We start from the raw sequence: 288,358 nt of genomic DNA, 5'->3' as shown, positions 1-288,358 counted from the left end.
GTTTGTTTTTCTAATGCTCTGGAGCTCTTCACAGCATTTTAAATATCTAGCAATAGCTGCTATATCATATCCTGCACATGGTGTTTCCTTCTGTCTGCTGAAGCGTCCCAGTTCTTCCATTCTCACCACGTAGATTCTAGATGTCTCAGAATTTTATTTGTTCTCTTGGTCACATTCTACTCCACTAAAGGCCACATTAAAACGTGGTTTTCTGTCCTAAATGCAATACAGCAGAAGGGGCTGGGGCATCAGAGGATAGTAGGGCCATTCATTCGTGTGAAATCTGATTGTGGTCGTGTGAACGTATGGTTGACAAACCGCTCAGGGCTTTTTCAGCCTCGCTATTCATCCCCAGGTCGGGAAGAAGGGCATCATGAAGAAGGGCATCCCGGCTCCAGTATTCTTACCTGGAGAATTCCATGGACAGAGGAGCCTGGTGGGCTACAGCCCACGGGGCACAAAGAGTCGGACACGACTGAAGTGACCTCGCACTCCGAGTAGCCAGTGGTCCGGCAGCACCCTCTTCACCCAGCAACTTGTCAGAAAAGCTTTCGAGCCCCCACTGCAAACCTGCTGAGTCAGAACCTGCCTTTTAGAGAGAACCCCAGGTGTGTCCCGTCCTCACTGCAGGTGGAGAAGCACCTGGCTGTCAGTTGCCTCTACCAACCTGAACAGAACCTTACTGTGCTCTGCTTGCCTTGTGTTGTTAGTTTGGGCCTGTTCTAGCCGGTCCTGATCATTCGTATTTTGATTGTCACTCAGTGAGGACATTTGAGTTCAAGCTCAATCCACTGTGCAACCCATTATCCTGTTCAGCCTTGTGTCACCTACACATTGCATCAGCGTGCCTTCTGTGTTCATTCTGTCTGCCCAGAAGTGTGTTGAACAAGACAGGGCTGGCTTTGAGACCATGAAACTTGTTGCCGCCCTCAAGCATCAGTCTATTTTCTTTATTTTTATTTTTTTGGCTGCGCTAGGTCCTCGTTGCTCTACAGGCTTTCTCCAGTTGCAGCAAGTGGCAGTCACTCCCTAGTTTCGATGTGCAGACACCTCATTGCAGTGACTTCTCTTGGTGTCGAGCGTGGGTTCTAGGATATATGGAGTCAGTAGTTGTGGCTCGCAGGCTTGGCTGCCCTGTGGCATGTAAAATCTTACCAGATCTTACCAGGATGCTCCCCCACACCGCAATCAGATGCTTAACCACTGGACCGCCAGGGAAGCCCCTGCCGTGGCTTTTTGGTAGAAGTGGTCATCTGGCTCCGGTGAGATGATCTGAAGTGGTACTTTCTGTTTGTGTGAGAAACATGGGCTTAAGTGACGCTAACTAAGATGCCTCAGGGCTGTTTACTCCAGTAACCACCTAGATGAAATAAAGGATTGATTCAAAGAGCAGGATCACTTCTAGGGTCACAAAGTACAGAGAAATGTTCAAGGCGTGTGCGTTCATGGGCTATAATCAGAGCTTACGGGAAACTCCAGAATACCACACACCTGTGGTCAGGCTTCTGGGAGAATGAAAAGTCCTCACCATACAGCACTCTAGCAGTCCTGTCGTCCTGTCCCCTCGACTTCGGCATCCCTTTCTCTGGAATCCCGGTCCCTGCCTCTCCTGCTGATTTTCTGCTGCTGTCTTGCTCTCTGTTCCCTGCAAATGTGTCCTCCCTGCACCCGCGTGCATCTGGGTGTCACATTCAAACCACCCAAGACAGAGGAAGCATGTGGGTGGATTAAATAAATGCTCTTCCTTTTGGACATTCATACCTTTTGGATAATGATTTTGTGCTAAACTACCCCACAGGTGACTGGCCAGCCTATAGATGGTTGCTCTGGGGTCAGGGCTGGTCCCTGGGTCAGAAAGCTGTGTCACAGGTATAACGCAAGACAAGAGCGTGAGGAAGTGCCATTGGCAGTGTTGTTTACAGGAAGGCTTTAGCATAGCGGGCATGCTATACCCTTGCCACTCAAGCTGTGGTCCCGGGACCTGCAGCACAGGCCTCCCCAGGAGCTTGTTAGATGCAGGACCTTGGCCCCACCCCTGAGCTGCTCAGTCAGAATCTGCATTTTAACAAGATGCCCAGGGGATTTGTATGTGTGTGATTTAAGTTTCAGAAGCATTGCTCTACCTATCACTGCCTTCATTGGTCTTTGGTAAATTACGACTTCTCTGAATATTAAGTTTGCTTAGGGGGCTTCCCAGGCGGCACTTGTGGTAGAGAACCTGCTTGCCCATGCAGGACACAGGTTCAATCCCTGGGTCAGGAAGATCCCCTGGAGAAGGGCATGGCAACCTACTCCAGTATTCTTGCCTGGAGAATCCAAGGACAGAGGAGCCTGATGGGTTACAGTCCACGGGGTCACGAAGAGTCGGACACAACTGAAACAAATTAGCACACATGATGCAGGTTTCTTAAAACTGCACACCCCTGTGGGTCAGATAAGATCCAAGCTTAGGATTTTAAAGGTGTACTGAGCCTTAGCCTTGCAGTCAGATTTCAGGATGATAAACTGAAACCCTTTAGAGATTAGTTTGCCTGAAGACACAGTACTAGAATGAATTTAATGATGCACAATTGTCTAGAAACACAGGTAGTATTTTTAAAAATTACCTTATGCAACCTATCAACAACTGAGTCAGTTTCAGATCCAGATGAACGTGAGAACCGGGCCTAAACTTATTAAAGCAATGGACAAATTACCTGACTGCATACAGGAACTGCATTCAAAGGGGTGAGTGCCATGGAGGATTGGAGAGAAGTTGGAAGGATTGTCTGCCCAAGAGAAACATCACCTTGCTTCCAGTTACAGGGGCCAGCACTTGGCTTGGAGAGTCACTCTATCTGGTCTTACCCTCTCAGAAGAGATTATTAACATCTATCCCATTTCTAACCAAATTCTCCCACCTCTTTTATATTTTAAATTTCCATTTTGATTTGCATCAGAATGCCTTTGATCTAAATGGCTGCTGCTGCTGCTAAGTTACTTCAGTCATTTCCAACTCTGTGTGACTCCATAGACGGCAGCCCACCAGGCTCCCCTGTCCTTGGGATTCTCCAGGCAAGAACACTGGAGTGGGTTGCCATTGCCTTCTCCAATGCATGAAAATGAAAAGTGAAAATGAAGTCGCTCAGTCATGTCCAACTCTTAGTGACGCCATGGACTGCAGCCCACCAGGCTCCTACGTCCATGGGATTTTCCAGGCAAGAGTACTGGAGTGGGCTGCCATTGCCTTCTCCGTGATCTAAATGGACACCTTGATAATAAAAGCATTTGTAGTAGTGGCGTTGGTAGCAATAATAGTACAGCATTTCAGATCTACTATATGAATGAACTATGTATGTTGCACTGATAGTATGACTCTAAAAAAAAGTACCATTGCAATCCTGTTTTCCCTGATGAATTTTCCACTCATAAATAGATCTTATGGTCTAAAATACTTTTCTAAGGTTTTGTAGTGGTCACTGTTCATTCAATATTTAGCTATGGAAGACTTCGATGGTGGCCCAGTGGTTAAGAATCTGCCTGCCAATCTGAGACATGGGTTTGATACCAGGCCCAGGAAGATCCCACGTGCTCTGTGGCAACTAAGCCTGTGTGCCACAACTACTGAAGCCCACACACCCTAGAGCCCGTTGCTCAGCAACAAGAGAAGCCACTGCAATGAGAAGCTCATGCACCGCAACTAGAGAGTAGCCTACACACAGCAATGAAAACCAGCACGGTCATAAATAAATAAATCTAGCTACAGAATATCCCCTTTGCAGAGCTTTTGAGGGGGTGGAATTATACACATGAGCAGGCTAAGGGATGTTTGAGAGCCTTTAACAGGCACCTCATTTTACAGATAAGAATAATGCCAACAAATGGTCAGTAGCAAAACAGACAGCTGGTACCCAGGGGGACAGAGGTTTGAATCATTTATCAAGTTAGTAGGGTGTCCCCTTTGGCCATGAACTTGGCCTTGGGAGCCTGAGAGCCTGACATCTGGGCATTTGCTTGAGCTGTCTGGCAAAATACTTAACAGCAACTATCTTAGCTGTGGCTAAGACTTGGCTCTTGCTTCCAAGTGTACATGTGTCTTGGTTGTAGGCTGGATACACTCCAATGCATTCCACCATTTTCCCTCAACATGTAGTTGCTGCTCCTGTCTATGGATTTCTTGCATTCACTGGTTTTGCCTAACATCCAGCAGACATTTATTTGGTGCCTACTGTGTACCAGGCACTACAGCTCATACAGTAGGATTCTAGGATAAAGGAGACACACGCTCTGTCCCTGGAGCTTCCTGTGTAGATGAGACATATGGGAGGCACGTGGCTGGAACACAGTGTGGAGAGGGCTCCGGGTGAACCCAGTGCAGTGGGAGGGCTTTCATTCTTGTTTGTATCAACTCTATTTCTTTCACTTTCTGTCTTTTCTTTCAGTTTCTTTTCCTTCTTGAAAACAAATATCAAATAGTTCAAGGATAGTAATTGTTTTTTTTTTGTTTAGTTGTTCAGTTGTGTCCAACTCTTCACGACCCCATGAACTGTAGCCCTCCAGGCTCCTCTGTCCATGGAATTCTCCAGGCAAGAATACTGGAGTGGGTTGCCATTTCCTTCTCCAGGGAATCTTCCTGACCCAGGAATAGTAATACCTGCTTTTATTTTATCACATGTCCTTGTCCCCAAGCAAGGTGATGGGTACACAGAGGTGAACTATATCCTTGACAGGTGACAAACTTGTCATCAAGCAGCTGCGTGGGGTGTGCTCAGTACTGGGACGGGAGGCATGCAAGGCCCTGCCAGGTGCACAGGAAGGAGGCCTGCTCTGGGAGAGACTTGGGAAATTTAGGAGCTACCCAGGAGTTCCCTACTGGCTCAGATGGTAAAGAATCTGCCTGCAATGCAGGAGATCAGGGTTTGATCCCTGGGATGAGAAGATCCCCTGGAGGAGGAAATGGCAACCCACTCCAGTATTCTTGCCTGGAGAATCCCAAGGACAGAGGAGCCTGGCAGACTATAGGCCATGGGGTCACAAAGAGTCAGACACAACTGGGTGACTAACACTTTCACTTTCACTTTACCTAGACTCGTAGGAGAAGGAAGGTTGTCCAAGCAAAAGGCAAAGGTCCATGATGTATCTTTATTTGAGGACTTATTCATTTCTTGAGGCTGGAGCACATTGGGAGAGAGTGCAGACAGACAGCTTTTGTAAGCCATCTGAGGAGTCTGGGATCAACCCTCCAGTGGTTACACAGGGCATGCATCCCAGACGCCCTTGCCCCTGTAAATGATATACATGATATACGCCCTTTAAATGATACATTGATGGTACCCACGCAGGCTTTCTGAGGGGTAAGGCCTGCTGCAATTTAAGCATGAGAGAAACAGCTTTCATAGTCTACCCCTTTGCCCACCAGTCACACCCACATACCAGTCATGGCCGACCATGGGTTTTGGTCTTTCACATGCAGCGGGACTAAGGATAGAGCATCTCACGGCTGCCGTGCCCACCTGCCTGCCTGGCACCACCACCGAGAGAGCAGCCAGGGGGTGAGTCACTGCCCAGCTGCCTGAGCCACTGCCATGTCAGACCCTGGAGCCTCTTCTGGGGTCTGCTCTGCCCCATGCCCACCCTCCTCCTCCGTGGCGGTACCGGTGGGGATGGGTGAGGACACAGCTCCGGGTTGTATGCACACGGCCTCACGTGTGGTGGGGCCACTGGGGCCCCACGTGACTTGTGCCGTGGGAATATGCAAACAAGGTGCCCCTTTGCTGCAGCCTCGCTTGGCGGGGGACGCCCAGGTCTGGTTTTAGAGGTATGAAGATCGAGGCAGGGCTTGTCAGCCCTGGTGGGGCTGAGGGGGTGGGGCTCAGCAAGAGCAGGGGTCCCCTCGCCAGGCACTGGGATCTGGGGAGCTTCCTAGCTGCCCAGTAGCCTGAGCCGGGGGGAGGAAGTGCCTATAGATGCTGTCATTAGGGACTTGATCTTTTTTTTTTTTTTTAGCTCCCTTGGAATGGAATTTCTGGAAGTCAGCAGGAGCAAAGTGGCTGGGCGGGGCCGGGGTGGGGGGCGTTTCTCCTGACTGTTGGCGGCAGCACTCGCCACCTCTGAGTCACGGGCACGGTTCCGGGCTCTTCCTGCGCGGGCTTAGGTGAGTCCTCCGAGTTCAGAACCCTCTTACGTCACTTCCTCGAAGCCAGCGCCAGCAGGTCGCCTGTGCCGTTTAAGCCAGGAACTCTGGTTAAGCACCTCCCGGCGTGTTCTGTAACAGAAGCCTGGCTCCTCTCCTCTCATCGCCCCTTCCCCTCCTCCCGTCGGGGGCCGTGTGGGGTCCCAGCTATTTCTCCCTCACGGGGTTGGACCTTGCCTCTCAGACTGAAGAACCGAGGAGGGAAGCTCTGCGTTTTCCCCTCTCAGCGCCCTGTCATCCTGGGAGCGACACCTCCAGCTGCACAATCATGATGGGAGGACCTGTCTTACTTCTAGACCATCGATCCATAACCCTGGGCTCCCATTAGAGGCCCGTTAACCACCCCCAGGCTCCCTGGTCACTCTTTGGAAGGAGTGGGGCGGGAGGACTCGTTCATGGCCCAGAAGGACTCGTTCATGGCCCAGAAGCCTAGTCTGTCCACTGTGGGGGTCTTTGAGAGAAGAAATCCCTCCCAGATACCACAGTAGGCTGCTAACTGAGCCCCAAGAGGGTTATGTGAGATCAGATGTGCATTTATGGGTGCCAGGGGCGAGGGAGATGAGTACCCTGAGATCCAAGCAGCCCTTCTGGTGGTGCCGACATCATCCAGGCTGGAATGGAAGCCCTGAATTACAAAGAGGGCCAGGAGGTTGTGGGGGCGGGGGGAGGAGGGGGGGGAGTGATGCTGGCGGAGGGACTCACAGCCCACATGACAGAGGACCGGAGGGTAAAGCAGTGGTTCTGCGCCTCAGTGTGGGACAGGAAGTACTCCCAGAAAGGTTTCCAAGTAGAGCATCCATTCAGATGGGCAGAGGGAAGGTCACTGTGGTCCCACACTGCCGTGTCTCCTACTTAAAATCAGGACCAGTGGTTTGACACGGAGGACGGCTGCTATCTAGAGTGTGAGAGCCTGAGGGTCCCCACAGGGTCGGCCTCCATGTCAAGTTCGTGCTGCATTTCCTGGCTGCCCGTGTTTCTCAAACTCACCCACCTGGATGGCAGAGAGGCCAGAGGGAGGAGAGCTGAAAGCCCTCAGCAACCAAGCAGCCTGTACCCTTCTCCAGCTCTCCTCTCCAGCCTCTGCGGGTCCATCCATGCGGGGTGGGGCGGGAGGTGCCTACTTTTTGCAGGATCACTGGATGTCTCAATATGCAGATGCCCAGGGCCAGCCTGGGATGTGTGAGACGCTTAGGAAATTAACCGATAAGTGAACAAGCAGACTTCCTACTCAATCTGACATCCCATACATATTTCCTTCTGACCCAGGGCAACCTCAGCCTCTAGAATCACAGCTGGAGGAAAGTTTGATGGAAAAGAATTTGTGAAATCTTCTCTGGCAGGAAGCGTGGACTTTGGAAAGCTGTCTTTGTACCTCGATCCGGAAGTGTGTGCGGAAAATGTTAGAGTCTGGGGCTTGTTGCCTCTGTGCTGTCCCTGTGCAAGCCCCCTGTGTACACCTCCAAGCCGCTTCAGGGCCTAAGTAAACAAGATCAAGTGTGCTATACGAAGCAGAATCATGGGAGTATCTTTTCTTCCTGGATTGAACAATTTCAAACTTTCTTCTGATGTCTTTTCAGGGGAGGGTGGAGGAGGGTCTTAACTCTTAATGAAAAAAAAAGTCAGAAATACTCAGAATCTCCTGGAAACCTGAGGCCTCTGGACCTGGAGGCTTTCAGCACTGAGAGTTGACTATAAAGACCAGTGTGGCCAAAACCCACAACTGAGTGCTGTTACTGGAAAGTGAGTGGATGGGTGATTCTCTTTAATTCAGCAAATAACATGGCTGCCCTGTATCTTTACTTCTCACGGGTGCTGGCTTTGCCAAGCCAGTCAGTCTCTTTTATAGATAAATATGTGCCTGTTTTATTCAAACAAAAGCCTCTTAAATGCAGATGATACGCTTCCTGCTTGCTAGTCCTCACAGATTCCTTGTTGCAACCCAAGCGGGCGTGTTACTTTGATAGTCGTATGAAATAACCTTCCTTTTGCCTGGGGATATTTATAACAAAACATGCAGAATTATTGCACCATAAAGCCTGCTTCACTGATTCTTGCTGATTAAAAACTTTTTTTTTTTTAAAGACTAACGTAATAAAAACCAAAGACCTAGCAGCTGGAGCTCTGAGGACAGCCCAAGTGGAGCCAGCAGCTCACCCTCCGCCCTTTGATTCAAACCCCGCACCCGGGAAGCCAGGCCAGCACCATGGTCCCTTCCCAGAGGCACTTCATGCATCACCGATCTTCCCGCCCCAAGTCCAGGCCAGGAATGAATGGCCTGGGAGGGACAGGCTTGTCTTTCTGCCACGCTGGAGGCCGGTGCCAAGTTTTGCTTCAGGAAAAACGAAGGCAGAGCAATCCCGGGCATTAAGCAAGGCCAGTGTATCTCACCCTGTGCCCTGGAAGGCAGGTCCAACAGGACAAAGCCATTTTTAATTGATGCTAAAAACTTGCAAGCATAAGAAGTTGGCAGGAACTAACACAACCTTTTCTTCCTCCTTCCAAGGTGCCCATTTGCTGAATACATCCTCAAGGGCACTATTAACTGGTGTGAAATCAGATCCAGTGGGTTTTTTCCCTCTGCTATTGGCCAGAGTCAAACTGGTTTCGTCAGACTCCGAGTGTCAACGCTACCTGTGTTAACTGGTGTATTCAGAGTTAATTCTCACTTTCTCTGGGTGCCACGAGGAACTTTCCCATAACCTTTCCCATTGATTTGGGGCCGGAACCGGCACCACCCCACTCTCTTCCCTTCTCTCACTTCCCCTCATCCTTCTTCAGCCCCTCCCCCGGCCACCTACGCAGACACACATGCAGAATCCTTAAAACATCAGAGTCAGCCAAGTTCCCTGACTCTGCCTGCTGCGTGTGTGCTAAGTCGCTTCAGTCGTGTCCGACTGTTTGCAACCCCATGGACTGTAGCCCACTAGGCTCCTCTGTCCATGGGGATTCTCCAGGCAAGAAGAGTAGGTTACCATGCCCTCCTCCAGGGCATCTTCCCCACCCAGGGATCGAACTCAGGTCTCCTGCATTGCAGGTGGCTTCTCTACTGCTGAGCCATCGGGGAAGCCCCTCCCTGAATCTAGCTCAGGCGGAAAAAACCTGTTCTGTTTTTTGGTTTTGTTTTTTTTTTAAAAAAAAAAAAGGTATTTTCTTATTCCTGAGGGGGTTACTGAAGAGAAGGACAACACATTTATCTCAAGCCCCACCCCCAGGAAGTGGGGGCTGAACAGGAATCCCTATCCTGTAGGGGTGTCTCAGCCACCATTCGCCAATCCTGATGACCCTCACTGTAATGAGGTGGAATAAAGACTCATGGTTCAGGGAACACTCATGTGCCCAACACTCACTCTATTCTTATTTTTTGTCTTGATATCACTCTAGTTGTTTTATTTTAATATGTTACAGTGCTCTGCAGTTAATTATCATGAATAATTTATTCACGGTTAATATTTTAGAGTCAAGGAGGAGGATTTACTCTATTACATGATAGTGTCATTTCATAAAACACACAAGCCGTGCAGAGTCTACAAAAGTACGCGGTTTAATGACAAACCGGAGAAAATAAGTCAGTTTAAACCACTGATGTAGATTATTACAATTATGTTGTAATTCATCTATATAAATTTTATTGAAGCAACCCTAAGAGTAAGAGTGAGCAAAAAACGAAGCCAAAAAAAAAAAAAAAAAAGCCTATGACTCTACATTAGAGGCGGAGAAGGCAATGGCACCCCACTCCAGTACTCTTGCCTGGAAAATCCCATGGATGGAGGAGCCTGGTAGGCTGCAGTCCATGGGGTCGCTAAGAGTCGGATACGACTGAGCGACTTCACTTTCACTTTTCACTTTCATGCATTGGAGAAGGAAATGGCAACCCACTCCAGTGTTCTTGCCTGGAGCATCCCAGGGATGCGGGAGCCTGGTGGGCTGCCGTCTATGGGGTTGCACAGAGTCGGACACGACTGAAGTGACTTAGCAGCTACATTAGAGGGCTAGTTTTCCAATACAAATAAGGACAAATTTTACTTTGCCAACAGTGAATTAAATACAAGGCTGCTGCTCCTACCCCAGGGTCCCCCTGCGCGTCCTCTTTGGTCTAGCTCCTTTTCTCTCCCCTCAGAAATGATCGGTCATCCTGAACTGTGTGTTCACGATTCCCTTGCTTTTCTTTATGTTTTCATGTATATTGAATATCTCTAACTAGAGTCTTCAGTTGGCATGTTTCTGGACTTTACATGACGGTTATTCCTTCTTCTGTGACTTTATTTCTGGCAACATCAGGCTCCCGAGAAGCATCACTTTGGCTGCAGCTGTGAGTTGTCCAGCATCGCTGGTGTATTGAATCCCATCGTATGTTGATGCTGAGTCCAATAGCCATTGAGGTTGTTCCACTGTTTTGTTTTGTTTACTATTTCAGACTTTCCTGCTCTGCTATATTCTAGATATGTCTCCTTATTCAGCACTTGCTCTGGAAGTAAAAAGACTGGTTCTAGACAGTGTGCATCTTCAGTTTTCCTAAGTGGCTAGCTCAGTGTCCACTCTGCTGCAGTGTAGTAAGCGTACTGTTCGTTTCCTTACAACCTTGATGTTGTTTTTTGTCTTTGCCAATCCAGTGAGCAGAAAACGATGGCTCAGTGTGGTTTCAATCTGAAATCCCCATTGGTTAATGGCGATGGATATCTTTTAATTTTGCCAATTAGCCAGTGTGAAGCACCTATTCAAATATTTTGCCTGTGTTTTTTAATGGATTTATAGGTATTCTTCACATATTTTGGATATTAATCCTTAGTTATGTGTGTAACAAATTTATACTCTCAGTTTTGACTGATTATTTCACTCTCTTTGTGGAGTCTGATGAATAGAAGTTGTTAATTTTAACATGAAGTTCTTTCATCTTTCCTTTAGAATAATTATAATCTTTAATGTAAATAATAATCTTTCCTTTTGTATAATTGTGTCTGGTTTCAGGAACCCTTTTCTACTAAATACAATTCCATAGTCTCCTAAGCTGTCTTTTAAGAGCTTTGTGGTCTTATCTTTTGTATTTGGTGCTTTAGCCCGCTTGAAATTCTTTTTGTTTTTTAATAGTATAAGTTCAGGGTCCAATTAAAAATTTCCATCCATATGGATAAGCCATTATTCCAGGAATTTATTAATAGTCTGTTCTTCCCACTGATCTGTAATGCTGCCAATTTCATATCAATGTTAGTCTCTTTGAGGCTCTCAATTCTGTTGTCAATTTCTCTATCTCTGCATTGTTTTATTTATTATGGCTTAAAACAAATATCGATTTAGGTCGTACCTGAATGGTCTAGTGGTTTTCCCTACTTTCTTCAATTTAAGTCTGAACTTGGCAATAAGGAGTTCATGATCTGAGCCACAGTCAGCTCCTGGTCTTGTTTTTGCTCACTGTATAGAGCTTCTCCATCTTTGGCTGTAAAGAATATAATCAGTCTGATTTCGGTGTTGACCATCTGGTGATGTCCATGTGTAGAGTCTTCCCTTGTGTTGTTGGAAGAAGGTGTTGGCTATGACCAGTGCATTCTCTTGGCAAAACTCTGTTAGCCTTTGCCCTGCTTCATTCCGTATCCCAAGGCCAAATTTGCCTGTTACCCCAGGTGTTTCTTGACTTCCTACTTTTGCATTCCAGTCCTCTATAATGAAAAGGACATCTTTTTTGGGTGTTAGTTCTAAAAGGTCTTGTAGGTCTTCATAGAACCGTCAACTTCAGCTTCTTCAGCATTACTGGTTGGGGCATAGACTTGGATTACTGTGATATTGAATGGTTTGCCTTGGAAATGAACAGAGATCATTCTGTCGTTTTTGAGATTGCATCCAAGTAGTGCATTTTAGACTCTTTTGTTGACCATGATGGCTATTCCATTTCTTCTAAGGATATAATGGTCATCTGAGTTAAATTCACCTATTCCCCATTGAAAAGAAATACAAATTCCCCATGGAAAAGAAATGCAAAAAAGCAAAATGGCTGTCTGGGGAGGCCTTACAAATAGCTGAGAAAAGAAGAGAAGCAAAAAGCAAAGGAGAAAAGGAAAGATATAAGCATCTGAATGCAGAGTTCCAAAGAATAGCAAGAAGAGATAAGAAAGCCTTCCTCAGAGATCAATGCAAAGAAACAGAGGAAAACAACAGTATGGGAAAGACTAGAGATCTCTTCAAGAAAATTAGAGATACCAAGGGAATATTTCATGCAAATATGAGCTCGATAAAGGACAGAAATGGTATGGACCTAACAGAAGCAGAAGATATTAAGAAGGGGTGGCAAGAATACACAGAAGAACTGTACAAAAAACATCTTCATGACCAAGATAATCATGATGGAGCCAGACATCCTGGAATGTGAAGTCAAGTGGGCCTTAGAAAGCATCACTAAGAACAAAGCTAGTGGAGGTGATAAAATTCCAGTTGAGCTATTTCAAATCCTGAAAGATGATGCTGTGAAAGTGCTGCACTCAATATGCCAGCAAATTTGGAAAACTCAGCAGTGGCCACAGGACTGGAAAAGGTCAGTTTTCATTCCAATCCTAAAGAAAGGCAATGCCAAAGAATGCTCAAACTACCGCACAATTGCACTCATCTCACATACTAGTAAAGTAATGCTCAAAATTCTCCAAGCCAGGCTTCAGCAATATATGAACCATGAACTTCCTGATGTTCAAGCTGGTTTTAGAAAAGGCAGAGGAACCAGAGATCAAATTGCCAACATCCACTGGATCATGGAAAAAGCAAGAGAGTTCCAGAAAAAACATCTATTTCTGCTTTATTGACTATGCCAAAGCCTTTGACTGTGTGGATCACAATCAACTGTGGAAAATTCTGAAAGTGATGGGAATACCAGACCACCTGACCTGCCTCTTGAGAAACCTATATGCAAGTCAAGAAGCAACAGTTAGAACTGAACATGGAACAACAGACTGGTTCCAAATAAGAAAGGAGTACGTCAAGGCTGTATATTGTCACCCTGCTTATTTAATTTATATGCAGAGCACATCATGATAAACACTGGGCTGGAAGAAACACAAGCTGGAATCAAGATTGCCGGGAGAAATATCAATAACCTCAGATATGCAGATGACACCACCCTTATGGCAGAAAGTGAAGAGGAACTCAAAAGCCTCTTGATGAAAGTGAAAGTGGAGAGTGAAAAAGTTGGCTTAAAGCTCAACATTCAGAAAACGAAGATCATGGCATCCGGTCCCATCACTTCATGGGAAATAGATGGGGAAACAGTGGAAACAGTGTCAGACTTATTTTTTGGGGCTCCAAAATCACTGCAGATGGTGATTGCAGCCACGAAATTAAAAGATGTTTACTCCTTGGAAGGAAAGTTATGACCTACTTAGATAGTATATTCAAAAGCAGAGACATTACTTTGCCAGCAAACGTCCGTCTGGTCAAGGCTACGATTTTTCCAGTGGTCATGTATGGATGTCAGAGTTGGACTGTGAAGAAAGCTGAGTGCCGAAGAATTGATGCTTTTGAACTGTGGTGTTGGAGAAGGCTCTTGAGAGTGCCTTGGACTGCAAGGAGATCCAACCAGTCCATTCTGAAGGAGATCAGCCTTGGGTGTTCTTTGGAAGGACTGATGCTAAAGCTGAAACTCCAGTACTTTGGCCACCTCATGCGAAGAGTTGACTCATTGGAAAAGACTCTGATGCTGGGAGGGATTGGGGGCAGGAGGAGAAGGGGACGACAGAGGATGAGATGGCTGGATGGCATCACTGACTCGATCGACGTGAGTCTGAGTGAACTCCAGGAGTTGGTGATGGATGGGGAGGCCTGGTGTGCTGCGATTCATGGGGTCACAAAGAGTAGGACATGACTGAGCGACTGAACTGAACTTAAGTAAAAATAAATATCCATACCTAAGAATGCCAGTTCCGCACTCCTCCCGCATTCTTTTTCAATAGGGTCTTGGCTTCTAGACTGTTCTCATCTCTTTACACTTCCATATAAATTTTAGAATCAGTTCATCAAGTTCCACAAAAATCCTCCTGTATTTGCCTGGATCTGAACTTGGTAGATGAATTTGGGAAGACTCGGAATCTGTTGATGAAAAGATTTCAATTACTACTGTCAGGTGTATTTTTAAAACAAGCTTTCTAACATAGTCTGTCTTTACTCATATTTATTTTTTATTTATTTCCTTTTTTCTTAGTTTCGCCATGCCCCATGGCATGCAGGATCTTAGTTCCTGACCAGGGATCGAACTCCTGTCCCCTGCAGTGGGGGCACAGAATGTTAGCCACTGGATCACCAGGGAAGTCCCTTCACTCGTATGTTAAATTCCTTATTTTACCTTTTAAAACACGTATTCTGTATCTGATCATCCCATGGGTTTGATTCTTCTGTGTGTATGTGTTTTTCCCTCCTGCTTGTACCCGCTCACGCTTTGTTTCCTTATGTATTCTGTGATTCTTGACTTCGAGCTGATACCTGCAGGAATGATTTGAGGCTTTGTTGACGAATTTCTCTTGGGAAAATCTGTATTTGGCTCTTTCAGGCATCTGGGGCACCTCCTGTCATAAACATCTTTACACTAAATATTCAACTTGAAGTCTTTCCTTCCTCCTCCATTCTGTGTTCACAGAGGCAAATCTCTTGCATCCCCTTGGAGGGGGGAAGAGATGAATGTATTTCTCAGTTCACACTTACATGGAAGATATAGAACCCCACTGGGGTTCTAACTTTATGTAGGGGTTTTTCTAGTAGACTTCGCTTCTTGATTGAGCCCGGTTTCCTTCACACAACAAAGCTGTGGACACCAATATTCAAGTTCACTGTTGCAGCAGCAAATGTCATCAAGGAGAAAGCTGGCTTTGGAATTCCACTCATGTCTCTGGTTTTTCACTGTCAATTAATTTTCAGTCTCCTGCCATTTTTCTGGCCAAACTCAGCAGTGCTTTTTATAGATCAGCATTGTTCATCATTTCCCATAGGAGGGTAGGCCAGTGTATCTTTTCCAGAAGCAGAAGTCCTCCCGAGAGTCGCTACTCCAGTTCCTCTTCCCAGACTGTTGATTTTTGTTAGAGTTTTCAGACTTTGTGATTTCAATTGAACAAGCTACCGGGATGCTTCGCAGTCTGTGTCTCCATCTCTTTTCAACGCACTTTTCCTCTTGACCTTGACCCCCAACCCTCTGCTTTCAGAGGCTCCTCTGCGTCCTATGTTACAAAATACAGTGAGACCACCAGGTGTGAGTTCTCTTGTTCTCCCTCCTTTCTGCTTTCCAATACCTGTTTGTTTTTTTTTTAATTATTTATTTGGCTGCATCAGGTCTTAGTTGTGGCACGTGGGATCTTTCGTTGCAGCAGGTGAGTTTTGGCACTCAGGCTTCTCTCTAGATGTGGCATGTGGGCTTAGCTGCCCCTCAGCGTGTGGGATCTTAGTTCCCTGACCAGGGATCGAACCTTTGTCCCCTGTATTCAAAAGTGGACTCTTAACCACTGGACTACCAGGAAGTCCCTCCAATTCCTCCCTATTTATTTCTCCATTAAGGCCAGCTCTTCCATCCTCGCGTGCTGTCTTTGTAGCAGGAATTGCTCCTTTCTCACACGCTTCCTTTGCATCTTCGGCAGTCGTATTATTGCACATCTTCTAAGGCTGAATATGGTACTTTCTCTTCTGTGATGCCTTCTGAGGTGTCCCTTTCCTTTTAATCCCAAATTTCCTCTCTGGTCCCCAACAGCGCTTTACTGCTAAATGAATACAGGGCTCAAACTGCCATGCAACATTACTACTTGGGTAACTGTCACCTCTCCTACTCAGTGGTGGGTTTCTTAGCGGAAGCACTGCTTTCATTTTATCCTTATTATGCTTACTGTGCTGAGCACAACACTTTGCAGATAGATGTTGGCTCCTTGTCCCTGAACTAATAAGTCCCTGCTTGCCTTCTGTAGAAATCAGCTTTTACAGTGAGCTCTCTTCCTTACTCTCCATCTTCTCTAGATCCTTCCATTCTCTAGGGAAGACTTGGAAGGGAAAGAAAAATCTCTTGCCTTGGTCCTGTATTCCCTTTTTTATCCTTTCTCTTCTAAATATCTTAAACACTCGGTCTATGATTTCTGTCTTCTTTCTTTGCCCTGAGTCTTTCTTTAACCATCTGTAATCTGACCTCCATCCTCATCTCTCTATTGAGATCACGGTCTTAACAACGAAAGTTTGCCTTCTGTCACTGGCACATCCTCCCCTCAGCTCCCTGTAACGATTCTGAGCTCGCCTGCTGGTAGGTGTTCTCTGCCCCCGCAGCCCTACAGTCCCTGGTGCCCTCCCTGCCCTGTGACTGCTCCACTCAAGCTTCTCAGCCCACAGCTTCCCTCCCTGTCCTGGGGTTCCCCCGCCTTTGGGACTTTAACCTTAATTAATGCGTCTGCTTTTCACATCTTGATTCGCATCCCTAATTTCCAGACATTTCGTTCCAGTGCTCAAGATGGCTCTCTTTTCTAAATTTTTAACATTCATATCTTCCATCATCTCCCAGGTCATTTAGGTTCATAAAAATTTCAATTCAGCTTCGTACCTCCCACTTTCTTATTCCTCTCTCCCCTCTCTCTCACCTCCCATCAAGTTGGTTCAGCCATCACAGTATCTCTATGGTTGCCATGACTCTGGTTTAGGGTTTCCCCCTCTGGACCAGTGTGTCAGGCTCTGCTTTAGCCTCTTTCCTTCCTTAGCCATGTTGCCTAGTCTTCTAGAAATCCTTCCGTCCCAGGATATGATGGAGGGCTCTCAAAAAAAGAGCGTGGATTTTGGAATCAGACAAACCAGAATCTGAACCCCAAACCCACTGTCAGTGGCCGGGGAGTGCCAGTTTCTTCAGGTGCTATGACAGTTGGACTTGGGTGAGTATAAAGTGAGAGGATATCATAAAGTTACCTACCATATTAACAAAAAATTAACAGATGAATAAGCAGTTTCAGAGCTGTTAAGTAACTTTCCCAAGGTCATAGAAATACAGTCTATAAAGCAGAATACAGTCTATAAAGAGATTTTTCATGTATCTCACAGATCAAGGTGAGCATAAGCCTTTAATTGGCCTATGTTACTGAGTCCATATGCCGAAGGTCTAGAAACAAATTCTGGATTCATCTGGTTTTTCAGAATCCAAGAAAGCACACTGACTGTGTAGGCCTGGAGCCAGTCCACTTTGATATCAGGGGCCGAGACCAGGGATGGAAGACAAGGTCATACGGTCAGTGTGGACGCCAGCACACCGACACGGGGGGGGGTGAGGGGACAGGAGCTCCGGACCAAAGGACCCCTGCCCGCCCGACTGTCACTGGAAAATGAGAAAGGATGTGGAGCTCATTGTGTATTTTTATGATGTTCAGTGAATTTAATCCTTTTATGCCTAGGGCAGTTCACTCTTCATAGGGGTCTTGGGGATTTGGCCAATTGTGAGAATGTCTGTGGTGATATTAAAGCTCATTTTATGAGGTTGGCAGCCATTACTTTCAAACCATAAATTTCATCCTTTAAAACAATGAGAATGACCGCTTTGAAAAATTTCATTTGATGATGGAAAGTACAGTTACAAGAAAAACAAAAACAAAACTCAGGATCCCTCCTTCTGGTCTCAGGCCTGGCTGGGAATGGGGTCAGGCGTCTGGGGCCTCCCCCAACCCAAGCCTCTGTGACCGATGCTGTGGTAAAGCCAGGAAAAGACCCAGGAGCATGTACTCAGAAAGAAGGGAGAGTGAAGGAAGGGGACGGCGCCTCACTCCACCTCCCTTGGCTTGACTGCCTGGGGTTGTGTGTCTGGCTGCTTCAACATGGCGCAGCATGGTCTCGATTTGTCCCCTCCTAAGTCTGGGAGCTGTGCCTTTTCCATTTGCTCACATACCTAGAGCAATGGCTTGAGGGAGCCACTCCTGTGTGCATGCTGTGAGTGCTTAAATCTCTTCAGTCATGTCAGACTCTTCACAACCCCGTGGACTGTAGCCTGCCAGGATCCTCTGTCCATGGATTCTCCAGGCAAGAATACTCCAGGAGTGGGTTGCCACGCCCTCCTCCAGGGAATCTTCCCCACCCAGGGATCGAACCTGCATTTCTTATGTCTCCTGCATTGGCAGGCAGGTTCTTTACCACTAGCACCAACTTGGAAGCCCATAGTTACTCCCTTAGAACTCCTTGAATAAAAGCATTTTGTGGTGAATTCTGTTTTGGAAAAGCTTCGTGTTATTCTCTCCTTCTGCAAGTTCAGTGACTACCTTCAGTTGGAGTTAAGACTCTTCGTTAGTGAATAACCTTCAGGGCCCAGGTGACAGTTCTCAGGATGTTCCCAGGGCCCACATCCTGCTCTGGAGGAGTTTCGGAGACTCTCACCTCTGGAGATTTCCACTGTGTCTGTGGTTTGTGGCAGTCACTCCCTGGCAAGGGCGCACTGTGGAAGAGAGGTCAGAGTCTCCTTCCAACCTGCTCACAGCCAGGAGCTCCTAGTTGTTCCCTTTACATAATTTGCTTCCTCATTCACTCCTCCCTTTAATCGAAGGAGGAAATCCACTTGTCTGTGCTGCAGGACACTCTGGCTAGTTTAAAAGTAAAGTATGGTTTAGGGATGGGAAAGCTTGAAGCTGTGTTAGGGGGAGCAGGTTGCATTGTTACAGCAACTAAAGCCATCGGCTGGTATGTAGTGGGGAGGGGCTAAGCTCAAGAGCATCACTGGGAGTCCCACCCATGGTCATTATCAAAAGTCAAAGGTCACAGATAAACTCCAGGGCAGGGGGTTCAGAATGGCAAACTGGTTCAGCGTGCAGGCACTTAAGTTCCCCAACAGGGATCGAACCCGTGCCCCGTGCAGTGGAAAGCGCAGACTCTTAACCCCTAGACCATCAGGGAAGTCCCTCATTGATCCTTTTAAAATACAATTTCTTTTCTTCTCTCTAACTCTGCCCTCTCCTAGGGATACAGTGAGAGAAGTTCTTAGGGATTTTCAGAGTTAAATTTGATGAAAAACATGTGGAAGGAGGCCACTCTGGTCAGAACTCAAGCCTTACGTGTCGCTGCCCTGTTTTCTGACCCCAGCAGTGAGTTGCCTGCCGCCCGCAGGGGGACCCCAGATGGTTTTCTCCACAGCTGTTCCTATCTGGAGAAGGGAGTTCTGGAAAAGTTGTCTCTAAAATGTTTCTATTAGTGAAATAATTTGTGTATTTAATGGCATATAACATTTTAAACATTGTCAACATCTCATAAAGATTAAAAACTATATTTTAAAATGTTATACTTGAAGAAAAACTACAGGCACACCTTAGAGATCTTGTAAATTTGGTTCCAGACCACCACAATAAAGCTAATATTGCAATAAAGCAAGTCATATAATTTTTCTGGTCTCCCAGTGCATATAAAGTTAATACACTACACTCTAGTCTATTAAGTGTGCAATAGTGTTATGTCTAACAAAGAATGTACATATCTTAATTACAAATTCTTAGTAAAAAATGCTATCATCTGACAACACAGGGTTGCCACAAGCTTTCAATTAGCAAAACAAAAAAAAAAAAAAAAACCAAAAAACCCACATTATCTGTGAAGCAAAATAAAATGAAACCTAATAAAATGAAGGTCTGCCTACAAAGTAGCAATAATACAAAGACATACAAGCACAAGGCTTTTCCTGGCCAAGGCTGGAAAGTGTCAGCTGGTAGGGCTGAATGCCACACTCCCGGCCAGCTGCCCAGGGCTGCAGCCTGGGCGGTCACCCAGAGCCTTCACACGCAGGACCGTGGACTTGGAGTAATACACCCTCGCTGCTGTCTTGAAGTTCCCGACACCCTGTAAACAAGGGGCCTCACGTCTTCATTTTGCTCTGGGCCCCTAACTACGTGGCCGGGCCTGCCTCACTTGTTGCCCATCCTGGCAGGATGAAGACTGCTCCTGTAAACTCCCCAGGCCCAGCCCTGCACCCCTCCTGGATCCCTTATCTGCTCTCTGCGGGGGCTCAGGGTGGCTCGTCCCAGGCTCAACGCTCCCCACACGGGCTTTTGCCTCTGACTTTGCTGAGCTGACCCTGGCTGGGGAGGCCTCTCCCTGCTCCTCAGGTATCCGCTTCTGCCTCCTCCCTCCTCGAGCATCCCTCCTCCCTGCCACTGGCCCAGCTCAAGCGCTCACATTTCTATGCAGTCATCCACCACACCCATCCCATTACACTCACATCCTGCGTGTTGGTCCCCTCCACCCCGTGAGCCCCTCTGGGTGGACACTGTGCCCAGCCACCCCATGCCACATGTCAGATGTAATGTGAGATGAATTGTTCAATGGATGGCCTTTAAATTGCCTGGCAGCGGGGTCTCTGGGACCAAGGTGGGAGGGCTGTGCACAGTCTTGACTTGCTCCCAGCACCTCCTTGACCTCTGAGTACCCCGGCATGATTTGTCCCTCCCCTCCAAGCCTCCTTTTGTGGCCAGTAGAAAGAGACAGTTCTCTTGTGGAGCGCCGACATGTTGCTCATGCCGTGAGAACACAGCACAAAGGTTGTTCTTCACCCCGTGCGTCCCTGTGTGCCTCTGCCCCAATGACCAGGACGGTTACCTGTGTCCATTAGCGTAACCGAGGTCAAGCGACCCTATGGACGGTAGCCTGCCAGTGTCCTCTGCCCACGGGATTCTCCAGGCAATACTGGAATAGACTGCCATGTTCTCCTCCAGGGGATCTTGCCAGCCTAGAGATCAAACACGTGTCTTGTGTGTCTCTTGCATTGGCAAGTTGGTTTTTGTTCACCACTAGCACCACCTGGGAAGCCTGTTTCTTCATCATGCTGCTGCTGCTGCTGCTAAGTCGCTTCAGTCGTGTCTGACTCTGTGCGACCCCATAGATGGCAGCCCACCAGCCTCTACCATCCCTGGGATTCTCCAGGCAAGAACACTGGAGTGGGTTGCCATTTCCTTCTCCAATGCATGAAAGTGAAAAGTGAAAGTGAAGTCGTGTCCGACTCCTAGCGACCCCATGGACTGCAGCCCACCAGGCTCCTCCGTCCATGGTAAAACAGCCTAAATAGACTGCTTCCTCACCAGGCTCTGGGAAGGTCAAATGAGATAATGTATGCAAAAGCACATTATAAGTCAAAAGCACCATGCTTCCTGGTTTAATACCACCATCACCACGCCCTGCAATCTCATTCACCCCTCTCCATCTTCAAATTCCTTAGTCAAGAGTTGGTTTTGTTGTCTTGATATGAGGCAAGAATGATTTCTGAAAAGCAAAGTTACTGCCATATGCAAGGTCAAAGTTTTTTAGGCAGCTGCATTTTAGGATGATGCAGTAATGGAAAGATAAAAGGCTGGGACTTCCCTGGAAGTCCAGTGATTAAGACTCCATCCTCCTACTTCAGGAGGCATGGGTTCTATCCCTAGTTGGGGAACTAAGATCCTGTATGTTGTTTAGCGTGGGCAAGGAAAAAAAAAGATAGAAGACTGATGTCAGAATGTCTGATCTCTAGTCATGGGAATGTCCTTGTCCTTATCTTCCATCTTTAAACATTAGCACCATCCTTTCATTCTTTAACACTCTACTATAACCAGACTCTGCTAGACACTGAGGCAGGAAAAAAAGTCTTAATTCTGGCCTTCAAGAGGTTCAGCCTAGTCTTTCTGGCAAAACTTGGGCTGTGGTAGCCCATACTGTTGTTTGCAATTATTTGCTGCCATGGCTCGGTGATGAAGAATATGCCTGCTAAAGCAGCAGACATAAGACATGCGAGTTCGATCCCTGGGTCAGGAAGATCACCTGGAGAAGAAAATGGCAACCAGCTCCAGTATTCTGGCCTGGAAAATTTCATAGACAGAGGAACCTGGTAGGCAACAGTCCATGGGGTCACAAAGAATCAGACACGATTGAGCATGCATACACCTTCTTGTGAGAGGATTGTTTTCCTCTGCCTCATTGACGTTGGCTTGGGCAGATGACTTCCACTGGCCAGTGAGATGGAAGTGAAAGTGGCGTTTACTGCTTGCGAGTCATTGCATGTCTTCAGGTCCTATGGTTCTTTTTCTCTACCACAAGACCAGCTTGTCCCAGAGAGGGATGTACCTTCAGCCTAGGTTCTGAAATGGAAGAAAACATGTGACTGACTCATAGAAGATATGAAATGGGAGCAAAAAATGAACCTGTTGTTGTAAGACTCAGATTTGGGAAGACATTTGTTATGCAGCCTAACCTAGCAAAAGCTGAGTGATACAAAAGGAAAGAATGGTTTTCTGTTTCTTTGCTTCATCAGTTTGGTGATAAGAACAGTAATACTTGTGACTAAATTAATAGATTTTATGTTTCTTTAAAACTTACTTCATTCTTTTCTTGTCTTTAGAGCCTTGAGGTCTAAGTAGCCAGGGATCCAGGCAACCAGGACAGGTCAAGTGCACAGAAGCCCACTGCCCACTTCTCTATGGCCTTGGTGGCTCTAGCGTCCCAGGCTTCAATGTCTCTTTGCCACTATTTCTGATGAGTGGTTGGTTTTTCGTGTTGAAATCACCCTGAACTGCTTCCCTGACCATACCTGTAAGGCAGGATCCTAGGGTTAGTTGTCCTTCATGAGTTGAATCAGGACTTAACTTTGGAAAGAAATTCCCTATTAGATCATATTGACCTGGGTGCAGAAGATTCAACTGCCTGTCTGCTTTCCTGAGCCCCTCTCAGAGTCCACCCCTGAGGAAACCCCAAGTCACTTCTCTATTTCATCTTCCTGTTTCTTCTGTCCATATAGTCAAAGCTATGGTTTTTCCAGTAATCATATTGAACGAACGTGAGAGTTGGACCATGAAGAAGGCTGAGCACCAAAGAATTGGTTCTTTCAAACTGTGGTGTTGGAGAAGACTCTTGAGAGTCCCTTGCACTGCAAAGAGATCAAACTAGGCAATCCTAAAGGAAATCAACCCTGAATATTCATTTCAGGACTGATGCTGAAACTGAAGCTCCAATACTTTGACCACCTAATGTGAAGAGCCGACTTGTTGGAAAAGACCCTGATGTTGGAAGAGATTGAGGGCGGGAGGAGAAGAGAGTGATAGAGGATGAGATGGTTGGATGGCATCATGGACTCAATGGACATGAGTTTGAGCAAACTCTGGGACATAGTGAAGGACAGGGAAGCCTGGCATGCTGCAGTCCATGTGGTTGCAAAGAGTCAGACATGACTTAGTGACTGAACAACCACTGTTTACACAAGGTTACTTTTTTTTCTTTCCCATTGGATGGAACTGAAGGGACACAGCCAGTTCCTTTAGAGTGTCAGGTCTGGAAGACAGACAAACTTTCGTCAAGCTGATCCTAAGTGCCTCACACAGCCTAACTTCATGTAGTAGTAGTAGTGTTAGTCACTCAGTCGTGTCCGACTCTTTGTGACCCCATGGACTATAGTCCTCCAGGCTCCTCAGTCCATGGGGTTCTCCAGACAAGAATACTGGAATGGGTTGCCATTCCCTTCTCCAGGGAATCTTCCTGACCCAGGGATCAAACCTGGGTCTCCTGCATTGCATGCAGATTCTTTACTGTCTGAGACAACTTCATGTATTAAGCATGTTAACATTAACCCCAGGTTGGTAGGTGCCAAATATGCTACTGGAGAAGAGTGGAGAAATAACTCCAGAAAGAATGAAGAGATGGAGCCAAAGCAAAAACAACACCAAGCTGTGGATGTGACTCGTGGTGGAAGTAAAGTCCAATGCTCTAAAGAACCATATTGCATAGGAACCTGGAGTATTAGGTCCCTGAATCAAGGTAAATTGGAAGTGGTCAAACAGGAGATGGCAAGAATGAACATCGACATTTTAGAAATCAGTGAACTAAAATAGATTGGAATGGGTGAATTTAACTCAGATGACCATTATATCTACTACTCGGGGCAAAAATCCCTTAGAAGAAATGGCGTAGCCCTCATAGTCAACATAAATCTGAAATGTAGTACTTGGATGCAATCTCAAAAATGACAGAATGATCTCTGTTTGTTTCCAAGGCAAACCATTCAGTATCACAGTAATCCAAGTTTATGCCCAACCAGGAATGCTGAAGAAACTGAAGTTGAATTGTTCTATGAAGACTTACAAGACCTTCTAGAACTAACGCCCAGAAAAGATGTCCTTTTCATTATAGGCGACTGGAATGCAAAAGTAGGAAATCAAGTGATACCTGGAGTAACAGGCAAATTTGGCCTTGGAGTACAAAATGAAGCAGGGCAAAGACTAATAGAGTTTTGCCAAGAGAACTCACTGGTCATAGCAAACATCCTCTTCCAACAACACAAGAGAAGACTCTACACATGGACATCACCAGATGGTCAATACCAAAGTCAGATTGATTATATTCTTTGCAGCCAAAGAAGGAGAAGCTCTATACAATCAACAAAAACAAGACTGGGAGCTGACTGTGGCTCAGATCATGAACTCCTTATTGCTAAATTCAGACTTAGGTTGAAGAAAGTAGAGAAAACCACTAGACCATTCAGGTATGACCGAAATCAAATCCCTTACAATTATACAGCAGAAGTGACAAATAGATTCAAGGGATTAGATCTGATAGAGTGCCTGAAGAACTATGGATGAAGGTTCGTGACATTGTACAGGAGGCAGTGATCAAGACCATTCCCAAGAAAAAGAAATGCAAAAACGCAAAATGGCTGTCTGAGGAGGCCTTACAAATAGCTGAGAAAAGAAGAGAAACTAAAGGCAAAGGAGAAAAGGAAAGGTATACCCATTTGAATGCAGAGTTCCAAAGGATAGCAAGGAGAGATAAGAAAACCTTCTTCAGTGATCAATGCAAAGAAATAGAGGAGAAAAATAGAATGGGAAAGACTAGAGATCTCTTCAAGAAAATTAGAGATACCAAGGAAATATTTCATGCAAAGATGGGCACAATAAAGGACAGAAATTATATGGACCTAACAGAAGCAGACGATATTAAGAAGAGGTGGCAAGAATACACAGAAGAACTATACAAAAAAGATTTTCATGACCCAGATAATCACAATGGTGTAATCACTCACCTAGAGCCAGACATCCTGGAATGTGAAGTAATGTGGGCCTTAGGAAGCATCACTATAAACAAAGCTAGTGGAGGTGATGGAATTCCAGTTGAGTTATTTCAAATCCTAAAAGATGATGCTGTGAAAGTGCTGCGCTCAATGTGCCAGCAAATTTGGAAAACTCAGCAGTGGCCACAGGACTGGAAAAGGTCAGTTTTCATTCCAATACCAAAGAAAGGCAATGTGAAAGAATGTTCAAACTACTGCACAATTGCACTCATCTCCCATGCTAGCAAAGTAATGCTCAAAATTCTCCAAGCCAGGCTTCAACAGTATGTGAACTGTGAAGTTACAGATGTTCAAGCTGGATTTAGAAAAGGCAGAGGAACCAGAGATCAAACTGCCAACATCCATTGGATCATTGAAAGAGCAAGAGAGTTCCAGAAAAACATCTACTTATGCTTTATTGACTATGCCAAAGCCTTTGACTGTGTGGATCACAATAAACTGGAAAATTCTAAAAGAGATGGAATACCAGACCACCTGACCTGCCTCCTGAGAAATCTGTATGCAGGTCAAGAAGAAAACAGTTAGAACTGAACATGGAACAACAGACTGGTTCCAAATTGGGAAAGGAGTACGTCAAGGCTGTATATTGTCACTCTGCCTATTTAACTTATGTGCAGAGTGCATCATGTGTAATGCCAGGCTGGATGAAGCACAAGCTGGAATCAAGATTGCCAGGAGAAATATCAATAACCTCAGAAACGCAGATGACACCACCCTTATGGCAGAAAGCGAAGAACTAAAGAGCCTCTTGAAAGTGGAAGAAGAGAGTGAAAAAGTTGGCTTAAAACTCAACATTCAGAAAACTAAGATCATGGCATCCGGTCCCATCACTTCATGGCAAATAGATGGGGAAACAAAGGAAACAATGAGAAACTTTATTTTTGGGCTCCAAAATCACTACAGATGGTGACTGCGGCTATGAAATTAAAAGATGCTTGCTGCTTGGAAGAAAAGGTATGACCAACCTAAACAGCATATCAAAAAGCAGAGACATTACTTTGCCAATAAAGCTCCATCTTGTCAAAGCTATGGTTTTTCCAGTAGTCATGTATGGATGTGAGAGTTGGACTATAAAGAAAGCTGAATGCCAAAGAACTGATGCTTTTGAACTGTGGTGTTGGAGAAGACTCTTGAGAGTCCCTTGGACTGCAAGGAGATCCACCCAGTCAATCCTAAAGGAAATCAGTCCTGAATATTCTTTGGAAGGACTGATGCTGAAGCTGAGACTTCAATAGTTTGGCCACCTGATGCGAAGAACTGACTCATTGGAAAACACTCTGACACTGGGAAAGACTGAGGGCAGGAAGAGAAGGGGACGACAGAGGATAAGATGGTTGGATGGCATCACCAACTCATGGACATGAGTTTGAGCAAGCTCCAGTAAATGTGAAGGACAGGGAAGCTTGGCGTGCTGCAGTCCATGTGGTCTCAAGGAGTCGGACACAACTGAGTGACTGAACTGATTAACCATACTAACCAAGACCCGCCCTGCCTCCCACCTTCCTTCCCTCCTTTTCTTCCTTCCTTCTCTCCTTTAATTCCTTCCTCCTTTCTCTCATTTCTTTCTTACAGCAAATATTTATTGATCTCCTACAATATTTTAAGTCACTGTCCCAGACACTGGAAAGGTGTCCGTGAATAAAACAGATCAAGAAGCTCCTCCCTAGGACTTCCCTGGTGATCCGGTGGTTAAGAATCTGCCTTGCAGTGCAGGGGATCCCAGTGCAATCCCTGGTCAGGGAACTACGATCCCACATCCTTCATCCTGTGGAGCAACTAAGCCTATATTCCACAACTAGAGAGTCCATGTGCCATAATGAAAGATCCCATGGGATGCAACTAAGGCCAGTAAATAAACATTGAAATAAACATGCCACCAAATAAACATTGAAGGATTTTTTTTAATTTTAAAAAAGAAGAAGCTTCTTCCCAAGAGCTGGGGGAATGCATGGGGTGAGTGGGCATGCCAGTCCATCGTTCTTTCATACAGAAATCTGCCACATTGGTATAACTTATTATTCTTTTCAGTTATTCTAAATGCAGACCTTTTGGTAGAGATAAGATGGACAGATAAGGAGATGAAAGAGGAACTGGTAACAGTTCCTAACAATTTCTCCTGGAAAAAAATTCTCTGTAGGTTTATCAGTCTGGGCCTTGCTGTCTTCTAAATGTTGGAGCAAAGATGGGAATAAATGATCATTTTGTCCAGTGCTCCCCAGAATTTCCACCAAGTGGCCCTAGGGGCACAGCACCGTGAATCACGGTCCATGAAGGAGACAGATTTACCGTGAAGCTGCCAGATACAAGGGACATTGTTTTGAATTATCTTCTGCAACTTAAACATTAATGTAATTTTTTGCTTGCTTTTTATAACATAGCTGTTTTGTTTTCATATAAAAATTATCCTCCCAAGACCATATATTAATTCCACTTACAGGGAATGCCCAGAATAGGTAAATCTATGGAGACAGAAAGTAAATCAGTGGTTGCCCAGAGCTCCCAGAGCTGGAGGACATGGAGGAGATGGCTGAAGGGTACAGGGTTTCTTTTTCCAGTGATGGAAATGATCTAAAATTGATTGTGTGATGGTCACACAACCCAGGAATATATTAAAATCATTGAATTGTATGCTTTAAATGGGTGGATTGTATGTGATATGAATTATATCACATGTGTGTGTGCTCAGCCGCTTCAGTTGTGTCCCATTCTTTGTGACACTATGGAGTGTTGCAAAGGCTCCTCTGTCCATGCAAGAGGAGGCAAGAATGCTGGAACGGGTTGCTGTGGAATCTTCAGAGAATCTTCCCAACCCAGGGATCCAACCTGCGTCTCTTATATCTCCTGCATTGGCAGGCAGGTTCTTTACCACTAGCGCCACTTGGGAAGCCCCTATATATCTCATAAGATGGCTTAAAAATAAAAAATAGTCCCTCCCAAACTTCCTGTAAAGTTGGCATTCCAGGAAGATAAGTAGCTTGTAGCTTTTCACCATTGAGTAGGCTGTGGTTGAAAGTACCCATTTGAGAAGTCTGCCTGGTCCAAGCCTGTCAGTTTACAGATTTATAGAAGCCTGAGGAGACACGACTTGCCCAAGAACCCGGGAGTAAGGAGCCAAGCCAGGTTTCTGGAGCCTGAGTCCAGGAGTACAGGGTAAACCTCCAAGTGTACTTTGCACTGAACTTGGCATTCATTTTGTTTCCCTTCTCTATGTCATTTTCTTCCCGAGTCAGCTCAGCCACGCGTTTCCTGGTCCATGTCATGAGCCCTCTTCTCTTGATTTCTCTGGCTTCCCACATCCTGGATGGCCCCCCAAATAAGTGGCTACACCTACAGATCCCTCGCCCCTACCTCTCCCGGGGGCCGGGTGGGAGGCCGGGCAGAGGAGTGGAGGAGGGGCCCCACCCATTCTTGCCTTGAGCCCCACTGAGCCAAAGGCCAGCTTTGCCTTTGGGGAAGCTGTGGGAGTCAGAGCCACTATCTGTTTAATCATGGAGGAACCAGCGGTATCTGGATGGAACACCAGCCAGGACACTTTGATCCTAACCTGCCCGACACTGGGCAAGCTGTGAACGTGAGCGGCTCCGGTCAGACATGAAGAATCGTGTGCTGACCTGCAGTCCCTACGGGCCGGCTGTCTCCAGAACGCCCCAGCCCAAGAACTCCCCAGGTGTGTCTAGGTCAAGGACTCTCCCCGCCAGGCTGACCCTTTTCACTGAGGGGTGGACTCAGAGGGTCTCTGTAACCTTGGGACCTCCTTCTGTATGGTTCTAAAAGTTGCTGGATCCATTCTTTATTATTATTAATTAATTAATTTATTTCTGGCCAAACTGGTTCCTCACTGCCGCCTAAGGGCTTCCTCTTGTGGCAAGCAGGGGCTGCTCTCCAGTTAAGGGCAGGGGCGTCTCTTGTTGTGGAGCACAAGCTCTAGGAGCCAGGCTCCAAATCGTTGTGGAGCAGAGGCTTAGTTGCTCCTTCACATATAAAGGAAATCAGTCCTGAATATTCATGGGAAGGACTGATGCTGAAGCTCCACTACTTTGGCCACCTGATGTGAAGAGCTGACATTAGAAAAGACCTTGATGCTGGGAAAGATTGAAGGCAGGAGGAGAAGGGGATGACCAAGGATGAGATGATTGGATGGCATCACCAACTCAATGGACATGAGTTTGAGCAAGCTCTGGGAGATGAAGGACAGGGAAGCCTGGAATGCCGCAGTCCCTGGGGTCGCAAAGAGCTGGACGTGACTGAGTGACTGAACAACAACCACCTGTGGAATCTTCCCAGACCAGGGATTGAACCTGTGTCCCCTGTATCTGAAGGTGGATTCTTAACCACTGGACCACCAAGGGACCATACAAGGGAAGTTCATGAGATCTTTAGAAAGGTTTTGTGAGGCGGGCAAAGCAGATATTACTGAGCTTTGTTTTTGTGGAAGATGTGGAAACCAAGGCATAAGAATGCTCATTATTTGCCCAGGTGGTTTTTAATGCCAACAAACGAAGAAGCTGGGTTTGCTCCAGACTTCTGGGCCAGGCTATTTCTCCACACTCTGACCCCAGATTAGCAGCAGTTTGCAAGGTGGCCCATGGCTTCAAAGGACGGCATGAGCATTAATCACCAAGCATCTGAAGACCACCTCCAGAAGAATTTCATTTGAAATCCATGCCCAGGGCTGAAATTAGATTGAAAAGACAAGAAACAGCACACAGCAGTCCTAAGTATACTCAGAAGTATTTCCTAATAACTAATTCTCCCCTCCCCTGTTTCATGAATGTGAGAGTTTGAGAAGTTAGTGGTCACAGACAGAGATGACAATGTGAGGTATTTCACCAAGTAGGGGTTTAACCACCACTTGTCCAGCAGAGGAGCAACTGGCCCTGGAGATTAACCAAAAACTAGTCCTTTACAGGGGCTTCCCCGGTGGCTCAGACAGTAAAGAATCCGCCTGCAATGCAGGACACCTGGCTTTGATCCCTGGGTTGGGAAGATACCCTGGAGGAGAGCATGGCAACCCCCTCCAGTATTCTTGCCTGGACAGTCCCCATGGACAGAGGAGCCTGGCGGGCTACAGTCCATGGGGTCACAAACAGTCGGACACGTCTGAGCAACTAAGCACAGCACAGCACAGTCTTTACAGAAACGTGGGGGCTCTGGAATTCTGGGGCCAGGCTGTCACACTCTCCCTGCCAGGCAAGATCCCTCACCTTATGTCTGATTGGAGCTCCCATGTCTTACTGTCTTTTAATTAGATTTATAAGATTAAAAATTATGTGATTAGTCCAGAATTTTTAAAGCACTTAAAAAAAAAAGCTTTAGAATTCGTTTTCCTCCAAATAAATAAGAATTCATACATCCAAGAAAAGCAGAGCTGGAAAAAAGAACCACCTTGGGAACTTCCCTGGTGATCCAGTGGTGAAGACTCCACGCTGCCAATTCAGGAGGCCCAGGTTCTATCCTGGCTGGGAAACTAGATCCCACATGTAGCAACCAAGAGTTCCCAGCCTGCATCTAAGACTTGATGCAGCCGAATAAATAATAATAATAAAACAAATAAATATTTTTTAAAAAGAAACATCTTGGAGAGTGAGTTACCTTGAGCTCCATCCTTGAATAGTTCTGGTAGCCCTTCAAAATTTTTGAATTTTTCTGAAAACTGATTTAATTTCTCATTTCACTTACAGGTGAAACTGAATATAGCAGTGGTAATTGTGCTTATATTTAATTGCATCTTATTGTGTACTCGTCTTTTATTCTCCCAGTGGTCCCACATGACAGGTCCCATGAGATAGAAAAGGAAGTTGAGACCCAGGACAGTTAGGCAGGCAGCTTGCTTGGAGCCGCCCAGAGAACGTGTGGAGGACAAGGGACTTCTGTCCAGGACTGTCTCACTGCAAAGCCAACATTGGGCCAAGTCCTCAAAACCACAGATTTCTCACTAGACCCAGACTCTAGAGGAATAAGACCTTAATGGAGACCTGATGTAGATTTGTTTTTCCACCCCTAAAAGGGCCAGCTTTCATAATACCTACTTTGAACACTGGAAAGGCACTGACCGGTGACCTTAGATAGGGTATGTGGCTTTCGGTGTTCTAGGGGAGGTGTTGGCAGTTTGTCAGTGGCTGAGATGAAAGTCAGACCAAGTTCCAAAAGTCACCTTGAAGCTGGGGCAGCAGAGGGTGAGGTGCCTCCATCCCTGACACAGAATCGCATTGTCACTTGGAATGACTTCTGTCTGGCAGCTGGCATTTGTGCAAGGAACTAGGCATTATAGAAGGTTAAGAACTCTGGAAGAATCTGCTCTGATGTCCTCATTTTACAGATTTAAAAACTGGGAAATGGGTACTTCCCTGTGGGCCTAGTGGTTCAGAATCCTCTTGCCAATGCAAGGGACACAGGTTCCACCCCAACTCAGGGAAGATCCCACAAGCTGAGGGGCAGCTAAGCTGGTTTACCACAATTACTAAAGCCCATACCCCCGAGTCCATGCTCTGCAACAAGAGAAGCCATTGCAATGAGAAGCCTGTGCACTGCATCTAGAGAGTAGCCCCCACTGGCCACAACTAGAGAAAGCCCACACATGGCAACAAAGACCCAGAGCAGCCAAATAAATACACGCACACATAATAAGAAAAAGGAATAGTTTTTAAAAACGTGGGAGATGGAGTGGCAAAGAAGGAAGAGGAGGAGGAGCAGGAGAAGAGAAGATGGTCCAGGGAAACTGGGGCCCCAGCAATATAGGCTAAAAGCACCTTCGTGTAAGGAGAGGGTCAGTAACGGCAGCCGTGGCTCTTTCACCCAACTACTGAATGAGAACTTACCATGTGCCTGGCACAGGGTACAGGATACATGCCTGAACGAAACAAAGACCTCTGCCCTCCTGGAGCTCACAGCCCAGTGGGTGAGCCAAACACTACAAAGTCATCACCACTAATGGTGGTCTTCAGAGTTTGTTGAACAACCTTGGAGTACAAAGCCTTTGATACGGTTCCTTCACTATAATTATATTTATTTATAAATTATATCCATGTGCATCTACACTAGTCTATGGGCTTCCCAGGTGGCCCTAGAGGTTAAGAACCCACCCGGCAATGCAGGAGACATAAGAGATGAGGATTTGATCCCTACCACCCTGGGCCACACGTGTGGATCCTCTGGAGGAGGGCATGGCAACCCCTGCAGTATTCTTGCCTGGAGAATCCCCTGGACAGAGGAGCCCTGTAGGCTATAGTCCATAGGGTCGCAAAGAGCTGGATATGACTGAACCAACTTAGCTATGCTATTCTATATTATGTATATTTAAGAAAGTGAAGTCCCTCAGTCATGTCCAACTCTTTGCGACCCTATGGACTATAGCCCACCAGGCTCCTCCATCCATGGGATTTTCCAGGCAAGAATACTGGAGTGGGTTGCCAATTCCTTCTCCAGGGAATCTTCCCGACCTAGGGAGCAAACTCGGGTGTCCCTCATTGCAGACAGACTCTTTACCATCTGGGCCACAGGGAAGCCCCATGTATATGTAAATCTACCGCCAAATAGAAAAATTTAAAGAATGAATTCAAATATAAACACAGAAGTTCTAATATTTTTTGGCCTCTTTCCAGTTGGATTATATTAGAAATAGACTCGAAGCACTCAATGGGGAATTCTGGATGAGCCACCCTACAAGCTGGGGAAGTTAGGCATTCTGAGGTCAAATGTTGTTTTAGGTTTTTTTTTTTACCCTGAGTTGCAGCCCTCTCATAATATCAGTACTCCATTCAACTTTTTAAAAAACTGTGACAAAATATATATAACATAAAATTTACCATCTTAACCATTTTTAAGTGTACAGTTTGGTAGCATTAAGCACATTCACCCTGCTGTGCAACTGTTACCCCCATCTGTCTCTAGAACATTCTCATCCCCTCAGAATGAAACTCCGTACCCATTAAACAGTAACTTCCCATCCCCCAGGGACCCTGGTACTTTCTGCCTCCATGAATTGACTACCACAGGTCAATAATTATTTTTAAGCTCCTATGATGACTCAGGGTGGTGGTTTGGCACCTAGGAGTCAGTGGTGAGCAAAGCAAACCAGGTTTCCACTCTCCAAGTAAAGTCTTCTTTAACCTAACCTGGTACTGCCTTGGGTCAGTGTCTTTGGTGTGGCAAGGAGTGTATGTATCCACGTATGTGGCCTAGAGTGGTAGGGCAGGTGAGCTCAGAAGAGGTGGGAGGGGTGAAGCTAGAACTGAGTGAGATGTGACCGCTGACCATCTGATAAAGGAATTCCTAAAAAATTGAGAGAGAGGTGGGGCTTCCTGCATTACGTAGGTTAAGACTGTATTTATTTTAATCGAATGACATAGAAAAGGCGATCCCAGAAGGCTGGTGGACATGGGAATATTAGTGTGTCATTTATTGTCAGTAACCTTCAAATGACTTGGGGCTAAGGCAACTTAGCCAGGGCTGGGGAGGATCAGGTTTCCATTACAGAGATGGGGATTTGCACGTGGACTATTCTCCCAGGGTGAAGCTTGGCCAAGTGGCGGAAAGCCTCCCACGCTCTGCCCTTCTGCCTGCCTTTACCTTAGGATAAAATTATACAGTTCCAATTACAGGACTGGTCAAAAATCAATACAAAAGGTGGGAGAGAACAGATCATTTTTCTTATGGAAGTAACTGCTTTCATTAATTTTTCATTAGTGCTGCCTTTGCTTTGCTATCCATCACTGGCGGAGCCGTAGCCTGCCTTTCAGCCAGTGTGCGTGTTTCTTGAATTCAGGAGATAGTGGTTGATAAAACCTGCAGGTTCCTGCCAGGATTGCTGCCTGTGGAACTGGTTTAGGTGACTGTTCTAAGACCATTTTGCTGGTTGCAACGTGCTTAAAAATAGCAGGTTTCCACTCACCAAAACTCAGTCTTAACTCCATCGTGAACATGCTAACTGTAGAATAAGGTCCTGCTTCTGTTGGATTTATTTTGGGGGGGTGTATATAAATCAGTTTCTTGGTGGGCACTTTGGGCATTAATGGATGTGATAGGTCCATTTGGCTGGTGCATTTGGCTAAGGGCTGCCTTGGGGGCCTGGAGTCTTGGGTGGGGAGGAAGAGGGGGCAGGGTCTTAGGTCTTTGCACATGGGCTTCCCCGATTTTATTCTTTTTTAAAAAAATAGAGATAGGCAGCTTTATTTTTTTTTTAATATTTATTTATTTGTCTGCATCACGTCTTAATTACATCATGCAGGCTTTTTTATGGTGGTACCAGGGCTCTCCAGTTGTGTTGCATGGGTTCCAGATGCATGGGCTTAGTAGCCCTGTGAGAAGTGGGATCTTAGTTCCTCCACCAGGGATCAAACTGGCATCCCCTGCATTGCAAGATGGATTCTTAACCACTGGACCATTAGGGAAGTCCCATCATTTTATTCTTAAACTCCTCCCTTAGTTTCCCCATCCTCAGCCTGCCCCATCCTCTCAGAAGCTTTAAGAAATGGCAGCCCACTCCAGTATTCTTGCCTGGGAAATCCCCTTGGACAGAGGAGCCTGGTGGGCAACAGTCCGCAGAGTTGCAGAGAGCTGCACCCGACTGAGCGACTGAGCACACGTGAAGACTTTGCAACCCAGAACTTCAGCAGAATTTTTTGACTGGTCACTCTTATCCCCTCCCTCCTCTTAATGTTTTCATACTATAGTGTGTTGTCTATTCCCGTGGGCCTCCCCTAACCAACCTTGTGTTCCCTGAGGACGGGGCAGTGGCTTTTTATTTTTGGATCTTCGGTACCTAAAAGCACTTGGTCAATGGGAGGTGATTAATTAATGTCTATTAAATGAAGGAAACGACCAGAAATCCTTGCTTTGCGTAAGCCGGGGTCAGAGCCCTCATTAGCTGAGGAGACGAGACTGACAATACTCCTCCAGTTGCCTCTTATCCTATTGATGCTGAAAGAACTAAGTGCTAATCCCAGCTGTGTGGGTAATCAGCTGTGGGACCATGAATAAAACTCACAGGGTCCTTATCTATAAAGAGGGGATTCTCTTCCGGCCCTCATGTCCTTAACCCAAGAACCTCTGAGCTTGGAAAAGAATTATCCCCTGCTCAACCCTCCAGCTGAAATGACACATGAGCCTCGGATGCCAGCCCCCCAGCTGGCCCTTGCCCAGGCCCTGAGCTCACAGGTCCTCCTTCTTAGGACTTAGAGGCTTGTCTGGAGCTAAGCCTGCATCTCTGGTTTCAAACCAAGCCCTTCAGCCTGCTCCCTGGCTTTGGTTCATCAGTTAGCTCTGGACATTTTCCTATTGGCCTTACCACCCCTTATGCACCTGATCTAGTCTGATCTCAGAAGCTAAGCAGGGTCGGGCCTGGTTAGAACTTGGGAGATCACCTGGGACTATCAAGTGCTGTACTCTAGGCTTAAAAATAATAAAAATGATAATAAAGTAAAGTTTATTTAGATATGACTACATTTGGGATGACCACCTTCATAGGAAACATTTTCATTACCCCAGAAATCTCCTTTGAGCCCCCATCCCCTTGCCTCCACCCTAGCTAGAGTCATTACTATTCCAACTTCCATCACTGGAAACTAGCTTGGCCAGTTTTGGAGCCTCACATACATGGATCCATACAGTATGGATTCCTTTGGTTGCTCAATTTTTCACTCAACATAACTTTTTTGCAATCCATTTGTATTCTTGCGTGTACCTGTAGTTCGTTCTTTTTGATTACTATATTTTGTTGTTGGAATAAGCTAAAATTTGTTTACCAACTTTCTCATTAGAAGACATTTGGATTGTTTCTGGCTCTGGCCCTTTTGTGTTTTTAACTTTCATGTTTAGCCGTTTCCCTTAATTTCTCAATATGACAAAATCATTAAAAAAAATTCACCATCACTACCTAACCTTGTGAACTTGAGTGGGTTTCTTAGGTTCTCTTAGCTACAGTTGCCTTATGTATAAAATGGGATAATAATAGTATCTTTGAAAAATATTTTTTCAGGTATTGTTTTGGGCAATAGTATTTTTTTTCATAGGGCTTCTCAGGTGGCTCAGATGGTAAAGAATCAGCCTGCAATTTGGGAAACCCAGGTTCTATCCTTTGGTCAGGAAGATTCCCTGGAAAAGGGAATGGCAACCCACTACAGTATTCTTGCCTGGAGAATCCCATGGACAGGGGAGCCTGGCGGGCTAGAGTCCAAAGGGTTGCAAAGAGTCGGACATGATTTTTTTTTTTTTCTTTCAAGGGTAAAATTTTTATTTTGAGGAACTTCATATGCATATTTTCAAAGAAAGTCACATAAGAAAGGAAAAGATGTTATCCTCCCCTCATCCTAGAAACAAATAAGAAGGGCATAAAGTTTATTTACAGCCGTGACTCTGGGAAGTTTAGTACCAGCATCTAAGATGAAGAAGAAAGGAGGGAAAAGCACTTACTATATATTTCAGATTTCATTGGTTAGGGGGTCTTCCTTTGTGGTATTAATATTTCTTCTTTCAGTTCATATTACCAAAACAGCAAAAACAAGGAAAATATACTTCATATATTCGTATGAATGTATACCCAAGTTACAATGATTAGGTTTATATATTGAGGCACTTAGGGTATCGCCTGGAATGTAATAAACACTGTATAAGTGTTTGCTGTTATTTACATTATTATTGAACTGTTGTGAGGATTAAATGGGTCATATTCTGCTCAGAACAACACATTTGTGATGTGAGATTTATGCAAAGAACATGGATTTTGAGCCTCATCTTTATCATTTACATCCCTTTTCCTAAGTAAGCTCACTTGTAACCCTGGTATTAATTTTTTTTCACTGCGAGAATATGAAGTGATATGAGTAGATATGGCTCTCAAGTATTCCAACTGAAAAAATAGCATCACTCTAACTCGCTGAGCCCCTATCTTAGGAATTGCTGGGATAGAAAATATTTCTTGTAATTCTTGGTCTACAGAATGTAGGAAACAATAACTATATCAAATGGTTCACGTTCTGGCATGCCATGTTAATACAGTAAAGAGTTCCAAAAAGAAAAAGACCTCTGGGTATCACTCTGCCATTTCCTTCTGGTTGCTCCCTGAGCTCCCTTTTCCTTCACAAGTTCTTAAAAAGAATAATGGACAATCAGTGTCTTTCCCTCCCTGCCTCTGAGTCCTTTCTCAGCCTGCTGTGGTCTAGTTTCAGGGCCCAGAACTTCACGATGGATTTCTCTAGGGTCAGCCATGGTCTTGCAGTTACCATACCTGCCGGACCTTGCTCCAACACTGGACATATTCATTCTGTTCTTTGAAACTCTTTCTTCACCCCAGTTTCCCACCCCATCTCACACTGTTTCTCATCCTACCTCTTGGCTGTTTCTTTTTTTTTTAATTTTTTTTAATTGGAGGAGAATTGCTTTACAATGTTGTGTTGGTTTCTGCTGTACAGCAATGTGAATCAGCTGCGTGTGTACAAATATCCCCTACCTCTTGAGCCTTCTTCCCCCCCCACCCCCCCCACCCCCCGCCCCGTCTCACCCCTCTAGGTCATCACACAACAGGGAGTTGAGTTCCCTGCGCTCTATAACCTTTTTCCGCTAGCTTTCTCTCTTACACATGGTACTGTATATATGTGAATGCGACTCTCTCAATTCATCCCGCCCTCTCCTTCCCCCGTTGTGTCCACAGGTCTCTTCTCTACGTCTGTGTCTCTATTCCTTCGGCTTTCCTTCTGAGTCTCCAAATACCCCTAAATGTTGGTGGCCTCTCTATAATGTGGTGACCACATCCCATCTACAGGCCCTCCCTGGGCTTCGTGGGCAGTTTCTTGTGAGTCACCCCTCCAAAGCCACGTGTTCAAGCTCAGCTCTTCCCCCCAGGACTGACCCTCCTACCCCCGAGTCTGGACCTCCGGTTGCCCTCAGGCACCTCCCCATCACATGCTCAAAACCAAACCCTGTTTAGAATCCCCTTTACCTGCCCTACGAATACAAGCTTCTGCTTGGCCTCCATTCCATCTTTCTCTTCAGGTCTCCCCAATCCTTAAGAACCTGAGTTAGAAACTTCGGAATTATCCTCGATTCTTTTCTCTCCTTCACCACCCACATCTAATTGCTCATCAAGTTCTGTTGTTTCTGCCTTGGAAATATCTCCTGAATTTACCCCCTCTTCTACCTTCCAATTGCTTTCATTTATCAGAGCTCCATGAGACAGCTGGAATAATCTCCTGATTTATTTCTCGGTCTCTGCCTGATCTACTTCCTTCTCCATTCTGTCACCAAAAGAAAAAAAAAAAAAAGTATTTCTTAAAAACAAGTCTAGTTGCATCACTCTTAGGATTTAAAATGTCACTGATTCCTTGTTGCTTATGGCTGGTTCCCACACAGGGCGCCGGGCCCCAAGGTCACCCGGAGGTAGATTCCTGGGGCCCCACCCCAGGAATTCTGAGTCACTAGGTGGGGCCTGGCTATCTACAGTAAAATGTGCTCTGATCCTAGCTTCCCCAGGCCGCTCTAGAAGCTCTCTTTCCTGCCCCTGCTTCTGCCCCCCGGGAAATGCTATTCTTAGTACACTGGCATCTTGCTTGTTCGAGCCTCTGTGCTTTGCAAACTCTCTGTCACTGCCTGGAAGATGCTCTGCTTCCCACTCCCGCTCCCCCTTCTTTCTGGTGGGATCACCAAGCTGCCGCAAAGTCTTCTCAGGCTTCCCTGGGGTGACTGAGCTGTCCCCTCCTCTGTGTCCCCCAGGGCAGTCTGCACAAGCCCCCGTCAGGGCATCTATTAACTCTGCTGCTGTATGATCAGCCTCCTGCCTGTCTTGCTGGGTGCATCTCCTGAAAGGCAGGACACCGTCTCCTTCTGCCTGCATCCTTGGTGCCTCGCCCCGTGCCTGGCACACCAGCCCCTGTTCTGACTTAGTGTCCATCAAGTAAGAGAAGGAACCTCCCTTCCTCCTCCTTTCTTATTTCAAGCACTGCTTGTCAGATGATGCCATCGGCAGTGCTAATAGTTAGAAAAAGCCCAGTGTGAGTCTGTAAGTGTTGCTCTGGTTAGGACTCCCAGTTTCTCTGAGTCCGTTTTGGTACATTTTATTTCACTTCTTACTTTTCTTTCAGCAGCAGAAAATTAAGGAGAGATTGAGGAGGAGCAGCAGGAAAGAGACTGCAGAACCTCCCACGTGAGGCTTCTCAAGTCTGCCGCCCACCAAGCTTGTTGGACTTGGGTGTTGTGAGGCACTCCCCCTCCCCACGATTTCACTGGCAAGAACCACCTTAACTGTCTGAAAAGCCCCACTGAGGCGGCTTCCACGGTTCCTGGGACATATCATTTATTTCTTTGGCCAACAGGGCACTGCTTTCTGTGGCCTGGGGAGAGCAGGGGCAGTAGCGGGGTCCGCATCCTGCTAAGTGACATCGAGGGTGACGTCTAGGGAAAGACAGCTGATCCGCAGAACACCGATTAGTAGATGGGCGTCCTCCTGGAGAGGAAACTTTGATGGTGTTTCAGTGGGACAAGGACATCTGTGACTTGAAGGAAAACGGACAGGCCATGTTTCAGCCAAACAGAAATGAGTGAACAGCCTTTGGCACATAGCCAAACAGGCTTCCAAGAGTTAAACAATTTTGGCTATTCTTTAGCTGTTACTACTAACAAACAAACGGGCTTCCCTGGTAGCTCAGATGGTAAAGAATCCGGCTGCCATGCAGGAGACCCCAGTTTGATTCCTGGGTCGGGAAGATCCCCTGGAGGAGGGCACAGCAAACCACTCCAGTAATCTAGGGCTTCCCTGGTGGCTCAGACAGTAAAGAATCTGCCTGCAATGCAGAAGACCCTTGTTTGATTCCTGGGTCAATAAGATTCCTTGGAGAAGGGCATGGCAACCCACTCCTGTATTCTTGCCTAGAGAATCCCCATGGGCAGTGGAGCTTGGCGGGCTGCAGTCCATGGGACCCCAGAGTCAGACACGACTGAGCAACTAAACACGTGTGCACGCACTAACATACACTTGGAGCTGGCCTTGTCCTTCACCAAGCTAATTACTCTCTGACTCCATATAGATTATACTCAGCACCTGGCCTTCTTCTCCCCCTACACTCTCTTGTAGCATCCTGCATTTCAGAAAGAAGGTCATAGGCCGATAACTTCAGGGACACCAGACCCGATTGCTGAGTTGCCTGAGCCAGCTGCAGCTGTTTTGAAAATTGGCAGGAGAAAAACAAAAAAGCAAGACCTTCATGAGGATGTAAAACCCCTCCCTATTCCTGAGAAAGTGGGGCACACTTCTTGAGGCGCTAGCCCGCTGCGTTTCCCTTTTGCCTGGCAAAAAAACAAATTGTGTCCATACTTCCACTGGGCGGGCATCAGTGGGCGGGGAGCCATGATTTTGGCAATTGCCACGCTCACAGAATTCTCACATCTAAGACTAGAAAGAGGGCAAAGAGCTTCCTGGAGACAAAGGATTGCCAAGGCACCCGAGGGGCGGGGATGAAGGAGAGACACCAGTCCCATGCAGTTTCACTGGACTAATGGCAAGTTCTTCATTTGGTTACAGGATTCCCAGCCTGTTGGAGGTCAAGATCAGAGTGGGTGTCTGTTTCTGCATGTGAGATATGGCATCAATGTTACGTTTCTTGAGAGCTATGTAGGAGTATGTTCTTTTTCTTAGGAGATACCATGCTGAAGTACTTAGGGGTGGATTGACGTGATGGTTGCAATATATCTTCAAATGGTTCATCAGAAACCACACACACAGTGAGACAAGTGGGAAGGGCAGATGTGGTGAAGTGTTAACTGATGAATCTAACTGAAGAGTGTGGGGTATTACTTGTACTATTGCTTCAACTTTTCTGTAAGTTTGAATATTTTCAGATGAAAGCTGAGGCAAGGGTGGGTTAACACTGAAATAAGGGCTAATTTGGCTAATTTCAAGAACTGTTTTTGCTGTATTATAAGCCTAAAAATGAAAAGCTCCAGTGGAGAGTAGGCAAGTTAAGGCAAACCATTATTACCTCTCTCCTTAGCCGTGGAAAGCCAGTAAGCTACCGAATAAAACAAAGGCTATTTTGTGTGGTAGGTGAACTCATTTATCAGCGCATTCAGACTGGAGAGGCAGCGGGAAAGATCAGACTGTTTAGTCTCTTTCCTCCACTCCTATTGCATCGCTCTATTTAACCCTATAGTTACTTCCTGATACTTAAGAGAAGGCAGCCCAACCTCAAGCTAATGCAGCCAGTGTTCCAGCATGTTGCCACACATAAAGCATCTTTGAAATACAAGCCCTAATTATTTTTGACTTTCTGGCAAATGCTCTTAGTTTAAAAGAAATACAGAATTTAACAATCTATTTTAAAAAGTTAATTTTGAAAGTCAGATGGTTTGTCAAAAAAAAGGAGTGTTTTTTAAAAAATTTATTATAATTCACTTACAGAGGAACAAAATATAATTTATTTTTTAACCTAAAAGTACTGCTGGGAAGTGTTTGGGTTGCAAACGTGTAATTTGGAGGGTAATTCAACCTGTTAGAGATACTTTCAGGGGCCCAGGAAATTTTCACACAAGCCTCGTCCAACCTGTTTATCAATCTGGTGAGCCTCCCAGAACCCCACAGAGTCTGTGGGACCTGGGTGTGACAGGTGGCCAGACCTGGCTGGAATGTGGGCTCCGTCATCCATTTACTCTTTGGCTCATCCCTGGTACCGACTATCTGGCTGGAGTTTCTTTTCCTCGGAGTTCACTGAGCTTCTTGGGTCTGTGGGTTGACAGTCATCTTCAGACTTGGAAAATATTTAACCATTATCTTCAAGTACTTCTCTGTTTCTCTCCCCATACTCCTGAATAGAGACTCCAGTTGCATTTCTAGTAGGCTGGCTGAAGTTGCCCCACAGCTCAGCAATGCCCTGTTCGTTTTGTTTCAGCCTTTTAAGAAAACCATGTTTCATTTTAGATAGTTTCTATTGCTCTATCTTCAAGTTCGCTAATTTTTTCTTCTCTAGTGTGTATCTATCAGGTCTGGTTTTCAGGCATGATAACATTTCTTTCTGGAAATCTGACTTTGTTCTTTTTTATGTTTCCCATGTCACCAGTTAACATGTTCAGTTTTCACTTTAGTTTCTTGGACATATGGAATATAGTTTAATGTCCTTGTCAGAGAAGGAAATAGCAACCTACTTCAGTATTCTTGCCTGGGAAATCCCATGGACAGAGGAATCTGGCGAGCTACAGTTCATGGGGTCAAAAAAAGTCAGACACAACTTAGTGACCAAACAACAATGTCTTTGTCAACTAATTCTATCATCTTTATCATTTCTTGGGTGGTTTAGATAGATTGATTTTTCTTCTTACCATGAGTTACCTGCTTCTTTGCATGCCTGGTAATTTTTTATTAGATGCCAGACATTGTGAATTTTACCTTGTTGGGTGCTGGATATATTTGTATTCCTATAAATATTCTTGAACTTGTTTTAGCATTGAGGTTGAGTTACTCGGAAGTAGTTTGATCCCTTTGGGGTTTGGTTTTAAGCTTTGCTAGGTGAGATCAGAACTATGTTTAGTTTATGGCTAATTTTTTCCTACCACTAAGGCATTCTAATATTCTAGCCAATATGCCATTAATTACGAGGTTTTCCACACTGACTGGTGGGAATAGGAACTTTCGTTGGCTCTGCGTCTGCAATAGTTTTTCTAATCCTTCTACATGGTCTTTACTTAGCCTCGGGCAGTTTCCTCAGCCACAGGCACTGATCAGTACTCAGCTGAAGACCCTCTTCAGTTCTTTGGTTTTCTCTCTGTGTAGCTCTCTGCTTTCCATTACTCTGCTCCATAAATTCTAGATTTCTTGGCTTCCAACTCTCAACTCAAGAAGACCACTGGCTTCTGCCTGGGCTGCCCTTTCCCTGTATGATGCCTGCTGTTAGCCTGGGCCACTGTAGGGATCGCCTTTTTGTTTTCTACCTCTCAGACCTCATTGTCCTCTACTGCCTGGTAGCTAGTGTCTTGAAAACCTCTGTTTCGTGTATTTGGTTTGATTTTTCAGTTGTTTCAGGTGGGAGAGTAAATTTGTTACTCCATCTTGGTCAAATGTGGAAGTCCTCCAAGACTTTTAATTGGGCAAAATCTGAAGCCCACATTTAAACACCAGTAGTGGGAGGACTTCCCTGGTGGTCCAGTGGTTAAGAATCCACTTTCCAACGCAGGGGATTTGGATTTGATTCCTGGTGGGGGCACTAAGATTTCACATGCCGTGGGGCAAATGAACCTGAGCACTGCAACTACAGAGAAGATCGCGTAGCAAAACAAAGAGCCCACGTTCCTCAACTAAGACCCAACACAGCCAAATAAATAAATATTTTTAAAAAAAACCTACAGTGCTTGAAGAATTTAATATTACTAATAGTGGATTCCCTATTGTATGTCCATTCCTTTACATCTACTTTTCATTTAATCTAGTGTTTATGAGAATTAACAATCTCTCCATTTAATCTAGTGTTTATGAGGATTAACAATCTGTCCACGTGATGCAGTTAGTAACATGAGACACAGACTCTGCCTTTTCTAGGCATAATAGACATCACTTGTTTATTTCATCTGTCATCAACAAATAATTTCTTTAGCACCCCTACCCACTCCAGTGTTCTTGCCTGGAGAATCCCAGGGACGGGGGAGCCTGGTGGGCTGCCGTCTATGGGGTCGCACAGAGTCGGACACGACTGAAGCGACTTAGCAGTAGCAGCAGCAGGTGTGACATAAATATAAATAAGTCAGATTTCTCCCATCGATGATCTTAAGTTTGGCCATTAGATATAGACATATAAATAAATATTTCAATGTTATGTGATATAAATGTCATACTAAAATACAAATAGGATGCTTTAGAGGGGTTGCCCAGCTGAGGGACACACGGGAATGTGTAAAGGGAATCTTCAAGGATGAGGGGAAGGTGATTAAGCAGGTAAGAGGATGTATGTATTCCAAAGCAGGGAGACTTCAAACAATACAACACATGTGTGTGTGCTAAGTTGCTTCAGTTGTGTCCAAATCTGTGTGACCCTATGGACTATAGCCTGCCCAGCTCTTCTGTCCATGGGATTTTCCAGGCAAGGATACTGGAGTGAGTTGACATGCCTTCCTCCAGGGGATCTTCCTAACCCAGGAATCGAACCTGCATCTCTTATCTCTCCTGCTTTGACAGGTGGGTTCTTTACCACTAGCGCCACCTGGGAAATCCATCCAATATGACAAAGGGGAGAGCTAAAATCTCCTGTACTTCTGTACAAGCTGAGAGTTAGAGGGCAGAGAGCCTTGTATACCACACTAAGGAAACAAGAGGACTCTGAAAACAATGAGGAAGCAATGTTTGAGCTTTTATCAGGGGAGTGAGAAGCTGCAATGTGGAAGAAGCATTTTAGGAATGACACACCCAATTCCTGGCCAAAAAAACCTATTAAGATCTTATTGAGGCACTTCCCTGGCAGTCCAGTGGTTAGGACTTGACCTTCCAATGCAGGGGGTAGGGGTTCGATCCCTGGTTGGGGATCTAAGCTCCCAAAGGTATTGTGGCCAAAAAAACCCAGGACATAAATAAGAGAAGCAATATTGTAACAAATTCAATAAAGACTTTGAAAATGGTCCACATCAAAACAATTCTAAAAAAAAAAGACCTTATGGAAATAGTCCACATAAGAGGAGTTGATGCTTCTCTGGTGGCTCAGACAGTAAAGAATCTGCCTGCAATTTAGGAGACCCCAGTTCGATATCTGGGTTGGGAAGATCTGTTGGAGGAGGGATAGGCTACCCACTCCAGTATTCTTGGGCTTCCCTTGTGGCTGAGCTGTTAAAGAATATGCCTGCAATGCGGGAGACCTGGGTTTGATCCCTGGGTGGGGAATATCCCCTGGAGAAGAGAAAGGCTACCCACTTCAGTATTCTTGCCTGGAGAATCCCCATGGACAGAGGTGCCTGGAGGGCTACAGTCCATGGGGTCACAGAGTTGGACATGACTGAGCGACTAAGCACAAGCACAAGAGGAGTTGATAATATGACACTGAGAAGTAGTAAAAGGGATGGAGAGGAAGAGACTGGTTTGAGAAATGCTCAGGAGATACTTTCTGTAGAACTTGGTGACCAGCTAATGTGGGGAGAACAGGAAATTGATTCCTGGTTTGGATGGAAGAAAGCATCTGAATTGAGATAAGAAATTTAAAGGAAGAAAGGACAGGGCTACGGCTAAAAACAAGATCAGTTCTAGATCATAAAACGGAAACATTGTACAGACCCTACATTTGTCATAGCTTATCACAGAACACATTAAAGTGATCTGATTACATGCTATTCACTTGCCTAACTGAAGTCGACTGGCAGGACCATATCTTACTTGTCACTGTATCCTCACAGCTGGCTACCCTGCCCGAAGCTCTGGGATAAGTTGAGCCTGAAGCACAGGTGATGGGGAACCCATCTATAGCTGAGATCATCCAGGGAGAAAGAGGAGGCCAAGAGGAGCACTGACACCCCCAAAAAGATGTTCACACCTTGGGGTGAGAAACCGAGAAACGAGGGACCTGGCTTCACACTGCCATGCAGCTTTCCCATGGACCCCGAGGAATACCAGCTGCTTTGTCAGTGTTTTTGGTTTAGGTAAATCATTTTCTTTGTAGATTAACACAAAAGCTTCTAGTGATTGTATAGAAGTATTTGGATCCTTCACTTGAGTATCTTTGCTTGGAAGAAAAGATCCAAGGAGCAAGATTGGGGGTGGAGATGGTTAATGCAGACTGGAGAGAGGCAAAAAGCTACGGGAAGGAAAGATTTGGGGTGTGTGTATGTAGCTCCCCCGACTCTGGAGCTGTAGGAACTAGCTCTGATTTTGCAGTTATGATGGTAGTAAGGAAAAGACTATCTAGGTCAATGTTCTGTTATAGAAATACATCTACTATGCTTAAAGTAAGACCTATAACTGAATTATTTTCATGAATACACAACCTACTGAACAAAATTCCAAATTTTCCGGTATTTATATATACTGTGTCCTAAGTCACTTTAGTCGTGTCCAACTCTTTGCGACCCTATGGACTATAGTCCTCCAGGGGATCTTCCAGACCCGGGTATCGAACCCACATCTCTTATGTCTTCTGCACTGGCAAGGGGTGTTCTTTGCCACTAGTGCCACCTGGGAAGCCCATTTATGTATATTAAGAGGCCACATATTTGAGAATATGACTATAGAACAATATTTTAAATCATATAATACCATTTCAAATATATGGCTTCCCTGATAGCTCAGTTGGTAAAGAATCCGCCTGCATTGCGGGAGATCCCAGTTCGATTTCTGGGTCAGGAAGATCTGCTGGAAAAGGGAGAGTCTACCTATTCCAGTATTCTTGGGCTTCCCTTGTGGCTCAGCTGGTAAAGAATCCACCTGCAAGGTGGAAGACCTGGGTTCGATCGCTGGGTTGGGAAGATCCCTTGGAGAAGGAAAGGCTACCCACTCCAGTATTCTGGCCTGAAGAATTCCATGGACTGTATAGTCCGTGGGGTCGCAAAGAGTTGGACACGACTGAGCGACTTTCATTTTCACTTTCAATGGATGCAAAACTTAAATGTTATGGCCCATAGGCAATCCATCTCCCACCATTTCCTGTTGCCAATCCAGCTGTCCATTACTGCTGCCTAATAGGAAAACCAGTGGAGAAAATTCCTTGGCAATCCAGTGGTTAGGACTCTGCACTTTCATTGCCGAGGGCCCAAGGTTCAATCCTTGGTTAGGGAACTGAAATCCTGCAAACCATGCAGTGTGGCCCCCAAAAAACCAGTGCCATCAAATAGATGATTTAATCTGCAGATCTGCAAATGATCCTTTTGAGCATCCTCATTTGATGTAATAAACTGTCCCTACTGATCTTGCTTCTTTTCCAACTAAGGGGAGGCTTCCTGACAAAGATTTGGTCTTCAGCTTCCAGAACAGGCTTTCTGAGTCAAGTTCCAGAGTTTTGAGTGGAATGCACAGCAAAGGTTCCTCTGGCTTTTAAGTCCTGTTGTATGTGTGCTCAGCTACTCAGTCATGTCTGACTCCCTGTGGACTGTAGAATCTCCCCATGGACTGTGGCCCACCAGGCCCATTTGTCCATGGAATTCTCCAAGCAAGAATACTGACGTAGGTTGCATTTCCTACTACAGGGGATCTTCCTGACCCAGGGATCGAACCCATGTCTCTTGGGTCTCTTGCCTTGGCAGCTGGATTCTTTACCACTGAGCCACCTGGGAAGCCTAGTCCTGTTAGCCAACAGTATAATTTAATAGCTGTACTGTCTGTTCCTAATTCTGACAAGCACGATCTGATCAACAGATTGGGAGGAGTGAAATGCTGTGTTTCACACTGAGAGTGAGGGAGAAAGGGGAACGGGGAGCGGGGCAGGGAGAGAGAGAATGAACCTGAAGTCGTGTGAAACAGTCAGACTGAGCTCTCTGAATCTGGCATTTTTAAAGCATATGCCAAGGAGTTTTGTGTTAAAATGGTTAGAGTTACAGATGTACATACTTCTTCAGATTCTGAAGGTCAAAGCTTCATTTACATTTCAAAGAAACTCACACAAATTAAAATAGATGGGAAATGTTGGATTCCTGCACACCTGTCATCAGCTGCTGTCACAGGTGGCAGATGCTACAGTACTTCTCTGCTGTAAGGTTCATTCAAGTTTCCGATAACTTGTTAAGAGGCAGTGAAAGGATTCTGTAGCTGGTAGACTAATTCCACAGGACTAGGCAGGAAAGGATGAGGGCCCTCCTGTTAAATTTCAGTAAAGTACTTCCCCACCCCCAGTAACTCTATTGGGAGTATTCAATCTGGCCCTTCAAGCAAACAGGAGAAGCCAACTATTGTTTAATCAACATCAATGAAGCCATAAAAAGGCAAGTTAAAAAGTACCCCCAGAAGGTTCTCATCTACTATTCTTAGTCTAAGTTGACAGACACAGTAAATTCACCCAGTATTTTCCAAACTTGCTGATTGGAGAGTCGCCTGTGATGGGCATTGTTAAAATACAGATTCCCAGGTTCATCACTTCAAGACTGAGATTCAGGACATTGGTGAGGAGAAGGGGAATCAGGGACTGCTGGGGGTGGGGGTTGGATACAGTAGCTTTAATAAGTGCCTTTTTTTGTGTCTTATGAATGGGCAAGTTTGGGGTACCTGGAACCAATGTAAACTTCTGAGAACTGTTCCCTGATGGTTACAAAGTCAGAGACAGCATCTTCTCAGGGCTTAGTAACTTCTACCCTATAGCCAGTACATAGGGCTTCCCCAGTGGCTCAGTGGTAAAGAATCAATCTGCACGCAATGCAGGAAACGTAAGAGATGTGGGTTCAATCCCTGGGTTGGGAAGATTCCGTGGAGGAGGGCAAAGCAACCCACTCCAGTATTCTTGCCTGGAGAATCCCATGGACAGAGGAGCCTGGCGGGCTATAGCCCGTGGGGTCCTAAAGAGTCAGACACGACTGAACGGCACACACAGTAAGTTGCTGCAGCTGGATTTTTGTCTAGTGCCTTTATAATGAACTTACTGAAGCTGCCAATGACAGAGCAAAGGTTTTTTAATTAATTAATTGAATTAATTAGTCAACTGATTGCCACTGGCTCTTTGTTGTGACACACAGGCTCTCCGTTGCTGCGCGCACAGGCCTTCTCTAATTGTGGTGAGTGGGGGCTGCTCTCTCGTTGCAGGACACTGGCTTCTCATTACAGTGGCCTCTCTTGTTGCAGAGCATAGGCTCTAGGGTGTGTGGGCTTCTGTAGTTGTAGGACACGGGCTTAGTTGCCCCAAGGCATGTGGGATCTTAGTCCCTGGACCAGGGATTGAACCCATGCCCCCTGCATTGCAGGCAGATTCTTAACCACTGAACCACCAGGGTAGCCCCCAAAATAATTTTTTGGCATAAATTAGAAAACCAGAAAGAGTTGAGTCTAAGGTACTTATCAAATGCGTGTGTGTGTGTGTTTATGTTGTTACAAGTGTCTTGTGGCATTTGGCATTTTTAACATACCAGTGTTCTTATCTGTAAAACTGGGATAATAATGCCAACTTCACTGAGTTTCTACAAGGACTGAAGAACATCTATAAAACCCCAGTGCAGTGCCTGGCATAGAGTAGACTGGAATGGAGGTAGACTGAGTCACAATTGTCATTTACACACCAGGATTTACACCTTTATGATCAAATGATATTATGACTAAAAGCTTGCCTTAAACATCCAGAGGTTATAAAAGTCATGTTCTCACACAATTTAGTTCTGGTGCCATCACTTATGAGACAACCTAAATGGAATTTTTCTAGACTATCTCAAACCGTTTCATTATTTTCATAATATTCAGAGTGACACACTGCACAGATGTCTTGCGTGGTCTGTACATTTTGGGGGAAAAAAACAGTTCATTCTAACACATACATTTAGAGATTGCACATAAAAATCTAGATTTCCAGGTTTTTCCAGGAAATTGAGAGGTTTAAGGATACAGGCCTCTTGTTCTGCTGGAGAACCTGCTGGAGTGGAGGCGGGGCTGTCCCTTTGAACCGGTCACACATGCTGGTGTCTGTCTGCCTCCTGATTCCTGTGACTCACTTGGCCCTTGTAGGCATCTGAGTTTGTCACCCTAACACCCAAAGTGATGTCTTATTTTCTCATACATCTTTGGACTCAGCTCTTTGCCTGGTTAGTAGCTTTTTGAGAAGTACACTTTTATAATCACCAAGGTAATGACTGATTCAGGAAAAGATTACCAATGAAAGTTAAAACCATTCCGTGAAAGTGTGAATGAAGTACAGGGCATTTCCAATCTCACAATTTCATCCCATAGACTAGTTGTTGACTACACAGGGAAGAGACGCTTTTACATTGGAGAAATCTGGTGACTGTGACCTCAACTGAGTGTTCAGAATTACCATCCACAAAGGGAAACCACAACTGACATGCAATAAGATCTATAATAGCAAAAAATAAAAACAAAAAATAAATTTATCATCACCATCATGGGCCAGACAGACCCTTGTGATGTGATATATTGAGGAAGTAACATCAGCTATGCAGTCTTCTTGCAAAAAAATTAATCTGACTCTACCAGTGAAGAACCAAGCAGACAAATCCAGATTATGCAACCAACTCCAGAACAACTGACTTACTCTCTTCAAAACCAATCTCATGGAACACAGGAAAAGAAAGAAAGAAAAGATGGGGAAACCTTTCTGAATTAGAGTCTACAAGACATTAGTAGTCAAAGCAGTCCTGAGCCTTGATCTCACCCTCTATGGAGAAAACAAACAGCTATACAGACCCTTGCCTAACCACCCCCCACTCTGCCCCCAGTGGCTCAGTGGGAAAGAATCTGCCTGCCAATGCAGGAGATGCAGATTTCTGGGTTGGGAAGATCCCCAGGAAAAGGGAATGGCTGCTCACTCCAGTATTCTTGCCTGAGAAATCCCATGGACAGAGGAGCCTGGCGGGCTACAGTCCAAGGGGTTGCAAAAGAGTCAGACACGACTGAGTGACTAAACACCACCACCATAAAGATCCTTACTGGGACAACAGGTGAAATATGGATAACTATATATATTGTATAATTAAATGCAGGGCAAAAAATAAGATTGTAACTCCATTACATTTTGATTGACCAGCTCTCTGCTGAAGTACTTTGGTATCCAGGAATCTATTTCACTGTAAGGCCTAAAACTGTGAACATAACTTGTGATGTGTTTGCTCTGTTGAAATGGATCAGAGTTTCTGTAGGAAAAAATGTGCAATTGGGTTGGAGTTGTATAAATGGGCCTAAGAGCTCAGAAAAGAACAAAGGGCACAGAATTGCGTGCAGGGTTTGGTTGGGACAATACTAACTGCCCGGAGAGAGTGCTGAGTAAATGTTAAGTGATGACAATAAGCAGCAGAAAGTCCCAAAGCGGAGCCTTTGCTTTATTGCTTTTAGGAAATTTTGCCCACGGAGAGTGGATTACCAGTAAAAAATCATACAGCAATTTCATTCTCCTTTCAGCAGACGCAGATGACCAAGCAGCCAGTGGGAGCAACCCTGGCTGTCTCCACCTGAGACAGTGGTGTATTAGTCTCAAATAAGGAGAAATGAAACATGTGAAAGCCTGGCTGGCAGTCATTAGAGTAATTCCGTGTTTGGGCTGCCTCTGTGTTTTGGGGCGGGGTGGGGGGGTGGTGATTGGAGCCATTAACAGCTTACTTTTAGTTTCAGAAGCCACAGATATTTTCATTACTAGTGTCCTCAGGCATAGACTTTTTAATTTAAAAAAAGAAGGAAAGTTCAGGATGGAAATAGCCCATCACCACAGGAACATCTCTGCAGCAGAAACACATTATAGTTTGCCTGTCAATCTTATCATCCGTCACGCCAGGTTTCTTTTTGAGGGTCTGGAATGAGGAGGAGGAAGTGGGGAAGAAAGGTGATGGCAGGGCTGACAGAGGGGCCTCCAGAATCACTACTACGCTGGAAAAGCTGAGGGCTCAATTCCCAAGTGGTATCGACATCTCGGGTTTCTCACCTCCCTGGCTGATAAGAAACTGATCATTCTGAACCTGAGATTTTCCCTACTTCTTCCAAAGCCATTAATACCCTATTTTGAGGATTCTTTTGGACAGGTGTTATGGTAGATTCAAGTTGGCTACAAATTCTTGGTCGCCTCCCCAGTGACCAAGGATGGGTTTCATTCCCCTTCCTTCCTTGAATCGGGGCTGGCTCCATATCTGCTAAATTAACACATCCCTGCAGAAGTGCATCGAGCAGTTGCAGGCCTGGCCTTCCAGGGGACCTTGGCTTCCTTCCCTCCTCTTAGAACCCAGCTCCCAGGCTGGCTGGGGCCCAAGCCACTCGGGGAGGCCCATGGCCAGCCAGCAGGGATTGGCAGCACCAAGGGGCCATCATAGCTATCCATGCCCCAGATGACATCGTGTGCAGCCCAAGAAGCCCAGGCCAGGCCAGTCCACACAAAAGGAGCCCAGAATCTGGAGAGAGAATAAAACGGTGCCCTCGGCTGCTACGTTTGAGTGCGGTTTGCTCTGGGAGTTGACTGGAATTGGTAAACTCGCAAGAAAGGTTTATCTTGCTCACCAATGCAGAAGCATGGGACCCAAACCTTACTAATGGGAACAGAACCATTCAGAACAAGGGTCAACATCCTTATTCTCGAGTGGGTTTTGATCTCAACATTGGGTTCAGCTTTTGGATCTCTTTCTGACACTCCACACAGAAAATTTTACAATAGAAAAATTTCATTTTACTACAGCCTCATCCCAACACGTGTGTCTCACACAGACCTTATTTTTTAAACAGAGTTTATTGTATTTAATACATTATAAAATTTGAAAAATTGTAGGAAAGCAGCAGACTCAAACTGGAGCAACTCTAACAAGGAATAATTCTGGCCCCTTTGCAAAACTGATCAGTTTAAAAACAAAGTAATGTTCACATCGGTGAGGCGGACAAAAAAGTGTGACTTCTGTACAAACTATATTTAAAATTTCATGTCTCGCATCTTTCAAATGCAGTGTGCTCATGAGAGTTTTTTGTTTTTTTTTTTTTAAGTTCTGCTCGGTCCCCCATCTAAAGAGAGACATGAAACTTCCATATGCAGAGAAATGCGATTCTAGGTGTTTTTGTTTTCAAAGGAAAAAGAAAGACAAAGGAAAAAGAAACAATGGATGGCTGTTGGCAATGGAAACCGTAAGGAGATTCGTCCTCATTGCTCATGGCTTGTTTATTGGTCAGAGGCCTTGGGAGGCCCAGGACACTTCACGGCCATCACAGCACCAACTGTAGCTACCACCTTTTTTCTTTTTGCATTTCCTACCTTTTGACATATATATATATATTTATATATTTTTTACACCTTGAGGATATCACTATTCCAATTGTTCCCATATGAATACAGGTGTGGTCTCTATTGGATATAAATGTGTCTTTTATTCAACTTTAGGTCCAGGACTCAGTTTGCTGTCCCAACTGCACATAAATGTCCCTTTTTGTGTTTGCGTTATTTGTCGTGTATGTTTTTCTCCTTTTGGCAGAAGAAATACATCCATCTAGTCCAGAGGCTCTTGCTTTATCCGGATGACAGAGGGTCCACGGGGTGTCCGCCTCAGTTCCCGCCGCAGGACGTATTCGCTGAACTGAGATGAGTCCACGCCTCCCCCACAGGAGCCCACGACTTCAAATCCTCTTTGCTGCAACCTCTCGAGGACCTGTGAGGGGTCGAGACAAGCATCTGGTTAGCGACCAGCTAGGTCCTTTGGCCACGTAAACAGCCCAAAGACTGTCCCACAGTTTGACATCATGCGCAGCTTGAATCCATCTTATCCAAGCCCTAAGTCTCTCTGAGTTTCTGTTTTCAAAGACTCTGGATTCCAAGGCAGGAGGGAGCGAGCACACGTTTCTAGTACCTACAATGTGCCGTCGTAAGCTAGCTCCACGGGTGCCAAATTATTCACTCATTACAACCACCTGGCAAAACAGGCAGAGCTGGTCCACTTGACAGATGAGAAAACTGAGGCTTACACCTAGTAAGTGATGGAACTGGGTTTCCAACTCAGGTCTCTTTGGCCTCAAATCCCATGTTTTCTGCAATGCCATCTTGTCGGCAGAAAGACAGGGTTCACATTTCAAAGCTCATTTACCACTAACATATCCGGTGAGATGATAAAGAATATGGAGAGACAGTGATGTTATCTGAATTTACTTCATCAGTGATTCAGCCTCAACTCATCCACGCTTGATTCAGCCACTGTTCTAACTGCCTGACACTGAGTTAATATATTTCAGCCTGGAAGACCGATGCAATTTCAACAGCAGAAGAAATGGACTATTAAAGACAGTCAAGCTTTATCTAGAGCTTTTCAAGCTGTGGCATTTGAAATAGATTTATTGCCTAGTGTGCATCCAGAGAGGCAAGAATAAATGCAATGGTTATTTATATATGTCCTATATTAGAAAACATCTAAAAATTTCTCATATAATTAATAGATATTTATAATATAATCTAATTTTGAAACCAAATACCTAATGCCAGAAAGATCCCTGGGTTTGTCATTACTTGTCTGACACTCTTGAATGCAGGGAAGAATTCTTGCAACTCTTACATACACAAAAATATAGGAAACTGATTCACAGCAGTATGTTTCTTTAGGAATCTAACAAATATTAGACTTGCAAATGTTCCCTGCCAGAATTCTGGATATAGTTAAATTATCTCTACACCACTCTAAAGGCAAGATGATTCAATCATAACTTTAAAAAAATGCCCGGCTCAAATTTTTTATTTTTATTTTGGGGGTTAAGTGAAATATTATCAAATAACTTTCAAAATGTGAATATACAGTAGATCCCTTACTATGTCTTTTTTTTTAACTATTATTTTTGGGGTGCCTACTTTTACATGGAATATAATCTGCTATTTTGCAAAATAGCTAATTAGATGAGACTGGAAAGCAAGAATATACTTTCTAAAAATTAAAACTTCAAATGTTGGCAAATTAAAAAAAACCCAAGCAAGTCCTTATGAGAACAAAATGAACACTCTTCCCTGCAGCATCTACTTCTGTACATGAATTTACAACGCATATGCACACCAGGCAGCAAAAGGACACAATGAAGAAAACAACCTCTAGGTTTAAAAGTAAGACATTAAGATGTGGTGGCAGCTGAGTAAAAAGGTGAAGAACCACTCACTCTAAGATCTCCCCAGTAAAGGCAGGAATGTAGCTTGTCAGCAAAAAAACACACTAGTTTGCTCGGCCAAACCACAGCCTTGGAAAGGATTCACCTTGATAAGGAGAGGAATTAGGAAGGTAGAGGAAGTTGAGCAATAAAGAACTTATCTCGGATATCGTTTGTCTCTCAGTGTTGTTAGGTTGTTGAATTCCTTTTATAAGGACATTTCTAAGCTGCCTCCCCAGAGGATCTAATATGCATAATATGATAATTATTCAATACAATCGATCCAAGGTTACCTTGGAGGTGGTAAAACTTATTCCCGTGTAATGCAGACAGCGTATGCTTCTTGGCCATTCTTCTTTAAGTATCAACTGGTTAACAGCAAAGTTCCCTAAAGTCAGTGATCATTTGGGAATATTGAAATCACTCTGGTAGATACATTGCTCCTGTGCCTTAGCCTGAAGCCTCTGAACACCTAGAGGACTGGGCCTGTCCTCTAGATGGGGCAGGAGCTAGTATGGCCATGTCGTATGACAATGTTAACCCAGATGAAAACCCACCTCTGATCAGACTTGAATGATGGGGCAACATGTCAGGCTTGTGAATGTCTGATAGTTATTCAGGGGCAGGGCCCTGGAGAAGTGATGAAATGCTCCTAGAGAGAGCGGGGGGCAGGGCACGGGTGGGAGAGATTTCAGGGCTCTGGAAGCCCCGCTCAGGAGTGGCACCGGGTGGCTCAGCTGTGCCTCTGCACCTATGTAGCCCAGGGCTGCATCTGGGGTGTGTACCTTCCTCCTGCACACCCAGCGCTCAGGGTCGGCCAGTCTCCTGCTACTCTGCTCTCAGCCATCTATTCACAAAATTCAAAAATTATAAACAGTTGGGAAACCATCCTTAAGAGGCAGAATGGTAGAGTGGGTGCTTCTAGTCTTGGAGTCTGGGGGGAGTTTTGTTGGGTCAATACTGAATAAAGTCATGGGTCCATTCCAATGAAATCACTCCATGGATTTCCACTGAGTTACACAGACCTGGAGTCAAGACCCAGTTGTGCTTTGTTTTCTCATCAGCAAGACACGGAATTAATAGTGCCTACCTGTTAGGGTTGGTGTAAAAAGACAAAGCACTTGGCCCAGGGCTGGCACACATCAGTTACAACAGTGATCACACCCGCTGGTGTCTAAGGCACGTGGCCCCTCACACTGTGTAAACCCAACTTCTGAATTCTGCCCTTAAGTCTTCTTCTCCTCCCATAAACATCTCTACCTCAAAAGATGCTAATTCCATTCATCTCGTTTCTCCATCAAAAATCATAGTCATCCTTGGCTTCTATCCTGTAGCTCACAGCCATTATCAGAAAACCTTGCCAGCTCTACGTTCAAGATATTCACGGTGGTCCAGTGGTCAGGACTGCACTCTCTCAATGCTGAGGGCTTGGGTTCAAGTCCTAGTCAGGGAACTAAGATGCCCCTAAGCAGTGAGGGGAGTGCCCCCAAAACAGAACAAACAAAAATTACTTTGGGAATTCCCTGTCAGTCCAGTGGTTAAGACGCTATGCTTCCATTGAATGGGGGCAGGGGTTCAGTCCCAGGTTGGGACACTGAGATCCCACAAGCCTGCAGCAAGGCCAAAAACATTTTAAAAATAAAAATGAAAACAGAAGCTGAAATTTGTTCAAGGCCATGGGACAATTTTTAAAAAAAGATTTATTTATTGATTTGGCTGCATCTCATCTTAGTTGCCCTGCCACACGTGGGATCTTAGTTTCCCAACCAGAGATCGAACCTGAGTCCCCCTCACTGCAAAGCAAATTCCTAAATGCTGGACCACCAGGGAAGCCCCTCCATACAACAATTTTAAGACATCATTCAGTACTCTGTTCATCAAGCCATAATGGCACTCGTGAACATGTATGTGCTATGGCAAGTGTGTGCCTGCTTGATTTTGTTAAAGTGTGGACTAGTTTGGGAACAGGCATTGGAACACCTGCATGGCACAGCTAAAAGAAAAAGATATTCAGAGTCGGACACGTCTCAGTTATTGCTCGGACCCACTTTCTAACTGGTCCCCCTGCTCGCCCTGGTTTCTACCTGCCGCTGGAGTATTCATTTTCAAATACGAGTTACAACATGTCGACTTGCTCAAATCCTCAAATGACTTTCCATTTGACTCACACAAGCGAGGGAATCAAGCCCCAAAGAAAGCAACACGAAGAATCCCAGAGTGCTTCCCACCCTCTGTGAGGCCCTCCACTGTCTGTACAGGGGGGCTCGGCACTCCCCACCCCACCTTCACTGCCTTCAAGCCTCACTGGTTTTCCCGATGTTCCTCAATACATCAAGCACGTGCTCCTACCTGGGGAGCCTCAGGACTAGATGCCCCCACCCCTCCAGGATACGCAGCCCCAGGCATCCTCCTCTCACTACCTGCTCAACACTTAGGAGGGTGACTGTTCGCCCGGCCACCCCACTCCATTCTCATAACATAAGCTCCATGAAAAGGCAGCTGTGGTCTGTCTTCTCCCTCTGTATCTCCAGTGCTCATACCAGCACCTGGCACATAACAGGTGCTCAGTAAATGTTTGTGGAATGACTGAATGAAGGCCATGGAGCAGCAGTCCCCAGCCTTTTCGGCACCACAGACTGCTTTTGTGGAAGAGAGTCTTCCCCACACTGGGGGAGCAGACGGTTTCAGGAGGATTCAAGCGCGTTACATTTACTGGGCACTTCATTTCTACTATTATTACATCTGCTCCGCCTCAGATCATCATGCGTTAGATCCTGGAGGCTGGGGACCCCTGCTGTAGAGGTGTGAAGAGTTTACCAGCCCAGCAGAAGTGCTACCACGTGAGGGCTCTCCAGCACTGTGGAGGAAACGCACCCCATAAGGACAAGAGTGAGGAGCAGCCCCGAGAGGGACCCTGGCGGCCACGCAGCGCGTGACGACGCGGTACCTGGACTGAGTTGAGGTGACAGTAGCCATTCAGCGGAAACCTGATGACGTGCGTCGAGTCGTGATTCCAGCCCGCGTTGACGGAGTTGCACATCACGTCGCCGATCTCTGGGAACACTTCTTCTATCAAGGATTTGTCTCCGCTGAGTGTGATCCTCTCTCCGAGGTCTGGGGCCACACGCACCACGAGGCACTCGCAGGGCCTTGAAAAGCGACCACTTTCTCTGTCCTGCTTCCATCTTTCCATCTCCAACAGCATGGGCTGAAGCTGAAAATATTTTGCCTCTTCATATAACAAAGTGTAGTCCTTAAAAGAAAAAAAAAAGGTATCTCATACTTAAAAATGCAAACATAAGGTACTGAATATGTCCACATCTAGGGGGGTGAATTTCTTACCTCTGTTATTTTGATATTCAAATCTGGGTGTAAATTTTTTATTTGTAGAGACAATTTGCATTCACTCATTCTTGCAGTGATTATAATAGGAGTTAAGAGTAGTAACTGGGCTTCCCAGGTGGCACTAGTGGTAAAGAACCCGCCTGCCAATGCAGGAGACACAAGAGACAAGGGTTCGATCCCTGTGTTTGGAAGATCCCCTGGAGGAGGGAACAGCAACCCACACCAGTAGTCATGACAGGAGAATCCCATGGACAGAGGAGCCTGGTGGGCTACAGTCCATAGGGTCGCAAAGAGTTGGACACGACTGAGTGACTTAGCACACAAGAGTAATAAGGGGTAGGGGGGACACCTCCATGAATTAAGTCCTACCATCCCCATAGTTACCCAGTGATTTGGGAATCGTTTTTATTCCCATTTTGCAGATGAGAAAACTAGTGTGTGAAAGGATTCACCAAGACTTCTGTCTTTTTGTAGGAAAATGCCTTTGAGTATTTAAAGCTTGATTGTGTTGTTGAGAATCCACATTATAACCTCAGGATGGAACATGTACGTGTGTCGAGGTGACAGAGGCATAGCTGTGCCCTATTCACCCCGAGTCTACGCTCCTTGCCACCTGCAGTGGCAGCTCTAGGCCTTCTCGAGGAGGGGGAAGGGCAGGCCCACCCTGCAAGTGGGGGTGGAGAGCTAGGGAATGAGCGCCTGCTTTTACTTATGGATGGGTGAGGGTTTGAGAGAGGCTGATGGATGATGCGCTGACCCCTGCCAGCCCTCAGTGCCCCCATCACAAAGCGAGAGAGGCGACAACCTCCGGCCCGGGCTCCTGCAAGACGGTGGTGCAGTCCCCAGTGTTCACCGCCCCGCTGTTTACAACAGCCAAGACGTGGAAGCAACCCCAACGTCTGTCGACAGAGGAATGGATCAAGATGTGGCACATATACACAATGGAACATTACTCAGCCATTAAAAAGCATGAAATAATGCCATCTGCAGCAACGTGGAGAGACCTAGAGATTGTCATACTGAGTGAAGTTAAGTCAGACAAGGAGAAATAGCAAACGACATCCCTTATATGAGAAAATCTAAAAAAGAAATGGCACAAACGAACTTATTTATAAAACAGACTCACAGACTTAAGAGAATGAACTGGGGGGAGAATGGGGTGCAGGGGTAGTTAGGGAGTTTGGCATGGACATGTACACACTGCTATATTTAAAACAGATAAATAACAAGGACCAACTGTATACCACAGGAACTCTGCTTAATGTTATGTTGCAGCCTGGATGGGAGGGGTGTTTAGGGGAGAATGTGCATGCTCAGTCATGTCTGACTCTTTGCAACCCCATGGACTGTAGCCCACCAGGCTCCTCTCTATGGGATTCACCAGGCAAGAATACTGGAGTGGGTTGCCATTCCCTTCTCCAGGGCATCTTCCTGACCCAGTGATCGAGCCTGAGTCTCAAGTCTCCTACACTGACGGGTGGATTCCTTACCACTACGGCCACCTGGGAAGCCCTTGGGGGAGAATGGACACATGTCTATGTATGGCTGAATCCCTTTGCTGTCCACCTGAAACTATCACAGTGCTGTTAATAGGCTGTACTCCAGAATAAAATAAAAAGTTAAAAAAAGGAAAAAAAGCAGTGCAGGAAAGGAAACTAACCTACTCTGAAAGCACAGGAACCCAGTCTTCGGGAGTAGTTTCTTCTTCTCATCTTAAAAAACTCTATTAACATACATACAAGCCACAGAACGGGAGGACAAGAGAGGCTGAGCGGGAGGCAGAAGCTTAGGAACAATGTTATCAAGCAGGTCAATATTATGTCTAAACGTAACTATGGCCACAATCATTTCTGGCTGTAAGATACGTGGGTGCTTGTCCAGACACGCTGGCTGAGAACATTTTAATCACTGACAGGCATGTTGCCTTCCTTCCAACTGGCTGGAGCTGGCAGGCGTTGCCCGGGGCCTTGCAGGGAGAGCCAATGCCTGAGCCCAGGGCCCGAGTGCCACCAGAGGCCTCAAGACGGGACAGGGCAGGAGGGAGGGTCACCACGGGGGAATGCTTTATTTGTCACTTTGCTCTTTTTTGCAAATAGCAGCGGTGACACTATTCAAGCCTTCCAGAGAAAACAGTTTGGAGGAGCAGGAAAAGAACAAGCGAGCCCCTGCTGGATCACTGCCTTTGGAACAGAGAAACTAGGGCCGGGTAGAAGACACGATTGTGGACGCAGGTCAGCAGAAGGGGCTGCTGCTCTACTGTCGTCTCCTAGCAACCCCATCACTACGGGAGCCCCTCCCATCATCTCATTTCACCTGCTCTGCCTCCTGACTCACAGGAGCTGCTGTTTCGTTTGGTGTTGAAAACCAAGCTGAGGTGTGGCCGCTCTTAGGGCAGAGCTGAGCCCCTCAGCCCAGCCCAGCCTGAGGGTAGGAGTGGGGTCTGCGGGTTCCTCCCAGTCCACCCGGGGTCTCCACTACTGTACCCTGGCCGACTTTGAAGGCCACCAACTGTGAAATACCGACCTTAGTACTTACTCATCAAGATGACAGCTCTCAAGGAAATTTAAGAACATTATTGAGAGTTAGTTACACAAGCAATAGAAGCGAGACCTTCTGCTACTGCTTTTTATTTCTCTGTGAGATTTAATTACAAATTTTAACACAAGAAAGAATCTGGACTTCTGAAAGGATGCCATCAAGTCTTTAAATCTTTTCTTTTTCTTTAAATGCTTTTATTTATTTTTGGCTGTGGTGGGTCTTCACTGCTGTGTGGGCTTTTCTGTAGTTGTGGTGAGCAGGGGCCCTGCTCTCTAGTTGCGGTGCACGGGCTTTGCATTGCAGTGGCTTCTCTTGTTGCAGAGCGTGGGCTCTAGGGTACAAAGGCTTCAGCAGTTGCGTGAGGGCTCAGTAGTTGTGGTTCCCGGACTCTAGAGCACAGACTCAATAGCTGTGGTGCACAGGGCTTGTTGCTCTGTGGCAAGTGGGATCTTCCCGGATCAGGGATTGAACCCATGTCTCCTGCACTGGAAGGCAGATTCTTTACCACTGAGCCACCAGGAAAGGCCAAGTCTTCAAATCTTAAAGGTGCTCACAGCAATGTTCTTGACCAGCCTTGACCCTGTGCAGGAATCCTTTCTAACATCACTGAGTCATGACCACTCAACCCCTGACTGAATGTTTGATGCTTATAACCTAACAAGGCACAGGATTTTCTTTGTTTGCAGCTCTGATTATTGTAAATGTCTTCATTAGAATGACCTGAATTTCCTGTTAACTTCAACTTACTTGTTCTTAATTCCACCCTCTGGAGTTTCAGCCATCTTAATCTTTGACAAAGCCTTTGACTGTGTGGATCACAATAAACTGTGGAAAATTCTGAAAGAGATGGGAATACCAGACCACCTGATCTGCCTCTTGAGAAATTTGTATGCAGGTCAGGAAGCAACAGTTAGAACTGGACATGGAACAACAGACTGGTTCCAAATAGGAGTACGTCAAGGCTGTATATTATCACCCTGTTTATTTAAGTTATATGCAGAGTACATCATGAGCAATGCTGGACTGGAAGAAACACAAGCTGGAATCAAGATTGCCGGGAGAAATATCAATAACCTCAGATATGCAGATGACACCACCTTTATGGCAGAAAGTGAAGAGGAACTCAAAAGCCTCTTGATGAAAGTGAAAGTGGAGACTGAAAAAGTGGGCTTAAAGCTCAACATTCAGAAAACGAAGATCATGGCATTGGGTCCCATCACTTCATGGGAAATAGATGGGGAAACAGTGGAAACAGTGTCAGACTTTATTTTTTTGGGCTCCAAAATCACTGCAGATGGTGATTGCAGCCATGAAATGAAAAGACGCTTACTCCTTGGAAGGAAAGTTATGACCAACCTAGATAGCATATTCAAAAGCAGAGACATTACTTTGCCAACAAATGTCCATCTAGTCAAGGCTATGGTTTTTCCTGTGGTCATGTATGGGTGTGAGAGTTGGCCTGTGAAGAAGGCTGAGCGCCAAAGAATTGATGCTTTTGAACTGTGGTGTTGGAGAAGACTCTTGAGAGTCCCTTGGACTGCAAGGAGATCCAACCACTCCATCCTGAAGGAGATCAGCCCTGGGATTTTTTGGAAGGAATGATGCTAAAGCTGAAACTCCAGTACTTTGGCCACCTCATGTGAAGAGTTGACTCATTGGAAAAGACTCTGATGCTGGGAGGGATTGGGGGCAGGAGGAGAAGGGGACGACAGAGGATGAGATGGCTGGATGGCATCACTGACTTGATGGACGTGAGTCTGAGTGAACTCCGGGAGTTGGTGATGGACAGGGAGGACTGGCATGCTGCGATTCATGGGGTCGCAAAGAGTTGGACACGACTGAGCGACTGATCTGATCTGATCTGAATGTTTGACAAGTTAACCCTTCAAACATTTGAAGACGACTGTTGTGTCTTAATACTATTCAGGCTGAAAATACCCAATTGTTTCAGCTCCTAATCATTTGTTAGGACTTCAAAGTTCTTCAACATCTGGTAGCTACAACTGGCCCTTAAACAACACAGCTTTGAACTACATGGGGCCCACTTATAGATGGGATTGTCCCACTAACTATGTACCATGATGCTACAGGATCTGCGGTTTGGTTGAATTTGTGGATGTGAAACTACAGACACAGAGAGCCAGCTGCATGCAGGCTTGGAGCTCCTAACCCTCACACTGTTCAAGGCGCAATGGTACTTGAACTTGTCAACAGCCTTCCTAAAACCCAGACCAGAATGGAACCTAACATTTCAGACATGCTCTAACAAGCGCATCACACAACCTTCGTACAACCTGGCTGGACACTGAAGCCACCGTGAACTCAGCCTGTGTTGGTTCTCAGTTGCTGTGGTAATCATTACCGCCTGTTTAGTAGCTTAAAGCAGCACTTGTTTATTCTCCTCCTGTTCCGGAAGTCAGAAGTCCAAGCGGGGTCATCACAGCTGTGTTTGTCCTGGAGGCTCTACGGGAGAATCCGTTTCCGTGGCTTTTCCGGCTTCCAGAGGCTGCACCCCTGGCTTCCGGTCCAGCAGCACCGCCCCCTCTGCTTCCAGTGTCCCATCTCCGGCTCTTACTCTGACCCTTCACCTCCTTTTTTCTCTTGTAAGGACCTTTGAGTACGTTGGCTTCATCTGGATTATCCAAGATAATCTCCCCATCTCAAGATCCTTAATCTAATCACACCTGCAAAGGACCTATTACCATGTGAGGTGACATCCTCATAGCTTCCAGGAATTAGGACATGGATGTCTTTTTTTAAAAAAAATCTTTTTAAAAGACTTTTTTGATGTGGGCCATTTTAAAAGTCTTTACTGAATTTGTTACAATACTGCTTCTGTTTTATGTTTTGGTTTCTTGGCCCCGGGGTGTGTGGAATCTTAGCTTCCTGACCAATCTTAGCTTCCCAATCAGTATGGAACCTGTACCCCCTGCATTGGAAGGCGAAGTCGTTAAGACTGGACCACTGGGAGGTCCCCACGGATGCCTTTGGGAGGCATTATTCTGCCCTCCACACAGCATAAGATCCTATTAGTGTTCCTGGCAGCCCCAAAGTCCCATTATTCTATTCACATTCCCTCAGAGTGAAATTCCTACACCTTTTTTTGCACAGCTGTTATGGAGCTAGATCTGCCTCATTCAGCATTTATGAACAATTTAAAATCCTCTATTACTTATCCCTCTTTAAATTACATACTGGAGGTTCTGGACTTGTTCCAGTGTAACGAGAAAATTCAGATTCTTTTACCCAACGTTCTTGGTCTCCTTCTCATTTTTTGGTGTCATTTTGAACTGGGTGTTCTGTTTCTATGTGTGAATCATTTTTTAAAGTACAGAGAGGACAGGGCTACCTACAGGCCTTTGTTCAGGCTGACTCTTGGGTCATAAATTTAGTCTCTGGATTCAGAATGCCAAGTGGTTATACAACCTATAATCCAGCTCATAACTGTGGCATCTATTAGACATCTTTTTGAAATACTGTGCATTTGGGTGGGACTTTGTGGGGAAGGCTGGAGGTGTGCAAGGGGCTCCAGGTTGCCATATTGCCAGAGACTCCCCGTTAACTGTTTACGGCTCCAGGCTACTTATCTGTCAAATGAGGGGGATCAATTGCATTCAAGTTGCTTCCGGCCCTGCTAAACTATGAGTCTGTGTCCACGACAAAGCCCGGACCTACAAGTTTGTCTACCATAACCCCAAAGTAATGAGACTAAAGGACTTGGGTTACAAGTCCCCCTACACTGACTCAGACCACCTCTTTTTTTTTTATCTCTGAGTTCACAAGCTGGGTGTGTAATAATCCATTCTGAAATCTGCCCATGGACTGACAGCCCCTTCCTACCTAAGTTGCTCACTGCTGCTAAGTCGCTTCAGTCGTGTCCAATTCTGCCATAGATGGCAGCCCACCAGGCTCTGCTGTCCCTGGGATTCTCCAGGCAAGAATACTGGAGTGGGTTGCCATTTCCTCCTCCAATGCATGAAAGTGAAAAGTCAAAGTGAAGTCGCTCAGTCGTGTCCAACTCTTTGCGACCCCATGGACTGCAGCTTACCAGGCTCCTCTGTCCATGGGATTTTTCAGGCAAGAATACTGGAATGCGGTACCATTGCTCACAGTTATATTATCTGCTCTGGGAAAATTAGGGAAACACTGGCCTTTATCAGGTTTTTGGCCCTGCTCAATGATGTCTCAAGGATCCTGCTAAGGGTCATTCAAGTGAAGGATTAAAAGGGTTCCTCTGAAGGTCAACCAGCAGATGGGACGTCATCTCACGGACCTAGCCTTGAACCATCTCAAGCTGCCTGGTGTTCTTTTAGTCTCTCTTGACTACCTTGGCTCCATTTCTTCCTTTTCCGCTGATCTGCAGGGCAGAGCCCTCTTGTGCTGCGGGAGCGAAGGCTGGAGAAGGGTTGAGCACATGCGCTTGGTGCAGCTATCAGCTCCCCATGCCAGCTTGCCTCCCAGCATGGTCCTCCATCAGCCCTAGAACCAAAAAGGTGGCTCCTGTTGTTACCATCTCCTGCATGGCTAAGCTCACGCTGGCCATCCTTTTCTAGGTAGGCTCCTTTGTATCAGTCCTTCTCTGCTTCCTGGGTTTCCCTTGTGGCTCAGCTGGTAAAGAATCTGCCTGCAATGCGGGAGACCTGGGTTTGAAAGGTCCCCTGGAGAAGGGAAAGGCTACCCATTCCAGTATTCTGGCCTGGAGAATTCCATGAACGCTACAGTCCATGGGGTTGCAAAGAGTCGGACACAACTGAGCGACTTTCACTTTCACTTCTCTTTGCTTCCTAGCCGCCTCCCATCTCATCAGAGAACTCCCTGCAGAACAGCCCGCCTCTACCGCCACTCTCCTTTCTTTCCTCAATAGCAATCACACAATTATACTGTCTCAATTGCACATTTTTTAGAGATTATCCTGTTTCCTTTTAGGCTTTCTGGCCTTGTGGTTATCTCTTTGGTCTCTCAATCTCTTTTGAAGTCATTTTCCCTGAAGCCTCAGTTCCTATCTGATGATGCCTGCCTTCCTTTTGTCAATTTTTGCAAACTCTGGACGACTCAGCCTCCTGGAGACGGGCAGGTGTTTACGGAACCACAGCAGGTTTGGCCCCAGTTCTTCTTATGAAGGAAGTGAATCCAAAGCATCACCTCTGCTTTCAGCAAAGTGAGTCCAGAATGTTCTAGATGCCGTCACCTTCTCCACTCCCAGGCCGATGTTACCTTCCCTAAGACAGCATCAACCATATCTCTCAGCCTCATAACCAGTAAAAGAGAGGTTATTCACAGACCTTTTCATGCTGAAATAATTTTAAAGTCCTAGAACACACATTTTTTTAATTAAAAAAATTTTCTGAGATTTGCAAGTTTTGAGAAGCAGAAAGATCAAGATCTCATTTTACAGGTGATTCCACTGAGGTTCCCTGAGACGCTGGAGAGAGGTACACAGAAGAGGAAAGTAAACGTGAGCAGACTCTAAGAGGCATATGGGCCATGTTTCAAAAGTTTATTTCTTGATTAAATATTTGAATTCAGAAGACATTTTCCTACAGGGAGGAAAGTGATATACGCAGTACGCTGCTTTCCTACTGCTGCCATCAGAGATTACCACATATTTGGTGGTTGGAAACAGCACAGATTTATTCTCTTAAGAGTTCTGGAGGTCACAAGTCTGAAATGGGTCTCCTGGGGCTAAAGTCGGGGTATTGGCAAGGCCACCTTCCTTCCAGAGGCAAGGGGAAAAAATATTTTTCAGCTTCCAGAGGCGACCCTGTTCCCCTGGCTCCTATCCAGCCACCACACCACTTCCTTCCTCACATCTTGTCTGACTCTGACCTCCTGCCTTCCTCTTTCACTTCTGAAAACTCCTGTGGTTCCACTGGGCCCGCCTGGATTATCATGGATAATCTTCCCAGCTCACTGGCTCTTAAACTTAATCACATCTGCATGGTCTCTTTATGCCAGGTAAGGTGACACTCACAGGTTCTGAGGATTAGAATGCAGACACCTTTGGGGGCCATTACTCAGCCTCAACACGCAGCTTCCAGTTCCACAAAAAACTTCAAAGGCTTATTTCACTCCTAAGGTACGTGAAGTTTTACGGGTCCTTCCACTCAAAAGGCAACTCAGCCACTCATTCATGCATTTTAAGACCTGTCTATGTGCAGCTGCCAAGCTAGGCACCGTGGGCATAGAGAAGGCTTTTTGGTGGGAAATGCGTCCAGCTCCCCCCACAGAGATCTAGAAGCCCTCCTCCTACCCATGCTTGGGACATAGGATCCTGCTCCTGGGCCATGGGATCCTGTTCCTGGGCTGTGAGATCCCTCAGCTTGCTTCCCAAGATGGCAGGTCATGTACGTATCAGGGCACTTGCCGAGAGGAGATGCCAAGAAAATGAGGGGAAATGAAAGTATTTTTTATATTACATTTCATCAAAAGCCCTCATGTAGTAGTTATCATAAACAAAAACAGATCCCATAAAACTTTCCTTAAACAAATTTTTTTTGAGAGCGTGGGCCACCACAGTTTTCTCAGTGTTGGAGGTTTGGGACTTCTAAAATTCTTAATTTCCCTGGCTCTGCAACCTTCCCTCCCTTTCTTCCCATATTAATTTTTTAGAGCAGTTTTGTTCAGGGCAAAATTGAACACAACATATAGAGATTTCCCATGTGTCCCCTTAACCCTACATGAACAGCCTCCCCCAACTTCGACATCCCTCATGAGGGGACCATTTGTCACAATCTATGGACCGACACTGACCCACCATACCTGAAGTCCTCATTAGGGTTCACTCTTGCTGTTGGCCATTGTGTGAGTTTGAACAAATGTCTGATGACATGTATCCAGCATTATTATATCATACAAGGTGGTTTCACTGCCCTAAAAACCCCTCTGTGCCTCGCCTATTCCCCTCCTCACCCGCATACGCCTTTCTTTTCCTCAAAGCCTGGAAGGACTGGTCCACTTACTTCATTCCCCTTGCTACCACTTGGGACTTCTTGCCAGGAGGCTTGCTCCCTGTTCAGTGCCATTGGCTTCTGGCTCCTCCTGACCACTGTTTTCCTGGGGCAAGGATGCCCAGCCTACAATTTAAATGATGGCCAGTAAAGGAAACACAGGCAGAGGCGAAGTCCCTTCTCTCCCTGCCACTGTCTCCATTCTCAACTCTCCAACTTTCCAAAAGAAAGCCTAAAGTGTACACTTAAACCTATCAAGTCTTTAGATATACGTTGCCGTTTATGAGAAATGAGAGGCTAGAGTAATGAGCTCCCATAATCAGGCAAATTCAGATGGTGGTACATTCCATAGGGCAACTGGCCAGTCTCTTTAGCAAGTCAGCATCATATAAAAACGGAACTATGTGCGTTCATGTTCAATCGCTTAGTTGTGTCTGACTCTGTGACCCGTGGACTGTAGCCCACCAGGCTCCTCTGTCCATGGGATTCTCCAGGCAAGAATACCGGAGTGGGTTGTCATTTCCTCCTCAGGGGATCTTCCTGACCTAGGGATTAAATCTGTGTCTCCTGCTTGGTAGGCAGATTCTTTACTGCTGAGCCACCAGGGAAGCCCCCAGAATGGTATTATACGAGATAATAAAAAGGTATGGACATAACTAGATTCAATGAAGTCTTAGATGAGATATCAACTCGGGAAAACCAAATAGAAAGGACATTTTTGGGGTCAACCATGGAAATGTGAATATGGTTGCAAAATTAGAGGAAATAAAATTTATTAAAATGGAAAGATAGAGATATTGTCTGAAATAAGCATAGAAAAAGACCCAGAAGGCTATGCACTCAGGTTTTATCAATAATATCAGCAATCTCTGAGTGGGATATACTGTTTAAACTTTTTTTTTTTGGCTTATCTATATTTTCAAATTGTCTACAATGTACATATGCTTTTTCTACAATATTAAAAAGCTATTAGAAACAACTAACAGACGTTTGAACTTAAGCCAGGAAGAGGTAAGTTGGGGACTATCTGCTGGCAAATTTTTCTTTATCTAAGAAGGCTAGACATTCATCAGATACCAAAAGAGATGTCAGCAACATGGCGGACACTTACCAAAGATGTTCAAAATAGAAGCCTAGAGAGGGATAATTTTGTTCTCTGTTAAAAAAAGGAACTAAAGCTCTGGACTCCTGATGAAGTGGGAATCACAAGTGTGTGCTTATGTACATGCATGCATGAGTGTAGAGGCATGTGTGCACCCACACACACCTATGCACGCATGGGTGTGAGCAGAAAAGAGAGCAATGATGAATGAGTCAGTGTAATGGAGGTGGGGGGCAGGAAATGAAGGGAAGACGAACAGACAGTCTTCACAATAAAACCCAGCAGAGAGTTGTACAATCACTTATCTAGAGAAGAGATTCCAACATCTTTCAGTGGGAGCAAGGCACAAGCAGCTGCCACTTAAGTGGTGTTCTGAAGTATGAAATTATCTAAATTGTTAAATGGGTATCTGGCTCAGACAGCACATTTGCAGAATGAGATTTTCAGGGGCTGAGGATGCTGTGATTTCGAGATCGCAGGCATGTGCTCAACCCAGCATCAAACAGCTGGAGATGGGGGGCAGGTAATCAAGGAATGTGTTCCCTGCAAAACCAGGAAGAGAGATGCTCTCCACATGTCGGATGCCATGTCCCTTTCCCAAGGTCAGGAAATAAACTCTGCCGAGGAAGAAAGCACTATTGTACTGCTCAGGAAGGGGCAGGCTGAGCCCGTCTGCGTGCGCCCGTGCTTGTGATTTGCACTATCTGCAGTACACGCACTCCCATCATCAGCCAGTACAGCTCAGGTTCTCCTGCTGCTCCACCAGGATCCCGACTCCCTGTACTTTACAGCCTGTCACCCAGAGGTTCCGCGGGAAACATTTCAGAGCTCTGGGACACGTGAGGTTCATCTGAAGTACTTTTTGTCTTCCCCCAAGCGTGGGCTACAGTTGAATCCGTAGGCAATTAAAGGATGTGTTCTGTGCTTAGCCTTGATGAACAGCAGGTCTTCCAGGGCTCTGGAATCCCAAGGGAGCACCATAGCGCAGAGAAGCACCCATCCCATCCTCACCAGGGGGGTGACAGGTTGAGTCCTCAAGGAACCGTCCTCTGGAATAGGTCACAGCTTAACTCCCATGCAGTCTTTCTGAACGTCTAACTTGAATGTTCTTGGAGGAAAAATAATGCCTGCCACATTTAAATGTGTTTAAAACGCCTAGCTCTGTTTCTGGAACAGAATGCAACTAGAAACTCATGGCTATTACCAGGTTCTCACTGTGATTCACCATAAATTGCTTTATATTCCCTGGCATCTGTATCTCTTTTAATCATGGAAATTATAAATTAATATATTTGCCACACAAGTAGCTTAGGATGATGTTGCAAACGTACAGGCTTTATGTTTTCCATTTAGTCCTATAAGGTTTTAAAATATTTGTATTTATTTTTGGCTGCATTGGGTCTTAGTTGTGGCACACAGGATCTCTGGTTGAGGTGACTGGGCTCAGCAGTTGTGGCACGAGGGCCTAGCCAACACGAGGCACATTGGCTTGCCTGGGAAATCCCATGGACAGAGGAGCCTGGTAGGCTGCAGCCCATTGGGTCACAAAGAGTTGAATACGACTGATGTGACTGAGCACACACGCGTGCACACAACTGTAATATTAAATATCAGCCACAAGTGTTGAAATAGCCAGTCAACAGCACCTTAAACTAAGGGAGATTTGTTTTTCTCACATGAGAAGTCAGAGGTCCCTGGCTATTGGCAGTAGTATCTGCCTAGTGATGTTATCAAGGACCGGACGCTGTCTTTTTGTTATGTCATCTTCAGTGTTGACGTTCTGGCCTCATGCTTGTCACCTCAGGGTCACAAGGTGACTGTCATAGCACTCACATCTCTTAAGTCTCCTGCATTGGCAGGTGAGTTCTTTACCACTAGCACCACCTGGAGAAGGCAATGGCAACCCACTCCAGTGTTCTTGCCTGGAGAATCCCAGGGACGGGGGAGCCTGGTGGGCTGCCGTCTATGGGTCACACAGAGTCGGACACGACTAAAGCGACTTAGTAGCAGCAGCAGCACCACCTGGGAAGCCCATACAGCTGGGTACATAGTGCTAAACAAGAGAGAAAAATAATTACAAATACACTGTGTGTGACAGTGGAAAATCGGGGATACAGGCAAATCTAAGCTAGACTAGGCACAGGATGGCTTAGTGATGAATATGATGACCCCTAAGTGATAAATAGGGCTTCCTAGGTGGCTCAGTGATAAAGAGTCCACCTGCCAAGCAAGGGATATGGGTTTGATCCCTGGATCGGGAAAATCCCCTGGAGAAGGAAACGTCAACCCACTCCAGTATTCTTACCTGGGAAATCCCATGGACAGAGGAGCCTGGCGGGCTGCTGTCCATGGGGTTGCGAAAGAGTCGGACAAGACTTAGGGACTAAACAACCAGAAGTGATAAATCAAGGTCAGGGAAAGAACATCAGACAGACGGAGCAGTCTGCTCTGAAGGGGGACAAGAAGATGGTGGGGCACAGGTGTAAGAGCCAAACGGGCAGGGGTCTTGGGGGCTCTGACAGGGCTGTGCTGCTTTGCTCCATGAACAATGAATGGGAAGCCCCTGTAGAGGGAGTCTGAAGCAGAAGCAGGTCACAATACAGTTTGTTTTTTGTAAGTGTCCCTAGGTGAGAGGTGGAGTGGGAGATATAGGGAGGAAACGGAGACGAAGGCATGGCCGTAGAAGGGCAACAGGAGGGGACCTGGCCACAGTGGAAGTGTTTTGACCTTGACCGCATCAGGGTCGACTTCCCATTGTGAGGCTGTGGTAAGATTCAGCAAGAAGTTACACCAGGGGGAACTGGGATCCCTCCACTGTTTCTGACAACTTCATGAGGATCTACAATGATCCCAGAAAGTTTAATGAAAAGAAGTGTCTCCTAGTTTCAACATGGAAAGTGGAGGAGAAGGAGTAAGTGTAGAAGAGAGCAGACCAGTGATGAGTCATCTGAGCTGCCGGACCTTGGACCAGGGACGGGGGATAAGAGATGTGGATTGATTCCAGAAGTATCTGGAGCGTTCTATGGGCCGATGGATGGATGGATGTGGGAGGGGAAGGACTGGAGCAGAAAGGCAGATTCTGGCATTTTCCTGAGATAGGACACAAAGGAAGAGGAGCTGGTTTGGTAGTGGGGATGAGGAGGCGGGCCTGGCCAGCTCCTGGGTGGGCAGCTCAGGTTAAGGAGGCCATGAACGATCCAGGTAAAGGTTCTGAGTGGAAGTGCAATCACCTTAAAAGAGAAATAAAGGTGACATTTCGCCTCCACCCGCTTCCCAAGCCCCAGTGCCTTCCTTCTAGGAAAACATCAGAGACTAAAGCCCCTTTGGTCCCATGGCGGCCCGGGTATCACACTTGGCGTCCTTTCTCTACTGGCCCAAGTTGCTCTACCAGCCCTAACGCCTGCCACCTGGGGCTCTGGGTCTGCAGAGAGGGGGTCACCCCCAACCCCCACTGTCCGCCCCCCACCGCAGCCGCCTCTCCCCTCCCCCACTCCTCCCTTCACTTCGGTGCATCTCCACAGGGGGCGTCTGCCTGCTTTCTAGCAGCAGCCCTCACTTTCTTCCTCTTTCTTTGACCTTCTTCCGTGGCAGCTGGTGTGGGAAGTGGGTGGTGATGTTCAACTCTGCAGCTGGTAGGCCCGGAAGCATGGGGCCTGCTGGCTACCATCCACTGGCTGGCTCTGCTTGGTCTAAGCAGGTTGCGTCCCCAGCTCTAGGCTGAGTGCTGGAGACAGAAGACTTGCCCCCTGGGGACCTCCTGGTGATCCAGTGGTTAAGATTTCACCTTCCAATGCAGGGGCTGTGGGTTCGATCTCTGGTTGGAGAGGTAAGATCCTGCATGACTCATGGCCAGCGCCCCACAAAAAAAAAAAAAAAAAAAGGAAGACTCGTGGGCTGGCAGGAAAGGGCATGCGGAGAGAAGCATGTATACAGTGAAGAGCACCCTTGAAAACTGCCTAGTAAGGCGCCATATTACAGATCCGCAAGACAGTTTCCTTTCCGAGTTGGAAGAGACCATCACTGATAAAGCTGCCAACTTTCATTTAGGAGCCACGTTGCACAAACCAACTTCCCACATCTGTAAACGCTGGAACTGGGCTCAACACCAAGAGAGGCCGGCTCTGGAAGGTTCCCAGGAACTGCCACTGGCTGGGGAGCAGCAGGGCCAGGAGAATTCCTCCAACTCATTCCAGGGCTGCAGGGAGCTCTACATGCTCACTGCAGTTATTACTCTTAGTTTTCTGCCAAGTGTATATTGTTCTCATGGAAGCGACATGTGTACATGACATGACTCTTCTATACTCTTTCCCATGTGGCTAATCATGCCTGGCACAGGCCCACTGTTCAAAGTCCTGAAGGAGAGGGTGGATGAGAGGCCCCTCAGATCCCTGTTAATTTTAAGATCTATTCTTCTTTTGGTGCAGTGGTAAAGAACCTGCCTGCCAGTGCAGGAGATGAAAGAGACCGGGTTCGATCCCTGGATCAGAAAGATCCCGGGAGGAGGAAATGGCAACCCACTCCAGTATTCTTGCCTGAAGAATCCCATGGACAGAGGAGCCTGGAGGGATACAGTCCATGGGGTTGCACAGAGTTGGACATGACTTGGCACTTCTAGATCTTTTTCTATTTACACATATATATGCATAATTTTTACATGAATAGAAACATACTATACATAGTCTACAACTTAATATTTTCATTGAATAAAATCTTGTTTTCCCCCCACATATCAACTAATCCATAGTATGAATATTCTATAATATTTTGTAACCATCTGCCATTGTTAAGCATTTTTGATTGTGTCCAGTTTTGCTATAACAAATATAACTATAGTAAATGTTCTATGTACATGTATCTTTGAATATTTATGTTATTTCTAGAAATAAATGAATAGACATGGAATTGTTAAACATTCTAAGTACATATATCTGAATATTTATGTGTTACTTCTAGAAATGAATAGACATCTATAATTTAAAGATTTTGAAACTACCACTAAATTGTCCTCCAGAAGTATTTAATAGTTTTCACTCCCAACCACACTGTTCCTCAATACTATATCTTGGGCTTCCCTGGATTGCAAGAATCCACCTGCAATGAGACAGACCTGGGTTTGATCCTTGCATTGGGAATATTCCCCTGGAGGAGGGCATGGCAACCCACTCCAGTATTCTTGCCTGGAGAATCACCATAAACAGAGGAGCTTGGCAGGCTTTAGTCCATGGGGTTGTAATGAGTCGGATACGACTGAGTGAATAAGCACACAGCACTACCACTAAATTGTCTTCCAAAAATATTTAATAGTTTTCACTCCCAACCACACTGTTCCTCAATACCATATATTACCAACATTTAAAATTTTTGCCAACCTGATATAAAGTTTTGCCAGATTTGCCAATCTGATATATATTTAAGTTCTGCTTCTTTGATACTAAAGAGATTGACCATATTTTCAAACATTTAGTGGCAATTTCTATTCTTTTGAGAAACTTGTTTATATTTTAAAATGTTTTCCATTGGGTTGTTTCCATGTTTCTTGTAGATGTTTCAGTTCAGTTCACTTGCTCAGTTGTGTCTGACTCTTTGCGACCCCGTGGACTCCAGGCCTCCCCGTCCATCACCAACTCCCAGAGTTGGCTCAAACTCAAGTCTTTTGAGTCGGTGATGCCATCCAACCATCCCATCCTCTGTTGTCCCCTTCTCCTGCCTTCAATCTTTCCCAGCATCAGGGTCTTTTCCAATGAGTCAGTTCTTCACATCAGGTGGCCAGAATATTGTAGATGTTAAGGAGCTCTTTTACGATGGATATTAATTTTTCACTGTAAATATTTCTCATCTGACACTTGTGTTTTATTTGTATATAGTGTCTTTAAATTAGCAATTTTTTTTTCTTTTTTTAAGGATGCCTTCTGTGTAGTTAAGTTTTGCTCAAGTAGGTCTTCTCTGCCTAACAATTATACTTTTGTGGAATCTCTTTTTATTTTCCTCTAATACTTTGATAGCTTTACTTTTTATGTTTATCCCTGGAATTTTTATGAACTTATGATACAGACAGGGCTCTGGCTTTACATTTTTTCCAAAGGTCTTGGTTTCAGCTGTCTCAGTGCCAATTACTATTCTTTTCATTTCCCACCAATTTGAAATACCACACTGACAATATATCAAATTCCAACATACACACACATCTCTCCCCCAATCCTGTTTTTTCCCATTGATCTATATGTGTATTTTAGCATCTATTAGGATCACACTTTCTTATCACTGTATCACTGTAGTATGCTGTGATGTCTGATATGACACATTTCTATCACCACCAAACATTTTTTAGCTATTCTTTTTTTTTTTTAAATTGGAGGATAACTGCTTTAAAATATTGTGTTGGTTTCTGCTGTATAATATCACTTTTTAAGCTATTCTTAAGCTTCTTTTTTCTTCTACACAAATTTTATAAATGGGTCAAATTTCACTGAAAAAATCTATGACCTAAGTGGGTTTGCACTGAATGTATAAGATAGTCTGAGCATAGCTGACATCTCAACAATATTGAGGCTTCCCATCCAAGAACACGAATGTCCCTTCATTTATTCAATTCTTGTTTTAAACTTGCATGTAGAGATTTATAGTTTTCTTAATCAGACTCTGCATATTTCTTAAGTTTATTCCTGGGTGTTATAATTTTTGTTGCTACTGTAAGTGGTATATTTTCCCATAACATTTTATGATTGGCTTTGGTAGTCTATCAGTAAGCTATTAATTGCAGTATATTGGGATCTTGAATATGGATGCTGTAATGAGTTCTTTATTAGTTTTAATGATATTTAGTTGATTCTTTAGAATCTTCTATGTAGAGAAGTATTAAGGAGCTGCAAAGATAACATTTTTATATATTCCCTTCTAATATTAATCCTTTCTATTTCTTTTTGTTGTCTAATTTCACTGCTTAGAGTTTCCAGCACCTTGTAGGACTAAGTCTAACACTTGTTAGTAATTTTGAAAGGGAACAACTCTAAAATTTTACTGGTAAGCATAATGCTCGCTTTAAATTTCTGGGAGAAAAAGTCTTTATTAAGCTAAAGAGGTTTCCTTTTATTCTCTACCTAAGACTTATCAGAGATAACCTTTGAATATAATCAACTCATTTTCAATGTATTAAAATGGATTGTAATTCTATTCTTCACATAAAAGCCACCCTCTTTTGACCGTAAACGTCAATGACTGTATACTTTATTCCACAAAGACGGTATAACCATGTCAGAAACCTCTGATGCCATTAAAGTTGGTGTATGTTAAAAATGTAGAGCTAGAAATATTTTGGGGAGCACATTGAAAAAAAAAAGCACATATTTAGGCTGTTGTTAATTTAATATGAATCCCTCACCTTGAAATCATCAGGAATGAGGAGTTTTGATGTTCGTAGAAAATTCAAGATATATCTGAACATCTGTCCGTCTCTGTCAATGAAATAGTGCTGTTTGAGACTGTCCAAAACAATGGGCTCTGTACCATCAAAAAGTCTTCCGATTCTGCGGTAGGAAAGAGGGAACAGTGAAGACAATTAGAATCAATCGTTCGCCACTAAGACTGAAAGCTACTGTTCTGTGTCACCGTCAAAGGCAGCACTTCTGAAGATGGCAGTCAGGGAAAATCACCCACTAAGTAGTTATGGTTCGCTGAGAAGTACTGGCCCCTGCTTGATAAATATCTCAAGACCAGACAATTCAAAACAGTCGCAGCCTTTCTCAAGTAAATTCTATTATTCAATGTCTTTTACCTGCAAAGAAGATGTCCCTGACGTGGGGATCAGGGCTCAGTGCTGTCACTGTAACGGAAGACCGTGTCTTTCCCTCTGTGTTACTTAAAACCACCTGCTCTGCCGTTAAAAAAAAAGTGTGACTGCTCCCAAGTGTATTTTAAACAGAGTCTATAAAAAAAAAGCGCATTTTTGTTTTTAAGAAATCTGTTTTCTGAGCTTTCCCTACCTATAAGTCCCATATTTTCTAAAAGTAAAGCAATGTCTATATGCTAACATCTACATTTAATTATAAAAATGAATCTCTGAGAATATCACTCATCTAAGAGTATATGTTTTTCATTAACAATGTGCAGTCTAGTTTCCTAGGTCTCAGCAAAAATCGTTTGTAACAGCCAGGAATCATTATAAAATATAAACATTTGACCACCCAAAAAATATGACCTAGTTCTGGAACGTAAGTGGCAACGGGTAATTTTTAAAAACAGGAATCCATAATATGTGTTTCCTGTTTACAGTTAACATTTGAAAAGTGTGCTATAGTTAGAGCATTTTGTATCCAATATCATTCATCTCTTTAAGGCAGGCTGAACCTATACACTTTAGTATACACTCAGTTAATAGAAAATGGTCACATCTATACTATGAACAACTAGAGGGTTGGCTAATGAAAAATAAATATCCTGTATCAGAAAATAGAATTTACACACTTGAAATCTCTTCCTTTGCCAAGAGGTACATTTGACTTTCATTAAAAGCGTAGGCAGGAGAATGGTTCCATTTTTTAAGAAAAGATTTTTGTGGAACTCATAACAAGTCTCTCTCTGATTTGGAACACCATTTTATTGCTCTGATGATGATTTTGGAATCATACATTTCCTAGTCTTATTTTTGAAGTGGGACAGATGTAATGATAAGTTGATAATTCCATCCCTCTTAAAATACAGCAAACAAACCAACAAATAGGAACGCTGCTCCCCTCTCCCCCAAGAAAGACTTGTGAATGTGCTTCAATAACAATCCTTTAAAGATAATTAGAAAACTCCTGTCCTACCTGAAGGTAATAGGTGCAAAGAAGAAAGCAACTATTGAGTCAGATGGTATCCTTAAAACCCAATATATTTTTCTCAACTACTGTTTTCATTCAACTTTCCATGAATTGAGGGTGATCATGTCGGGTGTAGGTTACAGTCATCCAAGGATTCTACCTTGCATGCTACCTTGTCATTCATTTCTTATAAACACATCAATCAAATGGTAGATTATGTAAAGAAGAAGCAGTAAAACTAAAACACCCTTAGTCACTTATTTATAGCATTTCCAGGACAGTTTGGTGCAGGATGGGAAAGAATGAGACTTGTCTGCCTGTTATTAAAACATTCTACTTTTCACTGTTAATGATAAATTTACAGTTGACAGTGGAAGAAAAGGGAGCTATATTTATTAACTGCTTTCTATATACCTTGCCCTCATCTAAGCACTTTATGTAACAAACCCATTATCCTCCTTTTAAAGATGAAGAAATAGGCTCAAAATGATGCGTAACTTGCCCAACTAGTTAAGTAGCACTGGGGGAGTTGGGTACAGTCTGTTTGATCTTAAAGGGGCCTCCCTACAATGATTGGAATGAAAAGAATTACCACTACTGAATGAACACTTTAGGTCTAGAGATTTCAAGTCTATCTTAGATTTGTTTGGCAAGAGTTTTATAATGAAATCCAAACGTGTACACTGATTATTTTTGTGGCCTGAGATAAATTAATATCAATGATCACAAGTCACTTTACTAATGAGATGAAAAGTAAATATTTTATTCTTAAATAAATCCCAGGCTTTTAATTTTTAAAAGCTCATTTTCAAAATCTAGGCTTGGAAGTGAGCCAGCACAGAAAGTGATCAAATAAATAAATCTTCATGGAGTGAATGAGTAAAAGAGTGACTGAAAGAGGAGAGGAATGAGGCTTGGCCAGTTACTAGCTGTAATCTGAGCGAATCAACTTCTCTACATCTCTATTCTTTTATAAAATTATCCCTTTTCTCGGGGTTTTTGAAAAAAATCAAAAGGGGTCGTGGCATGCTCAAAAAGACAGCAAAAGAAGGTACCACAAAACAGCAAATAAAAATTTCTAGGGAAACAGCTCTTTGAAGCCTGAGGGCAGTTTAGGGTACAGGGTTTAAAGGAGTAAAAGGAACAATCATGGCTGACGTGTATTGTTACAGAACTTTCCAAGATAGGAGAAAAGTGTCATGTTAAGTGGCAAGGAGATCCCACCAGTCCATTCTAAAGGAGATCAGTCCTGGGTGTTCTTTGGAAGGAATGATGCTAAATCTTAAACTCCAGTACTTGGACCACCTCATGCGAAGAGCTGACTCATTGGAAAAGACTCTGATGCTGGGAGGGATTGGGAGCAGGAGGAGAACGGGTGACAGAGGATGAGATGGCTGGATGGCATCACCGACTCGATGGACGTGAGTTTGAGTGAACTCCGGGAGTTGGTGATGGACAGGGAGGCCTGGTGTGCTGCTGTTCATGGGGTCGCAGAGTCAGACACGACTGAGCGACTGAACTGAACTGAACTGAAGTGGTTTTTAAGATACTGTCAAAACAAACACCCTACCACCAGCAGATAACAAGAAACTGAACAGTTGCAGTAAGAAGCACCTTTACATCTGATTTAGCGGAAATAGCAAAAGATGCAAAGGCAAGAGGAGGGAAGTCTGAAAGGAGACTCAGCAAGGGGACAGGAAGGTGGCTGTGGCCCTTGGGCGAGGCAGTGGGAGAAGAAGCTGGGAGGAAGAACAGGATTCTACTTGGCAGATTAGAAACCCCACCATGGAGCTGTCCCGAGGGCGGGTTAGGAAGGCCTGCACGGCCCGGAACCTTCTCTTCCAGCTTGCTCCAGGCAAGGGAGGGCGCACTCTGCGGACCCAAAGGCGGGGAGGGAGTGGCCTGAAATTGGTGGGAAAACCCTCCCCGCCTCCTGTACCAAAGGCGGAAGCAGCATGGTTGAGTGGGAGCCCAGAGGAGGGGGATGGCAGGCTCGGAAGGAAGAGCTCATGGCCGCGTCAATGCATGCACATTCCTGGCTGCAGTGAAAGGCCCCTCGGAAAAGAAAGAGTCCCTGCGTTTGAGTCAACAAATGTTACAAGTCATAAAAGGCAACACTGGGCTGATTTTTGCTACCTTTAAAAGGAGGAAGGTTTTGAATTTGTGAAAACAATGCGGAAGGGCAGGGTGGTGCCAGCGATCGTAAACTGGGGTCCTGCATTGGTTTCGAGGTTGAATGTGTTGTGGAAAAGCATTGTTTGGCTAAGCAAATAGAGGGGAACACCGACACAGGCTATATTTCTTGTGGACACATGAATGGAGTTACAGATCAACAGTTGTGACTTGTAAACTCTGGTGCCTGAAAACGCTGTGGACCTGATTACAGTTTACCAGCCTTGGAGAACATTCCTGTTTTTCAACTGACCAAGACCAGGCTGGCTCCAGATGATGTATGACTGCCTTTAAAAAAAAAAAAAACCACTCACTGAACCAAGTGGCAGTACCGAGAAAAACTTCCTCCCACAGTTTTATTCTTTTGACATTTATTTTTAACATTCTGTTTTGGACAGTTTCCCTGTATGCCAAAGCAGGGAAAATAGGATAATGAACTCCCATGTGTCCATCAAGCTTCTAAAGCTATCAGTTCTTGTTCAGTCTTATTTCACCTGTACCTCTCTGAGTCCCTCTCCCCGCTCTGGGATTTTTAAAGTAAATTGTAAGCATCCTATCATTTTTATGTACAAATAACTCATTAACTAGAGGATTGGGCTTCCCTGGTGGCTCAGACGGTAAAGAATCTGCCTGCAATGCAGGAGGCCCAAGTTCAATTCCTGGGTCAGGAAGATTCCCTGGAGGAGGAAATGGCAACCCACTCCAGTATACTTGTCTGGAGAATTCCATGAACAGAGGTTACAGGTTGCAATGAGTAGAGGCTTATAAAGGTTCACTTAAAATACACATTAATAGACATTCAAATGTGCTCCTCTTTCTTGCTTTTTAGAGTTAGAACTCTGTTGATTACTCTATGCCGCAAATAATGCAGCCCAACCACCAAGGAAATTAAGTTCCTTTTGGTGAAAAGTTAGTCTGCTTCCTCACTGTGGCTCCCCTTCTCCCCGGCATTAAAGAATGGTCTTAAATGAAAGAGACCTGGCTTAGTGTGAATATTAGTCACTAAGAATTTCTTTTTTCTTGTGTATTCAATCATTTATAAGACTTAGGTTCTTTAATTTAACTGTGACTCAGTTCCTCAAGAATTTTGCTTTCCTGGGAATTCCCTGGCGGTCCAGTAAGTTAAGACCTCCCACTTCCACTGCAGGCAGCATGGGTTCAACCCTTGGTTAAGAAACTATACATCCCACATGCCATGCTGCATGGTCAAAAAAAAAAAAAAAAAAATTTTTTTTTAATTGTATAGTCACTCAGTTATTTGTTCATTCTTTCCACCAATACTCACTCAACCTGATCATGTGAAATACAGGGAATGCAGTGGTGAATAAACCACACTCTTGACTTTCATGGAATTTAACAGTCTGTGGGGCTGGGAATGCAGATCAAGTGGTGTGACTGAGTATGCAGTGGGTATGCAGAGTGGGCTGTGGGAGTACACAGGGAAGAAAAAGAAAGTTCACAGGAGAGCCTGAATGATAAGCAGAAGCTGGTACAGAGGTGGGAGCTAAGATTAGATAAGAAAAGACAGGTGTAGGGAAGATACAAAGGCTTGAAGGTGGACAAAAAAAAAAAAAAAAAACTGCCATATGATTACTCTCCACTAGGGCATAGAGACAGGCCAACTGAAAAATGAGACGGGCAGCAGAAGTCAGACCAGGAAGAGCTGTGTAAGCAGGTCAAGGAGTTTGGGTTTGGTTTGGAGGGCGGAGGGCGATGGGGACTGATGTCAGGCTATGCTCTCAGCAATGTTTAGGAAAAGAGCAAATTTAGAAGTGAGAAAATCAAAACACTATCTCTGAGATCACATCTCCCCACAGAGGCAGCTTGCAGTTTATCCAAGTCCTGTCTCCTTTCCCTTGTTTTTGACTATGTCATTTGTATAGAGTGGTGCTTCTTAACCCTGGTTGCACAGTGGAATTACATAGGGACCTTTTAAAGAATACAGATGCCCAGTGCCAGATATTCTGATGTAATTATTGCTCAGGGTTTAGACCCCAAGCATTTGCATCTCTTAAAACGCTCCCCAAGGAAGTTTAATGAACTGCTGAGCTGGGAACCAGTGCAAAGGCAGATGAGCAGAGAGACTAAAGAGGAGCAAGTCAATGTCGTCAATTTGAAATAATCTCAAGTTGGTCATTCTGTCACCCTGAACTGTCACAGCACGTTTTCTTAATTAGCCACCAACATTTTTAGAGGTTAAGGATCACCAGCATGACCTAGATCAACCTCCCATTTTACAAATGGAGAAATGACTCAAGGATGCACAGTTGGCCAGACAGAGTTGGCAGACCCACCATGCTGGGGTGGGGATGGGCAGAGGATGGTCACATTCAAGTCTATGAGGACACCTGCTAGTTATTATTGATTGAATATTATTAGGTGCCAAAGAAGGAGCTGCCTGCTTTATGGGCTTTATTTCATTTCATTCTTACAATGATCCTATAAGGTGACCATATTATTCCCATTTCACAGATGAGAACACTGAGCCCACAATGGCCATCACTTGGCTCAGGCTCCAACCTAGGTCTCATTCTAAAGCCTGTGTTCTTGACCACTAAATATACCTCTTTTTCATTTCTAATTAAAAAAACAAACAAACAAACAAACAAAAAACCCCTAGAACAAGCAAGAAGAAAACAAATGAACAACATCCAATGGGAAATGCAGTTTTTATACAGTTCAGTAAGATTTTGCTAGTGTTGCATGTTATCTCAAGAAAGCTTGATTATTACCAGCTTTGTGGGGAAGCTATCATTTACTTAACAGCTGAGAAAAAGTTGAAGCTCAGGGAAGCTGAACCAAACCAAAACAAACCGAACTAAAACACCCCAAGACTTCAGAGGTTACTTTCAAACTGTTGGTACAACTATGACATAATAGGGGCATAAGAATAGATAGGAAAGTCAAGATACTTAGGACAACGAAAACTTCTTCCGGGTTGAGGCGTATACCTGAAATGGCGTATTTCAACTCCGTTTACCTTGAGTTCTTGCGTCCCATTATGTGCGGTGCCCCTATTTAATTCTGCCAATCCCCCTGTGGGAATGGTCACTTTACAGCTAAAGAAATTTAGCTTGGAGATGCTTCCAACTCTTCTGAGCTCCATCCGCCCAGAGGTCCTTGTGCGGTCTGACCCCACACCACGTGAAGCACCATGGCAGGCAACGCAGCACCTGGCCCTACTTTACCAGAGGCAAGCAGGTTAATCCTTTCAACTCTTGAGGAGCTGGTGCACACATGGTAATTACAAGGGAGGGAGGCGTAGGACAAGGGCCTGTGGGCAGTGCCCACGCTAGGATTAACTTGCTCAGGGAGGGTGGAGAAGACCCTACCCAGGGGTGGGGTTGAGAGCTAAGTGCCAAAGACACACGGAGGGATAAAGATGGTGAGAAAAGGCAGGACACGGGTTGTGGAACCTTTCACCCACTCAGCTCTCCTTTGCCAAGAAAAGCCTTTTCTTCTCCACCTCTGGGCTTCCAAGCCATGGAATATATGGTCTGAACTTTAGGAAAATGTTTCCTTTAGTTTTCGGTCCAGATTTATTTTGCTGGTGAACCGTTTCACAGGCAATATCCAAGTGACCTCTTGAGCACTGCTTTTGGTGGATATTTTTAAATTATAAAAGCAATAACTACTCATTGTTAAAAACTAGAAAAGCACAGAGGATGAAGAAGCAGCAAAATAGAAACACAATCTGTGATGAGTCCACCAATCAGTAGGATATTACTTTTTTAAAAAATCTGATTTACAGCCTTTTTCTATTGAATGATTTTGTTTTCAGAAGCACTGTGGCTTCATACTTTTTCGAGCCTACTAACCCAAGTTCCCTGATAGCTCACACTTGGTAAGGAATCCACCTGCAACGCAGGAGACCGTGTTTTGATACCTGGGTCGGGAAGATCCGCTGGAGAAGGGATAGGCTACCCACTCCAGTATTCCTGGGCTTCCCTTGTGGCTCATCTGGTAAAGAATCTGCCTGCAGTGCAGGAGACCTGGGTTCAACCAAGCTTCTGTCCTAATATTTGATACCTAAGGAAGACAGCAAATGAGATAGAGGGCTGGGAGAAGGTGTGTGCTTGTGCAGATGTGTAAGTGTATGTGTGGGAGTGAGTGTCTGTGTTTGTAGGTGTGCGTACATGAATGAGAGATGTTTAGGAAGCTGTCCCTGCAGTGGAACCTAGACTTGGAACAGCAGGGAAGGAAAGAAAAGCAGAGAAAAATCAGCACTGGGACTTCCCTGGTGGGCCAGTGGCTAAGTCTCTGAGCTCCCAGTGCAGGGGGGCCCAGGTTCGATCCCTGATCAGAGAACTAGATCCCACATGTAGCAACTGAGTTCCCATTCCGCAACAAATGTTGAAGATCCTGCATGCCAAAACTTCTTAAGACCCCGTGGAGCCAAATAAATTTTAAAAGCTTTTTTTTTTTTTTTTTTTTTTTTTTTTTTAAGAAAAATCAGCACTAGAACCAAAGGGTCCCCTTTCCTCCTTTCTGTTGGGATGGGAGAGGAGGGAAGTAGAACAGATGGAAGGGAAGAGAAATGCTGGGTTGATACCAGAAACCTTTTGAAATGCCGGGGTCTTCATTTCATATTCTATTTTTGCATATTTTTAAAATTAGTTTTTATTATAGTATAGTAGCTTTTCATATATTTTAAAATGTCCACAATAGGGAATTTCCTGGCAATCCAGTGGACTCTGCTGTCTCACTACCAAGGACCTTGATTCAATCCTTAGTTGGGGAATTAAAGTCCTACAAGTCATATGGCCAAAAGAAAGAATAATATCCATAATAAAAAGTTTTTCTTAAAAAGGGGAGAGGTGATGCTATGCTGGGTATTATTATAATGTAAAAAATCCCAAAAACCAAAAAACACCAGTCAACTCACTGTTAGAGAATCCTTACTTATCGAACAGCATTTAATTTGCATATAATTGTTTACAAAATTTGAGAAATAGTTGTGTAGAGTTTCCACACTTGGGAAGTTTCATCGATATTTCAGGAACACAGATAAAAATGAATTCAGAGCTTGTTACAGAAAGGGACAGAAGTAATTTAAGAGAAGACAGAAAATACCTTCTAAGGAAAAGCAAACAAAACAAATTATATCTACTTATGAGGAAGTAATGTTTCCAGTACCTGTTCCCTGTGGCAGCATCATTTTCTTAAATGATTCACAGAGCTGAAGAAAGCAGGGGAGAAAAAGAAAGGCAAGTTTAAAATATAAAAAAATATATGAGCGCGCCAGGATTCTGGCACTCAGGGTTTTGGAGAATTGCTAGTTGACAGCAATACTGACGGCTTCACGGGGAGCCCAGGGCCACTGGGGGGAGGGGGAGCTAGTCCTTCTCATGACGCACAGGGAAAATTTTTTAAATTAGAGTTACTTTAATTGCTTACTATAAAAAATGTATTATAATTAACTTGATTGCTTTGAAAAAACACCACCGGAATTTACCAAAGTAGGCTTTCTATTCCTACATTTATTGAATGCTTGTCATGTTCCTGGGTACTCTGCTGAATCTCTTAAGTTTTTTTAAAGATTTGATTTTTTTTGATGTGGAACCCTTTTAAAGTCTTTATTGAATTTGCTATAAGACTGCTTTTGTTTTGTGTTTTGTCTTTTTGGCCCCGAGGCATTCAGGATCTTAGCTCCCTGACCAGGGATAGAACCTACACCCCTTTCATTGGAAGGTGAATTCTTAGCCCTGGGCCACCAGGGAAGTCCTAGGGCCCACTCAGATGAGCATGATTCGGGCCAGCTGGGGGCTACAGGACCAAGGACAGGGACTAGCCAGCCTGGGGCAGGCAGGGAGGGCTTCCTGTAGGAAGCAATGCTAGTACTGGGTCTTCAGGACCGCCAGGCATAAAGAGAAGGGCACAAGGGCTTGGAGGAGGGATTTCAGGCAAGAAACAGTGTGATGGGTGAGGTGGGGACTCAACAAATGAGGAGCGCCTCTCTCAAAGCGTCGGCCTGAGTGGAGCAAGTGACGGCACAAGAGCTTGGGCGCCGCGCTTTCAGTCATCTCTCAGGAGCCCCTGGAAGTTCAGCTGTGACTCAAGAGACCTGCTGGAATCCTGGCTTTACCATCTTCAAGACCAAATTGGTTTGAGTTTCGATTTCTTCATCTGAGGAAGGGGATAATAGCCCATCCAAATAATTTTTATGAAGAAGAAATGGATGTCTGACATGAGCTTCATTTACTGAGCGTCCACTACCTGCAGGGCACCGCGTCTTGACAACAGCTCTTCCAGGTAGATACCATCACCTGCATCTCACAAATGAGGACCCTGCAGTCAGTTAACCAGCGTGGAGGCAGCAGGGCCGCAGGGTCTCACTCAGGGTGGCTCTCTTACTGCCCAGTGATTCTTCTGCTTCTCAGTTAAGCCCAGACTCAGTCAGTGCTGACAGATTTTCGTACCTTGGAGAAGATGTGCAATGCCAAAACAGAATCCAACTGCACAGAAAATCCTGTTGAGCACCTTGATTTGGAAGACAATGTTTTAGACCACCAGTTCTTTGGTTTGAACAACTGTCTGTTTTCAAATGGTTTCCAGGGTTTACCACTACTTTTTAAGACCAGGCCTGGATTAGAGCATCACTGTGTCTCATGGGAGCCCACTTTGGTATTTTCGGCTCCAGCGGTTTCTGCTTCGCCTTCCCCTTGCTTTCTCTGAGGGCAGGCAAGCCCGCACGTGTGCAGAGGTCTCTCCCCAGCCCACCCCCACACTCCTCCCCACTAGCTGTTCTATATTTGGAGGTATTTGTGACATACTCCTGTTTTCTCTTGATTTAAGAATCTAGAAAATGGTTTTCAGTTTACAATATAATTACTGTTCAGAGAAAAAAAATGTTATAATAGCTAACATTATTTGAGTTTCTGTTAAGTGTGAAAATGTCAGTTGCTCATGTCCGACTCTTTGCAACCCTATGGACCGGACCGTAGCCCACCAGGCTCCTCTGTCCGTGGAATTCTCCAGGCAAGAATACTGGAGTGGGTTGCCATTCCCTTCTCCAGTGGATCGTCCTGACCCAGAGATCAAATCTGGACCTCCTGCATTGCAGGCAGATTCTTTACCATCTGAGCCACCAGGGAAGCCCAAGTTTATGTTAGGAATGCTGCTAAAAACTCTGTGGATTAGCTGATTTAATCCTCACCACAACTCGAGAGTATGTACAGGTGATATTGTGATGTGAGTAATGGAGATGCTGAGGCGTGGAGCCACCGGATTGCTAGCTGAGGGTGGCTGAACCCTGCAGCCTCCTATCCTGGAAGAGTGAGGGCCAGCCCACCCTCGTCACTGTCCCCAAATCTCAGTGCTCATCTGTCCCAGAACTCCAGCTCCAGCACCTCCTGCCAACCCGTCTGCATCTTGCTCCACTCCAGTTTTCTTGTCACATAAGCAAACCCCTGCACGTGTTCCTGCTGAACTTAACCTACTTTTTTAACATTTATTTTTAAATAATAATAATAATTTTTGGCTGTGCCATACAGCATGCAGGATCTTAGTTCCCCGACCAGGGATCCCACCCATACACTGTGCAATGGAAGCGTGGAGTCTTACCCGCCAGACCATCATGGAAATTCTTAACCTTTTTTCGACTGATCTTATTCCCAGGATTCTGAGTATCAGCAGCCCCAACCACTGAAGGAGTGCCTTCCTCTGTGACTGACTCCTCCATCTGTGTCATCAATCTCCCTCATATGGGGAAGGGACTCAGCCCAGCCCCCTGTGATTGTGGTCCCCCAGTGAACCCCCATTCTCTCCAGCATACTTGGAGACCAGCAGCAACAACAGGATGTGGACTGGAGCCTCTTCCCATTTCTGCTGCTGTCTTACTACCCCAGCCTGTTGGAATTGGCTCAGTATATCACAGCAGTCCTTTCAAATAAAAGCATCCTATTAATTATATGACACTATGAGAGGGCTATGGTGAAGCCAGCTGTTTTTTTTTTAATTCAATTTAACAGTGTTTTCCTACTTGTAATGGGACCAGCAAAACAGCAGTTTACAACAAAGCACTTACATATTTTGCATAGTACCCAAAGGTGAAAAACCAGAGGCTCCACCCAGTGCTTGGTAAAACAAAAAAGAAAGAGGAAAAATACAATTTACCTTCGGACTATGTAAATGCTTTGTGAAAACTTAAAAGCAGATGTATGGAAGAAAGTAAGTGAATCTATACTGACTCCTTTGTATCCCTTTCCTGCTCCTACACACACACACACACACACACACACACACAGCCATTACTGACACTGTTCAAAGGTCTTATAACAGAGCATCATTCAAAAACTCAGGAGGATTGAAAGGTGGTTAGATGAATGAAAATGAATTATTCTATCACTGTATGACTTCAGAGTGACTAGGAGGCTTAAAAACACTTTCACAAACTAGGCTTTGAGATGACACAGCCAAAAGGGAGGAGATTTAGCCCCAGGACTGTGAGTTATACCACCTCAGAAGCTAAGAAGGAAAGAAAGCTGCTAACCGGACAAAAGTCATATTTACACAGCTTCAAAAGCATCTACACGTTTTAAAAAATATATAAAATATCCATACCACCCTTTTGTTGAAAACACCGTTCAATTATCTCTTCAAATCATGAAGGATGATGTGCCTGGTTAGCTTTGTACTTTGAGAGGCTTAAGGTTTTGAATTTATGTTGCAAGATTATTTACACAGTCACTAAATCAAAAGTGACATGTGAAAAATATGAAGTTTTTATCAGCTCATGATTCAAAGACAACATTCTCGGGTGTGGGGGGTTGAGAAATCAGGAGGGTGCTTACTGACAGCACCTGCCTTTGGCTGCACCAGGATCAACAATGCGTTGTCATAGGTGTGCGCGTCTTGTGCAACTGTCGACGCCCTTCTGGGACTCAGGCTTGGTTTATCACAGTTTAAGAATTTACCCAAAGGCACCAAGCCGGTCCATAGACTCGCTGGGCGGTAGATGTATCTACCGATGTTTCTCCTCATCCCTTCCAACAAAAACCAGAACCAAGCACTGACCTACAACACATTTAAAGAAAAAAAAAGTCTCCCTGCTAATGACAAGATTTTCTCATGTTTCCTCTTCCTTACTGTGATCATATAAATGGGACAAACTGCAGAAGTCACCTGATACCACTGTTTCCCATATCTGTTGCTCCCATAACTTTTACTTTCGAGTCTTGAGGGAAAGTGCACTAAAACCAAAGCTGCTTTTTACAAATAATGACTTTCTCAAAGTTTAAAAATCTACATGAAGTATTACAAACGTGTTCTTTAAGAGCCTGGCAGGATATATACTTGGAAATACAAACTGTATCATGACTGTTGGGTTTTTGTAATCATCATAGATTGTTTGCCAGAGTGGAGACCAGAACTTCAATTGCACTGCTCACGGCTCCTTAAGTTCACTAGGCTGTTATAACCTTGTTCTAGTTCATTTTAACATGGATTAGACAGTAAAGAATCTGCCTATAATGCAGGAGACCTGGGTTCCATCCCTGAGTTGGGAAGATCCCTTGGAGAAGGAAATGGCTATCCATTCCAATATTCTTGCCTGGGAAAGTCCATGGATAGAGGAGCCTGGCGGCTACAGTCCATGGAGTCTCAAAGAGTCAGATATGACTGAGCGACTAACACTTTCACTTAATGTGTCCAGCAATCTTTTCCGAATTCCATCCTTCACACCACCTTATTCCTTTTGCAATGTATCATCAAAATGATTATGTTGTGATGAAGTACCTTCCTCAGGGTCCCTAAGATTATGGGTTAGCAAGATACACTTAAACGTATATGCTTCCTTTTTTTTTCCCCAGGAGGTTAAAAAAAGAGAAAATGACAAAAGGAAGAAACCTGAAGGTGAAGAGAATCTGTAGGAGTTTTATGGAAAAAAAAAACCCTTGATAAAGGAGCTTTATATGTTGTCAGAACTGGTTAAGATTGGAACACATTTTATTTTATTTTTTTTGTTGTTGTTTTATTTTTTTTTTGTGGCCGCCCCACCCCTCCCTCCACCCAGCTCTGTCCCCGGAACACATTTTAATAAATAAGGTGGTACAAAGTTAGAATTTGGTTTTCTCTCTGTCAAGAGGATAGTTTTCTTGGACTATTGATCTGATTTTTTCCCTTTTTTATTGAAGTATAGTTGATTTACAATGTTGTATTAGTGATCTGCTTTTTATAACAGATTATAAAATTTCTTTACCTTTTAAATAGTCTGTATTTGCCTTTGAAATCTTTTATTGTCACTAGGCTAAATGAATAAGTATTATTTCACAGTGAATAAAAGGGAAAAAAAAATCCTTTTTTTCTTTGACACTGACTGTTTTGTACTGCTTCAAGACTAGAAGTTTCATTTCTGAGGTAAGGTCTGAAGCCCTCAGGGCCTCCTAAGCTGTGTTTTTTTTTAAGTCAGTTTTCGGAGGGGTGGCCGGGGCCTAGCCAAGCCCTCACAAGGCGGGGTGGGAGCTCTGAAGCACGTTTGGTTCAAATCACTGAAACAGGTTTGGGCGAGTTGAGATTCACCTCTAGTTACGAAGCTCTCTGAGCCGGGCGAGGTAGGCCACTGTTTGAAAGTGGCGGTTAGCTGATGTGCACAGTTGTCATTTATCTTCTGAATATGGGGAACACAATACGAGAAGTTGCACAGGAGGAAAAATAATCATCACCACTGAAAAAGACACACAGTGAGGTCATTACTAAGCAAACATGGCGTCTACGAGGCAGCAGGAGAACGTTATCCAAGTGATGGTGTCCTTTCTACTGACTGTGTCTTGACCAGATTCAGACAGTCCAGCAAAACCCTGTTACATCTGTGGGACCAAATTTTTTATTTTTTTATTTTTTGGCAAACAGAATTGCCACCCAGTTAGAACCCTTAGGTGTCTGCCTTGGGAATAAGACCACAGGAAAAGCATATGCCCGTAAGAGCACAGCTCACTTCCCACCCCCCGCCACCTCTCACATCCTTCATCCTCCCAAAAGGACCACCCTGGGCACAATCGGAAGCCACGCGTAAAGCCTTATGTACCTACTTCAGCTTGCTGCTTTGGAGACAGATTGTCACAACTTTCTGTCTCCAGGCACCTCGAGAGTTACCATTTGGAAGCAGAGTATTGATAATTCATCGATTTGAGACAATGAATCCTGCATTTCTAATGCAAAGAAGTGGCATTTTAATATCGGTTATTTATATATCAATAATAGAAAGAACTACCAGACATGAAACGGACACATCTAGCACCACAGCTCAGGCTTCGGCCGAGGACATGTGGGTGTACAGCGGACCCATCAGGGATCCTTCACTGTGACTTTCAAAATTGTTTTTGTTCTTAAGTCCTCAGAGTTTACATGCAAATTGTAACACCATGTGCTTTTGTTTTGAATAAATGCTTCTCTTTGGAAGGGAGGAAAAGTTTAGTTTCTGCATTGGCTTCATAAAAAAAGAGCCTTCAACTTCAGAATGACTTATACATTGTTTATTCCAGCCAAGAATACATATAGCATACACACCTTGCTGTGTTCTGATACAGGGAGATACAGAGAGTTTTCAACTCTCTGTAGACCACAGCAATTTGGGAAGATGGTATCAAGACCAATATGGTAGACCCAAGCCACGGTGGGGTGTAATATTCTACTCACAAAGCTCCCTACAGAGCCAAAATGTAGTCTGTCTTTTGGAAATTCACCTGAAATTAATGTTCGTTCTCCTTTGCCATGAAAAAGCTCTCGAAGCACTCAAGCAGAATCAGAATTATGTAACCAACAGAAACTAAAGGGTTTGGGGAACCAAAGTCGTGGGAGATTTGTGAGCTGGGTTGTGTAAAATTAACGTTGGTAATTTTAAGCCCTTTTAATGGAATTGTTCTCAAGAACACAGTAAAGCAGAGCATATTTTTCACAGGTTAACCTTGGATGAGATGAATGGACTCTTCTGTGAAATACCTACAAATTAACTTTTTTCAAGTAAGTAAATAGAATATATAGTTTATTGTAAAAGTACTTTCTTCAGGAAATATGAAAATATGATTATAAACACACAGCAAAAACGACATTGGTGTTGCTCAATGACATTATTCATTGTGACAGATCAAAATGAGCACAGTCTGTATTATAGTCCCAAGTGCTGAGAATCAAGAAAGACTCAACAAGAAAAGCATCGCACTAACCACGTGTCCCTGGCCACGCCACCACCATTTCCACCAGGCTGCAGGTGGATACGTTCGTGTTTTACAGTCCTCTGCAGATCTGGGGCCCAAACTCTGAGATGTAGGTGGATCACCTGGATGTCAATGGAAACTGCTCATTTCCCTCACATCCTGGGATACACATGGGCAGAGTGGAGGAACCTGCATCATTTTTACCCCAAGCATCTGGAGATGATCCTGATCTGAGAGGTTCAGGGAGGAAGTTATCAGTGGGAGGAAAACATTCTGAAGGCAGGTGTTACCCTTCTGTTCATCTGGTTCATGGGTGTCTGGGTTACGACCAGACTCATGGATTCCCTTCTCCTTACTTTTTCGATTCAGGGTAATTAGACTAGAAAATCCCTTTCTAGGCTCTGCTTTGGAGAGACTGGGGTGTTAATCTTTGCTTCCCAGATTGGACTAGGCCTGCCGTTAAGATCTGACATCACCATAGCATCTGATGATTCAAAAGGTGGTTGAGCTGAAGCAGCCCTGGTCAAGCAGCCCTGGTTAAGCTGCTCCAGGTCAAAGCAAAACTCATGCCGCTCAACAAAACAAAACTCATTCAACAAATACTTACCCAGCATTGCCAGGCACAGTACAAGTTGCTGAAGACTACTGGTAGACCTATTATTTGGCTTAAAACCTGAAGCATAAGCTTAGGGGGCATGTTTTAGAAACACATTTAAAAAATCTTGAAGCTAAGAGTAAAGATGCCAAACTTTTCTATTTTGGAATATGGTGTGGTTGATGATACCTTTAAAGTCACTTAACTAAAAATTCTACACTGGATATTATTCCTGAAAATATCAAGTTGTTCATGATTGCATGAGAAAAAAAATTTTTTACCATGCCTATAGCTTTTATAGATTTTGGTTAATTAGATCAAAGAAGATCAAATGTTAAGGAAAATTAGCTGCTATAGAAACTGTTCTTATGGTTACCAGTGAGAAATGATCAGAGCGATAGATTGAAAGTTTGGAATTGACATAGATGTATTTTTAAAATAGGTAACCGACAAGGACCTACTGTATATGGCACAGGGAAATCTGTTCAATATTCTGTAATAACCTAAATGGGAAAAGAATTTGGAAAAGAATGTACATTTATATATGTAACTAAATCACTTTGCTGTACACCTGGAACTAATAGAGCATTGTTAATCAACTATACTCCAATATAAAATAAAATTGTTTTAAAAAGTAAGAAAAAGAAAAAAAAAAATCTTGAAAATGATGTTTCTGATGGGTGCATGCACGTGTGTTTTGCACAGGGGTGTGAATGTGAGATAGTCTATAGCATCTTGCACTCGCTTCACTGCTTTAACAGACAAGGAGGAGCCCAACAGAGAGGTGGTGAGTATGCATCAGTGGGCATAGAGACCCCTAACCTGATGAGCAGCCTTACCTGTCCTGGCATCCCCTAGACCATTCCTCCCCCTGGGCACAGCATGCCGGGGCCAAAGCTGGTTCCTGAAAGTTTTCCTAATGGATTTCTCTTCACAGGTGCAACCCAGCAGCCATCAGCAGGTGGCACGGTCACTGGTCCAAGGCCAACTTTGCCCCTTGCTATGGGAAGGGTGTGTATGCTGGACATGGGAAATGGAAAATAAAAGCCTCCTGAAACCCAGTGGCAAGGAAGAACAAGACTCATTTATCCCACTACCCCATCTAAGGTGGTGCTTTTCAGGTTTCTTCAAGTCATGACACATAGAAATGGATGGCATGGTATGTGGACAACCCTGGGCCACAAGCTTACAGCAGGAGACCTGCATGGGAGCTGCAGCACCCAGGGGTCCCACATGCCCCAGCTAATGCTGGGTGAAGGCCACTTGAAAATAAAGGAGCTTGAGATATTGTAGATGATCTGCTCCCTTGGCCAAAGCCCACCTTTAGAACACAGTTCCAGAAGGTAGAAAGATGGACTGCGTGGCTGAAGGTGGGAAGCATTAGCAAATCCCACGCCCAGGCCTTGCTCAAGGCCAATGCAATCAAAATCTTTGTGGGCAGGACCAGGTTTTCTTTTTCAGGTCTCAGCTGATTCTAACATGCCACTAAGGTTGAGAAGCATGGCTCTGTTGTGTTGTTATTGTTATTCAGTCGCTAAGTCATGTCCAAATCTTTGTGACCCCATGGACTACAGCACGCCAGGCTTTTTCAGCCTGGGTCTTGGGTCTTTTCCAGCAAGTCAGCTCTTTGCAACAGGTGGCCAAAGTATTGGAGCTCCAGCATCAGTCCTTCCAATGAACATTCAGGGTAGATTTCCTTTAGAATTGTCTGGTTTGAACTCCTTGCAGTCCAAAGGGACTCTCAAGAGTCTTCTCCAGCACCACAATTCAAAATCATCAATTCTTCAGCGCATGACTTTAAAAGAATAAAAGACAACCGGGAAACTAATCCTACCACCATAAAACCCGAGACTGCAAGCCATGTGACAGAGCTGTTCTTCTGGGTTCCCCTACCCTCCCTGCTCTCCGCCCGGGCGCCCTTTCATTGCTTTGTCAGCAAAAGTAAATAAATTAATAAATAAAAGAATAAAAAACCAAGTTCCTGGAGCCAGAGGGAGCTGGAATCCTGGTCTTTCCCCATTTGCTGAATAAGGGTGAACGCATTGCTGAGCCTTGTGGAGCTGTGTGTTCTTATCTGTTAAATGAGGTCAATAACAGGCCCTCCTATAATGTTATGGCGGCACATGGAATGGTGGAGGCGATGAACCCAGGCCAGCTTTAAATGTAATTTTCTATTTTGAAAAGCTTCACTTGATTATTCAACCTTCACTGTTTTGAAGCTCTGGCTGCTGGGTACAGTATTTTACCCAATAATTAATTCACATATTAAGCAAACTCTTGAATGTCCACTGTGGCTCGCCTGATACTAGGTACCAAGGATTCAAGGGTGAGACCTAAGTTAGAAGGAGCTTTCCGAGGAGGTTTCTATCTAAGTCGAGGCTGAGTGCTTGGCAAGTGAGAAGTTATTAAAAATTGAGATGGAGCTTTCCGAGGAGGTTTCTATCTAAGTCGAGGCTGAGTGCTCGGCAAGTGAGACGTTATTAAAAATTGAGATGGGGCTTACAGTCCTGTCCTGAGCTGTTTCACTCTAAACACCCGGTGTTACTCCCCGCCCATGGTCACTGCTCTGCCATCAAAGGCTCCGGCGCTTCTCCTGTGTCTAAGGATTGGGCTAAGGGATCCCAGCCTTGTTATTATTTGCCTGCAAGGGCCTTCTGCCCACGTTTATTTTGAACATCTGTTAACTCTCTACTTCGGTTAATACCAAATAAAACTTCAGTCACCACCAGATGCAAAAATATAGAAAATGTACCAGAAACAGCATTATGGTTAATATAACTAGCGAGGTAATCAGGACATGATGGACGGGGCTGGAGCTGTTCTGTACCCACGGCCCAGACAATAGACATGACCCTGAACATCCCCAGCTGAGATGAAGGGTGAACATGTGTATCTGCCACATGTTATATAATAGAAGTTGAATCACAGAACGCAGAACAGGCCACTGGGACTCCCCCGGTGGCCCAGTGGTAAAGAATCTGCCTGGTAATGCAGGGGACAGGGCTTCGATCCCTGGTCCAGGGAGATTCCACATGCCACAGGGCAGCTAAGCCCGAGTGCCACAACTACTGAAGCCCTGGAGCCCTAGAGCCGGTGCTTCGCAGCAAGAGAAGACACCACGATGAGATGCCCGTGCACCACAGCTAGAGCGCAGCCCCTGCTCACTGCAGCTAGAGAAGGCCTGTGTGCAACAGTGAAGACTTAGTGCAGCCAAAGAAATTAATAAGCAAAAAATAAAATTAATTACTTAAACTTAAAAAAAAAAAAAAGGACAGGCTGTTGATCATAGATCAAAGGTGATCTGTGATACCAAAGTCACAACGATCTGCTTCTGCATCGACCCTGAAATGTAACCTAGATTTTGTCTTGAAAAATGTAGATGAACAAATAAAGATGTATCCTGAAGAAAGAGACCACAGAATAAAATTATCTGCAGACTTAGCATAGGAAGCAAACTACATCCCAAGGCTACTTACCTGTTTTATTTCTCTTCCTACTTCGCTTATACCACCTCAAATGTTATTTGATTGTGTACTTGTTTATTGTCTGTCTTCCACCCCACTCCCATGTAAACAAGAGAGCAAGGACTTTTGTTGGCTAGTGTATGCCACAGTTGATAGAGAACACAGAATAAATCTGTGGAATGAATAAAAGAATATGACAGGGAAAACTACAGGCCAGTGCCTGTAATTTGGCTGCACTTTTCTTCGGATAATACTCTAAGGTAAGACTTGATGAGCTAGATTACTTTAAAACTCAGGCCTATGTTGCTCCCAGAGGCAGAGCAACTTGGCTGAATCTGCTAGTCTAAGATACTGAAGCTGATGAAAAGAAGATGAAAAGAAGAAACAGAGAAGAAGAAAAATTTCCCTTATTATCCTGGAAAGACTTTCCATTGTTCATTGGCCAGGTGCTTTTCCTCCTTTTGAGTCACTGCATAAACTAATTTCTTTTTCTTTTTTTAAGTATATTTATTTATTTTTTTACTGTATCAGGTCTTAGCTGCTGCACATGGTCTCAACAGTTGCCTCAGTATGAGGGTTTTTTCTCCAAGGCAGGCAGGATCCTAGTTCCCCGACCAGGGATCAGACCCAAGTCTGCTGCATTGCAAGGAGGATTCTCAACCTCTGGACCACTGGGGAAGTCCCTTCTTTTAGTTTTTTGTAAAGATCAACCAATCTTGCCAATCAGAACTGCTCATCAGTAGACTGTCTTCATTGTGTGAAGGTCCACAGGCATTTCCCCAGCAGCTGTCTCTTTCCATTTGAAGTGAAGTGAGAGTCACTCAGCCGTGTCTGACTCTTTGCAACCTCATGGACTATATATAGTCCGTGGAATTCTCCAGGCCAGAATACTGGAGTGGGTAGCCTTTCCCTTCTTCAGGGGATCTTCCCCACCCAGGGATCGAATCTCGGTCTCCCATACTGCAGGCAGATTCTTTACCACCTGAGTTATATTCAGTGCCATGCAGCAATTCCAAATGAATGTTTAGGGAACAGTTTGCAAAACAGGGTACATTAATTTGGGGGCATTTTTGTTGAGATCCTAAAGTGTGAGCCTGTGAGATGACACCTGGGGACCCACTGTGTGTGTCTAGGGACCACAGTGTGAACTGGAACTGTTGACGTCACAGTCAGAGCGCAGAACCCCTAGCCCTGACACAGGATTACAGAAAACTCCCGAGCCCGGCACGCAGAAGTTACCTGGAATTCCACACCATGAGAATGCAATTGTCCTGAAACTGCGGACCAACCTCTTAATGTTGCACACGCCCAGCTTTCCCTTCAGTGCTGCCGTTGTTGTTTTAGTCTCTCAGTCGTGTCGGACTCTTTGCCACCCCATGGACAGTAGCCCACCAGGCTCCTCTGTCCATGGGATTCTCCAGGCAAGAATACTGGAGTGGGTCGCCACTTCCTTCTCCAGGGGATCTTCCCAACCAAGGGGTTGAATCCAAGTTACCGGGAAGCCCTCCCTTCAGTGCAGCTCCAGGTAAAGTGCCGTGGAATGGCCAGCACGTTGGGGGTGAAGCCTGCCAGAGCCGGCTCTCTGCTGGCAAGGCACACATGCCTAGCACTGCCATCCTAAAGCACCAGATACACACACCCCTTGGGTGGCCATGGGTGTTGACTGCAAGGCTGAAAGCTGAGTCTCTTGGGTTTTGCAATTAGCTACATATGCCAGTGTGCTTAGTAACTCTGCTGCTATTCAGAAGAGACCAATTCAGCATAATCTTATGTGGGAGTTAACTCATTTACTTGGTTTAAAAGATATAAAAGCTCTGTGAAGCACACAGATAGGATGGTTCAGGGGACTGTAACATGAGATCTTGTCTTTCACTTACAGGTTAGCAGCTCTTTTAGCTAGGCATTGCCTCACTGCCACCCGATAGGTTTGCTTAATCAGTTGTATCAACCCACTTCCTGGTTTTAAGAAGTCCACATCAGAATAGCATCAATATAACAACTGCTGTTAATATTATTTTTGATCAAGGTGACCATTAAGGCTGAAATAGACCTAACTCTGAACTCAGATTTACGTTTTCTTTTAAAGCAGGGATCTCCAGCCTCCAGGATCTAATGCCTGATGATCTGAGATGGAGCTGATGTAACATAGAAATAAAGTGCACAATAAATGTAATGTGTTTGAATCATCTTGAAACCATCGTCCCCCATCCCTGGCGCAGTTCATGGAAAAATTGTCTTCCACAGAATTGGTCCTTGGTGATAAAAAGATTGAGGACTACTGTTTTAAAGCATGGGCTTCCCGGGTGGCTCAGATGGTAAAGAATCTGCCTGCAATGCAGGAGACCTGGGTTTGATCCCTGGGCCAGGAAGATCCCCTGGGAAAGGAAATGGCAACCCACTCCAATATTCTTGCCTAGGACATTTATTTAGTGGCTAGGTAGATATTTCAGTGTCAACATTCAGTTCAGTTCAGTTCAGTCGCTCAGTCGTGTCTGACTCTTTGCGACCCCATGAATCACAGCACGCCAGGCCTCCCTGTCCATCACCAACTCCCGGAGTTCACTCAAACTCATGTGCATTGAGTCGGATGCCATCCAGCCACCTCATGCTCTGTCGTCCCATTCTCCTCCTGCCCCCAATCCCTCCCAGCATCAGAGTCTTTTCCAATGAGTCAACCCTTCACATGAGGTGGACAAAATATTGGAGTTCAGCTTCAGCATCAGGCCTTCCAATGAACACCCAGGGCTGATTTCCTTTAGGATGGACTGGTTGGATCTCCTTGTAGTCCAAGGGACTCTCAAGAGTCTTCTCCAACACCACAGTTGAAAAGCATCAATTCTTCACAGTCCAACTCTCACATCCATACATGATCACTGGAAAAACCATAGCCTTGACTAGATGGACCTTTGTTGACAACGTAATGTCTCTGCTTTTGAATATGCTATCTAGATTGGTCATAACTTTCCTTCCAAGGAGTAAGCATCTTTTAATTTCATGGCCGCAGTAACCATCTGCAGTGATTTTGGAGCCCAGAAAAAAAAGTCTGACACTGTTTCCACTGTTTCCCCATCTATTTCCCATGAAGTGATGGGACCCAATGCCATGATCTTAGTTTTCTGAATGTTGAGCTTTAAGCCAACTTTTTCACTCTTCTCTTTCACTTTCATCAAGAGGCTTTTTAGTTCCTCTTCACTTTCTGCCATAAGGGTGGTGTCATCTGCATATCTGAGGTTATTGATATTTCTCCCAGCAATCTTGATTCCAGCTTGTGCTTCATCCAACCCAGCGTTTCTCATGATGTACTCTGCACATAAGTTAAATAAGCAGGGTGACAATATACAGCCTTGACATACTCCTTTTCGTATTTGGAACCAGTCTGTTGTTCCATGTCCACTTCTAACTATTGCTTCCTGATCTGCATATAGGTTTCTCAAGAGGCAGGTCAGGTGGTCTGGTATTCCCATCTCTTTCAGAATTTTCCAGTTTATTGTGATCTACACAGTCAAAGGCTTTGGCATAGTCAATAAAGCAGAAATAGATGTTTTTCTGGAACTCTCTTGCTTTTTCCATGATCCAGCGGATGTTGGCAATTTCATCTCTGGTTCCTCTGCCTTTTCTAAAACCAGCTTGAACATCTGGAAGTTCACAGTTCATGTATTGCTGAAGCCTGGCTTGGAGAATTTTGAGCATTACTTTACTAGTGTGTGAGATGAGTGCATTAGGAGGTTTTAAAAAGGCTATGTAATTTGTTACCAATATTACTTACTTAGGACAAATTAGATACCTAGATTTTTGTTCCCAATGATGTTAGTGGGGACCTTGGATTTTTGCGTTAGATATAATCAGGTCTGTTCTTAAACTGTGCAGGGCACAAGGCAAGATTATAAGTGAGGTTCACCTCCCATTTGTCTAGATATTTACAACTTAGAAATCAAGCTAACAAACTCCTTGTATATCTATTTAAAATATTTTAATGCTGACAATATTTTTTCTTGACAGTTTTTAGTTTTTGGTTTCACTTATTTGATGTAAAATTATTACAGATCCAAACTGGGTGGTTTTCCTGGTGATTCCAATTCCAAAAGCAGCCAGAATTGGAGACTTGTAGGCTCCCATGAGCAGAGAAGGCAATGGCACCCCACTCCAGTACTCTTGCCTGGAAAATCCCATGGACGGAGGAGCCTGGTAGGCTGCAGTCCATGGGGTCGCTAAGAGTCGGACACGACTGAGCGACTTCACTTTCACTTTTCACTTTCATGCATTGGAGAAGGAAATGGCAACCCACTCCAGTGTTCTTGCCTGGAGAATCCCAGGGACGGGGAAGCCTGGTGGGCTGCCGTCTATGTGGTTGCACAGAGTCGGACATGACTGAAACAACTTAGCAGCAGGCTCCTATGAGGGCTTCCCAGGTGGCTCAGACAATAAAGACTCCACCTGCAGTGCAGGAATCGCAGGAGATTCAGATTCGATCCCTGGGGTTGGAAGATCCCTGGAGGAAGGCTTAGGCAACCCACGCCAGTATTCTTGCCTGGAGAATCCCACGGACAGAGGAGCCTGGTGGGCTACAGTCTATAGGGTCACAAAGAGTCAGATACAACTGAAACGACACGTGCAAAGTTCCCCTGAAACGGAACAGTGATCATCACTGAGGTGGTATGGATCAGCCTCTGTCTCATAAACACCTCCAAAGACCTGTTTTGCATCTTACATGAAACACTGGTAAAGACACACCACATCATAGATATATGCAGTACTACAGTTAATTTGAACCCTTATGTCCAGTCCTGTTAGCTAAAACCCACCTGATAATAAAAGTGAATAACAATGTGAGTAATTAACCTTGTTGTAAAATGTAGAAGTCAACTCGCTTACTGAATCCTTACTTAGGGTTTGTAAACCAAAAAAAAAAAAAAAAAAATAGGGCACATCAGTGCATACCTCAGGGAACCTTGCTAATTAAAGAAATGAAGATGGAGATGTATTTTCAATGGTGGAATGGCCATTATGATATAGCACAAAATATCAAAATATTCATTGAGTAAAAGACCTATATTCACTTGGAGGGACCATATAGAGCCGTATGGTGAAAATCAGGATCGCTCAGGAAAATTGCAGAGGTTCTTGTTTCATTGTCTGGGGTCTCGCATGGTCTTTTAATGCTTCCCAGGTGCTTCTAATGTTTACCTGTGTCCAATTTACCACTTTCTGGGGACAATGTTCTAAAGCAGGGGTCCCAAACCTCTGGAATCTAATGCCTGATGATCTGAAGTGGAGCAGATGTAACAATAATAGAAATAAAGTGCAGAATACATGTAATGTGCTTGAATCACCCCAAAACCTCCCCATCCCGGTCTGTGTTAAAATGATTTTCCATGATACCCGTCCTTGGTGCCAAAAAGGTTGGGGACCACTGTTTTAACGGTAATCTTTAGTCTAGAAGACAGTAAATAGAAATAGAATAAAAAATCACCTACGATATTTCAAAATGAAGTAAAGACTCTTGCAGGACCTTTGATTTACAGAAAGACATCATATCTTTTAAGATCACTTGTTACAAACAGCATTGTACTTTTATACTACAGGTCTCCTCTTGAAATCCTTGAAAAGAAAACCAAGGAAAAACCCCTTCCCCTCTGGGCTACACCAAGGAAAAGATGGATAAAAGAGGAACCAGGGGGCTGGGAAAGGTCCCACAGGCTGAGAAGGGTTCAAGACACCCTAGAATCTAGAGAACTTGGCTTGGAATTATTATTTGTCATTCCATGGCCACGGCCAACCTAATATCCTAAAATGTATCCCCCAAACATTGATGATATGGTGAGATTTTCCTAGAATTTGGAAGGAGTATCTGACAGCTATGGAAAAAAACATGAAGAACTATTTCTTCCCTATATCTCTGGCTACTAAAAGTTGTGGTTTTGTGTTCAGAAGTTCAGTCATGTATGACTCTTTGTAACCCCATGGACTGTAACCCTCCAGGCTCCTCTGTCCATGGGATTTCCCACGCAGGAATACTGGAGTGGGTTGCCATTTCCTCCTCTAGGGGATCTTCCCAACCCAGGGATCGAACCCGAGTCTTTTACATCTCTAGCATTGGCAGGCAGATTCTTTACCACTAGCATCTCCTGGGATTGATCCCATTAAACTGACTGCTGCTTTGAAATGACCATTTAATTGCTTTCCAAGTCCCTCTGCCCCAAATCCAAGGGGAAGCAAAGCAACACACGGTGACCAATTCAACATCCACACCATTGTCTTCTGACCAGTGTCATCTGCTTTAGGTGTAAGCAACAGAAACAGAAGCTACTTGTAAGGCTTGTTTCCAAAAGTCTGGACATATGGTTAAAAACATCTCCTTGGAATGGCTCAGCAGTTCTAAAACATTAAAGATAAAGGACCAGAAGATACAAGCAAGGAGGCCTTTGAGCCTGTAAGAATCCAGGCAAGAATCCAGAAATGAGGCTGTTACTGTGGTCTAGGAAATGAAGGAATGGGATATATTTGGAATTTGGAAGGCAGTTTGAGAAGAAACAATTGCTGGGTTTGGCAGAGGATTAAGTATAAAGGCAATACTATGTGTTGGGCACAGGGCCATGGCGTGCTTTCTGTAATCACGTATAATCCTCCCAATAACCGTGGAAGAATACATATTTGCGTCTATTTCACAAGATAGAACATAGGCGCTTAGAAATTGAACCTACCTAGGTCCAAATAACTATTAAATGGGAGTGTCAAGATTCAAACCTGGGAATAATGAACCACAAATTATTTCTGATGTTGCTCTCTGGATACCACAGCTCACTGTATGTGACAAGGAAGCACAGAGAAAGATTGAGAAAAAAAGATGAACACTGTATCTTCTCTTATTAAGTTGGAGAAAGAGATATTCAATTTATGATATATGTTAAGTATCAGGAGGTTGGGAGAGGGAGAGGTTTAATTATGTATATGCTTTTTAAATCTCTGTATATATAGTTCAGTGCTGTCCGACAGTAATAAAGAGCGAGACACACATGTAATTTTGTACTTTCTGGTAGCCACATTAAGAGTAAAAAGGAACAGGTGAAATCAATTTGATATATTTTATTTAACTCAATTATTATTTATGACTCAATATATTATCCTACCCACTCCAGTGTTCTTGCCTGGAGAATCCCAGGGACGGGGGAGCCTGGTGGGCTGCCGTCTATGGGGTTGCACAGAATCGGACACGACTGAAGTGACTTAGCATTAGCATATTATCCTACTGGGGCTTCTCTGACGGCTCAGTGGTAATCCACCTACAGCGCAGGAGACACAAGATACACAGGTTCGATCCCTGGGCCAGTAAGATCTCCTGGAGGAGGGCATGGCAACTCACTCCAGTATTCTTGCCTGGAGAATCCCATGGACAGAGGAGCCTGGTGGGCTGCAGTCCATAAGGTCACAAAGAGTCAGACACGACTGAAACGACTTGGCACACATGCATATTCCTTTATAAAATTATCAGATAGTGAAGTGAGATTAACAAAAACCAAAAGAGCAGTCTTCGTGCATTTATGACAGTGATTTCATCAGTGCTCTCTCCTTAGGCTGTAAGTTACCTGATACCTGTCACATTATAGGAGGTGCTCAAAAAATGCAATGAGTGCTCTTCTGAAGCCCAAGTGCTCTGTTTCCATTTCATTTGAGCAGAAACAAGTAGGGAAAACTCTTTATCCTGACATCAGCCCATGTGAGCTCATGCCTCTTTCTCTACTCAACAGCCTAACCGCCTAAGATAAACTCCCTAATAGGTTCTGCCACAGCCCCCAGATCCAGATGTGCTGAGGTGGGGGGGGGCAGTGGGGCCCGGGGGTGCAAAGTAAATTGTTTCCTTGGAACTCCTTTAGAAATGAGTGGACGGGGACTTAGGAGGGGAGCTCTCCTCAGAGTGGTATACACAGCCTGTCTGTAGAACAGCCTCCCCCCTTCACATCCTTTTTATATTTGCTTATCTGCCTTGAGCTCTTACAGTTCCACTGCCCTTCATTTTTTTTCAAGCGAGACTATCTTTCTGGACTTTTGCCAGCTGTTCTAAATATACTGCCCTACTGATAAGAGTCTCGATTTTTTTCCAGTTCACAAGTTGGAGGGCCAAGTGATCCCTTATAAAATTCTAAGACTTGATAAGAAAGTGTGTTTTAGCAGAAGAGGACAGAAGAAAGGTCAGGGGGAGAAATTACCATCCTTTGTTTACTATGCTAAGAAATGTGAAGATCTCAGAGGAGCGAAATATCGCAGAACTCCATCCTCGGTGACACTCTCATGCGTACTCGGCTAAGCTCTGGATCAAACCCTGACTCACAGATTTACGTTCGTGTCCCAGGGCAGCGTCTGGGGCAGGGGTTGGAGCGGGGGAGGCACGCAGGTGCGTGATGCCTTTACGTTCTACTCCTGGCCGCAGTGAGGCCACGCTGCAAAGCTGGTCAAAGGAAGAACAGTTAGCTCATCAAATACATGCACTTTCGGATTACCTTGACTCGGGGTATTTGGTGAGGGTGGCCAGGCTGCTGGTGTACATGTGGCCGCCCACGTCAATGTGGACGGGTGCGTTGGATTTTGTGAGCTGTGCTGGAGTAGGAATGCCTTGATTGTTCAGTGGAGATGCAGGAGATCTAGTGATCAGAGGTCTTGACATATTGGGCCGACTGTCCTACAGAGAGAAAAGCAAGTTTAGACATGTTTGCTTTATTCAGTGGAGAGAAAGGAAATGCATACCTCCTACAGAATAAGCCAGTGACTAGCGCTGATATTTGTTCACTAATAAATTCTGGAAAATCAACAAGCTCTCACTTTTACTATCACGCATGTGAAAAAACTCCGAGATATATGACAAAGAAAAGGAAAACTTCCAATGCTCAGAATCAAGGAGCTGAACTAATGTTCATTTCACATAGAACCATGCACTGTGACGGCTTATTTTACTAATGAATTCTTGCATTTAACAACTGGTTAATGGCTTGTGGAGAACTACTATTCATTACAAATGAAAAGATAATCAATACTTGAAACGGTCTCCATCCAGATAAAATACATATGCTTTATCCTTCTCTTGGAAAACTACCTTATTGCTATGGGCTGGGGATAAATACAGACTTTTAGCACTTGGGTTCTGCAGAATGGTTTCTTCCAAATCAGGAAAAAGGGGGCATGACTGGTCTAACCATCAGTTCACACACTCAAAGCAAGCTTGTAAACAGGTACCAGAAATTCATCAGTCAACAGATGAAACAAACAAAAAAATAACCCCCATCTACCCACTGGGTTCCTGCTTCTCTCACTAGAAGACTATGGAACTGGGCACACTTTGAAAAGCGTGTCCCCTCCAGTGGTCAGGTACGTGCTTGGGAGCCATGAGCCAGCCGCTCTTGTGCGTGCTGAGCTTGTAGTAGAGATCATTTTCCAAGATGGGGCTGAGGCACATGGCCGGGCGCAATGTGCTGCCCCACAAAGATATCCTGGAAGCAAACAAAGCAGAAGGAGGACATCACACGATGGCACAAGAACATGCTGAAGAAATTGTACTCTTGAGAAAATAAAACCTGCCATCCTTTCCGTGGATACAATACAAATATTTCAAACACCATCCAAACATGGTCAATCGCTTTCAAATTAGAGCCCAAACCACAGACAAGTCAAGTCAGGTCTCTGGCACTCAAAGAAGGGGGTCAAACATTTAGAATCTACAATTAGGAAAAAGCTCAAACAGCACTTATGTCTGAATTCTGCCAGGCGATCGCCACGAGGGTGCTTGTAGATTTACAGTTTAGCCAGAGATTGTTTGCAAATAACGTGCGGCAGAGTCAGTGATAAGGCATAATAAAGGGATTTTGAGAAATGCCTTTGATGGAGATTACAAATGGGAAATCATCTAGTTTTTGTGCATAAAGCCCAGCATGATGAAATATAAATTTGCAAAACATCCTAGATTTTATGATCCAAAACAGCTTCAGGAGTTACCTGGGGCACAACTGTTGGACTAGTTAGCATTAACCACATGTCCAGGCAAGACTGGGAATGCACGTTTCTTCTGAAACTCCGCATCCACTGTGAATGGGGTGGTGACTGAGCTTTTACTCAAAATGTTGACCATCTGTGTGGTGCTTTTCTCCATGCTGAATTAAACAGAGCCCAGGAACAGTCATAGAAAGGGTTCATGCTTTATTTCTTCAACTGGGGGAAGTGGGTTTGTAGACGGTCACCGTGTTATTCTTTGCATGTTCCTGTATATTTTTAACAATGCAAAATAGATATTAAAAAACACAAGGGATGATTGCAACACAGAGAGAAAAGTGAAAGAGGTACTGGATGGGGAAAAGAACTAAAAAAACAAGGACACACGTCAGTAGGAAATGTAAAGCAGTGAAGGCTGAAATAGTCAACAGCATTTTAAAATCTGGGTGTCAGAAAATGCGTTTTTTCCTTTAAAAGTACAATCATAAAAGTACAATAATATAATCCACTTTTAAGAACTACGTACTACCTGACTTGCTTTTAGAAAATGATTTCTTGGCTAAAGACACACACACACACACACACACACACACACACCACCCTAGTCTCTGTTACAATTCAGTCCATCACAGCACTGTAGCGTCTGTAATAGTTTTTCAATTGGACACATTCTATACCCTGCCTCAGGGTGCTGGGGTGAAAATGAACAGATTTGCAGGGTTAATACTGTAGTTAGACTGTGACCTCACTCAGCACAGCTCTAACACTGCCAGGTCTACGGAGAAGGAGGAAAAAAGAAAGCGTAACTGATCGGTTGAAGGAATCCAGATTTCTCAGAATATATACCATGTACACTGGAAATCATATATGTATGGATATTGCTAAATTTAAAATTAAACCAGTGTTTCCTTGTGGGGGGAGGATGGGAGGTGGGGGATTAACCCTTTAGGTCAAAGTTTCCTAATGGGTGGGCTCAGGCAGATTAGTAAGACTTTTTTTTTTTTTTTTAATTGATTTGTCTCTGCCAGATCTTGTGGCACACAGGATCTTCTCTCTCTGTGGCGGCTTCAGGATCTAGTTCCCTTAGTCGCTCAGTTGTGTCCGACTCTTTGCAACCCTGTGACTTTGTGACTGCAGCACGCCAGAATTCCCTGTCCTTCACCACCTCCCAGACATGCTCAAACTCATGTCCATTGAGTGGGTGATGCCATTCAACCATCTTGTCCTCCGTCATCCCCTTCGCCTAGTTTCCTGACTGAGGATCAAACCTGTGCCCCTGCATTGGGAGCACAGACTCTTAGCCACTGGACCATCAGAGAAGTCTCCCCCCATCCCCGTTTTTTTAACTGAAATATAGTAGATGTAACAATGCTGTGTTAGTTTCATGGGCACAGCAAAATGATTCAGCTATAATATCTATCTCTATGTCTATACAGCTTCCCTGGTGGCTCCGACGGTAAAGAATCTCCCTGCAATGCTGGAGACCTAGGTTCTATCCCTGGGTCTGGAAGATCCCCTAGAGAAGGGAATGGATACCGACTCCAGTGTTTCTGCCTGAAGAATCCCCATGGACAGAGAAGCCTGGCAGGTTATAGTCCATGGGGTCACAAAAATTCGGATACGACTGACCAACTAACACTTTCATTTCACATACACACACACACACACACACATATATATGTATATGTATATATATCTGGTCTTCTCAGGTGCCACAGTGATAAAGAATCTGCCTGCCAATGCACGAGCTGTAGGAGACACCAGTTTGATTCCTGGGTCTGGAATATCCCTTGGAGAAGGAAATGGCAACCCATTCCATAATTTTTGCCTGGAGAATTTCATGGACAGAGGCGCCTGGCAGGCTACAGTTTATGGGGTCACAAAGAGTCGGACATGACTGAGCACACAAATGTGCACACACACACACTCACGCATCTATTCTTTTCCCTTATAGGCTATTATAAAATACTGAGTCTAATTTCCTGTGCTATACAGTAGGTTAACTTATATGCAGAGTACATCATGAGAAACGCTAGACTGGAAGAAACACAAGCTGGAATCAAGATTGCCGGGAGAAATATCAATAACCTCAGATATGCAGATGACACCACCCTTATGGCAGAAAGTGAAGAGGAACTAAAAAGCCTCTTGATGAAAGTGAAAGTGGAGAGTGAAAAGTTGGCTTAAAGCTCAACATTCAGAAAACTAAGATCATAGCATCCAGTCCCATCACTTCATGGGAAATAGATGGGGAAACAGTGGAAACAGTATCAGACTTTATTTTTTTGGGCTCCAAAATCACTGCAGATGGTGATTGCAGCCATGAAATTAAAAGACACTTACTCCTTGGAAGGGAAGTTATGACCAACCTAGATAGCATATTCAAAAGCAGAGACATTACTTTGCCAACAAAGGTTCGTCTAGTCAAGGCTATGGTTTTTCCTGTGGTCATGTATGGATGTGAGAGTTGGACTGTGAAGAAGGCTGAGCGCTGAAGAATTGATGTTTTTGAACTGTGGTGTTGGAAAAGACTCTTGAGAGTCCCTTGGACCGCAAGGAGATCCAACCAGTCCATTCTGAAGGAGATCAGCCCTGGGATTTCTTTGGAAGGAATGATGCTAAAGCTGAAACTCCAGTACTTTGGCCACCTCATGTGAAGAGTTGACTCATTGGAAAAGACTCTGATGCTGGGAGGGATTGGGGGCAGGAGGAGAAGGGGACGACAGAGGATGAGATGGCTGGATGGCATCACTGACTCGATGGACATGAGTCTGAGTGAACTCTGGGAGTTGGTGATGGACAGGGAGGCCTGGCGTGCTGTGATTCATGGGGTCGCAAAGAGTCGGACATGACTGAGCGACTGATCTGATCTGATCTGATCTGATACAGTAGGGTTCCTGTTGGTTCCAGTAAGACTTGAAGGGTTACAATTCGTCTTTGGTGAGCCCTTCTAGCTCTTCTCTGAGGCTCTGTCTTCTCATCCTGGGAGTTTTCTGTGTTCTGCATTTGTCCCCTTAGTTAGATCATTTCTAAGGTATTAACTGCTATTAGCTAATGGAATAAAGGGTTTTCACTCAGTATTTTCCACATTGGTGCAGGCTAAAAGGACTTTTTAAATCCACAGGCTGGGGATAGGAGGGCGTGTTTGGGGCTAGGTGGTCTTAGCGCTTGTAGGAGACACTCAGATCTGTTGCACTGATTCTAGGTGTTTCAGTTGACTCAGCCGTGGCTACCTCCTCCCCTCTCCAGTGACCAGAACTGGCGCTCTCTCTTCTTTAACTGGACACTGAGGTCTCAGATAGGATGTCTGCACCTGCCAGCAGCAGCTACTTCCCTACCAGCCTAAGGATGAAGCCAACACCCAGGCTGGCTGAGCTGGATCCTCCCTGGCACTGTTGAGACACTGGATCCACCGACTCTGAGCCTCCAATCTCTATGTTTCCTGATACTCGGGAAGATAAATTCATCTTTAAAGCTAGACTGAGCTGGGACTTCTGTTACCTACCCTGCTTCCTACCTTTCCTGGATACAGCCACCTCCCCATGGGGTCATTTGGGTTGGTGAGACTTGGTCTGTGATGCCCAGAACAGCTGCTTGCAGACAGACATGGCAAAACTTTCTATCCTATTATCACCATGCTTCAGCTCCACTTTCCCATCTTTAATCACTTTCCCAGCATCATCTCATTAGTTTATGTGTGTCTTTCAACATCACTTCCGATGAGATGAAAACCATGAACTTTAACCAGAAGAGCGCACAAGTGTTTTGAATGTGCCAACATCGCTGCTGGAGAAACAGCTCAGGGCACTGAGGTGTATTTGGAAAGTGGCCAGACAGAATGGTGGTGTTTCTGATCATTCCTCCTCTGGAACAGACTCCTCACCCGGGTGGTGGGCTGGTGGACGGAACCCCATCCTAATGTTAAGTTACTCAGTTATGGCCCCCTCCTCGTGTAGCCCACTGTTCCCTCCTTCCACAGTCTCAGGCAGTGTCCCTAAGGATGCACATACCCCGGGGGACAGGACAGGCTGGTCCCTGGCCTCAGCAAGCTGGTTCAGTGGGAGAGAGGAGACAGGAAACAATCAAGTACAATAGGCAGGGGGAAGCCAGGTTACTGTGGCACTTTTAACTACGAGGACATGTAATCCAGGCTTGGGGGCTGGGAGGAGTGGTGGGGAAGACTCCCTGGAGACAGTCTAAGCTGAAATCTGATAGGTGAGAAGTCAGCTCACTTTGGGATGCAGGAAGGAGACCACACGGTACATTCTAGAAATTAATTCACAGCAAAATTTCAGTACACTGTGAGAATTCTCCTACTTGTTTTCTTTCCAAGTACAGAGGGAAAGTGCAGGAAATGGAAGCTTGAAGATGATGGTCTGAGGACCACAGAATTAAATGTCAATTTACAATGAAAATATAAATAAACCCACCAGAATATTATTATGATGGGAAAACGGGGAAGAAGAGGAGGAAGGAAACTCATAGCCAGTTTTCTAAGCAGCTGTCTAACAGAACTTTCTGCAAGAATGGAGACAATTTTCCATACCTGCACCATTTAGTAGGGTGGCCACGTGTGGCCATTCGAGGACCTGAAATGTGGCTAGTGCGACTTAGGAACCATATTTGTAATTTTAATGCATTTTAACTAGTTTAATGTAATGTAGGTAGGTCAAGTGTTGGAGGCAACACTGGAGGCAACCCACTCCAGTATTCTTGTCTGGAGAATTCCACGGACAGAGGAGCCTGGTGGGCTGCAGTCCAAGGGGTCACAAAAGTCGGACACAAATGAGCAACTAACTCTAAGGTTAAGTGTGACTAGTGGCTGTCATGTTGGACAGGACAGCGCAGTAAACCTTGTTTGAATTTTTCTTGATATATGGAGGCCCAAATCATGATAAACTTGACCTTTAATCACTCAGGGAGAAGCAGGGGCATTTTAAAGTGAATACAAATGGTTTATGACCCCATCCTTTCCAACACATTCATTTCTGTCTCCCCTTCTAACTGTACTTCTGCCTTCTTTACTGATTTTATGAAAATTAAAGAGATGAGTAACCACGCAGTAAGGATGCTGCACATACTACATCTCTGGGTCTCAGAGAAGCAGCTGAGACATAAAAGCACATCCTGAATGACTCCGTTCCCAAGATGTTACAGGCAGCAAAAGGAATCTGTGATGACAGAGCTCAGAACACTGGCCACCTTCTTTTTGGCAGGGCGGGTGGCTGGTTAGGAGGGGATAAGAATGAATCTTCTGGAGAGCTAAAAAAGTCCTGAATCTTGATCTGGGAAGTTAAACAGTTATATACATACGTATGCGCATGTGTGTGTGTTCAGTCGTGTCCGACTCTTTGAGACCCCATGGACTGTAGCCCGCCAAGCTCCTCTGTCCATGAGGCTTCTCCAGGCAAGAATACTAGTGTGGGTTGCCATTTCCTTCTCCAGGGGATCTTCCCAACCCAGCGACTGAACCCGAATCTCCTGCATTGGCAGGTGGATTCTTTAACTGCTGGCTGAGCCACATTGGAAGCCCATACATACGTGCACCTAAGATTTATTCACTTGACTTTTAAGTTCTACTTAAAAAGAAAATAAACCAGAAAATAATCTCGGAAGAAACTCCTCCAATCCAAACACTTTTCTGTCCAGATAGTCATTTAAATTACTGTGAAATACTTCTTTTAAAAGCCAAAAAGACACTTCTTATTTCCTCGCATCCGATTCCCCAAATCTGACTCTAATACCTGGACATGAAACGGTGCCTGAAATTCTATTTCTAATTCTCCATCCCCTCATTTCTATCCTATATAGATTTTTCAGGCATGTTGATCGGTTTATCTTTAAAATTTCCATTTCTCAGCTGCTTTCAGTCTGCGGCTTCCTTGTACCTTAATCATCCATCTCACCTACCCAACAGAGCAGCAATGATTCTGGGCGAGGAGAGTCCTTCAAGGGATTTGACTGCAGGCATCTTTCAAAAGAAGCTAATGAAAAATGTGCCTCCTAGATCTAACCTTGCTGTGTGCTGTTCAAACAGGAGCCCCAGGGGCACCGCCTGGAACAAATGAGCTGAAGTTTAAACTGAAAGTTTTAATGACTTTATTTGTTAAGAACGTATGCCCCTGCCTCATGTCACGTTCCACTATCAGGCTGGACTATATTATCTCTTTCACTGGGAAAAGAAACACGCTTCTCAGGAATACTTCCAGAAAAGCATGTCAATAGTAAAGTATTTACCTATATTATTTGATACATGCAATAGAGCAGTGATGGAATTTAACACAAACCCTAACTTTTCCCACAAAATTCAGCCTGGGTTTAAAAATACATGTATTTATATCACCCGTACTCTCACATGTACCCAAGTAGCATCTCAATTATATGGAATGCATGGAGAGTGGGGTGTTCTGATTAATTCTGTTTTCTGATACTCAGCCAACCATTTTGGCCATGCAGCTTATAATCAAAGTGTCTTAGACAAGGATCTTGCTTCCTAAGGTAGAAATCCGGTGTTGCCTTGGGAGGGTTAGTTTAAAACTGACACCATCTTGCTGGACTCACAGTAAAGGTTCTTATAGAGAAACATCCCCTAAGTTGTGTGCTGAGACTCGCAACCATAAAACCAGCATATTTTGTAAGGGCCCTCATCGTTTCTTCATTCAAGTAATACTGACTGGGTTCTTGAGTGGGTAGCCAGTGCCTTCTCCTGAGGATCTTCCCCGCCCAGGGGTTGAACTCTGGTCTCTTAGGCTGCAGGCAGAGTCTTTACCATCTGAGCCACCAGGGAAGCCTGACTGAGCTCCTACTATGTGTCAAACTTTAATAGCAGAGTGACACTGGAGAGAGAGAGAAATAAATCGCTTCTTAAAATTTCACATAGGTTAAACAAAAAAACAAACAAAAAAAAACAGGCCCGAGCAATATTTCAAAATTGAAGACTGTTTCTGTCAATCTCTGAAGTCAGTGGAAAAGTAGGCTAAAAAGTCTTCAGAGCATCCAAATTTGATATCAGATCTTCCATTCATTTTCTTCACAGGTACTCCCTTCAAGCTCACAGAACCTGCTTACTCCTGACTCAGAGATTCATAACAAGTGTGGTCATTGGTTTTCTAGCCTATACAAAAATCACTCCAAATTAATTCATCCCCAGATCAAGCCCCACATTAACTTAGATTGTAAAATATATAATAAAATGAAGAAAAACTTCTGCACAAATATGATTTTTAAAAAACCTTCTTTTTAAGGTAAAACAATTTTGAAAACTTTACATAGCTGGAAAAAATAAACCAAAACAGACCATCTCAAGTGTGCAGGAGAATGAAGCCTGGTTTTTGGAATCTGAAGACCTGGTTTGAGTTCAGGCTCAGTCTTTAGGTCATCTTGGAGAAGTTACCAAACCTACGGGGTTCCAGCTTTCTCATCTCTAAGACAGGATGAATCTTCCCACTCTACAGAGAGGTAAAGCCAGCAGAGGGTAAAATGTTGGTGATGGCTTACAATACAGGATGTTGCACAGAGAAAAGACAGAGGAATTTCTGCAGAAGGAATTCTTTCCTTCTGCACATGAAAAATGAAATTTAACACATCCATACACTCCATGTACAGAGATGTCTATGGATCCAGCAAGACATACAGAGAACGTTTAAAGCAGTTGACGAGTAAAGATTCATAGATGAGAAAGACAGCATTTTACACTGATAAACTATTACATAATGGGGTACAGATAAAGAAGAACAGAACAGTGTTCTATTCACTAATAGTGAATAACACTAATAGTGTTCTATTCACCAGTTCTAATCACTGGTAGTCCAGTGGTTAGGACTTTGCCTTCCAGTGCAGGGGCTGTAGGTTCCATCCCTGGTCCGCGAGCTAAGATCCCAAAGGCCTCACAGCAGAAACACCAAAACATAAAACAGAAGCAAAATTGTAACAGAGTCTATAAAGACTTCAAAAATAATGGTCTACATCAAGAAAAAAATTTTTTAATTAAAAAAAAATAGGATGGAACATTACAAGATGAGAGCCGGACAAAGGCTGTGAAAAGAAGTAAAGAATGAGATCATCACAGTAGGTTCATAAAATGAAATAGCACGTGAGCTGTATTGATTTTGTTTTCAGATCAAATCTTAATTTCACAGATTAAAAAAAAGGAAATAAAAAATAGGAGGCTTCAAAGTTGTTTCAAAATGACTAGCAACTGTGTTAAATTAATCTGTAATTACTTCCTAATCTGAAATAGCAAAATGTTACTCCTCTTGCCTCAGGCCAGGAGGATGGCTTACTACTGTTTATCTACTTTAATGCACAATATTTACCAGATATGGAGTCTCCTCAAAGTGCCTTCTTCCCTCAAATAGTGAAATATGTATCCAAGAAGTTCCCTTATTAGATTATCAAGCTGGGACCACGAAAAGAAAACTATTTGCCAAGATTTCTCTGCCTTTTTTTTTTTCCCTCAAAAATCAAAGTGAATTTATAAAAAGAACATTTTGATAGAATTTTGCTGTGTTTATTATAGCTGGATTAATTTTTAAATTAGATTTCTTGGACAGTTTCAAATATACTTAAAAAGTCACAGGCTAGTATTTTTAAATAGACATTATAGCTCAACTATGGATATTACTATCTTTTTAAAATTAAAACATACCATTAAAGTGAAAGCAGTCTCTGTTAACAGTTCTATAGGGAAAAGTAATTTTTTTTTGCAAAAATAGGTGTAGGTACAATGAAAATATTTGAAATTAAATGCACCCACATATCAGTAGGGTGTAGGACTGGGTAATGATGTCACAGGCAAATTTTGTTTTTGTTTTTTCTCTTATACTTTATGATACTGAACACTGAAATTAAAAAAAAAATTCTATTAAAAAAAAAAAAAACAGGAAAGAAACACCCAGCACTATACTGCCCAATTGAATCAATTAGTACAGTCTTGGCATGCTGTTATATTTTACTTTCATCATCATCAGAATTTTGTGGACATTTTAAAATGAAGAACAGAATGAAGAAATACAGAAATGGAACAGAACTTAGGGGTGAAGTTTCCTTTTCTTTTATTTTCTCACCAGGAAGGAAATGTGTGGAAAAAAAATTAAATGGGCCTCAGGTCATGGTAAGCTCATATTTAGCTGACACGGAAGTCTATTTAGTTTGATCCTGAAAGAAAGGGGCAGAAGCCTACGGTTTCTACACTCTTGGGAACTATCTGGTCATCTGTCCCGCCCTGGGGTCCCCTCGATTTCCAGGTCTAAAACCCAGCAAGAGCAAGCTGGTAGAAGCCACACATGAACACTGCCTGCTTTTCCAGAAGTCAGTCCGGCACCTGCTTTCTTGCAAGAAGGTGCAGGCGGCAGCAGAAAGGCTGGCAGTGAAACACTCTCTCACGCTCAGAGAGGGCCTTCGGGTCTGAAACCAGAACCCCCTGCGCAATGTTAAGTATTACCACCGTTTCACAGAGAAGGAAGTTGACTCTGAGGTCAAGTGGCTTAGTCTATAATTGTCTAGTAATGAATTTACTGTGATATTTTACACGCTCGCCATTGTGTACCAGTATAAGGTTACCACTCTCCACTACTAAGTGATCCATACCTTGGCTTTCACAAGAGAAAGGACAGATTTGCCTTGCTCCATCTACCTTCTTCCTTTCAGTCTGTTTTGGCATAAAGACAATGGGTTTGAGAGTTTGAAGGATGGATGGTCAGTGGTCATGCAGAAGACAAGAGACAGCTAGTCCAGGAAGCAGACACCTCTCCCCAGCCCCCATCTCTGTTTCCCAAAATGAAACAAATGAACTGGCCTTTCATTTACTCCTCTGTTAGTCCTTGATGCTAACTACAGGGCACATCTGTCTCTAAATAAACAATAAACTTGACTTACTGTTTTCTTGGATGTGGTCATAAAAATTGGTCATAAAAATTCATTGTCCAACAGTGTCAAAAGTTAAATAGGTTCCTTTCAAGGACTTAACTGAATCCCTTGGAAGCTCCTCTTAAGATTCTTAGATGCCTTTCTGCTTATCTTTATGCACTTTAAAAAATAAAAAATTAACATACACAAGTTTTTAAGTATACTGACTTACTCTCATTTACATAATAGGGGTGTTCAAAAGTTCATTTGATCACTTGTTCATTCAGTGAGAAATGATGGCTCACTATTTGGTGAGGGACTAGGGCACTGAGGGCTTTCCTGATAGCTCAGTTGGTAAAGAATCCACCTGCAATGCAGGAGCTGCTGCTGCAAGTCGCTTCAGTCGTGTCCGACTCTGTGCGACCCCATAGACGGCAGCCCATCAGGCTCCCCCGTCTCTGGGATTCTCCAGGCAAGAACACTGGAGTGGGTTGCCATTTCCTTCTCCAAAACATGAAAGTGAAAAGTGAAAGTGAAGTCACTCAGTCGTGTCCGACTCTTAGCAACCCCATGGACTGCAGCCTACCAGGCTCCTCCATCCATGGGATTTTCCAGGCAAGAGTACTGGAGTGGGGTGCCATTGCCTTCTCTCGACCCCGGTTCAATTCCTGGATTGGGAAGATCCCCTGGAGAAGAGATAGGCTACCCACTCCAGTATTCTGGCCTGAAGAAGTCCATGGACTGTATAGTTCATGGGGTCACAAAGAGTCAGACTGAGCAACTTTCCCTTTCACTTTTACTTGGAGCACTATGGATGTGAACAATTCAAGGAGTGAGAGTCTGCCTTGGGAAGAAGCCACATACATGCACAGGGAATTCCTGATGACAAGAGAGCCCCATGGGAATAAAGAAAATGAATTAAATTGTGCTTTAAATGTCCTGAGAACTAGTTATGGACAATCTTAAGCAAACAATAATTTGGTACAGTCAGAAAATAATCACTCTCGGTTTTAAGACTCTAGAGTACATTATTTTTAAATAAGACACGTTTGTATTTAGTAATTTCACATTACCAGGATCATACTCCTAATTTTTCCATTTACCTTTGCAGATAATACCAGCAGCAGTGTTTCTAACAGTGTCGACATCAATGTAAGTTTCTAAATTCAGTCTTTTTCCTGAGGATGTGACAGAGTGGAGGCCCAAGTTTTAGTCTGAGGCATGTCACTGATGAGTTATGTGGCCTTGGCAAAGTATGTCATTTCTCACTTCATTTTTCCCATTTATAATAGATGCAGCTGACCCAGCTGATGTATAATGCTTTTCTCAGTCCTCATTTTTAAAAATAATTATGTGATTGTAAAAAACATAAACTGTAAGAGATTAAAATGCTTTAAGAAAGTTAGCATTTTAGGAGGTCAGAATTCAAAATTATTTCGAAAGAAAGAAGAACTGGTCATGAAATGAAAGGCATTTCAAAACTATGAGCGCAAAAGCAGAAAAAAAGAACCCAACACAGAGAGATTTCTTAATAATCACAGCATTTTCTCTAGCTGATTAGGGAAGATTAAATTTTAATCACTACTGCTTTTTATTTGCCTTCACTGACAGGATGAAACAGCCAACAAAATACGGTGCTTGGTGACTAGAATGCCTACTTTAGAGAGATTTTTCCCACAGTGCTGTTTCACTTGCCACTATTCTGCGACACTGGAGTGCTCTGAAAGCAGCTTACCTGAGATTCCCTGACAGAATAGAAAACATTTATTCTGGTGATAGGAAACAAATGCTTTTTAATAAAGTAAGAATCTCTTGTAAGCCACATCAGCGTCATCTCTTCAGAAAGAAATATTGAGTAATATAGAAGAAAAAAATTAGGGCAAGTGAGAGTCACCATCTCGACGTTTCCGCACCAGAACCAATGGGTGTTGTGTCGTACTGACAGGCATGCCAGAGGGCGAATGGCTTGCCAAAAACGCTTCTCCTAGGGGACACCTCAGGCTTCCCTGATAGCTCAGTTGCTAAAGAATCCGCCTGCAATGCAGGAGACCCCGATTTGGTTCCTGGGTTGGGAAGATCCACTGGAGAAGGGATAGGCTACCCACTCCGGTATTCTTGGGCTTCCCTCGTGGCTCAGCTGGTAAAGAATCTGCCTGCAGTGTGAGAGACTTGGGTTGGGAAGATCCCCTGGAGAAGAGAAAAGCTACCCACTCCAGTATTCTGGCCTGGAGAATTCCATGGACTGTATAGTCCATGGGGTCGCAAAGAATCGGACATGACTGAGCAACTTTCACTCACTCACTCAGGGGACATGTCCTGCCAGGTACAATCTGTTCTCAGAAGATGGAGGCTGATTCTGGCTGTTTGGGTCATCCTGGTTTTTAGTTATTACATGGGTCCCATCTGAGCCACTGGTGGTATGAAGCAAGAGTGGAGGTGAGTCTATGCTCTGGGTCGGCTTCCGATGATGTGGTGGAACTCAGATCTGGCCGCAGCCAGCTGTGGCCAGTGACCACTGGAGAGGTGACAGTGCTTGTAGCTGAACTATTGGTCCCGGGATGAGACATGTCTCTTCGGAAATTTTAGAGGGGACGTTGACTAATGAAACCTGCTTAGGAGCAGATGGATGAAGAGATAACACTGAAAGCACAGCTTAAAAAGAAAGTGAATGAGCAGTAAAGACAGCATCGAGGCCATCTCCCTCCTCCGATTTTATTGCAACAAGCCGTTCCTTACAGTTTTCATGCTGTAAACGAGGAGACATCTGTGTTCTTGGAGAAGTATCTTAAAATAAATACCAACAAGAGTTTAAAAAAAAACTAACTTTTTAAAGATCAACCTGGCTGGCCAGAAAACTATGGTACAAAAAACGGAAACAAATTAGAAAAAAAAAAATTATACCTGGAATTTATATAGTGCCTTATGTATATGAAGCAGTTAATCTATGAAATCCCAGACCTTGTGAGTAATAACAACCCATAAGCCTTCTAAAAGGTCCAGAGAAGGAGGGTAAGGCCAATACTGTCTTTTGCAAAGAAGGGAAATTGAAGCAGGAATATTCAAACTGTCCAATGGTAGCCCAAAGTCATCGAAAGTTAGCTGATTAAAAAAGTCAGAAGCAAAATATCCTGGAATCTAAGCCTGCATTTTTCCTCCTGAAATGTGCCGCTTTGGCCTGGGGCAATCTAGTAGCATGTAACCCACCAGGACTTAAGACTCTGAAAGCAGTCATTTGGTTCGCCTACAACAGCAGACAGGACTTCACCAGAGCATTTCCACTTAAGGCAGTGAAATGTGTAGGAAAGTGTCTTTGATAGTCTTAAAAGTCCCGGTTTAATCTTATTAGATGGTTATTTAACCACAAGATACAGCATATATGTCTGTCTCACCTAGAGCCAGACATCCTGGAATGTGAAGTCAAGTGGGCCTTAGAAAGCATCACTACAAACAAAGCTAGTAGAGGTGATGGAATTCCAGTTGAGCTATTTCAAATCCTGAAAGATGATGCTGTGAAAGTGCTGCACTCAATATGCCAGCAAATTTGGAAAACTCAGCAGTGGCCACAGGACTGGATAAGGTCAGTTTTCATTCCAATCCCAAAGAAAGGCAATGCCAAAGAATGCTCAAACTACCGCACAATTGCACTCATCTCACATGCTAGTAAAGTAATGCTCAAAATTCTCCAAGCCAGGCTTCAGCAATACATGAACCGTGAACTTCCACATGTTCAAGCTGGTTTTAGAAAAGGCAGAAGAACCAGAGATCAAATTGCCAACATCTGCTGGATCATGGAAAAAGCAAAAGAGTTCCAGAAAAACATCTACTTATGCTTTATTGACTATGCCAAAGCCTTTGACTGTGTGGATCACAATAAACTGTGGAAAATTCTGAAAGAGATGGGAATACCAGACCACCTGACCTGCCTCTTGAGAAACCTGTATGCAAGTCAGGAAGCAACAGTTAGAACTGGACATGGAACAACAGACTGGTTCCAAATAGCAAAAGGAGTACGTCAAGACTGTATATTGTCACCCTGCTTATTTAACTTATACGCAGAGTACATCATGAGAAACTCTGGGCTGGAAGAGGCACAAGCTGGAATCAAGATTGCCGGAGAAATATCAATAACCTCAGATATGCAGATGACACCACCCTTCTGGCAGAAAGTGAAGAGGAACTAAAAAGCCTCTTGATGAAAGTGAAAGAGAAGAGTGAAAAAGTTGGCTTAAAGCTCAACATTCAGAAAACGAAGATCATGGCATCTGGTCCCATCACTTCATGGAAATAGATGGGGAAACAGTGGAAACAGTGTCAGACTTTATTTTTTTGGGCTCCAAGATCACTGCAGATGGTTACTGCGGCCATGAAATTAAAAGACGCTCTCTCCTTGGAAGAAAGGTTATGACCAATCTAGATAGCATATTGAAAAGCAGAGACATTGCTTTGCCAACAAGGGTCCATCTAGTCAAGGCTATGGTTTTTCCAGTGGTCATGTATAGATGTGAGAGTTGGACTGTGAAGAAGGCTGAGCACCAAAGAATTGATGCTTTTGAACTGTGGTGTTGGAGAAGACTCTTGAGAGTCCCTTGGACCGCAAGGAGATCCAACCTGTCCATTCTGAAGGAGATCAGCCCTGGGATTTCTTTGGAAGGAATGATGTTAAGGCTGAAACTCCAGTACTTTGGCCACCTCATGCGAAGAGCTGACTCATTAGAAAAGACTCTGATGCTGGGAGGGATTGGGGGCAGGAGGAGAAGGGGACGACAGAGGATGAGATGGCTGGATGGCATCACTGACTCGATGGACGTGAGTCTGAGTGAACTCCGGGAGTTGGTGATGGACAGGGAGGCCTGGTGTGCTGTGATTCACGGGGTCGCAAAGAGTTGGACACGACTGAGCGACTGAACTGAACTGAACTACAGCATATAATGCCACAACAACGGCAGTGGTGGTATAGTGAGTGAGGAGGCAGATAGCAAAATTCCATCTAAGAGGAAAAACAACTGCTGTTAGAACAGCAGCAGCAGAAGAGAAAATAGCCCAAGAGTTGAGACCAAGAAGAAATGCGACAAGAAGGGATGCAAGAGAGGTTTAGGAAGGGAGAAAAGGCCAGTGATGTGGGAGGGGGACGGAAAGAGAAACTGATGGAGAGGGAAGCGCAGGAGGGACAGGAAGAAACGCAGATGTGTTGGGAAAGTAGGGAGGATCAGACTAGTTTCACCTTGTTTCCCAACCAACCTGTCGGCTCTTCTATTCAGGAGGTCAGTTTCTAATGCCTGGCTGCTGGCCCCCAGGTCCTCCTTTTATTCCAGGGTAGATCGCATTTGAACCCTCTGAGTCAGGGGTCCCCAACCCCCGGTCTGTGGACTGTTAGGAACCGGGCCACACAGCAGGAGGTGTGCACGGGTAGAAGCTTCACCTGCATTTACAGCTGATCCCTGGCACTGTCATTACCACCTGAGCCCCACCTCCTGTCAGATCACCAGCAGCGTAATAAACGGAATGCGCTTGAGTCACCCCAAAACCATCCCTCTCCCCCACCCAATCCGTGGAAAAATCATCTACCACGAAACTGGTCCCTGGTGCCAAAAAGGTTGGGGACCACTACTCTAAGTGGACAGTCAAGACAGAGGTTTGTGGGGAAGGTCTGAAGGGTTCTCTAGGTCCTACAATATGCAAGGGTCTCCTTTATAACGAATCTGAAAGATCCCTCTAGGTACTGCTTCCTTCTGAAGATTATCAGGAGGAACAAGCCTAACTTTCAGAGAACCAGGTAGATAGATCCGTGACCCTCATGCAAAGCTGGCCCCATAAATGAGCTCACAGATCAATGACACCAGCCAGCAGGATGGAAGATCACAGGCATCCAGCGAAAGCTTACAGCCTTCATCAGAGTGAAACCAGGGTGTGGCAAGCACTGCCGGGTTATTTTTCCTACCAGTTCCCCACAGTACTTAATGAAATACATTTTTATTTTTGCACACAGTGGAAAATGAATACACAGTACTGATGATGATAAAGCAAGTCTATAAGGCTCCATAATTGAGGGCTCTGATCGCCTTCCAGTAAACGACTTCAGCGATTTCTTCCTTCGGGCAATGGCCCTCAAACGCTTTTTGATTGTTATCTACTCATTCCATCCGTCAAGTGAAAAAGACAAGACAAAACCCACCAACTCGGGGTGTTAATAGGCACGAATGTCAATTAAGGAAAAATCAAACACTAACGAGGCAAAAGGGATTTTGTGAAAATAAAATAAACCCGTACTTCCCATGACAGAAGTCTAATGCTGTCAGACTGCACAACAAAAAGACCAGCACTCGGGGGTTAGCAGCCCACACTCCAAGAAGCAGGGTGCAAGGCGTATTGGCATTGCTGAGGTTTACAGAAAATGATAAGGGCCCAGCTCGGTGGGGCTGACTCTGGGTCCCTGTAGATCTGAGGTACAGACTCAGGGTGGGTGGGGTAAGGCTGCACAAGAAAAGAGAGTCGAACGCCACTTCATCCCAGTCCAGGGTGAAGCGTTTCATAAATGAGAGGTACTCAGAGTCACCCAGTATTCTTGCCTGGAGAATCCCCATGGACAAAGGAGCCTGGCAAGCTACAGTCAATGGGGTCGCAACTACAGTCTAAGGGTCGGACACGACTGAGAGACTAAGCACACACACAGAGTCACTCCTGGACATCAACTAGACTGCACCTCCGCAGGGACCACAGCAGTGCTTTGTTCAGTCTCCAGCACAGAGCCTGGCACTTACCAGGCACTAATAACCAATTGAAAGTGAAAGTGTTAGTCATCCAGTTGTGTGACTCTTTGCCACCCCATGGACTGTACACTTCCAGGCTCCTCTGTCCATGGAATTCTCCAGCCAAGAATACTGGAATGGGTTGCGATTCTCTTCTCCAGGGGATCTTCCCCACCCAGGGATTGACGGTAAAGCGTCTGCCTACAACGTGGGAGACCTGGGTTCGATCCCTGGGTCGGGAAGATCCATCCCCTGGAGAAGGAAATGGCGACCCACTCCAGTACTCCTGCCTGGAAAATCCCATAGATGGAGGAGCCTGGTAGGCTACAGTCCATGGGGTCGCAAAGAGTCGGACACGACTGAGTGACTTCACTTTCTTTCACTCCTGCATTGCAGGTGGATTCTTTACAACTGAGCCACCAGGGAAGCCTAATAACCAACTGATTGAGTAACTTGATACTGAATTCCAGGAGGGGCTGTGAAAGGTGGGTGTACCACTAGCTGCTTTCTCGTCTCTGCACTAACCACAGAAGGTGCTCAAAACCGCTTCAGTAGAGAGAAGAGGAACAGAAGGGGAAACAAAAAACGAACCTGAGGCTGGAACAAGCAGAATGCTTCCAGCAACATAACAGAGCAACAGAGAGCAGCACGCGATTTAAACAGACACTATGAGAAATGTTATGAATAACTTAGGTGGACATTTATTCGGTAATAAAAGTAATAACATTTTCAAATGAAGTAAAATATTTTATGGTATAATCTGATGAATTGACAGCTATTCTTTCTAAATTCTATTTGGAAAAATATTACTAACACATCAGCAGCAGTGCACAGAGGCAGAGTCAAACTGAGGGCTCCGGGGCCAGAGTGCTGGGCTTCTATACACTAGTTTCATCATGAGCTTGCTGGGCTTGATTTAACAGCTCTCTGCTTCAGTTTCCCCATCTTTGTGTGCTGCTGTGCACTAAGTCACTTCAGTCGTGTCCAACTCTTTGCGACCCCATGGACTGTAGCCACCAGGCTCCTCTGTCCATGGGATTCTCCAGGCAAGAATACCAGAGTGGGTTGCCATGCCTTCCTCCAGGGGATCTTTCCAGCCCAGGGATCAAACCCTGGTCTCCTGCATTGCAGGCATATTCTTTACCATTTGGGCCACAAAGGAAGCCCATTCTTTAAACAAGGTCAAAATAATGCTTTTTTGTGATTATGGAGAAAAATCAGTAATTCATGTTATGGAGTAGACAGCTACAAAAAGCACTTACCTAGTACCTGGAATATAATCTTTAACAATAAGCTATTTCTTTCCTTCTTTCTTTGGGTAGCACCTTGCAGCATATGGGATCTTAGTTCCCCGACCAGGGATTGAACCCATGCCCCCTGCTGCGGAGGCTCGGAGCTGAACCACCAGGGAAGTCCCCAAGTAAAGCTATTATTTTTAATGATGGTCTTAATTTTATAAATTATTATTTTATTTCTAAAGGACTTAATGATTATTTTAAGAGATACTTACAAAATACCTGTCTACATGTATATCACTCACACAACCTTTCTCATTCCCTCTGTTTTCCAGTGGTTCTGAACTTGTTGTGAAGTCCCAGCTTACATTACACTACGTGGTATGCAGTACTGTACAACAACCAGAAACTTAAACATTGCAAGTATTATTATTATTTTTTTGCTGAGAAAAGAGAATATATACTATCTGATACATATAGTATATATTGATGAACTTCTGATATTATACTGCCAAGAATAATAAGCAGTACATTCATTTTTTTCATGTTTTGAATTTATTTTTATTACTTTGTTCTCCAGTCTGTTTAAGGACAACTTCTAGCTCAGTGAAGACATTTGGTGAATGAAAACTTGCCTGACTTTCACAATTATGTTAAGTCCCACAAGTATCATTTTTCACGTGTCTTCAGAAACTGCTACTTCTGATGAGGGCCTCGGCCACTGCCTAGAGAATTCCCCTGAGACTAGAAGTGCCCCCAGAACTAGAAAACATGCCTCCTTCTGTAACTCTTATGCAAGTGTGGTATAATATTAATGCACATATATGGAATCTAGAAAAATGGTACTGATAAACCGATCTGCAGGGCAGGCATAGAGATGCAGACACTGAGAACAGACTTGTGGACACAGCAGGGCAAGGAGAGGGTGGGATGAATTGAGAGAGAAGCACCGACACATGTACATTACCATATGCAAAATAGATGGCTGGCAGGAAGCTACTGCACAGCACAGGGAGCTCAGCTCAGCTCTGTGAGGACCTGGAGGGATGGGATGGAGAGTGGGGTGGGAGGGAGGCCCAGGAGGGACAGGATATGTGTATACTTATGGATGGTTTGAGCTGTTGTACAGCAAAAACCAACACAACATTGTAAAGCAATTATCCTCCAACTAAAAGTTAAAAAAACAAAACAAAAAAACAGAGTGATGCTAAAATCGTAACTGCTTGTTTTTAAGTCAGTCTAGTTTTATATGGGAAAGTGTTTTGTTGAAACAAATAAACATTCTAAATCTTTACATTTAAAGATGTGCTGCCCTTCTATTAGAAATCTTAAACTAAAAGGTAATCAAATGAAGTTAGTAGTAATGGGGAGGATCTCAGTATTAATCTTAGCATTAATATTCAGCCAACCATTTATATAAACTAAAGACTCAAAATAAATTTCATCACTGGAATTACTTTACCTGCTAATAATGTACTTGATACATCCTGTTTCATGTAGTTGGACTATGGAAATTAAAACGTTAAATTAAGCAGTGATTACCACATCTCTCTCTAAATCTATATTCGGTTGTGGTAATACATTTAGTTGGATAATAAGAAAGAAGGATGTAGGAGGAGGTAAGAAATTAGAGCATACTGTACTTAAAAGGTAAAAGAATAACCATCGTGGAGAAAGAATATGGCTGTTTTAGGTAAAAGTCTCCACACTTAGAGCCAATCGCTGCCACTTGTTACTGTTAATTTAAAAATCTGTAAAAAAGCATCAAAATCAATTCAATTCAGTCTTAATGAGACAGCTCGAGCAGGAGCCTATTCACTGTACCTGTTCTAATTAGCATGAATATATCCTCACTGTCAACTCTGACAATACACTTAACTAAATTACTGTTAGTCCCCTAACGTGGGATCACATTTGAGGCAGCAAGTCTAAAACAGAATTTGCACATTACTGTTTTGATAATAAATACCAAATGAACTCAGGGCTGGAAAAGAGCTGGTATATTTTGAGTGTTCTCCAAAAAGGGAAACTGAGGCTCAAGGAGTCTTGCTCCCAGCCCACAGCTGAGAGGCGCCTGGTAAGCAGGCTCTAAGGCCAGCTCCTTTCGCTCTGCCATCTCCCCAGAGAGAACCAGAGCCCTTGGTAACCCTGTAAAACTAAATGGAAGTCATGTGCTATCCCACCTAAATTATTGATGACGAATAGTATTTGTTCAGACGCCACAACAGAAGATCTTGGGTATGCTGGTGGAGGTTATTAAGTATAATTCTTTGCTTTTTAATTGCCACTTAAGCTGAAATTACTACCTCTTCAAGATGGATAGGAAGATAATTCGAAAATTTAGTTGGAGGTGGATGTCAACACACATGCTAATTGACCTTAATTCACACGCATTTCAAAAGTGATATGAAGGGGTAAGGGATGAGGAAAATATGACAAATTAGAGTTAAAAAAAAAAAAAAAGGGAAAATGACTGCTAAAAAGATGGTGTCAGCCAATTCCACATTTTAGCTCTAAAAATGTCCCAAACTAATATGTCCCAAACTAGACGCTGTAAGGTAACTTACAATGTCTATGCCTATCAATGTTTCTTCCAGCCTGACTGGCCCAGGAAATGCTGAGATGGGTAAGAACAGTCCCCATTATGAACCGGCATAAAGTTACAATGTCGATGTGGGGCTGGCATCGCCCCAGTTTTAATTTTCTAAAGGCTAGAAATCTGGAGAGCTGGGTTCCAGTGCTCCTGCTGCTCAAAGGTGATAAACCTTGTCCTGTCATTAAATGAGGAGGCTGAACTTCAGGAGAGCGCCCATGTTTGTTCATGGGGAACCCTTACTTTTCAGAAGAAAGTTTAAGGTTTTTTTTGTTGTTTTAACGTGGACCATTTTTAAAGTCGTTATTGAATGTGTTACAGTATTGCTTCTGTTTCATGTTCTTGGTTTTTTGGCCATGAAGCATGTGGGATCTTAGCTCTCTGACCCATGTGGAACCCACACTCCCATGCATTGGAAGGTGAAGTCTTAACCACTGGACAGCCAGGGAAGTCCCAGAAAGCTTACACTTGAGTCACAGTTGAAAAGCAAAATAAGGCTGCGCTGCTGGAACGGGGTAGTGGGGGTGGGGGGAGGAGGGGGCAGGGGAGACAGGCTCACCCTCCCCCCATCACACTCACCCCTCCCTAGAGAGGGGTGAACCCTCCAGGTCCCTGAAGGGTGAGAAGCTTGGGCCTGGATTATTATCTAGCTGTGACACCTCGAGCCCACCAATGACCACAGTGACAAGGAGCACTTGGGGGCCCTCGCTGTGTGCGAGGCGTGTATACACAACACTTGACACACACTATCTCATTTAATCTTTAGATCAACCTTGTGATACTTCACTCAAAATATCATTACAGCTATATTCTGATGTTCCACTTCCCTCAACTAAACACATTTACCAGTAGCATTAATCAAAGACCGCACTCCGCCCCCACCCCTCCAACCACCAAATGTGCTAAGAGAATGCCTCTTTTCCTGCCACAGTGGCAGGAAGCAGATCAGTGATGGACTGCCAAGGGGCTGGGCAAGGGCAGGGGGCTGACTGAGGAGGGGCCAGAGGAAACTTTCTAGGATGATGAAAATGATCTGTATATTGACTGGGATGGTAGTTACACAGGTATATACGCTGTGTAAATTCACTGAACTTAAACTGGACACACTTTGTTCTATGTAATCCTACCTTAGGGCTTCCCTTGTGTCTCAGTAGTAAAGAATCTGCCTGCCAATGCAGGAGACATGGGTTCGATCCCTGGATTCAGAAGATCCCCCTGGAGGAGGAAATGGCCACCCACTCTAGTATTCTTGCCTGGGAAATTCCATGGACAGAGGAGCCTGGCGGGCTACAGTCCATGGGGTCGCAAAGAGTCAGACACGACTTGGTGACTAAACAACAATCCCACCTTAATAAAAGTGATTGAAAAAAAGTAGTTCTAAGGGGGGAAAAAAGTAAGTACAAAATTTTACAACTAAATATGTAACCACCTCTCTTTCTCTCTCTCTTTTTTTAAATATTTATTTGGCTGTGCCAGATCTTAGTTGTGGCATGTAGGATCTAGTTCCCTGACCAGGGATCAAACCCCGGTCCCCTGCATTGGGAGCACAGAATCTTAACCACCAGGGAAGTCCCTGTACACACGATTTTAACTTTTCCCTTAGCAATGATTTGTTTTACTTATGTGAACTCCCCAATTCACTAATGCTCAGGAATCAGTATTCCAATGACATTATTCCACCTTCTTTCTATATTGTCTGATTTTTTCCCCCAGACCTTTGAATAGCTGCCATACATCCAAATATTTAAGAAAGCACTACCTTTCAAAACTCATAGGGGATGCAGACAATATTTTGAACATGCATATTAAATGGCTGAATCCTAACAACTTGTAAGAAAATGTAACAGTGGCTATCTCTAGTGGGGAACCAGAGGTCAGGAGTGGGCGGCAAAGTCATTTTTCATAGCATATTTTAAAAATTTACTACATGCATGTGTTAAATTACAAAACATTTCTTTAAGAAAAGACTCTAAAGGCACAAAGCCACATATGCCCTTCTGGAGTTATTTGTTAGAGCCATGACTTTTACTCTTCGCCTAACAAAATGCCTTGATCTCCCTGTTTATATGTACCGCCTGGATAAATTCTGCCCAAAAAGCCTCGCTGGAAAGAATGCTGAATATCAAAAGAGTTCATTTTCCTCAAAAAAAAAAAAAAAAAAAAATCCCTCTCCTAGAAAACGCAGCCAATACCAGCCACTAGTCTCGACAGTCTTCCTTTGATGAGGCTGGCAAAAAGCAGAATTACCCAAACAACTTTGCAAATCTTGGTTTATTTCTCACAGTCATCTCTTTCTACCAATAAAGACTTTCCAGAAGGCCTCAGGGGTTAACAGGAAGATTCAGCTAGCGAAACCTTCACCAGGTGCTTTAACATGCCAGGTCTTTCGCCAAGCGATCCCCCTGCAGGAGACAGAGACGCTAGTAAGGCTCCTTGACAGATCAGATGTAGTTAAGAGGTGCAGTAACCTGCTTTCCTGGTGGCTCAGTCAGTAAAGAATCTGCCTGAAATGCAGGAGACGAGGTTTCAGATTCCTGGGTCAGGAAGATCTCCTGGAGGAGGAAATGGCAAACCACTCCAGTATTCTTGCCTAGGAAATCCCATGTACAGAGGAGCCTGGTGGGCTACGGTCCATGAACAGTGTCAAACACAACAACAACTAAACCACCATGACGAACCTGCTTCAAGCTTTAGACAAACTACACCAACATGCACGCATTGCATTTAGCAATCCGCTTGTGTTCAGTGTTCAATTCTAGGACATGGTAAGTTGGTGTAAGCCGGGGTCCCTATTTCCCCATCACCTCCAGGAAGATCCAACCAGCTATCTACTCCATTGCCTTTTTTTGCAGCCCAGCATTAAACTGAACTAACTTGGCATTTCCCAAAGATTTTCCAAAACTTTTACACATACTGTTTCCTCTGCCTGAAGCACTCTTCCCAGGGTGGGCCTTTTGGTGTCCCTTCTAAGCGGCCCCACATCCCCATAACCACCTGTCATGTCCCTGGGATTTCCTCTTCTGTAGAACACAGCCTACTATATAGTATGGTGCTACTTTCTTACTGTTACCTATTCCCCCTTTTGTCTCTTTAGAAGATATAAGCTCAGGGGAGGCCCTTGTCATTCTGACAACAGTTGTCCTTTCCAGACCCCACACAGCACCTGCTGATAGTAACTAAGCATGTTACTCAGTTTAATAGTAACTGAGTGTGTTAGTCGCTGAGTCAGTGTCCAACTCACTGCCACCCCATGGACTGTAGCTCACTAGGCTCCTCTATCCATGGAATTCTCCAGGCAAGAATACTGGAGTTCCCTTCTCCAGGGAATCTTCCCGACCCAAGGACTGAACCCAGGTCTTCCGCACTGCGGGCAGATTCTTTACCATCTGAGCCACCAGGGAAGCCCAACTGAGAAATACAGAAAGGATTTAAGTATCTCTAAGCTCCACCCCCTAGGGCGGAGGCCATACAGTCACATAATCCTGATGGCCAGAGACCAGTTTTTTTTAAGTGCACCATTTTTAAAGTCTGAAATGAATTTGTTACAATACTGCTTCTGTTTTACACATTGTTTTTCTGGCCGGGAGGGATGTGGAATCTTCTCTCCCCGACCAGGGGATCGAACCTGCACCCCCTGCATTGGAAGACAAACAGCTAGCCACTGGACTGCTCAGCAAGTCCCAGGAGACCAGTCTTTACAAGCATTTTTCTCTGGGTGCGAAAAAAACAAAATCCAAGAATGTACAAAACTGTGATTTAGTCGAACGAGAGGAGAGACCAGCAAGGAAGCAGTCCTTCCTTGACACTTCTGGGGACCAGGGAGCAACTGGAGGAGAGATCAACCGTGCCTCGTGTGCACGATGAACCTCCTGGGGCCTTGATTCATGGGTTTCAGGCCATCAGGGGTCCTCCTCCTCTGGGAGACTATGGTCTAGACGGACATTCCCACACAGGGGACCGGTGCATCTTCTTGCTTTAATAAATTAATAAATGCATTAATAGTTCTCATTAATAAATAAATAGTTCTGTGTGTTTTAGTAAGTAGTAGAAAATACAGCCAGCATATCAAAGCTATGATTTCCTGGCTACTGTCACTTGGGATGAGTGTGAAAGTCATTAGAAAAATACTAGGCAAATATGAACCCCGGCGAAACAATAAACATCAAAAGTCACAACATCCTTGCAAAGTGGCATCGGAGAAGTGATTCCCACTTTACCCCGTCTCCTCCGAGGCATCCTCAGGGATGCTGGAAACCCAGGTGACCTGGGTAAAGCCTTGGTTATGGAAACACAACCCATAATCAAGAAGCTTGAACGCTTGGAGGCTCTTCTCTGAACTGGTATTTGCAGTCCAATTTTCCCTGCACATTTTGGGATTTTTTTTTTTCCCCAATGATTTTCAAACCACAGAATTTACAAAGACCAGTTTCCACAGGCTTTAAGGCAGCATCCTTTCTGTACAAAGTAGCTAAGAGTAAAAAGCAGAGCCTTGAACACTAATGCTTTAACCCCTTAATCCCCACACAACCTTTCTTCATCTTTTAAGGCCCCTGCAGCCAACACTGCTGCCTGTACCTTTAAGAAGCTTCTCTGATTCTCTTACGGGCCTTTAGGAACAGAACTCAAGACTCCGGAGAGGCCCAGGACACGGCCTTAGTGAGTTGCCCTGTTAGTAGCTTAGTAGGGTCAAGAGCAAATCTCTCTGCCCTTCCGGCCACCCCCACCCCCCATGCCCAAAGGAGGAGCAGGAAAAGTTCTTCCTTGAAATGTTAACTGTTGTTGTTTAGTGCTCAGTCATGTCTGAGTCTTTTACGACCCCAAGGACTGTAGCCCAATAGGCTCCTCAGTCCATGGAATTTTCCAGGCAAGGATATTAGAGTGGGTTGCCATTTCCTTCTCCAGGGGATCTTCCCGACCTAGGGATTGGACCCGGGTCTCCTGAACTGCAGGCGCATTCTTTACTGTTGAGCCACCATGGAAGCCCCGAAATGTTAACTACAGGGGGCTTACAAAGTGGGGCAGGGAGAGAAGGATAAAGACTGAATAATTACTATTATTGCTTTAAAGTCATAATTCCAGACCAGGGACTGAATTTTTCTGTTATGTACCAAAGTACTCAAAACTCAAAGCTGTTATTAAGGTTCTATCAAGATCTTCTGAAGGAGATACTGAAAAACTAATTTTTATGTTTACACAGAAGATAACTGCCAAAAAAGCCAACAGACACACATAGAAAGAAACAGGGGAAGGAGGGGTGACCGGGCAGAGCACAGAGGATGTTTCAGGGCAGTGAAGGGACTCTGTCCGATGCTGCATCGGTGGACGCAGACACTGGTCATCTGTCAAATCCTATAGAATGTACGACATCAGGGTGAGCCCCAATGCACACTGTGGAGTGTGGGTGCTCGGAGGTGTCAGCGGAGGTGACCAACTGTAACAATGGACCACCGACAGTGCAGCAGGCTGTACTGTACGTGTGTGTGCTAAGTCGTTACAGTCAGGACTGACTCTTTTCCACCCTGTGGGCTGTAGCCCCCCCTCCATCCATGGGATTCCCCAGGCAAGAACAGAGTGGGAGAGTGGGTTACCATGCCCTACTCCAGGGGATCTTCCTGACCCAGGGGTCGAACCCACATCTGCGTTGGCAGGCAGGTTCTTTACCACTGGTGCCACCTGGGAAGCCCGTACTGTTTGGGGACATGGTATCTATGGGCACTCTGAATTTTCTGCTCCGTTTTCCTGGGAACCAAAAACTGCTCTAAAATATAAAGTTTATCAATTGAGAAAACATTTTAAAAGTCATACTTTTCACAAATTACAGCAATTTTTTTTCCTCCCAGAAAAAGCCAGAAGCCTGAAAGTTAAAAACTGTTTCTCCCTGCACACACACACACACACACACTCACACGATACTCAGCATCAGTTAAAGTGATGCCAACAAGTGTCCATCTTCATTCTAAGAAACTTGAGACCCAGCAGTTCTCCTGTAACTCATTCATTCCCTCCCTGAGAAACGGTTTCAGACAGTGTTCCTATTTTACTTAGCTTCCCTTTGGATTAAATGGGCCCCTACCTTGAAAGGGATCCTCCCCTCTGTCACTGACTCAATTAAAACACAATGGATGTTCTCCGGGTGAATGAGGAAGGCACTTGAAGTGGGGATCTTTCACCACCAGGATCCCAGACTCCCTGGGGAACGCTGATGGAGGGGGCTGGGATACTGAGGGCTGGCAGAGGAGGTGAGGTCTCAATGTCATCTGAGTCTAACCTGGGTCACCGTTTCCCTTCCACGATTTTTGAAAAGTACATCAAATGTAAACAAGACCGCCCCAAGCCAGCCACCAAACCAGCCACCCCATCTGTCCTTGGTATGCCCCAACTCTCATCCCCATTCCTTCCATCCTGCTCCATCACCTCCTCCCCATCAGCATGTAAACATGGTCACGTGTCTCCCATGTTAAAAATACATGAAATCCCCTGCCAACTTGTCTCGGCCCTAGCTCCCTCTAGCTCCGTCTCTCCTGGATGGTCAAGCCCGGAAGTAGCTCAGCTGTTCCTGGGTCCTCACCTCTCATGTCTCCTTCAGCTCCCTCCCTATGATTTCTGCCCGCTGCCCGCCACCCCACAGAACTGCTCCGTGGAGAAGCCAGAGGGCGTAGTACCCCAAGGTCTCATCTTATGGCAATCTCAGGCCCATTAACAAAACCCACCACTCCCTTCGGCCCCACTACACTACACCCCAACCCCCCAGTGCCCCAGGCATCCCCCACCCTGGCTGTATGCCAGGCCACCCCCTTCTCTGTCCTTCCACCCAATATTCAAGTTTCTTCAGGCTCTCTTTTATTCTCCAGCTAGGATTTCTTTCTAAGCAAAACAATCCACCCCAAGTGGCTTCCATTATCATCCACAAACTGGTGAACTTCCAAGTTTTATCCTCCAGACAACTTCTGCCAGACCTGTTTATCTGCCTGCTTATCTGACATGCCCCTCGGGTGTCCCTGAGCCTCTCAAATCCCTAAGCAGAGCTCAACATCTGCCCCCAGGGCTTTTCCCCACCCTCACCCCCCACCACCCCCTAACCCCGGTGCAGGGGAGGGGTTTCACCCTTCATCTGTCTGTCCATCACCTGAACTCCTGTCCCTACAACACCGACCTCCGTGCCCTGAGGAGTCCACCTCCCAAATATCTCTGGGAACCATCTGCTACTATCTTAGTCCTTGGACACCATCACCTCTCCCTTGCTCCAATTCCTCTGCAATCCAAGGTCCACATCTCTCAACAGAACAGAACTTGTTAACAACAAAAGCACACGCACAAAAAGGCAAACAAGTTGAATCCTGTCCTCCTCTGCTTAGAGCCCATCCACAACAGACCAGACCATCAGTTGTATCCGACTCTTTGCGACCCCATGGACTATAGTCTGCCAGGCTCCTCTGTCCATGGATTTCTCCAGGCAAGAACACTGGAGCGGACAGCCACTCCCTTCTCCAGGGTATCTTCCCAATACAGGGATTGAACCCAGGTCTCCCGCATTGTAGGCGGATTCTTTACTGTCTGAGCCACCAGGGAAGCCCAAGAATACTGGAGTGGGCACCCATTCTCTTCTCCAGGGGATCTTCCCAACCCGGGGATGGAACTGGGGTCTCCTGCATTGCAGGCAGATTCTTTACCAGGTAGATTCTTTACCAGCTGAGCTACCAGGGCTACCAGACACCTCTTTGAGTGTTGGCAGATAAAGATTTACTTATCTATCTATCTAAAGATTTATCTGCCAGCAATCAAAGAGGTGTCTGGAGTCTACGATCAAACTTCATAAAAGAGAAATGGGATTAGTGACAACAGTCATTGATATTTTCTAACACAGTACACTACGTCCTAATATTGATAAAATTGACACAGGAGAGAAACAAGAGGCCAAATTACCACAAAAGCCCAATGCAGACAGCTGGAGAGACAGACACAGACAGACAGACAAGCAAAAGGAACTCTTTCCCCTAAGCCCAAGTTATCTCACACTGACCTCCCTAAAGTCGGAGTTCCCTCCCTAAGAAATTCGTAGTTGTGCACTGACAACTCTGTAACTGGAGCAAACACTACATTCTGGATGATTCTATGAAATCAAATGGATTTCTTTGCAAAAGGGTTTCTCTTCATTGTTATGAGGTTGGAGGTGGAGCCAGGGAAAGGAGGAGGAGAAAAAATGAGGGCTCTGGGGAAGGGAAAAAAGAAAGGAAAATCTGAGTAGGCCGGAGGTGGAGAGGTGAACACTGTCCAGACATGAAGCACAGAACAGGCGGAAGTCCAGGTGTGGGGACCTCCAGGCAAGGCCACCCTCGTCCTGCCCACCTCATCTGTCATCCCCGGAGGGCACCACCACAGACCTGCATCTCTACTAGGCCAGCACGGCTACCATCACCATATTTAACCTGGAGGCTTGTTTATCTGAGTGTCTGTGATCCCTGTCATGTGCTAGGAAATCAGCGGAAGAGAACGAATTACATCTGCAACATACGCAGTACAGAGCTGGATTTAGTCTTCAGGGCACTGTCTTAATCGTCTGACCTTCGGAGAAGAGAACAGTGCTAGGTACACCGTAGGTGTGCCACAGGTATTTATGGAAATGTGTGTTTTATTTTTTTCCCTTATATTTTGTTGGAGGAGCGTTTTATTTCCAACCTTCACAGTGAAAGAATTCATTTTCATTTTTTCAAATGAGAGCAAAAATATTTAGATCCATTCTGCTCAAGGCTAGGAAGGCAGAGATTATACATTAACCTTTACTGTTATTACAAAATATTTTTATTTTCTTCTACAAATACTTTTGTGCACCTAAAATGTGCCCAATCACTGTGCCAGGAGCTGGGGATAGAGCAGTGAGAAAAGGAAGCAACATGCCAAGAATGATTCTTATACAAAGGGATCTAATGAAAATATCAACTCACTTTAAAAAACATTCAACCATTAGTTCTTGAAGGGCTACCCACTCTGCATACAGCAAATAAAGGAGAAAACCCTAAATCGGTTAGAAATTTTCAACCACAGGCTGAGATCATTAAATCAGATATACCACTTTATACATCATATTAACTCAAATATTATGGGGGAAAAACAAAGACATACATCCTTGAAACATAAACCCAGCCCAAAATGGCAACAGACACTAGAAAGTATAGAAAGGTATCTTTAACATTAAATAGCCTGACCAGATACTGGAGGTCACATTAAGAGAAAATGAGGATTCCAAAACAGAATTCCTTCATGTCTTTGAACTGCGATCTAATTTACAAACTTTTGTACAATTCTGATCTGTAGACATTTTTTGTCCAGGATGAAATCATAGGTTCTTAGGGCAGAAGGGATTCTCAAGGTCACCTGACCAGGTATTCCAGTTAATGCCTGTCTCATCAAGAGCTTCTCATAAATTGGTTTAGGTGACTTGGCCTGATTAACACCCAGAGAGATGAGGGCAGTATAACCAGCAGCCATGCCAGGTGACCTCACTCTTAAACGATAATCCCACGATCCTTCAGCATCACAAATACGGAGAAGCCAGTGCCCAACCCATGTTGATATTTTCTCCTGCTTCCAGAAATAATATCTTAGCTGCTTTCTTGTACAGGAGTGGGGAGAAAAGTACACATTTTCTGACAAATGTCCTTAGTGACACAGTTTGGGGAAGTGCGTCCCCGAAAGAAAGAAGACCCCAGTCCTTTGAAGGCATGGGAGGACCTTGCCCACAATCAACTGGATAAACTCTGAAGCTATCACATCGTAAGGGTTACACATAACCTAGCGAGAGGGCTTCCCTGGTGGCTCAGACAGTAAAGAATCTGCCTGCAATGTGGGAGACTTGGGTTCAATCCCTGGGTTGGGAAGATCCTCTGCAGAAGGGAATGGCTACCCATTCCAGTATTCTTGCCTGGAGAATCCCATGGACATTGGAGCCTGGCAGGCTGTAGTCCATGGGGTTTCAAGAATCAGACACAACTGAGACACTAACACTTCAGCAAATAAGGAGGCGGGGCTTTGTTGTCCAGGAAGTAGATTCTGAGCCTTGAATCTGGATCATTTCCTGGGCTTCCGTATCTTCCATCTGCCCTCAAGCTAAGGTGGAAAGATGTGTTGTCCACCCTGAGTTCTTAAGAAAGGAACAGTGCTAACATCTGTTCTATGCAGGTTACGTTCCTTCCCCTAATATTTAAAAAAAATATTTATTTGGCTGTGCTGGTTCTTTGTTGCAGCATGTGGGATCTTTAGTTACTTTACATGGAATCTAGTTCCTGGACCAGGGATTGAACCGGGGCCCCCATCATGGGGAACACAGAGTCGTAGCCACTGGAATACCAGGGAAGTCCCCCCTAATATTTTAATTGGGGAAACTGTAAGTCTGATTTCAAAGTGCCCACCTATACCTAGGGGAGTGGACGAGGCCAGTCACAGGTCGATCTGCTCTGGGCTCGCACAGAGCCTCCTCTGGGGCTGGAGGAGCACACGTGCTTAGCATGTGGGACCTGCTCCGGTGCGGGTGAGACCCAGGTGATGGGGAGGTAGTAGCTGCCTCTGGTCACTTTGGTCTATTTCAGTGACAGTTTTGTTAGTTCTAATGTCTGTCTCTCCTATTTGAATGTCAAGTTTATGAGAAATGAGAACTTCCACCTCAATCTTTATTGGATCATCAGTGACTGGCACATAGTAGGTGCTCAATTAAAATGTGTTGAATGAAAAGTTCAAGTGAGAGCCTTGGTTTTGCCATTTACTAACTGAACTTTCTGGGGCAGGCTACTTCATCTCTCTGGGCTACAAGATGGTTATGTGGATTGGAATCATGGAATCAAGACTGTTACGCAGATGGAATCACACAGGCTGAGTATTTACTGTAACATGTTACACACATACGTGTCAGCTACTGGATGGATCATGGGGATGAATATTTTAGGAATGAGATATGTATCCTTGCTACCAGGCAGTACACTGAAGACTAATAACCTAATGATAGTTCATATTTCATGATACAGACAATATTACTGACTTCATTTCTAAACATGTTGGTATAAACTGAATTACGACTAAAATGTGAAATATTTGATGATTTATCTCAGTTGAGCAAGTACTTTATTTGGAAAAGAGTTAAAAGCATGACATAATCTCTCAAATTAGCACTCTGACACAAAGAGTGCCATTGTTCTCTATAATACATTGCCAAAAAGTTTCATATTCTTTAGTATTTGGATGAGATCTTCTCTGGTTGTAAAGTGGCTGTGAGAATGTTTTCAAAACTATTATTTAAAAAAAATGAAATTAATCATCTGGTCACATGTACTGTTTTTAATGATAAAAGTTTAAAAGACCTTAATTCCATATTCTATATGATTAAGATATTTTATTTATTCAAATAAATTTAGAATATATTTAACCAGAAGCACCACATTCTAATGAAAATTAGAGATCAATTTCCATAAATGTATTGTTTATAATTAAAAGAAATCAGAAAGCAGGAGTAGCAATACTCATATCAGCTAATGTGAAAAGAGACAAAGACGGACACTACATAATGATTAAAGGATCAATCCAAGAAGAAGATATAACAATTATAAATATATATGCACCCAACATAGGAGCACCACAATATACAAGACAAATGCTAACAAGTATGAAAGGAGAAATTAACAATAACACAATAATAGTGGGAGACTTTAATACCCCACTCACACCTATGGACAGATCAACTAAACAAAAAATTAACAAGGAAACACAAACTTTAAATGATACAATAGACCAGTTAGACCTAACTGATAGCTATAGGACATTTCACCCCAAAACAATGAATTTCACCTTTTTCTCAAGCACACACGGAACCTTCTCCAGGATAGATCACATCCTGGGCCATAAATCTAGCCTTGGTAAATTCAAAAAAATTGAAATCATTCCAAGCATCTTTTCTGACCACAATGCAGTAAGATTAGATGTCAATTACAGGAGAAAAACTATTAAAAATTCCAACATACGGAGGCTGAACACCACACTGCTGAATAACCAACAAATCACAGAAGAAATCAAAAAAGCAATCAAAATATCCATAGAAACAAATGAAAATGAAAACACAACAACCCAAAACCTGTGGGACACTGTAAAAGCAGTGCTAAGGGGAAGGTTCATAGCAATACAGGCATACCTCAAGAAACAAGAAAAAAGTCAAATAAATAACCTAACTCCACACCTAAAGCAACTAGAAAAGGAAGACATGAAGACCTCCAGGGTTAGCAGAAGGAAACAAATCTTAAAAATTAGGGCAGAAATAAATGCAAAAGAAACAAAAGAGACCATAGCAAAAATCAACAAAGCCAAAAGCTGGTTCTTTGAGAGGATTAAATAAAATTGACAAACCATTAGCCAGAATCATCAAGAAACAAAGGGAGAAAAATCAAATCAATAAAATTAGAAATGAAAATGGAGAGATCACAACAGACAACACAGAAATACAAAGATCATAAGAGACTACTATCAGCAAATATATGCCAATAAAATGGACAACGTGGAAGAAATGGACAAATTCTTAGAAAAGTACAACTTTCCAAAACGGAACCAGGAAGAAATGGAAAATCTTAACAGACCTATCACAATTGAAATTGTAATCAGAAATCTTCCAGCAAACAAAAGTCCAGGTCCAGACAGCTTCACAGCTGAATTCTACCAAAAATTTAGAGAAGAGCTAACACCTATCCTACTCAAACTCTTCCAGAAAATTGCAGAGGAAGGTAAACTTCCAAACTCATTCTATGAGGCCACCATCACCCTAATACCAAAACCTGACAAAGATGCCACAAAAAAAGAAAACTACAGGCCAATATCACTGATGAACATAGATGCAAAAATTCTTAACTAAATTCTAGCAATCAGAATCCAACAACACATTAAAAAGATCATACATCATGACCAAGTGGGCTTTATCCCAGGGTTGCAAGGATTCTTCAATATCCGCAAATCAATCAATGTAATACACCACATTAACAAATTGAAAAATAAAAACCATATGATTATCTCAATAGATGCTGAGAAAGCCTTTGACAAAATTCAACATCCATTTATGATAAAAACTCTCCAGAAAGCAGGAATAGAAGGAACATACCTCAACATAATAAAAGCTATATATGACAAACCCACAGCAAACATTATCCTCAATGGTGAAAAATTGAAAGCATTTCCCCTAAAGTCAGGAACAAGACAAGGGTGCCCACTCTCACCACTACTATTCAACACAGTTTTGGAAGTTTTGGCCACAGCAATCAGAGCAGAAAAAGAAATAAAAGGAATCCAAATTGGAAAAGAAGAAGTAAAACTCTCACTGTTTGCAGATGACATGATCCTCTACATAAAAAACCCTAAAGACTCCACCAGAAAGTTACTAGAGCTAATCAATGAATATAGTAAAGCTGCAGGATATAAAATCAACACACAGAAATCCCTTGCATTCCTATACACTAATAATGAGAAAATAGAGAAATTAAGGAAACAATTCCATTCACCATTGCAATGAAAAGAATAAAATACCTAGGAATATATCTACCTAAAGAAACAAAAGACCTATATATAGAAAACTATAAAACACTGGTGAAAGAAATCAAAGAGGACACTAATAGATGGAGAAATATACCGTGCTCATGGATCAGAAGAATCAATAGAGTGAAAATGAGTATACTACCCAAAGCAATCTATAGATTCAATGCAATCCCTATCAAGCTACCAACAGTATTTTTCACAGAGCTAGAACAAATAATTTCACAATTTGTATGGAAATACAAAAAACCTCGAATAGCCAAAGCAATCTTGAGAGAGAAGAATGGAACTGGAGGAATTAACCTGCCTGACTTCAGGCTCTACTACAAAGCCACGGTCATCAAGACAGTATGGTACTGGCACAAAGACAGAAATATAGATCAATGGAACAAAATAGAAAGCCCAGAGATAAACCCACGCCCTATGGACACCTTATCTTTGACAAAGGAGGCAAGAATATACAATGGAGAAAAGACAATCTCTTTAACAAGTGGTGCTGGGAAAACTGGTCAACCACTTGTAAAAGAATGAAACCAGAACACTTTCTAAAACCATACACAAAAATAAACTCAAAATGGATTAAAGATCTAAACATAAGACCAGAAACTATAAAACTCCTAGAGGAGAACATAGGCAAAACACTCTCCGACATAAATCACAGCAGGATCCTCTATGACCCACCTCCCAGAATATTGGAAATAAAAGCAAAAATAAACAAATGGGACCTAATTAAAATTAAAAGCTTCTGCACAACAAAGGAAACTATAAGCAAGGTGAAAAGACAGCCTTCAGAATGGGAGAAAATAATAGCAAATGAAGCAACTGACAAAGGATTAATCTCAAAAATATACAAGCAACTCCTGCAGCTCAATTCCAGAAAAATAAACGACCCAATCAAAAAATAGGCCAAAGAACTAAACAGACATTTCTCCAAAGAAGACATACAGATGGCTAACAAACACATGAAAAGATGCTCAACATCACTCATTATCAGAGAAATGCAAATCAAAACCACTATGAGGTACCATTTCACGCCAGTCAGAATGGCTGCGATCCAAAAGTCTACAAGCAATAAATGCTGGAGAGGGTGTGGAGAAAAGGGAACCCTCTTACACTGTTGGTGGGAATGCAAACTAGTACAGCCACGATGGAGAACAGTGTGGAGATTCCTTAAAAAACTGGAAATAGAACTGCCATATGACCCAGCAATCCCACTGCTGGGCATACACACCAAGGAAATCAGAATTGAAAGAGACACGTGTACCCCAATGTTCATCGCAGCACTGTTTATAATAGGGACATGGAAGCAACCTAGATGTCCATCAGCAGACGAATGGATAAGAAAGCTGTGGTACATATACACAATGGAGTATTACTCAGCCATTAAAAAGAATACATTTGAATCAGTTCTAATGAGGTGGATGAAACTGGAGCCTATTATACAGAGTGAAGTAAGCCAGAAAGAAAAACACCAATACAGTATACTAACACATATATATAGACTTTAGAAAGATGGTTACGATAACCCTGTATGTGAGACAGCAAAAGAGACACAGATGTATAGAACAGTCTTTTGGACTCTGTGGGAGAGGGCGAGGGTGGGATGATTTGGGAGAATGGCATTAAAACATGTATAATATCATATGTGAAATGAATCGACAGTCCAGGTTCGATGCATAATACAGGATGCTTGGGCCTGGTGCACTGGGATGACCCAGAGGGATGGTATGGGGAGGGAGGTGGGAGGGGGGTTCAGGATGGGGAACACGTGTACACCTGTGGCGGATTCATGTTGATGTATGGCAAAACCAATACAATATTGTAAAGTAATTAGCCTCCAATTAAAATAAATAAATTTATATTAAAAAAATAAATCAAATTGCATATTTTTAATAAAATGGGTAATTGTATTGAACACTACAGACATGTTGTCAAAACTTGTAAGTCATTCCAACTTTTTCAAGATCTACTTAAAAGACAGTCCAAAATTAATCCTTAATTTTTAAATTATCCTCTTCATGGTATAAAGGAGAGAATAAAAGTTTGTGGATTTAATTTTATTTTTATATTTTAATGAGTTATACACTGGCTCAACAGGGATATCTAGAATTTAACATGCATTTTTCTATATAAACTTTAAAGTTATTCTTTGCCTTTTGTTTTTCATTATTTTGTCGTTACCACAGATGGGGGTTTTCCAGCTGGTTTATTTGCATATTTCCACTCTTTCACCTGTGTTTATAAATATTTTGTGGGTTTTTATGGGGGGGATCCTCTGTTTTAGCTCAAAAAGAGAATACTGAGGATCAACTGGAAATTGTATACTGCCCCTCTACTTTTCCTGTACCCTGTCAGTAATCTCTAATCAACTGAAATTTTTAAAATCTATTAGTTGCTGAGCACTTACTATGTATGGGCTTTTACCACTCACAGCAGGAATGCAGTCAATCCTCTGTGTCTATGGGTACCCAGAGTTTCAATCAACTGCAGATCAAAAGTATTTAAAAATATTGCAAAAATCACTCCAGAAACTTGAATTTGGGCTTCCATCTATGGGGTTGCACAGAGTCGGACACGACTGAAGTGACGCAGCAGCAGTAGCAGCAGCAACTGTTTAAGAACATTTACATTGTATTTATAACTACTTACATGGCATTTACATGGCATCAGGCATTAGTAATCTAAAGATGATGCAATGTTTAGGGAGGACATTTACAAGTTATATGCAAATATGACACCACTTTATATAAGGGACCTGAGCATCCCAGGGGGTTCTGGAACCCATTCTCTGAGGACACCGAGGAACAAGTGGACTGCCACCTAAGAGAAGAGAAACTAAGTAACCTGCCCAAGGATAATTCAGCTTAACTTTAATTTAGTCTCTCCTTTGGGAGGTCTAATTAGAACTGATGGAGAATGTTGGTTTTGCTCCAAATGTCCAGTAAGATCGGAGGCACTTTAGCTACTTGCCTTCCCTTTAACTTTTTTGCTACTGTGCCTTTTCCCTTCTCACTAAAGCGTCCTGTAAACCTTGTGTTACCCACTGTCACAATTAAAAGGGCTACATGTCTGCGGTGGTCACTTCCCAGCGAGGTTCCTGCAGGAAAAAGTTGGGTGACTCCAAGACGGCAGTGCCCGGGCACTTCGCCTCTACCGCCTGGGCGGGAGCTGGCGGCCAAGGGCAGCCGCCAGGAAAAGCCTCCATGGGAAGCCTGTCATCCCAAGCCAAGAGGTAAAGCCTTGCCCCATAAAGTACCTCAGCATTATTAAACATTTTCTATTTGTCAGGCACTTTATTGTCATTTTTATTGGCTCTTTGTACTAGTCATAACTGCATCAGAACTGTGTACACTCTTTCTTTTAATTAAGTGCTTTGGCTCAAGTGGGAAAAGACAGAACTATACAGCTCTCCGTGGGGGTCAGTCCTCAACCACTGCAGGGGGCGGGGCTCCAGGAGCTGGGCTTCACTGTGAGGAAAGATCCCCCACAGTCAGTCTGGCTGGAGCTGTCAGCCACTGACATCTGGAGCACTGCTGGACCGTTCTACTTCACCCTGATCCAGAATGTTCTTTTGGACTGTCCTAAAACACCAAAAGCACGAAAATCACATTAAGACTCTTTGAGTTTTTAAAACACACATCCATCCACATACTTGTGCTTCGGTGTACTTTTTTTTTTTCTTTCTTCAGTGCCTGACAGCAATGCTTTTATAACTTCAACTAAGGAATTCCCTGGTAGTCCAGTGGTTAGGACTCTGTGCTCTCACTGCCAAAGGCACAGGTTCAATCCCTGGTCGGGGAACTAAGATCCTGCAAGCCATGAGGTGTAGCTAAAAATTACAAACGAAACAAAATAACCTTCAGCTATACATGACAGCCCCAGAAGTAGCACTGTAAAAGGGCCCAAACCTAGACTTGGAACTTAACTCCTTGGGAACGAGGTGAACTTGAGAAACTGCCTAACCTCTCTAAGGGTCAGTTTTCCTCATCTGGAGGATGGGTATAATTCCAGCTCCTACCTTTCCCCTTCATGTTTTTTTGTATAACATCTTGACTCTGCTTAGATCACCACTCACATCTCAAAGATTGGTTCTAAAATCCATCACTCGAGATACCACAGGAGTTATCACACGTTGGGTCACTTATCTGCCTCCTCCACAAAGCTGAGTCCTCCCAGGACAAGGAGTTAATCTGTGTCCCCACAGTCTGCCCAACCCAGTAACTGACACTAGGAAGGGCCCTGCAAAGCTTCCTTAGAATGAAATCACATATTAAAAAGCTCTTTGCAACCTGTAAAGCATTATTCTTATGGACCTCAGATGTGGCAGCCTACTTCATACTGGGACAGCTAAGACAGCCATGAACTAAGGCTTTCCACAAAAGGTCACAGCAATGAGAAAGCTTACATTTTGACAAGGCAAGATTTTATTTCTTCTGAGATTTTACATTTTTCTCCTCACACACTTTTAAGGTTTAAATGTTTAGTCTTTCAGTTTGGTCAGGCCACCTTTGGTCCCATTTCTTAGAAAGCAATACACACACTGTTTATTCCCCAGGCTTTACTGGTGAACAGCCAGTAGCTGGGCCAAGACCCTCCCCTCCATCAGGTCCCGCTCCTGACTTGCCCACTGCAGTTTACACTGCAGGTATTCCCACTGTCGCTTCTCCAGCGTTTTCCTTTAACTACGTCTAAGTTATTTTTTACCTTCAAATTCCTGTCCTTGCACACAGTAAGTGCTCAATAAATGAATCCTACTTTCAGAGTTATTTTGTATAACATCTTGACTTTTCCTAGCTCACCACTCACAACTCAAGGAGTGGTTCTAAAATCCATCACTCGAGATAGTAGTTAAATGCACAAAAAGGATCTAGGATTCCACGATCCTCTTTGTAAGTTAAAAAAAAATAAATAAACTTGAGAGACATACCTGGAAATTCACCATCCCTCCTCCTTAAAAAATAATCCTGAAACTAGTGAAATCACCAGCACTATGAACATCCTACTATTAGTTAAAAAAGGCAATGTGTGACGGAACATCATGTTGAGAAAAGAAAATGAAGCTAGCATAATCCATTTTCTAATATTCTTGTTACACATTTAGGTCCCCATGTTTCTGCAGCAACATGTTTCCCACTGAAAAATAAATATACTGCCAGTCTCTCATTTTTTTCTGGAGTAAAAAACAGTGAAATATTTGTTCAAGATGGAAAGAAAATAGCTAAAGTCTATTTATATATAATTTTGTCAGGAAAAAGTCACAAGATAGAAACCAACACTCTAGATGAGCTGGCTTAATGAAATTAATGGAAGTATTAAAGTTATTAATAATTAATATAATTCTAAAACCCACAAACTTATACTATTGGGACTACAATACTGTGATTATTTGAAGAGCAAACTAGAGGTAACAGATCCTGTATCACCACAGCGATCCTTGCTTATTTTATAACAGCGCTCACTCTGTCAAATTAAAACAAGGCAGAAGAGGTCACTAATTGGTCAGAAATGCTGTATCCGAACACCAAGCAATTACCCTGATTCTGCAGTCTATTCAAAACATGTGTTAGTACTAGTACGTATCAACTTTAAGTAAAATTTTGATTGATTTTATATAGTCTCCAAGACCAAAGTCAAGAATTAGAAAACGATAATCCACTTATGCCGGGAGGGAAACACAACAATATAAAGAAGATGTGGGCAAATACAGGCCCTACTTCTAAAATACTGGAATTAAAATTTATGAAAGTTATTGCCAAAACAACCTTTATAACGTTTTAAGACTATGTATAATGACTGCTTCCCCTAATTCCAAACCATTCCAAATAAAATTTACCCTCTTGTGAAAAGCTTAGATTTCCATCTAAGCCAAATCCCCTGGAGTTTGTAAATCCCCTGGAGTCTGGGCGGCAATTTCGCCTCCAGAGGGTGCCTCCTACCCCCTCTAGCAATGGGAAGGGTCTGCAGAACAAACTCAGAAGAAAAGTGTAGAATCTCAAAGAAAAGTAGAGGGGAGGAAAAAACGGCTTTGGTGTAAAGGACACCTGGATGGACAGCTGGAGGTGAGCGAGAGGGAGGGGGTCTGGGAGAGCCACAGTGCCAGAAGCCTCCGGGGATTGCCCACCTCCTAGGAGACCAGAGGGTGTGCTACTGGCCCACGGCAACGGACGCCCCAGGAGGCAGAAGGGCCTGTGCAGCAACTGGATGAGCTATTCACAAGAGAAACACTGAAGACTGAGGCTGGGACTTCATCAGCAAGATCAGCCGTTTTTCATGTGTTCATCAAACGCTCCAGAGTTAAGCAATTTTCAAACAGCAATTCGTTTAACACTGATGGAGGTAAGGATGACCACTGTCCCCATGTGATTCAGGAGGGAACCAAAGCGCAGGCTGGTTCTGGGCAGAGCTGAGATTTATCGCTGGCAGTCTGGCCCCAGAGTCTGCTCTTAACATGCTCTGTGATGGGGCGTCTCAAAGAGTCTGGCTGATACTGTCCCCAGATTCGGCAGAGGCTGGGACCACATGCAGCCAAATGGAAGCATGGTAACTGGAAATACTCTGTGTTCCCTTTTTTTTTTTTTTTGCTGTATTTTAATAAGTTCTTACATTGCTCTAGCAAAGCACCTAAGGCAGTGATATGAATCTAATGTTATATCATCTTCTCTTTACTGGATTATTTTATATGAACAGCTAAGGGTTGTGGAATCAACAGCCCATGGATTTTAAAAGCAGACTCCGGAATCTGACAGTCCTGGATTCAAATCCCAGCATAGTCACTAACCAGTTTTTAGACCTTCAGGGAATTAAGTCAGCATCTATTAACCTTGGATTCCTCCTTTGTAAAGTGGAAATAATAACCACAACTCCTTGAAGGACTATGTGAGGATTAAATTAGACCAAGTAGCCCACTGCTCCCAAGTGATGCAGAGACTGCCGGTCGGGCGGGCTAGTTTAAAGCCCTCGGTTCATCTTGGTTATTATTAATACTAATGATTACACTCCACTTCCTGACTACAGAGTCAGTTAGAGGTTGAGACAGTTGACATCAGACTCTTTAAGGAGGGAATCACGGTTGTGTCTGGACTGCAGCCCAGTGACATGACAGCCTCGCGGCCTCACGCCTCCTCCCTTCACTCCTGCCTTGATCTGGTCCAACTGTCCACCCAGAACGGCAAAGAAGCCAGGACGGTGAACAAGCTCAACGTCTGTAACTTCCTTAAAAACTACATGCCAAAAAACCACAGCAAGTTTAGGTATCAGAACTAATCCACAAGCTCAAGAGCCCACGTGGGACCCAGCGCTATAAATCATAGTTTCCTTTGTCTTGTGTTAAGAGAGGAGGGATGGAGATGCATGGTGAGAGCCTGGACTGAACTAGGTGAGTTAAGCTGGACGGGGGACACAAAATAAAACTAGAAATCGAAAATTATAAGCTTCCAAACTAGTCTTGACATTTGGGAACCAAATTATTCACAAAGGAAGCAACACTTATCTCTGCCATTCTCCCACATTCCTTTCCGAATTCCTCTCCTTTCTTCCCAGAAGCCTACAGCCGGATGGTCTCATAAATCTGTCAACCCTTTGCAGGTAGCATATTTTTGCCTCCTTCTGTATGTGCCTAGAGCTTCCCTGGTGGCTCAGGTGGTAAAGAATGCAATGGGGGAGACCTGGGTTCAATCCCTGGGTTGGGAAGATCCCCTGGAGAAGGGAATGGCCGCTCACTCCAGTATTCTTGCCTGGACAATTCCATGGACGGCTACAGTCCATGGGGGTCACAAAGAATCGGACACGACTGAGCGACTAACACTTTCGCGTCCACTTTCTTTCCTTACAGATCAAATCAAACCACCCGTCTGCCAGGGTTCACGGCCAGGTGACCATCAGAAAGCAGTAATTCAGGGAGTGAAGGAGTCTAGATATTCCCAGGAAGGCTTGCCTTACAAAGATGATTTTCAAAGTCTATACTTGGGTGGAGATCGGGCTGTTGATGGGGGAAAAACTGAGAGAGCCTGGCAGGTGCCCAGGGCTCTCCTCAAGGTCTCCCCAGTTTCTGAGGATTGCAGAAAAGGACTAGACATAGGAGATGCTTACACCACCCCTGCCTTCACACCTTTGGGACCTCATTGTACCCTCCTCACCCATATTACCAAACTCATTGCCTGGAAGGCCCACGGAAGCTGAACTGCTTCCAGCTGCTAAACACAAATCACACATCTCAGAAAGCAGTGAGTTTCCAGAAAAAGGAAGTTGCCACTGGGGTCTGCAAAGCAGCACCAGAGCAAACTGCTGTGACAAAACCTCCAATTAAAGCTCAGACACTCTGGCCTTCCAATACTGGAAGGTGTCACCCACACCCATTTGTTTCTGTGACCCAAGACTCGGACAAACTTAGGATATAATAAAAAAGATAATCAGTCTCAGTCTCTAAGAGAGAGTTTGCTGTCAGATACAAAAGGATCTTTTTTTAGGGGAAAAAGAAAAGGTTTCATCAGATTGTTAACACATAAGCCAAAAGGAATAAAGTCTGACTGTAAAGAAAGTGTTGAACAGAAAGCCAAGCAGAATTACTGAAAACCTAAAACACATCTAATTAGGTTGGGTCTCCAGTAGCCCAAGGGGATTCAATGGGGTCTATTGCCTAGTTCATATAGTCATGGGTGCCAGGTAAACCCCACGTGCAGGTTCAGCTTCAGCCCATAGCCCCCTGCTCTAGTGAGGCGTCTCAAAAAGTTAAAACGCCTACTTATTTCTAGACCATAAGCAGCTCATTCTCTTCTCGAAGGAGAATAGACAAAGAGGAACTTTCGCAACTCTGGAAAACCAAAGGGCCTACAACTTTACCCGAAACGTTCGCGCATCAAGCAGAAAGTCACTTCAGCTTGGAAGCCCCTCCTCTGAATCCAGCTCCTCTTGGCAACCCTTAGCAGGCAGCAAGAGGTTCAGGTAACAGTGGCTGAGTGGAAGTCAGTATCTTTAGAAAACCACTAGTGTTAAATAAAAACATCAGCACAATGTTTCAAATTCTAAAGCTGTTTTCTTTCATTTCTTTCATTTATCAAAGGCAATCAATTTCCCTTCATCACTTCCCACCTCTCTACCCCGTATCTAAATTCTCCAAAGGAGGACTTCCCTGGCGGTCCGGTGGTTAAGACTCTGTGTCTCCAATGCAGGGAGCGCAGGTTTGCTCCCTGTTCAGAGAACTAAGATCCCACAGCCCTCAAGGTATGGGGGTGGGGGCAGCAAAAAAATTCTCCAGAGAAGTCTTTCAAATGGCATCCTAACTAATTGGTATGATGCAGTGAATGACTGAATGATCAAAGAGAAGTTTAAAAAAAAAGAAAAGTTCTAGATACCTAGTCTATATGTCTGGTCCTAAGATTTTCAACACAGGTAACCACAGAGCAACTTCTGTATCAACTTTGCTTTTGAAATGGCGATGCAGACACCAAATGATAACTCGAAAGTGAACTTTTCATAAATCACTGAAATGGAGCTTTGGCCTAAATCAAGGTGAAAATGTAAGAGGTCTCATATACAACATGCAGTCCCATTTGAAGAAACTCTTCTTGCTTGAAATCTGTCTACAGTGATGAAAGGATGGCCTTTTACGTAACATTTGTCAGGGGAGCCAGATTTTAAATCAAGGTGATCCAAAGATTTACATTTAGATGACTGGCATCCACTTTTCCCTTTGGCAGCAAATAGTTTTTCTCCCTTTTCTGGATTAGATTCGATAGCGAGCTGACGTGTGTGCATGCACGCACACTCAGTCGCTCGTCGTGTCTGACCCTTTGTGGCCCCATGGACTATAGCCTGCCAGGCTCCTCTGTCCATGTGATTTTCCAGGCAGGAATACTGGAGTGAGCTGCCCATGATATATATGTGGGTTTGTATCAATTTAAAACAACACACCTGAGTACTCATGGCAATATTAATACAAAAGAGTAAAATTACGTATTTCTTTCCCAAATGACTTGCAAAAACAGACTTTCAAAACATTGAGTGTTTTACGTTTTAACTGTCTTTATTTTAATCTCCTTTAATATTTAATGAGGCCAAAATCTTGCCAGTGAGACTACTTGCCAAGTGGAAAATGATTAATTTATAAAGATTTCTGGTACCAAAGCCAAAATAGTAGGTGTTCAGCAATTGTTTCCTAAAAGAACGAAGAAACTTCCATTACTTAGGCTAATGCCACTTAGTTCCTTTACCAATTTGAACTTTCTATAAAGGAGAGCAAACATTCCTGCATGAGAAAAAAGAATACAGCCACAAAGTATTATTAAAAATCAGGAAAACATCCATTTTACACAAGGTGGTTAATCCTAACCGCTCCAGATAACCTACCATTGACATAACTGTTAAACACCCTTCTGTCTCAACTGAGAGGCTTCCCAGATGGCTCAGTGGTCAAGAACCCACTTTGCAATGCAGGAGACGTGGGTTCGATGCCTGGGTCAGGAAGATCCTCTCCTGGAAGAAAAAATGGCAACCCACTCCAGAATTCTTACCGGGATAATCCCGTGGACAGAGGAACCTGGCAGGCTACAGTCCGTGGGGTTGCAAAGAGTTGGACATGACTAAGCATGAACGTACCTTTCACATTTACAGAAGTTTGAGTCCACCTTTAAGACAAAAAAAAAAAAGAGTATCCTGCCTGCCTAGTCTCCAAAACAAAATAGGACTTTGGCAATTATTTCAATGACACGTAAAATGCATGTTTTTTTCACGTAAGTAGTTAGAACGAATATTCCTTCTCTCTTCCCGCATGACAGAACCTGAATGAAGACTGGATTTCCAAGTGCTGTCAGCATCCAGCTTCTTCAAAGGCAAGGTCATGAACCACTGGGTGTGTCCCACGGGGAAGCTGCTCTAATTTTCAGCTTGGAGATTTGAAGGACAGACTCTGGTCCCTAGTGAACTCAGTGAAACAGAAAACACTGGACGTGTACCACCAACCCCAGAATCTCGCCACTGATAGGTTTCCTACTTACAGAATTCCTTAAAAGTATTTCTGGAGGTAATCTGGGTTAGGGTCAAGAAACTTCAACTGAGGACACTTTTCTCACAAGTTTACAAATGCTGCCAAGTGTTGATGAGGCAAGAAAAATGCCACATTTTCATGCAAAGAGAACAACTATGAAGAGGCTGAATAGGAGACGTGCTAAGCCTTTAAATATGTACCATGTAATCACCTGGGAGTTAGGAAGTTGTACCAATAAGGAGATCATCTTAGACACAACAGCCTTGGGGTGGAGGAGGGGAGAGAACTAAGACCATCTCTTACTTTGAACACAGACATTCAAGAGATTAAAGAGTGAATCAGTTAAGGTAACCATCACAACCACCAAGCCTCCACCCCCTTCAAAATTAAATAAAGCCAGGAACTTCACATGAGTGAAAGAATCACAAATTCCATAATCTTCATTAATCCTTACGTGCATTCATTTGTCAACCAGTCCCATAAGTAATACACTTATGAACACCCTCAAGAAGTAAAAGAGTAAATGCATTTACAGTAACAGGCTCTTCATTTGCTGAGAAACTTCAGATATGATGAAAGACTCAAACAGGGTGTCACTGTGTCATCAAGCAGTCCTTAGTGGAATTCAGTGTGACTCCACTTGATAAGCTCTAGCCTGCACTAAGGTTAGACAGCCTATGTTTTATAATTAAGTAATAATGACTGAACCTCGAGGTACACAGGGTATTTCCTGCAAATTAATGACCAGCCAAAGGAGCTGCCGACCTAAAGTGATGCCTTAGGCCAGCAACCCCAGCCAGTCATTAAACCCCAGGAAATGCCCTGAACCTCAATACTGATTTTAGTAAATACAGGAGGAAAAAGTTTAATATCAGCTTTGTACTTACATTGAACATGCATTTCATACTTAGAATGCTCAGACTTTTGAAGGGAATTCTACAGAAGTTACTAAATAGTTCCCTTAAACTTCTTAATGCTGATGAAAAAAATTTTTACTCTAACATTAGTGAAAGCAAAGAAACTTTTTGTAGTGTTTTAACTGCAAAGGATTTAGCTAAGATACTGTTTGAAAGGCATAGTGATAACATAACCAACATATGGACATATGGACACTCCAATCTATATTTAACTTGGGAGTTACCTAACAAGAACTCAAGAACAAAAGCATCAGTGTCCAGGTTTATAGAAATGACTGATCTCACTCAGTTAAAATAAAAGACTGTGGCGGAGTGCTGTAATTCTTAGAACAAAACCAAACCAACGAAAACAAAGGTCCCTCATATTTTGCGGATCTTAAGTCAGGATTCCATGTGACACTAGAGTCAAAAAATCAGTAGACAGATGCCAGGGGACCAACTGCTTCACTGTTATTTCAAGCAGATAGGTACTTTAATAAACTCTCTTAGGCTTTTAACTCTTAATCAGGTGCTACTTGAAATCAGGACATTTTAAGGGTTTTACTTTATCAGAAGAATCTGATCATTTATTTCTGCTTTCAAAGAAAAAGTAAATCCAGAGTCTCCATCCTTCCAACTCCCTAAACCACCTCGTGGTCTGTCAGAAACTGTGCACTACAAGCACAGAGAGATACACAGCCTCCGGGTCTCGCGTATCTTAGAGAACTCTGGTGTTTATAGTACCATTCACAAACCCTTTCTCAGTTGGCCTTGAGGCTTGCTGATTAGCCAGTACGCGTCTGAAAGGGTCAGTTTATCCAGAACTGGAATTTCCACTTTGGAAAAAGCATAGAGGTTCCTGACATCTGTGCCTTGAAAGGCCTGCCCTACACCCCCAAACTCAGGGCCAAGCTGTAAAAACCCAGGGGCTACTCCTGTCTGAAGAAGAGAGGAGGGTCCCCAAGAACCTCTGCTTTTTGACTCCTACAGCACAGTATCCAAAAGATGAACTTAGCTTTAAAAGAATATGAATATATTCTTCTAGGAAAAATAGTAAGACAAATAACCAATTGAACCTCTAATCTCAACCCAGAAGTCTAACCACTTAGAATTAAATAATTTTAATGTTCAAACAGCTCCCTTATCTTTGTTAAGGATCCTGAAGCCCAGAGAGGTGAAGTGATTTACCCGAGGTGGCTCAGCTTCTGAGCTAGCTTACTTCAGACTTCTTTCCACTCTAATCTGCTGTTATCTCAACTGTCTATCTTGCCATCACTTAACTGCGCCCTAGACCAACAGCTCCATGGCGCTAGGAAAGAGCAAAGTTCCAGTGCCCACACAGCCCAGCACATAAAGCATGCTCCAACTGGGAAACTGGTGGCAGTACAGACACTACCTTTCCAAACCATCAACAAGTGACTTAGTTGATGAAAACGACATCCCAAACGGGTGCTTTACATTCAACTACACCTCACAGTATAAACTGGCACTCGCCCACAACTCTCCAAAATCCGCCCCTTACAGGAAGTGGGAATGGCATGTATGAGTTATAAATAATCATTTATAACTGCTTTTCTACCTTTATAAGTTAGTGTGAATATGTACTAGAGTATTTTAATGGTTGCTTTATGCAAAGATAGTTTAAGTAACTGCTTCATTTAGAGGCACAGTATTCCTGCACGCTTTGCCGTCTAAAACCCAGACATTCAATGGAGGGTTGAGCCGACCCTTTTGTTCTGTGAACTCTTAAGTTTTCAGCGTTACTGCGGCAGCAGGGAGTGTTAGGTAGCTGGCCCTGTCACAGCCTTTATGGTTAGGTGGAAACTTTCCTGAAAAGCGTCAAGAGAGTTAAGCTTCTAACAGTGAAATCAAATCCGATTCAGCTTATCTGCTACTTTGAAAAATTTCCCCCCCCCACCAACCCAGGCCGGCGTGAGCCCAAGTTAGTCTCCAAGTGGTACCAGAGAAACACTTCATGCACAGACTTTGGTTTGGTTACCTGGGTGGGGGAAGTAATAGCAGGTGAAACTATTGTGGGAGAATTGCTGCTTCTGTGCCCATTGGCTTCCGGAAGAAGAGGCAGGGGGTCGTGTTTCACCGAAACCACTACCACCGCGTCCACAGGCTCCGAGGGGCGGATACAAAGTCTTTTAGGGGAAGAGGGGCCGCACATCTCCCCCGACCCGAACACCGACTCGTACAGGGCGCGCTTGGGCGCAGCCTCCGATTTCACGTCGGGCCCGACCTGGCTGTCTCTGGGGAGGATATAGGTGTTCCCCAGCGAGGGCGGCTGGGGGCGGTGGTGGTGGGAGGGATGGGTGGGGGGCTGGTGGGAGTGGTGGCGAGCCGCCCCGTTCAGAGCCTCAGCGTAGCAGCCCTGCGGGGCGGGCGAGCCCAGTTTGGTACCGATGCCGGCGATGCTGTTGAGCGTGGCGATGGAGACGGCGCCGATGCAGTGGTTGGTGTAGGTCTTGGAGAGTTTGGCCGCCTTGGAGAGCATCTGCATCCTGGTGCCCAGCAAGTTCTTGCCGATGGCTTTGTTCTCGTACCAAGTCACATCGCCCTCGCTGCAGTGGTCCCGGGGCCGCTGGAAGAACGCCTTGCACAGGGGGTTGCGCTTCGACAAGTACTTTACGAAGCTGGCATAGGGGCAGAACTCGGTGCCCGTCTCGTACATGCGCGGCAAGTTCTCCTCGTCGCTGCTCTCGGCGCGCTTCTTGCTCCACGACGACGAGCGCGACTTGTGGTAGGGCCCGAGGGACTTGAAGTAGACGAACTTGCGGCCATCCTCGTCCATGGCCAGCCCGAAGGAGTCCTCCTCCAGCTCGCGCTGATTCTCGCGGCCGCGCGTGCAGAAGTACATGCACGTCTCGAACCAGACCTTGTTGAGCAGCCCGAAGGGCGTGTTGGTGCTGAAGACGCTGGAGGTGTAGAGCTTGCGCAGGTCGGCGCGCGTGATGGCTTGCTTCTGCACCACCGGCCCCGCGCCCTGCTCCTCGAGCTTGCGGATGACCGCGGCCAGCGTCAGGTTGGCGCTGCGCAGCTCGGGGTCCTTGGTGAGGTCGAGCGTGCGGCAGTACGGGGGCTCGTTGAGGTAGCGGTTGAGGGAGCTGCGGATGCTGATGAGCGACGACTTGCTGTAGAGCTGGCCGCTCTTGGAGCGGGCCTCGGCGTAGAAGGAGCGCAGCACGCGGCACAGCGCCCCCTTGTCCATGGTCTCGAAGTCCGGGCTTTGCGCCTTCTCGCTCAGGTATTCCCGGAAGATGCGCACGGCGTAGCGGGTGGCCAGCCGGGTGTTCTCGCTCAGCCGGGCCCGCTCGGGGCGCTGCAGCACGTCGGGGTCCAGCTCGGCGCCGGCCCCGGGCGGCCCGCCGCGGGCCCGGGGCGCCAACAGTCGCGGCGGCGCCTCGGGCTCCAGCGCGCCGCTCTGGTCCATATTGATCCTATGGACCGGCTCGGGCTCCAGCTCCTCCCCGGCCGAGTCCTCGGGCTCTAGGGGCTCGTCCCAGTCCAGCCCCATCTCCTCCTCCTCCTCCTCATCGTCCTCCTCCAGCCCCCCACCTCCGTCCTCCTCCTCCTCGTCCCCCGTTATCTGCACCTCCTGGATCTCGTCCTCCTCCTCGTCTTCCTCCTCCTCCTCGCCCGCGCTGCAGTAGTGCGGGCGGCCGTGGCGGCGGCCGCGGCCCCCCACCCCGCGCTCGCCCTCGCCCCGCTCCCCATTGTTCTCGGCGGCGGCGGCGGCGGCGCTGCCGCCCGCGCTGGTGTTACAGTCCCCGCTGCCAGGCATTCTCGCCATATTGCCGTCTCTCTGCCAGTCCTCGGGCAGGGCGCATGCGCTATATTGGACCGCAGCGCTGAGAGCTTTTGTGTTTAATGACCTTCAGCTACCGGGAGGCAAAGCCGGGCTCTTAAAGGAGCCGCGCGCCAATTGTCAGTTCGGAGCGCGGCTCCGGAGGGGCAGCGGCGCGCGGGGGATGGAGGGGTAGGGAGGCGGGGGTACGTTAGACAGGCAGCGCGTAAGGACCGAGGCTGGCTGGACCCTCTTCCTCCCCCACCCCTCTCCCCACTCCGAAGAAAACTTTGAAGGGGGGGGGGGAAGGAAGGGGAGGGAGAGCTGTCGATGGGGGTGAAACACTCCCAACTTACCCTCTGGTTGAGTGGCGCGCGGGCCCGGGCGGGAGAGAGGGAGGGCCGGCTGGGAGGGCGGGGCGGTCTCGCTTCTCTAAGTAATGCCCGAGGAGCAGTGCCCCTTCCACCGCCCCCTCATTGCCCCCCGGAGCCGGGGGTTCGGGGAGGCGGCTGCACCGGGCGGGCCGCGGATGCTGCTTCGAGAAGCCCGTGTCTGGGGCCGCCCGGAACGGAGCGGAGCAGGCAGGTTAATGAGCAGGGTGGAGGAGGCACGGCGAGGCCCCGCACCCTCTCTGCGCCCGCGGCCAGGGCGCAGCGGGCGAGGCTTGGGAGCGGGATGGGGCTGGCGGCAGCGGTGGCTCCCCCACCTACTTGCTGGGGGCGAGGCGCGGGGGCTTGGGGCCAGCCGCAAGGCTCCCAGCTCTCTTTCCGACTCTTGCAAAGGAGCGAAACACGCCCCACGTCAGCCTCATCCCTTTCGACTTTTCCAACAGCCACTTTTAAGCTGTCATTAAAGACCTGGGGCGCTCCCCGTAGGTCTGGGGCAAGTCCGCGCCGGTCCAGCCAGCCTGGGGAAGGAGCAAAGGCAGAAAGACTGGGAGGGGCGAGTGGGAGGGGAGACGCGGGGGAGAGGCGCTCGAGACCCCAGGGACCCCTCCCCACCCGCCCAGGCCACCGCCCTCCTGCCTCGAAGCAAACTAACAAAGCTCCCGACGGCGAGGCGCTCCACCTGGTCGGAGCGGGCATCGCCAGTCCCTAAGACCCTGGGGGCCGGTGGGCGGGAAAAAAGTGAACTTGGGTCTCGGCCGCCCCCGCCGCCGCCACGATTCCGGCAATTCGGATCCTGGGCGCGCTCTGGTTCCAAGTTTGCCAACCGCCATTCGTTCGCCCTCGGGGCTGTGCTGCCTTCGGCGCGCGGGGGCGGGCACCTCCGAAACTGGAAAGGCGGCCAGAGAGCTCGCCGGGTCCCGCTTTCCCATCGGAGACACTGTCCCATTTCCAGCCAAACGCCCGCCCACGGAGCGCCCAGGCTCCGGGCACGTCCTTGTCACCGCCTCCAGGACTCCAGGCCCGGGGGCAGCGCCCCCAGACCCACCAAGACCTCGGCTCATTTCTTTGGAGGCACAGCCGCGGCCGCCATCTCCGGACTTTGGAATGCCTTCTAACTTGCTCCTCCTCGGGGAGCCCGAGTGTGTCCCCCTAGCGCGCTGGTCAACTCCGAGTCCCAGGCCGGCCCGCGGGTGAGGCTGCCTCTGCAGCCCTTCGAGTGCGTCCTCGGATCTCAGTCCGAATTCTCAGCACTTGGGCTGCGAGGGTCTACTCAATTGCTAGTCCCCTGCGACACCCCCCCTCCTCCCACACACACACACATACACACACACCAGGCCCTCTGTCTTGCTTTCAGGGCAGTTTATAATCTTGCGCATCAAAAGTAACCCATGAGGCAATTTGTAATTAAAAAAAAAAAGAAGAAAAGAGGAAGGAAGGAAGACTAGGTCTCTGGACCGCATGGGCGTCTAAAGTGGGAGTCGACAGTGTCTCCCCAGCGACCAGTCTCGCCCTCCGCGCGCCTCCTCGGCCCTGGACGCCGCCGCTGAGCTTGGGGGAAACCGCGCGAGGTGTGAACAAGTTAGAGCAAGTCACTGCCTCGAGGGCCCCCTCCTGCTCCTCGGGGAAACACACACACATATACACACACCACACTCTCATCAGTCCTCCTCTCTGCAGAGAACTGTCTGGGGAGTGGGGGGAGGGCTGGGATGCGGAGGTAGCACTCCTCGGGAATCTTTCCCAAGGTGCGGCCCGCTGTGTCCAAACGCCACTGTGCTGGGGATGTATAGAAAGGAGCTCAAGGCAGTAGGCTGCGAAGCTAGTCGCACCCGCGGTCCCGCGCACACGACCTGGCACACATCAGCCGCACCGGCTACTTCCGGAAGGCTGGCCCTATGTCCCGGGATTCTCCCAGGTTTGGAGGCCTCCGGAGCCCTCCCGCCCGGCATGTCAGCCCTGCGGAGAATTCAGGTGGGCGCCCGGCAAGTTCCCCGCCAGGGCTGCTCCCCGCCCGGCGGCCCTCACCGCGGATTCATTGAGCCCAGGGGCCGAATTGGCTCGGGGCTGCGCTCCGGGCTCGGCCCAGGGACTCGGACCACACTCCAGAGGCGGAGCAGCTTCCCAAGGTCTCCCCACTTCTGCGGGCGGCAGGGGTGCCCCCGACTCCCTCCGCCCCGGCTCCCCTCCCAGCTGGGCGAGCTGCTTTGAATTGCTCGCAATTTGCCGAAGGCGGTGTGCTGGGTTGGACGCTCCGGGAAACAAAGCAACCAAAAACAGCTCCCAGTTGACGTCAACTTATTTCCAGAAAAGAAAATAGTTTTGTGCTCCCAGGACAAAATCGCCCCCAGGGCAGGTCTCTACTGGCAAAAGCCAGGGGGCGGGGGTGGGGAAGAGCAGAACCAAAAAAAAAAAAAAACCCAAGTGCAAATAACTTTTTAACGGAGTTGGGAAAACAGCAGCTTTTGAGGTTGCCTGGATATTTTGCAAACGACGGTCAGGACCCCCGCTAATATTAGATACGAAAAAACGCACCTCGGAAAAGTACGCGTTGGCCTGATTAGCGGGCGACCGGGAATCGGCTTCGTGACATCCGCTCCTGAAACGCTACCAAAATTCTTTGCCCGTAATGATACTTCATCAAATATTGGTAAAGACCTCTTCAGGATAATACTTAAGAGTATTTACCAGGAAGAGCACTCAGGAAAACCAAGCAGTTATAAACCTGTTCACCAACGACACCCTCCCCCGCCCACCCCAAACACATAGACACCGACACCTTCCCCAAATGTTGCTTGATTTTTAAAACCCAATAACACAGAATTACAGCTGAGTTCATAACGGAGTTCAATTCTAGCTTTAATAAATGATTCCTTAAAAACATCCTGTGGTTCACACATGCTCAATTCCAAATTGAGAGGATCAAAAGACCTTTCTTATTATTTTGGTAGCGAAGCAATATTGGTTATCTTCTGCCTATGAGCCCAGCCTCCCTTCCTCCACTTTGATTTTGCCCTACCATGAAGTCCCTTTAGCTCACCACTTGAAACTGACAGCTGCCTCTCCTTCCTTGTAAAGACGGTTATTTCTTGTGCAGGATAGCTTCTGCACATAGAAAACATACAGCTTCTTCATATAAAAGACAATTCCAGCACTGTATAGAGCATTTATTGCAATTATTTAACAGTCAGCTACCCTAAGAGGTTTACAACTTCAACAAGATACTCATACTCATCATCATTTTCTGTCTCTTCATTATCATTATAAAGTATCACATATATATCTGTGCTTCTCCATTTCTTAGATTACTTGAAAGTAGTGGCATGGTTGTTTTGGAAGGAAAAATTCCCAATGTTTTCTCTTCATTTTCTAACCCACCTACTTACTCCCATTCAGTCCATACTTTGTGAGTTTGTGCCATAAAGAAACATTCAACTCTGATTACAGTCTTCTGACCTTATCTGTTATATAATAATGTAATTGCTTTTTATATGTTTCCTCTCCTACGTCAATATACCTTTGTCATTTAGGCTGGTGCTCAGGACACAGCACTCCAGTTGTTCACCGTGAATGAATGAATAGGATATATGTTTAGTTAGCCATTAAGGAATAAACATTTTGGGGAAACATCTGAAATATCATGAGTCTGAATTTCTATACTAAAAAATTTTTGTAGGATGAAAAGTAACTACACGACAACATTACTGTTTGCAGTAATATTTACAAGTTAAAGTGAACGTAATGACTGCTTTGGTTTAATATTTCCTTGAAATTGATTCCCGCTCTAGTGGACCACATTATAGGAAGTTATTGCAGGAGTAAGGGACTGGGGAATGCAGGTAGCTATTTGTCAAGAGACATGAGCTAGGGAGGATTTAAGTGGATAAATTCAAGAAATGTTGTGTGTTCTTGAGGGCAGAGGTCATAAAAAGAAATCAGTTCATCATTGGAAAGATTGAAGGCAGGAGAAGAAGGGGACAACAGAGGATGAGATGGTTGGATGGCATCACCAACTCGCTGGACTTGAATTTGAGCAAGCTCCAGGAGTTGGTGATGGACAGGGAAGCCTGGCGTGCTACAGGCCACAGGGTTGCAAAGAGTTGGTGACTACCAAGCGACTGAACTGAACAGTAATTTTTTATTTCATCACTGTTTTTAGTTTCTCCTTTTAAAGTCATGCTTTCTTGATTTGATTACTAATAAAAGATTTATAAAGCAGTCTGGAGGTTAAATGTGAATTCAAATCAAAACTATTTTGACATATCTTTGTTTCAGAGTTTTACTACTAAATTCTGCTGAATTTAATTGAAAATCATCTTGAGTAATGTTTTTTCTAACTCAGATGAAAATAGAATCCATGTAATCTAACTCTATGATGTGGAAGAAAACTCTGTAAGAGCAGAAACTGTGTCCTTTATCACCTCATCTCTGGTTCATTTCCAGTACAGTTCCTTAGTGTATTTTAGCAGAGTGGCTGGTACATAGTAGACACTCAATAAACATACAAATATTTATGTGTGGGGTGAGAGCTAACCACCACAAAAGTTCACAGAGCAGTTGTTCAATTGCTAAGCCATGTCTGATTCTTTGTGATCCCATAGACTACAGCACACGAGGCTTCTCTGTCCTTCATCATCTCCAACGGTTTGCTCAAACTCATGTCCATTGAGTCAGTGATGCCATCCAACCATCTCATTCTCTGCTGTCCCCTTCTCCTCCTGCCCTCAATCTTTCCCAGCATCAGGGTCGTTTCTGATGAGTCGGCTCTTCACATCAGGTGGCCAAAGTATTGGAACTTCAACATCAGTCCTTCCAATGAATATTCAGGGTTGATTTCCTTTAAGATTGTCTGGTTTGATCTCCTTGCTGTCCAAGGGACTCTCAAAAGTCATCTCCAGCACCACAGTTGGAAAGCATCAGTTCTTTGGTGCTGAGCCTTCTTAATGGTCCAACTCTCACATCTGTACATGACTACTGGAAAAACCATAACTTTGATTATTACAGACCATTGTCAGCAAAGTGATTCATTTTGAAATGAAAACATTCAACTGTTAGCTCTTAGTTACTAAGACTCTAGTATTTCCAGGCCTGAATATAAACAAGAAAACCAGGGCCAGAAGGGCTCCCAAAGATTAAGCCACTTGCCCAAGCTCTCTAAGACCTCTGTAGGTCAGGAAACTTTGGCTCTGTAGCCCAATGTTAAGTGGCTTGCCACAATCAGCTTCTAGGAACCAAAGAATGCAAATAAAAAATAAAAATCTTCAAGGGAACAATTCCCTATCACTAAAATACTTCTCTGTCATCCGATTTGGGAATCTTGGAGAGTTAGAATAGGACTCCCCCAAGACCTTGGACTGTGAGCACAGCAGAAATAGCCTAAGAAGCTGTCACCTTTATCACTTGGCACCTAAAATACTGGGATTATTTTCCAGGGCTGTTGTAAGTAGAGACCCATTTGTGTCTTAGAAGAAATGAAGATTTTAGAGACAAAAGGAATGCCCACAAACCCAATCAGACCAGAATTAGGTGTTTTCTGTTGAACTCCTAGGTTGTCCCATATTACTCTCTAGGGAGTAAGAAGGATTTTACCTATTTTTATCTTTGATGTTTTGTCAAAAAAAAAAAAAAATAGGTCAGAGTGAACTTACCACAGTGATTCACAGGAGTAGAATTTTTCGTTTCTAATTGCCACCTGGTAACTATAATTCTTGATCTTTCTACCTAATAATCACCTACCAGTCTCCTAGGCTGTTTGTAAAATAAATAATATCTTAAAGGAATGTAGTTTTCCATAAGAGAATTATGTTTTTGTAGAGCCTAAGAGAGTGCTATTTCTCTTTGTTATAATATTCTGATAATGAAACTCGTCTTGGCTAATAATGAAGTCAAATGTAAAGGCTGTCAAAGTTAAGTCAAACATAAAATTAATAATGATAGTAATTTCTCTTCTAGTCATTTATATTTAAAGAGCTTGTAGGATTGAAGTGGATGTTAGTCCTCTTATTAAATAACATTTAGTTCAATACCATTACAGTACTAATTAAAGTGGAAAAGGAGATTCAGATATGTGTTAATGTCACGTAACTAATATATATATCTTACATGTGCTAAGTCACTTCAGTCGGGTTGCACTCTTTGTGACCCCATGGACTGTAGCCTGCCAGGCTCGTCTGTCTATGGGATTCTCCAGGCAAGAATACTGGAGTGGATTGCCGTGCCCTCCTCCATATCTTACATAATGGAAGAGTTATTACAATTGTCTTAGAAGATAAAATATTCATGAAACTATTAGCTATATGCCAAAACAGTAACTTATTAGTAAAAGCAAAACAAACAACAAAAATGTCATCACTTTATCCCCAAATGTTGGTATGAAAATGTTATTCTCATATATTTTATTGTCAATATCAATTAAGATAGCCTTTTAAGAAAGCAAGTAGGCAACCTCTCAAAAGCCACGAAAATGTTCATATTCTATGACCCAGAAATTGCTTCCAGAAATTCATTTTCATAAGAAATATCTAATTGTATTTGTGTTTTGCTAAAGTTTGGTTTATTTCATCTGAACCATTTGGACAAATGAGTTTTGCAAGATATGTCATCAAGTGTGCTCTGGAACTACATTTCATTGTGTCTTGGACACTTGACCTTTGTTCACAGACATTTAGAGAATATTAGTTGAATGAAAGAAGGAAGAAGTTCAGTTAGGCTAGAATCCTGTCTTCTCATGCTCTACAGCAATGCCAAGTACCCTTTGACAAATATCAGTAATTTGTCAGAAGGTGAAGATAAAGTATATGAACTAATAGGGCAAAGCAAGATACATTTTAAAGCTGGTATTGCGATATCTTCAGGACTTGGAGAAAGTTTAAGGACCAGATTTTGAAGCTCTTGACAGCCTAGTCTAGGTATGTGGTGGCAATTCACAGGACGTGCAGAGGAGTAGGTATGTGCCTGCCCCGTGGCTGTTTCTAAATGAACTAAAAAAGAAAGAAAGAAAAAAATCCCCTTTTAAATACCCAGAAGCACTAACCCACATTTTGAACTAATTGACTTACTTTTTCTTAGGAAAGCTTAATTTAACTGATAGGGGCACATGGGTTTATCTGAATATTTAAAGAAGCCCTGGGATGGGCTTGTTCTATTTCTTTAATTTGTTGCTGGAGATCCAGGTTTTTGCACTTGATGAAGAAGACTGCTTTGGAGAGGGGCGGGAAATCTGGAAGCAGTGTGACCTAACTCCTCTATTTTGGGATCTAAGTTTGTAGAGCCAGGGCACCGGGAGATACCAGTACAGAACTCACCATTCTATGTGTTCCTACAGTCTGTGGTTAGATTAGGCTACCCCAGGGGTTACATGTTGTTGCTACTCCAAATAAAAACAGGCTCCTCTAAAAACAGATGGCATCTGTTTGTTTCACTATCTTTTCAGCTCATTTTTACTTTAAAGTAAAAAACAGCAACAAAGCAAAACTGATTTATCATTCTTTTCTGATTATAAAAGCAGTGGTTTTTCAGATTCAGAAAGTGTAGAAATCTGGAAAAACATATACGCACCATATTTCATTCTTATTAAGGTTTAGAGAGTGCTTGCTGTGAGTCTTATTTTGTATATTAACACTCTCAAGTCGTTCTCGAAAATATATGTGAGCATTGTTCCTAGTTTCCAGATGAGTAGAAACCCAGAGAGCTTAAATAACTTGTCAACATCGCACAGCTAATGGAGGTGGAACTTGGGCACACACACGCTTAATCCACCGAAACAGGTCCTTCGGTTCTGTTTTCCACAGCACCGCCTCCCCCCCCCAAAAAAAAACACTCTTTGATTCAAGTATATTTCCATGAATTCAATCTCAGGTGATCTGCTGTTTAAATTATATATATTTCAAAATCTGTAATTCAAAATATGTAGGCAGAGGATTTTTGGCAAAGTGTCAAGTATATGGTAGGAGGCAAATAAAACAGAAGATTCTCTCCAGGAACACAATGCGCCTGATTCCAGGGAGGGGTGAACCTTCAGTAGATTCATGTGGTCAGGAGTTTTCTTTCTGCCTTTCTCTTAGTTATCTTATTTCCATCTGACACAGGAAAACAGGTTAACTTAGTTTTTATCCAACTCTGGGAAGTTGAGTTGGACTATCAAAACTTGAGGATGAACTCATTTCAAATCTGTTTTTGCCATCCAGATGGTAATACACATAGGAACTAGCTTTATTTTATTTTTGTGTTTTTAAATTTCATTTGTTTATTTTTGGCTGTGCTGGGTCTTCAGTGCTGTGCAGGCTTTTCTTTAGTTGCAGTGCATGGGCTTCGCATCGCAGTGGCTTCTCTTGTTTCAGAGCATGGGCTCTAGGGCACGTGGGCTTCAGCAGTCGCAGCACATGGGCTCTAGAGCTCAGGTTCAGCAGTTGCAGCGCATGGGCTCTAGAGCTCAGGTTCAGCAGTTGCAGCGCATGGGCTCCAGAGCTCAGGTTCAGCAGTTGTAGTGCACCGGCTTAGTTGCTTTCCGGCTTTTGGGATCTTCCCAGATTAGGGATTGAACCTGTGTCTCCCGCATTGGCAGGCGGATTGCTTACAGATGGATACACTGGGGAAGCCCTGTTGTTTTGTTTTGGTTTTGTTTTTATTTCAAGTTTATTTATTTAAAAAATTTTACTTTATATTGGGGTATAGTTGATGAACAAGGTTGTGTTAGTTTCAGGGGTAGCAAAATGATTCACTTATATGTGTACATGTACCTATTCTTTTTCAAATTTTTTTCCCACTTAGATGATTAGAGAGTATTGAGCAGGATTCCCTGTGCTATACAGTAGGTCCTCGTTAGTTATCTATTTTAAATATAGTAATGTGTATATGTCATTCCTGGGGCTTCCCGGTGGTCCTAGTGGTAAAGAACCTGCCTGCCAATGCAGGAGACGTAAGAGACTGGGTTCGATCCCTGGGTTGGGAAGATCCCCTGGAGGAGAATATGGCAACCCACTCCAGTATTCTTGCTTGGAGAATCCCATGGACAGAGGATCCTGGTGGGCTATGATCCAGGGGGTAACAAAGAGTGGGACATAACTGAAGCAACTTAGCATACATGTGCATATATCATTATCAAACTCCCAACAGAACCTAGCTTTAAATGATCACTGAACAGCCCAGGAAAATCTGTTCTCTGGTTATTATTCCCAGTTCGCATCGTAAGACTTTTTGTGCTTTAGCACCATGTTTTAATGACCCACATTCTTTCCAAACTCACAACTAATTTAGCTTTCCTTGAAGTATTGGCTTTTTGAATTTAAAGCCTGAAGCAGTTCATGAACCTCAGAATGCATCAGAATCAACCAGAATCACCTGGAGAACTTCTTTAAAAATGCAGATTCCTGGTGCCAACTGCAGAGATTCTGATTCATTAGGTCCAGGGTACAGCCTAAGAAGGTACATTTTCTAACACACAGATCAGATAAATTCTAATACTAGCCTGACCACACTGTGAGAAACATGACCTCAAAAGCTAATATAATTTAGCAAGTAATAACAATAATTTCCTCTTTATAGCAATGATCACTAAATCATTTGGAGGCCATAATTCATTTGAAAATTGAATAGAAGTTATGAAACCACTTCTTCATAAGATGCACATTCACAATGAACTCTGCCTGCCATTTCAGGGGATGGGGTGTGGTTGGGGGGCTTCCCTCCCCGGTGGCACTAGAGGTAAAGAACCCTCATAAGAGAATCAGGTTCAATCCCTGGGTCAGGAAGATCCCCTGGAGGAGGGCATGGCAGCCTACTCCAGTATTCTTGCCTGGAGAATCCAATGGACAGAGGAGGATGGCAGGCTACAGTCCATAGGGTTGCAGAGTCAGACAGGACTGAAGTGACAGCAGGCACACACGGAGGTTGGGGGCCACCTGCATTCTTAACACGCTGTTCCGTAGTCTCCAACATCATCTGAGTATTTTTACTCCCCTGATCAAACGTCTTCACCGCTCCTTTCTTACTTCAGTTTCAAGTCCAGACTCCCCATAGCCTTGCCCCAGGCTGATTTCTCAACAGTTTTTCCTTGTGTCTCCTACCATGAGTCCAGCTCTCTGTGAGGAAGAACCCCAGACAGAACAGTGCTGGGAAGGGAGCAGACGCAGCCAGAAGTCCCCATGACATTAATCCTCAGAGTTGAGTGTGCACCCGAATCCCCTGGCAGGCTGGACTCACCCCCCATGTGTCTGAAGCAGCAGTCCAGGTTCTCTCCCAGGTTCCCAGATGCTGCCAGCTCCCAGACCCCACTTTGAGAACCGCTGGCCTAGGAGAAGGTAGATAAACATTTCTAAGGGAAGAATCAGCACAGGAAGGAGGAAAGATGAGATTAGAGATGGGGGGGTGTGGAGCCTGGAGAGCCTCCCTGAGTTAATTCAGCAGGACCAGGGGGAAGGAAATCTCTCCTGTGACTCCTGTGGTTGAGTCTATAACCAGCCCTGACTACCAGCTTCCTTTCGGATTGGAAAATGCCTCCTCCCATCCTTTCTGCTGATCTAAATTGTCTGGATTCTTTAAGGCCCAGCTCCAAATTCTACTTCCCCATGAAGCCTTCTTTCATCCTTGCAGCCTGAAGCAGACTGTCACTGCTCTTGACCCTCATGGCCAGGCCCTTTGGTCAGGCCACCCACTGGGGGCTTGCTCTGCTCATTGGTCCAAGTTGTGGGCTCTCAGGGTTGCATTTGGTTTTTCTTCCTTCTTTTTAAAAAAGATTTATTTAGATTTATTTGGCTGCATCAAGGCTTAGTTGTAGCACGTGCGATCTTCATTGCGGGCACACAGACTCTCTGGTTGTGGCCTCCAGGCTTCAGTAGTTACAGCTCAAGGGCTTAGTTACTCCTTGGCATGCAGGATCTTAGTTCCTCGACCTGGGATGGAACCCAGGTCCCCTGCCTTGCAAGGCGGATTCATAACCACTGGACCACCAGGGAATTCCCTGTCATTTCTTCCTTCTACTCATTTCTTCCTTCTACTCATTTCTTGGGGTTCCTTCTCTTTGGGAGGCTTCACAATGCACAATGATTATCAATGTTGGCTACACCTTAGAATCACCAGGGGCAACTTTTAAAAAGTAACAACGCCACTGAATTATTTGAGGGAGAAATCTCAGCCCTCACCCATTGCCCCCCTCACAAGAACAGAGCAAATGTGGCAAAAATTCGAATAAGTATTGTGGCTCAGACGGTAAAGAATCTGCCTGCAATGTGAGAGACCCAGGTTCGATTCCTGGGTTGGGAAGATCCCCTGGAGAAGGAAATGGCAATCCACTCCAGTATTCTTGCCTAGAGAATCCCATGGACAGAGGAGCCTGGAGGGCTACAGCTCATGGGGTCGCTACAGTCCTTGGGGTCACAAGGAGTAGGATAGGACTAAGCGACTACACTTTCACTTTTTTCATAGGTCATGTGGGTGCTCAGGTTCTCTACTTTTGTGTATGTGAAACAGTTTCTCAGTGAAAACATATGTATCAGTGCCAGGTCCTCGTCCCTCCTATCTACCCCGCAGTGACTCATGAAAATAAAAAAGTCTGCAGCCATGTCTGAGATCCTTAGAGTCCCTTGTACACTCTGGCTTTCTGTCTTCAAATGACTTCTTTTTACCCTTCTCTAAGCCTCTGCTAAACTGAGGGGGTTCTTGCAACTGAATGCATCTTAGAATCACATGGAAAACTTGCAAAAAACATTCTATTACCTAGATCTTTTTCGAGACAGTTTGATTGACTTGGTCTGGAAAGTGGCCTGGGCATGGGCCAGACCTTTTCAAGGTGATCCAATGTGCAGCTAAGGACTTCCCTGGTGGTCGTGGTTAAGAATCTACCTGCCAAGACAGGGGACATGGGGTCCATTCCTCGTCCTAGAGGATCATACATGCCATTGAGCAACTAAGCCTGTGAGCTGCAACTACTGAGCCCCCCAAGCCTAGAGCCTGTGCCCCACAACAAGAGAAGCCACCTGCAATGAGAAACGCATACACCACAACGAAGAGGAGCCCCTGGTTACCGCACTAGAGAAAGCCCCTGAGCAGCAACGAAGACCCAGCACCTAAATACATAACAAATGCTCAGCCAGGACTGAGATCCACTCTCCTAGATTGGGAGACCCATTCACACATGTCTATTTGCTGCTGTTGCTAAGTCGCTTCAGTCATGTCCCGACTCTGTGCGACCCCAGAGACGGCAGCCCACCAGGCGCCCCCGTCCCTGGGATTCTCCATGTCTATTTGGAGGACCCTTAATATGAAGTCTTGAGTCTTGGGTGGTCTTTATGTGATCTGTGAACTGGTAGAAATTATGTGGAAAATGTTCTGTGTTTGTACATCTGTGTATTTTCCTACAAACAAGGATTCATAGCTTTTAACAGACTCTAAAGGGGTTTATGATTCAAAATAGTTGAAGAAACATTCATATGGATGTGGAGAAATAAGCACATGCATGCTCTGTTGCTAGAAGTATAAACTGGTACAGTGTTTTTTGAGGACATTTTGGCAGTAGCTATCAGCACGCAAAATGCACATCCATTTCAACCCAGCAGTTCATTTCTAGGAATCTAGGAGCACACAAAGAAAAATGTACAAGGATGTTCTTGAAGCATTGTTTGTAATAAAGGCTCATCAGATATAATCTAACTCTAGCAGTGGATGGTGAATAAATAAATTTGTATCTCATCTATTCAACAGAATACTAGCTGTAGATATAATGAATATGGTAGATGTGTAGGCGATGAGTGGAAAAATTTCCAAGATGTTTTATTATTCGAGTGCATGTGTGTGTGCCAAGTCGCTTCAGTTGTGTCTGACTCTTTCTGACCCTACGGACTGTAGCCCACCAGGCTCCTCTGCCCATGGGATTCTCCGGGCAAGAATACTGGAGTGGGTTGCCATTTCCTCCTCCAGGGGATCTTCCTGACCCAGGGATCAAACCCTTATCTCTTAGGTCTCCAACACTGGCAGGTTGGTACTTACCACTACCACCACCACTTTAATGTAAAGTACGAGTTCATTTTGGGCTTCCCTGGTGGCTCAGTGGTACAGAATATGCTTGCAATGCAGGAGACACAGAAGACATGGGTTTGATCCCTGGGTTGGGAAGATCCCCTGGTGCAAGGCATGGCTACCCACTCCAGTATTCTTGTCTGGAGAATCCCATGGACAGAGGAGCCTGGCGGGCCCCAGTCCATGGGGTTGCAAAGAGTCGGACACGACTGAAGCAACTGAGCACGCATGCACATGAGTTCATTTGTTGAAAAAACTAAACCAAAATGATATATGCACATTTTGTGAATGTACCTAACAAGCCTAAAACCACACACAAAAAAGATCTTCTTACCAACCCCTTACAAACATTCTAGATGTTTCAGTGACACTGGTTGGCACACCCCAGATCTTTCTAGAGGATGCTGCCTTGCTCACAGCCACTGCTGAAGGGACAGATTTGTCAAGCCAAGTAGTCATTCTATCACATGACCAACACCTTAATGGACTGGATCAAGGATAGGTCCTTACACAACCAACCCCTAAGCTACCTAGAAGCCTGTATTGAAACTCCTGAACCAAACAATCTCTCTCTCTAGGGATTACAATGAAAGTAAGTCAGCCAATAGGGAGAAGACAGGCCATCGAGGCAGCCTGGTCCTGCTCCTGGAGTGAGCATCTGCTGAGAGCCCTGGGGCTGCTCTGTGTCTGGACTCCAGGGGAATGACTCTACTGGAATCCTGACCTTGGGTTTCCGCGAGGTTTCATTTCTGTTACAAGCCCACTACCTCCATACAGTTAATTGCCTCATCTTAATTTCTCTTGCTTACAACCAAGAGCTTATCTACACATTCACTCTCTGCCCTGTCCGGCTCCGGAACCTCAGACTCAAGGCAAGTCACCACAGTTCATCCTCTATCCAAGACTGCAACCTGGACCACATCCCTTCCTCCTGCTTCCTTCTTGCTCTTTCTCACCCTCCGCTTCCATCGAACCAAGACCTGCCAATTCTAAGTCACCATTTGCTTTAAATCCATCTTCATCCAAGTGTGGATTAATTGTGTTTCCCTCTGTATCAGTCAGTTCCGGCTGCTGTAACAAAATACCACAGACCGGGTGTGGATTAGACAGAGATGCAGTCCCTCACAGTCCTGGAGGCTGGAAGTCTAAGATCAAGGTGCCATCAGGGCTGGTTTCTGGTGAGACCTCTCCTCCTCGCTTGAAGATGGCCGTATTCTCCCTGCATCCTCATCTGCCTGCGTCTCCCTGCATGTGTGGAGACAGAGATGGAGGTGGAGATCTCTGATATCTCTTCTTATAGGGACATCAGTCCTACTGGGTTAGGGCCCCCCCACCTTATGACCTCATTCAACTTAATTACCTCCTTATGGCCCTTATCTCCAAATATAGCCACACTGGGAGTTAGGTCTTAAGCATATGGATTAGGGGGCACAAACTCTGTCTATAACACCTTCCAAACCTGCTCTTCCTCATACCTCCTGTCTCTGCAGGGCACCCAAGCTAGGAACCTGGCAGACACCATTACCGTTCCCCCGCGTTCACATCAGATCTATTTCATTCAGCTCATGCTCCGCAGTTCTAATGCCATCGCCCTAAACCAGGCATCCTCCACTGTTCTGTGACTCAGGGAACAAGGAAGGAGCCAAGACTGAGGCTGTACCAAGCACAGAGGAGGGGGCAGCCTCCTCCCGAGTCCAGGCTGGGATTAGCGTCTTGTCCTTAGATGTCCACGGGACACCTTTATAGCCTTTAGTTTGGCCATCTGTGTAAGCTTTTCTTCCTTGAAAACCAACAAATGTGAGCCACCCACCACTTCCCAACACCCACCCTACCTTCCACCATTGTTGTTGCTGAATCACCAAATCGTGAGTGACTCTTTGCGACCTCATGGACTGTAGCCCACCAGGTTCCTCTGTTCATGAGATTTCCCAGGCAAGAATAACTGGAGTGGGTTGCCATTTCCTCCTCCAGGGGATCTTCCTGACCCAGGATCCAGCCCGAGTGTCCTGCATTGCAGGTGGATTCTTTACTACTGAGCCATCTGGGAATCCACCTCCATATTTGACACGTTCCCACTTATCTGTACTTACCTGACCCAACTCATGTCTTAGAGGCTTTTATGAAGCCATCTCTGATGTTTGTCCTATGCTAATACTTCCATATTATTTTATTATATTAATAGTATCTCCATGTAGAAGCTCCAATGTGCCTGTCTGTGTGTGTATTTTTTAAGGGTCATACAATATACAATATCAATTCAAAACAAGCCTAAAGGCAATATCACAGAACATCAAAAGGAAAAAGGGATACTTGTAACTGTATCCTAGAATAAGAGGATAATGAGAGGTCTGCTAAGAAATTAGACCAACTTTTCATGAAAGAGTAGCTATTTGGGGAGTAGAGAGGAAAGGAGGTGAAGAATTCATTAATATTCAAAGGTCTGATCCTTTGAAGACAAAGACTGCCAGGTGAGACTGCTAAGTATTGGATTACTTTGTAATTAGGTATCAGATCTGCTCCAGATCACCTCCATCTCTGGCAGACTCACTTTTTTCCTGCAAACAATTGAATTCTTTCATTCATAACCTTTCCCTTCATATGGATATGGTTGGTTGGTTCTAAGGGGACCCATCAAAGGGTTTGGAGATCATCACTGAATCAGCTTGCTTCTATATATTATATTTGGGAAATGAAATCTTTATCCTCCATTCTGTTTTTAAAACAGGAGGAAGCAATTCCCTCTTTGAATATGGAGCAAGACTTCTCGGGATATACTCAGGACCTTAGATCCCTGAGAAATACAGAAAGCCCCACAAGAATGTCTCAGGTACATAAAAGTTTGTTATTTCCATCTCCAAGAAATAAATGTACACTCCTTCTCCTGTTGACTTTTATTTTGTGGGCATTGGTTTGATTCTTCTGAGTCCCAGCTTACTTTTTTGAATAAATTAGACTATCTTTAATTTGCTGCTCGATGCTTCTGTGGGGGTGAGCATGCTTTGTTTTTCCAGAACTTCTTCCCTGTGGGATGTTAACTGTTAGTGCCAATTTTTTTTTTTTCAGAAGAAGTTGGAAGAGTCAGGTTTAGCACTGAGGATTAACTCAGCAGTGGTTGCTAAACTCTTTGAAATCATTAGATGAAAGCAGAATTAGATCTGCACTAAGTATACATGTCATTGTTGTTTTTGTTATTATTGTGGGAATTTGTCATTCTAAGATTATTCTATTACTGAATAATTTTCTCTCTGGATTTCTGACATCCTCAGCTCTATTTAGGAAAAATGTGTTTCTTTCACAAGTATTCTTAGCCTTTTGTACCCCAAATAGATGTTTATCTTAGTAGAGTATGAATCCCATGGGATATAGTATGTTTCTTGTTTTCCTCCTGAATGCCTAACATAAAACCAAGCACATAGTAGGTGCGCCTACGATCATGTGTTGAACTGAACTGAATCTAATGGCTTGCTGTTTCAAAATGTCATCAAACAGCTGTCATTAAATACTGTTTCCTCTTGCGTTAAATCAACTCAGAATGTTGGCATTACAAACAATTTTTCTTCCTGAAATTCCAATTTGCAAGCCTTCATAAGTCTGTCCAAGGATTCCAGCGAGGTATCTGTGACCTGGGTAGGGAAGCAGGAAGCCAGGTTCCACTGGGGCACCTGGGTCTGCCTGGGCTCCTGCCCTCTTTTCCCTGGCTGCATTTCCTACCCACCCCCAGGTTCACACCTGCACCGCAGAGGCATCGGACCAGTTCCACCGAGCTCCTCCTGGCTGTCCTAAAACAAACCAACAAAAGCTTGCCACTCTAGGTTCACTGCCAGACTAGGAGTTGGTTAACAATTCACCGAGAAAGACAGCTCTGAAATTGCTCCTGCCTACAGAGGGTGAGAGTGGGTATATATAGAGATTTCCAGCTTGACGAATCTGTTGGGGAGATCTGAATTTGCATTTAGGAGAGGGAGCTTGTTCATGGAGCGACTGTAGGAACATTGTGCTGGAGCAGCCTGGGTGCTGGCACTTGGAGGTTGGACTTGACTCTACAGGCTCTGTGGTTTGATCCCAAAGTCACAGCCCACACAACTGGCATTTCCCCTGGTGGCTTGGAGGATCTTAGATGATAATACTCAAGCTCTGTTTTGGAAGCAAGGTTGAAGGGGAGATGGGAGGGCTGTGGTGAAGCTGTGTTCCTTTCTGCCCAGGAATCTGTGCCCCTGTGTCCTCAGGCTAATTAGGAATCAACTCTGAAGCTGATGCCACAAGGTGCCGCTTCCTGAGACAATACAACAAGGGAACATTTTCCCTGCAGCAGGAGACCCTCTGGGATCCAGGGTCGAAGGGAAATGACTCTGAAGGTCTCCTGCAAACCCTCTCCCAGTAGAGTTGAAATGCTCCTAAGGTTTCCCTTGACAGTAGTTGCCTAGTTGTCCACCATTTTTTTTTTTTAAAGATGTATCCAAACATCAGCTTCCCTGGAAGCTCAGTGGTAAAGAATCCTCCTGCCAATACAGGAGATACAGGTTCGATCCCTGCTCTCGGAAGATCTCCTGGAGGAAGAAATGGCAACCCACTCCAGTATTCTTGTCTGGGAAATCCTATGGACAGAGGAACCTGGCAGGCTACTGTCCGTGGGATCACAAAGAATCGAAACTGTTGTTTAGACTGAGCGACTAAACAACATCTAAACATCAGTGTCTCTGGAGTTGGAGGGTTTCTGCTAATCTTTGTGTAAGGATAAGAAACGTCCAGGCATTTCTCATTGTTTCACGAAATGTGTTACTAATTCTAAAGTGTTGAAATTGGAAAATTATTTACATACAAATTATATAACTACCACCCTGGAATCTATTTGCAATTCCAACGTGCTTTCTTGAGAGTAAGGGGGCAGAGGAATTTTCATAACTCCAAAGAAAGACTCATCTTAGGGGTAATGAGAGGGAACTGCTGTTGTTATAGAGACACAGACCTAGTACTTCTTTTACAATTCCCGCCATATTGGGCAACATAGGGGAAGGGGATTAAGAGGTACAAACCTCCAGTTATAAAATAAATGTCACTGGGATGTAATTGTATAGTGTAAGGAATATATGGTCAATAATGTTGTAATAGCTTTTCATGGTGACAGATGGTAACTCGACTTCTCATGGTGATCATTTTGTATGAAATGAAAATACTGAATCACTGTGTTGTACACCTAAAACAAATATAACATTGTCTGTTGATTGCAATTTTTTAAAATCCATAGCAAATTAGAATTGGATACACACTGAAGATGATGATTTTCTATGTAAAGAAATAGATGTCTTTGGTTGTGTGTGTGTGTATGTGGTGTGACCCCATGAGAAGAAAACCATCAGTGAAATGATATCTTTCAGAAAAATATTGTTTATGAAATTAGTATCAAGATAACCAAGGCCTTACTTTCTTAAACATCTGTAGGACTTTAAATTAGGACATTGTAGATTGTTTTCTTCTCTGGCCACTTGAAAATTCATTCCCTATCAATTTCCTCTCTACTTAATAATGCATGATTAACAGATTCCATAAGGTGATGTTAAATGAAACCCCCAAAACAGCAAAAGTAATATAAGTGGAATTATCAAGGGGGAAAGAGTGGAGAAGTTAACAATATAAAGGGACTAGCTCATGCAATTTTAAATATTCTTTTTCTTCAACATAAAAAAGAAAAAAAAAGAGGTAGGTAGGGTATAAAGGCAGTTCATTTGTATGATTGCATCTAAAACCATTACACCATAGAATAATACAAGTAAAAAATAAGGTAATTAACAGGATTCATTGAGAGCTTAACCAAGGTCAATGCTGGGTTTGCTCCCTGTTAATTTGTAACTAATTGGCTGCTACTGATAGACTTTTGAGACTGAGCTCAATAGAATGGAAGCTGAACCCTGAAAGCCCAGCAAATATCCCTAGTATCTTCTTGTGCTTTGTTGGTACTATTGAAAAATCAGAAGTTGCATTTAAAATGTTTCTTCTTTGTGACAATAAGCAGTGTTCTTTTTCTTTTCTTCCTTTTTTTCTTTTTGACATAAAAATTTGCTTTGGGTTGAGGGGAAGGGAGACGTATTACTATTTAACATTTTAAAAAGTCAATTAGCGTAGCCTGTTCATGGGTCTTACCTCCAGTGCATAAACAGCGTTTTATTATTCGGACCAGACGGGGCAGGCACCTTTAATAATGTGTAATTGACCTTAGTGTGATGCATTAGTGTCTACAAAGCACTTTCATATGTTTTATCTCATCTCAACTTCACAACAAAGCATGAAGGAGCGCTATTGTTATTCCCCACTTGACACAGAAGAAAACGGAGGCAGAGAGCATTTAAATAGTTTGCACCCAATTATTTAACCCACGTATTAAGGATGCAGTAACCCCAATACTTGGACCCCAAATCCTGTATTCCTTCACTATTCCAGATGCCACCTAAAAAATTACAGTATCCCGGGGGTTCTGAGAAATAAGCTTAGTGCTTGGAGCAGAGCTCCACTCAGTAACTGATAAAACCCACTCAAGATCTCTCCCTTCCTGACAATTCACAGCTCAAATGTCAGGGAAAAGAAACACTTCCTACCCCTCTCGCCTTTCTCCCGCCCCCGACAACACTCTTCTATTCCATTCAGGCTGTCAGATTCCTCTTGCAAAGCATTTGGGATTCCAATCGGGGAGCAGAGGGCACTTTGCCTTGATTCTCATGGCAATGACAACTAAACTCTTAACATTCATTGTTGAGGGGGAAGTCGGCACACAGATTATTCACAAGGAACAGAAAATTCCCGACTCACCTCTGGTTATGAAATAATTCCTCTAACTTGATCTTAACCCTCTCCTGACTCAGATCCAATATCACAGATGGAAACTTAGTTTGGAATTTAGGTCGGAACTTAGGAAGCTAGTTTGGAACTTAGAAAGACACATTGCTTATAAAGTTATTCACTCACAGATAATTGAGTAATATACTGAGAAACTAAATTAATTAGACATTGGCAGTCAATTAACGAAAAGATCACAGGGATTTGGCACCGAGGCCAGCCAAAGTCATGTGCAAGTTAAAATTCTGGGAGAAACCAAGAGCCCATGAGTAAGAACAGATGATCTGTGTGCAGTAAGAATTTAACTTCTCTGAAACCAAAGCTCCTTGACAACAATATTGAGGAAAGACATATTAGTAAAATCACTGGCCCACAATACCTATCAGGCACTATTTATGTGCTAAGGAGTAGAGCAACTAAATTCCAAATACAGTGAGCTAAATACACTTTGGAACAACCCAGGAGGGCCTCTGGAAGATGGTGGAAGGAGCTTTGTGTGCCCACTGAGAAGTGTTTGTTAAGGCCTTTGTAGATTTCATTGTTGTCATTTAGTCACTCAGTTGTGTCCGACTGACTCTTTGTGACCACAGGAACTGCAGCCGGCCAGGCTCCTCTGTCCATGGGATTTCCCAGGCAAGAATACTGGAGCCAGTCGTCATTTCCTACCCTCGGCGGGGATCTTCCCAAGTCAGGGATTGAACCTGCGTTTCCTCCATTGGCAGGTGGATTCTTTACCACTTAGCACCCGGGAAGGGGAGGAAGGGACAAACTGAGAGAGTAGCATTGACACACACACGCGCATGTACGCACACACACACACACATATATATTATAATGTATAAAATGGATAGCTAGGAGGAAGCTGTTGTATAGCACAGGGAGCTCAGCCTGGTGCCCTGATGACCTAGAGGGGTGGGATGGTGGAGGAGTGGTGGGAGGAAGGCTCAAGAGGGAGGGGATATATGTGTACATATAACTGATTCATGTCGTTGTATAGCAGAAACTAACACAACATTGTAATTATAATCCAATTAAAAAATAAATAAATCATAAAAATACCCATACTGGAATGAAGAAGTTAGTGTTGTATTTATTGGTATTCTGGAATCATTTATGGTGATTTTGCATATTAACTAGCAGTCATAATATAACCCATTTCAAACAGACATTTCTTAGGAAAAAAATCACAGGGAAGCAAATGTAAGCTTTGCTAAAACATCCCTGCTGCTGCTGCTGTGCTAAGTCGCTTCAGTCGTGTCCGATTCTGTGCGACCCCATAGATGGCAGCCCACCAGGCTCCCCCGTCCCTGGGATTCTCCAGGCAAGAACACTGGAGTGGGTTGCCATTTCCTTCTCCAATGCGTGAAAGTGAAGTTGCTCAGTCGTGTCCAACTCTTAGCGACCCCATGGACTGCAGCCCACCAGGCTCCTCTGCCCCTGGGATTTTTCAGGCAAGAGTACTTGAGTGGGATGCCATAATATGCCATATTGTCTTTTAAGGGCTTCTCTGGTGGCTCAGTGGTAAAGAAACTGCCTGCAATGTATGAGACTCGGATTCAATCCCTGGGTTGAGAAGATCTCCTCAAGAAGGAAATGGCAACCCACTCCAGTATTCTTGTTTGGCGAATTCCATGGATAGAGGAGCCTGTGCCCATGGGGTCACAAAGGAATCAGACACAACTTAGTGACTAAACAACAACAAATCATTTTTTTTTTTTAATGGGCAGGAAGTGTTTGGTGCAGTCTCCAAGAAGAAATTAACTCACTGAGTGCGTTTACACCGAATGCAAAATAGTAGATGGTACTTAATTCTGCAACCATTTAAAGAAATCGAACCTCATACTAGTGGTAAGGTTTTTTTTATTCTTAGATGGCACTGTTAAAGAATGACAAATGAGATTTCTCTCCGCGTGAGAAAATTACCTCAGGTAATTCAAAGAGAGTGAAGTCACAGGCATGCTACAAACCAGTGCATGAGTCAGATTACAACAAGTTCTTTTTATTGGTTCTCATGCTCAGTTGCTTCATTTCGTCCAACTCTTTGAGACCCCATGGACTGTAGCCCGCCAGAATCCTCTGTCCGTGGGATTTCCCAGGCAAGAATACTGGAGTGGGTTGCCATTTCCTTCTCCAGAGGATCTTCCCAACCCTGGGATCAAACCCATGTCTCCTTTGTGCCTCCTGCATTGCAGGCAGATTCTTTAGCACTGAGTCACCGGTTCTGGGTGATAATTTATCAGAGCCAGAGTTATCAGAGGGGCTAGTGGATTACTTTACCAACAAAGGTCCGTCTAGTCAAGGCTATGGTTTTCCCAGTAGTCATGCATGGATGTGAGAGTTGGACTATAAAGAAAGCTGAGCGCCGAAGAATTGATGCTTTTGAACTGAGGTGTTGGAGAAGACTCTTGAGAGTCCCTTGGACTGCAAGGAGATCCAACCAGTCCATCCTAAAGGAGATCAGTCCTGAGTGTTCATTGGAAGGACCAAAGTTGAAGCTGAAACTCCAGTACTTTGGCCACCTCATGCGAAGAGGTGACTCATTGGAAAAGACCCTGATGCTGGGAAAGATTGAAGGTGGGAGAACGGGGTGACAGAGGATGAGATGGTTATATGGTATCACAGACTCAACGAATATGAGTTTGAGTCAACTCCAGGAGTTGGTGATGGACAGGGAGGCCTGGCGTGCTGCGGCATGGGGTCGCAAAGAATCAGACACGACTAAGCGACTGAACTGAACTGAGTGGGTGTCACATCAGGATGACTGACAGTACAGTGCTTCTATTAAAACTGATCAGTGTGGGGGAGTCCCGAGACAGATGAGAAAGGTGGGACTTGCGAAGTGGAATATGGATGGATATCGATGAACCTCTTGGGTTAGAGCTGCCAAGTACTCCAGTGCAGACTTCTAAGTGGCGCTAGTGGTAAAGAACCTGCCTGCCAACGCAGGAGACAAGACATACAGGTCGATCCCTGTGTTGAGAAGATCCCTTGGAGGAGGGCATGGCAATCTACTCCAGTATTCTTTCCTGGAGAATCCCCATGGACAGAGGAGTCTGGTGGGCTACAGTCCATGGGGTCAAAAAGAGTCATACATGACCAAAGTGACTTAGTATGTGCGTATACTTCCCTTTAAAATGTCTTTCAGTCAAACACACTGCAACTGTTTATTCAGGAATGGCCGGGCATGCTGGAGAACCCAGAGATACTAAGTAAAGTAGACTACGGTCTAGACAAGGAGCTTCTATTTTTGTGGATTAAATTCAATTTCAAGATGGTTGTCAGATCAGATCAAGCTAGTGTGGAAATTGAAACAATGCTGGAAAAGCTCAAAGAAACAAAGGCCCTCCTCTAAATGGCTTAGGTTCTCAGGAAATGTTAAACAGTTAAGTTAAAGGCTGATTTTCTAAGATACAGACCATGCAAATATACTGCTAGCTGATTCATAGATACTGGTAGTTCTAACCCTATTAGAGTCAAGGCCTCCTTTTCATAACAAATATCTTATAACTCTTCCTTACTGTCCTGCAAAACAAGTCATAGATACTATAACTTATCTACACATAGATTCTCAAAAATCATCATATCATTAGTAGAAGTAGTCAAATTTTTAAAGATAGAAAGTAGCATGGTAGTTGCCAGTGGGTGGAGGAAGGAGGGAGATTTATTTAATGGGTCTAGAGTTTCAGTTTTGCAAATGAAAGGAGTTATATGCATGGATGGTGGTGATGGTTGCACAACAACATGAGTGTATTTAATATCACTGAACTGTTTACTTCCCCTGGTGGCTCAGACAGTAAAGAATCTGCCTGCAATGCAGGAGACCCAGATTAAATATACCTAAATGTTAAATGTATTTACCACAATTAAAAAAAAAAAAATCATTATATTGACCTATATGTAATGTAAAAGAGAAAGTAATTTATTTTGAAATAATACAATTAACAAAATGTTAACGCCTGGCCACAACTATGAAAACACGAGTTGATTAGAAGCTGGTTATTGGAATTGCCTGATGGTCCAGTAGTTAGGACTCTGAACTGTGGGGGGCCCAGGGGTTCGATCCTTGGTTGGGGAACTAAGATCCCATAAGCCATGCAATACAGCCAAAACAGCAACAACAAAAACAAACAGAACAGAACAAAAAGAAACTGGTTCTCCATGGAGTTGCCATGATGTGAGTGGTACAGACTCAGTCTAATATGTATGTGTCCAGAGCAGAGATGCTGAAGACGGCATTTACCAAGTGGTGAAGGACTCTTGGGAAGTTCACAAAATAAAACACAATTTTCTCTCTATGTACATGGTATTGCATTTGGGGGTAAATTCAACATATTTAGAATCATGCAAAGATATGCTGTGTTCCTATGTAAAGTAAGTTGGATCCTCAGGTAATTATGAGCAGATTTTTCACTTACTTGCTGGGTTGAGAAGGACATAAGATACGTCTTAGTGGTTTGAGACTGTTGCTAGCACTGCAGGGCATCTCCCATCCCTGGCTCTTGCCCACCAAATACCTGTAGTATCCCACAATCATTGTGACAACCAAAAGTTCCCCCCAACGATTTCATCATGCCCTTTCTCAACAGCCATTGACAAATGCTGACCCTACTTAGTGCCCCAGACCCAGTCACTCTCTCTCTGATGCTGCATCAAGATTTCTCATTCCACCATGATTGCCTCCTTCTTGGAACTCATAGTTAGCTTGTCTTTTATTGATCATACATAATACAATGGCTTTTAACAGTGTTGCCCACTTAGCTGAAAACCAAATACAAAGGATCTTAAATCAACATGCTCTCTTTTCTACTTTTATAAAGTTTGACAAACAAGCTGATGTCAGATATTGGTTCTAAAAATTAATTATTTGTGTATGTTGCCAAGGGACCCCTCACCACTGGCCTTCAAGCAAGTACAGTGACCTGAAATACTTCCAGTCGTTTAAAGAAGACTAACTGAAATTTGAAATGGATCCGAGTTAACACATACTTTTACTGTAGTCTCTTGACCGCCCGCCCCCTCCCCGGCAAAAATCACAGACTTAGAGAAAAACTTATGGTTGCCAGGGGGGCAGGATAGGGAAAGGGATAGTTAGGGAGTTTGGGATGGACATGTCCACATTTTTATATTTAAAATGGATAACCAATAAGGACCTACTGTTTAGCACATGGAACTCTGTTCAATGTCATGTCCAATGCCTGGACAGGAGAAGAGTTTGGGGGAGAATGGATACATGAATATGTATGGCCAAGTCACTTCACTGTTCACCTGAAACCATCACAACATTGTTAATTAGCTATATCCCAAGACAAAATTAAAAAATTAAAAAGGAAAAAAAATCATTACTTTCAAGAATGCAAATACCCTGAGAGCAGACCTTCTCCATTTTCTTGTTTCTCACAGTGTCTCCCCTGTGGCCTTGAACCTAGAAAGCACTCAATAAATATTCATGAACATGATTCAAATTTGCCCATGTAAGATACTTATGGCTTCCCTGGTGGCTCAGCAGTAAAGATTCTGCTGGCAGTGCAGGAGACGCAGGTTTGATCCCTGGGTTGGGAAGATCCCCTGGAGGAGGAAATGGCAGCCCACTCCAGTATTCTTGCCTGGAGAATCCCATGGACAGAGGAGCCTGGTGGGCTACAGTCCACGGGGTCTCAAGGAGTTGGACATGGCTGAGCGACTGAACAACAAGATATTTATAGTCACTATCAATATTAAATTAATCAAAACACCCTAGCTTCAATCCCTCCTGATAGATGAAACTTTAATGTACGATTCACTTTCAAGTATGTCATCATCTCACAATCAGTGAAAACAATCATGAGTCAGTCGTGATGGAGATCAAAAGTCTTCACGAAGGTATTCTTCCAGTGATTTCATTGCAGATAAAATGAACTACCCTGAAATCTGCAGAGCAATTATGTCAGATAGCCTCACGTCATCACTTTTTCATTCCCAGGATAAAACTATTTCTCTTGGTCCCTACAAGAAATAAGTGTGGCTAAGGCAAGCAACTCCCAATTATAGTGATATCTTCACTGTGGAAAAAATAAATAAATAAACGTGTAATTAAATTTTGCAGGTGCAACAATCCTGCCACCGCGAACCATAGAGGAAACCTATGAAATTATCCTGAGCAATTTTCTCTAGTGTAATTTGGAAATTAGCCCACCTGGAGACATAAACCCACAATTTCCTCTGCGATTGTCTTATCACGTTTATCTGGTCTTAAATGATGAAACTCCTATTGCAAAAAGAAACAGGTTTGAACACTGAAATCTCAGCCACAGAGTCAAAGATTTCAGAAGTTTGAGTTCTAGGCCCACTGACTTTCTTGGTGGCTTTAAAGACCTTAAAAACAAACCGAGAATACTGCAGGGCATAACTAACCTGCCAGAAAACCCTTGCCGATCATGGCACCCTGGATACGCGTGCAGACTTGAAATGCTAAGTGTTTTGCCAAGGCCTGCCTTCCTCAGAAACCACACGCAGCGTGTGCTGAAGAACTAGGTGTGCCTGCGAACCGGGCTTAGGGAACGGTGCCAGTTAACACCAGATTCATCAACCCCACTGAGCAGGACCACTTGTAACTTCGTGTCTTCACTGGTGGGAAGGGAGACCTGATCTCAACAGCAGAACCAAGAGGGAAGCCAGAAATGGTGTGGTCTGTTTCTCCAAGTGCCTGTCTGTGTGACTTGGGGAAATGGCTTTCTTAGCCTCAGGCTCACCAGATGGCAGAGGAGAGTCTTTATTTGCAAAAGTGCTTCAGGATCTTCAAAGGAAAGATCAACCATTAGGCAAATATTTGTTGGTCTTTTAGGTTATGCTGGTCACTGTACCCCCTGGATTTCTCGGGGAGTCTGGATCACTTGGAAATTTGAGAATTTATCTTCTCTCCTTTCGACCCTCCCCAAAGCCTCACGTAACACACTATTTGAGGTGGGGGTGGGGATGGGGGTGGGGTGGACACTGGAGCTCCTGAAACAGAGCAAGGGTGGAGGCTATAATGTCAGTCACGGCGAGGTATGATATTGCTCTGTTGTTCGCATGGCTTGCTTGCTTTCACTTCATACAAACACTTATGCATAAAATACCTACAGAAGCACACCCTCCACATGTGCTTGACACTGACACAGCTGTGCTCCCTTTGGATGTCATTATTTCAGGAAGCCTTACTAACACTGCCCCCTCCCCATCTGTCATTCAGCTCAGTTCAGTTCAGTTGCTCAGTCGTGTCTGACTCTTTGTGACCCTATGGACTGCAGCACGCCAGGCTTCCCTGTCCATCACCAACTCCTGGAGCTTGTTCAAACTCTTGTCCATCGAGTTGGTGATGCCATCCAACCATCTTATCCTCTGTCATCCCCTTTTTCTCCTGTCTTCAACCTTTTCCAGCATCAGGGTCTTCTCCAATGAGTCAGTTCTTCGCATCAGGTGGCCAAACTATTGGAGTTTCAGCTTCAGCATCAGTCCTTCCAATGACTATTCAGGACTGATTTCCTTTAGGATTGACTGGTTGGATCTCCTTGCAGTCCAAAGGACTCTCAAGAGTCTTCTCCAACACCACAGTTCAAAAGCATCATTCTTTGGCACTCAGCTTTCTTTATAGTCCATCACTCACATCCATACATGACTACTGGAAAAAACCATAGCTTTGACTAAACAGACCTTTGTTGGCAAAGAAATGTCTCTGCTTTTTAATATGCTGTCCAGGTTGGTCATAGCTTTTCTTCCAAGGAGCAAGCGCCTTTTAATTTCATGGCTGCAGTCACCATCTGCAGTGATTTTGGAGCCCAAGAAAATAAAGTCTCTCACTGTTTCCATTGTTTCCCCATCTATTTGCCATGAAGTGATGGGACCAGATGTCATGATCTTAGTTTTCTGAATATTGAGTTTTAAGCCAGCTTTTTCAGTCTCCTCTTTCACTTTCATTAAGAGGCTCTTTAGTTCCTCTTCACTTTCTGCCTTAGAGTGGCATCATCTGCATATCTGAGGTTATTGATATTTCTCCCAGCAATCTTGATTCCAACTTGTGCTTCATCCAGCCCGGCATTTCACATGATATATTCTGCATATGGGCTTCCCAGGTGGCTCAGATGGTAAAGTGTCTGGCTACAATGTGGGAGGACCCGGGTTCAGGAAGATCCCCTGGAGAAGGAAATGGCAACCCACTCCAATACTCTTGCCTGGAAAATTCCATGGACGGAGGAGCCTAATAGGCTACAGTCCATGGGGTTGCAAAAAGTCGGACAGGACTGAGCGACTTTACTTTCACCTTCACTCTGCATATAAATTAAAAAGCAGGGTGACAATATACAGCCTTGATGTACTCCTTTCCTAATTTGGAACCAGTCTGTTGTTCCATGTCTGGTCTAACTGTTGCTTCTTGACCTGCATACAGATTTCTCAGGAGGCAGGTAAGGTGGTATGGTATTTCCATCTCTTGAAGAATTTTCCACAGTTTGTTGTGATCCACACAGTCAAAGGCTTTGGTGTAATCAACAAATTAGGGTAGATAAACTTTTCTTGAGCATTCTGCCTGTATCAATCAAAGAACTTATCGCCATGTATTGTAATTGTGTATTTGTTGTCCTTTGAGCAACGTGATTATGGATTTCTTGAAGGCAAGAGATAGATAGTATGATCTATTTCCTTTCACCTGTGACGAGTACAATGCATAGCCCATGGTGGGAATTCAGTCTACGATTGTTAAATGGATGAATGGACATACATGTGTGCAGATTATAATGTATTTTTGCCATTTTCCTAATTAATGTATTCATTTTGTTTTTTGTATAAACAAACATAGTTCTTGAACATTTTCCCACTAAAACCATTGAGTTTGTGTAAACCAAAGATTGGTTCATAAATATGAAGCCATTCAGTTTTGTGTCTGCTCTCCTGCTAGGATACATGTCACTGAGCAAAGCGGGAAACATGAGCATTGAGGAAACATGGAGAGATTATTTGATGGTGTTTTACTTTTGTTTGTTTCTTTGTTTTTTTTTGTGTGTGTGTGTGTGGAACAATGAAAGAACAGAAGGAGGTGGAAATGGGGAGTGAAAAGTTCAGTGCAGTGTAGAATTGTGGTATTTACTGATTACAGCAGAAAACGTAAGTCCTCCTGCCTATTATTTAAAAATAGATCTCTGAATGCAACTCCCACATTTCTATGATAAATAGCAGCCACTTTAGTGTTCCATAGAAAATCCTGAATGTACTCATTTTAATAAATTGTTTTTATAAGCTTTCAAGAGTTACAGAAGCTCCTTGGAACCATTTCAAATAATTCAGAAGTACATTAAGAGGCAAAAATGATTCTCCTTTCATCTCTTCTCATCAATCCCACTCCATTCTTTGATGGAAACCATTGGTAAAGCCTTTTCTTTGCATTTATAAACACAGATTTCATATATCTACAAAAATTTTTAAGAAACACAACAGGATTATATTTTAGGTATTGTTCTGTGTATAGTTTCTTTTTCTACCTAATATATAAAGTATCTCATTCTTGTTTATTTTTAAACTCAGCATATTTCTGTGTTCAATTATCTATCTTCTTATTCATTCATTGTAAAAATGTTCAATACACTTGCTTGAAAAATCCACCAGTCCAGAAAGTAAAAAATATAAAGTAAAATTGTCTTTGTCCATTGCTCCTCTTTTGGACACACCATAAGTAACTGTGTTTTGTCATGCCTAACTCTTTGCAACCCCATGGATGGATAGTCTGCCAGGCTCCTGTGTCCATGGAATTCTCCAGGCAAGAATACTGGAGTGAGTAGCCATTCCCTTCTCTAGCGGATCTTCCCAAACCAGGGATTGAACCTGGGTCCCCTGCACCGCAGGCAGATTCTTCACTGTCTGAGCCACCAGGGAAGCTCTATATCTTAGAGGCAAACACTTGGAATCATGTCTAGTTTTACTACTTTGGTGGTTACCCCAACAACTGCAATTACTTCTTGATTTCTCAACATTAGATAGTATCTATCAACTCCTTGATAAGAAAGTTGAGGAATTTAGGGCTTTCTCTCCTTCCCATCCCCCTTCCACCTCCTGATGTTCTTTCTGTGTTTAGTAATTTTAGTGGTTATATTGATTACCTCATATGAAGTCCTGAAAATTCTGTCTTCCACTTGAACTTTTAGCCAGAAAGTACTGGTATTTTGCTGATGTTTTGCAGAGGTTAGAGCCTCTGCACTTTCCTCTCCCATCACTCCTTCAAATTTCTTTCCTCTACACACTTGCTGTCAAGGTCTAAGATGTTTATATCCAGGCTTTAACATTTCCATTTCTCCTGTGCTCTGCTTTTGGCATCCAGAAATTAAATGAGATTTCTTGTCTGCTAATAACACCTATCTTGTTGTTAGAGATGTTATAAACCAATTCTTTTTAGGATGTCTTTTATTATTATTATTTGATGGGGCTTAGATGTCCTTTTCATTATAGGGGACTGGAATGCAAAAGTAGGAAGTCAAGAAACACCTAGAGTAGCAGGCAATTTTGGTCTTGGAGTACAGAAGGAAGCAGGGCAAAGGCTAATAGAGTTCTGCCAAGAGAACGCACTGGTCATAGCAAACACCCTCTTCCAACAACACAAGAGAAGACTCTACACATGGACATCACCAGATGGTTGACACCGAAATCAGACTGATATATTCTTTGCAGCCAAAGATGGAGAAGCTCTATACAGTCAGCAAAAATAAGTCCGGGAACTGACTGTGGCTCAGATGATGAACTCCTTATTGCCAAATTCAGACTGAAATTGAAGAAAGTGGAGAAAACATCTAGACCATTCAGGTATGATCTAAATCAAATCCTTTATGACTATACAGTGAAAGTGAGAAATAGATTTAAGGGACTAGATCTGATAGACAGAGTGCCTGATGAACTCTGGACAGAGGTACGTGACATTGTACAAGACACAGGGATCAAGACCATCCCCAAGAAAAAGAAATGCAAAAAAGCAAAATGGCTGTCTGAGGAGGCCTTACAAATAGCTGTGAAAAGAAGGAAAGTGAGAAGCAAAGGAGAAAAGGAAAGATATACCCATCTGAATGCAGAGTTCCAAAGAATAGCAAGGAGAGATAAGAAAGCTTTCCTCAGTGATCAATGCAAAGAAATAGAGGAAAACAATAGAATGGGAAAGACTAGAGATTCTTCAAGAAAATTAGAGATACCAAGGGAACATTTCATGCAAAGACGGGCTCGATAAAGGACAGAAATAGTATGGACCTAACAGAAGCAGAAGATATTAAGAAGAGGTGGCAAGAATATACAGAAGAACTGTACAAAAAAAGATCTTCACGACCAAGATAATCACGATGGTATGATCACTCACTTAGAGCCAGACATACTGGAATGTGAAGTCAAGCGGGCCTTAGAAAGCATCACTACGAACAAAGCTAGTGGAGGTGATGGAATTCCAGCGGAGCTATTTCAAATCCTGAAAGATGATGCTGTGAAAGTGCTGTACTCAATATGCCAGAAAATTTGGAAAACTCAGCAGTGTCTACAGGACTGGAAAAGATCAGTTTTCATTCCAGTCCCAAAGAAAGGCAATGCCAAAGAATGCTCAAACTACTGCACAATTGCACTCACCTCACATGCTAGTAAGGAGAAGGCAATGGCACCTCACTCCAGTGTTCTTGCCTGGAGAATCCCAGGGACGGTGGAGCCTGGTGGGCTGCCGTCTGTGCAGTCACACAGAGTCGGACACAACTGAAGCGACTTAGCAGCAGCAGCAGCAGCAGCACACGCTAGTAAAGTAGTGCTCAAAATTCTCCAAGCCAGGCTTCAGCAATACATGAACCATGAACTTCCAGATGTTCAAGCTGATTTTAGAAAAGGCAGAGGAACCAGAGATCAAATTGCCAACGTCCACTGGATCATGGAAAAAGCAAGAGAGTTCCAGAAAAATATCTATTTCTGCTTTATTGACTATGCCAAAGCCTTTGACTGTGTGGATCACAATAAACTGTGGATAATTCTGAAAGAGAGGGGAATACCAGACCACCTGACCTGCCTCTTGAGAAACCTGTATGCAGGTCAGGAAGCAACACTTAGAACTGAACATGGAACAACAGACTGGTTCCAAATAGGAAAAGGAGTATGTCAAGACTGTATATTCTCACCCTGCTTATTTAACTTATATGCAGAGTACATCATGAGAAACTCTGGGCTGGAGAAATCACAAGCTGGAATCAAGATTGCAGGGAGAAATATCAATAACCTCAGATATGCAGATGACACCACCCTTATGGCAGAAAGTGAAAAACTAAAGAGCCTCTTGATGAAAGTAAAAGAGGAGAGTGAAAAAGTTGGCTTAAAGCTCAACATTCAGAAAACTAAGATCATGGCATCTGGTCCCATCACTTCATGGGAAATAGATGGGGAAACAGTGGAAATAGTGGCTGACTTTATTTTTCTGGGCTCCAAGATTGCTGCAGATGGTGATTGGAGCTGTGAAATTAAAAGACGCTTACTCCTTGGATGTAAAGTTATAACCAGTCTAGCAGCATATTAAAAAGCAGAGACATTACTTTGCCAACAAATGTCCATCTAGTCAAGGCTATGGTTTTTCCAGTGGTCATGTATGGATGTGAGAGTTGGACTATAAAGAAAGCTGAACACCAAAGAATTGATGCTTTTGAACTGTGGTGTTGGAGAAGACTCTTGAGAGTCCCTTGGACTACAAGGAGATCCAACCAGTCCATCCTAAAGGAGATCACTCCTGGGTGTTCATTGGAAGGACTGATGTTGAAGCTGAAACTCCAATAGTTTGGCCACCTGATGTGGAGAACTGACTCATTGGAAAAGACCCTGGTGCTGGGAAAGATTGAGGGCAGGAGGAGAAGGGGACGATAGAGGATGAGATGGTTGGACGGCATCACCGACTTGATGGACATGGGTTTGGGTAGACTCCGGGAGCTGGTGATGGACAGGGAGGCCTGGTGTGCTGCAGTTCATGGAGTCACAAAGAGTCGGACATGACTGAGGCACTGAACTGGACTGAATTGAACTGAACTGAACTGAGGGAGGTAGTATAGGTAAATACTTGGCCTGCCATCTTGAACTGGGCTCTTCTGCTGAATATCATTATTTCTTTCAGATAAATACATTATCATCTCTTAACCCTAATTACCCACAAGTACAATTGTGTATGTGACTTGAATTGTGTTAGAAACAATTAAAGGATTTGGAAAGATGTCAGTAAAGATTATTATTTACATGCCATCACTGTGCTCACCACAGTTTTTTCTGTTGATCCATTTCTGCTTTCTGCGTGCGTGCTAAGTCACTTCAGTTGTGTCTGATTCTTTGCAATCCTGTGGAGCCCATCAATCTCCTCTGTTCAAGGGATTCTCCAGGCAAGAATACTGGAGTGGGTTGCCATGCCCTCCTCCAGGGAATCTTCCCGATCCAGGGATCAAACCTATGTCTCTTATGTCTCCTGTATTAGCAGGTGGGTTCTTACCTACTAGCACCACCGGGGAATCCACACTTTGCTTAGCAATAATAGCAAAGTTCTTCTACAAATAATGATACATTTTTGCTCTTCTATAAATCACTTTAACAAACTTTGGTAGCCTCATGCTGTTTATAAAAGACCTGAACTGACTTTAATGAAAGTATAGTTACACTAAAATTAAAACTCTATTGTGGGATGGAATGGGGTGGGAGACGGGAGAGAGTTTCATGGGGGAGGGGACATATGTACACTATGGCTGATTCATGTCGATGTATGGCAGAAACCAATACAATAGAAAAAAAACCAAAAAACTCTATTGAGAATTTCTGGACTGTCCAGTGGTTAAGACTCCAGTCTTCCACTGCATGGGCCACAGGTTCAATCCCTGGTTGGGGAATTAAGATCCTGCATGCCACCTGGCACAGCCAAAAACCAAAACAAACAGAAAACAAGTTCTATCAAAGAATTGAAATGGCTTGAGTCACAAACTATTGTCATCATTTGATATGGCCAAGTAGATAGTAAACTCTGAAGAATCACAAAGAACTTTTTTTACTGTTGTTGCTTTATTTTTTTTATATTTTAATTGAAGCATAGTTGATTTACTATTATGTTAGTTTCAAGTGTACAGCACAGTGATTCAGTTATACAATATATGTGTGTGGGTGTATCTCTTTTCAGATTCTTTGCTCTCATCAGTTCAGTTCAGTTCAGTCACTCAGTCATGTCTGACTCTTTTGCGACCCCGTGAATCGCAGCACGCCAGGCCTCCTTGTCCATCACCATCTCCCAGAGTTCATTCAAACTCACGTCCATCGAGTACGTGATGCCATCCAGCCATCTCATCCTCTGTCATCCCCTTCTCCTCCTGCTCCCAATCCCTCCCAGCATCAGAGTCTTTTCCAATGAGTCAACTCTTTGCATGAGGTGGCCAAAGTACTGGAGTTTCAGCTTTAGCATCATTCCTTCCAAAGAAATCCCAGGGCTGATCTCCTTCAGAATGGACTGGTTGGATCTCCTTGTAGTCCAAGGGACTCTCAAGAGTCTTCTCCAACACCACAGTTCAAAAGCATCAATTCTTCGGCTCTCATCTTTCTTCACAGTCCAACTCTCACATCCATACATGACCACGGAAAAACCATAGCCTTGACTAGATGGACCTTTGTTGGCAAAGTAATGTGTCTGCTTTTGAATATGCTATCTAGGTTGGTCATAACTTTACATCCAAGGAGTAAGTGTCTTTTAATTTCATGGCTGCAGTCACCATCTGCAGTGATTTTGGAGCCCTAAAAATATAGTCTGACACTGTTTCCACTGTTTCCCCATCTATTTGCCATGAAGTGATGGGACCAGATGCCATGATCTTCGTTTTCTGAATGTTGAGCTTTAAGCCAACTTTTCACTCTTTTCACTTTCATCAAGAGGCTTTTAGTTTCCTCTTCACTTTCTGCCATAAAGGTGGTATCATCTAGATATCTGAGATTATTGCTATTTCTCCCAGCAATCTTGATTGCAGAGAGTGCTTCTTCCAGCCCAGCGTTTCTCATGATATACTCTGCATATAAGTTAAATAAGCAGGGTGAGAATATACAGCCTTGACATACTCCTTTTCCTATTTGGAACCAGTCTGTTGTTCCATGTCCAGTTCTAACTGTTGCTTACTGACCTGCATATAGGTTTCTTAAGAGGCAGGTCAGGTGGTCTGGTATTCCCCTCTCTTTCAGAATTTTCCACAGTTTATTGTGATCCACACAGTCAAAGGCTTTGGCATAGTCAATAAAGCAGAAATAGATGTTTTTCTGGAACTCTCTTGCTTTTTCCATGATCCAGTGGACGTTGGCAATTTGATCTCTGGTTCCTCTGCCTTTTCTAAAACCAGCTTGAATATCTGGAAGTTCATGGTTCACGTAGTGCTGAAGCCTGGCTTGGAGAATTTTGAGCATTACTTTTCTAGCGTAATTGCAATTGTGCTGTAGTTTGAGCATTCTTTGGCATCTCCTTTCTTTGGGATTGGAATGAAAACTGACCTTTTCCGGTTGTGGCCACTGCTGAGTTTTCCAAATTTGCTGGCATATTGAGTGCAGCACTTTCACAGCATCATCTTTCAGGATTTGAAATAGTTCAACTGGAATTCCATCACCTCCACTAGCTTTGTTCGTAGTGATGCTTCCTAAGGCCCACTTGACTTCACATTCCAGGATGTCTGGCTCTAGGTGAGTGATCACACCATCGTGATTATCTTGGTCATGAAGATCTTTTTTGTATAGTTCTTCTGTGTATTCTTGCCACCTCTTCTTAATATCTTCTGCTTCTGTTAGGTCCATACCATTTCTGTCCTTTATCAAGCCCATCTTTGCATGAAATATTCCCTTGGTATCTCTACTTTTCCCTCATAAGTTACTGTAAAATATTGAGTATAGTACCTGTGTGATACGGAAGGTCCTTTTTGGTTTAGCAGGTGGGTTCTTACCTACTAGCACCACTGGGAATCCACACTTTGCTTAGCAATAATAGCAAAGTTCTTCTACAAATAATGATACATTTTTGCTCTTCTATAAATCACTTTAACAAACTTTGGTAGCCTCATGCTGTTTATAAAAGACCTGAACTGACTTTAATGAAAGTATAGTTACACTAAAATTAAAACTCTATTGTGGGATGGAATGGGGTGGGAGACGGGAGAGAGTTTCATGGGGGAGGGGACATATGTACACTATGGCTGATTCATGTCGATGTATGGCAGAAACCAATACAATAGAAAAAAAACCAAAAAACTCTATTGAGAATTTCTGGACTGTCCAGTGGTTAAGACTCAGTCTTCCACTGCATGGGCCTGAGTTCAATCCTGGTTGGGGAATTAAGATCCTGCATGCCACCTGGCACAGCCAAAAACAAAACAAACAGAAAACAAGTTCTATCAAAGAATTGAAATGGCTTGAGTCACAAACTATTGTCATCATTTGATATGGCCAAGTAGATAGTAAACTCTGAAGAATCACAAAGAACTTTTTTTACTGTTGTTGCTTTATTTTTTTTATATTTTAATTGAAGCATAGTTGATTTACTATTATGTTAGTTTCAAGTGTACAGCACAGTGATTCAGTTATACAATATATATGTGTGTGGTGTATCTCTTTTCAGATTCTTTGCTCTCATCAGTTCAGTTCAGTTCAGTCACTCAGTCATGTCTGACTCTTTTGCGACCCCGTGAATCGCAGCACGCCAGGCCTCCTTGTCCATCACCATCTCCCAGAGTTCATTCAAACTCACGTCCATCGAGTACGTGATGCCATCCAGCCATCTCATCCTCTGTCATCCCCTTCTCCTCCTGCTCCCAATCCCTCCCAGCATCAGAGTCTTTTCCAATGAGTCAACTCTTTGCATGAGGTGGCCAAAGTACTGGAGTTTCAGCTTTAGCATCATTCCTTCCAAAGAAATCCCAGGGCTGATCTCCTTCAGAATGGACTGGTTGGATCTCCTTGTAGTCCAAGGGACTCTCAAGAGTCTTCTCCAACACCACAGTTCAAAAGCATCAATTCTTCGGCTCTCATCTTTCTTCACAGTCCAACTCTCACATCCATACATGACCACGGGAAAAACCATAGCCTTGACTAGATGGACCTTTGTTGGCAAAGTAATGTGTCTGCTTTTGAATATGCTATCTAGGTTGGTCATAACTTTACATCCAAGGAGTAAGTGTCTTTTAATTTCATGGCTGCAGTCACCATCTGCAGTGATTTTGGAGCCCCTAAAAATATAGTCTGACACTGTTTCCACTGTTTCCCCATCTATTTCCCATGAAGTGATGGGACCAGATGCCATGATCTTCGTTTTCTGAATGTTGAGCTTTAAGCCAACTTTTTCACTCTCTTTCACTTTCATCAAGAGGCTTTTTAGTTCCTCTTCACTTTCTGCCATAAAGGTGGTATCATCTAGATATCTGAGATTATTGCTATTTCTCCCAGCAATCTTGATTGCAGAGAGTGCTTCTTCCAGCCCAGCGTTTCTCATGATATACTCTGCATATAAGTTAAATAAGCAGGGTGAGAATATACAGCCTTGACATACTCCTTTTCCTATTTGGAACCAGTCTGTTGTTCCATGTCCAGTTCTAACTGTTGCTTACTGACCTGCATATAGGTTTCTTAAGAGGCAGGTCAGGTGGTCTGGTATTCCCCTCTCTTTCAGAATTTTCCACAGTTTATTGTGATCCACACAGTCAAAGGCTTTGGCATAGTCAATAAAGCAGAAATAGATGTTTTTCTGGAACTCTCTTGCTTTTTCCATGATCCAGTGGACGTTGGCAATTTGATCTCTGGTTCCTCTGCCTTTTCTAAAACCAGCTTGAATATCTGGAAGTTCATGGTTCACGTAGTGCTGAAGCCTGGCTTGGAGAATTTTGAGCATTACTTTTCTAGCGTAATTGCAATTGTGCTGTAGTTTGAGCATTCTTTGGCATCTCCTTTCTTTGGGATTGGAATGAAAACTGACCTTTTCCGGTTGTGGCCACTGCTGAGTTTTCCAAATTTGCTGGCATATTGAGTGCAGCACTTTCACAGCATCATCTTTCAGGATTTGAAATAGTTCAACTGGAATTCCATCACCTCCACTAGCTTTGTTCGTAGTGATGCTTCCTAAGGCCCACTTGACTTCACATTCCAGGATGTCTGGCTCTAGGTGAGTGATCACACCATCGTGATTATCTTGGTCATGAAGATCTTTTTTGTATAGTTCTTCTGTGTATTCTTGCCACCTCTTCTTAATATCTTCTGCTTCTGTTAGGTCCATACCATTTCTGTCCTTTATCAAGCCCATCTTTGCATGAAATATTCCCTTGGTATCTCTACTTTTCCCTCATAAGTTACTGTAAAATATTGAGTATAGTACCTGTGTGATACGGAAGGTCCTTTTTGGTTATCTATTTGATATATGTATGCTAAGTCACTTCAGTCATGTCCGACTCTGTGAACCTATGTGAACTCTTTGTGAGCCCACCAGGCTCCTTTGTCCATGGGATTCTCCAGGAAAGAATACTGGACTGGGTTGCCCTTCCCTTCTCCAGGGGATCTTCCAGACCCAGGGATCAAACCTGAGTCTACTGCATCTCCTGCATTGCAGGCAGATTCTTGACTGCTGAGCCACCAGGGAAGCCCATTTGATACATAGTACTGGAAATGGCAACCCACTGCAGTGTTCTTGCCTGGAGAATACCAGGGACGGGGGAGCTTGGTAAGCTGCTGTCTGTGGGGTCGCACAGAGTCAGACAGGACTGAAGCAACTTAGCAGCAGCAGCAGTGTGTATACATTGATCTCAGCTTCCTAATTTATCTCTCCTCTGATCCCTTCAAAAACTTCTGAAGCTGCATCTTATCAATTTTGGGGGGAGTAGGGGGCTATGCCATAGGACTTGCAGGATCTTAGCTCCCCAATCAGGGATAAAACCTGGGCCCCAGCAGTGAAAATCCTAATCACTGAACTGCCAGGGAATTCCCAATTTTTTCTTTTTTTAAATGTGAACCTAGCGAAGCGCATGTCATATAGTTGATGTTCAACTAAGTCCATGGAACTTAACTTAACTGATTCAAGTAGATTCCCGTGCAACCCCCTCTCCGCCCCCGGAGACTTCTGGACTGTATACCACACAAATAGCAAGACTTCACCCATTTGTTCCGTAGGTCACAGCGTGAAGGAGCCATTGAAATGCCTGAGAAATTCCCTTGTAATCATAATTATACATGAGTTCTCTTCCCCTTCTTAGTACACCAACATTAAATGCAACAGGGAAACTGATTCCAATTATAGTGGATGCCTTACCCTTCCAGTTCATCAAATTATACACACACCACTTCCGTGGAGGTTATCCAGTGTAATTCTTCGTACTGGGGAGCATGAACAGGGTGCCAATTACTCAAGAAGTGCTCATTAGGAATTAGAAAGCAAATATAATTACCACATGCCAATTGCATAGGACATAAGAATGCTTTTCAACAAAGCTAGGCTTATTTTATGTGCTCCATATAGCTACCACAGGATCTGCTCTTACCTGCTTTTTTTTTAAACTCCGCTAAATACTGAATACATGTAGAAGACAAAGGCTTAAGAAATCGGAAACACACTAGACCACAAACTCCTTGCGTGTTGTTCCAATATATCTCCAGCACCAAGCTATGTATGCTCTAAGTGCTTTGAACGTACTATTGGAGCTTTTTTTTTTTTTTTTTTAATGTGTACCATTTAAAGTCTTTATTGAATTTGTTACAATATTATTTCTGTTTTATGTTTTTTTGGCCACGAGGCACGTGGGATCTTTGCTCCCCAACCAAGGCTCAAACCTACACCCCCTGCATTGGAAGGCGAAGTCTTAACCACTGGACCACCAGGGGTGTCCCTGGAGCTTTTAATTACTTAGAGTAGAAAGGAAGTTAATTTTTTACAGTGTGAGCTTTTTCTTGCCATCACACATCTGCACACAAAAACTTCCAAAGGCTTGAATGTGCCAGTTCCGTTCAGTCAGTCACTCAGTCATTTCTGACTCTTTGCGACCCCATGGACTGCAACACCACAGGCCTCCCTGTCCATCACCAGCTCCCATAGTTTATTCAAACTCCTGTCCATTGAGTCTCGAATCAGGTGGCTAAAGTACTAGAGTTTCCATTTCAGCTTCATTATCAGTCCTTCCAATGAGTATTCAGGACTGATTTCCTTGAGGATTAACTGTTTGGACCTCCTTGCAATCCAAGGGACTTCAAGAGTCTTCTCCAACACCACAGTTCAAAAGCATCAATTCTTTAGTGCTCAGCTTTCTTTATAGTCCAACTCTCACATCCATACATGACTACTGGAAAAACCATAGCTTTGACCAGACAGACCTTTGTTGGCAAAGTAATGTCTCTGCTTTTTAATTAGCTGTCTAGGTTGGTCATAGCTTTCTTCTAAGGAGCAACCGTCTTTTCATTTAATGGCTGCAGTCACCATCTGCAGTGATTTTGGAGCCCCCCAAAATAAAGTCTCTCACTGTTTTCACTGTTTCCCCATCTATTTGCCATGAAGTGATGGGACCAGATGCCATGATCTTAGTTTTCTGAATGTTGAGTTGCCAGAGTGGCATTTCAATTTATAAAGTTTTAGAGCTGGAAATTACTTTAGTGATTAACAATCTATTCCCTCCTCTCCCTCCACACATTAGTTGCACAGTGGATACAGATAAGGCTAAATTTGATGATGTTACCACAAGGTCAAAAGGCCCCTTTTGTTGTTTATACTCTACTATCTCCACTTGGCTATAATCACCCTGTAGGCAAAGAGTTCATCAGATATTACCCTTGTTTCTGCCCTGAACCTCTCCCCAGTTCCCTGGTGGCTTAGATGGTAAAGAATCTGCCTGCAATGCAGGAGACCCTGGTTTGAGTCTGATCCCTTGGAGAAGGTAATGGCTACCCACTCCAGTATTCTTGCCTGGAGAATCCCATGGACAAAGGAGCCTGGCAGGCTACAGTCAGACACAAGTCCGGACCAAGAGTTGGATATGAGTGAGCGACTAACAGCGTCTGAAAATGGCTTACACATTTGGCAGTCACAAGCTACTTGATAATTGTTAATTGTTTTACTTACTTATTCATTTTTTTTTGCATGACCTTAGGAACTAATTAAATTGGACAACCATTTTCAAATGACTATAGAGAAAACCAAACCCTACATTTGTTTTTAATAACTGTTGTGTGGAGTGTTCAACCTGATTTACATAAAATTTACTTAGAGTTTTCTGTACTTCTTCCTCTAGGAGGCTAAATTTTCTTCTTCAAATTTAGTTGTGTTCTACTTAAAATATATACATATATATATAATTAAAATACTTTGGGGGAAAAGTCTGATTTTCCCATAGATTACTTGCAAAAAAGAGAAATTATTGTCCATCACCAAAATTTCATATTCTCAATGATACAAATGAACTTATTTACACACAGAAGCAGACTCACAGACAGAGAAAACAAACTTATGGTTACCAAGGGGAAATGGCAGTAGGTAGAGGGATAAACTAGGAGTTTGAGATGAACAGATACACACTGTGCTGTGCTTAGTCACTCAGTCGTGTCCAACTCTTACCAAATATAAAATAAACAACAAGCACCTACTGTATAGCACAGAGAAGTGAAGCATTAGTTGCTTGGTTGTGTCTGACTCTTTGCAACCCCCTGGACTGTAGCCCACAGGCTCCTCTGTCCATGGAATTCTCCAGGCAAGAATACTGGAGTGAGTAGCCATTCCCTTCCCCAGGAGATCTTTCTCACCCAGGGATCGAACCTGGATCTCCCATGTCTCTTGCATTGTCAGGAGGATTCTTTATCACTGTGCCAGCTGAGAAGTCCATATATATATTAAATAATTAAGATATTATTATAAGCAAGTGTCCAACCAGCGAAATTCTTTTGATCGTCTCCTTCCAGCTTAAGGATAAAAAACAAAGCACTTAGATGCCTATCTGTTGTTCTCAGGCTCTCCTTTGACCCGTTTCTGGACTATTTCATCTTTGGTGCTTAGGTTTTGGGACAAGCCAAGGAGCTCTATTTATTCTCTGATTCACAGAGGAAGTGTAGGACAATGAAGAAAACCTGAGCTGCCCCATTTTCCTCTATCCAACTGTCTGGAGACGCTGGCCAACAGTACCGTGATCCTCACCGATTCTCTCTGAAGCAGATAAGTTCCATTTTTAGTAAGACTTTCCATTGTTTATGAGAGTTCAGGCTCCACCTGGTCAATGCTAAGAAGGTGACTACAGGGAGAGGTGATTCATTTACTCAACAAATTAGTATTGAGCACCCACCCTATGCCAAGCCGGGTTCTAGGTACTTGAAATTAATAGTGAGTAGGGCAAAGTTCTGCCCCCTTTCTGGTGGGGGAGAGGAACAAGAAACACATGAATGTATAATGTATTGTCAGGTATCAATTGCAGTCAGCACAACCAGTAAAAAACAAAGCAAGTTCGGTGGATAGAGACAAGGGGAACCGGCTGGGGGTGGGCGGGGCTTGCAGGAGACTGGGATGCCCAGGACTTCCCTGGTGGCTCAGAGCTAAAAGCGTCTGCTTGCGATGCGGGAGACCCGGGTTCAATCCCTGAGTCGGGAAGATCCCCTGGAGAAGGAAATGGCAACCCACTCCAGTATTCTTGCCTGGAGAATCCCATGGACGGAGGAGCCTGGTGGATTACAGTCCACGGGGTCGCAAAGAGTTGGACACGACTGAGCGACTTCACTTCACTTTGGGATGCCCGGCGGCCCCAGGTCTCAGTGAGCAGTAATTACAGAATGAACCTGGCACATTAATCCTTTAACCAGATCTACACATTAACAGCTCCCTAGTGGCTCAGTGGTAAAGAATCTCTCTCCCAATGCAGGAGACATGGGTTCAATCCCTGGGTGGGGAAGATCCGTGGGGAAGGAAATGGCAACCCACTCCAGTATTCTTGCCTGGAAAATCCCATGGACGGAGGACCGTGGTGGCTAAGGCTACAGTCCATGAGGTTGCAAAGAGTCTGTCACAACTTAGCAACTAAACATTTTAGTAAGCACTCCACGCATTATGATAACGAACACTGCAGCACATGCAGTCGCGGGGAATAGGCCTTTTGTTTTCTGCAGTTGAGGATGCAATTTGTTACTGTTTTATTATTACAATGATTGTTCCTGTGTGTGTGTGTTAGTCGCTTAGTCATGCCTGACTCTTTGTGACCCTATGGACTATAGACTGCCAGGCTCCTCTGTCCAGGGGATTATCAAGGGAAGAATACTGGAGTGGGTTGCAATTTCCTCCTCTAGGGGATCTTCCCAACCCAAGGATTGAACCTTCATCTCCTGCATGGGTAATCGGATTCTTTACCACTGGGCCACCTGGGAAGTCCCTGGATAGAATGCTGCTGCTGCTGCTGCTGCTGCTAAGTCGCTTCAGTCGTGTCCGACTCTGTGCGACCCCAAGACGGCAGCCCATCAGGTTCCACCGTCCCTGGGATTCTCCAGGCAAGAACACTGGAATGGGTTGCCATTTCCTTCTCCAATGCATGAAAGTGAAAAGTGAAAGTGAAGTTGCTCAGTTGTGTCCGACTCTTAGCAATCCCCTGGACTGCAGCAAACCAGGCTCCTCCGTCCATGGGATTTTCCAGGCAAGAGTACTGGAGTGGGGTGCCATTGCCTTCTCCGGGATAGAATGATACCATTTGTTAAAACAAAACAACAAAAAAAGGATTTATATGGAGTTCCTTGCATAGACTATTTTTAGGAAAATACAGAAGTGGTTAACAGTGGTTGTCTTTGGAAAGGGGAACTGTTTGGCTGGGAAACAGGGAGGAAGAAAGCCTTACTCCTACTTAATACCTTTTGATTCTTTAATATCATATTTAATGAGTGTAATTAACATTGGAATATGAATTGTATGAACTTAATTTTGAAAAAAATAACAGGAAAATCTGAAAGAATATATATAATTAACATCATATGGAACTTTCATTCTTGAATTATATATTTCTATAATGTTTAATAGTGGCTAGATAGTAATTTTAGAAGTCATAATGAAGATACAGGAAAACAAAAGTGAGCATAAGCTTCTAGTTATTTAGTCAGAGAATAGGACTTACTATGACAGCTACTACAACCACCGAGTCATCTAAAAATGTATTTTAGCTTCATGTGACTTTATTCTATGCAATTAGGTACTATCTAATGCAGTCTACTCTACCTTATATGAATGCACAAGAACTCAGCTATAGATTGAATTAAAATGGATAACAGTTTCTTTCATCTGGTCCTGTAACCATCTCAATCTTTGGCACAACAAAGATACAGTGAGGTCACTTGTCATTCATGTCGGTTATCATTTTGATTACATGACATTTTCTTAACAGTTGTTTTAGAAAATTTAGAAATATCTTTTCTGTTTAAGAAAAGCTGTTAGACTTTTCAGTCTAAAATACAATATCAGCTCCTCAGGACCCGGGGGGAAGATGACAATAATCTCAGTAATGGTATCTATTTTCTCACTGCACAGTACAGTCAGCCACCCAGTTTCCCTCCAAATGAACACCAGGCTTTACTCATTGCTAAGTTTAGCTTGTTGCCTTACATCCTCCAGTACATCAATCCAAAGGTCAAGGGGCAAATCCTACACAGTGGCCTCTGTATTTTCCAGATGCCACATGGGTTTGGTGCTGACCCAAAAGGTTGAGATCATTCCAGGATTCCAAGCAATATTGGGATTGGTGTGTGAGCTGTGAGGGGCCATCAGTATCCTGGCAATAAGTTTCTTGGAGTTTATTGGATCTACCTATGCTGTCCAATAAAGTAGCCACTAGCTCTGAAATCGGAGAAGGCACTGGCACCCCACTCCAGTACTCTTGCCTGGAAAATCCCATGGATGGAGGAGTCTGGTAGGCTGCAGTCCATGGGGTCACGAAGAGTCGGACACAACTGAGTGACTTCACTTTCACTTTTCCCTTTCATGCACTGGAGAAGGAAATGGCAACCCACTCCAGAGTTCCTGCCTGGAGAATCTCAGGGACAAGGGAGCCCGGTGGGCTGCCGTCTATGGGGTTGCACAGAGTCAGACACGACTGACATGACTTAGCAGCAGCAGCAGCTTTGAAATATGGCTAGCGGAGATGGAACTGTGCTGTAACTGTAAAATGCACATGGGATTTTGAAGACTTAAGACCAAAAAAATTTTTTTAAAAAGAACCCCAGCACCCATATGGGAGGGCTTCCCTGGTGACTCAGATGGTAAAGAATCCACATGCAACGAGGGAGACCTGGGTTTGATCCCTGGGTTGGGAAGATCCCCTAGAGGAAGGTATGGCAACCCACTCCAATATACTTGCCCAGAGAATCCCCATGGACAGAGAAGCCTGGTAGGCTACAGTCCATGGGGTCACAAAGAGTCAGACACGACTGAGCGACTAAGCACAGCACATATGAATACAGCCATATGGGAAGAGCTAGGACTCTTCCCGTGGTGTCTGCGTGGAGTTCTGAAGTTGGCAAAGACCTTGGTGAGGGGTACTGTGTGTGTGTGTGTTTATTAATAACCAGTGAAGGGCAAGCTTGTGCTCATCAGCTCTCTTGGTATTTGCAGAATCACCATTTTTTACCCACCACCTAGTTAATAGTTTGAAAAGAAGCCTGGGGTGGGGTGGGATGGGGTGGTGGTGGTGAAGAGGGCATCCCCTTTCCTTATCCACCTGGAATTCTTTCCTTTAATACACTCATCTTTGTGAAATTTGAAGCCGACACAGACATTGGGATGGGCCAATCGTGGTACCCTACCCACAGGGACTGGTTCCGGGATGGGCACAGGACCCAAGTCCAACCAATCAGGAGCCTTCTCCAGGATGTTTCTGCAGAAGCTGAAGAAACGCTTATCACTTCTCACTTGTTAGGAGCCATTGTGACTTGAAGCGGCCAGCAGCCATGTTCCCACCCAAATAGGGAAACGTGAAGGCATAAAGTTCCATGGAAAGCCTTCTGAGTTGCAGAAGCCTGACTGTGTATGAGTCACAGTCCATCCTGGGCACATTCATCCATGAGGTCAGCTTCACCATTACTGTGATTTGGTTACTGGAGCCAGAGCTTCACTTTTCACCTTTTGAGTTAATTCCCTATGTGTTTCTGTCACTTGCAATGAAAAGAAAATTGACAAGTATAGATAAATTTATGAAAAAACAAGACATGGGTGCTGTCCTCAGAAAACCTATGATTCATATGGGAAGATAAGGACAAGTACATAAGAAAATACAAAATATACTTAAGCATTACCTTGTACTCACTGCATGTCTATGGTGATCACAGCCATCAAATTAAGAGACACTTGTTCCTTGGAAGAAAAGCTATAACAAACCTAGACAGTGTAGTAAAAAAGCAGAGACATCATTTTGCTGACAAAGGTCCACATAGTCAAAGCTATGGTTTTTCTGGTAGTTATGTATGAATGTGAGAATTGGACCATTAAGAAGGTTGAGTGCCAAAGAATTGATGCTTTCGAACTGTGATGCTGGAGAAGACTCTTGAGAATCCCTTGGACAGCAAGAAGATCAAACAAGACAATCCTAAAGGAAATCAATCCTGATTATTCATTGGAAGAACTGATGCTGAAGCTGAAGCTCCAATACTTTGGCCACCTGATGAGAAGAACTGACTCACTGGGAAAGACCCTGATACTGGGAAAGACTGAAGGCAGGAGGAGAAGGGGAAGACAGAGGATGAGATGGTTGGATGGCATCATCAACTCATGAGTTTGAGCAAACTCTGGGAGATAATGAAGGACAGGGAAGCCTGGCACGCTGCAGTTCATGAGGTCACAAAGAGTCGGACACAACTTAATGACTGAACAACAACAACCTATGCAGTGGCTAAATCTACTGTTAAATGTATGAAGAATATGCTAGAGTAGACAGTTGAGTGGTTTAGAACAATGGCCATTGGCTGGTTCCTGACGGGACTCAGAAGTTTCTAGCTCTTATTTTTCACAATTTCAAATTCTGAAAGTTAGTGGAATAAAGTGGAAAGAATCCAAGCTTCAGAGCCAGACCTGGGATGAAATCTGGGTTTCAGAGAGTAAAGAATCCTCCTGCAATGCACGAGAGCCAGATTCAATCCTTGGGTCAGAAAAGATCCCCTGGAGAAGGGAATGGCTACTCACTCTAGTATTCTTGCCTAAAGAATCCCATGGACAGAGGAGCCTGGCAGGCTACAGTCCATGGGGTTGCAAATAGTTGGACACAACTAAGCAAGTAAACACACAAGTCTGGAGGTAGGGTAACTTTGAGGTGAGTGAATTCAGTGGCTCAATCGTGTCATCACCAGCCCTGGTTCTTCAGTCCATCCATCTTGTTTCAGTCACAGAGTCATGCAGTTATTCCAGGCATCACACCCAGGAAACATCAAATCCAGAGAGTCTGTCTTTTCAGTGTCCCTTTAGGAGTTCAAATGAAAGCCTTCTCAGAATGTCAACTCCAGCTCTTCCTGCCCTCTCATCTCATTAGCCAGAACAGAGTCACGTGTCAACGTGCAAACTAATCACTGACAAAGGGAATAACTCTGATTGTTTTAAATTCATCAGGACTTAAAAACTTGAAAGGTGGCCTAGGATTGTCTTCCTCTGAAGCATGTAAGGAGTGGGGCAAGGAAGTGTGTTATATACTGAACACAGCTGAGGCTTCTATCTAACTGCAAGCCATCAGCAGAACCAGTAAACACACTGTCCAAGGCTCCCCTTGCCTGAGCCCAGGCACGGGGGGATAGACGGGGACAGGAAAGCTCAGAAGGGAGGCACAGGTATAGGAGGCCATGTCATAATTAAAGGCTCTAACTTAGAACCCTGGCTGTCACATAAGGACATTGTGAAGAGTGAAGGGTTAATAACAGTTAGCACTGAAAGCAGTCCTATATACCAGGCATTAAAAATATATTATGTATTTATTAGGCTAGGCCAGATCTTAATTGCTGCACACAAACTCTTAGTTGCTGCGTGTGGGATCTAGCTCCCTGACCAGGGATTGAACCCGGATCCCCTCCTTAGTCTTAGCCACTGAACCACCAAGAAAGTCCCATACCAGGCATTGTGTTAAGTACTTTTCAAGGATGATTTTGTTTAACCCTCACAAAACCTTTATGAGGTTTTGCAACCTTCTACGTTTTATGGAAACTGAAGCTTGAAAGAAATAACTGGCACAAAGCGGGCATAGGTGTGAGCCCTGGAGCCAGGCTTCGAAGTTGGATATGTGATCCTGGAGCCCTTGTCCTTGAAAATGAAGTTGTCCTGGTTTAAGAAGAACAGTGATGAGCTCGCTGTTCCTACCATTCCTCCAATCCCCCATTCAACAATAATTTGTGGGCTTCCCTGCTGGCCCAATGGTGAGAGTCCGCCTGCCAGTGTGGGGGACACAGGTTTGATCCCTGGTCTGGGAAGATCCCACATGCCATTGAGCAGCTAAGCCCGTACACCGCGCCTTCTGAGCCCATGCTCTAGAGCCTGGGAACCGCAACTACTGAGCCCAGGCATCACAACTACTGAAGCCCGAGAGCCTAGAACCTGTGCTCCGCGACAAGAAGCCACGGCAATGAGAAGCCTGCACACCACACCTAGAGAGCAGCCCCCACTCCCTGCAACTAGAGAAAAGGCCATGCAGCAATGAAGACCCAACACAGCCAAAATTTTAAAACATTATTTAAAAAATAAAGCAACAATTTGTGACACACCTACTAACATCTTGCAGGAGACAGAACAGTGGCCATGGTCCCTGTCCTCAGGCAGCTTAGTCCTCACTATCTAATCTTCAGTGTTTACAGGACATCTCCCTGGAGGTATCCTGAGTCAGCACTGACAGCAGAAGAGAGTCTGAGCTGGAGACACTGCTTTGGAAATGTAGCTAGGCTGTAGCCAAGACAATAGAAGATGATTTTAAAACAAATACTGCATGGTAAGCACACACATTATTTATGTGTGGAATCTAAAAGAGTCAAACTCGTAGAAACAAAGAGTAGAAAAGTGGTTGTCAAGTGCCAGGTTGGTAAAAGAGGACAAATTTTCAGCTCTAAGACCTAATAAGGTCTGAACATCTAATTTACAGCATGATGATATAGTTAATAACACTGTATTGTACAATTGAAATCTGTTAAGAGAGAAAAATATTTTCACCAAAATAAAAAGAAAAAAATCAGGCAAATATGTGACGTGACAGACATGTTAATTAACTTGACAGTGGAGATTCTTTCATAACATATATATGCATCAAAATATCAAATTGTGACGTTAATCACACTTTAAATATGTAACAATTGTATCCGTCAATTATACCTCAATAAAGCTGAAAAAAATTGTGATTAAAAAAATTCTGAAGTGATGAGTAATTAAAGAAAGCCCTAGGAAAGCCATTTAAGTGTTGTCCTGGTATTTATATTCTCAAAAAAATAAAACAATCAGTTCAGTTCAGTTCAGTTGCTCAGTCATGTCCGACTCTGCAACCCCATGAATTGCAGCAAGCCAGGCCTCCCTGTCCATCACCAACTCCCGGAGTTCACTCAGACTCACGTCCATCGAGTCAGTGATGCCATCCAGCCATCTCATCCTCTGTTGTCCCCTTCTCCTCCTGCCCCCAATCCTTCCCAGCATCAGAGTCTTTTCCAATGGGTCAACTCTTCGCATGAGGTGGCCAAAGTACTGGAGTTTCAGCTTTAGCATCATTCCTTCCAAAGAAATCCCAGGGCTGATCTCCTTCAGAATGGACTGGTTGGATCTCCTTATACTCACCTATTATTAGCACCAAGTTTCTGAAATTCTTAAGGAAAACTAGTCATGTAAAATCTGAAAGACTTTAAATAAACTTGAAACAGGTTATCAAAGACATGGCAACAATGCTTTAAAAGTACTTTAGTCACTGCAGCAGTCACTATTAATGGGTTACTTTTTGACCATTTCATTTATTTCTTGCTAACAAAACTCCAATTTTATTCCTGTATCTGGTGGCCATGTGAATCAAGGGACCATAAAGGGCCACTCTTAACCAGTTTAAGTCGAGCAGAGTGATTCCATCCACTAGTTCAGACACTGGTGGACAAGGCAATTCTGAACAGTGAGATATGATAAGTTTTGCGGGGGACTGCTATATGCTCCTGCTGATAAGCTGCATGGGTAGAAACAGCCCTTTTTTCCCATTCCATGTAGTCACTCGACATGTGATACTGGGATCTGTGGCAGCCATCTTGTGACCATGAGGAGAGCTGATCTGAGGTGGCAGAACTGAAAGAAAGCAAAGCTTTTTATTTCTATTTTATTCTTTATTGCATCAGGTCTTGGTTGCAGCACAAGGGATCTTTAGATGCTGCGTGTGGGATCTAGTTCCCTGATCAGGGATTGAACCTGAGTCTCGAGCTTTTGGAGCGGGAGTCTTAGGCACTGGGCTACTAGGGAAGTCCCAAAGCCTTTGTTATTGAGCTGCTTAATTTTTGAACCCTGGAACAACCCAACCTCTGTCCTTAAGTGATGATACATTTTTCTTACTTAGAAGTGTACGAAATCATTTTTGAGTCTTTTATTATTTGCCTCTCAAAGCATCCTAAACGACATTGTCACTTATATTGCCCTATTTATATAGAATGGTAGCTGATCAAGCAATATCTTAAAAATAGTCTAAAAACAATCCTTTTGTTTTTAGCAAGGCTTCTCTTAGAAAATATAAACTCAATGAGGCTTTCTTTTCTGCTTATCTGGTACCCTTGTACCTGCCGAAAAATGTATAGCTATTTGCAGATCTGTGTTAAAAGGTTACATGATGTAGCTGCAAATATTCAGTTATTTAGTTACTATTTATGTTCCTTAATGGGTGAAAAGTGCCTTTATGCATTTTTGGTAGTTCTAACTTCAGAAATCTGGATCTATTACATACCTCAAGCATAGCATTTTATCATGTGTTCGATTATGACCAGGGCTCACACTGTCCCTTTTACAGAGACTAATTTTAAAAGAAAACCATCTAACGATTGAAAGTTTTTTGTTTTTGTTTTTTTACATCTAACTGTCCTGATGGTAAACTCCAGGTTATTGCTGGTTTATTTGAAAGACCAAGAAAGTTAATTGTTGATATCTGTGCTAAGGGAATATAAAGATGAAGCATTCTGGGACTTCCCTGGTGCCAGATTTCCCAGGCAAGAATACTGGAGTGGGTTGTCATCCTTCTCCAGGGGATCCTCCCAACCCAGGGATCAAACCCTGGTCTCCTGCATTGCAGGCACATTCTTTACCGTCTGAACTCCCAGGGAAGTTACACTTACATCTTATCAAAAGCAATTGAAGATCCTGGGACAATGGATTATTTTTAACATGAGAGCCTAAAATCACACACTTACACAGTAACCATAACTACTGATTACTCTGTTACTTGAGTAGCAAAGGATTAAGCTCTCAGTTTCGATCTATTAAGAGTGGAGTTATCTTCATTAGTATACCATCCTTTGAAAAAGTACAAGCTGGGATCAAGGTTGCTAGGAGGAGTATCACTAACCTCAGATATGCAGATGACACCACCCTTAGGGCAGAAAGCAAAGAACTAAAGAGCCACTTGATGAAAGTGAAAGAGGAGAGTGAAAAAGATGGCTTAAAACTCAACATTCAGAAGACTAAGATCATGGCATCTGGTCCCATCACTTCATGGCAAATAGATGGGGAAACAATGGAAACAGTGAGAGACTTTATTTTTTTGGGTTCCCAAATCATTGCAGATGGTGACTGCAGCCATGAAATTAAAAGACGCTTGCTCCTCAGAAGAAAAGCTTGACCAACCTAGAAAGCATATTAAAAAGCAGAGACATTACTTTGCCAACAGAGTCTGTCTAGTCAAAGTTATAGTTTTTCCAGTAGTCGTGTATGGATGTTAAGTTGGACCATAAAGAAAGCTGAGTCCTGAAGAGTTGATGCTTTTGAACTATGGTGTTGGAGAAGACTCTTGAGAGTCCTTTGGACTGCAAGGAGATCCAACCAGTCCATCCTAAAGGAAATCAGTTCTGAATATCCATTGGAAGGACTGATGTTGAAGCTGAAACTCCAATAGTTTGGCCAATTGATGTGAAGACCTGACTAATTTGAAAAGACCCTGATGCTGGGAAACATTGAAGGCAGGAGGAGAAGGGGACAACAGAGGATGAGATGGTTGGACGTGAGTTTGAGCAAGCTCCAGGAGTTGGTGATGGACAGGGAGGCCTGGCGTGGTGCGGTCCATAGGGTCGCAAAGAGTCGGACGTGACTGAGCGACTGACCTGAACTGAAAAAATTCTCATATAACAAACACTTGGAAACAGGGCTCCCCCAGTCTTGGTTGGAAAAATAATTTAAATAATTCTTCAAAACTACCTAGTTCTTCTGCCATGAAGTAAATGAAGATGCCCATGGTCCCGTGAGACTGAAACAAGTCCTTTTCAGAGAAAACCATGAAAAGGATAAAAACTCAGAATCCCGTGTTTACCTCAGGAGTGTTCTCTTACATTCCCATGGCTACCACATCACCAAGCTGTAACAGTTTTGTGCACATCATTCTGTGCTTCTTGTTGTTGTTTAGTCTCCAAGTCGTGTCCGACTCTTTGTGACCTCATGGACTGCAGCCCACCAGGCTCCTCTGTCCGTGGGATTCTCCAGGAAAGAATGCTGGAGTGGGTTGCCATTTCCTTCTCAAGGGGATCTTCCCGATCCAGGGATCAAACCGGCTTCTATTGCTTTGGCAGGCAGATTTTTTACTACTGAGCCACCAGGAAAGGCCCATTTCCTGTTTACCAATCCAGGACAAACCCCCTAGTTTGATTTGCAACAGCCCATTCAACATAAGCCATCATGGTGACCTTCTCTACTCCAAGGAATTTAACCTTGACCTCCAGTCCACTTCAGCAACCTACCCCAAGGCCATATCCTTGAATTGGTCTTCTCTCAGAACTACTCCAATTTGGGGAGCTTAAACATTCTAATCCTCTTTTCTCTCCAACTTTCTACTCTCTAGTTGTCTCCCATCCCTGGAGGCAGCTAATATAATGGGCAAATAAAACATGGGTTTGGGAACCAGAGAGAACCAGGTTTAAATATTGGCTCTACCACTTGCGAGCCGTGTAGCCTCAGGCAAATGACTTTTTATTTCTGAGCCTCACATTCCTCATGTATGAAAGGGGAAAAATCCGATTTTGCAGGATTGTAATGTGGGTTATGAGCCTGGGACTAAAAGGCCCTTGCAAGACACCGAGCTGATGCTCAGAAAAGCTGGTTTCTCCCCTCTCCTCCATTCTCTTTAGTACTCACACCTACAATCGTGTTCTCAGAGCTCAAAGAGAAGGCAAGTCCAGGGACCTTTCCAGTCTCTCATCCCTCCCTGGGCTTCCAAGTCCTTTTATTAACTCCTCCCTCTGACATCCCACCACCTGGTCCTGGTGAGCACTCACTCCTGGGGAAACGCCACACTTCCGTGGTTCATTCTTGCTTCCAGGCTGCTGAGGGCTTTCAGACTGACCGGGAAGTCCTAGCCACTTCTGTTTTTGAAGCTTCTAGGCAAGCTTCTAGGCCCACTCCAGTACTCTTGCCTGGAAAATCCCATGGATGGAGGAGCCTGGTGGGCTGCAGTCTGTGAGGTTACTAAGAGTTGGACACGACTGAGCGACTTTACTTTGACTTTTCACTTTCATGCACTGGAGAAGGAAATGGCACCCCACTCCAGTGTTCTTGCCTGCAGAATCCCAGGGATGGAGGAGCCTGGTGGGCTGCAGCCCATGGGGTCGCGAAGACTCGGACACAAGTGAGCGACTTCACGTTCACTTTTCACTTTCATGCACTGGAGAAGGAAATGGCACCCCACTCCAGTGTTCTTGCCTGGAGAATCCCAGGAACGGGGGAACCTGGTGGGCCGCCTTCTATGGGGTCGCACAGAGTCAGACATGACTGAAGTGACTTAGCAGTGTATTTATAAAGGAAGCGGGAGTGGGGAGAAAGGAGGGGAAGAGGAAGAGGAAAGGGGAATAGGAGGAGGAGACCAAAAAGTTCGAATTGTAGACTATTTAAATGTTTGCATTTGGGGAAAATACTTTCTCCAGAAACTCCATTAACATAACAAGTGGCCAGATATCACCTAGGAGAGTTTGGAAGCTTCCTCCTTTTCTGTCTTCCGGGCATTTCCCTGGGCTCTCCCACAGAACAACCTTAAAGGGGTTGCTTCTACACTTCCAACTAGGGAGGCCTAGGTCAAGTGCTGCCAGTGACAGCGCGGGTGAATTTGTCTAAAAGACTTCCGGAGGCTGAGGCTGTCTGCTGCATTCCCTGATACAAGCTTGTGGTCGTTTAGTTGCTAAGTCGTGTCTGACCCTTGCAATTCCACGGACTGTAGCCCACCAGGCTCCTCTGTCCATGGGATTCTCCAGGCAAGAATACTGGAGTGGGTTGCCATTTCTTTCTCCAGAGGATCTTCCCCACCCAGGAATCGAATCCGGGTCTCCTCCATTGCAGGCAGATTCTTTACCGACTGAGCTATGAGGGAAGCCACTATAGAAGCTTATTTAGAGGCAAAGGTATCATTTTAGCATCCATATGCTGACTCATTTCTTAATTGATGCATAGAGAGCAGGTGAAGTCTTCTCGGTTCCCTTAAAAATTCTAAAGTTTGTATTTATTATAACAAATTAAGTTTTTAATAGTACAAACAGTGCATTATGTGGTGATCATTTTGTAATCTATAGAAATAGCAAACCACTAAGCTGTGCACTCGGAACTAGCATAGTGTTGTGCGTCAATTATATGTCAAAACAAACTTATAGGAAAGGGGGTGGGGGAATTAGATGAAGGTACATACAACCTTCCAGCTACACAATAAACAAGTACTGTACAACATGACTAATATAATTGACACTGGGAAGTGGCAACCGGTTCCAGTATTCTTGCCTAGGAGCCCGGAGAGCTACAGTCCATGGGGTCGCAAAGAGCCGGACACGGCTGGGCAGCTAAGCACACAGCCATATGTTATAGGTTATATATCAAAGTGGTTAAAGAGAGTAAATCCCAGGATTTCTCAGTTCAGTTCAATTGCTCAGCACACCAGGCTTCCCTGTCCATCACCAACTCCTGAAGCTTGCTCAAACCCATGTCCATCGAGTCAGTGATACCATCCAACCATCTCATCCTCTCTTGCCCTCTTCTCCTCCTGCCCTCAGTCTTTCCTAGCATCAGGGTCTTTTCGAATGAGTCAGTTCTTTGCATCAGGTGGCCAAACTATTGGAGCTTCAGCTTCAGCATCAGTCCTTTCAATGAATATTCAGGACTGATTTCCTTTAGGGTGGACTGGTTGGGTCTCCTTGCAGTCCAAGGAACTCTCAAGAGTCTTCTCCAACACCACAGTTCAAAAGCATTAATTCTTCGCTGTTCAGCTTTCTTTGCAGTCCAACTCTCACCTCCATATATGACTCCTGGAAAAACCATGTTTTTTTCAGTTTTTCCAGGATTTCTCATCTGAAGAAAAAACATTTTTTTCTCTTTTTAAAAAAGTTTGTATCTTTATGAGATGGTGGATGCTCAGTAAACTTTTGGCAATCATTTCATGATATATATTAGTCAGATATCCTGCTATATGTCAATTGTTGTTTAGTCACTCAGTCGTGACCGACTCTCTTATGACTGCATGGACTATAGCCCATCAGACTCCTCTGTCCATGGGATTATCCAGGCAAGAATACTGGGGTGGGTTGCCATTCCCTTCTCCAGGGGGTCTTCCCCACCCAGGGATCGAACCTGCTTCTCCCACATTGGGAGGTGGATTCTTTATGGCTGAGCCAATTACATCTAAATAAAACTGGAAGGGGAAAAAAATACAAAAGACGGGCACCCTCTCAAATATATACATATAGTGCATTATGACTGTGCTATCCATGTGCTAGAGAAATTGAAATAAAAATCGCTGTGTACTCTAGGTTCTCTAGGTAGTCTGATCTTGAAGACTGCAGCACAAAACACTGTCCAGTGAGTATTTTTATCCTGTCGTGGTAACGTTTTCAATCTGCGGATGATTCACTGTTTTGGTCACTTGGTTGGGGTGTGGGGCTCACCTGTTTGGTCAAACACTAATCTAGATGCTGTGAAGGTACTTTTTATTTAAATTTGGAAGACTGAACAGTGGCCAAGGACTGGAAAAGGTCAGTTTTCATTCCAATCCCAAAGAAAGGAGATGCCAAAGAATGCTCAAACTACCGCACAATTGCACTCATCTCACATGCTAGTAAAGTAATGCTCAAAATTCTCCAAGCCAGGCTTCAGCAATATGTGAACCATGAACTTCCACATGTTCAAGCTGGTTTTAGAAAAGGCAGAGGAACCAGAGATCAAATTTCCAACATCTGCTGGATCATCGAAAAAGCAAGAGAGTTCCAGAAAAACATCAATTTCTGCTTTATTGACTATGCCAAAGCCTTTGACTGTGTGGACCACAATCAACTGTGGAAAATTCTGAAAGAGATGGGAATACCAGACCACCTGACCTGCCTCTTGAGAAATCTGTATGCAAGTCAGGAAGCAACAGTTAGAACTGGACATGGAACAACAGACTGGTTCCAAATAGGAAAAGGAGTACGTCAAGGCTGTATATTGTCACTCTGCTTATTTAACTTCTATGCAGAGTACATCATGAGAAACGCTGGGCTGCAAGAAACACAAGCTGGAATCAAGATTGGCGGGAGAAATATCAATAAGCTCAGATATGCAGATGACACCACCCTTATGGCAGAAAGTGAAGAGGAACTAAAAAGCCTCTTGATGAAAGTGAAGGTGGAGAGTGAAAAAGTGGGCTTAAAGCTCAACATTCAGAACACTAAGATCATGGCATTGGGTCCCATCACTTCATGGGAAATAGATGGGGAAAGAGTGGAAACAGTATCAGACTTTATTTTTTTGGGCTCCAAAATCACTGCAGGTGGTGATTGCAGCCATGAAATTAAAAGATGCTTACTCCTTGGAAGGAAAGTTATGACCAACCTAGATAGCATATTCAAAAGCAGAGACATTACTTTGCCAACAAACATTCGTCTAGTCAAGGCTATGGTTTTTCCTGTGGTCATGTATGGATGTGAGAGTTGGACTGTGGAGAAGGCTGAGTGCTGAAGAATTGATGCTTTTGAACTGTGGTGTTGGAGAAGACTCTTGAGAGTCCCTTGGACTGCAAGGAGATCCAACCAGTCCATTCTGAAGGAGATCAGCCCTGGGATTTCTTTGGAAGGAATGATGCTAAAGCTGAAACTCCAGTACTTTGGCCACCTCATGCGAAGAGTTGACTCATTGGAAAAGACTCTGATGCTGGGAGGGATTGAGGACAGGAGGAGAAGGGGATGACAGAGGATGAGATGGCTGGATGGCATCACTGACTCGATGGACGTGAGTCTGCGTGAACTCCGGGAGTTGGTGATGGACAGGGAGGCCTGGCATGCTGTGATTCATGGGGTCGCAAATAGTCGGACATGACTGAGTGACTGAACTGAACTGAACTGAACATTTAAATCAAGACCATTCCTGTGGAAAAGAAATGCCAAAAAGCAAAATGGCTGTCTGACGAGGCCTCACAAATAGCTGTGAAAAAAAGAAGTGAAAAGCAACCAAGAAATGGAAAGATATAAGCATCTGAATGCGGAGTTCCAAAGAATAACAAGGAGAGATAAGAAAGCCTTCCTCAGCGATCAATGCAAAGGAATAGAGGAAAACAACAGAATGGGAAAGACTAGAGATCTCTTCAAGAAAATTAGAGATACCAAGGGAACACTTCATGCAAAGATGGGCTTGATAAAGGACAGAAATGGTATGGACCTAACAGAAGCAGAAGATATTAAGAAGAAGCAGTAAGAATACATAGAAAACTGTAAAAAAGAGAGCTTCAAGGCCAAGATAATCACGATGGTGTGATCACTCACCTAGAGCCAGACATCCTGGAATGTGAAGTCAAGTGGGCCTTAGAAAGCATCACTACGAACAAAGCTACTGGAGGTGATGGAATTCCAGTCGAGCCATTTCAAATCCTAAAAGATGATGCTGGGAAAGTGCTTCACTCAATATGCCAGCAAATTTGGAAAACTCAGCAGTGGCCACAGGACTGGAAAAGGTCAGTTTTCATTCCAATCCCAAAGAAAGGAGATGCCAAAGAATGCTCAAACTACCGCACAATTGCACTCATCTCACATGCTAGTAAAGTAATGCTCAAAATTCTCCAAGCCAGGCTTCAGCAATACATGAACCATGAACTTCCTGATGTTCAAGCTGGTTTTAGAAAAGGCAGAAGAATCAGAGATCAAATTTCCAACATCCGCTGGATCATCGAAAAAGCAAGAGAGTTCCAGAAGAACATCAATTTCTGCTTTATTGAGTATGCCAAAGCCTTTGTGTGGATCACAATAAACTGTGGAAAATTCTGAAAGAGATGGGAATACCAGACCACCTAATCTGCCTCTTGAGAAACCTATATGCAGGTCAGTAAGCAACTGTTAGAACTGGACATGGAACAACACACTGGTTCCAAATAGGAAAAGGAGCACGTCAAGGCTGTATATTGTCACCCTGCTTATTTAACTCATATGCAGAGCACATCATGAGAAACGCTGGGCTGGAAGAAGCACATGCTGGAATCAAGATTGGCGGGAGAAATATCAATAAGCTCAGATATGCAGATGACACCACCCTTATGGCAGAAAGTGAAGAAGAACTAAAGAGCCTCTTGATGAAAGTGAAAGAGGAGAGTGAAAAAGTTGGCTTAAAGCTCAACATTCACAACACTAAGATCATGGCATTGGGTCCCATCACTTCATGGGAAATAGATGGGGAAACAGTGGAAACAGTGTCAGACTGTATTTTTTGGGGCTCCAAAATCACTGCAGGTGGTGATTGCAGCCATGAAATTAAAAGATGCTTACTCCTTGGAAGGAAAGTTATGACCAACATAGATAGCATGTTAAAAAGCAGAGACATTACTTGGCCAACAAAGGTCCATCTAGTCAAGGCTATGGTTTTTCCAGTGGTCATGTATGGATGTGAGAGTTGGACTGTGAAAGCTGAGCGCTGAAGAATTGATGCTTTTGAACTGTTGTGTTGGAGATCCAAACAGTCCATCCTAAAGGAGATCAGTCCTGGGTGTTCATTGGAAGAACTAATGCTGAAGCTGAAACTCCAATACTTTCGTCACCTCATGCGAAGAGTTGACTCATTGGAAAAGACCCTGATGCTGGGAGGGATTGGGGACAGGAGGGGAAGGGGAGGACAGAGGATAGATGGCTGGATGGCATCACCAACTCGATGGACATGAGCTTGAGTGGACTCAAGGAGTTGGTGATGGACAGGGAGGCCTGGGGTGCTGCAATTCATGGGGTTGCAAAGAGTCGCAGATGACTGAGCAACTGAACTGAACTGAGCTGAACATTTAAATCAGTGAACTTTCAGGAAAGCCGCTTATCCTCCATAACATGGGTGAGTCTTCAATTAGTTCCTTAAATGTAAAGACTAGAAGGGGGCGTTCAACCTCCAGACTGCCTTTGGACTCAAGACTGCAAAGTCAGTGCTTGTTAGAAATTCCAGTCTGTCTGCCAGACCCTCATGATCACATGAGCCGATTTCTCAGACTCTCTTTCTCCCTCTTTCTGCCTTTCTCCATCCTTCTTTCCCACCCAGGTCCTCTCTTCTGTGCTTTCCCCAAATTTCAGTCATTTATCACAGGCTGGCTGGTGTGTTTATACCTTTTTTCCTGTCCACGTATGCCTTTAAAGACTATGCAGTGCCATATTTTCCTTGATTGGGAATTTCCTATATTGGACAGTCATGTTACTTGAAATACTCTCTGAAAATGTCAAATCCTTGGTGGAGGTGGTTTAGTTGCTCAGTCAAGTCCGACTCTTGCAGCACCATGGACTGTAGTCAACCAGGGTTCTCTGTCCATGGGCTTCTCCAGGCAAGAATAATGGAGTGGGTTGCCATTCCCTTCTCCAGGGCTTTCCGAACCAGAGGTGGAACCTGGGTCTCCTGCATTGTTGGTGGCTTCAAATCCTTAAAGTCTCTCAATTATTTGATTCAATTGTCAATCATATGCACCACAATCCTCATAAGCAGACTAAAAATGTATGCATGTGCTGCTGCTGCTAAGTCACTTCAGTCGTATCAGACTCTGTGCGACCCACCAGGCTCCCCTTTCCCTGGAATTCTCCAGGCAAGAACACTGGAGTGGGTTGCCATTTCCTTCTCCAATGCATGAAAGCGAACAGTGAAAGTGAAGTCGCTCAGTCGTGTCCGACTCTTCGAGACCCCATGGACTGCAGCCTACCAGGCTCCTCCGTCCATGGGATTTTCCAGGCAAGAGTACTGGAGTGGGGTGCCATTGCCTTTTCCGATGAATATGCTAATAATACGCTATCATGAGCCTTTTCAAAAAAGTGATTAAAAGTCACCCTGTGTGCTTTGTCATCTTTTTTGCCTCACTAATTTCCTGTTTCTAAGTGAGAGTAGAGATAACTGAGTAAATTGTTCCAGCCACAGGTTTACAGGCAAGGAGATAGATTTTGTGACCTGCGGTTTTCAGTTCTTTAGATTTCCCCCCATTCATTCAGAGCTTCACTTGTTATATGCCCATTGGATATGACTCAGTTGTCAGTCCTCAGTGCAAACTGATCAAGCTGTGACAGGATGGACCTGAAGAAAGGCATGACAATGATCCTGCTCATCTCTGTCACCTTCCTGGAAGGAGCTTGGGAGAAGATACCAGTCCACGCTCATTAAAGACTTCCTGGGCTGCTCTCCATCCTCTGTACTGCCAGTCCAAACAACGCCCCCCTTCATTATTCTTGACTCTATTTTATGTGTCAGCCCCCAGATGTCTGAAACTATAATTAATTTCACTCTATGTCTTATTAGTGCTTCCCTGGTGACTCAGGTGGTGAGGACTCCACCTCCATTGTGGGAAACATGGGTTTGATCCCTGGGTCAGGAAGATCCTCTGGAGAAGGGAATGCCAACCCACTCCCGTATCCTTTCCCAGGAAATCCCATGGACAGAGGAACCCAGTGGGCTACAGTCCATAGGATTGCAAAGTGTTGGACACAACTGAGCAACTTAACACTTTCACTATGTCTTATTATACAGAAAAGCCTCATCGACTTTATATTGAATATAGTATATTTAATTATTTCAAAGAAGGAAATCTACTGGCCAGAAGTGTGCTGTGTGCCTCTTGTAAGATCTGATTTCACCAGAAAGCTTTGCTGTCACAGCCAATCATTTCTGATGTCAAAGTTAACACTCATTTACATGATAATACAACAATAGCATTTAACGCCTTTCATCAAACCAGATTGTAAACACTAATTAGTTATACTCTATTGCATTCTGGTGGGGTGCAGTAATGATGCTTGTTTTATTGATACTGAAGCACAGACAAGAAACAAGTGCCTTGCCCAAGGCTGAGAAGACAATGTCAAAATTGAGGTGATGACCCTTGTGCCCTGTCCACTAGACCTCTCTGGACTCAAGAGCATAAATTTTTAAAATAGTACCAAGATCTCATATAATGCAATGAAAAAGTCCTGCCATATCAGCTGTTGCATTTTTGTCTGATACATTTAAATAAAAATTTCTAAGCATTAAATATTTAAGAAGTAAAAAATTTAATGAAAAGAGGGAACATCTCAGGTGCCTGACGCTACGACATCATGGCCTAATTCTCTCTAAAGAGCTGTAATTTCAAAATAAATTCAGCTCTTGCATCCCTAGCACAGTTCATCACCATGCTGGGCAGACCAACTCAACTGCATTGAGGCAAAAGGCTTCTTGCTCAAGCACAAGTTCAGCCCTCAGAAGGTTGTTGTTGTTCAGTCGCTAAGTCATGTCTGACTCTTTGGGACCCCAGAGACGGCAGCATGCCAGGCTCCTCTGTCCTCCACTATCTCCTAGAGTTTGCTCAAATTCATGTCCATTATGTCAATGATGCTATCTAACCATCTCATTCTCTGCCGCTTCCCTCTCATTTTGCCGTCAATCTTTTCCAGTATCAGGGTCTTTTCCAATGAGTCAGCTCTTCCAATCAGGTGGCCAAAGTATTGGAGCTTCAACTTCAGCAACAATCCTTTCAATGAATATTCAGGGTTGATTTCCTTTAGGGTTGAGTGGTTTGATCTCTTTGCAGTCAAAAGGACTCTCAAGAGTCTTCTCCAGCACCACAGTTTGAAAGCATCATTTCTCCAACTCTCAGCCTTCTTTATGATCCAACTCTCACATCTGTACATGACTACTGGAAAAACCATAGCTTTGACTCTATGGACCTTTGTCAGCAAAGTGCTGGCTCTGCTTTTGAATTGCTGTCTAGGCTTATCATATTAAAAGCTTTCCTTCCAAGGAGCAAGTGTCTTTCAATAAAGAATCTGTCTGCAATGCAGTAGACCTGGGTTCGATCCCTGGGTTGGGAAGATCCCCTGGAGAAGGGAAAGGCTACCCACTCCAGTATTCTGGCCTGGAGAATTCCTGGGAGTTCATGGGGTTGCAAAGAGTCAGATACAACTGAGCAACTTTCACTTTCAACCAAGAGGTTGTGTTAGTCACTCAGCCGTGTCCAACTCTTTGCTACGCTGTGGACTGTAGCCCGCCAGGCTCCTCTGTCCATGGAATTCTCCAGGCAAGAATTGGAGTGGGTTGCCATTCCCTTCTGCAGAGGAGCTTCCTGATCCAAGGATCGAACCTGGATCTCCTGCATTGCAGGCAGATTCTTTACCATCTGAGCCATCAGAGAAGTCCATCCTCAGGAGGTTACTGGGGCCATATTTCCTGGTGATAGACTGCCTGATCTAAACATGTGATCTCACCAACAGTTGAAAGGAATGGTGATGCCTCACTGTACATAAAATTCTTGGCTTGTTAAAATTCTGGATACAATTTACTTTTAAAATCATGGACTGATTTTTTTTCTTTTCTTAAAAGGGGCTTCCACAGTGGCTCAAATGGTAAAGAATCTGCCTGCAATGCCGGAGACCCAGGTTTGATCCCTGGATCACGGAGATCCCCTAGAGAATGGAATGGCAAACAACTCCAGTATTCTTCCCTGGAGAATTTTATGGACAGAGAAGCCTGGTAGGCAGTCCATGGGATCACAAAGAGTTTGACATGACTGAGTGACTTTTCAAAAAATTATTTATTTATTCTGGCTGCACTGGTCTTAGTTGTGGCAGGCTGGCTCTTTTTAGTTGCGACATGTGGGATCTAGTTCCCTGGCCAGGGATCAAACCCAGGCCCCCTGCATTCAGAGCTCAGAGTTTTAGCCATGGGACCACCAGAGAAGTCCCCATGGACTGATTTTCTTCGCATTAAGATTATTTCTAAGAATGGTTCGGAAGCCTTGCTTTTGAGCTGTAAATGGGGTAGTTTGGATCAACTCCAGAGCTAAAACTTGGCATGCCTGCCAATCTAACCACCAACAGGAGTTTCTGTTCTCTCAGTGGTTGAAATGAAAATGTTCAAATTCTAGAAAAAAAAAAGCCTTCAGAATGTGACTTTTACAAGCATAAAACCAGTTGTATTTCATTTGGGATAGTTCAAAATTCCAGAGGCTCCAAAGATAGACACTTATAAAATGATCAAATGATAAAACTTATAAAATGGTGTTGCTAAAAGTGAGTTAAATTTCCTCACCAAAATACATATAGTGGGTCAACTTGCTGACTTTGGTCTGTAATCTACAAAATGGGGATATTTGCATTATGCCCAGCTCATGAGTATTTTATCTATAATACTAAATGTTGGACAACTCATTAAAAGTGCTTCATTGAAAAATGTATTTTGAGAAGCCAAGTGAATGAGGCACGGCATTAGATGTGTATGGTCCCTGTCTGTATTTGCCTGTAGCCCTGCGTATTGTTGTTGTTTTGCTGTTGTTTAGTCGCTCAGTCATGTCCATCTCTTTTGCGACCCCATGGATGGTAGCCTGCCAGGCTCCTCTGTCCATGGGATTTCCCAGGCAGGAATGATGGAGTGGGTTGCCATTTCCTTATAGATAAATATAAATGCACATGAGCGAGTGTATAGTGGGAAGGGAGGGTGTGGTGGATCAGAGATGACAAGGAGTTCTGAGTTTTCTTCCCAGTGAGAGGTGGGATCTGTTTTCCCTCCTTTGAAGCTGGTATTAGCCTCTAACCTGCTTCAGCCAAAAGTATGCTGCTGCAGAAACTGCAGGACTTCTGAAGCTAGATCAAGAAGTCTTACTGTTTCCACTTGTGTTTCTTGATTTTTTTTTTTTTTTTGAGATGCTCCCTCTCAGAACTCAGCTGCCATGCTGTGAGAAGCTCACGCCAGTAGCCAGCCCTAGCTGAGCTTTCTGCCATGCGAGGGAGCCATCTTGGATGGTCCTCACAACCTTCAGGAGAACCAACTCTGCCTCATGACTTTTCACCTTTAGAATTGAGGCGCATATGTTTCTGTGGGTGAAGGCAGCTGTCTGTAACACTTTGCTAAGGCAGCCGTTCTCCCTGCACTCTGCTTTCAGAACTCTTTCAAGTCGGGATGCCGAAACAATCACAGGGTAAATTTCCCACCTCAGGGAGCACAGTCCTTGGTGGTCTGATAGCCAGTGTCTTAAAAACTAGCATCTGTGATTTTTGTTCCAAATGGAAGGGGAACCCTGGTATTGCTTCATGGAAAGCAGAAGTCCTCAGTCATTTGATTCTTCTTTTTTTTTTTTTTTTTTGGCCTCTGACCAGGGATCAAACCCATGCCCTCAGAAGAATGGATTCTTAACCACTAGCCCACCAGGGAAGTCGCTTATTAGACTGATTGCATGGTGCCCACTGTCACTTTTAATATTCTTGTGATCCTATCCCTGCCAACGGGATTATAACCCTTGAGAGGAGAGGCCACCTCTAACACTTCTTTGTACTGACCACAACGCCTGGGCTAGTGTTGTGCACACAGTTAAGAGTGCAACACACCTGTGAGTTGACCATTACATTTTCAGTTCCTGGAACTCAGCACACTGAGGATTGACTCATGATGGAAAACCAATGGATGTGACATTTCTTATTCAACTTGCTACTTTTAGCATGTGAAAAAATAGCCTGAAACGAAAACATCTTTGTTCCTATCTTGTTTTCAAAGAACGACGCTTTGACTATTTCTTTTAAAAATTAGTAGCCACATACATTACAGCACAGAGCTGTGGGAGAAATTCTTGGGCCAAAACCACACAGACTGTGAAGTAAAATGAACAGCCTGTCACTGCTCATCTGGATTTCCAGTCTGTCATTTCTGTTTGTCTCTCAGCTCTTTTCAGAGAAGGACAGAACACTATTTGGTATCCAGGCTTTCGCTGACAAAGCCATGAAAGGAAGAACAGAGAATTAGATTTTTTGGTTTCATTCTGGAGATTCAAAATAACTCAGTTTTTGTTGTTAAAATGCTAAAAGAAGGGTTCCACTGAGAGCTAAAAATACTGAAGAAACTCCAGTCTAAGATTTTCCAAGTATAAGCTGTTTGAATCACATAGCTTTAGATTCATGGCTTTAATATATTTACAAGGCAGGCAGGAATTTTTGTTTCACTTTCAACAGAGAAAAGAGCCACTTTTACATGACCGGACTGCTGACAGAATGTTCTAATAACATAATTTTATACATTGTGCTCTGCAGTAGCTCAGATGGAAAAGAATCTGCCTGCAATGTGGGCAACTTGGGTTTGAACTGGGAGAGAATATCCCCTGAAGGAGGACATGACAACCCACTCCAGTATTCTTGCCTGGAGAATCCCATGGACAGAGGAGCCTGGGAGGCTACAGTCCATGGGGTTGCAGAAGAGTCAGACACGACTGAGTGACTTTCACTTTATACACTTATTTAAGAATCAGCAATCAGGTCCCAATCTCAGGGCCTTTGCACTTATTCCCTCTGGATTGCTCTTCTCCCAGGTATCTATCTGCAAGGCTCCCTCCTCCACTTCATTTGAGCCTGTGTTCTCAGCAAACCCTTCCTTGATGACTCTATCCAAAAGAGCATTTCAGGGACATTCTTGGTGGTCCAGTGGTTGAGAATCCATCTGTCAATGCAGGGGACATGGGTTCGATCCCTGGTCCAGGAAGATCCTACGTGATGCAAAGCAACTGTACCCGCACGCCACAACTGCTGAGCCCATGTGCCACAACTATGGAAGCTCTCATACTCTAGCGCCTGTGCCCTGCAACCAGAGGAGCCACCGCAATGAGAAGCCCGTGCACCGCAACTAGAGAGTAGCCCCCGCTCGCTGCAACTGGAGAAAGCCCGAGAGGAGCGATGAAGACTCACCACAGCCAAAAAAAATTAATTAATAAAAAATTTTTTTCAAAAAGAGCATTTCACCCCCTCACTCCTATGCCATGTGACGTTCCCTCCCGCCCACCTACCCTGCTTTATTTTCTTCATTCTGTTTATCACTCACCATCTGACAGGCAAAAGTATATATGAATACACATATATGTTTATTCCACCATATGCATCTGTTTATTGACTACCCCCTCCCTGGCTAAGACTATAGAATCCATAAGAACAGAAGTTTCTTCTGCTATTGTCTTAGCGTTTAGAACACTGTCCTGTGCACAGTATGCAATCAATGAATATTTGTTGAATAAATGAACAAATATTTGCTGCTTTCCTACTCTGGGCTCCCCATGTGGCTCAGATAGTACTGAATCCGCCTGTCAGTGTAGGAGACCTGGGTTTGATCACTGGGTTGGAAAGATCCCCTGGAGAAGGGCATGGCAACCTACTCCAATATTCTTGCCTGGAGAATCCCATGGACAGAGGAGCCTGGTGGGCTATGGTCCAGGGAGTCGTAAAGAGTCGGACACCACTGAGAGACTAACACACATACTCTGTGCAAAAGCACTGGAGGGACTATGGTATGAATTGCCCCAACCCCTATTTTCGGAGACTTCATTTTCCAAAAGGAAGACAAGTACAAAGATACAGGACTATGCTACAAAGCAGGAGAACAGATTAAATAGCATATTTTGGAAGCACAAAGGAAAGAGGGAGAGTGGCTTTTGAGATGACCCTTCACCACAGGAGTGTGATGGGCAGAGGGGAGGGTTGAGAAGTCCACGCTGAAGGCGAGTGGCATTTGGAGTCCTGGCCATGGAAGGCCTGTTTCGGTTGAGTTTGGGAAGATGTAGCAGGAGATGAGGTGAGAATGGAGGTTTGGAGGCTTGATCACGGAAAGCCAGCAAAGGCTTTTGAATTTTATCTTAAAGGCATCATTAAGTAAGGCAGGATTTTGAAACTATCTTTAGCTGGTCCATCTCCTGTCCAGGAAACCTGGGTGTTTATCAGGGTACCCTGAACCTGAGCTCACTGATTTGGTGATTATGCTTATCTTGACCCCCTAAACTTATAGATTTTCCCTCAGCAACAATGTACCATGAAAATGTGGCCGCACTGTAAGCATAATGGCTTTCATGTCACTTTGTTCATTGATTTATCTACTTTTTTTTTTTTAATAATATACTTACCTTACATGGGCTCTTCATTTATGTTTTGGTATAAAAATGAACCTAGCATTTTCTTGAAGAAGCCACCGGATCTGGTTGCACGTGCCCAGTGAATTCAATGCAATCAGTGCAGAAAGGACAGAACAGGGAAGGGGGACCTAAATCATAATATCCTCCCCACCTGAGCAGGGAAGTGTTACCGGCTGATGGAAAACTTACAGACTATCAGAGCTTTGTAAACAACTTCCCAGCCCTTCCCACTCCATTCAGCTCAAACCAATCCCACCAAGAACCTAAGCTTCAGCCAGTTAGAATGGCACAGCCAATGGCTCCCAGCTGCTCAGCATCTGAATCAAACCTGAGTCAGGTCAGGGCTCTTTCTACCCTCATCTCTGTGGCTCAAGCAGGTTATGCTAGGGCTTCTGGAAACCATAGCATCAGTGCGACCACTTTTCTAGTCTGTCAGCTTTACTTAACTGTTTTAGGAAAGGGGTAGTTAGAGGAGGAGGCGAGAGAAGAGTTAAATAATTTCAGAAATTAGTAGTATTGCACATTTTAATGTTCAAATGAGGACCTATTAGGGGCTTCCCTGGTGGCTCAGACAGTAGAGAGTCTGCCTGCAGTGTGGGAGACCCAGGTTCAATACCTGGGTCAGGAAGATCTCCTGGAGAAGGAAATGGCAACCCACTCAAGTATCCTTGCCTGGAAATTCCATGGATGGAGGAGCCTGGCAGGCTACAGTCCATGGGGTCGCAAAGAGTTGGACACGACTGAGGAGTGCAAAATCTACTTAGGTTTTAAATCTGAAACACGAAATATCACACAAAAGTGCATTAGGTAGGTTTTTCCAGGCTTGTTACTCTGTCCCCTGGTACTAGTTACTGAAAAAGTTTGAGATACAGTATCCTACTCCACTGTGATTGGAATTGAGTACTCATCTTCCTATTTTGTATTTATTTATTTTTAAACATCAAAAACCTTTTGTACTGGGGGTATAGCTAATTAACAATGTGATAGTTTCAGGTGAACAATGATGGGACTCAGCCACACACATACACGCATCCATTCTCCCCCGAACCCCACTCCCATCCAGGCTGGCACAGAACATTGAGCAGAGTCCCCTGTGCTACAGAACAGGTTTTTGTTGGTTATCCATTTTAAACATACCAGTGTGTTCATGATGTTCCCAAAGTCCTAAACTGTCCCTTCCCCCTCTTGCAACCATTCATCTTCCTGTTTTTAAATGGAAGTGTTTTTGCTGGATGGAAACAAAAGGAAATTCCAAGGATACCCCCTGGACTCTAAAGAAAACCTTACGGGGACTTTCCTGGCAGTCCAGAGGTTAGGACTCCATGCTTTCACGGCCGGAGGCCCAGATTCGATCCCTGGTCTGGGAACTAAGATCCCTCAAGCCAAGCGGGGGCGGCCAAAAAAATAAAGAAAACATTGCAGCATAGCCTATAGCAGTAGAAACTGAAATCATCCACGAGATGGACACGACTGAAGTGACTTAGCACATGTTTTTAATTGTCATGGAAGACAGTAATTTAACCATTTTTTCTTTCTTTCTTCCTCTTCTTCTCCTACTTGGACCTCAAGGGCTGAGTTGAAGTTGATCATGCTCTTCCGCTCTTGACTCATCCTCTTGGGTCTGTGCCAGGTCCTCTCTCAATTGAGTGATCAAGCACTTTTATCTCCATCCTCCCACTTCATCCCTCCTCCCACCACCCAGCACCTTCCCCAGGGGGTTTAAGATGAGTTTTTGTTGTTGTTGTTGTCCACCTCTTGCCAGATGTCTACCTCTAATCCATTACTTCTAAAGCAACCTAGAACCCCACCGAGTTTTCCTTATCCATTCTCCCAGTCATGAGCTAGAGATTGCCTGGAGAGAGAACTCAATCCAGTGCAGTAGAGGTTTATAGAAATTCAATTCTTTGTATTTCGCCAATGTGGAAAACAATCAAAACTTGTCCTGCTATTATTAGACTCTTATGTGTACCCTGTCTGACCTTGACTTGGTGCAGGAAGGAAAGGAAAGAAGATGGGAATTGCTGAGTTTGTCTTTCTCTGCTCCCTTAACACCTTTGAGTGGTAGATCCATGCATTTTAAACAAACTGGCCATTCCATGGTAATCTTTCAAGGTCATTTCTCCAGGCTGAGTCCATTCAAAACCACTGCTCAAGACATAGATTATGTCTGGAGTACTGTTAATTCAGGGTCAAGGAACAGACATTGCAATAACCCACAGAGCTAGTTATATTAGCCAGGAGGAATGTACATTGTCAACCACTGTACAGAGATGCCTATCATAGCTGAAGCTTCTTGACATAATTCTCTCCCATGCTTTGTCCAGGGAGGAAAGTGTTGCAATAGTCAGGGTAACTGACAATTTAGTTTTTGAAATACGATATGGGAAATTCAGGATAAATAAGTAAGTGTCTTTTGGTCCACTGAATACTTACAGAGCTAAAAATATGAGAAACCAAAGGGGATAATGTTTTATAAATGATGAGAGGTATTTTAAGGAAGCAACAATATAATTTTAATGCATTTAATTTTTCAAACTATGCCACAGTCTCCGTGTGGTAGAGAATGGTTTTGGCCTTTAGAATGTGGTGTCCAAGTCTCCCATATGTTGGTTGTAATTGAATCAAAAGTTGGATGAGGTGGCCTTCCCTGGTGGTTCAGTGGTTAAGAATCCACCAGCTAATGCAGGAGACACGGGTTCGATCCCTGGTCCAGGAAGATTCTATGTGCTTTGGGGTAAGTAAGCCCGTGTGCCACAGCTCCAGAGCTCAGGCTCTGGAGCCCTTGAGCAGCAGCTACTGAGCCCATGCTCCCTAGAGTCCATGCTCTGCAACAAGAGAAGCCTCCACAATGAGGAGCCCACACACCACAACTAGAGTAGGCCCTGCTCGCAGCAACTAGAGAAAGCCTGTGTGCAGCAATGAAGACCCAGGACAGCCAAAAATTAAAGAAATCAATTAAAAAAAAGAAGTTGGAAGAGGCAATAAGGAGTGGGTGGAAAAGACAACTTAGCTTAATGTATTTTCTTTTATCCCAAACGCTGAGGCTGTGAGCTTGGTATCAAACAATGACAGACTAGGAGGGAGGGAGAAAAGAAAAAAGAAAGAAACAATAAAAGGTAGGAAGGAAGAAAGTCTATGTGAACTTTTGAAGTATAATCTTCTTCACATGATCCAAGTACCGAGCGCTTCCTTGTGGACGGATTCCCTAGGTCTGAGTATCAAGACTGTGTTGATGAGGGAACAAACCCTGAAACATGGATGAACAAGAAAACCTCAATTAAGAAAAACATACATGGGCTTCCCTGATGGCTCAGAGGTAAAGAATCCTCCCACCAGTGCAGGAGACATAGGTTCGATCCCTGGTCCTGGAAGATCCCACATGCCTCGGAGCAACTAAGCCTGTGCGCCACTGCTACTGAATCTGTGCTCTAGAGCCCAGAAGCCACAACTACGGAAGCCTGTGTGGCCTAGAGCCCATGTTCTGCAACAAGAGAAGCCACTGCACCAAAACTACACTCACTGCAACTAGAGAAAAGCCCGTGCAGCACTGAAGACCCAGAGCAGCCAAAAATAAATGAATAAATAAGAAAAATAGGCTCTGCACTCAAAGCCATGTGATGCTCAGCAAATTTTTTTTTTTTTCTAAGTCGTATTTTTTTTCTCACTGGTATAATCGGTTGGACAACTATCTTACAGGGGACTGTGCAGACCAAGTGGATACTCTGGGAAATTTTTAAGTGTTATACAAGTGTGAGGGATTCTCCCAGGTTCAAAAGGAGATATACCTTCAAGGAAGTTAACTGAATGGATTAGGGAGATGAAGCACCTATTTGGTCAGTACTCCTTTATGATAAATCACGATGTCTACGTGATTTCGGAGAACACTGCCTGGTGGACTGGAGTTTGTGCTCCAGAGACTGCATTCGTTCCACCTACCACCTCTCACTCCATCTTGGCTATTGTTGTTTAGTCGCTAAGTCTTGTCTGACTCTTTGCAACCCCAAGGACTGTAGTCTGTCAGGCTCCTCTGTCTATGGGATTTCTCAGGCAAGAATACTGGCGTGGGTTGCCATTTCTGTCTCCAGGGATCAAACCAGCATCTCCTGCATTGGCAGGCAGTTTCTTTACCACTGAGCCATCTGGGAAAGACCTTCCTGAGTTATATCCTTTTAAAATTAATTGATGACCTGGTGAGTATAATGCTTATCTGAGTTCTGTGAGCCACTCTAGCAAATTACTCCAACCCCGGGAGGAGGCTGACAACCTGGATTGTGACTGGCGTCTGAACAGGGGTGGAGGGTGGGGGACAATCTTGCAGGATGGAGCCTGTTACCTGTGGATCCGATGCTGTCTCCCAGTAGAGCTGAGTTGAATTACAGGACACTCAGCTGGTGTCTGAGAGTTGCTTGTTGGTGTCAGGAAACCCCCAAACTCCCTATACTGGACTTGAGTGCAGAACCTTCTAGCTGTTTACAAACAACCACATTCCTTTAGGATAAGAAATATATCCTATGCTACTTGTGTCCCTGCTCCATTCTTCCTGTTAAGACTGTTTCCTTAACAATTGTGCCAAGGTATTGCTTATTTCTTTACTTGACTTTTAAAGTAGATTTTACTTCTGATTATAAAAAAAAGTATATGCTTGCTTTTGGAAATTTAGAAATAGGAAAGTAAAAAAAAAGAAAATGAAAAGCTGCCAGAGTAATAACCTCCCAGCCATGCATCTGATAACATTGTGGTTCATGCTGTCTGCCTGTTGGTCGGGGTGATGCAGATGTGTTGTGGTTGACACTACAGGTTGTCCAAAGACAGCCATTTCTCCCCATTTTCATTGATTTTGGAACCTAGTTGTGTTCAGCTTTTTCAGAGCCACATGCTTGAGGGAGGCTGGCTGGAGTCACTCTCAGGTCTCCTGTTGCTGGGCCAACGAAGCCTTAAGATGAGAGGAGATGGCAGGAGATGCATGGGGGCTTGGAAAATGGAAGCACGGGAGGCATGCCCTTTCGGCACTGACCCGGGCACTCTGCATCTTTGGATCATCAGGGAAGACAATGCCAGCCCTGCCAACGGCAGAGCGGAGGAAGGAAGGACACCTCCCTTCTTGATGCGCCACCGAATTCACGGGCCCCTGAATGACACTGCTGCACTTCCTGCTTTGTGAGATAACAAGTGGCTGCCTTGTTTCAGTCCCTCTCAGCCGTGCTTCTGTTACTCACAGCCGAGGCTCCTACTCATCACGCACGCACTCTCTCAATAGTGTATCGTGCGCGCTGTCCTTGTCGTAAAACAGTCTTCAAAAGCAGACGCTGCAAAACTGGGATGACTGGTTGGCTTCTTTTTCACAGCACTTTGAGCTTTTTGAGTGCAAACATCAGAGATTTTGCTTTTTGTTTTGTGAGATTTTTGGTTTTTGCCCTCATGCACGCATGCTAACTCACTTCAGTCGTGTCTGACTCTTTGAGAGCCCATGGACTGTAGGTGGCCAGGCTCCTCTGTCCCTGGGATTCTCCAGGCAAGAATCCTGGAGTGGGTTGCCATTTCCTACTCCATTTGCCCTCATACTCAGACCCCAGTACAATATCTGGAACATTGCAGCCACTGAAATGGGTGAAATTGGTGGAATGAGGAAACTGATGACCAAAAACCCACCAGGCTATAGGTGACAATTATCGAGCATGAACACATAGCACTCAGTCATTCTATAGAAAGCTGGGCTTACCAAAGTCACCCTGAGCCTGTGTTTGCTGAAGGTAAATCTTAGCGAAAAACTATAACATTTTAACGTGAAACTGACGATTGGGGTCAAAACTGAAAATGGAATATTTAGCAACATTAAAAGAAGAGAAAAAGGTTGTGGTGTAACCCCGGGTTGGATAGCACTCATCCGTATGCCCATGCCTCATCGAGAAAAGAATTCTTCACAAAGCTGTGTCTAAGAATTCATTTTTTTTAAAAAATATAAGGGTGCTGACTACTAGTTTGGATGAATGTGGAAGGGCCCCCTAATAACCCTTCTCCTCGCCCTTTGTTCTTTTTCTCTCAGAGCAGCAATGTGACCTTCCCAGTGACCTCTTACTCCATGCGTGTTTTCCCTGTAAGACTGACTACACATTCTGTGAAGTTAGGGAGCACGTTTGCCCTCAACCCCTGAACTCAGCACTTCACATTTTCCCCACAATTTGTTGAATGATGGCTAAAAAGTGAGGTGGAAAGTCAAGATCACACAGAAATCCAAGTTGTCCATGAACTGATTCTGTAATGAAGACTATAGATGGAGAAACAGGAGTTGAAGGGATGCTGGGAGAAAAGAGGGGGACTTCGAAGACTCTTGAGAGTCCCTTGGACTGCAAGGAGATCCAACCAGTCCTTTCTGAAGGAGATCAGCCCTGGGATTTCTTTGGAAGGAATGATGCTGAAGCTGAAACTCCAGTACTTTGGCCACCTCATGCGAAGAGTTGACTCATTGGAAAAGACTCTGATGCTGGGAGGGATTGGGGGCAGGAGGAGAAGGGGACGCCAGAGGATGAGATGGCTGGATGGCATCACTGACTCGATGGACGTGAGTCTGAGTAAACTCCGGGAGTTGGTGATGGACAGGGAGGCCTGGTGTGCTGCGATTCATGGGGTCGCAAAGAGTCGGACACGACTGAGTGACTGATCTGATCTGATCTGATCTAGGCAAAGAAAGAATCCCACTTTCACCCCCACCCACTCAGCTGTTCTAATGAAATGCACGAATATGAGATATGCACCAGGGGGCAGCTCCGAGCTGTGGTGAAGGCCAACTTGTTGAACAGTATGATCCTTGGTAACGTTACTTTTTAATAATATGTTAATATGCAGGTGGTTGCAAATACACCTTCTTTTATTATAAGGCAGTGGAACAGCCAAATCTTTCTTTAATAGTATCATCGCGCATTCCAGAAAGCACATTTAATCTATGTTAAATAGGAACAAAATACGCATTTAGGGTTCCTCATTTGCTTTCTGTGGTTCATCATAGGAGAAATAAATTAGTTCCAGAAAGGAACCAAGAAGTTCATGGATTTTTTTCAGGCAATCAGTTACCAAGGCTTGACCTGAACTTCTGTACTGAGCGTGGGCTAATGACAGGGCAGTGAACTGTAATTAAAAAAAAAAAAAAAGGATTCTAGTCCAGGTTTTCTCTCTAACTAGCTGTGTGGCTTTGAGTAAGGCATCTAGCATTTCTGGGGCATATTTTTCTTATTTGCAAAATAAAAGGACTCACTAGGGCCAAGAATTCTCAATCCAATAAAACTGTGGGTTGCAAGCTATCTAAATTCTCTACCAAGACCACAGAAGTAAGGAGAAAGAGGTGAGGAAGGGAAGAGGAACCAAGTCATGACGAGCTACAGGGAAGGGCAGAGGAGGTGAGCGGGCTCGGGCTGAGAAAGCTGTGCACTTGGGGAAAACCTTGGACCAAGGTCTCTTCAAGCTCTCCTTCTGATGTTCTACTACTTCCTACTTTATACTTTCACTTAAATCTCTGCCAGAGACTCAACGGCCTCACATCAAAGCCACCGTCTTCTCCCATAAACCATCTGTCATTCCCATCATCTTTGCTTGGCGATATCTCTGTAAGTTCCCTACTCCTCACCTAGACCCAAATCCAGGCATCCTTGCCAGCTACTAATCCTAGAACTAAAGTCTGGTGAGGGAGGGCATGCAGTTAACAAATACATGATGGTGGTGGTGGTGGTTTAGTTGCTGAGCCGTGCCCCACTCTGCAACCCCATGGACTGTAGCCCGCCAGGCTCCTCTGTCCATGGGATTTCCCAGGCAAGAACACTGGAGTGGGTTGCCATTTCCTTCTCCAAACAAATACACAGGCCATTATAAAGGGTCATATAAGTTTTATTAAAAAAAGATTCTTAATTGAAAACAATGCCAGCATGTGTGTGTGTGTCTGTGTGTGCGTGTGCACACACAAGTGTGCCTGTGAGAGAGAGGTACCAACTTTGGATGGCTAGGAGAGATTTTTCTGAGAAGATGACATTTAATATGAGACCTGAAGCAGCTGGACAAGGGCTGCATGGGCCCTGGGGCTAGAGAGGGGATGCACAAGGAGCATTCAGAGTCAAAAGAAAACCTGGGTGATATGGGGCAGTGAGTGAGCAAGAAAGGGGTGAGAAGTAGGTGGAAGAGGCCCACAGAACCCTCCAGGCCAACCAGGGACAGCTTTGTTCTAAAGGACATGGCAGGTCATCTTTCATTTAATCCTCTTATTCATTGTCTATGTCCAATCAGTCATCAAGTCTGATTAATCTTTGTTTTTTTTTTTACATTTTTCCTACCTCTTACATTCTTACACATTTAATCCTAGACCTGATTTTGATTGTAAATCTCTATGAGACCTCTCCATGAAGTTTCTTTTGAAGAGTGGAAATAAATCTTCATATATATTTTTTGAACAGCTTTATCACACTCTGATTCAAAGTTTATTTTTAGCAAATAGTCTTCGGTCGATCAGTAATGTTTTCTTGGTTAAGTGTGAATGCACCCGTTTTACATACACACACACACACACACACACACATATTCACAGACCTGGTTTGAATCCTAATTCCCCATGTAGCATCTCCTTGCAAATTTCTTTCAAAGAGTGGAAATAAATCTTCATATGAGCAACACACGTTCTGTGAACAACTTCATTACAGATCAACCAAATTTCTTCAAACATGCCAAAGGCACTAAGAAGGGCAACTTAAAAGTTCTAAGGGAAGCAGTTTGCATTTGGGGAAAAAAAACCATAAAAAAGTATCGGAGTGATTTCTTAAGTGGTAAAATCTCCCTTTTTGCCCTTTTTCTTGAGTTTTAAAAATAGCCTAAATGGAATCTTACTCAACTTTCTACAAGAAAACATACCTTTAGGCTGAGAGACAGCATAAGAAATTTCATCCTAAAGAATTATTTTTTTTTTGGAGGGGGGAGGGAAAGGGTGAAGTTATAAGAGCCTCAAGATAGAGGCTTCTAATTAAATTGCCCTCTCAACCAGAACTGCAGAGTATACGCTATAATCACCACAATTCAGTTTAAATCTGGGACGGAATGATAATTTTGTTAGTTCAGAGGTTTTTTAAAACTATGGTTCATAACTGCTGGAGAGTTTCCGATGACTTTCCAAGGTTCTGCGAGGCATGTGTATTTGCTGGGGGACCAGGGGACTTGCAGCAAACGAATAAATAAGGTAGATTTCACAGTCTCAGGAAGTTTAAGTAGGTCTCAGATGAGATGAGATCAGGAAGATGATCGGGAAGTGCTGTCCTTGTCTTTCTGGCTTTGCAGATGACAACAAATCCACACTATTAGTGAGGGAGTTTTGAGTCCTTTTCCTACTAATGGTGATGGATTTGCCCTTATTCACCTGCATCCTTCATCCCAGTTCATCTTCAGTGTGGGCTTGGGAAGTAAAAGCTGATTACTGGAGAGGTAAAGGGGAAAAGGATAACGTAGGTCCAACCCGCAACACTGGCCTCAGCCTTTCAGGTGAACCCACTGAGCTGACCAGTCACCAGCAAAAAATATCATACATTCAACTATCTTAATTGATTGTAACTTGATGAAGGGGGTACTGAGGCAGAAAAGGTGCACAGGATCAAAACGCTTACATTCCTGGCAAGCAGACATTAATGGGTAGACATACAAGTGATAGGACTTCCCTGGTGGCTCAGTGTGTAAAGAATTCATCTGCAATACAGGATCCCCTGTAGAAGGAAATGGCAACCCACTCCAGTATTCTTGCTGGAGAATTCCACGGACAGAGGAGCCTGGCAGGCTACAGCTCATGGGTTGCAAAGAGTCTGTCACAAATGAGCGACTAAACTTTCAGTTCAGTTCAGTAGCTCAGTCATGTCCGACTCTTTGCAACCCCATGGACTGCAGCACGCCAGGCCTCCCTGTCCATCACCAACTCCTGGAGCTTGCTCAAATTCATGTTCACAGAGTCGGTGATGCCATCCAACCATCTCATTCTCTGTCATCCCCTTCTCCTCCTGCCTTCAATCTTTCCCAGCATCAGGGTCTTTTCCAATGAGTCAGTTCTTCCCATCAGGTAGCCAAAGTATTGGAGTTTCAGCTTCAGCATCAGTCCTTCCAATGAATATTCAGGACTGATTTCCTTGAGGATTGACTGGTTTGATCTCCTTGCAGTCCAAGGGACTCTCAAGAGTCTTCTCCAACACCACAGTTCAAAAGCATCAAATCTTCAGCACTCAGCTTCCTTTATAGTCCAACTCTCACATCCATACATGACTACTGGAAAAACCATAGCTTTGCCTAGACAGACCTTTGTCAGCAAAGTAATGTCTCTGCTTTTTAATAAGCTGTCTAGGTTGGTCATGGAGAAGGCAATGGCACCCCACTCCAGTACTCTTGCCTGGAAAATCCCATGGATGGAGGAGCCTGGTGGGCTGCAGTCCATGGGGTCGCTAAGGGTCGGAAATGACTGAGAGGCTTCACTTTCACTTTTCACTTTCATGCATTGGAGAAGGAAATGGCAACCCACTCCAGTGTTCTTGCCTGGAGAATCCCAGGGACGGGGGAGCCTGGTGGGCTGCCGTCTATGGGGTCGCACAGAGTTGGACATGACTGAAGCGACTTGGCAGCAGCAGGTTGGTCATATCTTTTCTTCCAAGAAGCAAGCGTCTTTTAATTGCATGGCTGCAGTCACCACCTGCAGTGATTTTGGAGCCCAAGAAAATAAAGTCTTTCACTGTTTTCATTGTTTACCCATCTATTTGCCATGAAGTGATGGGACCAGATGCCATGATCTCAGTTTTCTGAATGTTGAGTTTTAAGCCAACTTTTTCACTCTCCTCTTTCACTTTCATCAAGAGGCTCTTTAGTTCTTCTTCACTTTCTGCCATAAGGGTGGTGTCATCTGCGTTTCTGAGGTTACTGATATTTCTCCCGGCAATCTTGATTCCATCTTGTGCTTCATCCAGTCCGGTATTTCTCATGATGTACTCTGCATATAAGTTAAATAAGCAGGGTGACAATATACAGCCATGATGTACTCCTTTCCCAATTTCGAACCAGTCTCTTGTTCCATGTCTGATTCTAACTGTTGCTTCTTAACCTGCATAGATTTCTCAGGAGGCAAGTAAGGTGGTCTGGTATTCCCATCTCTTGAAGAATTTTCCACAGTTTGTTGTGATCCACACAATCAAACGCTCTGGCATAATCAATAAAGCAGAAGTAGATGTTTTCCTGGAACTCTCTCGCTTTTTCAATGATCCAATGGATGTTGGCAATTTGATCTCTGGTTCCTCTGCCTTTTCTAAATGCAGCTTGAACATCTGGAAGTTCACAGTTCACGAACTGTTGAAGCCTGGCTTGGAGAATTTTGAGCATTACTTTGCTAGCGTGCAAGATGAGTGCAATTGTGCAGTAGTTTGAACATTGTTTGGTATTGCCTTTCTTTGGGATTGGAATGAAAACTGCCCTTTTCCAGTCCTGTGGCCACTGCTGAGTTTTCCAAATTTGCTGGCACACTGAGTGCAGCACGTTCACTTACCAATAATAAAGGGCACCAAACAGTGCCCACAGTCACCGTTTTTCACTGCTATAGACTCGCTTTAAAAAAATGCCTGTTTGCTTAAGAATGCCCTTGATGAGGCAATAAAAGTCATTAGTTGTATTAAATTTTGACCCTTGAGTACAAATCTTTCTACTATTACAAGTAATATGTTAATTAAAACTAGTAAGAACTATGATAGAAATCTCAAGGTTTCCTAAGAGAACAGAACGTGGGGACTGAGTCTAGCTGAGCAGTGTAGCTGGGCCCAAGGAAACCTGTCTTTTGAAAGAGTAATTTAAACAGACATCTCAAGGATGAGGAGGAAAGTTGACCAGGGGAAGTGTCGTGCGATTAGCGTTCCAATCAGAGGAAACAGCATGGTGTGGGCAAAGTTCCTGGGGTGAGGAAGAGCTTGACCCTTCCAACGAAGCAAAATGAGCCCATGGTGTCTAAGAGCTGTGGTGCCCAAAGGGTGGCCCATGGGGTTCCTGAGAAGCATCAGGAAGTCGGCAAGGTCAAAACTGTGTTCCTCATGACACTGAGATATTTGCTATTTGCTTTCTTTCACTGTGTTGACATTTACAGGAATGATGCAAAAGCAAATTGCTTTTGCAAATTGCTGGTGCCTTACCAATTACAGGCCTTCCCTGGTGGCCCAGATGGTAAAGAATCTGCCTGCAATGCAGGAGACCCAGGTTCGATCCCTGGGTTGGGAAGATAATGTGGAGAAGGGAATGGCTACCCATTCCAGTATTCTTGCCTGGAGAATCCCATGGACAGAGGAGCCTGGTGGGTTACAGTCCATGAGGTTGCAAAGAGTCAGACACAACTGAGGGACTAACACTTTCCCTTTCCAATAATAAAGGACAGCAAGCAGTATCCACAATCACTGCGTTTCACTGTCACACATTCGGTTTAAAAAAACGCCTGTTTGCTTAAGAATGTCCTTCGTGTGGCAATAAAAATCATTAGTTGTATTAAATCTTGACCCTTGAATACAGATCTTTTTATTATTCTGTGTTGTCAACTGGAAAGGGCACAGAGAGCAGTCTTGCTGAGGATGCTAGTATGAAGGCCGTCTCAAGACAAAGCATCTGTGCAATCGAGCTGTGAGATGCACTTGCGACTTTTTCAAGGAAAAGCATTTTCACTTGAAAAAACAACTGGCAGGCCAACCATGGTATGCAAAGACGTGGGAACCGGCAGCCACTTGCTTAAAAGTGGATGAAGGATGCCTGTCACTTCACAGAAAGCAACATACGTACTTGTTGCCAGTGATGAAATTCAAGCTTTCATGTGAAAATTGTAGAATTTTGGAAGACTCCTATGTGCTACCATGATCTTGATATCTTCCCAATACTTGCAATTGCTTTCTTTTCTTATTTTTTTCTTTCTAGTTTTTGGCTGTGTTGTGGCATGTGGGATCTTAGTTCCTCCACCAAGGAGGGAACCCTTGCTCCTTGAAGTGGAAGCGTGAAGTCCCAACCACTGAGAATTCCCCATAAATACTTTCTGATAAGATGGATGGTGATAATATTCCAGGTAGGTCTCAGACAATATAATCTTTAATTCTTCCTCAGATTTATCAAAACCTCCTCTGTGGAAAACTGTATTATGTTTATAAACACAGATACAAAAATTCTAATTAGAATAGAAGCAAACACTATTTCAATAAGTCAGTTAGCATTTACTCCAGGAATGGAAAAAGTATTTTAATATCACAAAATTGGTTAACATCTTTCCTTAAAAAATGAAAGGAAAATTTAATATAACTTTCTCAACATATACTTAAGAGGCATTTGATTCAACATAGAAGATATTCCTAATAAAATTCTAACTAAAATATGATTACAGGAAACTGCTTAACTATAATAAAAAATATCTCCAAAAAACTCTCCTCCAAATATCTTAATGGCAACATTAAAATTATTTCATTTAAAATCAAGATCTAGACAGGAAAGTCTGTTATGACAGTTTGTCTTGGGAGACCTAGTGAATGAAAGTTTTAAAAATGAATTACAAGTAAATACTTGAAAGGAAATGAATACCAGATATTTTTACTGACAATATGAATTTCCAACAGATCCTATTTTTTAAAGCACTAAAATTAATAAGAGAATTTAAGAAACAGAGGATATTAAATAAATACACGCAAAATATTAGCTTTTATTTATTCTAACAATAAACATGTAGAAATGGAAAAGGGAAAATATTTTATTCATTAAACAGTAAGTAAAAATATCAAGGAATACAGTTAATAATAAAAGTACTAATCTTGTTAAGGGTTATAAAATAAAGCTGAACAAATGGAAATATATATTGCCTTTTTAATGAGAAGGTGAAATATCACAAAATTATTAATTCTCCCCCATGTATATAATGTCATTATCATTACAGTTGCTGGCTTTTTTTGTTTGTTTGTTTGAGTTGAGGAAGAGAAAGGATAAATAGTTTTAAACTTTATATGAAAGAATAAATGTTCAAGTATATAAAAAAAACCAGTAACAAGGGAATTGCCTTACCAGGCATCAGAGTATATTATTAAGTTATTATGAAATAAACATGGTATTGGTGTGAAATGAGACCTAGTTCAGCGGAAAAGAAAATCCAGAAATAATCTTGTATATGAGAATTTAATATATATTATACATCAAATATGGTAGCTCAATTTATTGGGAAAATAAATTATTTTTAAAAGGATACCACTATAACTGCTATCAGAAATAAAATAAATTCTTACTTTATACCATATACTAATATATATTCCCCAGAGATTAATCTTCATAGTAAACAGCAAAACAGAACAAAATATTGCCTTAATATCTAGGAGGCTTTGTGTGCAGTCTAGGGAGAAGGAAACTGTAACAAAATTGGAAAACCAAGAGACCATAAAAGAAAAGATATATCTGACGACATTAAAAATGTTTATGGTAAAAGACATAAACAAACTCAAAACTCAAATGATTGATTTGTGAAAAAAATACTTGTAATGACAAATCAATTTATATTTTTATTAGTTCATATAGTATAGAAACTAATTGTGTGGAAATTAATGACAGAAATTATACAAGGGTTAATTTAATTTATATAATATGGAAATATTTTATAAGTTGGCAACTCAATAGAAAACTGATCAAAAAATATGAAAAAGCAATTTATAGAAAGCACAAATCCAGATAGGTAACAAACATACAAAAAGCTGCTTGAATTTACCATATTTGTGTATGGTGTTCAGTTGTGTTCGATTATCTGCGACCCCATGGACATTAGTCCCCCAGACTCCTCAGTCCATGGGATTTTCCAGGCAAGAATACTGGAGTGAATTGCCATTTTCTTCTCCAGGTGATCTCCCTGACCCAAGAATCGAACCTGAGTCTCCTACAGTGCAAGTGGACTCTTTACTGCTGAGTCACCAGGGAAGCTAATGATATGTCTAAAGTTGTGCACTTGTGTATTTAAAATTTATATTCATAGAGGACTATAAAAGAAAATTCTGCCCTTTTTGTACATATTGATGTTTTAAATTTGATCACTGGATTGAACTAGACCTTTGGAACTATATATTTGAACTACATCATACTGGTCTTCTTTATTTTCACTTGAAAATAAAGTAAATTGAACTTTCAGTTCAGTTCAGTCGCTCAGTTGTGTCCGACTCTTTGCAACCCCATGAATCGCAGCACGCCAGACCTCCCTGTCCATCACCAACCCCCGGAGTTCACGCAGACTCACGTCCATCGAGTCAGTGATGCCATCCAGCCATCTCATCCTCTGGCGTCCCCTTCTCCTCCTGCCCCCAATCCCTCCCAGCATCAGAGTCTTTTCCAATGAGTCAACTCTTCGCATGAGGTGGCCAAAGTACTGGAGTTTCAGCTTTAGCATCATTCCTTCCAAAGAAATCCCAGGGCTGATCTCCTTCAGAATGGACTGAGTGGATCTCCTTGCAGTCCAAGGGACTCTCAAGAGGCTTCTCCAACACCCCACAGTTCAAAAGCATCAATTCTTCGGCACTCAGCCTTCTTCATCGTCCAACTCTCACATCCATACATGACCACAGGAAAAACCATAGCCTTGACTAGACGGACCTTTGTTGGCAAAGTAATGTCTCTGCTTTTGAATATGCTATCTAGGTTGGTCATAACTTTCCTTCCAAGGAGTAAGCGTCTTTTAATTTCATGGCTGCAATCACCATCTGCAGTGATTTTGGAGCCCAGAAAAAAAAGTCTGACACTGTTTCCACTGTTTCCCCATCTATTTCCCATGAGATGATGGGACCAGATGCCATGATCTTCGTTTTCTGAATGTTGAGCTTTAAGCCCACTTTTTCACTCTCCACCTTCACTTTCATCAAGAGGCTTTTTAGTTCCTCTTCACTTTCTGCCATAAGGGTGGTGTCATCTGCATATCTGAGGTGATTGATATTTCTCCCGGCAATCTTGATTCCAGCTTGTGTTTCTTCCAGTCCAGCGTTTCTCATGATGTACTCTGCATACGAGTTAAATAAGCAGGGTGACAATATACAGCCTTGACGTACTCCTTTTCCTATTTGGAACCAGTCTGTTGTTCCATGTCCAGTTCTAACTGTTGCTTCCTGACCTGCATACAGATTTCTCAAGAGACAGGTCAGGTGGTCCTCTCTATTTTACAGGGAAGAAAATAAAGCTTGCCCAAATGAACACAGGGAAGAAGTTGCAACATGAGTTTGAACCCAGGCAGACTAACTCCACAAGCCACAGACACAGTTCTCAGCATTTGTTAAATGTTTTCTGAGAGTTTAGCAGAAGTGACTGAGGCACACATCTTGGGGAACAATTTAAAGAGATGCTGAGAAATTCAGAAAGCAGGAGAAATAATATTTCAAAAATAATTCACACCGAACAAAAATATCAAAATTTTCTGTAAAGACAGGACCCCACCCTGCACTTGCCTCTCACAGCTTTGCTCACCTCACCCTAATCCCAGTTCCATGGGATCTTGCCTTTATTGAAAAATTTGATACTTTGCTTTATTCTTACAGTAATTTGGGCCAATTACATTAATATTGCTTTCAGTTCAGTTCATTCGCTAAGTCGTGTCCAACTCTTTGCGACCCCATGGACTGCAGCACGCCAGGCCTCCCTGTCCATCACTAACTGTGGAGTTTACTCAAACTCATGTCCATTGAGTCAGAGATGCCATCCAACTATCTCATCCTCTGTTGTCCCCTTCTCCTGCCTTCAATCTTTCCCAGCATCAGGGTCTTTTCAAATGAGTCAGTTCTTCTCATCAGGTGGCCAAAGTATTGAAGTTTCAGCTTCAGCATCAGTCCTTCCAATGAATATTCAGGACTGATTCCCTTAGGGATTGACTGGTTGGATCTCCTTGCAGTCCAAGGGACTCTCAAGAGTCTTCTCCAACACCACAGTTCAAAAGCATCAAATCTTCAGCACTCAGCTTCCTTTATAGTCCAACTCACATCCATACATGACTACTGGAAAAACCATAGCTTTGCCTAGACGGACTTCCGTTGGCAAAGTAATGTCTCTGCTTTTTAATAAGCTGTCTAGGTTGATCATAACTTTTCTTCCAAGAAGCAAGTATCTTTTAATTTCATGGCTGCAGTCACCATCTGGAGTGATTTGGGAGCCCCCAAAATTAAAGTCTGACACTGTTTCAGCTGTTTCCCCATTTGTTTGCCATGAAATGATGGGACCAGATGCCATGATCTTAGTTTCCTGAATGTTGAGCTTTAAGCCAAATTTTTCACTCTTCCTCTTTCACTTTCATTAAGAGGCTCTTTAGTTCTTCTTCACTTTCTGCCATAAGGGTGGTGTCATCTGCATATCTGAGGTTACTGATATTTCTCCAGGCAGTCTTGATTCCACCTTGTGCTTCCTTCAGCCCAGCGTTTCTCATGATGTACTCTGCATATAAATATGCAGGGTGACAATATACAGCCTTGATGTACTTCTTTCCCAATTGGGAACCAGTCTCTTGTTCCATGCACAGTTCTAAAGGTTGCTTCCTAACGTGCATACAGATTTCCCAAGAGGCACGTCAGATGGTCTGGTATTCCCATCTCTTGAAGAGTTTTCCAGAGTTTGTTGTGGTCCAGACAGTCAAAGGTTTTGTCATAGTCAATAAAGCAGAAGTTGATGTTTTTCTAGAACTCTCTTGCTTTTTCAATGATCCAACGGATGTTGGGAATTTGACTCTGGTTCCTCTGCCTTTTTTAAATCCAGTTTGAACATCTGGAAGTTCAGGGTTCATGTACTACTGAAGCCTGGCTTGGAGAATTTTAAGCATTACTTTACTGGCGTGTGAGATGAGTGCAATTGTGTGGTAGTTTGAGCATTCTTTTTTTTTTTTTAGTTTGAGCATTCTTTGGCATTGCCTTTCTTTGGGATTGGAATGAAAACTGACCTTTTCCAGTCCTGTGGCCACTGCTGAGTTTTCCAAATTTGCTGGCATATTGAGTGCAGCACTTTCACAGCATCATCTTTCAGGATTTGAAATAGCTCCACTGGAATTCCATCACCTCCACTAGCTTTGTTCATAGTGATGCTTCCTAAGGCCCACTTGACTTCGCATTCCAGGATGTCTGGCTCTAGGTTGGTGATCACACCATCATGATTATCTCGGTCGTGAAGATCTTTTTTGTACACTTCTTCTGTGTATTCTTGCCACCTCAATATCTTCTGTTTCTGTTAGGTCCATACCATTTCTGTCCTTTATTGTGTCCCATTTTTGCATGAAATGTTCCCTTGGTATTTCTAATTTTCTTGAAGATATCTCTAGGCTTTCCCATTCTATTGTTTTCCTCTATTTCTATGCATTGATCCCGGAAGAAGATGAATCTTAACAATCTTATCTCTCCTTGCTGTTCTTTGGAACTCTGCATTCAAATGGGTATATCTTTCCTTTTCTCCTTTGCTTTTCACTTCTCTTCTGTTCACAGCTATTTGTAAGGCCTCGTCACACAACCATTTTGCCTTTTTGCATTTCTTTTTCTTGGAGATGGTCTTGATCCCTGCCTCTTGTACAATGTCACGAACCTCTGTCTGTAGTTCTTCAGGCACTCTTTCAGATCTAATCCCTTGAATCTATTTGTCACTTCCACTGTATAATCATAAGGGATTTGATTTAGGTCATACCTGAATGGTCTAGTGGTTTTCCCCTACTTTCTTCAATTTAAGTCTGAATTTGGCAATAAGGAGTTCATGGTCTTGGCCACAGTCAGCTCCTGGTCTTGTTTTTGCTGACTGTATAGAACTTTTCCATCTTTAGCTACAAAGAATATAATCAACCTGATTGACCATCTGGTGATGTCCAGATGTACAGTCTTCTCTTGTAATATTGCATTAGGATATTATTTGTCTTGATTATTAGGGTTTTTAAAAAATATTTATTTATTTGGTTGCTCTGGGTCTTAGCTGCAGCATGCAGAATCTTGAGTTGCAGTATTTGAGATCTAGCTCCCTGACCAAGGATCGAAGCTAGGCCTCCTGCATTGGGAGGGCAGAGTCTTAGCCACTGGACCACCAGGAAAATCTCAGTTATTGAGGGTTTTCTTGGTACTTGTTTATTATTTTTTAAAACTTTAAAAAAATTTATTTATTATTTTTTCAATTTTTAATTTTGGGTTTCCCTGGTGGCTCAGACGGTAAAGAATCTGCCTGTAATGCAGGAGACCTGGGTCAATCCCTGGGTCGGGAAGATCCCTTGGAGAAGGGAATAGCAACCCACTCCAGTATTCTTGCCTAGAGAATCCTTGCCTGTCAGGCTTCTCTGTCCATGGGGTTGCAAAGAGTTGGACACGACTGAGCGATTATATTGGAGTAGAGTTGACTTACAATGTTGTGTTAGTTTCTGGTGTCTGAATGGTTCTTGGTGACTCCTTAAATGTTACACCGGAGCTAAGTGTCTCAATCAGTCATGCTGCCCCCTGTCTGCATATGTATCTTTTAAGCTGGAGCAGCACTTTCCTAACTTGTTCAAAACCATATTTGGACTCCGGTCGGTCTGGGGTGGGGCACAAGAGGCTGAATTTTTAATGAGCTCCCAGGTGATGCCTGTGTTACTGGTACGTGGCTCTTAACCTGCTGGGTGTAAGGAGATGTCGGTCAGGGCATGTGATGAGTGGGTCAGAAAGACGAAAATGCACCAGAACAATGAGAGTTGGACCATAAAAAGAAGGCTGAGCACCAAAGAATTGATGCTTTTGAACTGTGGTGCTGGAGAAGACTCATGGCAGTCGCTTGGAGAGCAAGATCAAACCAATCAATCCTAAAGGAAATCAACTATAAATATTCATTGACTGATGCTGAAGCTGAAGCTCCATTACCTTGGCCACCTGATGTGAAGAGCCGACTCATTGGAAAAGACCCTGATGCTAGGAAAGACTGACGGTAGGAGAAGGAGGCGACAGAGGATGAGACGGTTGAATGGCATCATTGATTCAATGGACACGAGTTTGAGCAAATTCCAGGAGACGGTGAAGGACAGGGAACCTCGGTATGCTGCAGTCCATGGGGTCACAAAGAGTCCAACACGACTGAGCGAATGAACAACAGTAAATGAAAGGGCAGCACACATTGGCATCGTTGTGAACACTTTAATCCTCACGACAGCCCTGTAAAGTAGATTCTGTTATGTTGACACCCACCAGCCAAAGACCACCACAAACATACTGCTAGTTGCAGAAAGATTTATTCAGCTTGCTGCAGGCTGGACACACCCCCAGGGAACGGACAAGGGAGTTGGAGGGGTTTATTATGGGATTTGGTCTTAAGCTCGAGGAGTCTCAGGAGGGTTCAGGGCTGGGGGGCCAGTTCTGGAGTGGGTGCCCTCCAGGCACAGGGCAGCTTGATGACTGGGCTCCTTATAGGGTTTTTTTTCAGCCCAGGAAGATGGAGGGTTAACTTGGGTAGAACTACCATTAGAGAGAAGCCGTTGGTCAGAAGTGGTGGATGTTAATTCTGTTTGTGGCTGCAGAGTGTCCTTCTCTCTGTGTCACAAATGACCTTGTTGCTGGTTTATTCCGAAATAGCCATGGAGTGACCTGTCATGACTATTGTGTCTCTTCTGAGTGATGTTTATGTTTCTTTAGGAACATTACAGCTACTGCTGTCCAGACCTAGCTGAGCTGGGTCAGTGACTCAGGCTCCAAGCCACAGAGGGCACTTCACATGCGGGCAACCTCCTTGAGATTTTCTGAGTCCCCCACGGTGCCTGACACCAGCCAGGGCTGCAGTGCCATCACGCTGGGCTGCCCTAAGCCTGGCCTGGTACTCATGTCTCTCTCCTTCAGAGGACTACCCCGTGAATGGACCTTGCTCCGGGGTCATCCTGAGGCCCTGAGATGCTTGAGGACTCGTGCCCACGTGGTCATCTGTGGCCTGTGAGTGGCCACCTGTCTCAGAAGGGCAGCCTGGTGAGCAGATGATCCCCAGGGACTAAGTAGAGCATTCCTTCGGCAGAAATGTGTGGAGCTACACTGGGCTTCCCGTGTGGTGCCAGTGGTAAAGAACCTACCTGCCAATCCAGGAAAGGTAAGAGACGCAGGTTTGATCCCTGGGTCAGGAAGATTCCCTGGAGGGGGGCATAGCAACCCACTCCAGTATTCTAGCCTGGAGAATCCCATGGACAGAGGAGACTGGTGGGCTGCAGTCTACAGGGTCGCAAAGAGTCGGACATGACTTAGCACACAAGCACGTGAAGCTGAACCTTCGAATCGGTGCCGATTTGGAGTAACTTTTTTAACACTCAGTGTTTTCTTTATTTTTAATGCATATTTTAATTTAAATTTTTTCAGTTCTACTGAGCTAAAACTGACAAAAGATGTTTAAAACGTACATTGCGATGATTTGACACATGTAGCCATTGTGACCTCGGGCGTCGGGTAGCTCCTCCCGGCCGCCACCCCTGACCAAGGGTACCCGCCCCCCACCTAGTTAATTAACACATTTATCACCTCACATATTTATCTTTGTGTGTGTGTGTGAGAACGTTTAAGTTCTACTCTCTCAGCAAATGTCATCACACCGTGAGTGTTATCGGTGACAGTCACCATGATTTACATCAGATCTTCAGACCGTATTTATCTTGTAGCTGAAATTTTATGCCCTTTTACCAAACTTTAGGTATTTTCCGCACTCTATCCCCCTAGCCTGCCACCTCCAAAACCACTTTTCTACTCTATTTCTCTGAGTTTGACTTTTTTTTTTTAGATTCCATTCAAATTGCTTATATAGACAGGGTCCCACAAAATACATTTGCCTGGGGTCCCACACATCTAAGTGCTGGACTCGTCACAGCCTAGCTGGCAGTTGCCTAAGGCCATTTTACAGTGTCTCATTGTTATCATCCCCATTACAAAGAAAAGGAAACTGAGGTTCACATCAACTCCCTGGTGAATCCCCAGCTGGTGATGGGGTAGTGGGCTCTGGTGAGCCTGTTCTTAGCAGCTGCTCGAATCCACACTCTCCCTTGCCCACCCATCAACTAACTAAGGACTCCTTGGATATGTTCCGCCCCACTGACTGTGCTGACGTCTAGAACACTCCCACGCACCTGTGGTCGCCTAATCTGTGACAAAGGAGGCAAGAATATACAGTGGAGAAAAGATACTCTAATAAGTGGTGCTGGGAAAACTGGACAGCTCCATGGAAAAGAATGAAATGAGAATACTCTCTAATACCATACACAAAAACAAACTCAAAAGGGATTAAAGACCTAAATGTAAGACTAGATACCATAAAACTCAGAGGAAAACAGGCAGAACACTCTCTGAAATAAATCACTCTCTGAAATAAATCAAGATCTTTTTGGATCCACCCGTGAGAGTGATGAAAATAAAAACAAAAATAAACAGATGCAGAGGCACTCATTACATAGTAGCCACATGGCCATGATGAGAGAAAGAGAAAGAGTGAGAAGTAAATACAATAATGTTGTCGGTGTTTATCATGGACTTTTTATTATCTAATTAATTTTTACTAATTTTTACTTTCTATATTTTCTATATTTTTCCAACTCTTTATGATAACCATGAAACCCTTTTTAGACCATTAATCTGATCTTTCCTTTGGAAATTACACAAAGTAATTGTAATATTGTAATTTCTGCTTTTAAAATTGCTTAAATGGCTTACAAAAATTTTTTTCTTCCGCGTGGTACTTGGAAATCTCCTTGCATCCTCCACATTTGGTTCTTTTGCTCCTTTCTCCTCCCCAGCCCACATCTTTGGACTGATACTGTTAAGGGGCTCCAACGTGCTCCTTCTGAGCCCCAGTCCAGGTTCGTCCCAGGACGATGGAAACACTTAAGAGCGTTAACTTGGGCTTCCTGTGAACAGCAGAGACTGTGAAAAACTCAGGATGTTCCCTCAAATGGCACGGGGACTATCCAGATTGCTGGAGGTGGTGCTGAGGTTGGCTGTGAGGAGGAGGTGCCCACGAGTGGGCAGGAAAGAGAGGCGCGTTGTCTTCTATTATGGGGTTGGGCCCATCTAGGATGGTCACACTCCCCACTGCTGGTTTCAACAACCAGAAGCAGAGGGGAGGTGATGCATGACTAAGAGGCACTGTGTTCTTCCAGCAGAAGGAGGGAGTCCTGTCGCTTCTGTGGGGTCAGGCTTGTTTTCTGCCATGGGAAGATTCCAGAACACAAAAATATTAGGAAGGCTCCCCCGGAACTCCAGCTTTGCTAGTATACCTGCTGTGTGACCCTGTGAAGTTACACAAACCTTCTGTGCCTCAGTCTTCTCATCTGAAAAGTGGGGGTAAAATTCCTTCGTCAAATGATTGTTGTGAGGATTACATAAGATGATGCTGGGGGCTTCCCTTGTGGCTCAGCTGGTAGAGAATCCACCTGCAATGTGAGAGACCTGGGTTTGATCCCTGAGTTGGGAAGATCCCCTGGAGAAGGGAAAGGTTACCCACTCCAGCATTCTGGCCTGGAGAATTTCATGGACTGTATAGTCCATGGGGTCACAAAAAGTTGGACACGACTGAGCGACTTAAAAAAAAAATAAGAAGAAGATGATGCTGGGACACTGTCTAGTACAGGGGACACTGCAGCTATTATTATTGTTGTTGAGTTGTTTTATCTTAGATGGTCTTTGTTTTTATTCTTTTTTAATTAAAAAAATTTTTTAAGATATCCACCAACACTTTAATTTTGAATTATTTTTTTTTATTTATTTATTTTATTTATTTAATGTGGCTGCACTGGGTCTTTCTTGTAATGTGCTGGCTTTAACTACCCTTCAGTATGTGGGATCTTAGTTCCCCAACCAGGGATTGAACTCGCACTTTCTGCACTGGAAGCTTGGAATCTTAGCCACTGAACCACTAGGGGAGTCTAGTCTTACGTGGTCTCATAGAGGACAGTCTGAGATCATGGACTGGTTCTCCATGGTGTCATTTCAAAAAGCTGGGGGAATACCTCCCATGTATATGTAGTCAGCTTTGAAAAACCAGTTGCAAATCAACCATCCATTGATAGAGCCAAACCTTTTGCACTCATTTTCTATTTCCAGTCTTTATCACCCCTGTGATAATGAAGTTTAAAAGCTCTGCAGCCTGCTGTGTAAAACAGAGGCTTGTTTTACTTCCCAAAAGCTCTCACTCTCACAGCTCAATGGTGTATGGGTCCAAGTTCACTGTCTTCCTGGTAAGTTGCTTCCTCATGTCTGACTCTTTGGGATCCTATGGACTGTAGCCTGCCAGTCTGTCCATGGACTTCTCCAGGCAAGAATACTGGAGTGGGTTGCCACGCCCTTCCCCAGGGCACCTTCCTGACCCAGGGATGGAACTCTTATGTCTCCTGCATTAGCAGGCAGGTTCTTTACCACTAGTGCCACCGGGGAAGCCCCTGTCTTCCTAACCTTCATCATTTCCTAGACACTTAAACATCTTCTTTTCCCTCTTTAAATATTTTATTTATCTCTTACTTCACTTGTTCTGGTGACTTTAAGACTTCCTTAAAGTACACCTGCAAGAATATTCTGGGGCTGAGCACACCTTCCAATTTTCTTTCTCACTCTTGGTGTTTCTGTTCTGAAAGTGTTTTGAGGGCTGCTTAGTGTCTGAGAAGCTTACTTTGTAGCTCTCGTTTGGGCATCAGATGTATCTAGGCTTGAATCATATTTCTCCTGCTTAGCAGTCAGCCTTGTGACCAAATCCTGTTTGTAAGGTGGCTTGATGTTAGCACCTGCCCAAGGCTGGTGGGGTCCATGTGCCAGTAGGAGGAAGGGCAGGGCCGAGGGGCGCCCACAGCAGGAGCCCAGGACCAGGAGCCACACGACCAGTACACTTGAGAGCAAAGCCTCATCTTTCTGGCTGCCCCACATGACCCACTTTGCATACTATTGCTAATTTCTTTTCCTAAAATGGGACTTGTAGCATGGTGTCCTTTGACTCAAAAAATCTTCAAAAATTCCCTCTTGATTAGTCTTGCATGGAGAGTCCTGCCTGGAATCGCCTCACAATTGCCTCCCTCCACCTGTTTTCCAGTATCTGGGGATTCTGCAAAAAATCTAGAGGTACCAACAGAACTGAGACCCAGTCCTCGGACTTAGGGAGCACTCCGTCCAGGAGACAGGGTTTGAGGCTGGCCCAGAGTCCCAGGGGAGCCCAGAGGGAGAGACGGACACCCCCAGGTGAGCTGAGGTCTCAACTGGGTCTCTGCCTGTGAACAGGGGGCTAGTTGGTCGTGTCTGAGTCAGAGATGAGAGTCCCTGGGAAGAAAGGACAATAAAAAGAGAGGCTGATGGCAGGACACCAGGTTTGGAGGCACAGAAGCCTGGAGAAGCTGAAGTCTGGGTGATGGGGGCGGTGGGAGGTGATGCTAGTAAATGGAGCCAAGACAGGTGGCACCGGCTCCACAGGCCAGCCAGGGGCTTTGGGTTGTAACCTGTGCGAGGTGGGAGGATACTGAACAATTTTAAGCAAGGGTGTAAATTGTGTAATTACCAAAGAAAAGACCAGATTAATGGTCATAAAAGGGTTTCATGGTTATCAGAGAGTTGGAAAAAATAGAAAAGTAAAAATTAATTAGATAATAAAAATCCAATGATAAACATTGATAACATTATTATCTTCTTGCTATTCCTTTCTCTCACTGTGGCTACTACGTAAGGAGTGCTTACCAGGCATTATGTAATTCTCATAAAAACTCTATACTGTAGGCAAACTTATTAACTCAGTAAGTAGCAGACTTGGGTTTCAAACCAATAATGGGGTTCCAGCCTCTGAATTCTGAACCCCTAGGCTTTTTGGGGATCACACAATTGATACATATACACATACATAATATACACAGAGAGATGTAACGTTTTCTTTAAAACACAGCTTGGCACCCTAATTTTCTGGATTGGGGTTTTAAAAGGAATTTTGATGAGAGCCTGAAGGAGCTGTGTAGGTGGGGAGTGGTTCAGAAAGTGTGGTGTGGGAGGGTGATGGTTGGATGGGGCTGCAAAGGTCACGTGAAAGATGACGAAGGGGGTGGTGATGCAGCCAAGGTGGGGGCAGGGGAGAGGATGCACCTGGAGACTTGTTTTTGCTTTTTGGCTGCGCTGGGTCTTTGTTGCTGCATGTGGGCTTTCTCTAGGTGCGGCGAGCTGTGCTGTGCTGGCCTCTCTTACTGCAGAGCACCGGCTCTAGGGTGCAAGGTCTTCAGTAGTTGCAGCCCCTGGGTTCAGTAGTTGCAGTTCGCAGGCTCTACAGCAGGTTCAATAGTTGTGGCATTGGGCTTAGCTGCCCCACAGCATGTGAAATCTTCCCAGACCAGGGGTCAAACCTGTGTCCCCTGCGTTAGCAGGCAGATTCCGAACCACGGGACCACGAAGGAAGTCCACAGAGACTTTAAGAGTAGAAATAACAGAACTGGATGATTCAGGGTGTGTGTGTCTAAGTGGGAGTTGAGGGAAAGGAAGCCATGAAGAAAAATCATGAAGATTCTTTCCTGAGCACCTGAGTGAGAGGGAAGAGTGTTTGGGAGACCAGGAAGCTGTTGAGTTCTGTGAGACCCCCTGAGAGGGTGCTGGCCACCAGACGGATATGTTCACTGGCAGGGCTTCCCTAGTGGCTCAGATGGTAAAGAATCCACCTGCCAATGCGAGAGACCTAGGTTCAACCCCTGGGTCAGGAAGATCTCCTGGAGGAGGGCATGGCAACCCACTCCAGTATTCTTGCCTGGAGAATCCCATGGATAGAGGAGTCGGTGGGTTACAGCCCATGGGGTCGCAAAGAGTTGAACATGACTGAGCAACTAACACACACAGAGACCTACATGTGGCAAAACAGAGGGGAGTCGCCACACTTTTGTACCAAAGTCAAGGGACGTGAGGGTCCTGGGAAGGACAGAATATAAAGGAGGCATCTGCAGAGGAGCTTGTGGACAGGGGCAGAGAGGACAGTGGAGTAGGATGCTCAGATCCTAGAGCGGCCAACACACAGAGACCACAGAGCAGGGTGGGAGGGCAACAGGAAGAGGCTGATGGAGTCAGCGATTTCCTCCCCAAACCCCAGTTTTGGGTTAATCCCTCCTTAGCTTTCAAAATGATTTTTGCATATCCATCTCCAGTTCACCTTACTGTCCCAGCTTGCCATGCCATGCCTCTGCATCTCTAAGGCCTAATTACACTCTCACCTCCTCCAGCAAGCCCTCCCAGCCTGCTCCAGAGCCTCTAGCTCTCGGTTCACATGCCCTCCCACAACATCCCCCCTCACTGTCACAGATCCTGTTTGCCCCCAGATTCTAAGCAGCTGGGGCAGGAGCTCTTTCTTCCTCAGCGGCCCATGGTGCCTGACGACAAGGTGCTGATTAGCTGGCTGTTTATAAGCCACAGCAGAGAGCATATTATTTTACTTGTATAGCTTTGGATTTTTGAAAATACACTTTCTCTGCACCAGAAGCTCTTCTACCCTTTTTAGATCAGTCCCAGCTCCGTGGATTCTTCCCATGGCATATTCTCCCCCACTGGTTTGGCATTTTGCTACTCAAACGCTCACAGGCAATCTTGGAGCTGAGATAACTTAAAAAAAAGTTATTATTTTTTTAAACACCAAAACCTTTTTGTATTGGGGTATAGCCGATGAACAATGTTGTGATAGTTTCAGGTGAACAGTGACGGGACTCGGCCACACATACACACGTATCCATTCTCCTCCAAACCCCCTTCCCGTCCAGGCTGGCACATAACACTGAGCAGCGTTCCCTGGGCTATACAGTGGGTTTTTGTTGTTTATCCATTTTAAACAGGGCAGTGTCTGCATGACCTTGAGATAATTTCTGTTCATGGTCCTTTTCCCATTCCCCCACTGATCTGTATCACAGTTACACCTCAATCTTCCTGACCCCCAGTTTCTGACATCCCCCTCATCCTAGAACTCACAGTGCATTCTTTCCCGTGAGCCATGTTTGCCTAACCCCTGGACTCTTTGTAACCCCATCACTCTCATGAGGTTAAGAAGGGGACTGTCTGCTCTGTGCCCCTTCTTCTGGCACAGAGCTGTGATACTTCACCAGTCTTCTAAACAACTGTAACGGGTGGCAGGTAACAGATCTCCACCAAGCCCTTCAAACTTCTTGAGTTCCTTCAAGACTTCTGGGTTCCCAGGGAACTCTGCTAATGCTCTGTGGTGACCTGACTGGGAAGGAAGTCCAAAAAGGGAGAGGATATATGGATATGTATGGCTGATTCTTTCTGTTGTACAGTAGAAACTAACACCACATTGTAAAGCAATTATACTCCAATAAAAATTAATTTTAGAAAAAGACTTGTAGGTTCCATGTGAAGCCAGACAGACTCCTCACTCATATACACGTGTGTATATGTCTATTGGTGTACATGTGTGTATGATGAGCAGCAGTAATACTGAGGATGACAATGGTGTTGATAATAATAACTACCATCTTCTGAGCACTTACCACATGCCAGGCACTGTGCAAAGTGCCTTATAGAAATTGTTTCACTTAATCCTGTTTCCCTGCTGCTCTTCCATGCCCTGTGGAATCTCGGGGTGGCTCTTAATCACTGCAATGTGAGATACGAATTTTTGGCTTTCCCTTTGGGGGTGTGATGGGAGAAGACCAGTGCAGAGGCTTTGGAAGAAATCCATGGCAGCTGCGAAGTAAGATAACCTGATCCTGCCTCATCTCTACCTCTATCACCCCTCCCTCGGAGACAGTGACCAGGGCCTGGAAGCCACAGATCGACTTGGGGAAGCAGTGACATTGACCTTCCCCCAGAGACCCAGTGCCTGTGGGGCATGTGACGGTGACAGTATTCCACTAGATAAGCAACGCATGATGGAATTCTAATTAAATTTAAAAGAGAAGACGGCGTTCAGGGAAAGTTTCCTTAAAAAGGAGAAGCCATCTTCCCAATCTTGACTTTTAAACTTCCGATCTTCCTTAGGGCTATTACCATTTCAGTTGGAAAGTGGCAGAAAACCAATAGTCTCGATGCAGAAAAACACAAAGTCGAGCAATAACAACTCCCTATTTCCTTAAATTGTGACGACGTTCAGGTGAAGAAATTCTAAAAAGGGAACCTCACTGAGAAATACAACTGGATCTGGGAGACAAGCAGAGACTGAATCTGATGTTTAAGCAGAGTGATGGTACTTCCCTGGTAGTCCAGTGGCTAAAGCTCTGTGCTCCCAAATGTAGCAGACCTGGGTTCGATCCCTGGTCAGGGAACTAGATCCCACAGGCCACAACTAAGACCCGGCACAGACAAATAAATAAATATATATCTTTCAATAAGACGTGATTCTTAAGGGGAAAAAAAAGTGGCAAGAAGCACTGGATGACTACAGAGGTTCTGATCTCAAGAGAGGTTAAAAATAAAGTCTTTTAGAACAGCCTAAGCTTTGCAACGCTGTTCCATTTTGAAAAGAAACAGGCGCACACGCTAAAATAAAAGGTGGTTTGAAAAGTACAACCTGCGAGGGAGGAGAGGAAGGAAGGAAGTGTGAGCAGCCAGATTGTGGTGGGCGCGGTGTGCGCAGAAGAGGCTGTGTGCTGGCTGTGAGGGGAGGCGAGGGAAGGAGAGCGCAAAGCAAGGAGGTCTCTGTTTTGTGATGAAAGGTGATGTCTTAGCTCAGGCTGCTATAACAAAACACTGTATAGACAGGGTGGCGTAAGCAGCAGAAATTTATTTCTCTTAGTTCTGGAGGCTAGAAGCCCAAGATCAAGGTGCTGACTGATGTAGCTTTTGAAGAGGGCTCTCTTACCCGCTGGTAGACGGCTGCCTTCTAGCTGTTGCTCACATGGGTTCTTTGTGCTCTAAAGGAAAGAGTGAGCTCTCGGTGTCTCTTCTTATAAGGAAACTAATCTTTTTTCTTTTAAATTTATTTGGCTGCGTCAAGTCTGGGTCATACGGGACCTTTCACGGTGGTGCACGGATTCTCTAGTTGTGGTGCAGGGGCTCAGCAATTGTGTCCTGTGGGCTTAGCTGTTCTGTGGCATGTGGGATCTTAGTTCCCAGACCAGGGATCCAACCCACATCTCCTGCATTGGTAGACGGATTCTTAACCACTGGACCACCAGGAAGTCCCAGGAAACTAATCTTATCAATCAGGGACCTACCTTCTGATCTCCTTGACCCTTAATTACTTCTATGATGGCCCTACCTCCAAATACAGTCACAATGGGAGTTAGGCTTGAACATGTGAATTTTGAGGGGGACACAGACAGATATTTAATGATTAAAGGCTAAGGGGATGGGGCCAATGGAGAGAAGAAAAATCAAACACCAAGGAAAGGACAGCAGGAATGGGAGAGGACTCATGGAGCCATGGATGGGGTTTGTGGTGTCAGGGAGTGGGCAACTTCTCAGTAAATCATGAGGCAAGTTTACCTGATAATCAGGGATAGGTTTGTAATTTAAAAAGAGTAAAAAAGACCCAGAAGAGCCTCCATGGGAAATGAGATGAGAAGTGAACTGGGACTCCCCTGGTGGTCCAGTGGATAAGAAGCTGCCTTCCAATGCACGGGACACAGGTTTGATCCCTGGTTGCAGAACTAAGATCCCACATGTCGAGGAGCAACTAAGCTGTTGGGCTGAAACTAGAGAAAGTCCGGGCATTGCAAGGAAGACCCAGCATAGTTCCTCCCCACCAAAAAAGTGAACTGGGGACTGTCATGCAATATCAAAGGGCCAGCCACACTGCGATAACACGACTGTCATCACATATCAGCTCTAATGTCACCCTTATGGAGGTCTCCCCTGACCACCTGTTTGATTAGTAATTTTATGCATAGCACTTAATTGTATCTGATTCAGTTCTTACTCCACCCTAATAGGATGTGAACTCCATAAGACCCTGAAACTTTCAGTTTTGTCTGTTGTTTCATTTCTAAAACTTAGGGTGGTGCCTGGCACAGTAAAACCCAAAGAAGCCTCTGCTGGCTGAATGATTTTGGAAACACTGAGAAGAATTATTTGCCATTCTATCATCATCACTCAGGCTGCCAGGGTCAAAAGTGTGGGGAAAGAAAAGTCTTCCAGGACTGAATATTGGCAATGCAGGAAGGACAGAAGAGGGCAAGATGCAGGAGAAATTAAGGGTGTCATTGAGCCTTGGCTGGAGAAGGAGGCAGAGATGACGAGGAAGACAGGCAGGGATGATCACAGAGAGATCAGACAGGCAGAGAAAAAAGAGGAAGCAGGGGAGCATCATGAAGCAGGTTGAGTGGGTATGAGTAGGAGGATGAGATGCTCTGGTCAAAAGAAAGCTGAGTGGGAGACTGCCGAGCTGAAGAGGTGCCGAGTGGTGAAACAGTCCAGTCTGTGTCCAAGGCCGTGGTTGTCAACAGGAAGTGGAAGGTGGGAAGTGCTGAAGTTTAGCCATCGAGGCACCAGGAGGAAGGGTAGAGTCTTCCACCGTGCTCCGGGATAGTAACTCTGAGCTGACTGGTACCCATAGAAGGAAAGGTTCTATGGTCAAAGCAGACATCACTTTGCCAACAAAGGTCCATACAATTAAAGCTATGGTTTTTCCAGTAGCCATGTATGGAGGTGAGAGCTGGACCATAAAGAAGGCTAAGTGCAGAAGAATTGATGCTTTCGAACTGTGGTGCTGAGAGTCCCTTGGACTGCAAGGAGATCAGATCATTAAGAGTGTGGTCCCTAGAACAGCAGCATCAATATCCTTTCGGAACCTGTTAGGAATGCAACTATGCAGGCTCCACATCGCCTAATCAGTAACTCAGGGTGGAGCCAGGAATCTGTGCATTAAAAAGTTCTCCAGGCGCTTCTAATGCGCCTGAGAACCACAGACCTAGAAAATACTTTGGAAAAGACTGATTCATGTTCATAATTGGGGAAGACTCCTTGTTCAGGGGTGGCTTCAGTCATCTACATTAGTGCTGAAATTATATAATAAGAGTGCAGAAGTTGCAATGGAGAAGAAAATGTGCATACAAAGATTGCAGAATTTAATACTAGCCTGATTACTAAGTCACAACAAAATAGTAATAAAAATGACTTTGGATCACCTATTCCTTTGAATTATTTGTTCTGTTATGTCTGTCTGTTAGCAGGAATCAAGAGCTGACTCCTATCCAACACACTTTGTCAAACTGTCAGTCGGTGGGGGGGCAGAGGGAAAGAAAGGGAAACAAATTTGAAATTTATTTCCCTTTTCCCCTCTTCTCCAGAGATACCGAAAAAAGTAAGCATGAGGCCAAAAGGTAGACAGCAATGGAAAGGAAAAAGAGAAGATAGATCATATGGAAACTAGTTCATCAACTACTAAATCACTCCAAAAGTGAGCTCAAGTATGTGTGGCTATATAAACTCATTTTAAAACTTATTTTAGTAGAGAGCAGACTTGTGGACACAGCGGGGGAAGGGGAGGGGGGGACAAATTGAGAGTAGCATTGACGTATGTACATTACTATGTATAAGACAGATAGCTAGTGGGAAGCTGCTATAGAACACAGGGCGCTCAGCCCGGCGCTCTGTGACAACCTAGAGGGGTAGGATGAGGCGTGGGGTGGGAAGGAGGCTCAAGAAGGAGAGACTATATATACACTTATGGCTAATTCACACTGTTATATGATAGAAACCGATACACCATTGTAAAGCAATTATCCTTCAATTAAAAATTTTTTTAAATTGAAAAAGAGAAAACTAATTTTAAGCAATTATTTGCAATTCTAAGCAATTATTTGCAAAGAGCTTTAGAAAATCAATCAGCTCAGAAGAACTGTGTACTTCCATAATAAATGGTTATTGTGTTAACACAGAAATTTATCGAAAGGTATCATTTTCAAGTGATTAAAAAATGTATCGGCCCTATTCCTTAGCAGAATAATTTGGAAATGTGTTTACCGTACACTTAAAGCTTGCAGAAGGGCTGTCAAAAATAACTCAGATATATGAATGCTTAACTGTACAATGAAAAAAAAAAACTTTGACTATAAAAGGAATTTGGGGTATTTATTCAAAAGAAAAATTTGCAAAGTCTAAAAGTGCATCTGACTCAATTTTTTAAGTGAGAAAAAGAAACAAAGACGACCCCTTGAACAATTATGCAGACTTGAATGACTTTTTAAGAATGCTTTAGCTAGAAATATTCTTATATCTGATGCATGTAGACATAAAGACAAATCAGAAATGAAAGGATAAATTGTGCAAAGATTTGCATGAGCACAAAGGGTTATTTGGAAGAAAAAAAGTGATAAGAAATGTCCCTGATTTCTTAAGGTGGAAGTTTGTAGAACTCCTACTCTGTCTCTCACTCACTCAGCCCTGGTTCATTGCCTTGGACTGCAAGATCAAACCAGTCAACCCTAAAGGAAATCAATCCTGAATATTCATTGGAAGGACTGATGCTGAAGCTCTAATACTTTGCCCATCTGATGCGAAAAGCTAACTCATTAGAAAAGACCCTGATACCAGGGAAGACAGAAGGCAGAAGAAGTGGATGACAGAGAATGAGACGGTTGGATACTCAATGGACATGAATTTGAGCAAACTCTGGGAGGTGGCGAAGGGCAGGGAAACCTGGCATGCTACAGTGCGTGGGGTTGCAGAGTCAGACATGTCTTACCAAACGAACAACAACAAATACATCACTGGTGGGGTCCTTGTGACTTCAATGATCATGAACTCTGTGACTGTGTTTATGGATGATCGCCCCTGGAGGCAGGTCTAGAACCTGTAATTCTTCTTCTTTTTTTAAATATGTATTATTTGGCTGTGTCCAGTCTTAGTTGCTGCATTCGGGATCTTCACTGCTTCATGCAGGATCTTCCATTGCAGCGGCATGGGCTTAGCTGCTCCGAGGTGTGTGGGATCTTAGTTCTCTGGCCAGGGATCTAACCCACCTCCCTTGCACTGCAAGGTGGATTCGTAACCACTGGGCCACCAGGGAAGTCCCCTGGCAGTTCTTATATAGCTGATTTGACTTGTGCAAACTTAGAATGGCCCACTTTTCAGATACTTTGGATTTGTGAAACACAGTTCGTATTACAGGTGATTTTCTTTCACTGTTGTGAGTTCTTGGAACTCACTGGCAAAAGAGCTGTGCTAAGAGCTGGCCCTCATGGATGAGAGGAAGGCGATGGTCATTTAGCAAAGCACCTGGATCTTCCTGTACATGCGTGTGTGTGCTCTTGCTCAGTCGTGTCAAACTCTTTGAGGCTCCCTGGGCTGTAGCCCACCAGGCTCCTCTGTCCATGGGATTTTCCAGGCAAGAATACTGGAGCAAATTGTCATTTCCTACTCCAGGGGATCTACCTACTCCCTCATAAAATAATGAGCCACGTCTTTCATGAGTGGGACCAACTGCAATCTCCGCTGGCCACCCACCATTTCTGAAAATGGTTCCGAGGCTATAAAATATCCAAGGATCCTGATGGAAAATTTAAAGGATAAGGCATTTAACATTTTTCCACCTGCCTAATCTTATACAATAAGAACATAACCCCATATATTTTCATTGTTAATTTCTCTTATCTCTAAACCATTGTGGCAGTTATAATGGGACTTACCATTTAGTGCTTTAATATAGTACAGTCTCTCCATTAATTTGTCTTCCTGTGTCTTACAGAGTGGGGCACACTTTTCCTTCATTTGGTAAGATAAAGAAAGTAACAGAACAGCATCCAGCTTCTAGGGTGGCTGAGAGGAGTTAATATACATGAAGTTCCTAGCACAAGGCAAGTGCTTAATAATTATTAAGAGACAGTGCCGGGGAGCTAAGAGCATAGACCCTGAAGCCTGAATGCCTCATTCAAATTCTAGCTCTTCCACTCACCGATATGTGACCCTGGGCAAGTTAATCTCTCTGTGCCTTGATTTTCTCATCTCAAAAATGGGGATACTGAAAGTATCCCTTCTTGAATGATGGATGAGGATCCAATGGGATAATACATTGCAAAGTCCTTGGAAAGAAGCCTACCACATAGAAGCACTGTACTATTGCTACATATTTAATTCTGACAATCCTCTGAAGTGGTTGTCAGCATCCTTATTTGTACACATAATAAAGCCAAGGTTTAGGGTCACCCAGCTAACGGTGGGTCCACAGTTTTAAGTGACTTTGAGACCAAACCTCATTTCACGACCCTACATAAGAGGGTTACAGGTGGGTTTTGACTTGCCTACAACACTTCCATTCCCTGGAGGCACAAGCCTACCTAAAATGGATTACCATCTTTACTAGTATTCCAGATTACTAGCAGGCATCCCAGACGCTCTCAACCCACAGCATGTGGTAGCATCAGAGACGCTGGAGGTTGACAGCACTTTCTTCTGTTGATTTGCTTTAAGCAAACAAAACAGACTCCCTACTTATGTCTGGGAGTGAGTGGATTCTAACAGTCCACGGTACCTGCTTGCTCCCCCTTGCCTGGCCCACAGCACAGGGGGAAATGGGAGACTCCGAGGTATGAAATTCTTCCAGCTCCCTCTTGAGCCTCAGTTATTCCTGCAAAGGAGTCAAGGGAGGTTTTCAGAGTTGGTTCAGACCTTCTTTTCCACTGAGGGTGGGGCAATGGTGAGAAATTAGGAGAACGACCAGAGGCTATTCCGAGAAATGGCTTGTAAATGCGTAGCAATGCCATCTGCTGGATGGAATGGGTATCGGACCAGTTCTGATGTTTCTTTGCTGCGTAATAAACAAAGTCACTGATACCTTTTGTGGGTTCAGAATGTAGTGGTTTCATTATTTCATAGCATCATTCCTAAATGTCTGCATATTGTGGAAATCTCGTGACAACTGCACATCGAAGACCTTCACATGAATCATTAAAAGATAAATTATGGCATCTTTAAGGCAACATCCTATTTAGCATGAATACTTCTCCAGGTCAAATTTGATCTGTTCCCAAATGGTTGATCCAATTAGTTAGGAAAAGCCCATAACTCTCAGGCAAGGACATCTGGCAGAACTTGGACCCTCTTCTCAGGGGCAAAAAGTAGGTACAGGGAAGTGAAGTCACAGCTGGCTTTATTCTTGTATTCTCTGAAATTCTGTGTTCATGTACCCAACAATTATTTATTGAGCACTTACCCTGTGTGGCAGGCACTGTATCAGGAATTGAGGAAGCAAAGACAAACATAGTCCCTGATGTTAACAATAATGATATAGATAATTTCTGAGTGCTTACTATGTGCCAGGCATGTACATCCCATAAAATCACATTCACCCCTCAGAACAACCTTAGAATCTACTATTACCTCACTTGTAACCATCTCATATTATTGTCTCATTAATAGTGACTATTGATGCCTCAGTTACAGTTCAAGAAACTGAAACTTGGAGAGATTTAATTAGTTTACTCAACACAACAGAGTTGGGAAGAGTTTGAGTGGAATTTGAATATTGGAGCACCGTCCATGGGGTCGCAGAGAGTCGGACACGACTGAAGCAACTAAGCACGCAAGCATGTAGGTAGAGACAAATGTTGATAACATGGACCAGTTTGGATCTTTAGTTTCACACACATTTTCTGTTCTATTAGCTACAGATTTCCAGCAAAGTGAAAGTGCTACAAAGCAGTAAGTGATGATAGCAATAGATGCTTTGGGAAGATTTATCAGGAAGAATATCCCTTCCTCTAGCAAGCATTTGAAATCTATCTAGTTAACATTCTTTTCAGTTCATAACTCTTCTTCTTAATAGCAGCCTTGGTCTTGGCAGCAAGAAGGGCATTGTTGTCACTTCTCATTGGATGGAAAACAAATCTGTATTTTGGTCAGCATGACAGAGGATGTGAGAGTGCTGGATTTGCTCTGCGTGAGCTAGGGAGCAATTCAGGTGTCTGACAGTACCAATCTCAAACTGCTTTTTATTTTTTCCTCTCTTGGTGTAAGAGGAGGGGTGCTGTTGGGGAGATGAGACCAGGGTGAATGCTGATGAATAGAAGCTGATGGCAGAAAAGAAAGCGCCTGTAACAGTACTCAGATGCCATTTACTGGACAGAAAGAACCAGGAGTCTAAGAGGGGCCAGAAAAGTGCCTAATGGCGGGGTAGAGGTTTGTAGTCGGCTTGCTGGACTAGAATCTCTGCTCTTTGCCACCAGCCTAGACTTTGACAGGGCTTCCCAGGGGGCGCAGGTAAAGAACCCTCCTGCTAATGCAGAGGACAAGAGACCTGGGTTCAATCCCTGGGTTGGGAAGATCCCCTGAAGGAGGGCATGGCAACCCACTCCAGTATTCTTGCCTGGAGAATCACACGAACAGAAGAGTCTGGCGGGCTGCAGCCCATAGGATTGCAAAGAGTCAGACACCACTGAGGCAACTTAGCACACACAGACTTTGACCTCAGGCAAGCCAAGTCACGTGGTCTTCCAAATCCTTAATTCTTTTACCTGTGAGATGCAGTTGCCCCACAGTGTTGTTTTAGGGGTTCAGTGAGGTGGTCCAGACTGGCCTTTGCTACTTGCAGTAAGGGGCCAGAATCTGGGGGACCAAGGTGGGAGGGTCCTTCAGGAAAAACTGCCTATTAGGGTTGCTTGAGGCTATTTATTGCATATCAGTTTGCCATACCTACCCACTTTTTTAAAAAGAATGAATGAACCTGAATGCATTGTTCTATGCAGTATCTTTTTTTACATATTTATTTACTTATTTGGCTGCACCAAGGGGTCTTAGTTGTGGCACGTGGGATCTTTTCCTTGCAGAAAGGAAACTCTTAGTTGAGGCATATGGGATTCTGTTCCCCAACAAAGGATCGAACATGGGTCCCCTGCATTGGGAGTGTGAAGTCTTAGCCATTGAACCACCAGGGGAATCCCACCGTACATACTCATTTTTCCTCTCAACAATTCTATACGGCAGGTTGGCGAGATATTAATCATTCCTGTGTACACAGAAGAAATGGATCCCCAGGTGACTTGGCTAAAATGACAATGTGTTTCCAACCAGAGCCTACCCTCCAAGCCACCCACACGATAGAGAACTACCAAGAAAAGTATCTTGTAGAACTGCAGATGTATCTGGAGCCCCAATGAACAGAGTGATCATTCAAATTGTTTCCTGGAAATACTAAGTACCAAATCTCTTGGAAGGAGCTTCTACCTGGACTTGTCTAAAAGGAGGACAGCCAGAAAGGGGAAAAGTGATTATAAAATATTCATGGCAGGTTTTTTTTTTTTCCGAATTTTTCTAATAAGTTTTGATGTTGAAAGAAAAACTGAATGCCCATTTTAGATTATTTTAAAATTAACTGTTCATCAACTGATCCTTTTTTAGTGTTGAATAACCACCCAAAGACCACTTCCCTATTGTTATGCATGCAAGTGGTGGGCTGCGGTCCATGGGGTTGCAAAGAGTCTGACACGACTGAAGTGACTTAGCACAAGCACACAAACACACAGGTCCATCCCAAACTCCTTAACTATCTCTTCCCCCATCCTTCGCTTGTGAAGCCAGATGTGAGGGAGTTTTAGAGAAATAAGAACACATGGAAAGGATGGATAGGATATTAGAAATACCAAAAACAGTGTTCACTTAAGAAAAGCATGAAAATGTTGCATTGAAACAAGATTAGCCAAGGATCAGTACAGAAAGTCAGACTTTCTGTACGGGAAAGTCAAACATACTAGAATCTTAACTAATTGGGAGAAAGCAGAGCAGAGCAAATTCAAATCAGACCAAACAAATTTTACCCTGTTAATAAGGTCCTTAAAAGTTTTTTTCAATGAGTGATTCACAAGAATTGTGCCAGTTATTTGTAAGTAAATGGGCTTTCAGAAGGCATGATTGAGCAGCTCATTTTTATAGTCATTTAATTCAAGTTCATAATATTTTTAAGCACAATTAATTTGTACTATAAGGCACAGACTTGATTTTTGTTTCAGAAGGTTAAACAAAGGCCTATTCAAATGACTAATTCCAACTTGGAGTTGGAGGAAAGAAACTTCGAGGTGCAGTTTATAAAGGAAAAGACATCTTGGATAAAAGACAAGAGCAGAGCAATCAGTGCCCGGCACACTAGGTACTCCATGAGATTGGGGAACAAATTCCTGCGTGAATTCACTTACACAGGATGTGAATGAGGCTTGTCATTGCTCCTCATTCTGGCTACTACAAATGAAGTGAAAAGCACAAAATCTACAGTCTTCAGAATCCCAGTGTCCACTTAGTGTCCGAAACCTAGGAGTCCACTTGATATCCCTTTCTGTCCTTGATTACCCATCACCAATCCTTTACTACATTCTGTCAGTTTCACCTTGTGACTAGATCTTTCATCCTTCTGTTTCCCCTCCCACTGCCCTAACCCCAGCTGCATCTTCTCCTGCTTGGATGACTTTAATAGCCTTCCAAGGGCTCTACTTCATCTACTCTGGGCTCCTCTATTCACTGCCCACAGTGACATCAGAACTATCCTTGGAAAACATGAACCTGATTATGTTACTGCTGCCCTCCTCCCAATCCTCCTACCAAGCCCCTTCACTCTGCTCTTAGAGTTAGAACTAGAGGCCTGTCCCCGCAACCTGCTCTCTCATCATTGCCTCCTCCCTCTCTCAGCTCCAGCTCGTGCATCCTTGAGTTCCTCTCCCTTGGCCATGCTTTTCCCTGCTTGGCAAATGCCATTCCCTTTTCCCTTTGCCTGGAACTGATTTCCTGTTCTCACTCTGCTTCTCCTGCCTCTTCATTACTTGCTTGCTGCTAAGTCGCTTCAGTCGTGTCTGACTCTGTGCGACCCCATAGACAGCAGCCTACCAGGCTCCGCCATCCCTGGGATTCTCCAGGCAAGAACACTGGAGTGGGTTGCCATTTCCTTCTCCAATGCATGAAAGTGGAAAGTAAAAGGGAAGTAGCTCAGTCGTGTCCGACTCTTATCGACCCCATGGACTCCTCCGTCCATGGGATTTTCCAGGCAAGAGTACTGGAGTGGGGTGCCACTGCCTTCTCCCATTACTTGCTTAGATCTCAGTTTGTAACACTTCCTCCAAAACCCAGTCTTGGCCACTTTGCCCTTTTGGTTAGTTTCTTTCCCTTCAAAAGCACTATTCTCTGTCCATTGTTCAACTGTTTGATTAACGTCTGTCTACCTGAAACACAAATTCCAGGGGACTGGGGACTCTGCGTAATTTTTTTCACCATCATGTCTCTGGCATCTAGCACAGGGTCTTGTGTACAGAAGCCACAAATAAATATTTGTTCAATGAATGAACTTAATGAATGAATCCTGGCTTGTTGTTCTTAAAGGATAATCTCTGTTTCATTCTCTGCAGTGAATGATCTCAAACGAAAATCACCAAGTAAAATGCAATTAACATTTAGTATGTTTTTAAGAAAAACCAGAGTAGTATTACAGTGCCTAGGAAAATTGAAGTATTTCACACTTCTGTAATAATTTTTTTAAAACATTTTTTCTCATTTCTGCATGAGCTATTAAAATAAGCATATATGCTTGCATCCAAAAATTTCCTTTTTTCCCCCAAGATGGTTTATCCTAAAGATAAAGAAAATAAAAGTTTCACTTGTTTGGGAAATTATAAATTGCACTTCCAAAGAAAGTTCAGAAATGCAGCTTCAGATTCAACTAAATAAAAGCTTTGGTGAACTGACGATTCACAAACATCCTTTGAATGACTCAAAAGCAATGTAAATGGAAAATAGAAGAAAACATCACATTTCAGGATTAGAAAATAATCATTCTGATTTTAGAAATAGCAAGACAAGAAAGCATTTATGCAATCAACTTTAGTGCTGAACTTAGCCATAAATGAAAGTTTAATTTTCAGAAAGTTCTCTGATATGATACATCTTTCACTAATTACTTTTACATTTTAAAAAACCAAATCGCTCTGGATATATAATTGTCTGCCAAAAGGTCCATAATGCTATTCAACAAAGTGAATAATCTGTTCTCATCATCATGTAGAGGAAATCTTTTATAGTTTCTTTCTTGGTAGTTAGGTAGTATAATTTGTACAATAATTACTGAATATTCTCCAAAATAAATACCTCACATTAGAGTAATATAAATGGCCAATAAATCACTATTACTAAGTAAGTCTGAACCAAGCTGTCATTTCCCACTCCAGGATGCACGCCCTGGCAAAGAATTAGAAACATGAAAATCTTACAGCTAGAAGAGAGACCTCTAGTGTGTGTTGGAGAACTTTATATTGGGCTTTGGGCATAATTAATACAGCAAAATCACTGCAGTCATTTTGAATACTGTGGTGGGAGATTTTTTTGCCAACTCTCATTCATGCCCGATTCATTTCAAAATTTCTTCCCAGCCAATGTGACATTTTTGTCTAATGAGTGGCTTTCTTTTCATAAACACATTTCCTAAACCTGTGAAGTTTTCTCTAGGATGCAAAGTTTTAAAATTCAATGATCACCTTTGCAACCTAATTAGTAAACACGAAACCTACTGTCATTGAAACAATTGCTAACAATTCTTTCCAATGAGCAGCAGCAGGACTCCCGAGCCAAATTGTTGTAGTCAGTGGGCAGTCTTCTGAACACCAGCCCCTCGTGGTAAGCCAACTGCCACACAAATATAAACACGAGGAAGAGATCGGCACATTGCCCATTATCCAGGAGACAAATAGACCCACTTCTATTTCAAATTCACCAAGTACATTGGAGATTGGTTTCCACGAATTCCCATCTAGGCAGGTAAATTCCTTGATGTAAAAGCGGATTTAACACAGCATTCGATGGCATCAGCCTCAGCCTTTCGAACTTTTATTCTCCCCTTTTCCACATTAAAAACACATTTGTGAGACACACAGAAAATGTTTCTCTAAAACACACACACACACACACAAAACAGGAGGTCTCTTAAGGAGTCTACTGCTGAGAAGGTAAAAGCATTTTGCTCATTTTTAATTTGCTAAAACAATCCAAGCATGCTTGGTACCCAGAGGGTATTCTCAAATAAACTTGTATCTCTAGCTGCCAGCTTCGTTGATTGAAAACAGAAGGCAAACGTTTCTTAAAGAATGAGTATGTTTAACTGTTACGTCTCTCCCAGCTCCACCACGGGGACACACACACACACACACACATATCCATCAAGGATTTGCTTGAAAGCAGCCAGTTAGTTCTACGATCACAGAGGTAACGCAGCATTTGTACCAAATTACTTCTGCTCACTGCGGTGCACCTCTTAGCGAGGAAGCCGGTGGCGCGGGGACACCGGGCCGTTCCCGCGTGCCTCTCTCCACGCACAAAGCCGACATCCAACTTTGGTAACTTAGTCGGCTCCCGCCCAGCCGGCCCCCGCAGCACCGTCACGTTGAAAACATGTTGATACCAGGAACTCAATTTCCAAGGCGGTGCAAGGGTTCGAAAGCACAAAGGCAGACACACTGTCGACCCGCGCGCTAGCTAGCAAGTTGCGATACTCCGGGGCGGCGGCGCGGAGCCCGCGTCCAGGTAAGGGATTCCTGCATCGCGGCTCCCGTCTCCCCTTCCTGGATGTTCTGCGAGTCCGACCTCACTTTTCACGCGAATTCACCAGGATGCGCCCCCGAACCCTGGCTCTTTTTTTTTTTTTTTTTTCCTCCAGGAGGCGCGGACTCTTATTTTCCAGCCCAGTCCCTCTGGGGGGCGGGAGAGGAAGCACACATCGTATTTCCATAAAGAGGGGCGGCGGGGGAGAAGTGGAAAGAGGTCAAAAAGGAGCCAAACTGCATCTCTCCCCCACCCCCAAACTCGGCGCCCCCAGCGCCGGTTCAGACGGCGGAGGTCGGGAAACCCTGTCCCTTTAAGGGAGCCCGGCCGCCAGCAGGGGAGGGAAGGATGCGGGGCTCCGGCCGCAGGCACCGCGGGTCGAGGCGGGCGCCGCAGAGCCCCAGCCATTACCTGCCGCGCTCCCGTCCTTCCCCAACCCGGTGCCCCCTCCCCGGTCCCCGCCTCCTGGGGAGACTGCTAATCCAGAGCACGTGCCGTGCCCTTTATCAGGGGAGGCGGTGGGGAGGAAGAGGAATGAGAGCTTTTTAAAAATAAATGAAACGTTTGCATCCATAGCGCCGGGTGGGGGGTGGGGGGTGAGGGGTGGGGGGCGGGTGGGAGGCTGCAAAAGGGAGGGGGTGATGGTGGGAGGGGGCTTTAAAGGCACCCGGGTGGGCGGAGGCGGCGGATCCGGATCAGCCCGGCCCGAGACAGACGGCGGACAGCGCTGGGCACCGGGCGCCGCTCACAAAGGGGAGCGGGGCGGTCCGGCCCGGGCACCGGGGTGGGGAAGGAAAACACCGCCCCGGGGCCCTCTCCGCTCGGCCGCCACAATGGCGTCTTTCGCGGGGCGTCCCGCCGAGGCTGCTGCGGGCAGAGGGGGCGGCGGTGCTTCCCCCACCCCGAGGCGGGAGCCGAGCCCCGGGCGCCGTCGCCCCCCGCGCGCCCCGCGGCGCCGTTCTCTCGGCCGAGGGCGCTTCTGCCGGCGGCGGCGGGTAGGGGGCCCGCGGCGCTGGGAGGCTCTCGGTGGGGCCGGTTCGCGGAGCTCGGCGCCCGGGAAGAAAGAGACGCGCGCGGTTCGCCGGGGAGGGCGGGGGACGGAGGGCGGGGGCAGCGCGGCGGCCCCCTGGCCGCCGGGGAGGCTGGCGCGCGAGCGGCCGGCGGGCGGGCTAGCAGGCGGGCGGCGCTGGCACCGGCTCCGAGAGCCGCGGCCGCTCCGCTCCGAGAGCCGGAACCGGGCCCCCAGATCCGGAAGCCCGGCCCTGGCGCGCCGGCCCCCGGCCGCCCCGGCCCCCGCGGCCGCGTCCGCTCCGCCCCGCTCCCTCTCGGGGAGGCACGCCGAGGCGGTGGTAGCAGCCCCGGAGGAGGGGGCGGCCGCTGCCCCGCAGCCGGTCCGAGCGGCTCCCGAGCCGCCGCGGCGGGCTGTGTGTGTGCGAGTGTGCCGCGCTCTCGCCCCATGCCTGGCACATGCGTAAAAGCGAGTTGCGCCCAAAGTCCCAGCCATACCCTCCTTAGCAAATAATAACAAACCCAAACCGTCAGATCTTACCTGAAACATTGAAGCACAAAGTCTCTCTCCAAGTCCCCTTTTCCTTTTCCTCTCCCCCCTTTTCCGATTTCTCTCCCAGCGATCTGCTCGGCTCGCCACACCAGAGAGAAATGCAATAGCTTGGCTAAGGTAGACAGAACAAAATACAGAGAAGAGTTGCTCCAGGGCTTTGAAACCCCTCAAGGCAAGGATCAGGATACAATTAGCTCATGCCTCTACCTCCAGTCTAAATCAATCTCCAAAATAAAACTTAAATCAAATTAACTGATCACAGGGCAGACAATTGATCTCCTTCAAAAAATAAAGCTCTACATAGACGTATAGAAAAATATACATATAGGGAAATTTTTTTTCCAGATTTTTTTTTTTGGTGGAAAAACAGTCTTATTCCAGCCTCCAACTTGCTTTTTACCCTCCTCTTGCACAGAAAAGCTGATTTTAATCGTTGTGATTAGTTTTGATGTAACGTTTCCGCGGGCGATTTCTGCAAATGGATGGAGTGTTTCTTTGCCAAAAGAGGGAAAAGCAGCAGATGATGATAATTATAAGGATTGTTGGTTGTTTCTTTTTATTTGTGTTTAGGGCTCTCTCTTCACTTTCTCAAGTTGACCTGACACTGCTGTTACACTAAGGTCGCGCAACTTGTTGATGAAGATCACCGCCCTGTCTGATCAAAGGATAGGTGATAATTTGGCAATCGAGCAGCGCATTTTTAGTTCCTTTGGCGACAAAACGTCCCAAATGACGTGGATAAAAATAAGCACATGCAGTGTGCTTTGCCCCAATCAAGTCTGAATCAGCGCCTGGGGGTGATACACAAACTCATTTCAAATGTTCAACCATGCAGAATTGCAAAAAGATTGAAGGAGTTACACCGCATTTTTTTTTAAATAGCAAAATTAAAAGAAAACAAAACCTACATTAGGTGTAGCCAGGGACCTACCATTAAGGTTTATTTGATCAACCTTGTAAACATACTTCCCCTGCTCCCTTCTCTTTCCTTCCCTCCACCTGGTCTCTTTTATAGGGGGGTTTGTATAATTCCATTATTTGCTCACCAGAGCTAAAGAGACTCTAACATAAACACATTTCCCCAGATTGCTACTCTGATTCTGACCTCCCCCACTCCCCATCACTTCTCCTTCCTCTCTGAGTCTTTGTTCAAAGAGACTGTGCTCAAGCCCTTCCTTACCTTAATTCTTTTTAGTTAGCATGGGATATTTGGTTGTAACTCAAGGATCACCTCCCATTAGTGTTAGAGCCATGCAGGATACTTTTTGAAATGGTATTTTTTTTTTTTTTTGAGCACTTCACAGTTCATTAATTCAAAGACTTTGCTGACATTTCTTATGAAAAAGACCAGGCTGTAAGGCCAAGGATACTAAAAAAAGAAAGGGGGGGGGAGCACTAAATAGAACTAGACATGTCGTGAATACCTGCAATTGGCAGCATTTCACCGGAAGTATTTTTTCACCATCATTTTACTTAGAAGGTAAGCAACCCCCTCCCAAAATACCAGCAAAAAAGGGAAGGTCCAAGCCTTAAAATATATATATATATAGTTGATTATATCGGTTCTACTGTGACATGAGATGAATGTCATCATGAGAATCAGAGATGTTGGTCGATTTTTTAAAAAACATAAATTCCTATGACATAGAAATCTGGTTTGAGAATATCAGTACCCTGTAAAAAGAAAACAGTAGCTTCCAAAACAACTCAAAACAAAATTGTTGTTCTGTGCATGTTCTGTTTCAGTCTCCCCCTAAACACACAGACACACACACACACAAGGTATGATATAGTCTCTGATCTGCTATAATAAAATTTTACTGTCTACAAAACCCCAAATACAATTGAGTAAAAACTTTGTTCTGGTCCCCGTGTGTGTGTGTGTGTGTGTGTGTGTGTGCTGAGTCACTTCAGTTGTATCTGACTTTGCAACCCCATGGACTGTAGCTTGCCAGGCTCTTCTGCCCATGAGGATTCTCCAGCCAAGAATACTGGAGTGGGTTGCCATTTCCTTCTCCAGGGGATCTTCCCTACTCAGAGATTGATCCTGCATCTCTTACATCCCCTGCATTGGCAGATGGTTTCTTTACCAGTAGCGCCACCTGGGAAGCCCCATTCTTGCCCCCAAATGGCACTAAATGTTAATATAGGAGAACATGAGCAGAAAAGACACCATGGAAGAACCAGCCTCAATTCATTGAAATGACTTAATACATTAAAGGTGTGGCCTTAAAGTGACTTCATCCAAGTCTGGAGAACTGTGTATCATCATCATGGAATGTGAGAGCCAGGAAGACCATTTGTGGTAGAGCATCTCGTTCTTCCCATTATTTTCCAGATGAAGCGAAAGCTGCTTGTCCAAGGTCATAAGCCAGCCACTGACAGGGCCAAGGCTAGGCCACAGAGGCAGGCCAAAAGAAAGGTGAATGGTGCCCCCTCACTCCTCAAAGGAGCTCACCTGGAGAAGCCATACAGCATTCCAAATTTTGGTGACATGGCTTAAACTGTATTTTTGGAATTCCCTTTCTGGAATTGTCCTAAAAGCCTGTTGAGCTTAGTCACTTCAGTCGTGTCCGACTCTCTGTGACACTGTGGACTGTAGCCCATCAGGCTCCTCTGTCCATGGGGTTTTCCAGACAATAATACAGGAGTGGGTTGCCATTTCCTCCTCCAGGGGATCTTCCTCACCCAGGGATCAAACCCACGTCTCCTGTGTCTCCTGCATTGCAGGTGGATTCTTCACCGGCTGAGCCATAGGGGAAAGCCTATTAGCACATTCTTTTTAACATCTCTGAGGTCCACAAATCTTTGTCCTTTGATGTTTAACTTTTGGAAACAATCCCTCCCACCTCCCCGCACCCCACCAAAAAAAAGAAAAATTAGTACCAGATCTGGGGAATAAGGGAATGATGGAAGATGGTTTATGCTATTTAGTCAAAAAAGAATGACCAAAAACCATAAACAACGAGGCCAGTTTTCTTATTAGCACTTAAATGGATTAAAGACAATTCTCAAAATGTTTTCAGCAGTAGAATTACTGGGGCTTTGTTTTCCAGGATAGCTACTTGTAAAGGAATAATATTCATTAGAGCAAATTAAGTTCTGAAGCATTCATTTTTAAGATGTTTTCTTACTTTAGAATGACATCACTTACAAAAAGATGCACTTCTTGGACATTAGGTCAGTGACATTTTTAAGTGATCCAATCTATTCAGTTGATCCCTGAATTTGTGGTAATCCAGTGGCAAATAGACTGCGGAATAAGGCCGTATTTTACTGTGGTAAGGACCTTAATGTTCTCGTATTTTGAAGGAGACTCAAAATTCAGATGGTGGGGATTGAGATTGAGAAGTTATTTTGTCCTGTGCAATTTAAAGAGATGAACCAATGTCACTACCTTGAAATGTAGGACAATGTACACTTATTTCAAATTTTAAAATAGATATTTAATGAAATGTCATGTGAAAAGCAGGGTCCATATCTTGCTAAGTACAAGATATGAACTTACTGATTTTATTTCAATCAATCTTGTAATCATAACTAAAGCACTTTTTATCTAATTAATACCTGCACAAGTGAATTTCTGTATTTTGTGATTTCTGCAGCGCTTCCCCCCTCTCCCCCCCCAAGTCATTAAGGAACTGGGAAAAAGTATATTAAAAACCCTTCCAACCTTCTTTTTCAATAAATAGTTGAAGTCAGACCAGCAGCCTAAAAACCATCAGCAACACGGAAAATGATGGCAATAAAATTGTCAGCAAGAAAACAATCAAAAAGAATACACAAGCCTCTGTTTCCATCTTCCAGTGTCTCTCTCTCCAAATGAGTTCCACCAGTTTTTAAAGGCAGAAAAAGAATGATCGAATTTTTTGAGTTGAAGCCAGGAGCTTTGTGGAAAAAAAGTTTAGCACTGGGACCTTTGAGGAAGAGAAAAAGAGATCTTCTACAAGGGGAGCGGCAGCCCCTTCTAATATGAACGTGGAGACAGCTCATTTGCCCGTCTCTGAGTCACCGAACCCTCAAATCACAAGTTTGCACAGAAATCGTGGCTTTGTCCAGGGGAAGCCCTGCGGGACAGTCTTGGTGGCAATTTGACAAGACGTGGACATTAGTTGCTGAGATGAAATGTGAAATTGAAGAGCCCTCCACTGAAGCAGCCAGACACCCAAACCAAAGCTAAAAATTCCATCGCACTTTCCATTAAGAAGAAGGAAGGAGCCTCAGTGCTTGGGTTCAGCCTGAACAGACCTGGGTATCATCACCCTTTTCTTTCTGTATGTAATGAAATGACAATATTTCCATCGTTGCTCCAAAGAGGTCTACCTAAAACTACACTGACAGGCCCTTTAACCCAGGAAGCAAATTAGGTTATGTTATTTTTATCTTCCAGTCAGTTTGGGGGAGGAAACCACCTGTTTTTTATCAGCCAACCTGAAACTCCCCATAACTCTGCGGAATGTGTACATTTTCCTAGAGTTGAATAGAAGCATTAATGAGCTCAAACAAAATGGGTTTGTGATTCCTGGAGGTTTGGCTCCACCACCACCTGTTTATAATTAGCCTCTGGAAAGTAGACTAGTTTTCTGTACCACTGTTCATGTTAAGAGTTTGTATATCTCACTTTCTGAAAAGGTAGACCTTATAATGGCAGACCTGCTAATGGGCATCAGTTTCATCTCAACCATGATTTTGAATAGAAGCAGGTATCAAATCCTTGTACTGAGGCCCTTAAATCAGTTTGGTCTTTTATCAAAGCTTATTGCTTATAATCACACATTATGAAGCAATACAGAAGATGAATGCAGAAATAAAACTTGTGTGTCATGGAATACCCTTACCACCCTTTAAATAGTCTTATTTGATAGAGAAATGCCTCCGTTGGCAAGGAAGTTGATATGTAAAGAAAAGACTTCGGTAGCGCCTATGTTTCTTCCTGGCATTTAAAATCCTTTGCTGGACCCTCACATTCTATATTTCAAATAAATAAATGCTACTAAGTGTTACCAACCTAATTAATTGAGTTACACACGCAGCTCTGCAACTTTCAGTGTAACCTGATCCTTAGTTTCTTTAGGCATAAAATTCCAACGAACATTCCCCACTTGAAGCTTTATGTTGAGATTGAATGGGCCAATACATAGAAAGTGTTTATAACTGTGCTTGGAGAACAGTGAGTTCTCAAGTGATAGCAATTATGATCATTATGGCTTATAGTAGTGTTTGTTGAATATGTAGTGTTAGTGTTGAATAAATAACATATTCCATGAGTAGCACAGGAAGAATGACATTTTTGCAATGAGAGGTATCTCATTTATTGGAATTTCAGTGGCTGATCTTCTTTAAAGATTATTAAATTTCATTTTGTTATTTCATCTAGAAACCATACAGACACTTCCCTTTTTCATATAAAGTAATGGGGGAAATAGATTGTCTCCAGGGGAAATTAGCAAGGAAACATCCTATATGAATGGTGTTCCTCACGAGGGAAGACTCTTTTTGTTCCTTTGAGGAGCCTTGATTTTGACAAGACTGTCTCATGCATAGAAAACAATTAATTAAGCATTTTGTATAATTGCTTGTATTCATATAGAAAATGGGACTCAACTAGAATTCTGCCATGAACCACTTTCTTCCTAATTATTTGCTTTTTCGCCTTTCAGGAATTACAGGATCAGCACAAACAAGTGCTTTAAAAACAAAAGTTTAAGAAAAGAAAATAGCATTTGAAAAATCAGAAGGGATGAACTTCAGGGCTTGATTCACATCTTTAACAAATAGTCCAGTCAGGGAATCACATCATATTACCCAATTTTCTACACTTTGCAGTTTATGTATATTCTTCTTTCCCAAACTTTAAACAGTATCATTTTCAGACTGTTCCATAGTCTGTACAAAGCTATGCAGTGGTTCTTTGAAGGAAACATTTTAAAGAAGATAAACATTGCATTAGCTGTTTTGTTCCATTTCGTGTTTTAGCGTCCCATGGTAAACTGGCTGGCATTGAAAGGTACCTCTATTTGCAGCATGATGTGCCTCATGCACAGCTCATCCGGTGGAGGGCTACTTAGCTCTGCTTCACTGTTCTTCTGTCTGAACCAAGACTGTTCATGAGAAACCCCATAATACAACTGAGACCCCTCGGGGGCACCATATACATTTATGTAAAGTTATCTTCTCATGCATCCTCTGGGTGTCAGAACCTCTCAGCTTTGCTAACCATAAAAAATCTGCCTTAAGCACATTACTAACTTTAAAACTATAATGATTTAGATGTCGTATTTCAATTTTTAAAAAACCTTTCCCTGGGACTTCCCTGGTGGTCCAGTGGCTAAAACTCCACGCTCCCAATGCAGGGGGCCAGGGTTCGATCCCTGGTGAGGTAACTAGATCCTGCATGCTGCAACCAAGACCTGGCATAGCCAAATAAATATTTTCTTTAAAAAAGTCCAAACAAGTGCTCAGGCTTTGTCCTATTTCAGGACGAGAACCTAGTTAAGAAGGTCTACTCAAATGATTGGTTCTAGGAAATAAAACACTTTCCTTGTTCCACTCCTGAAAATGACCCTATAAAACTTATCCAATGACCATCATCCTATGATTAAAAGTATAACATTTATTTAACAGAAAAAAATTCGTGAATAGGCTTTAGTTAAAAATAAACCCAAGAACAGCAACAAGAAGTATCTGGTGAAAAAATGATAATTAAACAAGAAACAAATGTATTACTGTTCAAGATGTATAGGAGCCACTATAAATTGCTATGGGAAGCAAGAATTTTGTACTTTCTTTAAAGTTATCAAGAGAGAAAGCAGTTCTAGAGTCTTACTGAGCATAAGCCTGAACAGTTAAACTGGGTGCTGGGAGGTGGGGGAACAAGTTGACAGGACTATTCAGCATGGGGGTTTAAATGATTTCAATATTATTCTTAATAATAACATTAATGATAGTAGTGATAAGAGATAATTATGAATGATGGAAGGGAACTTCAATTGTGTAAAGACCATCTGGCTATGAGAGTCAGACATGAAATTCTAAAATCCTCAATCTGTCCCTCTAAGGTTGCTTTGTAGATAATGGATATCTTAATTTTTTTAAAAGAAAAAAAAAAAAACCCTCATATCCATTGTACCAAATGTACAGCAGCTCCTGCTGAGAAAACAAAGCCTCTGTGTCTCTTTCTTTCCTAATCGTTGTTGTCCCCAAAAAACAAAGGCTCTGTGAAAGACCTTAGAAGATAATGATAGGAACTCATCAGTCTTTTATGTTATTTGTCTGCCTCTGAAGATTTTTGATTGGTAATTGTTCTGATCATCCTGTGACTTTTCATTTCCCCAAAGTGGGGGGTGAGAATTTCCCCAGGTTTTCCTCCTACAGTAAAAAGCTTTCAGAAAGAAATCTGGGGCGGGGGGTAGAGTGAGAAGGATGAAATTTTTGGTCTGCCACCAATACATAATTTAAAACATTGTTATGTGGGAATGAGAAATGACAAGAAAGAGGAGGCATCTAACTCGGAACCTGAAACATGGTTGGTATTGTTAGTAATAGTATGGTAATATTAGTAGGTCTTTTTCCTTTTATTTATTACACCTAGGGTTTAGTTGTTTAAAATTTTTTTGATGCTCTGTCGTGTCAAAATATCGTGGGAATCCAAGGACAAAGTATTGTCTGATTTCACCTACATGGGGTACCTAGATAGAGTATCAGATTCATAGAGACAGGACTACATCAGGAGTTACTAGGTGCTGGGGAAGAGGAGAGAGGGGTTATTGTTTATGGTTATTGTTTAATGGGTACAGAGCTTCAATTTGGGAAGATGAAAAATATCTGAAGATGGACAGTGGTGAGAGTTACACAACAGCATGAATATGCTTAATGCTACTGAACTGTACACTTAACAAAGACTAACATGGGAACTTACCTATGTTTTACCACCATCACCCCAACAAGAAAGAAAAAACTGCAAATGTCTCTTTACCAACTCACATGTGAGCTCAGATCACTTCTGTACTCAGCTCAAGTTCATTGCAGAGCCCTTCATTGTGTTATAAAAACTTGTATAATCTGAGTCAGGTCAAATCCCTGGAAATAGCTGAGCTTCCCCAGGTTTTTTCCCTTTGACAAATTCTAGTTAGAGATTTGGGGGGAGGTAGGAAGGGCTCAGTCTTTGGTCTGCAACAAATACATGATTTAAAACTTATCTTTATGTGGTAAAGACAAATATCAAAGAGAAGGCATCTATGTCTAGATCCTTGGAATTACGTAGGCAAAACAGCCTTCTGTTCAACAATATTTTATTTGTCTGTGCCAGATCTTAGTCCCCCACCAGGGATTGAACCAAAGTGCCCTGCATTGGGAGCATGGAGTCTTAGTCTCTGGACCACCACGGGAATCCCTTGACAATATTTTAGATGTGTCCTTATATGTTTGTCATTCTGTAGACATGACCTTGTACTTTGCACCTTGAAAATGCAAAATCTAAAGCAGTTTGTAGATTAGTGAAATAATTAACTAAATGGAATCCTTTGCCTCGTGTTATGGATGTAACACTAGTTGAAGGAACTGGAACCGGATGCCTTGTTTTGTTTTGGGAAGTTATGAAACTAAAAGTCCATGTTTTTACTTTTTCATTTCTCTTGGGGTTTGGGTTGGTTTGGATCGACCACATAGGCTGCAGGCTTAGTCTTCTTGCTTCATTCTTTGTGGCCATCCACAGATGCTTGGTGGATCTATCCACTCGGCTTAAACACCCACTTCCTTTAGCCTCATGGTAATTTGTTATAGTTTTATTGGTGCCCTTCTATTTCCCAGAAATGGATTTTTGTTTGTTTGTTTCTGGAAACAGCAGCAAGAGAAATCGTTAGATGTTGAAGAGTAAGAACACAGCTTTCTCCTGTTTTCTTCTTTTCCTTCATATAGGTATGTCACTCACTGGTTTTTTAAATCCACTTAACCTAAAAACTGATCTTCATCTGTGGTTCATCTTTTCCTCTTTCCTATGGTTTCTTGGTAAGGAATGTTGTTGCTGATGGCAGAGAGGGCCTATCACAATCACATTTAGAGAAGTGCCTTTTTGAGATATTGGTATTATTCAACTCTTTCTCCCAGAGCTGTGCTGTGAGTTTCCCAGAAAAAAATGTCTTCCAGAAGTAAAAGGGAGACTCTTAAACGGAAGAGAAGATTCTTCCTCATGTCTGATCCAAAAGGAATGAAGCCTATGGTAGAGATGCTAGAAAAAAAAAATTTAATTGATAATGAAGAAATTAAGGGGCAGACCCAACTCAAGGAGCCCACGTCTCTGCAGATTTATGGGAGCAGGACTGGAGTTAGGTGGTGGAGAATGAATAAACCTACTTCTCCTTTCCCTTCTTTCATATCTTAGAAGTCACAAGTTCCCATTTCCATTCCCTGAAGAACTAGAAGGAGTAAATTAAGATATTAATGTGAATCTCCAAAACTTTGACCACCTCATGCAAACAGCTAACTTATTGGAAAAGACCCTGATGCTGAGAAAGATTGAGGGCAAAGGAGAAGAGGGAGGAAGAGGATGAGATAGTTAGATAGACTCACTGACTCAATGGACCTGAGTTTGAACAAACTCAGGGAGATAGTGAAGGACAGGGAAGCCTGGCGTGTTGTGGTCCATGGTGTCAAAAAGAGCTGGACATAACTTAGTGACTGAACAACAGCAACAAAAACAAATATGAATCTCCATTTTAAGACAACGTGTTGAATTTGAAAGCATCTTGACACTGATTTTAGTCTATATTTTAGTAATTTTTTTGGAGGGGAGGCAAATTGCTTTACAATGTTGTGTTGGTTTCTGCTATACAAGAAAGTGAAATAGTCATCATTTTATATACATATCCCCTCCCTCCTGAGCCTCTCTCCTCTCCCCTATCCCACCCTGTCTAGGTCATCACAGAGCACCAGGCCGGGCTCCCTGTGTTATATAGGAGCTTCCCTCTAGCTAACCGTTTTACACATGATCGTGTATATATGTCAAGGCTACTTCTCAATTCGTCCCACCCTTTCCTTCCTGCACTGTGAAGCCCTTTCTCTATATCTGCATCTCCATTCCTTCCCTGCAACTAGGTACATCAGTACCATTTTTATAGATTACATATATATGCATGAATAGATTTTGTTTTTCTCTTTCTGACTTTGAGTCTATATTTTAGTATACCACAAATTTAAGAAAGTAAGGGGCAGACCCAACTTAACTAACTCTGCCACTATTCCACTTAAGCCTGCTGGTTTCCCTTTAAGACTTTCCTTTCTTTCTAACCTTCTTCATTCAAACTGAGACAATGAGAAGTTCTGTTTGTACAGTTAACCAAACACTCTCACCTCCATTACTTCATTTGGTCCTGTCAACCAGGAGTGTTAACCCAGTTGTACTGAAGATGAAGAAAGAGAAAGACATGTAGTAAGAGGAAGAGCCTTCTCTGACTCCAAGACCAGGCTCTCTCCATCAGATGAGAACTCGCATTTGTCTTAGTCATAACCAGGCATTTTGCTCTCAATCTCATCTATTTTATACTCATCTTTGGCTTCTTAGACCCAAAACTGGCTCTTGCAGGAAACATATATAAAGTGAAATAGTGAATGAGCCTTTCAAATAATTCATTCTATGCTGCTGCTGCCACTAAGTCGCTTCAGTCGTGTCTGACTTTGTGTGACCACATAGACGGCAGCCCACAAGGCTCCCCCATCCCTGGGATTCTCCAGGCAAGAACACGGGAGTGGGTTGCCATTTCCTTCTCCAATGCATGAAAGTGAAAAGTGAAAGTGAAGTCGCTCAGTCATGTCTGACTCTTAGCGACCCTATGGACTGCAGCCTTCCAGGCTCCTCCGTCCATGGGATTTTCCAGGCAAGAGTACTGGAGTGGGGTGCCATTGCCTTCTTCAGTTCTATGCCACAGTATTCAGGAAATAAAACAAGAGGAAAAAAAGCCAACCAATTTCTTTATCCATAGGCTAAGCTCCTGGTTTGTACAATGAAATAGGAAAGTGACTTCTTCCTCTTCTCCCTCCTTCTTTCTCTGTCTCTTTTCTATGAAGACTTTGGCTCTTGTAGTTACTCTGCTCTCATCACTCTTCTAAGTCTCCTGAGGTTCTGCAATGATCTCTCTATAGGCAGAGCCTGCTTCTTGATGTGCTGGTGGGTGGGGAGTCAAACCCACAATTCAGAGACATTGAACAAGATGCAGCTGGCTTTGGAAACCTCAGTAAGACCTTCCTCTCCTGGGAGTGAGCAGGAAAGGGGTGGCTTTGTCTAGAGTAAAGAGTAACTATTACTAGGGTGGTTGAGTCTTTGTAATGCCAAAATGAAAGTCGTTCAGTCGTATCCCATGGACTGTAGCCTGCCAAGCTCTTCTGTTCGTGGAATTCTCCAGGCAGTTCTACTAGAGTGGGTGGCCGTTCTCTTCTCCAGGGGATCTTCCCAACCCAGGGATCAAACTCAGGTCTCCCGCATTGTAGGCAGATTCTTTACCATCTGAGCCACCAGGGAATCCCTGTAATGCCAATGCCACCCTCAATTTTGGAAACAAGAAAGGAGGCAGGCAGGCAAGTAGCAGAAAATCTCTTCCTCATGTTCCTAAGCTGATAAATACCCCTGCAACTCTGTGCCGGGTCATAATTCTTATAACTTGGCTTAGGTCACAGAGTTCAACTCAGGGATGCCTGGAAGCTAAATGGGCATAGATGGATTTGAAATGGTAGAACATAAGTTCTCCATTCTTGACCGTAGCTCACCAGGCTCCTCTGTTTATGGAATTCTCCAGGCAAGAATCCTGGAGTGGGTTTCCATTCCCTTCTCCAGGGGATCTTTCCAACCTAGGGATGGAACCTGGGTCTCCAGCATTGCAGGCATATTCTTTACCGTCTGAGCTGGCAGGGAAGCCCACTCTCCATTCTTTAGGTACCCGACTTGTATTCTACCCTCTTCGTTTCAATTTGCATCACATCTTTCTTCTTAGCACCTCGCCTAGTCCTCTGTTGGTGACAAAAAAAAAGGGGGGGGTGTTTTCCAACCAAAGCAAGTTCTAGAGGAACATCTTCACAGCCTAATTAGCTCTTCGGCTCTTAATTTTGGAGAAAAATGACTGTGTACGATTCCTAATTAGGAAACACAAACGGGAGCGCTGACACCGCCTCCCCCAGGCAAGCGGTGTATACAGAACAGCTACCATCCGAGGGAGCTATGCCTTTTTCTCTTTGTAATTACTTTACCCAACTTCGGCTGCAGTTAAACTTGAACCTTTTCTCAGATGAAGGCCTTGAACCCTCTGCTCAGCTATTATGTTGTGTATCAAGTCACAAAGCAGTCTTGCAGCAGTCCAAGTTCAACACTTGAATGTTGTAAGATTCCTGCCATTTTCTTTTCTTTGCTTGGACTGCGTCTCCCTGTGCAGTTTCATATGAATTATAGGTAGAGGTCCTCATGCCTTTTGAAGGAGGAAAAGGAAATTGTTCGTGCACATGAAAACAGATACCTTTTTTTTTTTTTAATGAACCTAAAATTTTGCAAACTGAATAGGACCCTGATCTGGGCAGTCAGGTACCTTGTCTCTGGCAAAGATATGAGACAGAGGGTGAGATACTGACATACTGCAAGGGAGAAAGGCGGCCCTCATGCACAAAGCCAACTGAAGCATTTCCTATAGAACGGGAATATCACTCTCAAGCCCCACGGTGATCTAATAGCCTAAAGCATCAGAATTGACTACCTTTGCTGCCTCAATTCCAAGTGTCCTTGGTAATCAACACAAGGCCGGGCTCCTGTGGAATTCTACACTCCACGTCTATAGCTATAGTAGGAGTTGTGTGGACAGTAACAAGAGGAGTTTCAACACTGCCATGTGGACAATAGCTAGCTAGTGGTAAGCTGCTGTATCTTGCAGAGAGCTCAGCTTGGCGCTCCGTGACGGTCTAGAGGGGTGAGATGGAGCAGGGGTAGGGGGGATGCGAGAGATCCAAGAGGGAGGGGATATATGCATACATATAGCTGATTCACTTTGTTGTACAGCAGAAACTCACACAGCATTGTAAAGCAATTATGTTGTCTTTAGTTGCCAAGGCGTGTCTGACTCTTTGTGACCCCATGGACTGTAGGCCACCAGGCTCCTCTGTCTATGGAATTTTCCAGACAAGAATACTGGAGTGGGTTGCCATTTCCTTCTTCAGGGAGTCTTCCTGACCCAGGGATCGAATGCATCTCATACACTGGCAGGTGGATTCTTTACCACTGAACCACCAGGGAAGCCCAAAGCAATTATACCCCAGTTAAAAAAAAAAAGAGTATGACTCCAAGCCACCAACTCCTAATACTGATAACCAGCCAGTTAACCGCTGTCCCCACAGCCTTCATGTTAAGTAGAGGGGTGGTTTCCCCTTCACATTCCAGAAAGATGCAGCTGCAAGACAGAGACCCTCCTCTTCTTATGCTTTCTGTTTACATCTTTTGTTGATAGAAGGAACCTAACCCTCAGGAGGCTGTCAGTATGCAGGCAGATCTTTTCAGTGGTTTCTCCCTGCTCTCCAGATTTTATCAAGGCCCTGATTGCTCTGGCCCAGCTCCCTCTGCATCCACAGGAGGCTTCTCTCTCCCACTCTGGATTGCCCCGAGTACTTTGGGTCCCATTTAGCTCCTTCCACCCAGCTCTCTGCCCCAGGACCTTTGCACAATTTGTTGCTCTTCAGTCGCTAAGTTGTGTCTGACTCTGCGATCCTGTGGACTGCAGCACGCCAGGCTTCCCTGTCCTTCACCATCTCCTGGAATTTACTCTGACTCATGTCCATTGAGTTGATGATGTCATCCAACCATCTCATCCTCTGTCACCCCCTTCTCCTCCTGCCTTCAATCTTTCTCAGAATCAGGGTCTTTTCCAGTGAGTTGGCTCTTCGCATTAGGTGGCCAAAGTCTTGGAGCTTCAGCTTCAGCATAGTCCTTCCAATGGATATTCAGGGTTGATTTCTTTTAGGATTGACTGGTTTGGTCTCCTTGCTGTCCAGGGGACTCTCAAGAGTCTTCTCAAGCACCACAGTTCGAGAGCACCAATTCTTTGGCGCTCAGCCTTCTTTATGGCGCGAGAAGGACCTCCTTTATGCAGGAGGCTCTTTCTCTTCTCTAGCCTAGGAACTCTTGCTCATCCATTAGCTCAAATGTTTTCTCAGGGACGCCTTCCCCTTAGAACAGCTCAGTCCTGAAGTTTGATCCATTTAAACTTCAGTAGTTAGGGTGTTTTCAAACTGGGAAGCACTCATACATAGTTCATTGGCCTTTTCTTTTAGAATACTAACCAGTTTGCAATTTTGTGTTTGTTTATTATTTGATTACCATCTGCTTCTACAACATAAGAACTCTATCTGCCTTTTCTCACTAGTGTCTTCAGGGCCTAATGTAAAGCTTGGCATACAATTTGTGCCCAATAATACTTGTTAATGAGTGAGCGAATGAACATAAAGGAAAGAACACATTAGAAAAACAATTGAAACGAAAAAAAAGAGACCAAGATTGTTAACAAGTAGGTAAGGGAAAATCCCATGGACAGAGTAGTCTGGCAGGCTACGGTCTGTGGGATTGCAAAGAGTCAAACGGCAGTTAGTGAGTAAACATACAAGGAGAGGAATTACTGCCCCCAGGATTTGGTGATTTTATCAGTTTGGCATTAACGTTTTTTTAAATAGGTTTCTGAAGTCCTAGTGAATTTTTCCTAAAAATCTAACACCCCTACCCAAAAGAATTGAGAGCAGGGATCCAAGTATATGTATTCCAAGGATCATGGCAGCATTATTCACAACAGCCAAAAGAAAGGAGGATGCAGCCCAAATGTTTATTGATGGATGAACAGATACATGAAATGTAGTCTGTATACACAATGGAATATTATTCCCTCTTTAAAAAATGAAATTATGACACATGCTATAACATGGATAAAGCTTGAAGATGCCAAGTGAGATAAACTGGAAACAAAAGCATACATATTGTATACTTCCACTTACATGAAGAATCTAGAGTTGTCAAATTCACAGAGAAAATATGAAGTTAAATGGTGCTTTCTGGGGGCTGATGGGGGGTGGGAGAAGAAGAAGGAAGGAATGAGGAGTTAATGTTTAAGGGGTGTGGAGTTTCAGTTTGGAAGATGAAGGTGTTCCAGAGATGGATGGTGGTAATGGGTGCATAGCAATTTGAACATACTTCACACCACTGAGCTGTACACTAAGAAATGGTTAAAACCATTCTATGGTTTGTATTTCTTTTCTTTTTTGTTAGTCGCTCAGTCGTGTCCAACTCAATTATGGACTGTGGCCCCCCAGGTTCCTCTGTCCATGGGATTCTCCAGGCAAGAACACTGGAGTGGGTAGCCCTTCCCTTCTCCAGAGGGATCTTCCCGATCCAGGGATCCAACCCACGTCTCCTGCATTTCTGGCAGATTCTTTACCATTTGAGCCTATGTATATTTTACCACAGTTAAAACAAAAAGCAACGAAATGTTGAAAACACAAACACATACCCCTAAGATTCCCTCAAGTTCAGAGTCCATTTGCTTAAAGTGAAGGCCCATTCATTGTAGGTATATCAGTTCAGTTCAGTTCAGTTCAGTCGCTCAGTCGTGTCCGACTCTTTGTGACCCCATGAATTGCAGCACGCCAGGCCTCCCTGTCCATCACCAACTCCCAGAGTTCACTCAGACTCACGTCCATCGAGTCAGTGATGCCATCCAGCCATCTCACCCTCTGTCGTCCCCTTGTCCTCCTGCCCCCAATCCCTCCCAGCATCAGAGTCTTTTCCAATGAGTCAACTCTTCGCATGAGGTGGCCAAAGTACTGGAGTTTCAGCTTTAGCATCATTCCTTCCAAAGAAATCCCAGGGCTGATCTCCTTCAGAATGGACTGAGTGGATCTCCTTGCAGTCCAAGGGACTCTCAAGAGTCTTCTCCAACACCACAGTTCAAAAGCATCAATTCTTCGGCGCTCAGCTTTCTTCACAGTCCAACTCTCACATTCATACTTGACCACTGGAAAAACCGTAGCCTTGACTAGACGGACCTTTGTTGGCAAAGTAATGTCTCTGCTCTTGAATATGCTATCTAGGTTGGTCATAACTTTTCTTCCAAGGAGTAAGCGTCTTTTCATTTCATGGCTGCAGTCACCATCTGTAGTGATTTTGGAGCCCAGAAAAATAAAGTCTGACACTGTTTCCACTGTTTCCCCATCTGTTTCCCATGAAGTGATGGGACCAGATGCCATGATCTTTGTTTTCTGAATGTTGAGCTTTAAGCCAACTTTTTCAGTCTCCTCTTTCACCTTCATCAAGAGGCTTTTTAGTTCCTCTTCACTTTCTGCCATAAGGGTGGTGTCATCTGCATATCTGAGGTGATTGATATTTCTCCCGGCAATCTTGATTCCAGCTTGTGCTTCTTCCAGCCCAGCATTTCTCATGATGTACTCTGCATAGAAGTTAAATAAGCAGAGTGACAATATACAGCCTTGATGTACATATAATACCTAGGTATTATAATTCTTGTAGGTATATAATTCTGTTTAAAATGTACCTGTTTATTACCCTTCATTTTGTAATTTCTGTTTTTAAAACGTCCAGATCTTCCTCTTTGCCCTCATGTTGAGTGGTGGGTAGGAGTAGTAGTCGTGCAGTGTGGGCATCCATGCCTTTTTCTACAGAGGTACCTTCTCTGATGGCAGAGTTACACAGAACTAGAGTACCTCCACAACAAGACATCGGTCTGGAAGGTGGCACAGTGATAAAGAATCCACCTGCCAATGCAGGAGGAGACACAAGAGACGCAGGTTTGATCCCTGGGTTTGGAAGATCCCCTGGAGTTGGAGATGGCAGCCCACTCCAGTATTCTTGCCTGGAAAATTCCATGGACACAGGCAGGAGCCTGGCGGGCTACAGTTCATGGAATTCCAAAGAGTTGGACATGACTGAACATGCCCACATGCAAACTTTCATTTCACACTGTTTACCAATTAGAAACATCTCTAGGAGAAACCAATACAGCTCTTAAGTGTATCCTTTCTCTGAATTTGTAAGTTTGATTGGCTCTCAGATCCAATCCATTATTTATCTATAGAGATAATCTGAAATCTGAGAGATGGAGAGTTTAAAGCCGAATTTAGACTTTCATTAGGATCACGCACAAAAGAGTATAGCTAGTATATTCATCTCTAACATTGTAGTGAATGAAGAAAGATCCTCTCCGATGTGGATAAAACCCCCCTGTAGATTTCCAGAATCCCAGCCCTGAAAAGGCTTACCCAGAAAATCTGGCAAGTGATGATGAAAATCTGTGTCCAAAACCATCATCTCTGGACATTTAAAAAATGAGTTGTTATTATCAGACAATATATTTGTTTCAGGTGTACAACATATTCAGTATTTTTTCGGCATTTTTATGCATTATGAAATGATCGTGGCAGTAAGACCGGTCACCATAAAAAGCTGTTACAATATAATTGACTATATTTCCTATGGGAACATTATACCCTGTGACGTATTTACTTGTCATCACACACGAGCATCACTGGTCTAACTCGCCACCTTAGAGGAAGAACATTTAGAGAGCTCAGCTAAGGATGTGTTCTTTGTCTTTTTTTTTTTTTTTTTTTGCTTCATTGTATTTTTTTCGGGATCTTAGTTCCCCAACCAAGGATTGAACCCTTTTCACAGCTGTGGAGGCACTGAGTCCTAACTACTGGACCAACAGAGAATGCCCTGTCTAAATACTGTGTCTTAAACTATTTGTAAGCAGTAAGAAAAGGACTTTGAAGTTGCCCTCAACATGAATTCAGTCTTCTGGGGGAAACGATTTTCCACAACCACTTTTGAACTCCAACCTATAATCAAGTAATTGGCAGACATGGGAGGTTACTGAGTCCATCGTGAATCTAGTGAAACAATGAATCCTCTCTCTTCCAATGTGAACTCACAAAATAATCCGCATTTCCTCTGGGGAGTTCTTGTCCCCTTGAAACACATCTGTCGACTCCAGGTAAATTACCCTGTTCTCCATTCTCTTCTCCCCTACTCCCGAGAGGCCATTCCTCATTATTAAAGAATCACATAATTTCATATTTAAAGAGGACCTTCAGGATCATGTAATTCAACCAATTTTCTTTTTTTTAATAGTTGAAGAAACTTAAGCCCAGGGAGATTAAGTGATTAATGTCTCACTGGATTAAAACCAACCTATCTAGAATTAGTTGTAGGCTCTTTTGATGGTCCTCATTCATGTTTGTCTAGGAGATGTAACTCACGAGAACTTGATCAAGTGGACCTCATTTTAACATGTGGAATTTACTATTTTTCTTTCAGAGTTTATTGGATAACACTTTGGAATCCATTGAGGCTGGGCATGATGTGAAGAGTTGAACATCATCTAGTCCCAGTACATTGTTTCAAAACCATAAGCCCCAGGTCCATAAACACAAACTGCATCTGCTTCTTGTCCTGGAATGTTTTTATGTAAATCTCCAGAGTTTGATGAGGATGTTTGGTTGTGGAGGGTGCAGGGACAGGAACACAGACGAGATTACACCGAGCTGGACTGTGTGGGACAGGCTGTGGCGGCCACAGGATAGGTGCTACAAGAAGATGAGGGAATGAATTAGTGAAGCTCCATGACCAAGCTACATGCCTCCTGGAACATCTGAGAGAAGAGTGTGGTGTGGTGAAAAGACTATCGGTTTAATGGTCAAAGTCGGTTCTGTCATTTACTACCTGTGTAACCTTGGGCTTCCCAGGTGGCTCAGTGATAAAGAATCCACTTGCCAAGCAAGAGATATGGGTTTGATCCCTGGGTTGGAAAGATCCCCTGGAGAAGGAAATGGCAACCCACTCCAGTATTCTTGCCTGGGAAATCCCTTGGACAGAGGAGCCTGCCGGGCTACAGTCTATGGGGTCACAAAGAGTCGGACATGTTTTATTGACTAAACAGCAGCACCCTTGGTGAAAAGAACGTGTGTATATCAGTTTGTTTATGTATAAAATGAGAGTAATTAATACTTACCTTGTGGTTGTGTTAGATGGATAAAAGATGACATAGATAAAGTCCCTGGTATGTACAACACATGCAAAAAATGTTCACATGTAAGTACATATGATGTATGTGTGTGTGCATGGTATATTTGTATGTAAGGAGTGGGGTGAGTGTGTATGTGTGTGTATTGGATTCCAAAGGAAAAGTTGAGGTTTTCTATTAAAAAGTGTTGTTTCTTTCTTTCTTTCTTTCTTTTTTAAAGAAAACAGGTGATGCTCTCTATAACACACATTTCTGCAGTTTCTAGCAGTAGGTGAGGTATGAGTGTGAGCATCGTCATGATCTATTCCTTCTTGCTTCACTCAGACATCATGGAAACAAGCCAAAAGGGAAACTGTATGACTTCTCAGAAAAAAAGAAATCAAACAAAAAAATTCTCAAAAAATTCTGTCAACTCATATAGTGTTTATTAAACATTTTATTTTCCCAGCACAAAATGGAGGGAAAGTAATTCCAGCCAACAGTGTTTACTGTCTATTGGGAAAATAGTATTTTATACAGCAGACAACCAGAGAACCATTCAAGGTGGTATGCAAACCATTACCAACTCGCTCTGTGTTCAGAAGAATGGTCTCAGTGTCTGGAGTTGACTTGTAAAGGCATCTTGGGGGGCTATCTAGAGTTGTATTTGAAAGTGAGCTTTGGAGACATGAGTCCTTGAACCATTACCATAGCTTTGTCCGATCACTAAATTCTAATCCTTGATCACCTAATTTGCAAAAATCACTAAGCACAGACTCTGCCACATAGTTAGAAATATCAGCAAATTGGTCATATATATATATATATATATATTTTTCTTTAAAGGTGAATCTCAAATACTCACAAGTGTTATCAAGGGTGTGGGGAAATTGGAGCCTTCATATACTGGTTATGAGTGAGTGAAAGTTGCTCAGTCGTGTATGACTCTTTGGAACCCCATAGACTATACAGTTCATGGAATTCTCCAGGCCAGAATACTGGAGTGGGTAGCCATTCCCTTCTCAACTCACAATGCAGGGATTGAACCCAGGTCTCCTGCATTGCAGGTAGATTCTTTACCAGCTGACCCACCAGGGAAGCCAAGAATACTGGAGTGGGTAGCCTGTCCCCTCTCCAGCAGATGTTCCCGACTCAGGAATTGAACCATGGTCTCCTGCATTGCAGGCAGATTCTTTACCAGCTGAGCTACCAGGAAGCCCCATGGGGATGTAAAATAGTGCAGCCACTTTGGAAAACAGTCTGGCAGGTTTCTAAAATATTAAGCATAGAGTTACCATAGGACCAAGCTATTCCACTCCAAGAGAAATGAAAACATATATACACACAAACACATACACAAATATTCAGAACACCATTATTCTTAACAGCTTCAAATTAGAAACAAGGAAATGTCCATCAGTGATGAATGGATGAACATAATGTCGTATATCCACAGTGAAATATTATTCAGTAACAGAAAAAAAATGAAGTACTAATACACACTAAAATATGGGTGAACCTTGAAATCCAGATGAAAGAAGCACAAAGATCCATCTATGTGATTTATGATTCCATCTGTGTGAAGTGTCCAGGACAGGTGGATCATCCATAGAAGCCAAAGTAGGCTTGTGGCTATCAGGGGACAGTGTGGATGGTGATGAAAGAAGAATAATTGCTAATGGATCTGAGTTTCCTTTTGGGGGTGATGAAAATACCCTGGAATTAGTGGTGGTGGTTGCCCAACATTGCAAATGTACCAAATGACTGTATGCTTTAAACTAGCGAAGTACATGGTATGTGAACGAAATCTCAATAAAGCAGTTTAAAAAAAAAAAGTGATTTTTTTTTTTTTTTTTACTTTTTATTTTGTATTGGGATATAGCCAACTGGGGCTTCCCAGCTGGTACTAGTGGTAAAGAACCCGTCTGCCAATGCAGCAGTTGTAAGAGACATGGGTTCGATCCCTGGGTTGGGAAGATCCCTGGAGGAGGGCATGGCAACCCACTCCAGTATTCTTGCTGGAGAATCCCACGGACA

The 288,358-nt window shown here is 44.0% G+C and overlaps 1 protein-coding gene across 5 annotated transcripts; it reads right to left on the bottom strand.

Moving 5' to 3' along the window:
- Positions 1-52,421: 52,421 nt before the first annotated feature.
- On the bottom strand, positions 52,422-267,372 carry KCTD1 (potassium channel tetramerization domain containing 1). Of its 5 annotated transcripts, none has more exons than XM_014481474.2 (5): positions 153,812-155,856; positions 104,482-104,660; positions 76,184-76,328; positions 57,821-58,126; positions 52,422-53,402 (listed from the first exon to the last, which is right to left on the bottom strand). In XM_014481474.2, the coding sequence occupies exons 1-5, from the start codon at positions 155,606-155,608 to the stop codon at positions 53,244-53,246; spliced, it is 2,586 nt and encodes an 861-aa protein (XP_014336960.2). In that variant the 5' UTR covers positions 155,609-155,856; the 3' UTR covers positions 52,422-53,243. The 5 variants fall into 5 exon arrangements, with proteins under 5 accessions (XP_014336960.2, XP_070217595.1, XP_070217597.1 ...); XM_070361494.1 differs by lacking the exon at positions 153,812-155,856 and adding an exon at positions 267,285-267,372 and having other exon boundaries at positions 52,459-53,402; XM_070361496.1 differs by lacking the exon at positions 153,812-155,856 and adding an exon at positions 158,524-158,609 and having other exon boundaries at positions 52,459-53,402.
- Positions 267,373-288,358: the final 20,986 nt, after the last annotated feature.

The sequence above is a fragment of the Bos mutus genome, chromosome 24 (genome assembly GCF_027580195.1).
Source record: "Bos mutus isolate GX-2022 chromosome 24, NWIPB_WYAK_1.1, whole genome shotgun sequence".
NCBI lineage: Eukaryota > Metazoa > Chordata > Mammalia > Artiodactyla > Bovidae > Bos > Bos mutus.
Note: the sequence above shows the minus strand (reverse complement) of the source record. Positions and strands in the feature narration are given on the sequence as shown.

Coding starts and splice junctions, on each gene's coding strand:
- KCTD1 (XM_014481474.2), bottom strand. CDS start 155,608: ATGGCGAGAATGCCTGGCAGCGGGGACTGTAACACCAGCGCGGGCGGC. Junction 104,661..153,811: donor CTATTACTTCCCCCACCCAG/GTAACCAAACCA, acceptor TTCTCTCTGTAG/GACAGTCGGCCCAATATGTC. Junction 53,403..57,820: donor GTCACCTCAACTCAGTCCAG/GTACCGCGTCGT, acceptor GACCCCTCACAG/GTCCTCGAGAGGTTGCAGCA.